This window comes from Pristiophorus japonicus, unplaced genomic scaffold (assembly GCF_044704955.1).
Source record: "Pristiophorus japonicus isolate sPriJap1 unplaced genomic scaffold, sPriJap1.hap1 HAP1_SCAFFOLD_271, whole genome shotgun sequence".
Taxonomy (NCBI): Eukaryota; Metazoa; Chordata; class Chondrichthyes; family Pristiophoridae; genus Pristiophorus; species Pristiophorus japonicus.
In genome coordinates, this window is record NW_027252461.1 from 56602 (window position 1) to 344959 (window position 288358).

Here is a 288358-nt window from a genome sequence, read left to right on the forward strand (position 1 = left end):
ATGGTAGTCCAATCTGTGAGCAGCACCATTCACAAAAATATGTCTAATAGTAGTCCAATCTGTGAGCAGCAGCACCATTCACAACAATGTTTCGAATCGTAGTCCAATCTATGAGCAGCACCATTCACAACAATATGTCCAATAGTAGTCCAATCTGTGAGCAGCAGCACCATTCACAGCAATATGTCCAGTAGTAATCCAATCTGTGAGCAGCAGCACCATTCACAACAATATGTCCAACAGCAGTTCAATCTGTGAGCAGCAGCACCATTCACAACAATATGTCCAATAGTAGTCCAATCTGTGAACAGCATCATTCACAACAATATGTCCAATTGTAGTCCAATCTGTGAGCAGCACCATTCACAAACAATATGTCCAATAGTAGTTCAATCTGTGAGCAGCAGCACCATTCAAAACAATATGTCCAATAGTAGTTCAATCTGTGAGCAGCAGCACCATTCACAAGAATATGTCCAATAGTAGTCCAATCAGTGAACAGCAGCACCATTGACAACAACATGTCCAATAGTAGTCCAATCTGTGAGCAACAGCACCATTCACAGCAATATGTCCAATAGTAGTCCAATCTGTGAGAAGCAGCACCATTCGCAACAATATGTCGAATAGTAGTCCAATCTGTGAACAGCAGCACCATTCACAACAATATGTCCAATAGTAGTCCAATCTGTGAGCAGCAAAACCAGTCACAACAATATGTCCAATAGTAGTCCAATCTGTGAACAGCAGCACCATTCACAACAATATGTCCAATAGTAGACCAATCTGTGAATAGCAGCACCATTCACAACAATATGTCCAAAAATAGTCCAATCTGTGAGCAGCAGCACCATTCACAACAATATGTCCAATAGCAGTCCAATCTGTGAAAAGCAGCACCATTCACAACAATATGTCAATAGTAGTCCAATCTGTGAGCAGCAGCAACATTCACAACAATATGTCCAATAGTAGTCCAATCTGTGAGCAGCAGCACCATTCACAACAATATGTCCAAAAATAGTCCAATCTGTGAGCAGCAGCACTATTCACAACAATATGTCCAATAGTAGTCCAATCTGTGAACAGCAGCACCATTCACAACAATATGATCAATAGTAGTCCAGTCTGTGAACAGCAGCACCATTCACAACAATATGTCCAATAGTAGTTCAATCTTTGAACAGCAGCACCATTCACAACAATATGTCCAATAGTAGTCCAATCTGTGAGCAGCAGCACCATTCACAACAATATGTCCAATAGTAATCCAATCTGTGAACAGCAGCACCATTCACAACAATATGTCCAATAGTAGTCCAATCTGTGAACAGCAGCACCATTCACAACAATATGTCCAATAGTAGTCCAATCTGTGAAAAGCAGCACCATTCACAACAATATGTCCAATAGTAGTCCAATCTGTGAACAGCACCATTCACAACAATATGTCTAATAGTAGTCCAATCTGTGAACAGCACCATTCACAACAATATGTCAAATAGTAGTCCAATCTGTGAACAGCAGCACCATTCACAACAATATGTCCAAAAATAGTCCAATCTGTGAGCAGCAGCACCATTCACAACAATATGTCCAATAGTAGTCCAATCTGTGAACAGCAGCACCATTCACAACAATATAATCAATAGTAGTCCAGTCTGTGAACAGCAGCACCAATCACAACAAAATGTCCAATTGTAAGCCAATCTGTGAAGAGCAGCACCATTCACAACAATATGTCCAATTGTAGTCCAATCTGTGAACAGCAGCACCATTCACAACAATATGTCCAATAGTAGTCCAAACTGTGAGCAGCACCATTCACAACAATATGTCTAATAGTAGTCCAATCTGTGAGCAGCAGCACCATTCACAACAATATTTCTAATCGTAGTCCAATCTATGAGCAGCACCATTCACAACAATATGTCCAATAGTAGTCCAATCTGTGAGCAGCAGCACCATTCACAGCAATATGTCAAGTAGTAGTCCAATCTGTGAGCAGCAGCACCATTCACAACAATATGTCCAACAGTAGTTCAATCTGTGAGCAGCAGCACCATTCACAACAATGTGTCCAATAGTAGTCCAATCTGTGAACAGCATCATTCACAACAATATGTCCAATTGTAGTCCAATCTGTGAGCAGCACCATGCAAAACAATATGTCCAATAGTAGTTCAATCTGTGAACAGCATCATTCACAACAATATGTCCAATAGTAGTCCAATCTGTGAACAGCACCATTCACAACAATATGTCCAATAGTAGTCCAATCTGTGAGCAGCACCATTCACAACAATATGTCCAATAGTAGCCCAATCTGTGAGCAACAGCACGATTCAAAACAATATGTCCAATCGTAGTCCAATCTTTGAGAAGCAGCACCATTCACAACAATATGTCCAAAAATAGTCCAATCTGTGAGCAGCAGCACCATTCACAACAATATGTCCAATCGTAGTCCAATCTGTGAACAGCAGCACCATTCACAACAATATGTCCAATAGTAGTCCAATCTGTGAACAGCAGCACCATTCACAACAATATGTCCAACAGTAGTCCAATCTGTGAACAGCAGCACCATTCACAACAATATGACTAATAGTAGTCCAATCTGTGAACAGCAGCACTATTCACAACAATATGTCCAAAAATAGTCCAATCTGTGAGCAGCAGCACCATTCACAACAATATGTCCAATAGTAGTCCAATCTGTGAACAGCAGCACCATTCACAACAATATGATCAATAGTAGTCCAGTCTGTGAACAGCAGCACCATTCACAACAATATGTCCAATAGTAGTCCAATCTGTGAACAGCAGCACCATTCACAACAATATGTCCAATAGTAGTCCAAGCTGTGAACAGCAGCACCGTTCACAACAATATGTCCAATACTAATCCAATCTGTGAACAGCAGCACCATTCACAATAATATGTCCAATAGTAGTCCAATCTGTGAACAGCAGCACCATTCACAACAATATGTCCAATAGTAGTTCAATCTTTGAACAGCAGCACCATTCACAACAATATGTCCAATAGTAGTCCAATCTGTGAGCAGCAGCAACATTCACAACAATATGTCCAATAGTAATCCAATCTGTGAACAGCAGCACCATTCACAACAATATGTCCAATAGTAGTCCAATCTGTGAACAGCAGCACCATTCACAACAATATGTCCAATAGTAGTCCAATCTGTGAACAGCAGCACCATTCACAACAATATGTCCAATAGTAGTCCAATCTGTGAACAGCACAATTCACAACAATATGTCTAATAGTAGTCCAATCTGTGAACAGCACCATTCACAACAATATGTCAAATAGTAGTCCAATCTGTGAACAGCACCATTCACAACAATATGTCCAATAGTAGTCCAATCTGTGAACAGCAGCACCATTCACAACAATATAATCAATAGTAGTCCAGTCTGTGAACAGCAGCACCAATCACAACAATATGTCCAATAGTAAGCCAATCTGTGAACAGCAGCACCATTCACAACAATATGTCCAATAGTAGTCCAATCTGTGAACAGCAGCACCATTCACAACAATATGTCCAATAGTAGTCCAAACTGTGAGCAGCACCATTCACAACAATATGTCTAATAGTAGTCCAATCTGTGAGCAGCAGCACCATTCACAACAATATTTCTAATCGTAGTCCAATCTATGAGCAGCAACATTCACGACAATATGTCCAAAAGTAGTCCAATCTGTGAGCAGCAGCACCATTCACAGCAATATGTCAAGTAGTAGTCCAATCTGTGAGCAGCAGCACCATTCACAACAATATGTCCAACAGAAGTTCAATCTGTGAGCAGCAGCACCATTCACAACAATGTGTCCAATAGTAGTCCAATCTGTGAACAGCATCATCCACAACAATATGTCCAATTGTAGTCCAATCTGTGAGCAGCACCATGCAAAACAATATGTCCAATAGTAGTTCAATCTGTGAGCAGCAGCACCATTCACAACAATATGTCCAATAGTAGTTCAATCTGTGAGCAGCAGCACCATTCACAACAATATGTCCAATAGTCGTTCAATCTGTGAACAGCATCATTCACAACAATATGTCCAATAGTAGTCCAATCTGTGAACAGCACCATTCACAACAATATGTCCAATAGTAGTCCAATCTGTGAGCAGCACCATTCACAACAATATGTCCAATAGTAGCCCAATCTGTGAGCAACAGCACGATTCAAAACAAAATGTCCAATCGTAGTCCAATCTTTGAGAAGCAGCACCATTCACAACAATATGTCCAAAAATAGTCCAATCTGTGAGAAGCAGCACCATTCACAACAATATGTCCAATCGTAGTCCAATCTGTGAACAGCAGCACCATTCACAACAATATGTCCAATAGTAGTCCAATCTGTGAACAGCAGCACCATTCACAACAATATGTCCAACAGTAGTCCAATCTGTGAACAGCAGCACCATTCACAACAATATGACTAATAGTAGTCCAATCTGTGAACAGCAGCACTATTCACAACAATATGTCCAAAAATAGTCCAATCTGTGAGCAGCAGCACCATTCACAACAATATGTCCAATAGTAGTCCAATCTGTGAACAGCAGCACCATTCACAACAATATGATCAATAGTAGTCCAGTCTGTGAACAGCAGCACCATTCACAACAATATGTCCAATAGTAGTCCAATCTGTGAACAGCAGCTCCGTTCACAACAATATGTCCAATAGTAGTTCAAGCTGTGAACAGCAGCAGCATTCACAACAATATGTCCAATAGTAATCCAATCTGTGAACAGCAGCACCATTCACAATAATATGTCCAATAGTAGTCCAATCTGTGAACAGCATCATTCACAAAAATATGTCCAAATGTAGTCCAATCTGTGAGCAGCACCATTCACAAATAATATGTCCAATAGTAGTTCAATCTGTGAGCAGCAGCACCATTCACAACAATATGTCCAATAGTAGTTCAATCTGTGAGCAGCAGCACCATTCACATGAATATGTCCAATAGTGGTCCAATCAGTGAACAGCAGCACCATTGACAACAACATGTCCAATAGTCGTCCAATCTGTGAGCAACAGCACCATTCACAGCAATATGTCCAATAGCAGTCCAATCTGTGAGCAGCAGCACCATTCACAACAATATGTCGAATAGTAGTCCAATCTGTGAACAGCAGCACCATTCACAACAATATGTCCAATAGTAGTCCAATCTGTGAGCAGCAAAACCAGTCACAACAATATGTCCAATAGTAGTCCAATCTGTGAACAGCAGCACCATTCACAACAATATGTCCAATAGTAGACCAATCTGTGAATAGCAGCACCATTCACAACAATATGTCCAAAAATAGTCCAATCTGTGAGCAGCAGCACCATTCACAACAATATGTCCAATAGCAGTCCAATCTGTGAAAAGCAGCACCATTCACAACAATATGTCAATAGTAGTCCAATCTGTGAGCAGCAGCAACATTCACAACAATATGTCCAAGAGTAGTCCAATCTGTGAGCAGCAGCACCATTCACAACAATATGTCCAAAAATAGTCCAATCTGTGAGCAGCAGCACCATTCACAACAATATGTCCAATAGTAGTCCAATCTGTGAACAGCAGCACCATTCACAACGATATGATCAATAGTAGTCCAGTCTGTGAACAGCAGCAACATTCACAACAATATGTCCAATAGTAGTTCAATCTTTGAACAGCAGCACCATTCACAACAATATGTCCAACAGTAGTCCAATCTGTGAACAGCACCATTCACAACAATATGTCTAATAGTAGTCCAATCTGTGAACAGCACCATTCACAACAATATGTCTAATAGTTGTCCAATCTGTGAGCAGCACCATTCATAACAATATGTCTAATAGTAGTCCAATCTGTGAACAGCACCATTCACAACAATATGTCTAATAGTTGTCCAATCTGTGAGCAGGACCATTCACAACAATATGTCTAATAGTAGTCCAATCTGTGAGCAGCAGCACCATTCACAACAATATTTCTAATCGTAGTCCAATCTATGAGCAGCACCATTCACAACAATATGTCCAATAGTAGTCCAATCTGTGAGCAGCAGCACCATTCACAGCAATATGTCCAGTAGTAGTCCAATCTGTGAGCAGCAGCACCATTCAAAACAATATGTCCAATAGTAGTTCAATCTGTGAGCAGCAGCACCATTCACAACAATATGTCCAATAGTAGTTCAATCTGTGAGCAGCAGCACCATTCACAACAATATGTCCAATAGTAGTTCAATCTGTGAGCAGCATCATTCACAACAATATGTCCTATTGTAGTCCAATCTGTGAGCAGCACCATTGACAACAATATGTCGAATTGTAGTCCAATCTGTGAACAGCAGCACCATTCACAACAATATGTCCAATAGTAGACCAATCTGTGAAGAGCAGCACCATTCACAACAATATGTCCAAAAATAGTCCAATCTGTGAGCAGCTGCACCATTCACAATATGTCCAATAGTAGTCCACTTAGTGAACAGCAGCACCATTCACAACAATATGACTAATAGTAGTCCAATCTGTGAACAGCAGCACCATTCACAACAATATGTCCAAAAATAGTCCAATCTGTGAGCAGCAGCACCATTCACAACAATATGTCCAATAGTAGTCCAATCTGTGAGCAGCAGCACCATTCACAACAATATGTCCAATAGTAGTCCAATCTGTGAACAGCAGCACCATTCACAGCAATAAATCCAATAGAAGTCCAATCTGTGAACAGCACCATTCACAACAATATGTCAAATAGTAGTCCAATCTGTGAACAGCAGCACCATTCACAACAATATGTCAAATAGTAGTCCAATCTGTGAACAGCAGCACCATTCACAACAATATTTCTAATCGTAGTCCAATCTGTGAACAGCACCATTCACAACAATATGTTCAATATTAGTCCAATCTGTGAGCAGCACCATTCACAACAATATGTCCAATAGTAGCCCAATCTGTGAGCAGTAGCACCATTCACAACAATATGTCCAATAGTTGTTCAATCTGTGAACGGCATCATTCACAACAATATGTCCAATAGTAGTCCAATCTGTGAACAGCACCATTCACAACAATATGTCCAATAGTAGTCCAATCTGTGAGCAGCAGCACCATTCACAACAATATGTCCAATAGTAGTCCAATCTGTGAACAGCAGCACCATTCACAACAATATGACTAATAGTAGTCCAATCTGTGAACAGCAGCACCATTCACTACAATATGTCCAAAAATAGACCAATCTGTGAGCAGCAGCACCATTCACAAAAATATGTCCAATAGTAGTCCAATCTGTGAACAGCAGCACCATTCACAACAATATGTCCAATAGTACTCCAATCTGTGAACAGCAGCACCATTCACAACAATATGTCCAATAGTAGTCCAATCTGTGAACAGCAGCACCATTCACAACAATATGTCCAATAGTAGTCCAATCTGTGAACAGCACCATTCACAACAATATGTTCAATAGTAGTCCAATCTGTGAACAGCAGCACCATTCACAACAATATGTCCAATAGTAGTCCAATCTGTGAACATCAGCACCATTCACAAAAATATGTCCAATAGTCGTCCAATCTGTGACAGGACCATTCACAACAATATGTCCAATAGTCGTCCAATCTGTGAGCAGCACCATTCACAACAATATGTCCAATAGTATTCCAATCTGTGAACAGCAGCACCATTCACAACAATATGTCCAATAGTCGTCCAATCTGTGAGCAGCACCATTCACAACAATATGTCCAATAGTATTCCAATCTGTGAACAGCAGCACCATTCACAAAAATATGTCCAATAATCGTCTAATCTGTGAGCAGCAACATTCACAACAATATGTCCAATAGTCGTCCAATCTGTGAACAGCATCATTCACAACAATATGTTTAATTGTAGTCCAATCTGTGAGCAGCACCATTCACAACAATATGTCCAATAGTAGTTCAACATGTGAGCAGCAGCACCATTCACAACAATATGTCCAATAGTAGTTCAATCTGTGAGCAGCAGCACCATTCACAACAATATGTCCAATAGTAGTTCAATCTGTGAGCAGCAGCACCATTCACAACAATATGTCCAATAGTAGTTCAATCTGTGAACAGCATCATTCACAACAATATGTCCAATAGTAGTCCAATCTGTGAGCAGCACCATTCACAACAATATGTCCAATAGTAGCCCAATCTGTGAGCAACAGCACGATTCAAAACAAAATGTCCAATCGTAGTCCAATCTTTGAGAAGCAGCACCATTCACAACAATATGTCCAAAAATAGTCCAATCTGTGAGCAGCAGCACCATTCACAACAATATGTCCAATCGTAGTCCAATCTGTGAACAGCAGCACCATTCACAACAATATGTCCAATAGTAGTCCAATCTGTGAACAGCAGCACCATTCACAACAATATGTCCAACAGTAGTCCAATCTGTGAACAGCAGCACCATTCACAACAATATGACTAATAGTGGTCCAATCTGTGAACAGCAGCACTATTCACAACAATATGTCCAAAAATAGTCCAATCTGTGAGCAGCAGCACCATTCACAATAATATGTCCAATAGTAGTCCAATCTGTGAACAGCAGCACCATTCACAACAATATGATCAATAGTAGTCCAGTCTGTGAACAGCAGCACCATTCACAACAATATGTCCAATAGTAGTCCAATCTGTGAACAGCAGCACCATTCACAACAATATGTCCAATAGTAGTCCAAGCTGTGAACAGCAGCAGCATTCACAACAATATGTCCAATAGTAATCCAATCTGTGAACAGCAGCACCATTCACAATAATATGTCCAATAGTAGTCCAATCTGTGAACAGCAGCACCATTCACAACAATGTTTCGAATCGTAGTCCAATCTATGAGCAGCACCATTCACAACAATATGTCCAATAGTAGTCCAATCTGTGAGCAGCAGCACCATTCACAGCAATATGTCCAGTAGTAGTCCAATCTGTGAGCAGCAGCACCATTCACAACAATATGTCCAACAGTAGTTCAATCTGTGAGCAGCAGCACCATTCACAACAATATGTCCAATAGTAGTCCAATCTGTGAACAGCATCATTCACAAAAATATGTCCAATAGTCGTCCAATCTGTGAGCAGCACCATTCACAACAATATGTCCAATAGTATTCCAATCTGTGAACAGCAGCACCATTCACAACAATATGTCCAATAGTCGTCCAATCTGTGAGCAGCACCATTCACAACAATATGTCCAATAGTATTCCAATCTGTGAACAGCAGCACCATTCACAAAAATATGTCCAATAATCGTCTAATCTGTGAGCAGCAACATTCACAACAATATGTCCAATAGTCGTCCAATCTGTGAACAGCATCATTCACAACAATATGTTTAATTGTAGTCCAATCTGTGAGCAGCACCATTCACAACAATATGTCCAATAGTAGTTCAACATGTGAGCAGCAGCACCATTCACAACAATATGTCCAATAGTAGTTCAATCTGTGAGCAGCAGCACCATTCACAACAATATGTCCAATAGTAGTCCAATCTGTGAACAGCAGCACCATTCATAACAGTATGTCCAATAGTAGTCCAATCTGTGAACAGCAGCACCATTCACAACAATATGTCCAATAGTAGTTCAATCTGTGAGCAGCAGCACCATTCACAACAATATGTCCAATAGTAGTTCAATCTGTGAACAGCATCATTCACAACAATATGTCCAATAGTAGTCCAATCTGTGAGCAGCACCATTCACAACAATATGTCCAATAGTAGCCCAATCTGTGAGCAACAGCACGATTCAAAACAAAATGTCCAATCGTAGTCCAATCTTTGAGAAGCAGCACCATTCACAACAATATGTCCAAAAATAGTCCAATCTGTGAGCAGCAGCACCATTCACAACAATATGTCCAATCGTAGTCCAATCTGTGAACAGCAGCACCATTCACAACAATATGTCCAATAGTAGTCCAATCTGTGAACAGCAGCACCATTCACAACAATATGTCCAACAGTAGTCCAATCTGTGAACAGCAGCACCATTCACAACAATATGACTAATAGTGGTCCAATCTGTGAACAGCAGCACTATTCACAACAATATGTCCAAAAATAGTCCAATCTGTGAGCAGCAGCACCATTCACAATAATATGTCCAATAGTAGTCCAATCTGTGAACAGCAGCACCATTCACAACAATATGATCAATAGTAGTCCAGTCTGTGAACAGCAGCACCATTCACAACAATATGTCCAATAGTAGTCCAATCTGTGAACAGCAGCACCATTCACAACAATATGTCCAATAGTAGTCCAAGCTGTGAACAGCAGCAGCATTCACAACAATATGTCCAATAGTAATCCAATCTGTGAACAGCAGCACCATTCACAATAATATGTCCAATAGTAGTCCAATCTGTGAACAGCAGCACCATTCACAACAATGTTTCGAATCGTAGTCCAATCTATGAGCAGCACCATTCACAACAATATGTCCAATAGTAGTCCAATCTGTGAGCAGCAGCACCATTCACAGCAATATGTCCAGTAGTAGTCCAATCTGTGAGCAGCAGCACCATTCACAACAATATGTCCAACAGTAGTTCAATCTGTGAGCAGCAGCACCATTCACAACAATATGTCCAATAGTAGTCCAATCTGTGAACAGCATCATTCACAAAAATATGTCCAATTGTAGTCCAATCTGGGAGCAGCACCATTCACAAATAATATGTCCAATAGTAGTTCAATCTGTGAGCAGCAGCACCATTCACAACAATATGTCCAATAGTAGTTCAATCTGTGAGCAGCAGCACCATTCACATGAATATGTCCAATAGTAGTCCAATCAGTGAACAGCAGCACCATTGACAACAACATGTCCAATAGTCGTCCAATCTGTGAGCAACAGCACCATTCACAGCAATATGTCCAATAGTAGTCCAATCTGTGAGCAGCAGCACCATTCACAACAATATGTCGAATAGTAGTCCAATCTGTGAACAGCAGCACCATTCACAACAATATGTCCAATAGTAGTCCAATCTGTGAGCAGCAAAACCAGTCACAACAATATGTCCAATAGTAGTCCAATCTGTGAACAGCAGCACCATTCACAACAATATGTCCAATAGTAGACCAATCTGTGAATAGCAGCACCATTCACAACAATATGTCCAAAAATAGTCCAATCTGTGAGCAGCAGCACCATTCACAACAATATGTCCAATAGCAGTCCAATCTGTGAAAAGCAGCACCATTCACAACAATATGTCAATAGTAGTCCAATCTGTGAGCAGCAGCAACATTCACAACAATATGTCCAAGAGTAGTCCAATCTGTGAGCAGCAGCACCATTCACAACAATATGTCCAAAAATAGTCCAATCTGTGAGCAGCAGCACCATTCACAACAATATGTCCAATAGTAGTCCAATCTGTGAACAGCAGCACCATTCACAACAATATGATCAATAGTAGTCCAGTCTGTGAACAGCAGCAACATTCACAACAATATGTCCAATAGTAGTTCAATCTTTGAACAGCAGCACCATTCACAACAATATATCCAATAGTAGTCCAATCTGTGAGCAGCAGCACCATTCACAACAATATGTCCAATAGTAATCCAATCTGTGAACAGCAGCACCATTCACAACAATATGTCCAATAGTAGTCCAATCTGTGAACAGCAGCACCATTCACAACAATATGTCCAATAGTAGTCCAATCTTTGAACAGCAGCACCATTCACAACAATATGTCCAACAGTAGTCCAATCTGTGAACAGCACCATTCACAACAATATGTCTAATAGTAGTCCAATCTGTGAACAGCACCATTCACAACAATATGTCTAATAGTTGTCCAATATGTGAGCAGCACCATTCACAACAATATGTCTAATAGTAGTCCAATCTGTGAACAGCACCATTCACAACAATATGTCTAATAGTTGTCCAATCTGTGAGCAGCACCATTCACAACAATATGTCTAATAGTAGTCCAATCTGTGAGCAGCAGCACCATTCACAACAATATTTCTAATCGTAGTCCAATCTATGAGCAGCACCATTCACAACAATATGTCCAATAGTAGTCCAATCTGTGAGCAGCAGCACCATTCACAGCAATATGTCCAGTAGTAGTCCAATCTGTGAGCAGCAGCACCATTCACAACAATATGTCCAATAGTAGTTCAATCTGTGAGCAGCATCATTCACAACAATATGTCCAATTGTAGTCCAATCTGTGAGCAGCACCATTGACAACAATATGTCCAATAGTAGTCCAATCTGTGAACAGCAGCACCATTCACAACAATATGTCCAATAGTAGTCCAATCTGTGAACAGCAGCACCATTCACAACAATATGTTCAATAGTAGTCCAATCTGTGAACAGCAGCACCATTCACAACAATATGTCCAATAGTAGTCCAATCTGTGAACAGCACCATTCACAACAATATGTTCAATAGTAGTCCAATCTGTGAACAGCAGCACCATTCACAACAATATGTCCAATAGTAGTCCAATCTGTGAACAGCAGCACCATTCACAAAAATATGTCCAATAGTCGTCCAATCTGTGACAGGACCATTCACAACAATATGTCCAATAGTCGTCCAATCTGTGAGCAGCACCTTTCACAACAATATGTCCAATAGTAGTCCAATCTGTGAACAGCAGCACCATTCACAACAATATATCCAATAGTCGTCCAATCTGTGAGCAGCACCATTCACAACAATATGTCCAATAGTAGTCCAATCTGTGAACAGCAGCACCATTCACAAAAATATGTGCAATAGTCGTCCAATCTTTGAGCAGCAACATTCACAACAATATGTCCAATAGTCGTCCAATCTGTGAACAGCATCATTCACAACAATATGTTTAATTGTAGTCCAATCTGTGAGCAGCACCATTCACAACAATATGTCCAATAGTAGTTCAACATGTGAGCAGCAGCACCATTCACAACAATATGTCCAATAGTAGTTCAATCTGTGAGCAGCAGCACCATTCACAACAATATGTCCAATAGTAGTTCAATCTGTGAACGGCATCATTCACAACAATATGTCCAATAGTAGTCCAATCTGTGAACAGCACCATTCACAACAATATGTCCAATAGTAGTCCAATCTGTGAGCAGCAGCACCATTCACAACAATATGTCCAATAGTAGTCCAATCTGTGAACAGCAGCACCATTCACAACAATATGACTAATAGTAGTCCAATCTGTGATCAGCAGCACCATTCACAACAATATGTCCAAAAATAGTCCAATCTGTGAGCAGCAGCACCATTCACAACAATATGTCCAATAGTAGTCCAATCTGTGAACAGCAGCACCATTCACAACAATATGTCCAATAGTAGTCCAATCTGTGAACAGCAGCACCATTCACAACAATATGTCCAATAGTAGTCCAATCTGTGAACAGCAGCACCATTCACAACAATATGTTCAATAGTAGTCCAATCTGTGAACAGCAGCACCATTCACAACAATATGTCCAATAGTAGTCCAATCTGTGAACAGCAGCACCATTCACAAAAATATGTCCAATAGTCGTCCAATCTGTGACAGGACCATTCACAACAATATGTCCAATAGTCGTCCAATCTGTGAGCAGCACCATTCACAACAATATGTCCAATAGTAGTCCAATCTGTGAACAGCAGCACCATTCACAAAAATATGTCCAATAGTCGTCCAATCTGTGAGCAGCAACATTCACAACAATATGTCCAATAGTCGTCCAATCTGTGAACAGCATCATTCACAACAATATGTTTAATTGTAGTCCAATCTGTGAGCAGCACCATTCACAACAATATGTCCAATAGTAGTTCAACATGTGAGCAGCAGCACCATTCACAACAATATGTCCAATAGTAGTTCAAATTGTGAGCAGCAGCACCATTCACAACAATATGTCCAATAGTAGTTCAATCTGTGAGCAGCAGCACCATTCACAACAATATGTCCAATAGTAGTTCAATCTGTGAACAGCATCATTCACAACAATATGTCCAATAGTAGTCCAATCTGTGAACAGCACCATTCACAACAATATGTCCAATAGTAGTCCAATCTGTGAGCAGCAGTTCCATTCACAACAATATGTCCAATAGTAGCCCAATCTGTGAGCAACAGCACGATTCAAAACAATATGTCCAATCGTAGTCCAATCTTTGAGAAGCAGCACCATTCACAAGAATATGTCCAATAGTAGTCCAATCAGTGAACAGCAGCACCATTCACAACAATATGTCCAATAGTAGTCCAATATGTGAGCAGCAGCACCATTCACAACAATATGTCCAATAGTAGTCCAATCTGTGAACAGCAGCACCATTCACAACATTATTTCTAATCGTAGTCCAATCTGTGAACAGCACCATTCACAACAATATGTCCAAAAATAGTCCAATCTGTGAGCAGCAGCACCATTCACAACAATATGTCCAATAGTAGTCCAATCTGTGAGCAGCAGCACCATTCACAACAATATGTCCAATAGTAGTCCAATCTGTGAATAGCAGCACCATTCACAGCAATAAATCCAATAGAAGTCCAATCTGTGAACAGCACCATTCACAACAATATGTCAAATAGTAGTCCAATCTGTGAACAGCAGCACCATTCACAACAATATGTCCAATAGTAGTCCAATCTGTGAGCAGCAGCACCATTCACAACAATATGTCCAATAGTAGTCCAATCTGTGAATAGCAGCACCATTCACAGCAATAAATCCAATAGAAGTCCAATCTGTGAACAGCACCATTCACAACAATATGTCCAATAGTAGTTCAACATGTGAGCAGCAGCACCATTCACAACAATATGTCCAATAGTAGTCCAATCTGTGAACAGCAGCACCATTCACAACAATATGTCCAATAGTAGTCCAATCTGTGAACAGCAGCACCATTCACAACAATATGTTCAATAGTAGTCCAATCTGTGAACAGCAGCACCATTCACAACAATATGTCCAATAGTAGTCCAATCTGTGAACAGCAGCACCATTCACAAAAATATGTCCAATAGTCGTCCAATCTGTGACAGGACCATTCACAACAATATGTCGAATAGTCGTCCAATCTGTGAGCAGCACCATTCACAACAATATGTCCAATAGTAGTCCAATCTGTGAACAGCAGCACCATTCACAACAATATGTCCAATAGTCGTCCAATCTGTGAGCAGCACCATTCACAACAATATGTCCAATAGTAGTCCAATCTGTGAACAGCAGCACCATTCACAAAAATATGTCCAATAGTCGTCCAATCTGTGAGCAGCACCATTCACAACAATATGTCCAATAGTAGTTCAACATGTGAGCAGCAGCATCATTCACAACAATATGTCCAATAGTAGTCCAATCTGTGAACAGCACCATTCACAACAATATGTCCAATAGTAGTCCAATCTGTGAGCAGCAGTTCCATTCACAACAATATGTCCAATAGTAGCCCAATCTGTGAGCAACAGCACGATTCAAAACAATATGTCCAATCGTAGTCCAATCTTTGAGAAGCAGCACCATTCACAAGAATATGTCCAATAGTAGTCCAATCAGTGAACAGCAGCACCATTCACAACAATATGTCCAATAGTAGTCCAATATGTGAGCAGCAGCACCATTCACAACAATATGTCCAATAGTAGTCCAATCTGTGAACAGCAGCACCATTCACAACATTATTTCTAATCGTAGTCCAATCTGTGAACAGCACCATTCACAACAATATGTCCAAAAATAGTCCAATCTGTGAGCAGCAGCACCATTCACAACAATATGTCCAATAGTAGTCCAATCTGTGAGCAGCAGCACCATTCACAACAATATGTCCAATAGTAGTCCAATCTGTGAACAGCAGCACCATTCACAGCAATAAATCCAATAGAAGTCCAATCTGTGAACAGCACCATTCACAACAATATGTCAAATAGTAGTCCAATCTGTGAACAGCAGCACCATTCACAACAATATGACAAATAGTAGTCCAATCTGTGAACAGCAGCACCATTCACAACAATATTTCTAATCGTAGTCCAATCTGTGAACAGCACCATTCACAACAATATGTCCAATAGTAGTCCAATCTGTGAGCAGCACCATTCACAACAATATGTCCAATAGTAGCCCAATTTGTGAGCAGCAGCACCATTCACAACAATATGTCCAATAGTAGTTCAATCTGTGAACAGCATCATTCAAAACAATATGTCCAATAGTAGTCCAATCTGTGAACAGCACCATTCACAACAACATGTCCAATAGTAGTCCAATCTGTGAACGGCATCATTCACAACAATATGTCCAATAGTAGTCCAATCTGTGATCAGCAGCACCATTCACAACAGTATGACTAATAGTAGTCCAATCTGTGAACAGCAGCACCATTCACAACAATATGTCCAAAAATAGTCCAATCTGTGAGCAGCAGCACCATTCACAACAATATGTCCAATAGTAGTCCAATCTGTGAACAGCAGCACCATTCACAACAATATGTCCAATAGTAGTCCAATCTGTGAACAGCAGCACCATTCACAACAATATGTCCAATAGTCGTCCAATCTGTGAGCAGCACCATTCACAACAATATGTCCAATAGTAGTCCAATCTGTGAACAGCAGCACCATTCACAAAAATATGTCCAATAATCGTCCAATCTGTGAGCAGCAACATTCACAACAATATGTCCAATAGTCGTCCAATCTGTGAACAGCATCATTCACAACAATATGTTTAATTGTAGTCCAATCTGTGAGCAGCACCATTCACAACAATATGTCCAATAGTAGTTCAACATGTGAGCAGCAGCACCATTCACAACAATATGTCCAATCGTAGTTCAATCTGTGAGCAGCAGCACCATTCACAACAATATGTCTAATAGTAGTTCAATCTGTGAGCAGCAGCACCATTCACAACAATATGTCCAATAGTAGTTCAATCTGTGAACAGCATCATTCACAACAATATGTCCAATAGTAGTCCAATCTGTGAACAGCACCATTCACAACAATATGTCCAATAGTAGTCCAATCTGTGAGCAGCAGTTCCATTCACAACAATATGTCCAATAGTAGTACAATCTGTGAACAGCAGCACCATTCACAACAATATTACTAATCGTAGTCCAATCTGTGAACAGCACCAATCACAACAATATGTTCAATAGTAGTCCAATCTGTGAGCAGCACCATTCACAACAATATGTCCAATAGTAGCCCAATCTGTGAGCAGCAGCACCATTCACAACAATATGTCCAATAGTAGCCCAATCTGTGAGCAACAGCACGATTCAAAACAATATGTCCAATCGTAGTCCAAACTTTGAGAAGCAGCACCATTCACAAGAATATGTCCAATAGTAGTCCAATCAGTGAACAGCAGCACCATTCACAACAATATGTCCAATAGTAGTTCAATCTGTGAACAGCATCATTCACAACAATATGTCCAATAGTCGTCCAATCTGTGAGCAGCACCATTCACAACAATATGTCCAATAGTAGTCCAATCTGTGAACAGCAGCACCATTCACAAAAATATGTCCAATAGTCGTCCAATCTGTGAGTAGCACCATTCACAACAATATGTCCAATAGTCGTCCAATCTGTGAGCAGCACCATTCACAACAATATATCTAATAGTAGTCCAATCTGTGAGCAGCAGCACCATTCACAACAATATTTCTAATCGTAGTCCAATCTGTGAACAGCAGCACCATTCACAAAAATATGTCCAATAGTAGTCCAATCTGTGAACAGCATCATTCACAACAATATGTTTAATTGTAGTCCAATCTGTGAGCAGCACCATTCACAACAATATGTCCAATAGTAGTTCAATCTGTGACTAGCAGCACCATTCACAACAATATGTCCAATAGTAGTTCAATCTGTGAGCAGCAGCACCATTCACGACAATATGTCCAATAGTAGTTCAATCTGTGAGCAGCAGCACCATTCACAACAATATGTCCAATAGTAGTTCAATCTGTGAACAGCATCTTTCACAACAATATGTCCAATAGTAGTCCAATCTGTGACCAGCACCATTCACAACAATATATCCAATAGTAGTCCAATCTGTGAGCAGCAGCACCATTCACAACAATATGTCCAATAGTAGCCCAATCTGTGAGCAACAGCACGATTCAAAACAATATGTCCAATCGTAGTCCAAACTTTGAGAAGCAGCACCATTCACAAGAATATGTCCAATAGTAGTCCAATCAGTGAACAGCAGCACCATTCACAACAATATGTCCAATAGTAGTCCAATCTGTGAGCAGCAGCACCATTCACAACAATATGTCCAATAGTAGTCCAATCTGTGAACAGCAGCACCATTCACAACAATATGTCCAATAGTAGTCCAATCTGTGAACAGCAGCACCATTCACAACAATATTTCTAACCGTAGTCCAATCTGTGAACAGCACCATTCACAACAATATGTTCAATAGTAGTCCAATCTGTGAGCAGCACCATTCACAACAATATGTCCAATAGTAGCCCAATCTGTGAGCAGCAGCACCATTCACAACAATATGTCCAATAGTAGTTCAATCTGTGAACAGCATAATTCACAACAATATGTCCAATAGTAGTCCAATCTGTGAACAGCACCATTCACAACAATATGTCCAATAGTAGTCCAATCTGTGAACAGCAGCACCATTCACAACAATATGTCCAATAGTAATCCAATCAGTGAACAGCAGCACCATTCACAACAATATGTCCAATAGTAGTCCAATCTGTGAACAGCAGCACCATTCACAAAAATATGTCCAATAGTCGTCCAATCTGTGAGCAGCACCATTCACAACAATATATCTAATAGTAGTCCAATCTGTGAGCAGCAGCACCATTCACAACAAGATTTCTAATCGTAGTCCAATCTGTGAACAGCAGCACCATTCACAAAAATATGTCCAATAGTAGTCCAATCTGTGAACAGCATCATTCACAACAATATGTTTAATTGTAGTCCAATCTGTGAGCAGCACCATTCACAACAATATGTCCAATATTAGTTCAATCTGTGAGCAGCAGCACCATTCACAACAATATGTCCAATAGTAGTTCAATCTGTGAGCAGCAGCACCATTCACAACAATATGTCCAATAGTAGTTCAATCTGTGAACAGCATCATTCACAACAATATGTCCAATAGTAGTCCAATCTGTGAACAGCACCATTCACAACAATATGTCCAATAGTAGTCCAATCTGTGAGCAGCAGCACCATTCACAACAATATGTCCAATAGTAGTCCAATCTGTGAGCAACAGCACGATTCAAAACAATATGTCCAATCGTAGTCCAATCTTTGAGAAGCAGCACCATTCACAAGAATATGTCCAATAGAAGTCCAATCTGTGAACAGCAGCACCATTCACAACAATATGTCCAAAAATAGTCCAATCTGTGAGCAGCAGCACCATTCACAACAATATGTCCAAGAGTAGTCCAATCTGTGAACAGCAGCACCATTCACAACAATATGTCCAATAGTAGTCCAATCTGTGAACAGCACCATTCACAACAATATGTTCAATAGTAGTCCAATCTGTGAACAGCAGCACCATTCACAACAATATGTCCAATAGTAGTCCAATCTGTGAACAGCAGCACCATTCACAAAAATATGTCCAATAGTCGTCCAATCTGTGAGCAGCACCATTCACAACAATATGTCCTATAGTAGTCCAATCTGTGAGCAGCACCATTCACAACAATATGTCCAATAGTAGTCCAATCTGTGAACAGCAGCACCATTCACAACAATATGTCCAATAGTCGTCCAATCTGTGAGCAGCACCATTCACAACAATATGTCCAATAGTAGTCCAATCTGTGAACAGCAGCACCATTCACAAAAATATGTCCAATAGTCGTCCAATCTGTGAGCAGCACCATTCACAACAATATGTCCAATAGTCGTCCAATCTGTGAGCAGCACCATTCACGACAATATATCTAATAGTAGTACAATCTGTGAGCAGCAGCACCATTCACAACAATATTTCTAATCGTAGTCCAATCTGTGAACAGCAGCACCATTCACAAAAATATGTCCAATAGTAGTCCAATCTGTGAGCAGCAGCACCATTCACAACAATATGTCCAATAGTAGTTCAATCTGTGAGCAGCAGCACCATTCACAACAATATGTCCAATAGTAGTTCAATCTGTGAGCAGCAGCACCATTCACAACAATATGTCCAATAGTAGTTCAATCTGTGAGCAGCAGCACCATTCACAACAATATGTCCAATAGTAGTTCAATCTGTGAGCAGCAGCACCATTCACAACAATATGTCCAATAGTAGTTCAATCTGTGAACAGCATCATTCACAACAATATGTCCAATAGTAGTCCAATCTGTGAACAGCACCATTCACAACAATATGTCCAATAGTAGTCCAATCTGTGAGCAGCAGCACCATTCACAACAATATGTCGAATAGTAGCCCAATCTGTGAGCAACAGCACGATTCAAAACAATATGTCCAATAGTAGTCCAATCTGTGAACAGCAGCACCATTCACAGCAATAAATCCAATAGAAGTCCAATCTGTGAACAGCACCATTCACAACAATATCTCAAATAGTAGTCCAATCTGTGAACAGCAGCACCAATCACAACAATATGTCAAATAGCAGTCCAATCTGTGAACAGCAGCACCATTCACAACAATATTTCTAATCGTAGTCCAATCTGTGAACAGCACCATTCACAACAATATGTTCAATAGTAGTCCAATCTGTGAGCAGCACCATTCACAACAATATGTCCAATAGTAGCCCAATCTGTGAGCAGTTGCACCATTCACAACAATATGTCCAATAGTAGTTCAATCTGTGATTAGCATCATTCACAACAATATGTCCAATAGTAGTCCAATCTGTGAACAGCACCATTCACAACAATATGTCCAATAGTAGTCCAATCTGTGAGCAGCAGCACCATTCACAACAATATGTCCAATAGTAGTCCAACCTGTGAACAGCAGCACCATTCACAACAGTCAGACTAATAGTAGTCCAATCTGTGAACAGCAGCACCATTCACAACAATATGTCCAATAGTAATCCAATCTGTGAACAGCAGCACCATTCACAACAATATGTCGAATAGTAGTCCAATCTGTGAACAGCAGCACCATTCACAAAAATAGGTCCAATGGTCGTCCAATCTGTGAGCAGCACCATTCACAACAATATATCTAATAGTAGTCCAATCTGTGAGCAGCAGCACCATTCACAACAAGATTTCTAATCGTAGTCCAATCTGTGAACAGCAGCACCATTCACAAAAATATGTCCAATAGTAGTCCAATCTGTGAACAGCATCATTCGCAACAATATGTTTAATTGTAGTCCAATCTGTGAGCAGCACCATTCACAACAATATGTCCGATAGTAGTTCAATCTGTGAGCAGCAGCACCATTCACAACAATATGTCCAATAGTAGTTCAATCTGTGAGCAGCAGCATCATTCACAACAATATGTCCAATAGTAGTTCAATCTGTGAGCAGCAGCACCATTCACAACAATATGTCCAATATTAGTTCAATCTGTGAACAGCATCATTCACAACAATATGTCCAATAGTAGTCCAATCTGTGAACAGCACCATTCACAACAATATGTCCAATAGTAGTCCAATCTGTGAGCAGCAGCACCATTCACAACAATATGTCCATTAGTAGCCCAATCTGTGAGCAACAGCACCATTCAAAACAATATGTCCAATCGTAGTCCAATCTTTGAGAAGCAGCACCATTCACAAGAATATGTCCAATAGTAGTCCAATCTGTGAACAGCAGCACCATTCACAAAAATATGTCCAATAGTCGTCCAATCTGTGAGCAGCACCATTCACAACAATATATCTAATAGTAGTCCAATCTGTGAGCAGCAGCACCATTCACAACAAGATTTCTAATCGTAGTCCAATCTTTGAACAGCAGCACCATTCACAACAATATGACTAATAGTAGTCCAATCTTTGAACAGCAGCACCATTCACAACAATATGTCCAACAGTAGTCCAATCTGTGAACAGCAGCACCATTCACAGCAATAAATCCAATAGAAGTCCAATCTGTGAACAGCACCATTCACAACAATATGTCAAATAGTAGTCCAATCTGTGAACAGCAGCACCATTCACAACAATATGTTCAATAGTAGTCCAATCTGTGAGCAGCAGCACCATTCACAACAATATGTCCAATAGCAGTCCAATCTGTGAACAGCAGCACCATTCACAGCAATAAATCCAATAGAAGTCCAATCTGTGAACAGCACCATTCACAACAATATGTCAAATAGTAGTCCAATCTGTGAACAGCAGCACCATTCACAACAATATGTTCAATAGTAGTCCAATCTGTGAGCAGCACCATTCACAACAATATGTCCAATAGTAGCCCAATCTGTGAGCAGTAGCACCATTCACAACAAAATGTCAAATAGTAGTCCAATCTGTGAACAGCAGCACCATTCACAACAATATTTCTAATCGTAGTCCAATCTGTGAACAGCACCATTCACAACAATATGTTCAATAGTAGTCCAATCTGTGAGCAGCACCATTCACAACAATATGTCCAATAGTAGCCCAATCTGTGAGCAGTAGCACCATTCACAACAATATGTCCAATAGTAGTTCAATCTGTGATAAGCATCATTCACAACAATATGTCCAATAGTAGTGCAATCTGTGAACAGCACCATTCACAACAATATGTCCAATAGTAGTCCAATCTGTGAGCAGCAGCACCATTCACAACAATATGTCCAATAGTAGTCCAACCTGTGAACAGCAGCACCATTCACAACAGTAAGACTGATAGTAGTCCAATCTTTGAATAGCAGCACCATTCACAACAATATGTCCAATGGTCGTCCAATCTGTGAGCAGCACCATTCACAACAATATATCTAATAGTAGTCCAATCTGTGAGCAGCAGCACCATTCACAACAAGATTTCTAATCGTAGTCCAATCTGTGAACAGCAGCACCATTCAAAAAATATGTCCAATAGTAGTCCAATCTGTGAACAGCATCATTCGCAACAATATGTTTAATTGTAGTCCAATCTGTGAGCAGCACCATTCACAACAATATGTCCGATAGTAGTTCAATCTGTGAGCAGCAGCACCATTCACAACAATATGTCCAATAGTAGTTCAATCTGTGAGCAGCAGCACCATTCACAACAATATGTCCAATAGTAGTTCAATCTGTGAGCAGCAGCACCATTCACAACAATATGTCCAATAGTAGTTCAATCTGTGAACAGCATCATTCACAACAATATGTCCAATAGTAGTCCAATCTGTGAACAGCACCATTCACAACAATATGTCCAATAGTAGTCCAATCTGTGAGCAGCAGCACCATTCACAACAATATGTCCAATAGTAGCCCAATCTGTGAGCAACAGCACCATTCAAAACAATATGTCCAATCGTAGTCCAATCTTTGAGAAGCAGCACCATTCACAAGAATATGTCCAATAGTAGTCCAATCTGTGAACAGCAGCACCATTCACAAAAATATGTCCAATAGTCGTCCAATCTGTGAGCAGCACCATTCACAACAATATGTCCAATAGCAGTCCAATCTGTGAACAGCAGCACCATTCACAGCAATAAATCCAATAGAAGTCCAATCTGTGAACAGCACCATTCACAACAATATGTCAAATAGTAGTCCAATCTGTGAACAGCAGCACCATTCACAACAATATGTTCAATAGTAGTCCAATCTGTGAGCAGCACCATTCACAACAATATGTCCAATAGTAGCCCAATCTGTGAGCAGTAGCACCATTCACAACAATATGTCCAATAGTAGTTCAATCTGTGATTAGCATCATTCACAACAATATGTCCAATAGTAGTCCAATCTGTGAACAGCACCATTCACAACAATATGTCCAATAGTAGTCCAATCTGTGAGCAGCAGCACCATTCACAACAATATGTCCAATAGTAGTCCAACCTGTGAACAGCAGCACCATTCACAACAGTAAGACTAATAGTAGTCCAATCTGTGAACAGCAGCACCATTCACAACAATATGTCCAATAGTAATCCAATCTGTGAACAGCAGCACCATTCACAACAATATGTCGAATAGTAGTCCAATCTGTGAACAGCAGCACCATTCACAAAAATATGTCCAATGGTCGTCCAATCTGTGAGCAGCACCATTCACAACAATATATCTATTAATAGTCCAATCTGTGAGCAGCAGCACCATTCACAACAAGATTTCTAATCGTAGTCCAATCTGTGAACAGCAGCACCATTCTTAAAATATGTCCAATAGTAGTCCAATCTGTGAACAGCATCATTCGCAACAATATGTTTAATTGTAGTCCAATCTGTGAGCAGCACCATTCACAACAATATGTCCGATAGTAGTTCAATCTGTGAGCAGCAGCACCATTCATAACAATATGTCCAATAGTAGTTCAATCTGTGAGCAGCAGCACCATTCACAACAATATGTCCAATAGTAGTTCAATCTGTGAGCAGCAGCACCATTCACAACAATATGTCCAATAGTAGTTCAATCTGTGAACAGCATCATTCACAACAATATGTCCAATAGCAGTCCAATCTGTGAACAGCACCATTAACAACAATATGTCCAATAGTAGTCCAATCTGTGAGCAGCAGCACCATTCACAACAATATGTCGAATAGTAGCCCAATCTGTGAGCAACAGCACCATTCAAAACAATATGTCCAATCGTAGTCCAATCTTTGACAAGCAGCACCATTCACAAGAATATGTCCAATAGTAGTCCAATCTGTGAACAGCAGCACCATTCACAAAAATATGTCCAATAGTCGTCCAATCTGTGAGCAGCACCATTCACAACAATATATCTAATAGTAGTCCAATCTGTGAGCAGCAGCACCATTCACAACAAGATTTCTAATCGTAGTCCAATCTGTGAACAGCAGCACCATTCACAACAATATGACTAATAGTAGTCCAATCTGTGAACAGCAGCACCATTCACAACAATATGTCCAATAGTAGTCCAATCTGTGAACAGCAGCACCATTCACAGCAATAAATCCAATAGAAGTCCAATCTGTGAACAGCACCATTCACAACAATATGTCAAATAGTAGTCCAATCTGTGAACAGCAGCACCATTCACAACAATATGTTCACTAGTAGTCCAATCTGTGAGCAGCAGCACCATTCACAACAATATGTCCAATAGCAGTCCAATCTGTGAACAGCAGCACCATTCACAGCAATAAATCCAATAGAAGTCCAATCTGTGAACAGCACCATTCACAACAATATGTCAAATAGTAGTCCAATCTGTGAACAGCAGCACCATTCACAACAATATGTTCAATAGTAGGCCAATCTGTGAGCAGCACCATTCACAACAATATGTCCAATAGTAGCCCAATCTGTGAGCAGCAGCACCATTCACAACAATATGTCCAATAGTAGTTCAATCTGTGAAAAGCATCATTCACAACAATATGTCCAATAGTAGTCCAATCTGTGAACAGCACCATTCACAACAATATGTCCAATAGTAGTCCAATCTGTGAGCAGCAGCACCATTCACAACAATATGTCCAATAGTAGTCCAATCTGTGAACAGCAGCACCATTCACAACAGTATGACTAATAGTAGTCCAAGCTGTGAACAGCAGCACCATTCACAACAATATGTCCAAAAATAGTCCAATCTGTGAGCAGCAGCACCATTCACGACAATATGTCCAATAGTAGTCCAATCTGTGAACAGCAGCACCATTCACAAAAATATGTCCAATGGTCGTCCAATCTGTGAGCAGCACCATTCACAACAATATATCTAATAATAGTCCAATCTGTGAGCAGCAGCACCATTCACAACAAGATTTCTAATCGTAGTCCAATCTGTGAACAGCAGCACCATTCTTAAAATATGTCCAATAGTAGTCCAATCTGTGAACAGCATCATTCGCAACAATATGTTTAATTGTAGTCCAATCTGTGAGCAGCACCATTCACAACAATATGTCCGATAGTAGTTCAATCTGTGAGCAGCAGCACCATTCATAACAATATGTCCAATAGTAGTTCAATCTGTGAGCAGCAGCACCATTCACAACAATATGTCCAATAGTAGTTCAATCTGTGAGCAGCAGCACCATTCACAACAATATGTCCAATAGTAGTTCAATCTGTGAACAGCATCATTCACAACAATATGTCCAATAGTAGTCCAATCTGTGGACAGCACCATTCACAACAATATGTCCAATAGTAGTCCAATCTGTGAGCAGCAGCACCATTCACAACAATATGTCGAATAGTAGCCCAATCTGTGAGCAACAGCACCATTCAAAACAATATGTCCAATCGTAGTCCAATCTTTGACAAGCAGCACCATTCACAAGAATATGTCCAATAGTAGTCCAATCTGTGAACAGCAGCACCATTCACAAAAATATGTCCAATAGTCGTCCAATCTGTGAGCAGCACCATTCACAACAATATATCTAATAGTAGTCCAATCTGTGAGCAGCAGCACCATTCACAACAAGATTTCTAATCGTAGTCCAATCTGTGAACAGCAGCACCATTCACAACAATATGACTAATAGTAGTCCAATCTGTGAACAGCAGCACCATTCACAACAATATGTCCAATAGTAGTCCAATCTGTGAACAGCAGCACCATTCACAGCAATAAATCCAATAGAAGTCCAATCTGTGAACAGCACCATTCACAACAATATGTCAAATAGTAGTCCAATCTGTGAACAGCAGCACCATTCACAACAATATGTTCAATAGTAGTCCAATCTGTGAGCAGCACCATTCACAACAATATGTCCAATAGTAGCCCAATCTGTGAGCAGCAGCACCATTCACAACAATATGTCCAATAGTAGTTCAATCTGTGAAAAGCATCATTCACAACAATATGTCCAATAGTAGTCCAATCTGTGAACAGCACCATTCACAACAATATGTCCAATAGTAGTCCAATCTGTGAGCAGCAGCACCATTCACAACAATATGTCCAATAGTAGTCCAATCTGTGAACAGCAGCACCATTCACAACAGTATGACTAATAGTAGTCCAAGCTGTGAACAGCAGCACCATTCACAACAATATGTCCAAAAATAGTCCAATCTGTGAGCAGCAGCACCATTCACGACAATATGTCCAATAGTAGTCCAATCTGTGAACAGCAGCACCATTCACAACAATATGTCCAATAGTAGTCCAATCTGTGAACAGCAGCACCATTCACAACAATATGTCCAATAGTAGTCCAATCTGTGAACAGCAGCACCATTCACAACAATATGTCCAATAGTAGTCCAATCTGTGAACAGCACCATTCACAACAATATTTTCAATAGTTGTCCATTCTGTGAACAGCAGCACCATTCACAACAATATGTCCAATAGTAGTTCAATCTGTGAACAGCAGCACCATTCACAAAAATATGTCCAATAGTCGTCCAATCTGTGAGCAGCACCATTCACAACAATATGTCCAATGGTAGTCCAATCTGTGAGCAGCAACATTCACAACAATATGTCCAATAGTAGTCCAATCTGTGAACAGCAGCAAGATTCACAACAATATGTCCAATAGTCGTCCAATCTGTGAGCAGCACCATTCACAACAATATGTCCAATAGTAGTCCAATCTGTGAACAGCAGCACCATTCACAAAAATATGTCCAATAGTCGTCCAATCTGTGAGCAGCACCATTCACAACAATATGTCCAATAGTCGACCAATCTGTGAGCAGCACCATTCACAACAATATATCTAATAGTAGTCCAATCTGTGAGCAGCAGCACCATTCACAACAATATTTCTAATCGTAGTCCAATCTGTGAACAGCAGCATCATTCACAAAAATATGTCCAATAGTAGTCCAATCTGTGAACAGCATCATTCACAACAATATGTTTAATTGTAGTCAAATCTGTGAGCAGCACCATTCACAACAATATGTCCAATAGTATTTCAATCTGTGAGCAGCAGCACCATTCACAACAATATGTCCAATAGTAGTTCAATCTGTGAGCAGCAGCACCATTCACAACAATATGTCCAATTGTAGTTCAATCTGTGAGCAGCAGCACCATTCACAACAATATGTCCAATAGTAGTTCAATCTGTGAACAGCATCATTCACAACAATATGTCCAATAGTAGTCCAATCTGTGAACAGCACTATTCACAACAATATGTCCAATAGTAGTCCAATCTGTGAGCAGCAGCACCATTCACAACAATATGTCCAATAGTAGCCCAATCTGTGAGCAACAGCACGATTCAAAACAATATGTCCAATCGTAGTCCAATCTTTGAGAAGCAGCACCATTCACAAGAATATGTCCAATAGCAGTCCAATCAGTGAACAGCAGCACCATTCACAACAATATGTCCAATAGTAGTCCAATCTGTGAGCAGCAGCACCATTCACAACAATATGTCCAATAGTAGTCCAATCTGTGAACAGCAGCACCATTCACAGCAATAAATCCAATAGAAGTCCAATCTGTGAACAGCACCATTCACAACAATATGTCAAATAGTAGTCCAATCTGTGAACAGCAGCACCATTCACAACAATATGTCAAATAGTAGTCCAATCTGTGAACAGCAGCACCATTCACAACAATATTTCTAATCGTAGTCCAATCTGTGAACAGCACCATTCACAACAATATGTTCAACAGTAGTCCAATCTGTGAGCAGCACCATTCACAACAATATGTCCAATCGTAGTTCAATCTGTGAGCAGCAGCACCATTCACAAAAATATGTCCAATAGTCGTCCAATCTGTGAGCAGCACCATTCACAACAATATATCTAATAGTAGTCCAATCTGTGAGCAGCAGCACCATTCACAACAAGATTTCTAATCGTAGTCCAATCTGTGAACAGCAGCACCATTCACAACAATATGACTAATAGTAGTCCAATCTGTGAACAGCAGCACCATTCACAACAATATGTCCAATAGTAGTCCAATCTGTGAACAGCAGCACCATTCACAGCAATAAATCCAATAGAAGTCCAATCTGTGAACAGCACCATTCACAACAATATGTCAAATAGTAGTCCAATCTGTGAACAGCAGCACCATTCACAACAATATGTTCAATAGTAGTCCAATCTGTGAGCAGCACCATTCACAACAATATGTCCAATAGTAGCCCAATCTGTGAGCAGCAGCACCATTCACAACAATATGTCCAATAGTAGTTCAATCTGTGAAAAGCATCATTCACAACAATATGTCCAATAGTAGTCCAATCTGTGAACAGCACCATTCACAACAATATGTCCAATAGTAGTCCAATCTGTGAGCAGCAGCACCATTCACAACAATATGTCCAATAGTAGTCCAATCTGTGAACAGCAGCACCATTCACAACAGTATGACTAATAGTAGTCCAAGCTGTGAACAGCAGCACCATTCACAACAATATGTCCAAAAATAGTCCAATCTGTGAGCAGCAGCACCATTCACGACAATATGTCCAATAGTAGTCCAATCTGTGAACAGCAGCACCATTCACAACAATATGTCCAATAGTAGTCCAATCTGTGAACAGCAGCACCATTCACAACAATATGTCCAATAGTAGTCCAATCTGTGAACAGCAGCACCATTCACAACAATATGTCCAATAGTAGTCCAATCTGTGAACAGCACCATTCACAACAATATTTTCAATAGTTGTCCATTCTGTGAACAGCAGCACCATTCACAACAATATGTCCAATAGTAGTTCAATCTGTGAACAGCAGCACCATTCACAAAAATATGTCCAATAGTCGTCCAATCTGTGAGCAGCACCATTCACAACAATATGTCCAATGGTAGTCCAATCTGTGAGCAGCAACATTCACAACAATATGTCCAATAGTAGTCCAATCTGTGAACAGCAGCAAGATTCACAACAATATGTCCAATAGTCGTCCAATCTGTGAGCAGCACCATTCACAACAATATGTCCAATAGTAGTCCAATCTGTGAACAGCAGCACCATTCACAAAAATATGTCCAATAGTCGTCCAATCTGTGAGCAGCACCATTCACAACAATATGTCCAATAGTCGACCAATCTGTGAGCAGCACCATTCACAACAATATATCTAATAGTAGTCCAATCTGTGAGCAGCAGCACCATTCACAACAATATTTCTAATCGTAGTCCAATCTGTGAACAGCAGCATCATTCACAAAAATATGTCCAATAGTAGTCCAATCTGTGAACAGCATCATTCACAACAATATGTTTAATTGTAGTCAAATCTGTGAGCAGCACCATTCACAACAATATGTCCAATAGTATTTCAATCTGTGAGCAGCAGCACCATTCACAACAATATGTCCAATAGTAGTTCAATCTGTGAGCAGCAGCACCATTCACAACAATATGTCCAATAGTAGTTCAATCTGTGAGCAGCAGCACCATTCACAACAATATGTCCAATAGTAGTTCAATCTGTGAACAGCATCATTCACAACAATATGTCCAATAGTAGTCCAATCTGTGAACAGCACTATTCACAACAATATGTCCAATAGTAGTGAAATCTGTGAGCAGCAGCACCATTCACATCAATATGTCCAATAGTAGCCCAATCTGTGAGCAACAGCACGATTCAAAACAATATGTCCAATCGTAGTCCAATCTTTGAGAAGCAGCACCATTCACAAGAATATGTCCAATAGCAGTCCAATCAGTGAACAGCAGCACCATTCACAACAATATGTCCAATAGTAGTCCAATCTGTGAGCAGCAGCACCATTCACAACAATATGTCCAATAGTAGTCCAATCTGTGAACAGCAGCACCATTCACAGCAATAAATCCAATAGAAGTCCAATCTGTGAACAGCACCATTCACAACAATATGTCAAATAGTAGTCCAATCTGTGAACAGCAGCACCATTCACAACAATATGTCAAATAGTAGTCCAATCTGTGAACAGCAGCACCATTCACAACAATATTTCTAATCGTAGTCCAATCTGTGAACAGCACCATTCACAACAATATGTTCAACAGTAGTCCAATCTGTGAGCAGCACCATTCACAACAATATGTCCAATCGTAGTTCAATCTGTGAACAGCATCATTCACAACAATATGTCCAATAGTAGTCCAATCTGTGAACAGCACCATTCACAACAATATGTCCAATAGTAGGCCAATCTGTGAGCAGCAGCACCATTCACAACAATATGACCAATAGTAGTCCAATCTGTGAACAGCAGCACCATTCACAACAGTATGACTAATAGTAGTCCAATCTGTGAACAGCAGCACCATTCAAAACAATATGTCCAAAAATAGTCCAATCTGTGAGCAGCAGCACCATTCACAACAATATGTCCAATAGTGGTCCAATCTGTGAACAGCAGCACCATTCACAACAATATGTCCAATAGTAGTCCAATCTGTGAACAGCAGCACCATTCACAACAATATTTCTAATCGTAGTCCAATCTGTGAACAGCACCATTCACAACAATATGTTCAATAGTAGTCCAATCTGTGAGCAGCACCATTCACAACAATATGTCCAATAGTAGCCCAATCTGTGAGCAGCAGCACCATTCACAACAATATGTCCAATAGTAGTTCAATCTGTGAACAGCATCATTCACAACAATATGTCAAATAGTAGTCCAATCTGTGAACAGCACCATTCACAACAATATGTCCAATAGTGGTCCAATCTGTGAACAGCAGCACCATTCACAACAATATGTCCAATAGTAATCCAATCTGTGAACAGCAGCACCATTCACAACAATATGTCCAATAGTAGTCCAATCTGTGAACAGCAGCACCATTCACAAAAATATGTCCAATAGTCGTCCAAACTGTGAGCAGCACCATTCACAACAATATATCTAATAGTAGTCCAATCTGTGAGCAGCAGCACCATTCACAACAAGATTTCTAATCGTAGTCCAATCTGTGAACAGCAGCACCATTCAAAAAATATGTCCAATAGTAGTCCAATCTGTGAACAGCATCATTCGCAACAATATGTTTAATTGTAGTCCAATCTGTGAGCAGCACCATTCACAACAATATGTCCGATAGTAGTTCAATCTGTGAGCAGCAGCACCATTCACAACAATATGTCCAATAGTAGTTCAATCTGTGAGCAGCAGCACCATTCACAACAATATGTCCAATAGTAGTTCAATCTGTGAGCAGCAGCACCATTCACAACAATATGTCCAATAGTAGTTCAATCTGTGAACAGCATCATTCACAACAATATGTCCAATAGTAGTCCAATCTGTGAACAGCACCATTCACAACAATATGTCCAATAGTAGTCCAATCTGTGAGCAGCAGCACCATTCACAACAATATGTCCAATAGTAGCCCAATCTGTGAGCAACAGCACCATTCAAAACAATATGTCCAATCGTAGTCCAATCTTTGAGAAGCAGCACCATTCACAAGAATATGTCCAATAGTAGTCCAATCTGTGAACAGCAGCACCATTCACAAAAATATGTCCAATAGTCGTCCAATCTGTGAGCAGCACCATTCACAACAATATGTCCAATAGCAGTCCAATCTGTGAACAGCAGCACCATTCACAGCAATAAATCCAATAGAAGTCCAATCTGTGAACAGCACCATTCACAACAATATGTCAAATAGTAGTCCAATCTGTGAACAGCAGCACCATTCACAACAATATGTTCAATAGTAGTCCAATCTGTGAGCAGCACCATTCACAACAATATGTCCAATAGTAGCCCAATCTGTGAGCAGTAGCACCATTCACAACAATATGTCCAATAGTAGTTCAATCTGTGATTAGCATCATTCACAACAATATGTCCAATAGTAGTCCAATCTGTGAACAGCACCATTCACAACAATATGTCCAATAGTAGTCCAATCTGTGAGCAGCAGCACCATTCACAACAATATGTCCAATAGTAGTCCAACCTGTGAACAGCAGCACCATTCACAACAGTAAGACTAATAGTAGTCCAATCTGTGAACAGCAGCACCATTCACAACAATATGTCCAATAGTAATCCAATCTGTGAACAGCAGCACCATTCACAACAATATGTCGAATAGTAGTCCAATCTGTGAACAGCAGCACCATTCACAAAAATATGTCCAATGGTCGTCCAATCTGTGAGCAGCACCATTCACAACAATATATCTATTAATAGTCCAATCTGTGAGCAGCAGCACCATTCACAACAAGATTTCTAATCGTAGTCCAATCTGTGAACAGCAGCACCATTCTTAAAATATGTCCAATAGTAGTCCAATCTGTGAACAGCATCATTCGCAACAATATGTTTAATTGTAGTCCAATCTGTGAGCAGCACCATTCACAACAATATGTCCGATAGTAGTTCAATCTGTGAGCAGCAGCACCATTCATAACAATATGTCCAATAGTAGTTCAATCTGTGAGCAGCAGCACCATTCACAACAATATGTCCAATAGTAGTTCAATCTGTGAGCAGCAGCACCATTCACAACAATATGTCCAATAGTAGTTCAATCTGTGAACAGCATCATTCACAACAATATGTCCAATAGCAGTCCAATCTGTGAACAGCACCATTAACAACAATATGTCCAATAGTAGTCCAATCTGTGAGCAGCAGCACCATTCACAACAATATGTCGAATAGTAGCCCAATCTGTGAGCAACAGCACCATTCAAAACAATATGTCCAATCGTAGTCCAATCTTTGACAAGCAGCACCATTCACAAGAATATGTCCAATAGTAGTCCAATCTGTGAACAGCAGCACCATTCACAAAAATATGTCCAATAGTCGTCCAATCTGTGAGCAGCACCATTCACAACAATATATCTAATAGTAGTCCAATCTGTGAGCAGCAGCACCATTCACAACAAGATTTCTAATCGTAGTCCAATCTGTGAACAGCAGCACCATTCACAACAATATGACTAATAGTAGTCCAATCTGTGAACAGCAGCACCATTCACAACAATATGTCCAATAGTAGTCCAATCTGTGAACAGCAGCACCATTCACAGCAATAAATCCAATAGAAGTCCAATCTGTGAACAGCACCATTCACAACAATATGTCAAATAGTAGTCCAATCTGTGAACAGCAGCACCATTCACAACAATATGTTCACTAGTAGTCCAATCTGTGAGCAGCAGCACCATTCACAACAATATGTCCAATAGCAGTCCAATCTGTGAACAGCAGCACCATTCACAGCAATAAATCCAATAGAAGTCCAATCTGTGAACAGCACCATTCACAACAATATGTCAAATAGTAGTCCAATCTGTGAACAGCAGCACCATTCACAACAATATGTTCAATAGTAGGCCAATCTGTGAGCAGCACCATTCACAACAATATGTCCAATAGTAGCCCAATCTGTGAGCAGCAGCACCATTCACAACAATATGTCCAATAGTAGTTCAATCTGTGAAAAGCATCATTCACAACAATATGTCCAATAGTAGTCCAATCTGTGAACAGCACCATTCACAACAATATGTCCAATAGTAGTCCAATCTGTGAGCAGCAGCACCATTCACAACAATATGTCCAATAGTAGTCCAATCTGTGAACAGCAGCACCATTCACAACAGTATGACTAATAGTAGTCCAAGCTGTGAACAGCAGCACCATTCACAACAATATGTCCAAAAATAGTCCAATCTGTGAGCAGCAGCACCATTCACGACAATATGTCCAATAGTAGTCCAATCTGTGAACAGCAGCACCATTCACAAAAATATGTCCAATGGTCGTCCAATCTGTGAGCAGCACCATTCACAACAATATATCTAATAATAGTCCAATCTGTGAGCAGCAGCACCATTCACAACAAGATTTCTAATCGTAGTCCAATCTGTGAACAGCAGCACCATTCTTAAAATATGTCCAATAGTAGTCCAATCTGTGAACAGCATCATTCGCAACAATATGTTTAATTGTAGTCCAATCTGTGAGCAGCACCATTCACAACAATATGTCCGATAGTAGTTCAATCTGTGAGCAGCAGCACCATTCATAACAATATGTCCAATAGTAGTTCAATCTGTGAGCAGCAGCACCATTCACAACAATATGTCCAATAGTAGTTCAATCTGTGAGCAGCAGCACCATTCACAACAATATGTCCAATAGTAGTTCAATCTGTGAACAGCATCATTCACAACAATATGTCCAATAGTAGTCCAATCTGTGGACAGCACCATTCACAACAATATGTCCAATAGTAGTCCAATCTGTGAGCAGCAGCACCATTCACAACAATATGTCGAATAGTAGCCCAATCTGTGAGCAACAGCACCATTCAAAACAATATGTCCAATCGTAGTCCAATCTTTGACAAGCAGCACCATTCACAAGAATATGTCCAATAGTAGTCCAATCTGTGAACAGCAGCACCATTCACAAAAATATGTCCAATAGTCGTCCAATCTGTGAGCAGCACCATTCACAACAATATATCTAATAGTAGTCCAATCTGTGAGCAGCAGCACCATTCACAACAAGATTTCTAATCGTAGTCCAATCTGTGAACAGCAGCACCATTCACAACAATATGTCCAATAGTAGTCCAATCTGTGAACAGCAGCACCATTCACAGCAATAAATCCAATAGAAGTCCAATCTGTGAACAGCACCATTCACAACAATATGTCAAATAGTAGTCCAATCTGTGAACAGCAGCACCATTCACAACAATATGTTCAATAGTAGTCCAATCTGTGAGCAGCACCATTCACAACAATATGTCCAATAGTAGCCCAATCTGTGAGCAGCAGCACCATTCACAACAATATGTCCAATAGTAGTTCAATCTGTGAAAAGCATCATTCACAACAATATGTCCAATAGTAGTCCAATCTGTGAACAGCACCATTCACAACAATATGTCCAATAGTAGTCCAATCTGTGAGCAGCAGCACCATTCACAACAATATGTCCAATAGTAGTCCAATCTGTGAACAGCAGCACCATTCACAACAGTATGACTAATAGTAGTCCAAGCTGTGAACAGCAGCACCATTCACAACAATATGTCCAAAAATAGTCCAATCTGTGAGCAGCAGCACCATTCACGACAATATGTCCAATAGTAGTCCAATCTGTGAACAGCAGCACCATTCACAACAATATGTCCAATAGTAGTCCAATCTGTGAACAGCAGCACCATTCACAACAATATGTCCAATAGTAGTCCAATCTGTGAACAGCAGCACCATTCACAACAATATGTCCAATAGTAGTCCAATCTGTGAACAGCACCATTCACAACAATATTTTCAATAGTTGTCCATTCTGTGAACAGCAGCACCATTCACAACAATATGTCCAATAGTAGTTCAATCTGTGAACAGCAGCACCATTCACAAAAATATGTCCAATAGTCGTCCAATCTGTGAGCAGCACCATTCACAACAATATGTCCAATGGTAGTCCAATCTGTGAGCAGCAACATTCACAACAATATGTCCAATAGTAGTCCAATCTGTGAACAGCAGCAAGATTCACAACAATATGTCCAATAGTCGTCCAATCTGTGAGCAGCACCATTCACAACAATATGTCCAATAGTAGTCCAATCTGTGAACAGCAGCACCATTCACAAAAATATGTCCAATAGTCGTCCAATCTGTGAGCAGCACCATTCACAACAATATGTCCAATAGTCGACCAATCTGTGAGCAGCACCATTCACAACAATATATCTAATAGTAGTCCAATCTGTGAGCAGCAGCACCATTCACAACAATATTTCTAATCGTAGTCCAATCTGTGAACAGCAGCATCATTCACAAAAATATGTCCAATAGTAGTCCAATCTGTGAACAGCATCATTCACAACAATATGTTTAATTGTAGTCAAATCTGTGAGCAGCACCATTCACAACAATATGTCCAATAGTATTTCAATCTGTGAGCAGCAGCACCATTCACAACAATATGTCCAATAGTAGTTCAATCTGTGAGCAGCAGCACCATTCACAACAATATGTCCAATTGTAGTTCAATCTGTGAGCAGCAGCACCATTCACAACAATATGTCCAATAGTAGTTCAATCTGTGAACAGCATCATTCACAACAATATGTCCAATAGTAGTCCAATCTGTGAACAGCACTATTCACAACAATATGTCCAATAGTAGTCCAATCTGTGAGCAGCAGCACCATTCACAACAATATGTCCAATAGTAGCCCAATCTGTGAGCAACAGCACGATTCAAAACAATATGTCCAATCGTAGTCCAATCTTTGAGAAGCAGCACCATTCACAAGAATATGTCCAATAGCAGTCCAATCAGTGAACAGCAGCACCATTCACAACAATATGTCCAATAGTAGTCCAATCTGTGAGCAGCAGCACCATTCACAACAATATGTCCAATAGTAGTCCAATCTGTGAACAGCAGCACCATTCACAGCAATAAATCCAATAGAAGTCCAATCTGTGAACAGCACCATTCACAACAATATGTCAAATAGTAGTCCAATCTGTGAACAGCAGCACCATTCACAACAATATGTCAAATAGTAGTCCAATCTGTGAACAGCAGCACCATTCACAACAATATTTCTAATCGTAGTCCAATCTGTGAACAGCACCATTCACAACAATATGTTCAACAGTAGTCCAATCTGTGAGCAGCACCATTCACAACAATATGTCCAATCGTAGTTCAATCTGTGAGCAGCAGCACCATTCACAAAAATATGTCCAATAGTCGTCCAATCTGTGAGCAGCACCATTCACAACAATATATCTAATAGTAGTCCAATCTGTGAGCAGCAGCACCATTCACAACAAGATTTCTAATCGTAGTCCAATCTGTGAACAGCAGCACCATTCACAACAATATGACTAATAGTAGTCCAATCTGTGAACAGCAGCACCATTCACAACAATATGTCCAATAGTAGTCCAATCTGTGAACAGCAGCACCATTCACAGCAATAAATCCAATAGAAGTCCAATCTGTGAACAGCACCATTCACAACAATATGTCAAATAGTAGTCCAATCTGTGAACAGCAGCACCATTCACAACAATATGTTCAATAGTAGTCCAATCTGTGAGCAGCACCATTCACAACAATATGTCCAATAGTAGCCCAATCTGTGAGCAGCAGCACCATTCACAACAATATGTCCAATAGTAGTTCAATCTGTGAAAAGCATCATTCACAACAATATGTCCAATAGTAGTCCAATCTGTGAACAGCACCATTCACAACAATATGTCCAATAGTAGTCCAATCTGTGAGCAGCAGCACCATTCACAACAATATGTCCAATAGTAGTCCAATCTGTGAACAGCAGCACCATTCACAACAGTATGACTAATAGTAGTCCAAGCTGTGAACAGCAGCACCATTCACAACAATATGTCCAAAAATAGTCCAATCTGTGAGCAGCAGCACCATTCACGACAATATGTCCAATAGTAGTCCAATCTGTGAACAGCAGCACCATTCACAACAATATGTCCAATAGTAGTCCAATCTGTGAACAGCAGCACCATTCACAACAATATGTCCAATAGTAGTCCAATCTGTGAACAGCAGCACCATTCACAACAATATGTCCAATAGTAGTCCAATCTGTGAACAGCACCATTCACAACAATATTTTCAATAGTTGTCCATTCTGTGAACAGCAGCACCATTCACAACAATATGTCCAATAGTAGTTCAATCTGTGAACAGCAGCACCATTCACAAAAATATGTCCAATAGTCGTCCAATCTGTGAGCAGCACCATTCACAACAATATGTCCAATGGTAGTCCAATCTGTGAGCAGCAACATTCACAACAATATGTCCAATAGTAGTCCAATCTGTGAACAGCAGCAAGATTCACAACAATATGTCCAATAGTCGTCCAATCTGTGAGCAGCACCATTCACAACAATATGTCCAATAGTAGTCCAATCTGTGAACAGCAGCACCATTCACAAAAATATGTCCAATAGTCGTCCAATCTGTGAGCAGCACCATTCACAACAATATGTCCAATAGTCGACCAATCTGTGAGCAGCACCATTCACAACAATATATCTAATAGTAGTCCAATCTGTGAGCAGCAGCACCATTCACAACAATATTTCTAATCGTAGTCCAATCTGTGAACAGCAGCATCATTCACAAAAATATGTCCAATAGTAGTCCAATCTGTGAACAGCATCATTCACAACAATATGTTTAATTGTAGTCAAATCTGTGAGCAGCACCATTCACAACAATATGTCCAATAGTATTTCAATCTGTGAGCAGCAGCACCATTCACAACAATATGTCCAATAGTAGTTCAATCTGTGAGCAGCAGCACCATTCACAACAATATGTCCAATAGTAGTTCAATCTGTGAGCAGCAGCACCATTCACAACAATATGTCCAATAGTAGTTCAATCTGTGAACAGCATCATTCACAACAATATGTCCAATAGTAGTCCAATCTGTGAACAGCACTATTCACAACAATATGTCCAATAGTAGTGAAATCTGTGAGCAGCAGCACCATTCACATCAATATGTCCAATAGTAGCCCAATCTGTGAGCAACAGCACGATTCAAAACAATATGTCCAATCGTAGTCCAATCTTTGAGAAGCAGCACCATTCACAAGAATATGTCCAATAGCAGTCCAATCAGTGAACAGCAGCACCATTCACAACAATATGTCCAATAGTAGTCCAATCTGTGAGCAGCAGCACCATTCACAACAATATGTCCAATAGTAGTCCAATCTGTGAACAGCAGCACCATTCACAGCAATAAATCCAATAGAAGTCCAATCTGTGAACAGCACCATTCACAACAATATGTCAAATAGTAGTCCAATCTGTGAACAGCAGCACCATTCACAACAATATGTCAAATAGTAGTCCAATCTGTGAACAGCAGCACCATTCACAACAATATTTCTAATCGTAGTCCAATCTGTGAACAGCACCATTCACAACAATATGTTCAACAGTAGTCCAATCTGTGAGCAGCACCATTCACAACAATATGTCCAATCGTAGTTCAATCTGTGAACAGCATCATTCACAACAATATGTCCAATAGTAGTCCAATCTGTGAACAGCACCATTCACAACAATATGTCCAATAGTAGGCCAATCTGTGAGCAGCAGCACCATTCACAACAATATGACCAATAGTAGTCCAATCTGTGAACAGCAGCACCATTCACAACAGTATGACTAATAGTAGTCCAATCTGTGAACAGCAGCACCATTCAAAACAATATGTCCAAAAATAGTCCAATCTGTGAGCAGCAGCACCATTCACAACAATATGTCCAATAGTGGTCCAATCTGTGAACAGCAGCACCATTCACAACAATATGTCCAATAGTAGTCCAATCTGTGAACAGCAGCACCATTCACAACAATATTTCTAATCGTAGTCCAATCTGTGAACAGCACCATTCACAACAATATGTTCAATAGTAGTCCAATCTGTGAGCAGCACCATTCACAACAATATGTCCAATAGTAGCCCAATCTGTGAGCAGCAGCACCATTCACAACAATATGTCCAATAGTAGTTCAATCTGTGAACAGCATCATTCACAACAATATGTCAAATAGTAGTCCAATCTGTGAACAGCACCATTCACAACAATATGTCCAATAGTGGTCCAATCTGTGAACAGCAGCACCATTCACAACAATATGTCCAATAGTAATCCAATCTGTGAACAGCAGCACCATTCACAACAATATGTCCAATAGTAGTCCAATCTGTGAACAGCAGCACCATTCACAAAAATATGTCCAATAGTCGTCCAAACTGTGAGCAGCACCATTCACAACAATATATCTAATAGTAGTCCAATCTGTGAGCAGCAGCACCATTCACAACAAGATTTCTAATCGTAGTCCAATCTGTGAACAGCAGCACCATTCACAAAAATATGTCCAATAGTCGTCCAATCTGTGAGCAGCACCATTCACAACAATATATCTAATAGTAGTCCAATCTGTGAGCAGCAGCACCATTCACAACAAGATTTCTAATAGTAGTCCAATCTGTGAGCAGCAGCACCATTCACAACAAGATTTCTAATCGTAGTCCAATCTGTGAACAGCAGCACCATTCACAAAAATATGTCCAATAGTAGTCCAATCTGTGAACAGCATCATTCACAACAATATGTTTAATTGTAGTCCAATCTCTGAGCAGCACCATTCACAACAATATGTCCAATAGTAGTTCAATCTGTGAGCAGCAGCACCATTCACAACAATATGTCCAATAGTAGTTCAATCTGTGAGCAGCAGCACCATTCACAACAATATGTCCAATAGTAGTTCAATCTGTGAGCAGCAGCACCATTCACAAAAATATGTCCAATAGTAGTTCAATCTGTGAACAGCATCATTCACAACAATATGTCCAATAGTAGTCCAATCTGTGAACAGCACCATTCACAACAATATGTCCAATAGTAGTCCAATCTGTGAGCAGCAGCACCATTCAAAACAATATGTCCAATAGTAGCCCAATCTGTGAGCAACAGCACGATTCAAAACAATATGTCCAATCGTAGTCCAATCTTTGAGAAGCAGCACCATTCACAAGAATATGTCCAATAGAAGTCCAATCTGTGAACAGCAGCACCATTCACAACAATATATCCAAAAATAGTCCAATCTTGAGCAGCAGCACCATTCACAACAATATGTCCAATAGTAGTCCAATCAGTGAACAGCAGCACCATTCACAACAATATGTCCAATAGTAGTCCAATCTGTGAACAGCAGCACCATTCACAACAATATGTCCAATAGTAGTCCAATCTGTGAACAGTAGCACCATTCACAACAATATGTCCAATAGTAGTCCAATCTGTGAACAGCACCATTCACAACAATATGTTCAATAGTAGTCCAATCTGTGAACAGCAGCACCATTCACAACAATATTTCCAATAGTAGTCCAATCTGTGAACAGCAGCACCATTCACAAAAATATGTCCAATAGTCGTCCAATCTGTGAGCAGCACCATTCACAACAATATGTCCAATAGTAGTCCAATCTGTGAGCAGCACCATTCACAACAATATGTCCAATAGTAGTCCAATCTGTGAACAGCAGCACCATTCACAACAATATGTCCAATAGTCGTCCAATCTGTGAGCAGCACCATTCACAACAATATGTCCAATAGTAGTCCAATCTGTGAACAGCAGCACCATTCACAAAAAACGTCCAATAGTCGTCCAATCTGTGAGCAGCACCATTCACAACAATATGTCCAATAGTAGTCCAATCTGTGAGCAGCAACATTCACAACAATATGTCCAATAGTAGTCCAATCTGTGAACAGCAGCAAGATTCACAACAATATGTCCAATAGTCGTCCAATCTGTGAGCAGCACCATTCACAACAATATGTCCAATAGTCGTCCAATCTGTGAGCAGCAGCACCATTCACATCAATATGTCCAATAGTAGCCCAATCTGTGAGCAACAGCACGATTCAAAACAATATGTCCAATCGTAGTCCAATCTTTGAGAAGCAGCACCATTCACAAGAATATGTCCAATAGCAGTCCAATCAGTGAACAGCAGCACCATTCACAACAATATGTCCAATAGTAGTCCAATCTGTGAGCAGCAGCACCATTCACAACAATATGTCCAATAGTAGTCCAATCTGTGAACAGCAGCACCATTCACAGCAATAAATCCAATAGAAGTCCAATCTGTGAACAGCACCATTCACAACAATATGTCAAATAGTAGTCCAATCTGTGAACAGCAGCACCATTCACAACAATATGTCAAATAGTAGTCCAATCTGTGAACAGCAGCACCATTCACAACAATATTTCTAATCGTAGTCCAATCTGTGAACAGCACCATTCACAACAATATGTTCAACAGTAGTCCAATCTGTGAGCAGCACCATTCACAACAATATGTCCAATCGTAGTTCAATCTGTGAACAGCATCATTCACAACAATATGTCCAATAGTAGTCCAATCTGTGAACAGCACCATTCACAACAATATGTCCAATAGTAGGCCAATCTGTGAGCAGCAGCACCATTCACAACAATATGACCAATAGTAGTCCAATCTGTGAACAGCAGCACCATTCACAACAGTATGACTAATAGTAGTCCAATCTGTGAACAGCAGCACCATTCAAAACAATATGTCCAAAAATAGTCCAATCTGTGAGCAGCAGCACCATTCACAACAATATGTCCAATAGTGGTCCAATCTGTGAACAGCAGCACCATTCACAACAATATGTCCAATAGTAGTCCAATCTGTGAACAGCAGCACCATTCACAACAATATTTCTAATCGTAGTCCAATCTGTGAACAGCACCATTCACAACAATATGTTCAATAGTAGTCCAATCTGTGAGCAGCACCATTCACAACAATATGTCCAATAGTAGCCCAATCTGTGAGCAGCAGCACCATTCACAACAATATGTCCAATAGTAGTTCAATCTGTGAACAGCATCATTCACAACAATATGTCAAATAGTAGTCCAATCTGTGAACAGCACCATTCACAACAATATGTCCAATAGTGGTCCAATCTGTGAACAGCAGCACCATTCACAACAATATGTCCAATAGTAATCCAATCTGTGAACAGCAGCACCATTCACAACAATATGTCCAATAGTAGTCCAATCTGTGAACAGCAGCACCATTCACAAAAATATGTCCAATAGTCGTCCAAACTGTGAGCAGCACCATTCACAACAATATATCTAATAGTAGTCCAATCTGTGAGCAGCAGCACCATTCACAACAAGATTTCTAATCGTAGTCCAATCTGTGAACAGCAGCACCATTCACAAAAATATGTCCAATAGTCGTCCAATCTGTGAGCAGCACCATTCACAACAATATATCTAATAGTAGTCCAATCTGTGAGCAGCAGCACCATTCACAACAAGATTTCTAATAGTAGTCCAATCTGTGAGCAGCAGCACCATTCACAACAAGATTTCTAATCGTAGTCCAATCTGTGAACAGCAGCACCATTCACAAAAATATGTCCAATAGTAGTCCAATCTGTGAACAGCATCATTCACAACAATATGTTTAATTGTAGTCCAATCTCTGAGCAGCACCATTCACAACAATATGTCCAATAGTAGTTCAATCTGTGAGCAGCAGCACCATTCACAACAATATGTCCAATAGTAGTTCAATCTGTGAGCAGCAGCACCATTCACAACAATATGTCCAATAGTAGTTCAATCTGTGAGCAGCAGCACCATTCACAAAAATATGTCCAATAGTAGTTCAATCTGTGAACAGCATCATTCACAACAATATGTCCAATAGTAGTCCAATCTGTGAACAGCACCATTCACAACAATATGTCCAATAGTAGTCCAATCTGTGAGCAGCAGCACCATTCAAAACAATATGTCCAATAGTAGCCCAATCTGTGAGCAACAGCACGATTCAAAACAATATGTCCAATCGTAGTCCAATCTTTGAGAAGCAGCACCATTCACAAGAATATGTCCAATAGAAGTCCAATCTGTGAACAGCAGCACCATTCACAACAATATATCCAAAAATAGTCCAATCTTGAGCAGCAGCACCATTCACAACAATATGTCCAATAGTAGTCCAATCAGTGAACAGCAGCACCATTCACAACAATATGTCCAATAGTAGTCCAATCTGTGAACAGCAGCACCATTCACAACAATATGTCCAATAGTAGTCCAATCTGTGAACAGTAGCACCATTCACAACAATATGTCCAATAGTAGTCCAATCTGTGAACAGCACCATTCACAACAATATGTTCAATAGTAGTCCAATCTGTGAACAGCAGCACCATTCACAACAATATTTCCAATAGTAGTCCAATCTGTGAACAGCAGCACCATTCACAAAAATATGTCCAATAGTCGTCCAATCTGTGAGCAGCACCATTCACAACAATATGTCCAATAGTAGTCCAATCTGTGAGCAGCACCATTCACAACAATATGTCCAATAGTAGTCCAATCTGTGAACAGCAGCACCATTCACAACAATATGTCCAATAGTCGTCCAATCTGTGAGCAGCACCATTCACAACAATATGTCCAATAGTAGTCCAATCTGTGAACAGCAGCACCATTCACAAAAAACGTCCAATAGTCGTCCAATCTGTGAGCAGCACCATTCACAACAATATGTCCAATAGTAGTCCAATCTGTGAGCAGCAACATTCACAACAATATGTCCAATAGTAGTCCAATCTGTGAACAGCAGCAAGATTCACAACAATATGTCCAATAGTCGTCCAATCTGTGAGCAGTACCATTCACAACAATATGTCCAATAGTAGTCCAATCTGTGAACAGGAGCAACATTCACAAAAATATGTCCAATAGTCGTCCAATCTGTGAGCAGCACCATTCACAACAATATGTCCAATAGTCGTCCAATCTGTGAGCAGCACCATTCACAACAATATATCTAATAGTCGTCCAATCTGTGAGCAGCACCATTCACAACAATATATCTAATAGTAGTCCAATCTGTGAGCAGCAGCACCATTCACAACAATATTTCTAATCGTAGTCCAATCTGTGAACAGCAGCATCATTCACAAAAATATGTCCAATAGTAGTCCAATCTGTGAACAGCATCATTCACAACAATATGTTTAATTGTAGTCCAATCTGTGAGCAGCACCATTCACAACAATATGTCCAATAGTAGTTCAATCTGTGAGCAGCAGCACCATTCACAACAATATGTCCAATAGTAGTTCAATCTGTGAGCAGCAGCACCATTCACAACAATATGTCCAATAGTAGTTCAATCTGTGAACAGCATCATTCACAACAATATGTCCAATAGTAGTCCAATCTGTGAGCAGCAGCACCATTCACATCAATATGTCCAATAGTCGCCCAATCTGTGAGCAACAGCACGATTCAAAAGAATATGTCCAATCGTAGTCCAATCTTTGAGAAGCAGCACCATTCACAAGAATATGTCCAATAGTAGTCCAATCAGTGAACAGCAGCACCATTCACAACAATATGTCCAATAGTAGTCCAATCTGTGAGCAGCAGCACCATTCACAACAATATGTCCAATAGTAGTCCAATCTGTGAACAGCAGCACCATTCACAAAAATATGTCCAATAGTCGTCCAATCTGTGAGCAGCACCATTCACAACAATATGTCCAATAGTCGTCCAATCTGTGAGCAGCACCATTCACAACAATATATCTAATAGTAGTCCAATCTGTGAGCAGCAGCACCATTCACAACAATATTTCTAATCGTAGTCCAATCTGTGAGCAGCAGCATCATTCACAAAAATATGTCCAATAGTAGTCCAATCTGTGAACAGCATCATTCACAACAATATGTTTAATTGTAGTCCAATCTGTGAGCAGCACCATTCACAACAATATGTCCAATAGTAGTTCAATCTGTGAGCAGCAGCACCATTCACAACAATATGTCCAATAGTAGTTCAATCTGTGAGCAGCAGCACCATTCACAACAATATGTCCAATAGTAGTTCAATCTGTGAGCAGCAGCACCATTCACAACAATATGTCCAATAGTAGTTCAATCTGTGAACAGCATCATTCACAACAATATGTCCAAAAGTAGTCCAATCTGTGAGCAGCAGCACCATTCACATCAATATGTCCAATAGTCGCCCAATCTGTGAGCAACAGCACGATTCAAAAGAATATGTCCAATCGTAGTCCAATCTTTGAGAAGCAGCACCATTCACAAGAATATGTCCAATAGTAGTCCAATCAGTGAACAGCAGCACCATTCACAACAATATGTCCAATAGTAGTCCAATCTGTGAGCAGCAGCACCATTCACAACAATATGTCCAATAGTAGTCCAATCTGTGAACAGCAGCACCATTCACAGCAATAAATCCAACAGAAGTCCAATCTGTGAACAGCACCATTCACAACAATATGTCAAATAGTAGTCCAATCTGTGAACAGCAGCACCATTCACAACAATATGTCAAATAGTAGTCCAATCTGTGAACAGCAGCACCATTCACAACAATATTTCTAATCGTAGTCTAATCTGTGAACAGCACCATTCACAACAATATGTTCAATAGTAGTCCAATCTGTGAGCAGCACCATTCACAACAATATGTCCAATAGTAGCCCAATCTGTGAGCAGCAGCACCATTCACAACAATATGTCCAATAGTAGTTCAATCTGTGAACAGCATCATTCACAACAATATGTCCAATAGTAGTCCAATCTGTGAACAGCACCATTCACAACAATATGTCCAATAGTAGGCCAATCTGTGAGCAGCAGCACCATTCACAACAATATGTCCAATAGTTGTCCAATCTGTCAACAGCAGCACCATTCACAACAGTATGACTAATAGTAGTCCAATCTGTGAACAGCAGCACCATTCAAAACAATATGTCAAAAAATAGTCCAATCTGTGAGCAGCAGCACCACTCACAACAATATGTCCAATAGTAGTTCAATCTGTGAACAGCAGCACCATTCACAACAATATGTCCAATAGTAGTACAATCTGTGAACAGCAGCACCATTCACAACAATATTACTAATCGTAGTCCAATCTGTGAACAGCACCATTCACAACAATATGTTCAATAGTAGTCCAATCTGTGAGCAGCACCATTCACAACAATATGTCCAATAGTAGCCCAATCTGTGAGCAGCAGCACCATTCACAACAATATGTCCAATAGTAGTTCAATCTGTGAACAGCATCATTCACAACAATATGTCCAATAGTAGTCCAATCTGTGAACAGCACCATTCACAACAATATGTCCAATAGTGGTCCAATCTGTGAACAGCAGCACCATTCACAACAATATGTCCAATAGTAATCCAATCTGTGAACAGCAGCACCATTCACAAAAATATGTCCAATAGTCGTCCAATCTGTGAGCAGCACCATTCACAACAATATATCTAATAGTAGTCCAATCTTTGAGCAGCAGCACCATTCACAACAAGATTTCTAATCGTAGTCCAATCTGTGAACAGCAGCACCATTCACAAAAATATGTCCAATAGTAGTCCAATCTGTGAACAGCATCATTCACAACAATATGTTTAATTGTAGTCCAATCTCTGAGCAGCACCATTCACAACAATATGTCCAATAGTAGTTCAATCTGTGAGCAGCAGCACCATCCACAACAATATGTCCAAAAATAGTCCAATCTGTGAGCAGCAGCACCATTCACAACAATATGTCCAATAGTAGTCCAATCTGTGAACAGCAGCACCATTCACAACAATATGTCCAATAGTAGTACAATCTGTGAACAGCAGCACCATTCACAACAATATTTCTAATCGTAGTCCAATCTGTGAACAGCACCATTCACAACAATATGTTCAATAGTAGTCCAATCTGTGAGCAGCAACATTCACAACAATATGTCCAATAGTAGCCCAATCTGTGAGCAGCAGCACCATTCACAACAATATGTCCAATAGTAGTTCAATCTGTGAACAGCATCATTCACAACAATATGTCCAATAGTCGTCCAATCTGTGAACAGCACCATTCACAACAATATGTCCAATAGTGGTCCAATCTGTGAACAGCAGCACCATTCACAACAATATGTCCAATAGTAATCCAATCTGTGAACAGCAGCACCATTCACAACAATATGTCCAATAGTAGTCCAATCTGTGAGCAGCAGCACCATTCACAAAAATATGTCCAATAGTCGTCCAATCTGTGAGCAGCACCATTCACAACAATATATCAAATAGTAGTCCAATCTGTGAGCAGCAGCACCATTCACAACAAGATTTCTTATCGTAGTCCAATCTGTGAACAGCAGCACCATTCACAAAAATATGTCCAATAGTAGTCCAATCTGTGAACAGCATCATTCACAACAATATGTTTAATTGTAGTCCAATCTCTGAGCAGCACATATTCAAAACAATATGTCCAATAGTAGTTGAATCTGTGAGCAGCAGCACCATTCACAACAATATGTCCAATAGTAGTTCAATCTGTGAGCAACAGCACGATTCAAAACAATATGTCCAATCGTAGTCCAATCTTTGAGAAGCAGCACCATTCACAAGAATATGTCCAATAGAAGTCCAATCTGTGAACAGCAGCACCATTCACAACAATATATCCAAAAATAGTCCAATCTGTGAGCAGCAGCACCATTCACAACAATATGTCCAATAGTAGTCCAATCAGTGAACAGCAGCACCATTCACAACAATATGTCCAATAGTAGTCCAATCTGTGAACAGCAGCACCATTCACAACAATATGTCCAATAGTAGTCCAATCTGTGAACAGCAGCACCATTCACAACAATATGTCCAATAGTAGTCCAATCTGTGAACAGCACCATTCACAACAATATGTTCAATAGTAGTCCAATCTGTGAACAGCAGCACCATTCACAACAATATGTCCAATAGTAGTCCAATCTGTGAACAGCAGCACCATTCACAAAAATATGTCCAATAGTCGTCCAATCTGTGAGCAGCACCATTCACAACAATATGTCCAATAGTAGTCCAATCTGTGAGCAGCACCATTCACTACAATATGTCCAATAGTAGTCCAATCTGTGAACAGCAGCACCATTCACAACAATATGTCCAATAGTCGTCCAATCTGTGAGCAGCACCATTCACAACAATATGTCCAATAGTAGTCCAATCTGTGAACAGCAGCACCATTCACAAAAATATGTCCAATAGTCGTCCAATCTGTGAGCAGCACCATTCACAACAATATGTCCAATAGTAGTCCAATCTGTGAGCAGCAACATTCACAACAATATGTCCAATAGTAGTCCAATCTGTGAACAGCAGCAAGATTCACAAAAATATGTCCAATAGTCGTCCAATCTGTGAGCAGCACCATTCACAACAATATGTCCAATAGTAGTCCAATCTGTGAACAGCAGCACCATTCACAAAAATATGTCCAATAGTCGTCCAATCTGTGAGCAGCACCATTCACAACAATATGTCCAATAGTCGTCCAATCTGTGAGCAGCACCATTCACAACAATATATCTAATAGTAGTCCAATCTGTGAGCAGCAGCACCATTCACAACAATATTTCTAATCGTAGTCCAATCTGTGAACAGCAGCACCATTCACAAAAATATGTCCAATAGTAGTCCAATCTGTGAACAGCATCATTCACAACAATATTTTTAATTGTAGTCCAATCTGTGAACAGCAGCACCATTCACAACAATATGTCAAATAGTAGTCCAATCTGTGAACAGCAGCACCATTCACAACAATATTTCTAATCGTAGTCCAATCTGTGAACAGCACCATTCACAACAATATGTTCAATAGTTGTCCAATCTGTGAGCAGCACCATTCACAACAATATGTCCAATAGTAGCCCAATCTGTGAGCAGCAGCACCATTCACAACAATATGTCCAATAGTAGTTCAATCTGTGAACAGCATCATTCACAACAATATGTCCAATAGTAGTCCAATCTGTGAACAGCACCATTCACAACAATATGTCCAATAGTAGGCCAATCAGTGAGCAGCGGCACCATTCACAACAATATGTCCAATAGTAGTCCAATCTGTGAACAGCAGCACCATTCACAACAGTATGACTAATAGTAGTCCAATCTGTGAACAGCAGCACCATTCAAAACAATATGTCCAAAAATAGTCCAATCTGTGAGCAGCAGCACCATTCACAACAATATGTCCAATAGTAGTCCAATCTGTGAACAGCAGCACCATTCACAACAATATGTCCAATAGTAGTACAATCTGTGAACAGCAGCACCATTCACAACAATATTACTAATCGTAGTCCAATCTGTGAACAGCACCATTCACAACAATATGTTCAATAGTAGTCCAATCTGTGAGCAGCACCATTCACAACAATATGTCCAATGGTAGCCCAATCTGTGAGCAGCAGCACCATTCACAACAATATGTCCAATAGTAGTTCAATCTGTGAACAGCATCATTCACAACAATATGTCCAATAGTAGTCCAATCTGTGAACAGCACCATTCACAACAATATGTCCAATAGTGGTCCAATCTGTGAACAGCAGCACCATTCACAACAATATGTCCTATAGTAATCCAATCTGTGAACAGCAGCACCATTCACAAAAATATGTCCAATAGTCGTCCAATCTGTGAGCAGCACCATTCACAACAATATATCTAATAGTAGTCCAATCTGTGAGCAGCAGCACCATTCACAACAAGATTTCTAATCGTAGTCCAATCTGTGAACAGCAGCACCATTCACAAAAATATGTCCAATAGTAGTCCAATCTGTGAACAGCATCATTCACAACAATATGTTTAATTGTAGTCCAATCTCTGAGCAGCACCATTGACAACAATATGTCCAATAGTAGTTCAATCTGTGAGCAGCAGCACCATTCACAACAATATGTCCAAAAATAGTCCAATCTGTGAGCAGCAGCACCATTCACAACAATATGTCCAATAGTAGTCCAATCTGTGAACAGCAGCACCATTCACAACAATATGTCCAATAGTAGTCCAATCTGTGAACAGCAGCACCATTCACAACAATATTTCTAATCGTAGTCCAATCTGTGAACAGCACCATTCACAACAATATGTTCAATAGTAGTCCAATCTGTGAGTAGCACCATTCACAACAATATGTCCAATAGTAGCCCAATCTGTGAGCAGCAGCACCATTCACAACAATATGTCCAATAGTAGTTCAATCTGTGAACAGCATCATTCACAACAATATGTCCAATAGTAGTCCAATCTGTGAACAGCACCATTCACAACAATATGTCCAATAGTGGTCCAATCTGTGAACAGCAGCACCATTCACAACAATATGTCCAATAGTAATCCAATCTGAGAACAGCAGCACCATTCACAACAATATGTCCAATAGTAGTCCAATCTGTGAACAGCAGCACCATTCACAAAAATATGTCCAATAGTCGTCCAATCTGTGAGCAGCACCATTCACAACAATATATCTAATAGTAGTCCAATCTGTGAGCAGCAACACCATTCACAACAAGGTTTCTAATCGTAGTCCAATCTGTGAACAGCAGCACCATTCACAAAAATATGTCCAATAGTAGTCCAATCTGTGAACAGCATCATTCACAACAATATGTTTAATTGTAGTCCAATCTCTGAGCAGCACCATTCACAACAATATGTCCAATAGTAGTTCAATCTGTGAGCAGCAGCACCATTCACAACAATATGTCCAATAGTAATCCAATCTGAGAACAGCAGCACCATTCACAACAATATGTCCAATAGTAGTCCAATCTGTGAGCAGCACCATTCACTACAATATGTCCAATAGTAGTCCAATCTGTGAACAGCAGCACCATTCACAACAATATGTCCAATAGTCGTCCAATCTGTGAGCAGCACCATTCACAACAATATGTCCAATAGTAGTCCAATCTGTGAACAGCACCATTCACAACAATATGTTCAATAGTAGTCCAATCTGTGAACAGCAGCACCATTCACAACAATATGTCCAATAGTAGTCCAATCTGTGAACAGCAGCACCATTCACAAAAATATGTCCAATAGTCGTCCAATCTGTGAGCAGCACCATTCACAACAATATGTCCAATAGTAGTCCAATCTGTGAGCAGCACCATTCACTACAATATGTCCAATAGTAGTCCAATCTGTGAACAGCAGCACCATTCACAACAATATGTCCAATAGTCGTCCAATCTGTGAGCAGCACCATTCACAACAATATGTCCAATAGTAGTCCAATCTGTGAACAGCAGCACCATTCACAAAAATATGTCCAATAGTCGTCCAATCTGTGAGCAGCACCATTCACAACAATATGTCCAATAGTAGTCCAATCTGTGAGCAGCAACATTCACAACAATATGTCCAATAGTAGTCCAATCTGTGAACAGCAGCAAGATTCACAAAAATATGTCCAATAGTCGTCCAATCTGTGAGCAGCACCATTCACAACAATATGTCCAATAGTAGTCCAATCTGTGAACAGCAGCACCATTCACAAAAATATGTCCAATAGTCGTCCAATCTGTGAGCAGCACCATTCACAACAATATGTCCAATAGTCGTCCAATCTGTGAGCAGCACCATTCACAACAATATATCTAATAGTAGTCCAATCTGTGAGCAGCAGCACCATTCACAACAATATTTCTAATCGTAGTCCAATCTGTGAACAGCAGCACCATTCACAAAAATATGTCCAATAGTAGTCCAATCTGTGAACAGCATCATTCACAACAATATTTTTAATTGTAGTCCAATCTGTGAACAGCAGCACCATTCACAACAATATGTCAAATAGTAGTCCAATCTGTGAACAGCAGCACCATTCACAACAATATTTCTAATCGTAGTCCAATCTGTGAACAGCACCATTCACAACAATATGTTCAATAGTTGTCCAATCTGTGAGCAGCACCATTCACAACAATATGTCCAATAGTAGCCCAATCTGTGAGCAGCAGCACCATTCACAACAATATGTCCAATAGTAGTTCAATCTGTGAACAGCATCATTCACAACAATATGTCCAATAGTAGTCCAATCTGTGAACAGCACCATTCACAACAATATGTCCAATAGTAGGCCAATCAGTGAGCAGCGGCACCATTCACAACAATATGTCCAATAGTAGTCCAATCTGTGAACAGCAGCACCATTCACAACAGTATGACTAATAGTAGTCCAATCTGTGAACAGCAGCACCATTCAAAACAATATGTCCAAAAATAGTCCAATCTGTGAGCAGCAGCACCATTCACAACAATATGTCCAATAGTAGTCCAATCTGTGAACAGCAGCACCATTCACAACAATATGTCCAATAGTAGTACAATCTGTGAACAGCAGCACCATTCACAACAATATTACTAATCGTAGTCCAATCTGTGAACAGCACCATTCACAACAATATGTTCAATAGTAGTCCAATCTGTGAGCAGCACCATTCACAACAATATGTCCAATGGTAGCCCAATCTGTGAGCAGCAGCACCATTCACAACAATATGTCCAATAGTAGTTCAATCTGTGAACAGCATCATTCACAACAATATGTCCAATAGTAGTCCAATCTGTGAACAGCACCATTCACAACAATATGTCCAATAGTGGTCCAATCTGTGAACAGCAGCACCATTCACAACAATATGTCCTATAGTAATCCAATCTGTGAACAGCAGCACCATTCACAAAAATATGTCCAATAGTCGTCCAATCTGTGAGCAGCACCATTCACAACAATATATCTAATAGTAGTCCAATCTGTGAGCAGCAGCACCATTCACAACAAGATTTCTAATCGTAGTCCAATCTGTGAACAGCAGCACCATTCACAAAAATATGTCCAATAGTAGTCCAATCTGTGAACAGCATCATTCACAACAATATGTTTAATTGTAGTCCAATCTCTGAGCAGCACCATTGACAACAATATGTCCAATAGTAGTTCAATCTGTGAGCAGCAGCACCATTCACAACAATATGTCCAAAAATAGTCCAATCTGTGAGCAGCAGCACCATTCACAACAATATGTCCAATAGTAGTCCAATCTGTGAACAGCAGCACCATTCACAACAATATGTCCAATAGTAGTCCAATCTGTGAACAGCAGCACCATTCACAACAATATTTCTAATCGTAGTCCAATCTGTGAACAGCACCATTCACAACAATATGTTCAATAGTAGTCCAATCTGTGAGTAGCACCATTCACAACAATATGTCCAATAGTAGCCCAATCTGTGAGCAGCAGCACCATTCACAACAATATGTCCAATAGTAGTTCAATCTGTGAACAGCATCATTCACAACAATATGTCCAATAGTAGTCCAATCTGTGAACAGCACCATTCACAACAATATGTCCAATAGTGGTCCAATCTGTGAACAGCAGCACCATTCACAACAATATGTCCAATAGTAATCCAATCTGAGAACAGCAGCACCATTCACAACAATATGTCCAATAGTAGTCCAATCTGTGAACAGCAGCACCATTCACAAAAATATGTCCAATAGTCGTCCAATCTGTGAGCAGCACCATTCACAACAATATATCTAATAGTAGTCCAATCTGTGAGCAGCAACACCATTCACAACAAGGTTTCTAATCGTAGTCCAATCTGTGAACAGCAGCACCATTCACAAAAATATGTCCAATAGTAGTCCAATCTGTGAACAGCATCATTCACAACAATATGTTTAATTGTAGTCCAATCTCTGAGCAGCACCATTCACAACAATATGTCCAATAGTAGTTCAATCTGTGAGCAGCAGCACCATTCACAACAATATGTCCAATAGTAATCCAATCTGAGAACAGCAGCACCATTCACAACAATATGTCCAATAGTAGTCCAATCTGTGAGCAGCACCATTCACTACAATATGTCCAATAGTAGTCCAATCTGTGAACAGCAGCACCATTCACAACAATATGTCCAATAGTCGTCCAATCTGTGAGCAGCACCATTCACAACAATATGTCCAATAGTAGTCCAATCTGTGAACAGCAGCACCATTCACAAAAATATGTCCAATAGTCGTCCAATCTGTGAGCAGCACCATTCACAACAATATGTCCAATAGTAGTCCAATCTGTGAGCAGCAACATTCACAACAATATGTCCAATAGTAGTCCAATCTGTGAACAGCAGCAAGATTCACAACAATATGTCCAATAGTCGTCCAATCTGTGAGCAGCACCATTCACAACAATATGTCCAATAGTAGTCCAATCTGTGAACAGCAGCACCATTCACAAAAATATGTCCAATAGTCGTCCAATCTGTGAGCAGCACCATTCACAACAATATGTCCAATAGTCGTCCAATCTGTGAGCAGCACCATTCACAACAATATATCTAATAGTAGTCCAATCTGTGAGCAGCAGCACCATTCACAACAATATTTCTAATCGTAGTCCAATATGTGAACAGCAGCATCATTCACAAAAATATGTCCAATAGTAGTCCAATCTGTGAACAGCATCATTCACAACAATGTGTTTAATTGTAGTCCAATCTGTGAGCAGCACCATTCACAACAATATGTCCAATAGTAGTTCAATCTGTGAGCAGCAGCACCATTCACAACAATATGTCCAATAGTAGTTCAATCTGTGAGCAGCAGCACCATTCACAACAATATGTCCAATAGTAGTTCAATCTGTGAGCAGCAGCACCATTCACAACAATATGTCCAATAGTAGTTCAATCTGTGAACAGCATCATTCACAACAATATGTCCAATAGTAGTCCAATCTGTGAGCAGCAGCACCATTCACATCAATATGTCCAATAGTCGCCCAATCTGTGAGCAACAGCACGATTCAAAACAATATGTCCAATCGTAGTCCAATCTTTGAGAAGCAGCACCATTCACAAGAATATGTCCAATAGTAGTCCAATCAGTGAACAGCAGCACCATTCACAACAATATGTCCAATAGTAGTCCAATCTGTGAGCAGCAGCCCCATTCACAACAATATGTCCAATAGTAGTCCAATCTGTGAACAGCAGCACCATTCACAGCAATAAATCCAATAGAAGTCCAATCTGTGAACAGCACCATTCACGACAATATGTCAAATAGTAGTCCAATCTGTGAACAGCAGCACCATTCACAACAATATGTCAAATAGTAGTCCAATCTGTGAACAGCAGCACCATTCACAACAATATTTCTAATCGTAGTTCAATCTGTGAACAGCACCATTCACAACAATATGTTCAATAGTTGTCCAATCTGTGAGCAGCACCATTCACAACAATATGTCCAATAGTAGCCCAATCTGTGAGCAGCAGCACCATTCACAACAATATGTCCAATAGTAGTTCAATCTGTGAACAGCATCATTCACAACAATATGTCCAATAGTAGTCCAATCTGTGAACAGCACCATTCACAACAATATGTCCAATAGTAGGCCAATCTGTGAGCAGCGGCACCTTTCACAACAATATGTCCAATAGTAGTCCAATCTGTGAACAGCAGCACCATTCACAACAGTATGACTAATAGTAGTCCAATCTGTGAACAGCAGCACCATTCAAAACAATATGTCCAAAAATAGTCCAATCTGTGAGCAGCAGCACCATTCACAACAATATGTCCAACAGTAGTCCAATCTGTGAACAGCAGCACCATTCACAACAATATGTCCAATAGTAGTACAATCTGTGAACAGCAGCACCATTCACAACAATATTACTAATCGTAGTCCAATCTGTGAACAGCACCATTCACAACAATATGTTCAATAGTAGTCCAATCTGTGAGCAGCACCATTCACAACAATATGTCCAATAGTAGCCCAATCTGTGAGCAGCAGCACCATTCACAACAATATGTCCAATAGTAGTTCAATCTGTGAACAGCATCATTCACAACAATATGTCCAATAGTAGTCCAATCTGTGAACAGCACCATTCACAACAATATGTCCAATAGTGGTCCAATCTGTGAACAGCAGCACCATTCACAACAATATGTCCTATAGTAATCCAATCTGTGAACAGCAGCACCATTCACAAAAATATGTCCAATAGTCGTCCAATCTGTGAGCAGCACCATTCACAACAATATATCTAATAGTAGTCCAATCTGTGAGCAGCAGCACCATTCACAACAAGATTTCTAATCGTAGTCCAATCTGTGAACAGCAGCACTATTCACAAAAATATGTCCAATAGTAGTCCAATCTGTGAACAGCATCATTCACAACAATATGTTTAATTGTAGTCCAATCTCTGAGCAGCACCATTGACAACAATATGTCCAATAGTAGTTCAATCTGTGAGCAGCAGCACCATTCACAACAATATGTCCAAAAATAGTCCAATCTGTGAGCAGCAGCACCATTCACAACAATATGTCCAATAGTAGTCCAATCTGTGAACAGCAGCACCATTCACAACAATATGTCCAATAGTAGTCCAATCTGTGAACAGCAGCACCATTCACAACAATATTTCTAATCGTAGTCCAATCTGTGAACAGCACCATTCACAACAATATGTTCAATAGTAGTCCAATCTGTGAGCAGCACCATTCACAACAATATGTCCAATAGTAGCCCAATCTGTGAGCAGCAGCACCATTCACAACAATATGTCCAATAGTAGTTCAATCTGTGAACAGCATCATTCACAACAATATGTCCAATAGTAGTCCAATCTGTGAACAGCACCATTCACAACAATATGTCCAATAGTGGTCCAATCTGTGAACAGCAGCACCATTCACAACAATATGTCCAATAGTAATCCAATCTGAGAACAGCAGCACCATTCACAACAATATGTCCAATAGTAGTCCAATCTGTGAACAGCAGCACCATTCACAAAAATATGTCCAATAGTCGTCCAATCTGTGAGCAGCACCATTCACAACAATATATCTAATAGTAGTCCAATCTGTGAGCAGCAGCACCATTCACAACAAGATTTCTAATCGTAGTCCAATCTGTGAACAGCAGCACCATTCACAAAAATATGTCCAATAGTAGTCCAATCTGTGAACAGCATCATTCACAACAATATGTTTAATTGTAGTCCAATCTCTGAGCAGCACCATTCACAACAATATGTCCAATAGTAGTTCAATCTGTGAGCAGCAGCACCATTCACAACAATATGTCCAATAGTAGTTCAATCTGTGAGCAGCAGCACCATTCACAACAATATGTCCAATGGTAGTTCAATCTGTGAGCAGCAGCACCATTCACAAAAATATGTCCAATAGTAGTTCAATCTGTGAACAGCATCATTCACCACAATATGTCCAATAGTAGTCCAATCTGTGAACAGCACCATTCACAACAATATGTCCAATAGTAGTCCAATCTCTGAGCAGCAGCACCATTCACAACAATATGTCCAATAGTAGCCCAATCTGTGAGCAACAGCACGATTCAAAACAATATGTCCAATCGTAGTCCAATCTTTGAGAAGCAGCACCATGCACAAGAATATGTCCAATAGAAGTCCAATCTGTGAACAGCAGCACCATTCACAACAATATACCCAAAAATAGTCCAATCTGTGAGCAGCAGCACCATTCACAACAATATGTCCAATAGTAGTCCAATCTGTGAACAGCAGCACCATTCACAACAATATGTCCAATAGTAGTCCAATCTGTGAACAGCAGCACCATTCACAACAATATGTCCAATAGTAGTCCAATCTGTGAACAGCAGCACCATTCACAAAAATATGTCCAATAGTAGTCCAATCTGTGAACAGCATCATTCACAACAATATGTTCAATAGTAGTCCAATCTGTGAACAGCAGCACCATTCACAAAAATATGTCCAATAGTAGTCCAATCTGTGAACAGCATCATTCACAACAATATGTTCAATAGTAGTCCAATCTGTGAACAGCAGCACCATTCACAACAATATGTCCAATAGTAGTCCAATCTGTGAACAGCAGCACCATTCACAAAAATATGTCCAATAGTCGTCCAATCTGTGAGCAGCACCATTCACAACAATATGTCCAATAGTCGTCCAATCTGTGAGCAGCACCATTCACAACAATATATCTAATAGTAGTCCAATCTGTGAGCAGCAGCACCATTCACAACAATATTTCTAATCGTAGTCCAATCTGTGAACAGCAGCACCATTCACAAAAATATGTCCAATAGTAGTCCAATCTGTGAACAGCATCATTCACAACAATATTTTTAATTGTAGTCCAATCTGTGAACAGCAGCACCATTCACAACAATATGTCAAATAGTAGTCCAATCTGTGAACAGCAGCACCATTCACAACAATATTTCTAATCGTAGTCCAATCTGTGAACAGCACCATTCACAACAATATGTTCAATAGTTGTCCAATCTGTGAGCAGCACCATTCACAACAATATGTCCAATAGTAGCCCAATCTGTGAGCAGCAGCACCATTCACAACAATATGTCCAATAGTAGTTCAATCTGTGAACAGCATCATTCACAACAATATGTCCAATAGTAGTCCAATCTGTGAACAGCACCATTCACAACAATATGTCCAATAGTAGGCCAATCAGTGAGCAGCGGCACCATTCACAACAATATGTCCAATAGTAGTCCAATCTGTGAACAGCAGCACCATTCACAACAGTATGACTAATAGTAGTCCAATCTGTGAACAGCAGCACCATTCAAAACAATATGTCCAAAAATAGTCCAATCTGTGAGCAGCAGCACCATTCACAACAATATGTCCAATAGTAGTCCAATCTGTGAACAGCAGCACCATTCACAACAATATGTCCAATAGTAGTACAATCTGTGAACAGCAGCACCATTCACAACAATATTACTAATCGTAGTCCAATCTGTGAACAGCACCATTCACAACAATATGTTCAATAGTAGTCCAATCTGTGAGCAGCACCATTCACAACAATATGTCCAATGGTAGCCCAATCTGTGAGCAGCAGCACCATTCACAACAATATGTCCAATAGTAGTTCAATCTGTGAACAGCATCATTCACAACAATATGTCCAATAGTAGTCCAATCTGTGAACAGCACCATTCACAACAATATGTCCAATAGTGGTCCAATCTGTGAACAGCAGCACCATTCACAACAATATGTCCTATAGTAATCCAATCTGTGAACAGCAGCACCATTCACAAAAATATGTCCAATAGTCGTCCAATCTGTGAGCAGCACCATTCACAACAATATATCTAATAGTAGTCCAATCTGTGAGCAGCAGCACCATTCACAACAAGATTTCTAATCGTAGTCCAATCTGTGAACAGCAGCACCATTCACAAAAATATGTCCAATAGTAGTCCAATCTGTGAACAGCATCATTCACAACAATATGTTTAATTGTAGTCCAATCTCTGAGCAGCACCATTGACAACAATATGTCCAATAGTAGTTCAATCTGTGAGCAGCAGCACCATTCACAACAATATGTCCAAAAATAGTCCAATCTGTGAGCAGCAGCACCATTCACAACAATATGTCCAATAGTAGTCCAATCTGTGAACAGCAGCACCATTCACAACAATATGTCCAATAGTAGTCCAATCTGTGAACAGCAGCACCATTCACAACAATATTTCTAATCGTAGTCCAATCTGTGAACAGCACCATTCACAACAATATGTTCAATAGTAGTCCAATCTGTGAGTAGCACCATTCACAACAATATGTCCAATAGTAGCCCAATCTGTGAGCAGCAGCACCATTCACAACAATATGTCCAATAGTAGTTCAATCTGTGAACAGCATCATTCACAACAATATGTCCAATAGTAGTCCAATCTGTGAACAGCACCATTCACAACAATATGTCCAATAGTGGTCCAATCTGTGAACAGCAGCACCATTCACAACAATATGTCCAATAGTAATCCAATCTGAGAACAGCAGCACCATTCACAACAATATGTCCAATAGTAGTCCAATCTGTGAACAGCAGCACCATTCACAAAAATATGTCCAATAGTCGTCCAATCTGTGAGCAGCACCATTCACAACAATATATCTAATAGTAGTCCAATCTGTGAGCAGCAACACCATTCACAACAAGGTTTCTAATCGTAGTCCAATCTGTGAACAGCAGCACCATTCACAAAAATATGTCCAATAGTAGTCCAATCTGTGAACAGCATCATTCACAACAATATGTTTAATTGTAGTCCAATCTCTGAGCAGCACCATTCACAACAATATGTCCAATAGTAGTTCAATCTGTGAGCAGCAGCACCATTCACAACAATATGTCCAATAGTAATCCAATCTGAGAACAGCAGCACCATTCACAACAATATGTCCAATAGTAGTCCAATCTGTGAGCAGCACCATTCACTACAATATGTCCAATAGTAGTCCAATCTGTGAACAGCAGCACCATTCACAACAATATGTCCAATAGTCGTCCAATCTGTGAGCAGCACCATTCACAACAATATGTCCAATAGTAGTCCAATCTGTGAACAGCAGCACCATTCACAAAAATATGTCCAATAGTCGTCCAATCTGTGAGCAGCACCATTCACAACAATATGTCCAATAGTAGTCCAATCTGTGAGCAGCAACATTCACAACAATATGTCCAATAGTAGTCCAATCTGTGAACAGCAGCAAGATTCACAACAATATGTCCAATAGTCGTCCAATCTGTGAGCAGCACCATTCACAACAATATGTCCAATAGTAGTCCAATCTGTGAACAGCAGCACCATTCACAAAAATATGTCCAATAGTCGTCCAATCTGTGAGCAGCACCATTCACAACAATATGTCCAATAGTCGTCCAATCTGTGAGCAGCACCATTCACAACAATATATCTAATAGTAGTCCAATCTGTGAGCAGCAGCACCATTCACAACAATATTTCTAATCGTAGTCCAATATGTGAACAGCAGCATCATTCACAAAAATATGTCCAATAGTAGTCCAATCTGTGAACAGCATCATTCACAACAATGTGTTTAATTGTAGTCCAATCTGTGAGCAGCACCATTCACAACAATATGTCCAATAGTAGTTCAATCTGTGAGCAGCAGCACCATTCACAACAATATGTCCAATAGTAGTTCAATCTGTGAGCAGCAGCACCATTCACAACAATATGTCCAATAGTAGTTCAATCTGTGAGCAGCAGCACCATTCACAACAATATGTCCAATAGTAGTTCAATCTGTGAACAGCATCATTCACAACAATATGTCCAATAGTAGTCCAATCTGTGAGCAGCAGCACCATTCACATCAATATGTCCAATAGTCGCCCAATCTGTGAGCAACAGCACGATTCAAAACAATATGTCCAATCGTAGTCCAATCTTTGAGAAGCAGCACCATTCACAAGAATATGTCCAATAGTAGTCCAATCAGTGAACAGCAGCACCATTCACAACAATATGTCCAATAGTAGTCCAATCTGTGAGCAGCAGCCCCATTCACAACAATATGTCCAATAGTAGTCCAATCTGTGAACAGCAGCACCATTCACAGCAATAAATCCAATAGAAGTCCAATCTGTGAACAGCACCATTCACGACAATATGTCAAATAGTAGTCCAATCTGTGAACAGCAGCACCATTCACAACAATATGTCAAATAGTAGTCCAATCTGTGAACAGCAGCACCATTCACAACAATATTTCTAATCGTAGTCCAATCTGTGAACAGCACCATTCACAACAATATGTTCAATAGTTGTCCAATCTGTGAGCAGCACCATTCACAACAATATGTCCAATAGTAGCCCAATCTGTGAGCAGCAGCACCATTCACAACAATATGTCCAATAGTAGTTCAATCTGTGAACAGCATCATTCACAACAATATGTCCAATAGTAGTCCAATCTGTGAACAGCACCATTCACAACAATATGTCCAATAGTAGGCCAATCTGTGAGCAGCGGCACCTTTCACAACAATATGTCCAATAGTAGTCCAATCTGTGAACAGCAGCACCATTCACAACAGTATGACTAATAGTAGTCCAATCTGTGAACAGCAGCACCATTCAAAACAATATGTCCAAAAATAGTCCAATCTGTGAGCAGCAGCACCATTCACAACAATATGTCCAACAGTAGTCCAATCTGTGAACAGCAGCACCATTCACAACAATATGTCCAATAGTAGTACAATCTGTGAACAGCAGCACCATTCACAACAATATTACTAATCGTAGTCCAATCTGTGAACAGCACCATTCACAACAATATGTTCAATAGTAGTCCAATCTGTGAGCAGCACCATTCACAACAATATGTCCAATAGTAGCCCAATCTGTGAGCAGCAGCACCATTCACAACAATATGTCCAATAGTAGTTCAATCTGTGAACAGCATCATTCACAACAATATGTCCAATAGTAGTCCAATCTGTGAACAGCACCATTCACAACAATATGTCCAATAGTGGTCCAATCTGTGAACAGCAGCACCATTCACAACAATATGTCCTATAGTAATCCAATCTGTGAACAGCAGCACCATTCACAAAAATATGTCCAATAGTCGTCCAATCTGTGAGCAGCACCATTCACAACAATATATCTAATAGTAGTCCAATCTGTGAGCAGCAGCACCATTCACAACAATATTACTAATCGTAGTCCAATCTGTGAACAGCACCATTCACAACAATATGTTCAATAGTAGTCCAATCTGTGAGCAGCACCATTCACAACAATATGTCCAATCGTAGTCCAATCTGTGAACAGCACCATTCACAACAATATGTTCAATAGTAGTCCAATCTGTGAGCAGCACCATTCACAACAATATGTCCAATAGTAGTCCAATCTGTGAACAGCATCATTCACAACAATATGTTTAATTGTAGTCCAATCTCTGAGCAGCACCATTGACAACAATATGTCCAATAGTAGTTCAATCTGTGAGCAGCAGCACCATTCACAACAATATGTCCAAAAATAGTCCAATCTGTGAGCAGCAGCACCATTCACAACAATATGTCCAATAGTAGTCCAATCTGTGAACAGCAGCACCATTCACAACAATATGTCCAATAGTAGTCCAATCTGTGAACAGCAGCACCATTCACAACAATATTTCTAATCGTAGTCCAATCTGTGAACAGCACCATTCACAACAATATGTTCAATAGTAGTCCAATCTGTGAGCAGCACCATTCACAACAATATGTCCAATAGTAGCCCAATCTGTGAGCAGCAGCACCATTCACAACAATATGTCCAATAGTAGTTCAATCTGTGAACAGCATCATTCACAACAATATGTCCAATAGTAGTCCAATCTGTGAACAGCACCATTCACAACAATATGTCCAATAGTGGTCCAATCTGTGAACAGCAGCACCATTCACAACAATATGTCCAATAGTAATCCAATCTGAGAACAGCAGCACCATTCACAACAATATATCTAATAGTAGTCCAATCTGTGAGCAGCAGCACCATTCACAACAAGATTTCTAATCGTAGTCCAATCTGTGAACAGCAGCACCATTCACAAAAATATGTCCAATAGTAGTCCAATCTGTGAACAGCATCATTCACAACAATATGTTTAATTGTAGTCCAATCTCTGAGCAGCACCATTCACAACAATATGTCCAATAGTAGTTCAATCTGTGAGCAGCAGCACCATTCACAACAATATGTCCAATAGTAGTTCAATCTGTGAGCAGCAGCACCATTCACAACAATATGTCCAATGGTAGTTCAATCTGTGAGCAGCAGCACCATTCACAAAAATATGTCCAATAGTAGTTCAATCTGTGAACAGCATCATTCACCACAATATGTCCAATAGTAGTCCAATCTGTGAACAGCACCATTCACAACAATATGTCCAATAGTAGTCCAATCTCTGAGCAGCAGCACCATTCACAACAATATGTCCAATAGTAGCCCAATCTGTGAGCAACAGCACGATTCAAAACAATATGTCCAATCGTAGTCCAATCTTTGAGAAGCAGCACCATGCACAAGAATATGTCCAATAGAAGTCCAATCTGTGAACAGCAGCACCATTCACAACAATATACCCAAAAATAGTCCAATCTGTGAGCAGCAGCACCATTCACAACAATATGTCCAATAGTAGTCCAATCTGTGAACAGCAGCACCATTCACAACAATATGTCCAATAGTAGTCCAATCTGTGAACAGCAGCACCATTCACAACAATATGTCCAATAGTAGTCCAATCTGTGAACAGCAGCACCATTCACAAAAATATGTCCAATAGTAGTCCAATCTGTGAACAGCATCATTCACAACAATATGTTCAATAGTAGTCCAATCTGTGAACAGCAGCACCATTCACAACAATATGTCCAATAGTAGTCCAATCTGTGAACAGCAGCACCATTCACAAAAATATGTCCAATAGTCGTCCAATCTGTGAGCAGCAGCACCATTCACAACAATATGTCCAATAGTAGTCCAATCTGTGAGCAGCACCATTCACAACAATATGTCCAATAGTAGTCCAATCTGTGAACAGCAGCACCATTCACAACAATATGTCCAATAGTCGTCCAATCTGTGAGCAGCACCATTCACAACAATATGTCCAATAGTAGTCCAATCTGTGAACAGAGGCACCATTCACAAAAATATGTCCAATAGTCGTCCAATCTGTGAGCAGCACCATTCACAACAATATGTCCAATAGTCGTCCAATCTGTGAGCAGCACCATTCACGACAAAATATCTAATAGTAGTCCAATCTGTGAGCAGCAGCACCATTCACAACAATATTTCTAATCGTAGTCCAATCTGTGAACAGCAGCACCATTCACAAAAATATGTCCAATTGTAGTCCAATCTGTGAACAGCATCATTCACAACAATATGTTTAATTGTAGTCCAATCTGTGAGCAGCACCATTCACAACAATATGTCCAATAGTAGTTCAATCTGTGAGCAGCAGCACCATTCACAACAATATGTCCAATAGTAGTTCAATCTGTGAGCAGCAGCACCATTCACAACAATATGTCCAATAGTAGTTCAATCTGTGAGCAGCAGCACCATTCACAACAATATGTCCAATAGTAGTTCAATCTGTGAACAGCATCATTCACAACAATATGTCCAATAGTAGTCCAATCTGTGAACAGCACCATTCACAACAATATGTCCAATAGTAGTCCAATCTGTGAGCAGCAGCACCATTCACAACAATATGTCGAATAGTAGTCCAATCTGTGAACAGCACCATTCACAACAATATGTCCAATAGTAGTCCAATCTGTGAGCAACAGCACGATTCAAAACAATATGTCCAATCGTAGTCCAATCTTTGAGAAGCAGCACCATTCACAAGAATATGTCCAATAGTATTCCAATCAGTGAACAGCAGCACCATTCACAACAATATGTCCAATAGTAGTCCAATCTGTGAGCAGCAGCACCATTCACAACAATATGTCCAATAGAAGTCCAATCTGTGAACAGCAGCACCATTCACAGCAATAAATCCAATAGAAGTCCAATCTGTGAACAGCACCATTCACAACAATTTGTCAAATAGTAGTCCAATCTGTGAACAGCAGCACCATTCACAACAATATGTCAAATAGTAGTCCAATCTGTGAACAGCAGCACCATTCACAACAATATTTCTAATCGTAGTCCAATCTGTGAACAGCATCATTCACAACAATATGTCCAATAGTAGTCCAATCTGTGAACAGCACCATTCACAACAATATGTCCAATAGTAGTCCAATCTGTGAGCAGCAGCACCATTCACAACAATATGTCCAATAGTAGTACAATCTGTGAACAACAGCACCATTCACAACAGTATGACTAATAGTAGTCCAATCTGTGAACAGCAGCACCATTCACAACAATATGTCCAATAATAGTCCAATCTGTAAGCAGCAGCACCATTCACAACAATATGTCCAATAGTAGTCCAATCTGTGAACAGCAGCACCATTCACAACAATATGTCCAATATTAGTCCAATCTGTGAACAGCAGCACCATTCACAACAATATGTCCAATAGTCGTCCAATCTGTGAACAGCAGCACCATTCACAACAATATGTCCAATAGTAGTCCAATCAGTGAACAGCAGCACCATTCACAACAATATGTCCAATAGTAGTCCAATCTGTGAGCAGCAGCACCATTCACAACAATATGTCCAATAGTAGTCCAATCTGTGAACAGCAGCACCATTCACAGCAATAAATCCAATAGAAGTCCAATCTGTGAACAGCACCATTCACAACAATTTGTCAAATAGTAGTCCAATCTGTGAACAGCAGCACCATTCACAACAATATGTCAAATAGTAGACCAATCTGTGAACAGCAGCACCATTCACAACAATATTTCTAATCGTAGTCCAATCTGTGAACAGCACCATTCACAACAATATGTTCAATCGTAGTCCAATCTGTGAACAGCACCATTCACAACAATATGTCCAATAGTAGTCCAATCTGTGAGCAGCAGCACCATTCACAACAATATGTCCAATAGTAGTCCAATCAGTGAACAGCAGCACCATTCACAACAATATGTCCAATAGTAGTCCAATCAGTGAACAGCAGCACCATTCACAACAATATGTCCAATCGTAGTCCAATCTGTGAACAGCAGCACCATTCACAACAATATGTCCAATAGTAGTCCAATCTGTGAACAGCAGCACCATTCACAACAATATGTCCAATAGTCATCCAATATGTGAACAGCAGCACCATTCACAACAATATGTTCAATAGTAGTCCAATCTGTGAACAGCAGCACCATTCACAACAATATGTCCAATAGTAGCCCAATCTGTGAGCTGTAGCACCATTCACAACAATATGTCCAATAGTAGTTCAATCTGTGAACAGCATCATTCACAACAATATGTCCAATAGTAGTCCAATCTGTGAACAGCACCTATCACAACAATATGTCCAATAGTAGTCCAATCTGTGAGCAGCAGCACCATTCACAACAACATGTCCAATAGTAGTCCAATCTGTGAACAACAGCACCATTCACAACAGTATGACTAATAGTAGTCCAATCTGTGAACAGCAGCACCATTCACAACAATATGTCCAATAGTAGTCCAATCTGTAAGCAGCAGCACCATTCACAACAATATGTCCAATAGTAGTCCAATCTGTGAACAGCAGCACCATTCACAACAATATGTCCAATATTAGTCCAATCTGTGAACAGCAGCACCATTCACAACAATATGTCCAATAGTAGTCCAATCTGTGAACAGCAGCACCATTCACAACAATATGTCCAATAGTAATCCAATCTGTGAACAGCAGCACCATTCACAACAATATGTCCAATAGTAGTCCAATCTGTGAACAGCAGCACCATTCACAACAATATGTCCAATAGTAGTCCAATCTGTGAGCAGCAGCACCATTCACAACAATATGTCCAATAGTAGTTCAATCTGTGAACAGCAGCACCATTCACAACAATATGTTTAATAGTAGTCCAATCTGTGAACAGCACCATTCACAACAATATGTCTAATAGTAGTCTAATCTGTGAGCAACAGAACCATTCACAACAATATGTCTAATAGTAGTCCAATCTGTGAACAGCACAATTCACAACAATATGTCCAATAGTAGTCCAATCTGTGAACAGCAGCACCATTCACAACAATATGTCCACTAGTAGTCCAATCTGTGAACAGCAGCACCATTCACAACAATATGTCTAATAGTAGTCCAATCTGTGAACAGCAGCACCATTCACAACAATATGTCCAATAGTAGTCCAATCTGTGAGTAGTAGCACCATTCACAACAATATGTCCAATAGTAGTCCAGTCTGTGAGCAACAGCATCATTCACAACAATATGTCCAATAGTAGTCCAATCTGTGAACAGCAGCACCATTCACAAAAATATGTCCAATAGTAGTCCAATCTGAGAACAGCATCATTCACAACAATATGTTTAATTGTAGTCCAATCTGTGAGCAGCACCATTCACAACAATATGTCCAATAGTAGTTCAATCTGTGAGCAGCAGCACCATTCACAACAATATGTCCAATAGTAGTTCAATCTGTGAGCAGCAGCACCATTCACAACAATATGTCCAATAGTAGTTCAATCTGTGAGCAGCAGCACCATTCACAACAATATGTCCAATAGTAGTTCAATCTGTGAACAGCATCATTCACAACAATATGTCCAATAGTAGTCCAATCTGTGAACAGCACCATTCACAACAATATGTCCAATAGTAGTCCAATCTGTGAGCAGCAGCACCATTCACAACAATATGTCCAATAGTAGCCCAATCTGTGAGCAACAGCACGATTCAAAACAATATGTCCAATCGTAGTCCAATCTTTGAGAAGCAGCACCATTCACAAGAATATGTCCAATAGAAGTCCAATCTGTGAACAGCAGCACCATTCACAACAATATGTCCAATAGTAGTCCAATCTGTGAGCAGCACCATTCACAACAATATGTCCAATAGTAACCCAATCTGTGAGCAGCAGCACCATTCACAACAATATGTCCAATAGTAGTTCAATCTGTGAACATCATCATTCACAACAATATGTCCAATAGTAGTCCAATCTGTGAACAGCACCATTCACAACAATATGTCCAATAGTAGTCCAATCTGTGAGCAGCAGCACCATTCACAACAATATGTCCAATAGTAGTCCAATCTGTGAACAGCAGCACCATTCACAACAGTATGACTAATAGTAGTCCAATCTGTGAACAGCAGCACCATTCACAACAATATGTCCAAAAATAGTCCAATCTGTGAGCAGCAGCACCATTCACAACAATATGTCCAATAGTAGTCCAATCTGTGAACAGCAGCACCATTCACAACAATATGTCCAATAGTAGTCCAATCTGTGAACAGCAGCACCATTCACAACAATATGTCCAATAGTAGTCCAATCTGTGAACAGCAGCACCATTCACAACAATATGTCCAATAGTAATCCAATCTGTGAACAGCAGCACCATTCACAACAATATGTCCAATAGTAGTCCAATCTGTGAACAGCAGCACCATTCACAAAAATATGTCCAACAGTCGTCCAATCTGTGAGCAGCACCATTCACAACAATATGTCCAATAGTAGTCCAATCTGTGAACAGCAGCACCATTCACAAAAATATGTCCAATAGTTGTCCAATCTGTGAGCAGCAGCACCATTCACAACAATATTTCTAATCGTAGTCCAATCTGTGAACAGCAGCACCATTCACAAAAATATGTCCAATAGTAGTCCAATCTGTGAACAGCATCATTCACGACAATATGTTTAATTGTAGTCCAATCTGTGAGCAGCACCATTCACAACAATATGTCCAATAGTAGTTCAATCTGTGAGCAGCAGCACCATTCACAACAATATGTCCAATAGTAGTTCAATCTGTGAACAGCATCTTCACAACAATATGTCCAATAGTAGTTCAATCTGTGAACAGCATCATTCACAACAATATGTCCAATAGTAGTCCAATCTGTGACAGCACCTTTCACAACAATATGTCAATAGTAGTCCAATCTGTGAGCAGCAGCACCTTTCACAACAATATGTCCAATAGTAGCCCAATCTGTGAGCAACAGCACGATTCAAAACAATTTGTCCAATCGTAGTCCAATCTTTGAGAAGCAGCACCATTCACAAGAATATGTCCATTAGTAGTCCAATCAGTGAACAGCAGCACCATTGACAACAATATGTCCAACAGTAGTCCAATCTGTGAGCAGCAGCACCATTCACAACAATATATCGAATAGAAGTCCAATCTGTGATCAGCAAAACCAGTCACAACAATATATCCAATAGTAGTCCAATCTGTGAACAGCAGCACCATTCACAACAATATGTCCAATAGTAGACCAATCTGTGAGCAGCAGCACCATTCACAACAATATGTCGAATAGAAGTCGAATCTGTGATCAGCAAAACCAGTCACAACAATATATCCAATAGTAGTCCAATCTGTGAACAGCAGCACCATTCACAACAATATGTCCAATAGTAGACCAAGCTGTGAAGAGCAGCACCATTCACAACAATATGTCCAATAGTAGTCCAATCTGTGAGCAGCACCATTCAAAACAATATGTCCAACAGTAGTTCAATCTGTGAGCAGCAGCACCATTCACAACAATATGTCCAATAGTAGTCCAATCTTTGAGCAGCACCATTCAAAACAATATGTCCAATAGTAGTTCAATCTGTGAGCAGCAGCACCATTCACAACAATATGTCCAATAGTAGTTCAATCTGTGAGCAGCAGCACCATTCACAACAGTATGTCCAATAGTAGTTCAATCTGTGAACAGCAGCACCATTCAAAACAATATGTCGAATAGTAGTCCAATCTGTGAGCAGCAGCACCATTCACAACAATATGTCCAATAGTAGTCCAATCTGTGAACAGCAGCACCATTCAAAACAATATGTCTAATAGTAGTCCAATCTGTGAACAGCAGCACCATTCACAACAATATGTCTTACAGCAGTCCAATCTGTGAACAGCAGCACCATTCACAACAATATGTCCAATAGTAGTCCAATCTGTGAACAGCAGCACCATTCACAACAGTATATCCAATTGTCGTCCAATCTGTGAACAGCACCATTCACAACAATATGTCCAATAGTAGTCCAATCTGTGAACAGCAGCACCATTCACAACAGTATATCCAATAGTCGTCCAATCTGTGAACAGTACCATTTACAACAATATGTCCAATAGTAGTTCAATCTGTGAGCAGCAGCACCATTCACAACAATATGTCCAATAGTAGCCCAATCTGTGATCAACAGCACGATTCAAAACAATATGTCCAATCGTAGTCCAATCTTTGAGAAGCAGCACCATTCACAAGAATATGTCCAATAGAAGTCCAATCTGTGAACAGCAGCACCATTCACAACAATATGTCCAAAAATAGTCCAATCTGTGAGCAGCAGCACCATTCACAACAATATGTCCAATAGTAGTCCTGTCTGTGAGCAACAGCACCATTCACAACAATATGTCCAATAGTCGTCCAATCTGTGAGCATCAGAACCATTCACAGCAATATGTCCAATAGTAGTCCAATCTGCGAGCAGCAGCATCATTCACAGCAATATGTCCAGTAGTAGTCCAATCTGTGAGCAACAGCACCATTCACAACAATATGTCCAATAGTAGTTCAATCTGTGTCTGTGAACAGCAGCACCATTCACAACAATATCTCCAACAGTAGTTCAATCTGTGAACAGCACCATTCACAACAATATGCCCAATAGTAGTCCAATCTGTGAACAGCAGCACCATTCACAACAATATCTCCAACATTAGTTCAATCTGTGATCAGCAGCACCATTCACAACAATATTTCCAATAGTCGTTCAATCTGTGAACAGTACCATTCACAACAATATGTCCAATAGTAGTCCAATCTGTGAACAGCAGCACCATTCACAACAATATGTCTAATAGTAGTCCAATCTGTGAGCAGCAGCATTCACAACAATATGTCCAATAGTAGTCCAATCTGTGAGCAGCAGCACCATTCACAACAATATGTCCAATAGTAGTCCAATCTGTGAACAGCACCATTCACAACAATATGTCCAATAGTAGTCCAATCTGTGAGCAGCAGCACCATTCACAACAATATGTCCAATAGTAGTCCAATCTGTGAGCAGCAGCACCATTCACAACAATATGTCTAATAGTAGTCCAATCTGTGAACAGCAGCACCATTCACAACAATATGTCCAATATTAGTCCAATCTGTGAACAGCAGCACCATTCACAACAATATGTCCAATAGTAGTCCAATCTGTGAACAGCAGCACCATTCACAACAATATGTGCAATAGTAATCCAATCTGTGAACAGCAGCACCATTCACAACAATATGTCCAATAGTAGTCCAATCTGTGAACAGCAGCACCATTCACAACAATATGTCCAATAGTAATCCAATCTGTGAACAGCAGCACCATTCACAACAAGATTTCTAATCGTAGTCCAATCTGTGAACAGCAGCACCATTCACAAAAATATGTCCAATAGTAGTCCAATCTGAGAACAGCATCATTCACAACAATATGTTTAATTGTAGTCCAATCTGTGAGCAGCACCATTCACAACAATGTGTCCAATAGTAGTTCAATCTGTGAGCAGCAGCACCATTCACAACAATATGTCCAATAGTAGTTCAATCTGTGAGCAGCAGCACCATTCACAACAATATGTCCAATAGTAGTTCAATCTGTGAGCAGCAGCACCATTCACAACAATATGTCCAATAGTAGTTCAATCTGTGAACAGCATCATTCACAACAATATGTCCAATAGTAGTCCAATCTGTGAACAGCACCATTCACAACAATATGTCCAATAGTAGTCCAATCTGTGAGCAGCAGCACCATTCACAACAATATGTCCAATAGTAGCCCAATCTGTGAGCAACAGCACGATTCAAAACAATATGTCCAATCGTAGTCCAATCTTTGAGAAGCAGCACCATTCACAAGAATATGTCCAATAGAAGTCCAATCTGTGAACAGCAGCACCATTCACAACAATATGTCCAATAGTAGTCCAATCTCTGAGCAGCACCATTCACAACAATATATCGAATAGAAGTCCAATCTGTGATCAGCAGCACCATTCACAACAAGATTTCTAATCGTAGTCCAATCTGTGAACAGCAGCACCATTCACAAAAATATGTCCAATAGTAGTCCAATCTGAGAACAGCATCATTCACAACAATATGTTTAATTGTAGTCCAATCTGTGAGCAGCAGCACCATTCACAACAATATGTCCAATAGTAGTTCAATCTGTGAACAGCATCATTCACAACAATATGTCCAATAGTAGTCCAATCTGTGAACAGCACCATTCACAACAATATGTCCAATAGTAGTCCAATCTGTGAGCAGCAGCACCATTCACAACAATATGTCCAATAGTAGCCCAATCTGTGAGCAGCAGCACCATTCACAACAATATGTCCAATCGTAGTCCAATCTTTGAGAAGCAGCACCATTCACAAGAATATGTCCAATAGTAGTCAAATCAGTGAACAGCAGCACCATTGACAACAATATGTCCAACAGTAGTCCAATCTGTGAGCAGCAGCACCATTCACAACAATATATCGAATAGAAGTCCAATCTGTGATCAGCAAAACCAGTCACAACAATATATCCAATAGTAGTCCAATCTGTGAACAGCAGCACCATTCACAACAATATGTCCAATAGTAGACCAATCTGTGAGCAGCAGCACCAATCACAACAATATGTCGAATAGAAGTCCAATCTGTGATCAGCAAAACCAGTCACAACAATATATCCAATAGTAGTCCATTCTGTGAACAGCACCATTCACAACAGTATATCCAATTGTCGTCCAATCTGTGAACAGCACCATTCACAACAATATGTCCAATAGTAGTCCAATCTGTGAACAGCAGCACCATTCACAACAGTATATCCAATAGTCGTCAATCTGTGAACAGTACCATTCACAACAATATGTCCAATAGTAGTTCAATCTGTGAGCAGCAGCACCATTCACAACAATATGTCCAATAGTAGTTCAATCTGTGAGCAGCAGCACCATTCACAACAATATGTCCAATAGTAGTTCAATCTGTGAGCAGCAGCACCATTCACAACAATATGTCCAATAGTAGTTCAATCTGTGAACAGCATCATTCACAACAATATGTCCAATAGTAGTCCAATCTGTGAACAGCACCATTCACAACAATATGTCCAATAGTAGTCCAATCTGTGAGCAGCAGCACCATTCACAACAATATATCCAATAGTAGTCCAATCTGTGAACAGCAGCACCATTCACAACAATATGTCCAATAGTAGACCAATCTTTGAGCAGCAGCACCATTCACAACAATATGTCGAATAGAAGTCCAATCTGTGATCAGCAAAACCAGTCACAACAATATATCCAATAGTAGTCCAATCTGTGAACAGCAGCACCATTCACAACAATATGTCCAATAGTAGACCAAGCTGTGAAGAGCAGCACCATTCACAACAATATGTCCAATAGTAGTCCAATCTGTGAGCAGCACCATTCAAAACAATATGTCCAACAGTAGTTCAATCTGTGAGCAGCAGCACCATTCACAACAATATGTCCAATAGTAGTCCAATCTGTGAGCAGCACCATTCAAAACAATATGTCCAATAGTAGTTCAATCTGTGAGCAGCAGCACCATTCACAACAATATGTCCAATAGTAGTTCAATCTGTGAGCAGCAGCACCATTCACAACAGTATGTCCAATAGTAGTTCAATCTGTGAACAGCAGCACCATTCAAAACAATATGTCTAATAGTAGTCCAATCTGTGAGCAGCAGCACCATTCACAACAATATGTCCAATAGTAGTCCAATCTGTGAACAGCAGCATCATTCAAAACAATATGTCTAATAGTAGTCCAATCTGTGAACAGCAGCACCATTCACAACAATATGTCTTACAGCAGTCCAATCTGTGAACAGCAGCACCATTCACAACAATATGTCCAATAGTAGTCCAATCTGTGAACAGCAGCACCATTCACAACAGTATATCCAATTGTCGTCCAATCTGTGAACAGCACCATTCACAACAATATGTCCAATAGTAGTCCAATCTGTGAACAGCAGCACCATTCACAACAGTATATCCAATAGTCGTCCAATCTGTGAACAGTACCATTCACAACAATATGTCCAATAGTAGTTCAATCTGTGAGCAGCAGCACCATTCACAACAATATGTCCAATAGTAGTTCAATCTGTGAGCAGCAGCACCATTCACAACAATATGTCCAATAGTAGTTCAATCTGTGAGCAGCAGCACCATTCACAACAATATGTCCAATAGTAGTTCAATCTGTGAACAGCATCATTCACAACAATATGTCCAATAGTAGTCCAATCTGTGAACAGCACCATTCACAACAATATGTCCAATAGTAGTCCAATCTGTGAGCAGCAGCACCATTCACAACAATATGTCCAATAGTAGCCCAATCTGTGAGCAACAGCACGATTCAAAACAATATGTCCAATCGTAGTCCAATCTTTGAGAAGCAGCACCATTCACAAGAATATGTCCAATAGAAGTCCAATCTGTGAACAGCAGCACCATTCACAACAATATGTCCAAAAATAGTCCAATCTGTGAGCAGCAGCACCATTCACAACAATATGTCCAATAGTAGTCCTGTCTGTGAGCAACAGCACCATTCACAACAATATGTCCAATAGTCGTCCAATCTGTGAGCATCAGAACCATTCACAGCAATATGTCCAATAGTAGTCCAATCTGCGAGCAGCAGCACCATTCACAGCAATATGTCCAGTAGTAGTCCAATCTGTGAGCAACAGCACCATTCACAACAATATGTCCAATAGTAGTTCAATCTGTGAACAGCAGCACCATTCACAACAATATGTCAAATAGTAGTCCAATCTGTGAACAGCAGCACCATTCACAACAATATCTCCAAAAGTAGTTCAATCTGTGAACAGCACCATTCACAACAATATGCCCAATAGCAGTCCAATCTGTGAACAGCAGCACCATTCACAACAATATCTCCAACATTAGTTCAATCTGTGATCAGCAGCACCATTCACAACAATATTTCCAATAGTCGTTCAATCTGTGAACAGCACCATTCACAACAATATGTCCAATAGTAGTCCAATCTGTGAACAGCAGCACCATTCACAACAATATGTCTAATAGTAATCCAATCTGTGAGCAGCAGCATTCACAACAATATGTCCAATAGTAGTCCAATCTGTGAGCAGCAGCACCATTCACAACAATATGTCCAATAGTAGTCCAATCTGTGAACAGCACCATTCACAACAATATGTCCAATAGTAGTCCAATCTGTGAGCAGCAGCACCATTCACAACAATATGTCCAATAGTAGTCCAATCTGTGAGCAGCAACACCATTCACAACAATATGTCCAATGGTAGTTCAATCTGAGAGCAGCAGCACCATTCACAACAATATGTCCAATAGTAATCCAGTCTGTGAACAGCAGCACCATTCACAACAATATATCTAATAGTAGTCCAATCTGTGAACAGCAGCACCATTCACATCAACATGTCCAATTGTAGTCCAATCTGTGAACAGCAGTACCATTCACAACAATATGTCTAATAGTAGTTCAATCTGAGAGCAGCAGCACCATTCACAACAATATGTCCAATAGTAGTCCAATCTGTGAACAGCAGCACCATTCACAACAATATGTCCAATAGTAGTCCAATCTGTGAACAGCAGCACCATTCATAACATACAGTGAAATACATTTCTAGCCAATCCACATACGCTTTAAAACCTTCCCGGTCATGTCTAGATTCCTCCAAATATCTGATTACACCTGCCATTTTTAATCTCGAGATGTTCACACCGTGTGCTTTTTTTTACGTCGGATTTTGTACCTTTTTTTTCAAAGACAGAAACATCCCAAGTCTTCTGTCGGCTGGCTGAATCCTTCACCAACAAAATTTAAGCTTTAAACATCAAGAAATCTCCCAATCTCTAACTCTCTCTCTTTCTCTCTATCGCTCTCTCTCTCTCTCCCTCTCTCTCTGTATTTTTCTCTCTCTCTCTCTCTCTCTGCCTCCCTCTCTGTGTCTCTCTCTCTTTCTCTCTCTTTCTCTCTATCTGTCTCTGTTTTTCTCTCTGACTCTCTCTATCCCTCGTTCCTTCTCTCTCTCTGTGTCTCTCTGTCTGTCTCTCTCGCTCTCTTTCTCTCTGTCTCTCTCTCAGTCTGTCTCTCGCTCTATCTTTCTCTCCCTCTCTGTCACTCTGTGTTTATCACTCGCTCTCTCTGTCTCTCTCTTTCTGTCTCTCCCTCTCTATCTGTCTATATCTGTCTCTCTCTCTGTCTCTCTTTATCTCTCTGTCTTTCTGTCTTCTGCTCTGTCTCGCTCTCTCTCTGTCTATGTGTTTCTCTCACTCTCTCTCGCTCTATCTTTCTCTCACTCTGTCTGTCTCTCTCTCTCTCACTCTCTCTCACTTTCTCTCTGTCGGTCTCTCAATCTCTGTCTCTCTCTCTCTCTCACTCTCTGTCTCTATTTCTCTCACTCTCTCTGTCTCACGCTCTCTGTCTCTGTCTCTTTATCTCCCTCTCTCTCTGTTTTGCTCTGGCTGTCTCTGACTCTCACATTCTGTCCCTCTCTATTTCTGTGTGTGTGTTTCTCTCTCTCTGTCTGTCTCTCTGTCACTCTCTCTCTCTCTCTGTATCTCCCACTCTCTCTCTCTGTCTCTCTCTCCCTTTTTCCCTCTCTCTGTCTGTCTCTCTCTCTCACTGTCTCTCACTCTCACTCCCTCACTACCTCTCGATCTGTATCTCTATCTCTCTGTCTCTCTCTAGCTGTCTCTCTCTCTCTCTGTATCTGTACCTCTCTCTCTCTCTGTCATTGCCTGTCTCTCTCTATCTCTCGATCTTGCTCTATCTCTGTCACACTCTATCTCTCTCTCGCTGTCTATCTGTTGCTCTATCTCGCTATTTATCTCTGTATCTGTGTCTCTCTCATACTCTATTTCTGTCCCTCTCGCTCTCGTGTCTCTTTATCTCTCTCTATCTCTGTCTTCTCTCTCTCTCTCTCTCTCTCTCTCTCTCTCTCTCTCTCTCTCTCTCTCTCTCTCTCTCTCTCTCTCTCTCTCGGTCTCTGTAACACACATCTCATGTAAAATGGCTGCTCAATCTCACACAAACTAATCCCACAGCCCCGCTCTCTCCCCATAGCCCTGTATCAATCCCCAAACTAATCCCACTGCCCCGCTGTCTCCCCATAGTCCTGTATCAATCCCCAAACTAATCCCACTGCCCCGCTCTCTCCCCAGAGCCCTGTATCAATCCCCAAACTAATCCCACTGCCCCGCTCTCTCCCCATAGCCCTGTCTCAATCTCCAAACTAATCCCACTGCCCCGCTCTCACCCATAGCCCTGTATCAATCCCCAAACTAATCCCACTGCCCCGCTCTCTCCCCAAATCCCTATGTCAATCCCAAACTAATCCCATTATCTCGCTCTCTCCCCAGAGCCCTGTCTCAATCCCCAAATTAATCCCACTGCCCCGCTCTCTCCCCAGAGCCCTGTATCAAAACCCAAACTAATCCCACTGTCCCGCTCTCTCCCCATAGCCCTATATGAATCCACAAACTAATCCCACAGCCCCGCTCTCTTCCCATAGTCCTGCATCAATCTCCAAACTAATCCCACTCCCCCCCTCTCTCCCCATAACCCTGTATCAATCCCCAAACTAATCCCACTGTCCCGCTCTCTCCCCATAGCCCTGTATGAATCCCCAAACTAATCCCACTCCCCCCCTCTCTCCCCCTAGTCCTGTATCAATCCCCAAACTAATCCCACTGCCCCGCTCTCTCCCCATCGCCCTGTATCAATCTCCAAACTAATCCCACTGCCCCGCTCTCTCCCCATAGTCCTGTACCAATCCCCAAACTAATCCCACGGCCCCGCTCTCTTCCCATAGCCCTGTATCAATCCCAAACTAATCCCACTGCCCCATCTCTCCCCATAGCACGATATCAATCCCAAACAATCACACAGCCCCGCCCTCTCCCCATAGCCCTGTATCAATCCCCAAACTAATCCCCCTGCCCCGCTCTCTCCCGATAGCCCTGTATCAATCCTAAAACTAATCCCACTGCCCCGCTCTCTCCCCATAGACCTGTCAATCCCAGAATCTACACAGAGTCTCTCTATCTGTCTCTCTCCCTCTCTCTCTCTGTCTCACTCTGCCTCTCTCTCTGTCTCTCTCTATGACTCCCTATGTCTCTGTCTCACTCTGTCTTTCCCTCTCTCTCCCTCTCTCTCTCCGTCTCTGTTTTTCTCTCTCTATCTTTCCCTCACCCTCTTTTTCTGTCTCTCTCTCCCTCTCGCTCTAGTTTTCTCTCTCTCTATCTGTATCTCTCCATTTTATCTCTGTCTTTCCCTCTCTCTCTGTCAATCCATCTCTCTGTCTTTCTCACTCTGTCTCTCTCAATCTGTCTGTCTGTCTCTCTGCCTCTTTCTCTTTCTGCCTCTCTCTCTGTATCTCTCTTCAACTCTGTGTCTCTCTATCTCTGTCTCTCACTCTCCCGCTCTCTGTCTCTCTCTCTCTCACTCTGTCTATTTGCCGATCGCTGTCTCTCTCTATCTATCTTTCTGTTTCTCTCTCGCTCTGTCTCTCTCCATCTGTGTAGCTCTCTCTGTCTCTCTCTGTCTGCCTGTCTCTGACTCTGTCTCTGTCTCTCTCTCTCTCTCGCTCTCTGACTCTCTCTATCTCTCTGTCTGCATATCTCTCTGTCTCTTTCTCTCTCTCTATCTATCTCTCACTCTGCATATCTCTCTCTCTCACTGGCTCTCTATCTGTCTCACTCTCTCTCTCGCTCTCTCTGACTCTTTGGCTCTCTCTCTATATCTATCTCACTCTCTCTTTCTCTTTCTCTCTCTCTATGCCTCTCTCTCTCTCTCTCTGTCTCGCTATATATCTCTGTTTCGCTTTATCTCTATCTGTCTCTATCTATCTCGCTCTCTCACTCTATGTCCGTCTCTCTCCCTCTCTCGCTCTACCTCACTCTTTGTATCTCTCGGTCTCTCTCGGTCTCTCTCTATGTCTGTTTCTTTCCCTCTCTCTCTCTCTCTCTCTATCTCTGTCTTTCTCTGTTTTCCCCTCTGTCTCAGTCTCTCTCTGTCTCTCTCTCACTCTCTGTCTCTCTCTCTCTCTCTCATTCTCCCTCTCTCTCCATCTTTAATTCTGTCTCCATCTTTCACTCTCTCTCTCTGTCTCTATAATTCTGTCTCTCACTCTCTGTCTCTCTCTCCCACTCTGCCTGTTTGCCTATCGCTGTCTCTCTCTATCTGTCTGTCGATCTCTCTGTCTCCTTCTCTCCGTCTCTCTCTGTCTCTCTCTCTGTATCTGTTTCACTATCTCACTGTCTCTCTGTCTTTCTCTGTATTTTCTCTGTCTGTCTCTCTCTGTCTCTCTCCCTCTGTGACTCTCTCTCTATACCTCTCTGTCTCTTTCTCTCTCACTCTGTGTCTCTCCCTTTCTCTATCTCTCGCTAACTCTCTCCCTGTCTCTCTCTCTCTCTCTCTCTCTCTCTCTCTCTCTCTCTCTCGCTCTCTCTGTGTCATTATCTCTCTCTGTCTCTGACTCTCCCTCTCTCTATCTCTCTGTCTCTCTATCTTTCTCAGTCTTCCCCTCTGTCTCCCTGTCTTGCTCTGTCTCTGTCTCTCTCTCTCTCTCTCTTTGTCTCCATCTCTGTCTCTCTCTCTTTCTCTCTGTCTGTCTGGCTCTGCTTCTCTCTCTCTGTCTTTCTGTCTCTCTCTCCCTCTTGCTCTGTCTCTCTCTCTCTCTGTATCTCGCCATATATTTATCTCCGCCTTTCCCTCTCTCTCGCTCTCTATCAATTTCTCTTTCTCTGTCTTTCTCCCACTCTGTCTCTCTCTGTCTCTCTCTCACTCTCTGTCTCTTTGTCTCTGTGTCTCACTTTGTCTGTCTTTCTCTTTGCCTCTGTCTTTCTCTCTCTTTTTTTCTCTCTTTCTCTCTCTCCCTCTCTCTCTCTCTCTTTCTCTCTCTTCTCTCTCTCTCTCTCTCTCTCTCTCTCTCTCTCTCTGCCTCTCTCTCTGCCTCGCTCTCATTCTGTCTCTCTCTCTCTCTGCTTCTCTCTCTCTCTCACTCTCCCTATTTCTGTCTCTTTCTCTGACTCTCTGTCGCTCTCGCTCTCTGTCTCTATCACTGTCTCTCTGTCTGTCTCTCTGTCTGTCTTCCTCTCTGTCTCCCTCTCTGTCTCCCTCTCTGTCTCTGTCTCCCTTTCTCTCTCGCTCTCTGTCTATCTGTCTCTCTGTCTTTCTCTCTCTGACTCTCAATGTCTCGATCTGTCTTTCTCTCTCTGTCTCTCACTATCTCTCTCTCTCTCTCTGTCTATCTCTCTCTCTCTCTCTCTCGCTCTCTCTCCCCATCTCTGTTTCACTCTGGCTTTCTCTCTAGCTTTCCCTCTCTCTCTGTCTCTCTCTCCTTCTCGCTCTCTCTTTCTCTCTCTGAATGTCTCTCTCTGTTCTTATCTCTGTCTTTCCCTCACTCTCTCTATCTCTGTCTCTATCTACCTCTCTGTCTCTTGCTGTCTCTCTGTCTCTCTCTGTATGTCTCTCTTTATCTGTCTGTCTCTCCCCCTCACTCTGTTTGTCTCTCCCATTCTCTTTGTCTCTCGCTCTCTGTCTCTCTGACTCTCTCTGTGACTCTCTCTGTCTCGCTCTGTTTCTCTCTCTCTGTCTGGCTGTCTCTCTCTCCCTCTCCCTCTCTGTCTCCCTTTCTGTCTGTTTGTCTCTCTCTTTCTCTGACGCTCTCTCTCTCTGTGTTTCTGTCTCTCTCTGTCTCTCTCTCTCTCTCTCTCTCTGCCTCTCTCTCGGTCCAGCTTTCTGTCAGTCTGTCTCTCTCTCTGTATACTTCCTCCATGTCTATCTCTCTCTCTCCCTCTCAATCTCTGTCTCTCTCTCGCTCTCTGTCTCTCTGTCTATCACTCCTTCTAGCTCGTTCTCTCTCTCTCTCTGTATCTCTCTCTCTCTGTCTCTCTCTCTCTCTTTCAGACTCTCTGTATTTCTCTCTCTCTCTCTCTCACTTTCTCTCTGAAGCTCTCCCAGAACCACGGTGACAATGCACAGACAGATCTATAGCCATGCATTTTACATTTGTTCATGGACCCCATTTTATGAAAACACAGCACCAAGAGATTGATCACAGAGGCCGACAACTCTCTAATTTAATATTAACTGCTTAAAGTTGTACCTGCCCTCGGAGTGTGTGATGGAACAGTGTAGAGGGAGCTTTACTCTGTATCTAACACTCTGTACCTGCCCTGGGAGTGTTTGATGGGACAGTGTAGAGGGAGTTTTACTCTGTATCTAACACTCTGTACCTGCCCTGGGAGTGTTTGATGGGACAGTGTAGAGGGAGCTTTACTCTGTATCTAAACCCGTGCTGTACTTGCCCTGGGAGTGTTTGATGGGACAGTGTAGAGGCAGCTTTACTCTATATCTAAACCCCTGTACCTGTCCTGGGAGTGTTTGATGGGACAGTGTAGAGGGAGCTTTACTGTCTATCTAACCCCATATACCTGCCCTGGGAGTGTGTGATGGGACAGTGTAGAGGGAGCTTTACTCTGTATCTAACCCCCTGTACCTGTCCTGGGAGTGTTTGATGGGACAGTGTAGAGGGAGCTTTACTCTCTATCTAACCCCGTGCTGTACCTGCCCTGGGAGTGTTTGATGGGACAGTGTAGAGGGAACGTTACTCTTTATAGAACCCCGTGCTGTACCTGCCCTGGGAGTGTTTGATAGGCAAGTGAAGAGGGAGCTTTACTCTGTATCTAACCCCGTGTTTGATGGGACAGTGTAGAGGGAGCTTTACTCTGTAACTAACCCCGTGCTGTACCTGCCCGCGGAGTGTTTGATGGGACAGTGTAGAGGGAGCTTTACTCTGTATCTAACACCGTGCTGTACTTGCCCCGGGAGTGTTTGATGGGACAGTGTAGAGGGAGCTTTATTCTATATCTAAACCCCTGTACCTGCCCTGGGAGCGTTTGATGGGACAGTGTAGAGGGAGCTTTACTCTGTATCTAACCCCATATACCTGCCCTGGGAGTGTGTGATGGGACAGTGTAGAGGGAGCTTTACTCTGTATCTAACCCCCTGTACCTGCTCTGGGAGTGTTTGATGGGACAGTGCAGAGAGAGCTTTACTCTGTATCTAACCCCCTGTACCTGTCCTGGGAGTGTTTGATGGGACAGTGTCAAGGGAACTTTACTCTTTATAGAACCCCGTGCTGTACCTGCCCTGGGAGAGTTTGATGGGACAGTGAAGAGGGAGCTTTACTCTGTATCTAACCCCGTGTACCTGCCCTGGGAGTGTTTGATGAGACAGTGTAGAGGGAGCTTTACTCTGTATCTAACCCCCTGTACCTGCTCTGGGAGTGTTTGATGGGACAGTGCAGAGAGAGCTTTACTCTGTATCTAACCCCCTGTACCTGTCCTGGGAGTGTTTGATGGGACAGTGTCAAGGGAACTTTACTCTTTATAGAACCCCGTGCTGTACCTGCCCTGGGAGAGTTTGATGGGACAGTGAAGAGGGAGCTTTACTCTGTATCTAACCCCGTGTGTACCTGCGCTGGGAGTGTTTGATGGGACAGTGTAGAGGGAGCTTTACTCTGTATCTAACCCCGTGCTGTACCTGTCCAGGGAGTGTTTGATGGGACAGTGTAGAGGGAGCTTCACTCTGTATCTAACCCCGTGCTTAACCTGCCCGCGGAGTGTATGATGGGACAGTATGGAGGGAGATTAAATGCCCAACTCTCTCTGTCCCTCTCACTTTCTCTCTGTAAGTCTCTCTCTCTCTCTCTTGCTCTCTCTTTCAGTCTCCCTGTCTCTCCCTGTCTCTCCCTCTCTGTATCTCTGTCTCTCTCTCTCGCTCTCTGTCAGTCTCTCTGTCTCCCTCTCTCCATCTCGCTCCCTCACTCTCTCTTTCGCTCCCAATTTCTATCCATCTATCTCTCTTTCACATTTTCCTCTGTCTCTGCTGCCGTCCATTTCCGATCTCTCTTCCTTTCTCTTTTCTGCCAACACGCTCTCTCTATCCCTAATTCTCTCACTGCTTCTCCCTGTCCAACTCTCTTTTTCTCTCTCCCTGTCTCTCATTCCCATTCTAAGGTTTCCTTGATTGAAAAGTCCCTGACATATTGCAGTCTGACAGTCTCGTCCACACCAGAGCCGACTGCGGGCAGAGTGCCGTGTCTCTGAAACCCTGGCTGTGCATGAAGGTTCTGACGGGTAGGGACCTTCTCACTGCCAACCAAGCTACGGCTTGGTACTTGTGTGAAAGCTCTGGCGATGAGGCCTTCTGCCAAACCAGTTTGACAGTCTGCTTGGGGAACCGCCTGACAGATTCCACCCTCTCCTTCTTTTATAGGGCGTCCAGGACCTTGCGCGCCGACCACTGATTTACGGCCTTCTGCTCAAAGGTGTTTGTCTTGAAAAACCTTTTCACGAAGGACAGGTGGTGTGGCATGGTCCAACTGGTTGGTGCATTCGGTGGTAGCCTGGCCAGACCCTTCCTTCATAACAGCGGGGAGAGATAGAACCTCAGCACGTACTGACACTTGTTGTCAGCGTACCGAGTGTCTCTGCAGCCGCACACAAAGGTGGCCTCACTTGTCCAGAGATTTCTATATCGTATCTCTGCGGACGCGATGTTGGATCTCCAGGCACCAGTGTCAGCTCTGGGAGTGAGTCTCGGGGTGGCTGGGTGATGTCACCCTGGAGGCTGGGCCCACACTACACACAGCTCCACATCACTGTCACCCTGAATTGCTGACAATCTGTATTCTGCTCCTTTTACATCAAATCAATCTGTACTTAAACACCCTGATAAAGCAGCATGGCCCCCTCCCTCCCTCTCTCTCTCTATTTCTCTCTGTCTCTCTCTCTCTCTCTCTGTTTCTCTCTCTCCATCTTTCCCCCTCTCTCACTCTCTCTCTGTCTGCCACTCTCCTTCCATCTATCTGTCTCTTTCTATCTGTCTCTCTTGCTCGCTGTTTCCCTATGTCTCTTTCTGTCACTCTCTTTGTTTCTCTCTCTCTCTATCTGTTTCTCTCTCTCGCTCTCTGTCTTTCCCTCTCTCTCTCTCTCTCTCTCTCTCTGTCTCTCTCTACCTGTTATTCCCTCTCTCTGTCTCTCTCTCTCTCTGTGACTGTCGTGCCCTCTCTCTCTGTGTCTCTCCCGCTCAGTCTCTCTCGCTGTCTTTCCCTCTCACTCTCTCTGTCTCTCTCTCACACTCGGACTCTGCAAAAAGGCTTAAAATGCTTGAACCAGGTTTGTTCACAGATCAACTAGACACTTGTCCTGGTGCAAAATGGTCACCACGCATCTGATGTAAAACGGGTGCTCAATTTCACCGAAACTAATCCCACTGCCCCGCTCTCTCCCCATACCCGTGTATCAATCCCCAAACTATTCCCAATGCCCCGCTCTCTCCCCATAGCCCTGTATCAATCCCCAAACTAATCCCACTGCCCTGCTCTCTCCCCATAGCCCTGTATCAATCCCAAACTAATCCCACTGCCCCGCTCTCTCCCCATAGCCCTGTATCAATCCCCAAACTAATCCCACTGCCCCGCTCTCTCCCCTTCGCCCTGTATCAATCCCCAAACTAATCCCACTGCCCCGCTCTCTCCCCATAGTCCTGTATCAATTCCCAAACTAATCCCACTGCCCCGCTCTCCCCATAGCACTGTTTCAATCCCAAACTAATCCCACTGCCCCGCTCTCGCCCCATACCCGTGTATCAATCCCCAAACTATTCCCAATGCCCCGCTCTCTCCCCATAGCCCTGTATCAATCCCCAAACTAATCCCACTGCCCTGCTCTCTCCCCATAGACCTGTATCAATCCCAAACTAATCCCACTGCCCCGCTCTCTCCCCATAGTCCTGTATCAATCCCCAAACTAATCCCACTGCCCCGCTCTCTCCTCATAGACCTGTATCAATCCCCAAACTAATCCCACTGCCCCGCTCTCTCCTCATAGACCTGTATCAATCCCCAAACTATTTCCAATGCCCCGCTCTCTCCCCGTAGCCCTGTATCAATCCCCAAACTAATCCCACTGCCCTGCTCTCTCCCCATAGACCTGTATCAATCCCAAACTAATCCCACTGCCCCGCTCTCTCCCCATAGCCCTGTATCAATCCCCAAACTAATCCCACTGCCCTGCTCTCTCCTCATAGACCTGTATCAATCCCCAAACTAATCCCACTGCCATGCTCTCTCCCCATAGACCTGTATCAATCCCAAACTAATCCCACTGCCCCGCTCTCTCCCCATAGCCCTGTATCAATCCCCAAACTAATCCCACTGCCCCACTCTCTCCCCATAGACCTGTATCAATCCCCAAACTATTCCCAATGCCCCGCTCTCCCCCCATAGTCCTGTATCAATCTCCAAACTAATCCCACTGCCCCGCTCTCTCCCCATATCCCTGTATCAATCTCCAAACTAATCACACTGCCCCGCACTCTTCCCATAGCCCTGTTCCAGTCCCCAAACTAATCCCACTGCCCTTCTCTCTCCCCATAGCCCTGTATCAATCCCCAAACTAATCCCACCGCCCCGCTCTCTCTCTGTCTGTCTCTGTGTGTGTGTCTCTCTCTCCCTGTGTCTCTCTGTCAACCCGCTCTCCCTCTCTCTCTCTCTCTCTTTGTTTCTCTCTCTTTGTCTCTCTATCTCTTTGTCTCTCTCTCTATTTCTCTCTCACTCGTTTTTTTTCTCTCTCTCTCCCTCTCTCTCTTTGTCTCTCTCTCTTTCTGTCTCTATCTCTCTCTGTTTGTCTCTCTCTCTCTCTGTCCCCCTCTCGCTCTCTCCGTCTCTCTCCCTCCTTCTCTCTGTGCCTTTCCCTCTTTTCCTCTCTCACTCTCTGTCTCCTTCTCTCTCTCTGTCCCTTTCCCTCTCTCTGTCTATCTCTCTATCCCTCTATCTCTCTCTCTCTCTCACTGTCTGTCTCATTCTCACTCTCTTTCCCTCTCTCTCAATGTCTTTCCCACTTTCTGTCTCTCTCTCTGTCTCACCCCCCCTCTCTCTCTCTCTCTCTCTCTCTGTCTCTCTCTCTCTGTCTCTCTCTCTCTCTCTCACTCTCTGTGTGTCTCGGTTTCTGTCTCTCTGCCTGTCTCTCTCTTTGTCTTTTCCTCTCGCTGTTTCTCTGTGTCTATCTTTCTCTCTGTCTCTCTCTCTCCCTCTGTCTCTCGCTCTCTGTCTCTCTCTCTCTCTCTCTCTGTCTGTCTTTCCCCCTCTCTCTCTCCCTCTCTGTCTTTCCCTCTCTCTCACTCTGTCTTTCCCCGTCTCTCTCTCTCTCTGTCTCTCACTCTCTGTGTCGGTCTCTGTCTTTCCTTCTCTCTCGCTCTCTGTCTTTCCCTCTCTCCCTCTCTCTCTCTCTCTGCGCCTTTCCCTCTCTCTCTCGCTCTCTCTGTCATTCACTCTCTCTGACTGTCGCTCTCTCTCCCTCTCTCTCTCTCTGTCTTTCTCTCTCTGTCTCTCTCTCTCTATGTCTGTCTGTCTCTCTCCCTCTCCCTCTCTGTCTCTCTTTATGCCCGCATCATCCGTGACCTGACAACGACTTGACCCCGCGCGGATAGGATCAGGAGCAGAGGTCAGAGGTCGGGAGTTAGAACATGTAATACCAAATGACACATTGTAAATCCCAGTGAGACTGTAAATAAACCGATACAAATATAAAATGTGAGAAGACTTTAATAAAATGTAAACGCCGACAGCAGCTCCATCCCCGCCCTTTCTCATCACTGCAACAAGTTGTGCTCTGAAAGTGAGCACATTGCTCAGGTATCAGCACCACGCATCATTGGTGATGGGTAATACACAAACTATCTCTCTTCACAGAGACCCGGAGTTTGTAAACCTTCGCTTTAAAGGGCTGAATGTTCACATTTCCTCCGTGCGGGCTGTAAAACTGGAGCCGATCCCCTAACACCCGAGTTGTGGGAGGTAAAAGTGAGAATTCACCCCAGAGTGTTTAACCTTCCCTTGTAGCCCATTGCAGACCACTGACAGCCAGGGGATGGGGAGGGTGAGCTGGGCAAAGGTCTGTAAAGTTTTACAGTACAATATCACCAGCTGCTGGTGTACATCAGTACTGCAGTAATACCAACATTGGAGAAACATTCGCCTCATTTCACAATTCAGACAAGGTCTTTCTTCAGAACTGGGAGATAATTGGATCAGGGAGAAGGTAAAATAAACCGGGGTCTGGAAAGCTGCCATTAAATTCCCTCACCTTTCTGAGTACATAACTCACTCAGAGAATTGTGAACCTGCGGAATTCTCTGCCTGACTCCAATGACTGAGTGAATCACTTCCCACACTCAGAGAGGTGAACAGTCTCTCCCCAGTGTGACCTCGCTGGTGTATCAGCAGGTGGGATAACTGAGTGAATCCCTTCCCACACTCAGAGAGGTGAACGGTCTCTCCCCAGTGTGAACTCACTGGTGTATCAGCAGGTGGGATAACTGAGTGAATCCCTTCCCAGACTCAGAGAGGTGAACGGCCCCTCCCCAGTGTGAACTCACTGGTGTATCAGCAGGTGGGATAACTGAGTGAATCCCTTCCCACACTCAGAGAGGTGAATGGTCTCTCCCCAGTGTGAACTCGCTGGTGTGTCAATAGGTGGGATAACTGAGTGAATCCCTTCACACACTCAGAGAATTGAACAATTTCTCCCCAGTGTGAACTCGCCGATGTGTTTCCAGCTGGGATGGATAGTTGAAACGTTTCCCACAATCCCTACATTCGCACAGTTTTTCTCCAGTGTGACTGCACTTGTGAGACGTGGCTCCAGGATGATCAGGGCTGCGAACTCAACATCCAGGGGTATTCAAAATTCAGGAAAGATAGAATAAAAGGAAAAGGAGGTGGGGTAGCATTGCTGGTTAAGGAGGAGATTAAGGCAATAGTTAGGAAGGACATTAGCTTGGATGATGTGGAATCTATATGGGTAGAGCTGCAATACACCAAAGGGCAAAAAACGTTAGTGGGAGTTGTGTACAGACCTCCAAACAGTAGTAGTGATGTTGGGGAGGGCATCAAACAGGAAATTAGGGGTGCATGCAATAAAGGTGCAGCAGTTATAATTGGTGACTTTAATATGCATATAGATTGGGTTAACCAAACTGGAAGCAATACGGTGGAGGTGGATTTCCTGGAGTGCATAAGGGATGTTTTTTTAGACCAATATGTTGAGGAACCAACTAGGGGGGAGGCCATCTTAGACTGGGTGTTGTGTAATGAGAGAGGATTAATTAGCAATCTCGTTGTGCGAGGCCCCTTGGGAAGAGTGACCATAATATGGTGGAATTCTGCATTAGGATGGAGAATGAAACAGTTAATTCAGAGACCATGGTCCAGAACTTAAAGAAGGGTAACTTTGAAGGTATGAGGCGTGAATTGGCTAGGATAGATTGGCGAATGATACTTAAGGGGTTGACTGTGGATGGGCAATGGCAGACATTTCGAGACCGCATGGATGAACTACAACAATTGTACATTCCAGTCTGCCGTAAAAATAAAAAAGGGAAGGTGGCTCAACCGTGGCTATCAAGAGAAATCAGGGATAGTATGAAAGCCAAGGAAGTGGCACACAAATTGGCCAGAAATAGCAGCGAACCCGGGGACTGGGAGAAATTTAGAACTCAGCAGAGGAAGACAAAGGGTTTGATTAGGGCAGGGAAAATGGAGTACGAGAAGAAGCTTGCAGGGAACAATAAGACGGATTGCAAAAGTTTCTACAGATATGTAAAGGGAAAAAGGTTAGTAAAGACAAACGTAGGTCCCCTGCAGTCAGAATCAGGGGAAGTCATAACGGGGAACAAAGAAATGGCGGACCAATTGAACAAGTACTTTGGTTCGGTATTCACTAAGGAGGACACGAACAACCTTCCGGATATAAAAGGGGTCAGAGGGTCTAGTAAGGAGGAGGAACTGAGGGAAATCCTTATTAGTCAGGAAATTGTGTTGGGGAAATTGATGGGATTGAAGGCCGATAAGTCCCCAGGGCCTGATGGACTGCATCCCAGAGTAGTTAAGGAGGTGGCCTTGGAAATAGTGGATGCATTGACAGTCATTTTCCAACATTCCATTGACTCTGGATCAGTTCCTATGGAGTGGAGGGTAGCCAATGTAACTCCACTTTTTAAAAAAGGAGGGAGAGAGAAAACATGGATTATAGACCGGTCAGCCTGACATCGGTAGTGGGTAAAATGATGGAATCAATTATTAAGGATGTCATAGCAGTGCATTTGGAAAGAGGTGACATGATAGGTCCAAGTCAGCATGGATTTGTGAAAGGGAAATCATGCTTGACAAATCTTTTGGAATTTTTTGAGGATGTTTCCAGTAGAGTGGACAAGGGAGAACCAGTTGATGTGGTATATTTGGACTTTCAGAAGGCTTTCGACAAGGTCCCACACAAGAGATTGATGTGCAAAGTTGAAGCACATGGGATTGGGGGTAGTGTGCTGACATGGATTGAGAACTGGTTGTCAGACAGGAAGCAAAGAGTAGGAGTAAATGGGTACTTTTCAGAATGGCAGGCAGTGACTAGTGGGGTACCGCAAGGTTCTGTGCTGGGGCCCCAGCTGTTTACACTGTACATTAATGATTTAGACGAGGGGATTAAATGTAGTATCTCCAAATTTGCGGATGACACTAAGTTGGGTGGCAGTGTGAGCTGCGAGGAGGATGCTATGAGGCTGCAGAACGACTTGGATAGGTTAGGTGAGTGGGCAAATGCATGGCAGATGAAGTATAATGTGGATAAATGTGAGGTTATCCACTTTGGTGGTAAAAACAGAGAGACAGACTATTATCTGAATGGTGATAGATTAGGAAAAGGGGAGGTGCAAAGAGACCTGGGTGTCATGGTACATCAGTCATTGAAGGTTGGCATGCAGGTACAGTAGGCCGTTAAGAAAGCAAATGGCATGTTGGCCTTCATAGCGAGTGGATTTGAGTATAGGGGCAGGGACGTGTTGCTACAGTTGTACAGGGCCTTGGTGAGGCCACACCTGGAGTATTGTGTACAGTTTTGGTCTCCTAACCTGAGGAATGACATTCTTGCTATTGAGGGAGTGCAGCGTAGGTTCACCAGACTGATTCCCGGGATGGCGGGACTGACCTATCAAGAAAGACTGGATCAACTGGGCTTGTATTCACTGGAGTTCAGAAGAATGAGAGGGGACCTCATAGAAACGTTTAAGATTCTGACGGGGTTAGACAGGTTGGATGCAGGAAGAATGTTCGCAATGTTGGGGAAGTCCAGAGCAGGGGACACAGTCTAAGGATAAGGGGTAAGCCATTTAGGACCGAGATGCGGAGGAACTTCTTCACCCAGAGAGTGGTGAACCTGTGGAATTCTCTGCCACAGAAAGTTGTTGAGGCCAATTCACTAAATATATTCAAAAAGGAGTTAGATGTAGTCCTTACTAGTAGGGGGATCAAGGGATATGGCGAGAAAGCAGGAATGTGGTACTGAAGTTGCATGTTCAGCCATGAACTCATTGAATGGCGGTGCAGGCTAGAAGGGCCGAATGGCCTACTCCTGCACCTATTTTCTATGTTTCTATGTTTCTATGTCTCTCCAGGTTGGATGATCGGCTGAATCCTTGCCCACACACACAGCACGTGTAAAGTTTATCCCCGCTGTGAACAGTGTTTTTTGCTTCCATGGCCAAAGGCCGAGGATATTCAGGTCCCGATGAAACGAGTGACTCCATCAGATTTGAATGTAATGTTTGGTTTGAACCTCTGGTCGACAAATCCTCCCCGTTTAATACCCTGTAAAGTGAACTTCTGTAAAGTAATGTGAAAGAATAGCATTAGAACATAAGAAATAGGAGCAGGAGAAGGCCATACGGCCCCTCGAGCCTGCTCCACTATTCAATAAGATCATGGCTGATCTGATCATGGACTCAGCTCCACTTCGCTGCCCGCTCCCCATAAATCTTTACTCCCATAATCGCTCAAAAACCTGTCTATCTCCGCCTTAAATATATTCAACGTCCAATCTTCCACAGCTGTCTGGGGCAGAGAATTCCACAGATTTACAACCCTCAAAGAAAAAATTCCTCCTCATCTCAGTTTTAAATGGGCGACCCCTTACTTTGAATCTGCGCCCCCTGGTTTTAGTTTCCCCTATGAGTGGGAACATCCTCTCTGCATCCACTATGTCACGCCCCCTCAGTAACCTTTTTGTTTCAATAAAATCACCTCTCATTCTTCTTAACTCCAATGTGTAAAGGCCCAAACTACTCAAACCTTATACATAAGTCAACCCCCTCACCTCAGGAATCAACCTCGTGAACCTTCTCTGAACTGTCTCCAATGCAAGTATATCCTTCCTTAAAGACAGAGACCAAAACTGCACGCAGTACTCCAGGTGTGGCCTCATCAATACCCTGTACAGTTGTAGCAGGACTTTTCTGCTTTTATACTCTATTCCCCTTGCAATCCCAGCTTCTCCAGTCTGTCCAGATAACTGAAGTCCCTCATCCCTGGAATTATTCTCGTTAATCTTTCCTGCAACCTCTCGCAGGCCTTCATATTCTCCCTAAACTGCGTTGCCCACAATTGGGCATAATCCTCCAGTTGAGGCCGAACCAATGCTTTGTGCAGGTTCATCATAATATCCACACTTTTGTACTCTATACTTCTATTTATGAACAGAGATACTGTCTGGAACAGTGGCTCTCAACCTTTTTGTGTTCGCGGCACACTTTCGAATACTAGAATTTTTGGCGGCACACGTGAAGGGATTAAAAGGTGAACACAGGTTAAATAAAAGCAAGTTTCAGAAAATTTAAAAAACATTTTATTAATCACACTATATGAAGATATTCAACATTGTACACATGTATATTATTAATTATTTTTCATTCTGAAAGTAACAATAACATAATAAACTATAATAATAATTCCTCACGTTAATTATAGATTAATTAGTATTTTAACGTGATACTTGAACCTGACGTTTTTTAGTTATGTCACTAGTATTTGGGCGTATAACCGATAAGGCGACTCTCATTTCGTGTTCAATTCCGCCAGCTTTTTCCCATTTTTTTACATTTGATGTTCGTAAGAGTTGAGAACCCTAATTCACAGAGATATGATGTTGAAAACTGCATCAATATTATCAAGGCTTTTTTTGATATTACAGGATATTTTTCTTCAATAGAAATCCAGAACGCATCAAGAGACATATCTGAATGTTTCATTTTAAGAGCACGATCTGTAGAAATAGAAGTCAATTCTTCTTCTTGCAATGTAAGATCAAAATCTGACATACTAATTGGAGAAAATGGATTTTTTTACCCAATCACACTTCTCTACATCCAAAGATGGAAAATATTTTTTGATGTTCTCTTCCAGTGATGCCAAATGCTCTATCACTATAGGAGCAACCTTTTTAATACTGTGATTTGGTATCAAAGGGAACATTTCAAGATTGTTTTCTGTTGCTCTCTTTTTCCAGATAGAAATGTTTCCTGGACAGCTAATAGCTTGTCTGTAGAGGTGAGAATGTTTACATTTGGCCCTTGCATACTGGTATTAGCGCTGCTAAAACAATTAAATATACCTGCCAAATATGCTAACTTAGCACACCACATTTAACTCTTAAGGTATTTGCAAAAGGTATCGTTTCCTTCTCTTTCAAAAATACTGAGAATTCTTCTTTTAAGATCAAATACATGACATAAGACTTTTCCTTTGAAAGTCATCTTACCTCTGAATACAAAAGTAAACATTCGTGTTGTGCATCCATAGCTTTGCAGAGCTGTTTAAACAAGCGAGTTTTTGAAGCACTTGATTTTATATAATGTACAATATTACCAACTTGATCTAACAAGATTTTAATTCTAGTGGTAATGTCTTTGCAACAAGTGCTTCTCTATGCAAAAATGGGTGAATAAGATATTTGGATTATTTTTTTTGCGAGGGTAATGCATCATTTGACACATCCCACCATAGATGGAGCACCGTCCGTGCAGATTCCAACACATGAGTCCCATGAAATTTTGAAGTCTTCTAAATATGAATTCACAGAATCAAACATGTCTTGACCTCTAGTATTTTCTGGAAGTTCTGTACAGCACAGAAATTGGTGCAATGTCTCGTTTTCATTAATGAAGTGAACAAATTATAATAATTGTGCTTTACTAATAATGTCGACAGACTCGTCCATTTGCAAAACAAAATTCGAGTTTGTAAGTTTCTGGGCTACATTTTCTTCAATGTTAGATGACATATCATTTATCCTTCTCCGAATTGTATGGACAGACAGCGGAATTTTTGCAATTTCTTGTTCCGCTTCATCACCAAGCATTATTTTGACAATTTTACGATATGCAGGCAAAATAAGTGAGTGAGCTGTAGTAGGAGACTGCATTTTCTGCACTATTAATTCAGCAACTTTTTACACTATAATTTAGATTCATTTTTCTGCAAGGTGCTAGTGCAATGCCCGATCTCTTCCGTGCTAAAGACATATATTTCTGATTCAATTGCCAACCAGAACTCCCACAGTGAAACGGATGAGTGACGAACGCCCGGAGTGGTGTAAACATTGAAACATGTTTCAGAATTCGGGGAATTCAGTTGGTGCATCGACAGGATTTAACCGTCTCACATACCAGGAGGAAAACTGGAGCTGCTTCTGTTAAATGTGGTGAAGCATTGCCGGCAGAGCCCGGCTTTCTGTACATTGTTAGTTAGAAATGTGAGCAAAATATCACTCCAATCTTTGGGTGGTTTCACGTCAAACACTTGTATTATTAGTTTGGATATAATTAGTGCAGCACAAACATTACTGTGAAGGCTGTTGACGCGCTGCCAAATGACTGGAAGTAATATCAATGCTCCTGATCTTTCATGGTCCCACGGGAAATCTCCCGCAATTATAATTACGTTTTTCTCATCAGCTCTCATCTCACAGTCAGTTGGAGCCCTGTGTTCAGTGCCAAGAGTCATCATCTCTTCTCGGACAGAATGAGAGTTCCGGCCGTCGCCTATCCATTTTCCGTATTACCACCAGTTATACAGGCGGTAATGATTTACTATCCGATTATAGCAGCCGTGGGAATCCCCGGTAAGTGATTAAATTCCGTTACTAACGTCGTGAATAAAGTTGGGATTAACTTTATTCCTGCTCTTATGTCAGTAATTATATTTTTAAACTATTCTTCTCAATTCAATTAAAAGGCTGAATTTCAGTGACTGTATTTCCCGCTCGACTTTTTAAGTGACTGATCATTTGGTGCCTTTCTAATTTTCTTTAACACCCCATAATATCTTCAGATTATTTCCCCATGTAATGTCTTTCAAACTGGTTCGGTTTTATCTGCGAATCGTGCAATGAGTGATTCAATGGATTATTTTAATCCCATTTTTCCGTGCCTGCTCTCCTTTCCCGTAACACTCGGTAATATCTGACAGATTATATTTTACTGAACATTCAGCGTGTTGTAAAATGTTCCATTGACTCCCGCTGTGGAGACAGACACTGACAGCCGATCATGGACATATACCTGGGAATTCGGACAGTCAGGACCGGGATTTGTTCTGTCCCGTTAATCAGAATCTACCCGCTGTTCTCGGTCTGGTTCCAGCAAAGTACCGGATATTATTCCTGGTGATCATAATCCATGCCGAGAGTGGGATTGTGCTCCATGCAGGAACACAGACTCTCTCCCTCATCTTCTCCACTGACCGGTGACCAGCCTGTTCTCAGACTCGCCTTCACCCTCCCGGCGGAGATTGTTCTGCCTTCAGCCGGTGGGAGGCAGCTGGTTTCTGTCACATCCATTCCTGCAGCGGTATAGGTCAGACCGGGAATCCGTGCTGTGAGAGAGCGATTGAAACAAGGCAGCGGCGCTCTATGCAGCTGTCCTGGGATTGTCCACATTTAAAAACCTGTTTTAGATTCAATACCTGCATTTTAACCAAAGCACCGTCTCCATGCCGGGTCATGGTCCCTTTATACTAATCGCACACATTTATTGTTCAGACCAAACGCTTGCAGGGTGATAGAACATCGACTGTACCCTCAGTAAGTCTGTCCGCTCGGTGATCCACACACATTCACTTTAATTTCGCTTCAGATACTGAGAGATAGAGGAATTTCTAGTCACATTTACCCACCCGGTCTCCATATCCCTTTCTCGCCTCTCCCTCCAGCCACGGACCCAATCTACTTTGAATTCTGACAGTTTCTGCCTCAACCTCTATCCATGTGACTGAACTCCACCTCCTCCCCAATCCCTGTATAAAAAAGCTTCTCCTGCTCTCTCTTCTCTCTGTTCCATTGTCTTCTATTTCATCTTCTTTCTACAGCGCCTCGTTCTGCAACACACATCTACTGGAATCAGTCTGCTTCTATCTATCTTCTTCCATCCTGTCAATAATTTTAAACACATCTGTCATATCGCCCTGTAATCTGTGTCTGTGTAACATTCCTCTAACTCACATTTACAGGTTATGTGGCAGAGCCCAGGGTATCGAATCAGTGTGTTTTATCACCCATTGTACCACTGACTAACTTTCCCACTTCAGTTGGGAAACTGAAATCTCACATCCTGTCTCCTGAGTTCCCACCACCCTGTACTAATAAATTGCCTTGCATGTTTGTGTTTGACGAAAAATGATCAGCATTAAAGTCCAATATTACGGCTGTTGTTTTTAACGCTCTGCAGAGACTGTTTGAAGAGGTTACTGAATGAGAACACATTGAAGTGAGTTGTCTCACTGTCCCGCTGACTCTCACAAATCTCAGGATCAACGCAGCCTAATGCTCCTACTGCAAGTTTCGCCCCTGTATTACTAAGAGTATCTCTCACTATATCAGCTCACATGGTCCGTTGTAACATGTGCCGCACCAAGAGTCCCCATCATTTCTCAAAGATCAATACAGTTTGATTTATTGTATTACCATTTGCCGTGTTCCAGTTCTCGGCGTGGTAATTGGTGTTCCCGGCAACGTGCTTAGTTTGTGAAGCAAAAGCGCCAAATTATTATTTCCATTCAATCTTGTGTCAGCTGCGGTAATTTTAACAATAAATATGATCAGTACTCGGTGCATTGGAATGTCTGTTCCCATCGTCTCAAATTGTATTACATTGTCAGTTAAGTCCCTGATTTGATAATGTTTTTCAGTTATTATTCGTAAAAATGGGAACCCACGTAATTAGCTGTAATCTTACGACTTGGATCGATAGTTGGTTGCACGGAAGGAACCACAGAATAGGGATGAATGTTGAGCGAATTTTGGCTTTTATCACAAGGGGGAAGATATTTACAACTGAGGACGTGCTGTTCTCGCTGTACAGAGATTTGGTCAGATCTCATTTGGAATATATACGTTCAGTTTTGGACAACATATCGCAGGATAGATGGATTGGCCTTCGAGGGGTTTCAGCGCAAGTTAACCAGACTGATACCACGGTTTAAAGTATTCAAATATGAGGAAAGGTTGCATAACCTTGCCTTGTATTCCATTGTGTTTAGAAGGGTGAAACGTGATATAACCGAGCTATTTAAATAGATAAAGTGTTCGATAGTGTAGGCACAGAAACTGTTTCCGATGGCGGTGTAATCTAAACCAGAAGGCATTATCCTATAATTGGAGCTCGGCCATTTAGGAGTGAAATCAGTAAACACTTTCTCACACAAAGTTTAGTCGAAATTTACACTCGTTCTCCCAAAATCCTGTCAATTAATGGTCAATTGTAAATTTACAGACTCTGATCGATAGATTTGTTAAGGTCATGGTGTCAAGGGATATGGAACCAAGACGGTAATTGGAGTGAGGGTGCCGATAATCTATGGTCTACTGGAATGGTGGAAAAGGCTTGTGGGGCAGAATGATCAAATCCTGCGTTCCTATACGTCAGGCACCAGAGTCATCATTTCTGCAATGAGCTTTCCGGTAATCGCAGGTCCAATTTCAGTGTATCTGAATGTTCTACACGAAAAAATGTCCGATGATATTATTGCAGCCCATAGAGGTTCCAGCACTCATTTTAACAGGTTACCGATTGCATAAATCCGTGTCTCGCTGTAATACCTGGAGGGCCTGGTCATTGTTCTGTCGGTCCTGAGGTGATTATTTGTCAGGTTTGGGTCACTATCGGAAATTCCGAGAATATCTGTCCTCCATTCCCTCCAAACTTTGCGAGATGTTTATTGACGTTACAATGTTTTTGAATCTCCAACTCAAAATCTAACATTGTTTTACATGGAATGTCTCGGAGCAATGCGGTTCTCAGTGAGAATGAGCCCAGTATTCACACAGTGGTATGTCGTTAGAGTGTGAAATTGTTTCAGTTAATCGTTAGCAGCGTCAGGAACCCCTCGCTAATGTTCTCCTCTTTGCATGCTCTGGCTAACTTATCTACCTGGCCTTTAAATGTAACAGCCGGGGCTCCCATCTGAATCAGAAGTTTTTGGGTTTGATACCCACCCTGTCGAAAATCTAGTCTGACATTCGCATGGCATTCCCATGGCAGTTTTTCCGAATAACGCAAACCTTAGCCAACTTTACCAACCAGATGTTGTATTTGTGGATCTTGCTGTAGCATATATATACATTTAGTTACATTGCAAGGTATGTTACGAAGTTGTAGAAACCATCTTCTGACAAACATTGAAAGGCCATATTAACTTTGTTGGAGTGTAAAATACACGTGTTTTATTTCACGCCATTTCTGACAAATACGGTTGTGTTTTAAGGAAATCCTGAAACCATAGTGGTGATGTATTTATTCAGAGCTGAATTCGTGCACCAAGCACAGTTATGGTCCGTAGCCACAAATTTCATTTTTAAACATTTGCAGTCAGTTATACACACATGTAATGATTATATTTGGGACATTGCACAGGCAGTGGAACCGGAGACTGAAGGGATGGAGAGCTTGGAATGTAGAAATATTAAGACACAGTAGTAATGATATTTTAATTGTAACTGGCAACAGTGGTGATTGGATTCAGTGAGAGAAGGATATTGTTTCCCTTTGTGTCCTGTCATTATATAGCAGCTGCAATTAGAAACAAGAATAATTGTCAAATCATTTTGTTACTAGAATATTTGTTAATCAGCTATCACCACTATTTAAACTGTGACTCTGTTTAAACCGAGGAGATAATGAATTAATTGACAATGACATTTCTGCAGTCACCAATCTCCCCAAATATCCCCTCAGCATCACCTTTGATGCCCTATTTCCTATTAAAACAAATAATCTCTCTCACTCTGGCCTTTCTCTGGTACGGCCCTCATTCTCGCTCACTCAAGTACAAGGGCCGCAGACTTGTACGGATGTGTCGGACAACTGATTTAACCATTCTATGCCAGATTTGGCTAGACCACATAAAGTATTATCGGGCCCTACTCGTGTCTGCTAAAACTGCTCACTATTCCAACATCATTCTAGAATGGAAATATAACCCCCGGCTACTATTCTTGACTGTTAACCTTCTTGTTAAACTCCTCTTCCCAGTCTACACCACACTCACCTCCAACAACAAGTGTGAGTAGCTCATGGAATTAATTGTCTCAAAGATTGAGACCACCCAATCAGCTGCCTCTGCCACTTCTCTTCCTTCCTCTAGCCCAACCGGTCTAACATCCCCTAAGTTTCCACCCTGCGCTAGCCATGAAGTCGCATATCTCTCTAGTCTCTCCCTGATCTGCCCCTCTTGAACTCTCCATGCTCATCTTGTCCATGAGACCCACTTCCAGCTCACTTGACCCTATTCCCACCAAGCTGCTGACCACCCAACTTCCTTTTCTGGCTCCCGTGTTAGCTGACATTGTTAATGGTCCTCTCAGCTCAGGTCCTCTCCTCTCCTTCAAATCTACCGTCATCACCCCTCTCCTTAAAAAATAACCCTTCACCACACTGGGCTTGCAAGCTATCGCCCCGTCTCCAACCTTAATTTCCATTCCAAAGTCCTTGAACATGTTGTCGCCTCCCGGAACTCCATGTTTAAATCCCTTCAGTCTGGTATCCACCATGCCACACTACCGAAACTGCTCTTATCAAACTCACAAATGGCATCCTTTGTGACATTGACAAAGATAAACTTTCCCTCCTCATCATTCTCGACCAGTCCGCAGCCTTTGATATGGTTGAGTACTCCATTTTGCACCAATGCCTCTCCAACTGGGTGGGAGTGTACATGCCTGGTTCCATCCGTATCTCCCTAATCGTAGCCAGAACATCACTTGCATTCGCTTATATTCTCACGATAAATCGTTGCATATCGTGTTCCCCAGGAATTTAACATTGGCCCCCTCCTGTTCTGCACGTTATGATGCCTCTTGCCGACATCATCCGAAAACACAGCTTCAGTTTCCACATGTAGGCTGCTGATACCTAGCTCTCCCTCACCCCCACTTCTCTCGAGGCCTCGAATGTCTCTAAATTGGCAGCCTGCTTGTCCGACATTCAGTACTTGTTGAGCAGAAATGTTGTCCAATTAAATATTGGGAATACCGATGACATTTTCTGTGGGTCCCGCCACAAAATGTATTCACTAACCAACGACACGATCCCTCTCCCGTGCTTCTGTCTGTGACTGAACCAGACAGTTCGCAATCGAGCTATCCTATTAGAACAGGAAATAATTTTCTGGCCATATATCTGCAGCATAACTAAATCCACCTGTTTACACCTCCATAACATTGCCCGTCTCCGCCCCTGCCTAAGTTCCTCTGCTGATGAAACCTCCACCCATGCCTTAATTACCTCGAGTTTGTACAGCTCCAACACACTCCTGGCTCACCTCCTACATTCTACCCTATGTAAACTTGAGCTCATTCAAAACTCGCCAGTGCATGTCCAATCTCGCACGAAATCCCACCTGTGCTCGCTGAGCTACATTGATCCCGGTTCAACAATACCTCGATTCCAAAATTCTCCTTCTGTGTTCAAATCCCTCCATGGCCTCATCCCTCGCTATCTCTGTAACCTGCTTTAGCATCGCAACCCCCCAATATGTCTGCGCTCCTCAAATTCTACCCTCTTGTGCATCCCTGATTATAACTGCTCAACCATTGGTGGCCGTGCCTTCAGCTGTCCGAGCCCTGAGCTCTGGAACAGCCTCCTTAAATCCTCACCGCCTCTATACCTCCCTTTCTTCCTTGAAGACAGTGCTTATAACCTCCCTCTAACCAAGCTTTTGGTCATCTGTCGTAATTTATTCTTATGTGGTTCGGTGCCAAATTTATTTGTTATGTCTTATAACACTCCTGTGAAGCGCATCGGGAAGTTTTATAAAGGCGCTATATAAGTAGAAATTATTGTTGTTGTAATAATGTTCCAATTGTTGAATTAATTAAGTGATTTGACAAATACTGAACAGGGAACATGATTTTAGCAACTTTTATGACTCTCTAAACGTGAGATACATAAAGTACTGACAGATTTGGCCATTTGAAAAGCCCAGTCTGAAATATTTTCTCCTCATATCTTCGCCATTATTTCATGCAGCTCACCAGCTAACAACTCTGTGGAGCACCGTCACCACACGGACTGCAGCGCTTCAAGAAGGCCCATCTCCGTCTTGTAAACAGCACAGGACGGCCCATTTCTTGTGTTTGATTCAGAGTTACTTTGTCCATTTTTCTCTGTAGATTTCCATTATACTTCTGCATCCATGGTAACCACCCACCCACCCCACATACCACACACTCATACTTAACTATATTAATCTTATATACCCATGTGATTTAATTCCCAGCTAAGACTATTGTCTAAACACAGTTGAACGGGAATGCAGTTAATTATTTCTACACCGGCCGCCTTATCTTGTTCAGGATATCTTTTCAGTGCCGATGTTTCTTATGTATATGTAGTCTCTCTCTCGCTCTCTGTCTGTCTCTATTTCTTTACAAATGAACACTTGGAGCTCTTTACGTATATCAAGTTGGAACAACTGCTATATGTCACACTATCCTGCACACCAAAGGAATCCGAATCAAACACTTCTGAGCATATCTTACATTGTTGATAGATTGTGCTGGAAGCTCAGGTACATATAATGTCCCACATCCCCTGGGATGTACTTTCCACCAGTCTTTCTCACCAGAGACAGATTCTCCATATTGCTATGTGCCGGATTAATATTAAAGATGGATTCTGCCAATTCAGAGCTAAGACCTTACCACGGAGCCTTTCTGAAGCTGAATCTCGGCAGGTATCTCCTGGGCTGGACTGCAGCCTCTATTGTCACTTGTACTGTATCTTTGCTTCGGTCTAGAGATCGCCACCAACAACTCCCTCTGAAGTTTTCTGCATTATTAGAGGCGTCAAAAGCGAGGAGAAGATTATGCCCCTTGTGCCATTGTGTACTTTGGAATGTATATTTTTCCTTGGATCACAGAAGAAGGTGCAAGATAAGATTGTTTGTTCTTGATCACATCTGAACTTCTCCCCCTTGTGGTTATTGTTAGATTTTGTCCAGATGGGCGGTTGCACTGTACAAGGCACCAATGTAAAGACCTTGAGACTTCCAGTCAAGAAGTCAGTTGATCAGATTAAATGTTTATCTGGTGGATTATAAACGTAACTGTTGCAACTTGGTTGAGTTGAAACATACCAACTCCCCTATTATCGTGGTGTTTGACAGTAGTTTGTCCAAATGTCTTTACTCATAGCCTCCAGTCTGCGAATACAACATGAGAACTCTGAGCCATTCCGTACCCACACCTTGTATCTGCTCCCCTTTCCTGTCCACGGACCCAAATCCCGCACTTTGTCTCACCCTCGGTTGTTCCCCTTTAGTATTCACTGCATTTCGGTCAGGCTTCATTCTCACCGCTCCCCAAACATCTCCCAATTTAGAATTAACCATTATGACTTATTTTCAATTAGTTTTCTGTTCATTTCTTCCTCTGTCACTGAACTGCTACTTTTCACAATTATCCATAACTCCTTCTCACACTGTCCATTTATTCCTACATTTAAATGGCCAGTAGTTTACTCGGATCTCCGGTGGATTTCTACACCACTTTCTACGAAGTTGCAGTGGCAGAAGGGTAACAGTTCAGAGGAAATTTCCAGAGTCTATTTGTATATTCTGTACTCTTTGTGAATCGTTTATTTTCTTGTATTTACCCCACACTCACAGATATTTAACATTGCAATTGTATGTTAAAATCCTGATCTGCTAGACAATTCGAGCAGCGGTAAAGAGTTCAGTTCCAGTCCCCAGATCCTGCAGTAAAGTACATTTCACACCAAATCCTGTGTAACTGGCTCCCTTGCTGTTACCTGACGGCTGATTCCCTGTTTCTGTGTGTTTCCCTTTTACAGCTAATGTGGTGACGATTGTGATCCTGTCCCGGGGAAAGTGCAGTCTCTCCAGATGTGTCAGTCGCTACCTGGTGACCATGTCAGCGGCGGATCTACTGGTCATTATCACTGATGTGATACTGGTTCGGATTAATGGATATTATTTCCCGACTACCTTCCTGCTCATCACACCTGTGTGTTCTTTCCAACTAGCGCTGAATCGTGCAGTCACCGATATTTCTGTCTGGTTAACCATCGCTTTCACTTTCGATCGTTTTGTTACCATTTGTTGGCAGAAGCTGAGGACTAAATATTGCACCGAGAAAACTGCATCCCTGGTTATAGGAACCGTGTGCCTGCTGTTCTGTATAAAAAACATCCCCTGGTTCTTTATATATGTACCCTACTATACAATCGACCATGTACCCTGGTTGTGTAATATAAAACCCGAGTATTACACTGTAACTGCTTGGGTAGCATTTGACTGGATTAACCGCTGTTTAACCCCACTGCTCCCAATATTCCTGATACTGCTGCTCAATGCTCTGACTGTAGGATACATTTTGGCGGCCAGCAGAGTCCGCAGGAGGCTGAGGGGCAGCAAGAAAGATGTGAATCACAATGATCCGGAGATGGAGAACCGAAGGAAATCCATCATCTTACTCTTCGCTATATCTGGTAACTTCATACTCCTCTGGATGGCGTATGTGATATATTTCTTATTATACCGAATTACAAACCACTATTATTCTACAGATTTCAATGACCCGATGTTTATTGCAGACTTTACCAGCTACATGCTGCTGCTTTTAAGCTGCTGTACAAACACGTGTATTTATGCAGTAACCCAGACTAAATTCAGAGATGAGCTGAAAAATGGGTTGAAGTATCCTCTGAGAATAATATTTAATTTAGTTCAGGAAAGAAAAGTTCAGAGCAATTCCCAACATTAGATTTGCATTACATCACATATCGTATCCTGAGTTATATTTTACCTGAACCTCAGCAGGCTACAACTCAGGCCCAGACTTCTTCAGACATAACACTGGTCAATATCTGACAAGGCCTGCGGTTTGCTATGAAAGTGTCTGTGAACAAGGTAGAAGAGGGTTATGTAGACAGTGGGTTATAACAGCGGTAGCAGTTTAATTGGATTAAATCATGCTCCTGGACACAAAGAGATACAAGTCCCAGCATTGAGGTTTAGGATGTTGTGACCATGGAATGTTTATTGCCGGATGAACATCAGAACACGTGGGTTATCCCAGGGAAGTGTAAAAGGAGAATACACCTTTCGATTTAATAGCTGAAGAATATCAGGAAGTGAATGATAACTGTGTTGGGTTTTGAGTGTGGAAATGCCTGGAGAATAATAAACAGATCATTATATCAATCAGCATGTATTGTCTTTGAAAGTTTACATTCTCCAGTTCACGAACAGCTTCTCCATCACCTGCGGCTCTGTGGAATTTATTGGAACTGAAGTGATGTTGATTGTGGACCTGAGTACATTGTCCTGGTGTCTGTGAACGATGGTGTTTCCAGCAGCGAGTCCCCTTTCCCGCTGTCTCTGTACAATGATGTTTGCAGAGTAACAACACAACTGGCAATGAGAACCAGTAGCACAGTGTGTGAACAGCTGCAGACACTTCTCAGGAAGAAATGACCCAGGTGGCCATTGCCTGCTGTCAGATATCTCTGACCACAGGTCAGATTGGGCACCGTGACAGCAATGTGATTCTAACCTTGTGAACAGTAAAATAGTGTCACATTCATCGAGCTCTCCTTCACCGAAAATATACTGAGGCTCACTTTCTGCAGGAAAAACCCGCCATTGTCCTGACTCATTCGCTGCATATCCGGTATCAGGGTCCAGTGATCCAGACCCAGCTGAAGTATGTGTGAATGTGAGGCTCAGTGTGTGAGGGACCAGTCTCAGGGTTTGGTGATCCAGACCCAGCTGAAGTGTGAGTGAATGTGGGGCTCAGTGTATGAGGGACCAGCCTCAGTGTCCAGTGATCCAGACCCAGCGGAAGTGTGTGTGAATGTGAGGCTCAGTGTGTGAGGGACCAGCCTCAGGGTCTACTGATCCAGACCCAGCTGAAGTGTGTGTGAATGTGAGGCTCAGTGCGTGAGGGACCAGTCTGAGGGTCCAGTGATCCAGACCCAGCTGAAGTGTGTGTGAATGTGAGGCTCAGTGTGTGAGGGACCAGTCTCAGGGTTTAGTGATCCAGACCCAGCTGAAGTGTGAGTGAATGTGAGGCTCAGTGTGTGAGGGAACAGCCTCAGGGTCCAGTGATCCAGACCCAGCGGAAGTGTGTGTGAGATGAGGCTCAGTGTGTGAGGAACCAGCCTCAGGGTCCAGTGATCCAGACCCAGCTGAAGTGTGTGTGAATGTGAGGCTCAGTGTGTGAGGGACCAGTCTCAGGTTCCAGTGATCCAGACCCAGCTGAAGTGTGTGTGAGATGAGGCTCAGTGTGTGAGGAACCAGCCTCAGGGTCCAGTGATCCAGACCCAGCTGAAGTGTGTGTGAATGTGAGGCTCAGTGTGTGAGGGACCAGTCTCAGGTTCCAGTGATCCAGACCCAGCTGAAGTGTGTGTGAATGTGAGGCTCAGTGTATGAGGGACCAGCCTCAGGGTCCAGTGATCCAGACCCAGCAGAAGTGTGTTTGAATGTGAGGCTCAGTGTGTGAGGGACCAGCCTCAGGGTCCAGTGATCCAGACCCAGCTGAAGTGTGTGTGAATGTGAGGCTCAGTGTGTGAGGGACCAGCCTCAGGGTCTAGTGATCCACACCCAGCTGAAGTGTGTGTGAATGTGAGGATCAGTGTGTGAGGGACCAGCCTCAGGGTCCAGTGATCCAGACACAGCTGAAGTGTGTGTGAATGTGAGGCTCAGTGTGTGAGGGACCAGCCTCAGGGCCCAGTGATCCAGACCCAGCTGAAGTGTGTGTGAATGTGAGGCTCAGTGTGTGAGGGACCAGCCTCAGGGTCCAGTGATCCAGACCCAGCTGAAGTGTGTGTGAATGTGAGGCTCAGTGTGTGAGGGACCAGCCTCAGGGTCCAGTGATCCAGACCCAGCTGAAGTGTGTGTGAATGTGAGGCTCAGAGTGTGACGGACCAGTCTCAGGGTCAAGTGATCCAGACCCAGCTTAAGTGTGTGTGAATGTGAGGCTCAGTGTGTGAGGGACCAGTCTCAGGGTCCAGTGATCCAGACCCAGCCGAAGTGTGTGTGAATGTGAGGCTCAGTGTGTGAGGGACCAGTCTCAGGGTCCAGTGATCCAGACCCAGCTGAAGTGTGTGTGAATGTGAGGCTCAGTGTTTGAGGGACCAGCCTCAGGGTCCAGTGATCCAGGCCCAGCTGAAGTGTGTGTGAATGTGAGGCTCAGTGTGTGAAGTGCCAGTCTCAGGGTCCAGTGATCCAGACCCAGCTGAAGTGTGTGCGAATGTGAGGCTCAGTGTGTGAGAGACCAGTCTCAGGGTCCAGTGATCCAGGCCCAGCTGAAGTGTGTGTGAATGTGAGGCTCAGTGTGTGAGGGACCAGTCTCAGGGTCCAGTGATCCAGACCCAGCTGAAGGGTGTGTGAATATGAGGCTCAGTGTGTGAGGGACCAGTCTCAGGGTCCAGTGCTCCAGACTCAGCTGAAGTGTATGTGAATGTGAGGCTCAGTTTGTGAGGAACCAATCTCAGGGTCCAGTGATCCAGACCCAGCTGAAGTGTATGTGAATGTGAGGCTCAGTGTGCGAGAGACCAGTTCAGGCTCCAGTGATCCTGGCCCAGCTGAAGTGTGTGTGAATGTGAGGCTCAGTGTGTGAGGGACCAGCCTCAGGATCCAATGATCCAGACCCAGCTGAAGTGTGTGTGAATGTGAGGCTCAGTGTGTGAGGGACCAGCCTCAGGGTCTAGTGGTCCAGACCCAGCTGTAGTTTGTGTGAATTTGAGGCTCAGTGTGTGAGGCACCAGACTCAGGGTCCAGGGATCCAGACCCAGCTGAAGTGTGTGTGAATGTGAGGCTCAGTGTGTGATGGACCAGTCTCAGGGTCCAGTGATCCAGACCCAGCTGAAGTGTGTGTGAATGTGAGGCTCAGTGTGTGAGGGACCAGTCTCAGGGTCCAGTGATCCAGACCCAGCTGAAGTGTGTGTGAATGTGAGGCTCAGTGTGTGAGGGACCAGTTTCAGGGTCCAGTGATCCAGACCCAGCTGAAGTGTGTGTGAATGTGCGGCTCAGTGTGTGAGGGACCAGTATCAGGGTCCAGTGATCCAGACCCAGCTGAAGTGTGTGTGAATGTGAGGCTCAGTGTGTGAGCGACCAGCCTCAGGATCCAATGATCCAGACCCAGCTGAAGTGTGTGTGAATGTGAGGCTCAGTGTGTGAGGGACCAGCCTCAGGGTCTAGTGGTCCAGACCCAGCTGTAGTGTGTGTGAATTTGAGGCTCAGTGTGTGAGGGACCAGTCTCAGGGTCCAATGATCCAGACCCAGCTGAAGGGTGTGTGAATATGAGGCTCAGTGTGTGAGGGACCGGTCTCAGGGTCCAGTGATCCAGACTCAGCTGAAGTGTATGTGAATGTGAGGCTCAGTGTGTGAGGGATCAGTCTCAGGATCCAGTGATCCAGACCCAGCTGAAGTGTGTGTGAATGTGAGGCTCAGTGTGCGAGAGACCAGTCTCAGGGTCCAGTGATCCTGACCCAGCTGAAGTGTGTGTGAATGTGAGGCTCAGTGTGTGAGGGACCAGCCTCAGGATCCAGTGATCCAGACCCAGTTGAAGTGTGTGTGAATGTGAGGCTCAGTGTGTGAGGGACCAGTCTCAGGGTTTGGTGATCCAGACCCAGCTGAAGTGTGAGTGAATGTGGGGCTCAGTGTATGAGGGACCAGCCTCAGTGTCCAGTGATCCAGACCCAGCGGAAGTGTGTGTGAATGTGAGGCTCAGTGTGTGAGGGACCAGCCTCAGGGTCTACTGATCCAGACCCAGCTGAAGTGTGTGTGAATGTGAGGCTCAGTGCGTGAGGGACCAGTCTCAGGGTCCAGTGATCCAGACCCAGCTGAAGTGTGTGTGAATGTGAGGCTCAGTGTGTGAGGGACCAGTCTCAGGGTTTAGTGATCCAGACCCAGCTGAAGTGTGAGTGAATGTGAGGCTCAGTGTGTGAGGGAACAGCCTCAGGGTCCAGTGATCCAGACCCAGCGGAAGTGTGTGTGAGATGAGGCTCAGTGTGTGAGGAACCAGCCTCAGGGTCCAGTGATCCAGACCCAGCTGAAGTGTGTGTGAATGTGAGGCTCAGTGTGTGAGGGACCAGTCTCAGGTTCCAGTGATCCAGACCCAGCTGAAGTGTGTGTGAATGTGAGGCTCAGTGTGTGAGGGACCAGCCTCAGGGTCCAGTGATCCAGACCCAGCAGAAGTGTGTTTGAATGTGAGGCTCAGTGTGTGAGGGACCAGCCTCAGGGTCCAGTGATCCAGACCCAGCTGAAGTGTGTGTGAATGTGAGGCTCAGTGTGTGAGGGACCAGCCTCAGGGTCTAGTGATCCAGACCCAGCTGAAGTGTGTGCGAATGTGAGGCTCAGTGTGTGAGGGACCAGCCTCAGGGTCCAGTGATCCAGACACAGCTGAAGCGTGTGTGAATGTGAGGCTCAGTGTGTGAGGGACCAGCCTCAGGGCCCAGTGATTCAGTCCCAGCTGAAGTGTGTGTGAATGTGAGGCTCAGTGTGTGAGGGACCAGCCTCAGGGTCCAGTGATCCAGACCCAGCTGAAGTGTGTGTGAATGTGAGGCTCAGTGTGTGAGGGACCAGCCTCAGGGTCCAGTGATCCAGACCCAGCTGAAGTGTGTGTGAATATGAGGCTCAGAGTGTGACGGACCAGTCTCAGGGTCAAGTGATCCAGACCCAGCTTAAGTGTGTGTGAATGTGAGGCTCAGTGTGTGAGGGACCAGTCTCAGGGTCCAGTGATCCAGACCCAGCTGAAGTGTGTGTGAATGTGAGGCTCAGTGTGTGAGGGACCAGTCTCAGGGTCCAGTGATCCAGACCCAGCTGAAGTGGGTGTGAATGTGAGGCTCAGTGTTTGAGGGACCAGCCTCAGGGTCCAGTGATCCAGGCCCAGCTGAAGTGTGTGTGAATGTGAGGCTCAGTGTGTGAAGTACCAGTCTCAGGGTCCAGTGATCCAGACCCAGCTGAAGTGTGTGTGAATGTGAGGCTCAGTGTGTGAAGTACCAGTCTCAGGGTCCAGTGATCCAGACCCAGCTGAAGTATGTATGAATGTGATGCTCAGTGTGTGAGGGACCAGTCTCAGGATCCAGTGATCCAGATCCAGCTGAAGTGTGTGTGAATGTGAGGCTCAGTGTGTGAACGACCAGTCTCAGGGTCCAGTGATCCAGACCCAGCTGAAGTGTGTGTGAATGTGAGGCTCCGTGTGTGAGGGACCAGTCACAGGGTCCAGGGATCCAGACACAGCTGAAGTGTGTGTGAATGTGAGCTCAGTGTATGAAGGACCAGTCTCAGGGTCCAGTGATCCAGACCCAGCTGAAGTGTGTGCGAATGTGAGGCTCAGTGTGTGAGAGACCAGTCTCAGGGTCCAGTGATCCAGGCCCAGCTGAAGTGTGTGTGAATGTGAGGCTCAGTGTGTGAGGGACCAGTCTCAGGGTCCAGTGATCCAGACCCAGCTGAAGGGTGTGTGAATATGAGGCTCAGTGTGTGAGGGACCAGTCTCAGGGTCCAGTGCTCCAGACTCAGCTGAAGTGTATGTGAATGTGAGGCTCAGTTTGTGAGGAACCAATCTCAGGGTCCAGTGATCCAGACCCAGCTGAAGGTTATGTGAATGTGAGGCTCAGTGTGCGAGAGACCAGTTCAGGCTCCAGTGATCCTGGCCCGTCTGAAGTGTGTGTGAATGTGAGGCTCAGTGTGTGAGGGACCAGCCTCAGGATCCAATGATCCAGACCCAGCTGAAGTGTGTGTGAATGTGAGGCTCAGTGTGTGAGGGACCAGCCTCAGGGTCTAGTGGTCCAGACCCAGCTGTAGTTTGTGTGAATTTGAGGCTCAGTGTGTGAGGCACCAGACTCAGGGTCCAGGGATCCAGACCCAGCTGAAGTGTTTGTGAATATGAGGCTCAGTGTGTGATGGACCAGTCTCAGGGTCCAGTGATCCAGACCCAGCTGAAGTGTGTGTGAATGTGAGGCTCAGTGTGTGAGGGACCAGTCTCAGGGTCCAGTGATCCAGACCCAGCTGAAGTGTGTGTGAATGTGAGGCTCAGTGTGTGAGGGACCAGTATCAGGGTCCAGTGATCCAGACCCAGCTGAAGTGTGTGTGAATGTGAGGCTCAGTGTGTGAGCGACCAGCCTCAGGATCCAATGATCCAGACCCAGCTGAAGTGTGTGTGAATGTGAGGCTCAGTGTGTGAGGGACCAGCCTCAGGGTCTCGTGGTCCAGACCGAGCTGTAGTGTGTGTGAATTTGAGGCTCAGTGTGTGAGGCACCAGCCTCAGGGTCCAGGGATCCAGACCCAGCTGAAGTGTGTGTGAATGTGAGGCTCAGTGTGTGATGGACGAGTCTCAGGTTCCAGTGATCCAGACCCAGCAGAAGTGTGTGTGAATGTGAGGCTCAGTGTGTGAGGGACCAGTCTCAGGGTCCAGTGATCCAGACCCAGCTGAAGTGTGTGTGAATGTGAGACTCAGTGTGTGAGGGACCAGTCTCAGGGTCCTCTGATCCAGACCCAGCTGAAGTGTGTGTTAATGTGAGGCTCAGTGTGTGAGGGACCAGTCTCAGGGTCCAGTGATCCAGACCCAGCTGAAGGGTGTGTGAATATGAGGCTCAGTGTGTGAGGGACCGGTCTCAGGGTCCAGTGATCCAGACTCAGCTGAAGTGTATGTGAATGTGAGGCTCAGTGTGCGAGGGATCAGTCTCAGGATCCAGTGATCCAGACCCAGCTGAAGTGTGTGTGAATGTGAGGCTCAGTGTGCGAGAGACCAGTCTCAGGGTCCAGTGATCCTGACCCAGCTGAAGTGTGTGTGAATGTGAGGCTCAGTGCGTGAGGGACCAGCCTCAGGATCCAGTGATCCAGACCCAGTTGAAGTGTGTGTGAATGTGAGGCTCAGTGTGTGAGGGACCAGCCTCAGGGTCTAGTGGTCCAGACCCAGCTGTAGTGTGTGTGAATTTGAGGCTCAGTGTGTGAGGCACCAGTCTCAGGGTCCAGGGATCCAGACCCAGCTGAAGTATGTGTGAATGTGAGGCTCAGTGTGTGATGGACCAGTCTCAGGGTCCAGTGATCCAGACCCAGCTGAAGTGTGAGTGAATGTGAGGCTCAGTGTGTGAGGGACCAGTCTCAGGGTCCAGTGATCCAGACCCAGCTGAAGTGTGTGTGAATGTGAGGCTCAGTGTGTGAGGGACCAGTCTCAGGGTCCAATGATCCAGAACCAGCTGAAGTGTGTGTGAATGTGAGGCTCAGTGTGTGAGGGACCAGTCTCAAGGTCCAGTGTTCCAGACCCAGCTGAAGTGTGTGTGAATGTGAGGCTCAGTGTTTGAGGGACCAGTCTCAGGGTCCAGTGATCCAGACCCTGCTGAAGTGTGTGTTAATGTGAGGCTCAGTGTTTGAGGGACCAGTCTCAGGGTCCAGTGAACCAGACGCAGCTGAAGTGTGTGTGAATGTGATGCTCAGTGAGTGAGGGACCAGTCTCAGGGTCCAGTGATCCAGACCCAGCTGAAATGTGTGTTAATGTGAGGCTCAGTGTGTGAGGGACCAGCCTCAGGGTCCAGTGATCCAGACCCAGCTGAAATGTGTGTTAATGTGAGGCTCAGTCTGTGAGGGAACAGTCTCAGGGTCCAGTGATCCATACCCAGCTGAAGTGTGTGTGAATGTGAGGATCAGTGTGTGAAAGACCAGCCTCAGGGTCCAGTGATCCAGACCCAGCTGAAGTCTGTGTGAATGTGAGGCTCAGTGTGTGAGGGACCATCTCAGGGTCCAGTGATCCAGACCCAGCTGAAGTGCGTGTGTGAATGGGGGGCTCAGTGTGTGAGGGACCAGTCTCAGGGTCCATTGATCCAGACCCAGCTGAAGTGTGTGTGAATGTGAGGCTCAGTGTGTGATGGACCAATCTCAGGGTCCAGTGATCCAGACCCAGCTGAAGTGTCTGTGAATGTGAGGCTCAGTGTGTGAGGGACCAGTCTCAGGGTCCAGTGATCCAGACCCAGCTGAAGTGTGTGTGAATGTGAGGCTCAGTGTGTGAGGGACCAGTCTCAGGGTCCAGTGATCCAGACCCAGCTGAAGTGTGTGTGAATGTGAGGCTCAGTGTGTGAGGAACCAGTCTCAGGGTCTAGTGATCCAGACCCAACTGAAGTGTGTGTGAATGTGAGGCTCAGTGTGTGAGGGACCAGCCTCAGGTTCCAGTGATCCAGACCCAGCTGAAGAGTGTGTGAATGTGAGGCTCAGTGTGTGAGGAACCAGTCTCAGGGTCCAGTGATCCAGACCCAGCTGAAGTGTGAGTGAATGTGAGGCTCAGTGTGTGAGGGACCAGTCTCAGGGTCCAGTGATCCAGACCCAGCTGAAGTGTGTGTGAATGTGAGGCTCAGTGTGTGAGGGACCAGTCTCAGGGTCCAATGATCCAGAACCAGCTGAAGTGTGTGTGAATGTGAGGCTCAGTGTGTGAGGGACCAGTCTCAAGGTCCAGTGTTCCAGACCCAGCTGAAGTGTGTGTGAATGTGAGGCTCAGTGTTTGAGGGACCAGTCTCAGGGTCCAGTGATCCAGACCCTGCTGAAGTGTGTGTTAATGTGAGGCTCAGTGTTTGAGGGACCAGTCTCAGGGTCCAGTGAACCAGACGCAGCTGAAGTGTGTGTGAATGTGATGCTCAGTGAGTGAGGGACCAGTCTCAGGGTCCAGTGATCCAGACCCAGCTGAAATGTGTGTTAATGTGAGGCTCAGTGTGTGAGGGACCAGCCTCAGGGTCCAGTGATCCAGACCCAGCTGAAATGTGTGTTAATGTGAGGCTCAGTCTGTGAGGGAACAGTCTCAGGGTCCAGTGATCCATACCCAGCTGAAGTGTGTGTGAATGTGAGGATCAGTGTGTGAAAGACCAGCCTCAGGGTCCAGTGATCCAGACCCAGCTGAAGTCTGTGTGAATGTGAGGCTCAGTGTGTGAGGGACCATCTCAGGGTCCAGTGATCCAGACCCAGCTGAAGTGCGTGTGTGAATGGGGGGCTCAGTGTGTGAGGGACCAGTCTCAGGGTCCATTGATCCAGACCCAGCTGAAGTGTGTGTGAATGTGAGGCTCAGTGTGTGATGGACCAATCTCAGGGTCCAGTGATCCAGACCCAGCTGAAGTGTCTGTGAATGTGAGGCTCAGTGTGTGAGGGACCAGTCTCAGGGTCCAGTGATCCAGACCCAGCTGAAGTGTGTGTGAATGTGAGGCTCAGTGTGTGAGGGACCAGTCTCAGGGTCCAGTGATCCAGACCCAGCTGAAGTGTGTGTGAATGTGAGGCTCAGTGTGTGAGGAACCAGTCTCAGGGTCTAGTGATCCAGACCCAACTGAAGTGTGTGTGAATGTGAGGCTCAGTGTGTGAGGTACCAGCCACAGGGTCCAGTGATCCAGACCCAGCTGAAGTGTGTGTGAAAGTGAGGCTCAGTGTGTGAGGGACCAGCCTCAGGGTCTAGTGATCCAGACCCAGCTGAAGTGTGTGTGAATGTGAGGATAATTGTGTGAGGGACGAGTCTCAGGGTCCAGTGATCCAGACCCAGCTGAAGTGTGTGTGAATGTGACGCTCAGTGTGTGAGGGACCAGTCTCAGGGTCCAGTGATCCAGACACAGCTGAAGTATGTGTGAATGTGAGGCTCAGTGTGTGAGGGACCAGTCTCAGGGTCCAGTGATCCAGACCCAGCTGTAGTGTGTGTGAATGTGAGGTTAAGTGTGTGAGGGGCCAGCCTCAGGGTCCAGTGATCCAGACCCAGATGAAGTGTGTGTGAATGTGAGGCTCAGTGTGTGAGGGACCAGTCTCAGTGTCCAGTGATCCAGACCCAGCTGTAGTGTCTGTGAATGTGAGGCTCAGTGTGTGAGGGACCAGCCTCAGGGTCCAGTGATCAGACCCAGCTGAAGTGTGTGTGAATGTGAGGCTCAGTGTGTGAGGATCCAGTCTCAGGTTCCAGTGATCCAGACCCAGCTTAAGTGTCTGTGAATGTGAGGCTCAGTGTGTGAGGGACCAGCCTCAGGGTCCAGTGATTCAGACCCAGCTGAAGTGTGTGTGAATGTGAGGCTCAGTGTGTGAGGGACCAGTCTCAGCGTCTAATGATCCAGACCCAGCTGAAGTTTGTGTGAATGTGAGGCTCAGTGTCTGAGGGACCAGCCTCAGGGTCCAGTGATCCAGACCCAGCTGAAGTTTGTGTGAATATGCGGCTCAGTGTGTGAGGGACCAGTCTCAGGGTCCAGTGATCCAGACCCAGCTGAAGTGTGTGTGAATGTGAGGCTCAGTGTGTGAGGGACCAGTCTCAGGGTCCAGTGATCCAGACCCAGCTAAAGTGTGTGTGAATATGAGGCTCAGTGTGTGAGGGACCAGTCTCAGGGTCCAGTGATCCAGGCCCAGCTGAAGAGTGTGTGAATGTGTGGCCCAGTGTGTGAGGGACCAGCCTCAGTGTCCAGTGATCCAGACCCAGTTGAAGTGTGTGTGAATGTGAGGCTCAGTGTGTGAGGAACCAGTCTCAGTGTCCACTGATCCAGACCCAGCTGAAGTGTGTGTGAATGTGAGGCTCAGTGTGTGAGGGACCAGTCTCAGGGTCCAGGGATCCAGACCCAGCTGAAGTGTGTGTGAATGTGAGGCTCAGCGTGTGAGGGACCAGCCTCAGGGTCCATTGCTCCAGACCCAGCTGAAGTGTGTGTGAATGTGAGGCTCAGTGTGTGAGGGACCAGCCTCAGGGTCCAGTGATCCAGACCCAGCTGAAGTGTGTGTGAATGTGAGGCTCAGTGTATGAGGGACCAGTCTCAGGGTCCAGTGATCCAGACCCAGCTGAAGTGTGTGTGAATGTGAGATTCAGTGTTTGAAGGACCCGTCTCAGGGTCCAGTGATCCAGACCCAGCTGAAGTGTGTGTGAATGTGAGGCTCAGTGTGTGAGAGACCAGTCTCAGGGTCCAGTGATCCAGACCCAGCTGAAGTGTGTGTGAATGTGAGGCTCAGTATGTGAAGGACCAGGCTCAGGGTCCAGTGATCCAGACCCAGCTGAAGTGTGTGTGAATGTGAGGCTCAGTGTGTGAGGGACCAGCCTCAGGTTCCAGTGATCCAGACCCAGCTGAAGTGTGTGTGAATGTGAGACTCAGTGTGTGATGGACCAGTCTCAGGGTCCAGTGATCCAGTCCCAGCTGAAGTGTGTGTGAATGTGAGGCTCAGTTTGTGAGGGACCAGTCTCAGGGTCCAGTGATCCAGACCCAGCTGAAGTGTGTGTGAATGTGAGGCTCAGTGTTTGAGTGACCCGCCTCAGGGTCCAGTGATCCAGACCCATCTGAAGTGTGAGTGAATGTGAGGCTCAGTGTGTGAGGGACCAGTCTCAGGGTCCACTGTTCCAGACCCAGCTGAAGTGTGTGTGAATGTAAGGCTCCGTGTGTGACGGACCAGTCTCAGGGTCCAGTGATCCAGACCCAGCTGAAGAGTGTGTGTGAATGTGAGGCTCAGTGTGTGAGGGACCAGTCTCAGGGTCCAGTGATCCAGACCCAGCTGAAGTGTGTGTGAATGTGAGGCTCAATGTGTGAAAGACCAGTCTCAGTGTCCAGTGATCCAGACCCAGCTGAAGTGTGTGTGAATGTGAGGCTCAGTGTGTGAGGGACCAGTCTCAGCGTCCTGTGATCCAAACCCAGCTGAAGTATGTGTGAATGTGAGGCTCAGTGTGTGAGGGACCAGCCTCAGGGTCCATTGATCCAGACCCAGCTGAAGTGTGTGTGAATGTGTGGCTCAGTGTGTGAGGGACCAGTCTCATGGTCCAGTGTTCCAGACCCAGCTGAAGTGTGTGTGAATGTAAGGCTCCGTGTGTGAGGGACCAGTCTCAGGGTCCAGTGATCCAGACCCAGCTGAAGTGTGTGTGAATGTGACGCTCAGTGTGTGAGGGACCAGTCTCAGGGTCCAGTGATCCAGACACAGCTGAAGTATGTGTGAATGTGAGGCTCAGTGTGTGAGGGACCAGTCTCAGGGTCCAGTGATCCAGACCCAGCTGTAGTGTGTGTGAATGTGAGGTTAAGTGTGTGAGGGGCCAGCCTCAGGGTCCAGTGATCCAGACCCAGATGAAGTGTGTGTGAATGTGAGGCTCAGTGTGTGAGGGACCAGTCTCAGTGTCCAGTGATCCAGACCCAGCTGTAGTGTCTGTGAATGTGAGGCTCAGTGTGTGAGGGACCAGCCTCAGGGTCCAGTGATCAGACCCAGCTGAAGTGTGTGTGAATGTGAGGCTCAGTGTGTGAGGATCCAGTCTCAGGTTCCAGTGATCCAGACCCAGCTTAAGTGTCTGTGAATGTGAGGCTCAGTGTGTGAGGGACCAGCCTCAGGGTCCAGTGATTCAGACCCAGCTGAAGTGTGTGTGAATGTGAGGCTCAGTGTGTGAGGGACCAGTCTCAGCGTCTAATGATCCAGACCCAGCTGAAGTTTGTGTGAATGTGAGGCTCAGTGTCTGAGGGACCAGCCTCAGGGTCCAGTGATCCAGACCCAGCTGAAGTTTGTGTGAATATGCGGCTCAGTGTGTGAGGGACCAGTCTCAGGGTCCAGTGATCCAGACCCAGCTGAAGTGTGTGTGAATGTGAGGCTCAGTGTGTGAGGGACCAGTCTCAGGGTCCAGTGATCCAGACCCAGCTAAAGTGTGTGTGAATATGAGGCTCAGTGTGTGAGGGACCAGTCTCAGGGTCCAGTGATCCAGGCCCAGCTGAAGAGTGTGTGAATGTGTGGCCCAGTGTGTGAGGGACCAGCCTCAGTGTCCAGTGATCCAGACCCAGTTGAAGTGTGTGTGAATGTGAGGCTCAGTGTGTGAGGAACCAGTCTCAGTGTCCACTGATCCAGACCCAGCTGAAGTGTGTGTGAATGTGAGGCTCAGTGTGTGAGGGACCAGTCTCAGGGTCCAGGGATCCAGACCCAGCTGAAGTGTGTGTGAATGTGAGGCTCAGCGTGTGAGGGACCAGCCTCAGGGTCCATTGCTCCAGACCCAGCTGAAGTGTGTGTGAATGTGAGGCTCAGTGTGTGAGGGACCAGCCTCAGGGTCCAGTGATCCAGACCCAGCTGAAGTGTGTGTGAATGTGAGGCTCAGTGTATGAGGGACCAGTCTCAGGGTCCAGTGATCCAGACCCAGCTGAAGTGTGTGTGAATGTGAGATTCAGTGTTTGAAGGACCCGTCTCAGGGTCCAGTGATCCAGACCCAGCTGAAGTGTGTGTGAATGTGAGGCTCAGTGTGTGAGAGACCAGTCTCAGGGTCCAGTGATCCAGACCCAGCTGAAGTGTGTGTGAATGTGAGGCTCAGTATGTGAAGGACCAGGCTCAGGGTCCAGTGATCCAGACCCAGCTGAAGTGTGTGTGAATGTGAGGCTCAGTGTGTGAGGGACCAGCCTCAGGTTCCAGTGATCCAGACCCAGCTGAAGTGTGTGTGAATGTGAGACTCAGTGTGTGATGGACCAGTCTCAGGGTCCAGTGATCCAGTCCCAGCTGAAGTGTGTGTGAATGTGAGGCTCAGTTTGTGAGGGACCAGTCTCAGGGTCCAGTGATCCAGACCCAGCTGAAGTGTGTGTGAATGTGAGGCTCAGTGTTTGAGTGACCCGCCTCAGGGTCCAGTGATCCAGACCCATCTGAAGTGTGAGTGAATGTGAGGCTCAGTGTGTGAGGGACCAGTCTCAGGGTCCACTGTTCCAGACCCAGCTGAAGTGTGTGTGAATGTAAGGCTCCGTGTGTGACGGACCAGTCTCAGGGTCCAGTGATCCAGACCCAGCTGAAGAGTGTGTGTGAATGTGAGGCTCAGTGTGTGAGGGACCAGTCTCAGGGTCCAGTGATCCAGACCCAGCTGAAGTGTGTGTGAATGTGAGGCTCAATGTGTGAAAGACCAGTCTCAGTGTCCAGTGATCCAGACCCAGCTGAAGTGTGTGTGAATGTGAGGCTCAGTGTGTGAGGGACCAGTCTCAGCGTCCTGTGATCCAAACCCAGCTGAAGTATGTGTGAATGTGAGGCTCAGTGTGTGAGGGACCAGCCTCAGGGTCCATTGATCCAGACCCAGCTGAAGTGTGTGTGAATGTGTGGCTCAGTGTGTGAGGGACCAGTCTCATGGTCCAGTGTTCCAGACCCAGCTGAAGTGTGTGTGAATGTAAGGCTCCGTGTGTGAGGGACCAGTCTCAGGGTCCAGTGATCCAGACCCAGCTGAAGTGTGTGTGAATGTGAGGCTCAGTGTGTGAGGGACCAGTCTCAGGGTTTAGTGATCCAGACCCAGCTGAAGTGTGAGTGAATGTGAGGCTCAGTGTGTGAGGGAACAGCCTCAGGGTCCAGTGATCCAGACCCAGCGGAAGTGTGTGTGAGATGAGGCTCAGTGTGTGAGGAACCAGCCTCAGGGTCCAGTGATCCAGACCCAGCTGAAGTGTGTGTGAATGTGAGGCTCAGTGTGTGAGGGACCAGTCTCAGGTTCCAGTGATCCAGACCCAGCTGAAGTGTGTGTGAATGTGTGGCTCAGTGTGTGAGGGACCAGTCTCATGGTCCAGTGTTCCAGACCCAGCTGAAGTGTGTGTGAATGTAAGGCTCAGTGTGTGAGGAACCAGCCTCAGGGTCCAGTGATCCAGACCCAGCTGAAGTGTGTGTGAATGTGAGGCTCAGTGTGTGAGGGACCAGTCTCAGGTTCCAGTGATCCAGACCCAGCTGAAGTGTGTGTGAATGTGAGGCTCAGTGTATGAGGGACCAGCCTCAGGGTCCAGTGATCCAGACCCAGCAGAAGTGTGTTTGAATGTGAGGCTCAGTGTGTGAGGGACCAGCCTCAGGGTCCAGTGATCCAGACCCAGCTGAAGTGTGTGTGAATGTGAGGCTCAGTGTGTGAGGGACCAGCCTCAGGGTCTAGTGATCCAGACCCAGCTGAAGTGTGTGTGAATGTGAGGATCAGTGTGTGAGGGACCAGCCTCAGGGTCCAGTGATCCAGACACAGCTGAAGTGTGTGTGAATGTGAGGCTCAGTGTGTGAGGGACCAGCCTCAGGGCCCAGTGATCCAGACCCAGCTGAAGTGTGTGTGAATGTGAGGCTCAGTGTGTGAGGGACCAGCCTCAGGGTCCAGTGATCCAGACCCAGCTGAAGTGTGTGTGAATGTGAGGCTCAGTGTGTGAGGGACCAGCCTCAGGGTCCAGTGATCCAGACCCAGCTGAAGTGTGTGTGAATGTGAGGCTCAGAGTGTGACGGACCAGTCTCAGGGTCAAGTGATCCAGACCCAGCTTAAGTGTGTGTGAATGTGAGGCTCAGTGTGTGAGGGACCAGTCTCAGGGTCCAGTGATCCAGACCCAGCCGAAGTGTGTGTGAATGTGAGGCTCAGTGTGTGAGGGACCAGTCTCAGGGTCCAGTGATCCAGACCCAGCTGAAGTGTGTGTGAATGTGAGGCTCAGTGTTTGAGGGACCAGCCTCAGGGTCCAGTGATCCAGGCCCAGCTGAAGTGTGTGTGAATGTGAGGCTCAGTGTGTGAAGTACCAGTCTCAGGGTCCAGTGATCCAGACCCAGCTGAAGTGTGTGCGAATGTGAGGCTCAGTGTGTGAGAGACCAGTCTCAGGGTCCAGTGATCCAGGCCCAGCTGAAGTGTGTGTGAATGTGAGGCTCAGTGTGTGAGGGACCAGTCTCAGGGTCCAGTGATCCAGACCCAGCTGAAGGGTGTGTGAATATGAGGCTCAGTGTGTGAGGGACCAGTCTCAGGGTCCAGTGCTCCAGACTCAGCTGAAGTGTATGTGAATGTGAGGCTCAGTTTGTGAGGAACCAATCTCAGGGTCCAGTGATCCAGACCCAGCTGAAGTGTATGTGAATGTGAGGCTCAGTGTGCGAGAGACCAGTTCAGGCTCCAGTGATCCTGGCCCAGCTGAAGTGTGTGTGAATGTGAGGCTCAGTGTGTGAGGGACCAGCCTCAGGATCCAATGATCCAGACCCAGCTGAAGTGTGTGTGAATGTGAGGCTCAGTGTGTGAGGGACCAGCCTCAGGGTCTAGTGGTCCAGACCCAGCTGTAGTTTGTGTGAATTTGAGGCTCAGTGTGTGAGGCACCAGACTCAGGGTCCAGGGATCCAGACCCAGCTGAAGTGTGTGTGAATGTGAGGCTCAGTGTGTGATGGACCAGTCTCAGGGTCCAGTGATCCAGACCCAGCTGAAGTGTGTGTGAATGTGAGGCTCAGTGTGTGAGGGACCAGTCTCAGGGTCCAGTGATCCAGACCCAGCTGAAGTGTGTGTGAATGTGAGGCTCAGTGTGTGAGGGACCAGTTTCAGGGTCCAGTGATCCAGACCCAGCTGAAGTGTGTGTGAATGTGCGGCTCAGTGTGTGAGGGACCAGTATCAGGGTCCAGTGATCCAGACCCAGCTGAAGTGTGTGTGAATGTGAGGCTCAGTGTGTGAGCGACCAGCCTCAGGATCCAATGATCCAGACCCAGCTGAAGTGTGTGTGAATGTGAGGCTCAGTGTGTGAGGGACCAGCCTCAGGGTCTAGTGGTCCAGACCCAGCTGTAGTGTGTGTGAATTTGAGGCTCAGTGTGTGAGGGACCAGTCTCAGGGTCCAATGATCCAGACCCAGCTGAAGGGTGTGTGAATATGAGGCTCAGTGTGTGAGGGACCGGTCTCAGGGTCCAGTGATCCAGACTCAGCTGAAGTGTATGTGAATGTGAGGCTCAGTGTGTGAGGGATCAGTCTCAGGATCCAGTGATCCAGACCCAGCTGAAGTGTGTGTGAATGTGAGGCTCAGTGTGCGAGAGACCAGTCTCAGGGTCCAGTGATCCTGACCCAGCTGAAGTGTGTGTGAATGTGAGGCTCAGTGTGTGAGGGACCAGCCTCAGGATCCAGTGATCCAGACCCAGTTGAAGTGTGTGTGAATGTGAGGCTCAGTGTGTGAGGGACCAGTCTCAGGGTTTGGTGATCCAGACCCAGCTGAAGTGTGAGTGAATGTGGGGCTCAGTGTATGAGGGACCAGCCTCAGTGTCCAGTGATCCAGACCCAGCGGAAGTGTGTGTGAATGTGAGGCTCAGTGTGTGAGGGACCAGCCTCAGGGTCTACTGATCCAGACCCAGCGGAATGTGTGTGAATGTGAGGCTCAGTGCGTGAGGGACCAGTCTCAGGGTCCAGTGATCCAGACCCAGCTGAAGTGTGTGTGAATGTGAGGCTCAGTGTGTGAGGGACCAGTCTCAGGGTTTAGTGATCCAGACCCAGCTGAAGTGTGAGTGAATGTGAGGCTCAGTGTGTGAGGGAACAGCCTCAGGGTCCAGTGATCCAGACCCAGCGGAAGTGTGTGTGAGATGAGGCTCAGTGTGTGAGGAACCAGCCTCAGGGTCCAGTGATCCAGACCCAGCTGAAGTGTGTGTGAATGTGAGGCTCAGTGTGTGAGGGACCAGTCTCAGGTTCCAGTGATCCAGACCCAGCTGAAGTGTGTGTGAATGTGAGGCTCAGTGTGTGAGGGACCAGCCTCAGGGTCCAGTGATCCAGACCCAGCAGAAGTGTGTTTGAATGTGAGGCTCAGTGTGTGAGGGACCAGCCTCAGGGTCCAGTGATCCAGACCCAGCTGAAGTGTGTGTGAATGTGAGGCTCAGTGTGTGAGGGACCAGCCTCAGGGTCTAGTGATCCAGACCCAGCTGAAGTGTGTGCGAATGTGAGGCTCAGTGTGTGAGGGACCAGCCTCAGGGTCCAGTGATCCAGACACAGCTGAAGCGTGTGTGAATGTGAGGCTCAGTGTGTGAGGGACCAGCCTCAGGGCCCAGTGATTCAGTCCCAGCTGAAGTGTGTGTGAATGTGAGGCTCAGTGTGTGAGGGACCAGCCTCAGGGTCCAGTGATCCAGACCCAGCTGAAGTGTGTGTGAATGTGAGGCTCAGTGTGTGAGGGACCAGCCTCAGGGTCCAGTGATCCAGACCCAGCTGAAGTGTGTGTGAATATGAGGCTCAGAGTGTGACGGACCAGTCTCAGGGTCAAGTGATCCAGACCCAGCTTAAGTGTGTGTGAATGTGAGGCTCAGTGTGTGAGGGACCAGTCTCAGGGTCCAGTGATCCAGACCCAGCTGAAGTGTGTGTGAATGTGAGGCTCAGTGTGTGAGGGACCAGTCTCAGGGTCCAGTGATCCAGACCCAGCTGAAGTGGGTGTGAATGTGAGGCTCAGTGTTTGAGGGACCAGCCTCAGGGTCCAGTGATCCAGGCCCAGCTGAAGTGTGTGTGAATGTGAGGCTCAGTGTGTGAAGTACCAGTCTCAGGGTCCAGTGATCCAGACCCAGCTGAAGTATGTATGAATGTGATGCTCAGTGTGTGAGGGACCAGTCTCAGGATCCAGTGATCCAGATCCAGCTGAAGTGTGTGTGAATGTGAGGCTCAGTGTGTGAACGACCAGTCTCAGGGTCCAGTGATCCAGACCCAGCTGAAGTGTGTGTGAATGTGAGGCTCCGTGTGTGAGGGACCAGTCACAGGGTCCAGGGATCCAGACACAGCTGAAGTGTGTGTGAATGTGAGCTCAGTGTATGAAGGACCAGTCTCAGGGTCCAGTGATCCAGACCCAGCTGAAGTGTGTGCGAATGTGAGGCTCAGTGTGTGAGAGACCAGTCTCAGGGTCCAGTGATCCAGGCCCAGCTGAAGTGTGTGTGAATGTGAGGCTCAGTGTGTGAGGGACCAGTCTCAGGGTCCAGTGATCCAGACCCAGCTGAAGGGTGTGTGAATATGAGGCTCAGTGTGTGAGGGACCAGTCTCAGGGTCCAGTGCTCCAGACTCAGCTGAAGTGTATGTGAATGTGAGGCTCAGTTTGTGAGGAACCAATCTCAGGGTCCAGTGATCCAGACCCAGCTGAAGGTTATGTGAATGTGAGGCTCAGTGTGCGAGAGACCAGTTCAGGCTCCAGTGATCCTGGCCCGTCTGAAGTGTGTGTGAATGTGAGGCTCAGTGTGTGAGGGACCAGCCTCAGGATCCAATGATCCAGACCCAGCTGAAGTGTGTGTGAATGTGAGGCTCAGTGTGTGAGGGACCAGCCTCAGGGTCTAGTGGTCCAGACCCAGCTGTAGTTTGTGTGAATTTGAGGCTCAGTGTGTGAGGCACCAGACTCAGGGTCCAGGGATCCAGACCCAGCTGAAGTGTTTGTGAATATGAGGCTCAGTGTGTGATGGACCAGTCTCAGGGTCCAGTGATCCAGACCCAGCTGAAGTGTGTGTGAATGTGAGGCTCAGTGTGTGAGGGACCAGTCTCAGGGTCCAGTGATCCAGACCCAGCTGAAGTGTGTGTGAATGTGAGGCTCAGTGTGTGAGGGACCAGTATCAGGGTCCAGTGATCCAGACCCAGCTGAAGTGTGTGTGAATGTGAGGCTCAGTGTGTGAGCGACCAGCCTCAGGATCCAATGATCCAGACCCAGCTGAAGTGTGTGTGAATGTGAGGCTCAGTGTGTGAGGGACCAGCCTCAGGGTCTCGTGGTCCAGACCGAGCTGTAGTGTGTGTGAATTTGAGGCTCAGTGTGTGAGGCACCAGCCTCAGGGTCCAGGGATCCAGACCCAGCTGAAGTGTGTGTGAATGTGAGGCTCAGTGTGTGATGGACGAGTCTCAGGTTCCAGTGATCCAGACCCAGCAGAAGTGTGTGTGAATGTGAGGCTCAGTGTGTGAGGGACCAGTCTCAGGGTCCAGTGATCCAGACCCAGCTGAAGTGTGTGTGAATGTGAGACTCAGTGTGTGAGGGACCAGTCTCAGGGTCCTCTGATCCAGACCCAGCTGAAGTGTGTGTTAATGTGAGGCTCAGTGTGTGAGGGACCAGTCTCAGGGTCCAGTGATCCAGACCCAGCTGAAGGGTGTGTGAATATGAGGCTCAGTGTGTGAGGGACCGGTCTCAGGGTCCAGTGATCCAGACTCAGCTGAAGTGTATGTGAATGTGAGGCTCAGTGTGCGAGGGATCAGTCTCAGGATCCAGTGATCCAGACCCAGCTGAAGTGTGTGTGAATGTGAGGCTCAGTGTGCGAGAGACCAGTCTCAGGGTCCAGTGATCCTGACCCAGCTGAAGTGTGTGTGAATGTGAGGCTCAGTGCGTGAGGGACCAGCCTCAGGATCCAGTGATCCAGACCCAGTTGAAGTGTGTGTGAATGTGAGGCTCAGTGTGTGAGGGACCAGCCTCAGGGTCTAGTGGTCCAGACCCAGCTGTAGTGTGTGTGAATTTGAGGCTCAGTGTGTGAGGCACCAGTCTCAGGGTCCAGGGATCCAGACCCAGCTGAAGTATGTGTGAATGTGAGGCTCAGTGTGTGATGGACCAGTCTCAGGGTCCAGTGATCCAGACCCAGCTGAAGTGTGAGTGAATGTGAGGCTCAGTGTGTGAGGGACCAGTCTCAGGGTCCAGTGATCCAGACCCAGCTGAAGTGTGTGTGAATGTGAGGCTCAGTGTGTGAGGGACCAGTCTCAGGGTCCAATGATCCAGAACCAGCTGAAGTGTGTGTGAATGTGAGGCTCAGTGTGTGAGGGACCAGTCTCAAGGTCCAGTGTTCCAGACCCAGCTGAAGTGTGTGTGAATGTGAGGCTCAGTGTTTGAGGGACCAGTCTCAGGGTCCAGTGATCCAGACCCTGCTGAAGTGTGTGTTAATGTGAGGCTCAGTGTTTGAGGGACCAGTCTCAGGGTCCAGTGAACCAGACGCAGCTGAAGTGTGTGTGAATGTGATGCTCAGTGAGTGAGGGACCAGTCTCAGGGTCCAGTGATCCAGACCCAGCTGAAATGTGTGTTAATGTGAGGCTCAGTGTGTGAGGGACCAGCCTCAGGGTCCAGTGATCCAGACCCAGCTGAAATGTGTGTTAATGTGAGGCTCAGTCTGTGAGGGAACAGTCTCAGGGTCCAGTGATCCATACCCAGCTGAAGTGTGTGTGAATGTGAGGATCAGTGTGTGAAAGACCAGCCTCAGGGTCCAGTGATCCAGACCCAGCTGAAGTCTGTGTGAATGTGAGGCTCAGTGTGTGAGGGACCATCTCAGGGTCCAGTGATCCAGACCCAGCTGAAGTGCGTGTGTGAATGGGGGGCTCAGTGTGTGAGGGACCAGTCTCAGGGTCCATTGATCCAGACCCAGCTGAAGTGTGTGTGAATGTGAGGCTCAGTGTGTGATGGACCAATCTCAGGGTCCAGTGATCCAGACCCAGCTGAAGTGTCTGTGAATGTGAGGCTCAGTGTGTGAGGGACCAGTCTCAGGGTCCAGTGATCCAGACCCAGCTGAAGTGTGTGTGAATGTGAGGCTCAGTGTGTGAGGGACCAGTCTCAGGGTCCAGTGATCCAGACCCAGCTGAAGTGTGTGTGAATGTGAGGCTCAGTGTGTGAGGAACCAGTCTCAGGGTCTAGTGATCCAGACCCAACTGAAGTGTGTGTGAATGTGAGGCTCAGTGTGTGAGGTACCAGCCACAGGGTCCAGTGATCCAGACCCAGCTGAAGTGTGTGTGAAAGTGAGGCTCAGTGTGTGAGGGACCAGCCTCAGGGTCTAGTGATCCAGACCCAGCTGAAGTGTGTGTGAATGTGAGGATAATTGTGTGAGGGACGAGTCTCAGGGTCCAGTGATCCAGACCCAGCTGAAGTGTGTGTGAATGTGAGGCTCAGTGTGTGAGGGACCAGTCTCAGGGTCCAGTGATCCAGACCCAGCTGTAGTGTGTGTGAATGTGAGGTTAAGTGTGTGAGGGGCCAGCCTCAGGGTCCAGTGATCCAGACCCAGATGAAGTGTGTGTGAATGTGAGGCTCAGTGTGTGAGGGACCAGTCTCAGTGTCCAGTGATCCAGACCCAGCTGTAGTGTCTGTGAATGTGAGGCTCAGTGTGTGAGGGACCAGCCTCAGGGTCCAGTGATCAGACCCAGCTGAAGTGTGTGTGAATGTGAGGCTCAGTGTGTGAGGATCCAGTCTCAGGTTCCAGTGATCCAGACCCAGCATAAGTGTCTGTGAATGTGAGGCTCAGTGTGTGAGGGACCAGCCTCAGGGTCCAGTGATTCAGACCCAGCTGAAGTGTGTGTGAATGTGAGGCTCAGTGTGTGAGGGACCAGTCTCAGCGTCTAATGATCCAGACCCAGCTGAAGTTTGTGTGAATGTGAGGCTCAGTGTCTGAGGGACCAGCCTCAGGGTCCAGTGATCCAGACCCAGCTGAAGTTTGTGTGAATATGCGGCTCAGTGTGTGAGGGACCAGTCTCAGGGTCCAGTGATCCAGACCCAGCTGAAGTGTGTGTGAATGTGAGGCTCAGTGTGTGAGGGACCAGTCTCAGGGTCCAGTGATCCAGACCCAGCTAAAGTGTGTGTGAATATGAGGCTCAGTGTGTGAGGGACCAGTCTCAGGGTCCAGTGATCCAGGCCCAGCTGAAGAGTGTGTGAATGTGTGGCCCAGTGTGTGAGGGACCAGCCTCAGTGTCCAGTGATCCAGACCCAGTTGAAGTGTGTGTGAATGTGAGGCTCAGTGTGTGAGGAACCAGTCTCAGTGTCCACTGATCCAGACCCAGCTGAAGTGTGTGTGAATGTGAGGCTCAGTGTGTGAGGGACCAGTCTCAGGGTCCAGGGATCCAGACCCAGCTGAAGTGTGTGTGAATGTGAGGCTCAGCGTGTGAGGGACCAGCCTCAGGGTCCATTGCTCCAGACCCAGCTGAAGTGTGTGTGAATGTGAGGCTCAGTGTGTGAGGGACCAGCCTCAGGGTCCAGTGATCCAGACCCAGCTGAAGTGTGTGTGAATGTGAGGCTCAGTGTATGAGGGACCAGTCTCAGGGTCCAGTGATCCAGACCCAGCTGAAGTGTGTGTGAATGTGAGATTCAGTGTTTGAAGGACCCGTCTCAGGGTCCAGTGATCCAGACCCAGCTGAAGTGTGTGTGAATGTGAGGCTCAGTGTGTGAGAGACCAGTCTCAGGGTCCAGTGATCCAGACCCAGCTGAAGTGTGTGTGAATGTGAGGCTCAGTATGTGAAGGACCAGGCTCAGGGTCCAGTGATCCAGACCCAGCTGAAGTGTGTGTGAATGTGAGGCTCAGTGTGTGAGGGACCAGCCTCAGGTTCCAGTGATCCAGACCCAGCTGAAGTGTGTGTGAATGTGAGACTCAGTGTGTGATGGACCAGTCTCAGGGTCCAGTGATCCAGTCCCAGCTGAAGTGTGTGTGAATGTGAGGCTCAGTTTGTGAGGGACCAGTCTCAGGGTCCAGTGATCCAGACCCAGCTGAAGTGTGTGTGAATGTGAGGCTCAGTGTTTGAGTGACCCGCCTCAGGGTCCAGTGATCCAGACCCATCTGAAGTGTGAGTGAATGTGAGGCTCAGTGTGTGAGGGACCAGTCTCAGGGTCCACTGTTCCAGACCCAGCTGAAGTGTGTGTGAATGTAAGGCTCCGTGTGTGACGGACCAGTCTCAGGGTCCAGTGATCCAGACCCAGCTGAAGAGTGTGTGTGAATGTGAGGCTCAGTGTGTGAGGGACCAGTCTCAGGGTCCAGTGATCCAGACCCAGCTGAAGTGTGTGTGAATGTGAGGCTCAATGTGTGAAAGACCAGTCTCAGTGTCCAGTGATCCAGACCCAGCTGAAGTGTGTGTGAATGTGAGGCTCAGTGTGTGAGGGACCAGTCTCAGCGTCCTGTGATCCAAACCCAGCTGAAGTATGTGTGAATGTGAGGCTCAGTGTGTGAGGGACCAGCCTCAGGGTCCATTGATCCAGACCCAGCTGAAGTGTGTGTGAATGTGTGGCTCAGTGTGTGAGGGACCAGTCTCATGGTCCAGTGTTCCAGACCCAGCTGAAGTGTGTGTGAATGTAAGGCTCCGTGTGTGACGGACCAGTCTCAGGGTCCAGTGATCCAGACCCAGCTGAATAGTGTGTGTGATTGTGAGGCTCAGTGTCTGAGGGACAATCTCAGGGTCCAGTGATCCAGACCCAGCTGAAGTGTGTGTGAATGTGAGGCTCAGTGTGTGACGGACCAGTCTCAGGGTCCAGTGATCCAGACCCAGCTGAAGTGTGTGTGAATGTGAGGCTCTGTATGTGAGGGACCAGTCTCAGGGTCCAGTGATCCAGACCCAGCTGAAGTGTGTGTGAATGTGAGGCTCAGTGTGTGAGGGATCAGTCTCAGGGTCCAGTGATCCAGACCCAGCTGAAGTGTGTGTGAATGTGAGGCTCAGTGTGTGAGTGACCAGTCTCAAGATCCAGTGATCCAGACCCAGCTGAAGTGTGTGTGAATGTGAGGCTCAGTGTGTGAGGGACCAGTCTCAGGGTCCAGTGATCCAGACCCAGCTGAAGTGTGTGTGAATGTGAGGCTCAGTGTGTGAGGGACCAGTCTCAGGGTCCAGTGATCCAGACCCAGCTGAAGTGTGTGTGAATGTGAGGCTCAGTGTGTGAGGGACCAGTCTCAGGGTCCAGTGATCCAGACCCAGCTGAAGTGTCTGTGAATGTGAGGCTCAGTGTGTGAGTGACCAGTCTCAAGATCCAGTGATCCAGACCCAGCTGAAGTGTGTGTGAATGTGAGGCTCAGTGTGTGAGGGACCAGTCTCAGGGTCCAGTGATCCAGACCCAGCTGAAGTGTGTGTGAATGTGAGGCTCAGTGTGTGAGGGACCAGTCTCAGGGTCCAGTGATCCAGACCCAGCTGAAGTGTGTGTGAATGTGAGGCTCAGTGTGTGAGGGACCAGTCTCAGGGTCCAGTGATCCAGACCCAGCTGAAGTGTGTGTGAATGTGAGGCTTAGTGTGTGAGGGACCAGTCTCAGGGTCCAGTGATCCAGACCCAGCTGAAGTGTGTGTGAATGTGAGGCTTAGTGTGTGTGAGGGACCAGTCTCAGGGTCCAGTGATCCAGACCCAGCTGAAGTGTGTTTGAATGTGAGGCTCAGTGTATGAGGGACCATTCTCAGGGTCCAGTGATCCAGACCCGGCTGGAGTGTGTGTGAATGTGAGGGTCAGTGTGTGAGGGACCAGACTCAGGGTCCAGTGATCCAGACTAAGCTGAAGTTTGTGTGAATGTGAGGCTCAGTGTGTGAGGGACCAGCCTCAGGGTCCAGTGATCCAGACCTAGCTGAAGTTTGTGTGAATGTGAGGCTCAGTGTGTGAGGGACCAGTCTCAGGGTCCAGTTATCCAGACCCAGCTGAAGTGTGTGTGAATGTGAGGCTCAGTGTGTGAGGGACCAGTCTCAGAGTCCAGTAATCCAGACCCAGCTGAAGTGTGTGTAAATGTGAGGCTCAGTGTGTGAGGGACCAGTCTCAGTGTCCAGTGATCCAGACCCAGCAGAAGTGAGTGTGGATGTGAGGCTCAGTGTGTGAGGGACCAGTCTCAGCGTCTTGTGATCCAAACCCAGCTGAAGTATGTGTGAATGTGAGGCTCAGTGTGTGAGGGACCAGCCTCAGGGTCCATTGATCCAGACGCAGCTGAAGTGTGTGTGAATGTGAGGCTCAGTGTGTGAGGGACCAGTCTTAGGGTCCAGTGATCCAGACCCAGCTGAAGTGTGTGTGAATGTGTGGCTCAGTGTGTGAGGGACCAGTCTCATGGTCCAGTGTTCCAGACCCAGCTGAAGTCTGTGTGAATGTAAGGCTCCGTGTGTGACGGACCAGTCTCAGGGTCCAGTGATCCAGACCCAGCTGAAGAGTGTGTGTGATTGTGAGTCTCAGTGTCTGAGGGACAATCTCAGGGTCCAGTGATCCAGACCCAGCTGAAGTGTGTGTGAATGTGAGGCTCAGTGTGTGACGGACCAGTCTCAGGGTCCAGTGATCCAGACCCAGCTGAAGTGTGTGTGAATGTGAGGCTCTGTATGTGAGGGACCAGTCTCAGGTTCCAGTGATCCAGACCCAGCTGAAGTGTGTGTGAATGTGAGGCTCAGTGTGTGAGGGATCAGTCTCAGGGTCCAGTGATCCAGACCCAGCTGAAGTGTTTGTGAATGTGAGGCTCAGTGTGTAAGGGACCAGTCTCAGGGTCCAGTGATCCAGACGCAGATGAAGTGTGTGTGAATGTGAGGCTCAGTGTGTGAGGGACCAGTCTCAGGGTCCAGTGATCCAGACCCAGCTGAAGTGTGTGTGAATGTGAGGCTCAGTGTGTGAGGGACCAGTCTCAGGGTCCAGTGATCCAGACCCAGCTGAAGTGTGTGTGAATGTGAGGCTCAGTGTGTGAGGGACCAGCCTCAGGGTCCAGTGATCCAGACCCAGCTGAAGTGTGTGTGAATGTGAGGCTCAGTGTGTGAGGGACCAGCCTCAGGGTCCAGTGATCCAGACCCAGCCGAAATGTGTGTGAATGTGAGGCTCAGTGTGTGAGGGACCAGTCTCAGGGTCCAGTGATCCAGACGCAGCTGAAGTGTGTGTGAATGTGAGGCACAGTGTGTGAGGGACCAGTCTCAGTGTCCAGTTAACCAGTCCCAGCTGAAGTGTGTGTGAATGTGAGGCTCAGTGTGTGAGGGACCAGTCTCAGGGTCCAGTGATCCAGACCCAGCTGAAGTGTGTGTGAATGTGAGGCTCAGTGTGTGAGGGACCAGTCTCAGGGTCCAGTGATCCAGACCCAGCTGAAGTGTGTGTGAATGCGAGGGTCAGTGTGTGAGGGACCAACCTCAGGATCCAGTGATGCTGACCCAGCTGAAGTGTGTGTGAATGTGAGGCTCTGTGTGTGAGGAACCAGTCTCAGGGTCCAGTGATCCAGACCCAGCTGAAGATTGTGTGAATGTGAGGCTCAGTGTGTGAGGGACCAGTTTCAGGGTCTAGTGATCCAGACGCAGCTGAAGTGTGTGTGAATGTGAGGCTCAGTGTGTGAGGGACCAGTCTCAGGGTCCAGTGATCCAGACCCAGCTGAAGTGTGTGTGAATGTGAGGCTCAGTTTGTGAGGGACCAGCCTGAGGGTCCAGTGCTCCAGACCCAGCTGAAGTGTGTGTGAATGTGAGGCTCAGTGTGTGAGGGACCAGTCTCAGGTTCCAGTGATACAGACCCAGCTGAAGTGTGTGTGAATGTGAGGCTCAGTGTGCGAGGGACCAGTCTCAGGGTCCAGTGATCCAGACCCAGCTGAAGTGTGTGTGAATGTGAGGCTCAGTGTGCGAGGGACCAGTCTCAGGGTCCAGTGATCCAGACCCAGCTGAAGTGTGTGTGAATGTAAGGCTCAGTATGTGAAAGACGAGTCTCAGGGTCCAGTGATCCAGACCCAGCTGAAGTGTGTTTGAATGTGAGGCTCAGTGTGTGAGGGACCAGTCTCAGGATCCAGTGATCCAGACCCAGCTGAAGTGTGTATGAATGTGAGGCTCAGTGTGTGAGGGACCAGTCTCAGGGTCCAGTGATCCAGACCCAGCTGAAGTGTGTGTGAATGTGAGGCTCAGTGTGTGAGGGACCAACCTCAGGGTCCAGTGATCCAGACCCATTTGAAGTGTGTGTGAATGTGAGGCTCAGTGTGTGAGGGACCAGTCTCAGGGTCCAGTGATCCTGACCCAACTGAAGTGTGTGTGAATGTGAGGCTCAGTGTGTGAGGGACCAGCATCAGAATCTAGTGATCCAGACGCAGCTGAAGTGTGTGTGAATGTGAGGCTCAGTGTGTGAGGGACCAGTCTCAGGGTCCAGTGATCCAGACCCAGCTGAAGTGTGTGTGAATGTGAGGCTCAGTGTGTGAGGGTCCAGTCTCAGGGTTTAGTGATCCAGACCCAGCTGAAGTGTGTGTGAATGTGAGGCTCAGTGTGTGAGGGACCAGCCTCAAAATCCATTGATCCAGACCGAGCTGAAGAGTGTGTGTGAATGTGAGGCTCAGTGTGTGAGGGACCAGTCTCAGGGTCCAGTGATCCAGACCCCGCTGAAGTGTGTGTGAATGTGAGCCTCAGTGTGTGAGGGACCAGTCTCAGGGTTTAGTGATCCAGACCCAGCTGAAGTGTGAGTGAATGTGAGGCTCAGTGTGTGAGGGACCAGCCTCAGGGTCCAGTGATCCAGACCCAGCTGAAGTGTGTGTGATTGTGAGGCTCAGTGTGAGAGGGACCAGCCTCAGGGTCTAGTGATCCAGACCCAGCTGAAGTGTGTGTGAATGTGAGGCTCAGTGTGTGAGGGACCAGCCTCAGGGTTCCGGTAATCCAGACCCAGCTGAAGTGTGTGTGAATGTGAGGCTCAGTGTGTGTGGGACCAGTCTCAGGATCCAGTGATCCAGACCGAGCTGAAGTATGTGTGAATGTGAGGCTCAGTGTGTGAGGGACCAGGCTCAGGGTCCAGTGATCCAGACCCAGCTGAAGTGTGTGTGAATGTGAGGCTCAGTGTGTGAAGGACCAGTCTCAGGGTCCAGTGATCCAGACCCAGCTGAAGTATGTGTGAATGTGAGGCTCAGTGTGTGAGGGACCAGTCTCAGGGTCCAGTGAACCAGACCCAGCTGAAGTGTGTGTGAATGTGAGGCTCAGTGTGTGAGGGACCAGTCGCAGGGTCCAGGGATCCAGACACAGCTGAAGCGTGTGTGAATGTGAGCTCAGTGTATGAAGGACCAGTCTCAGGGTCCAGTGATCCAGACCCAGCTGAAGTGTGTGTGAATGTGAGGCTCAGTGTGTGAGGGACCAGTCTCAGGGTCCAGTGATCCAGACCCAGCTGAAGTGTGTGTGAATGTGAGGCTCAGTATGTGAGGGACCAGTCTCAGGGTCCAGTGATCCAGACCCAGCTGAAGTGTGTGTGAATGTGAGGCTCAGTGTATGAGGGACCAGTCTCAGGGTCCAGTGATCCAGACCCAGCTGAAGTGTGTGTGAATGTGAGATTCAGTGTTTGAAGGACCCGTCTCAGGGTCCAGTGATCCAGACCCAGCTGAAGTGTGTGTGAATGTGAGGCTCAGTGTGTGAGAGACCAGTCTCAGGGTCCAGTGATCCAGACCCAGCTGAAGTGTGTGTGAATGTGAGGCTCAGTATGTGAAGGACCAGGCTCAGGGTCCAGTGATCCAGACCCAGCTGAAGTGTGTGTGAATGTGAGGCTCAGTGTGTGAGGGACCAGCCTCAGGTTCCAGTGATCCAGACCCAGCTGAAGTGTGTGTGAATGTGAGACTCAGTGTGTGATGGACCAGTCTCAGGGTCCAGTGATCCAGTCCCAGCTGAAGTGTGTGTGAATGTGAGGCTCAGTTTGTGAGGGACCAGTCTCAGGGTCCAGTGATCCAGACCCAGCTGAAGTGTGTGTGAATGTGAGGCTCAGTGTTTGAGTGATCCGCCTCAGGGTCCAGTGATCCAGACCCATCTGAAGTGTGAGTGAATGTGAGGCTCAGTGTGTGAGGGACCAGTCTCAGGGTCCACTGTTCCAGACCCAGCTGAAGTGTGTGTGAATGTAAGGCTCCGTGTGTGACGGACCAGTCTCAGGGTCCAGTGATCCAGACCCAGCTGAAGAGTATGTGTGAATGTGAGGCTCAGTGTGTGAGGGACCAGTCTCAGGGTCCAGTGATCCAGACCCAGCTGAAGTGTGTGTGAATGTGAGGCTCAATGTGTGAAAGACCAGTCTCAGTGTCCAGTGATCCAGACCCAGCTGAAGTGTGTGTGAATGTGAGGCTCAGTGTGTGAGGGACCAGTCTCAGCGTCCTGTGATCCAAACCCAGCTGAAGTATGTGTGAATGTGAGGCTCAGTGTGTGAGGGACCAGCCTCAGGGTCCATTGATCCAGACCCAGCTGAAGTGTGTGTGAATGTGTGGCTCAGTGTGTGAGGGACCAGTCTCAGGGTCCAGTGATCCAGACCCAGCTGAAGTGTGTGTGAATGTGAGGCTCAGTATGTGAAGGACCAGGCTCAGGGTCCAGTGATCCAGACCCAGCTGAAGTGTGTGTGAATGTGAGGCTCAGTGTGTGAGGGACCAGACTCAGGTTCCAGTGATCCAGACCCAGCTGAAGTGTGTGTGAATGTGAGACTCAGTGTGTGATGGACCAGTCTCAGGGTCCAGTGATCCAGTCCCAGCTGAAGTGTGTGTGAATGTGAGGCTCAGTTTGTGAGGGACCAGTCTCAGGGTCCAGTGATCCAGACCCAGCTGAAGTGTGTGTGAATGTGAGGCTCAGTGTTTGAGTGATCCGCCTCAGGGTCCAGTGATCCAGACCCATCTGAAGTGTGAGTGAATGTGAGGCTCAGTGTGTGAGGGACCAGTCTCAGGGTCCACTGTTCCAGACCCAGCTGAAGTGTGTGTGAATGTAAGGCTCCGTGTGTGACGGACCAGTCTCAGGGTCCAGTGATCCAGACCCAGCTGAAGAGTATGTGTGAATGTGAGGCTCAGTGTGTGAGGGACCAGTCTCAGGGTCCAGTGATCCAGACCCAGCTGAAGTGTGTGTGAATGTGAGGCTCAATGTGTGAAAGACCAGTCTCAGTGTCCAGTGATCCAGACCCAGCTGAAGTGTGTGTGAATGTGAGGCTCAGTGTGTGAGGGACCAGTCTCAGCGTCCTGTGATCCAAACCCAGCTGAAGTATGTGTGAATGTGAGGCTCAGTGTGTGAGGGACCAGCCTCAGGGTCCATTGATCCAGACCCAGCTGAAGTGTGTGTGAATGTGTGGCTCAGTGTGTGAGGGACCAGTCTCATGGTCCAGTGTTCCAGACCCAGCTGAAGTGTGTGTGAATGTGTGGCTCAGTGTGTGAGGGACCAGTCTCATGGTCCAGTGTTCCAGACCCAGCTGAAGTCTGTGTGAATGTAAGGCTCCGTGTGTGACGGACCAGTCTCAGGGTCCAGTGATCCAGACCCAGCTGAAGAGTGTGTGTGATTGTGAGTCTCAGTGTCTGAGGGACAATCTCAGGGTCCAGTGATCCAGACCCAGCTGAAGTGTGTGTGAATGTGAGGCTCAGTGTGTGACGGACCAGTCTCAGGGTCCAGTGATCCAGACCCAGCTGAAGTGTGTGTGAATGTGAGGCTCTGTATGTGAGGGACCAGTCTCAGGTTCCAGTGATCCAGACCCAGCTGAAGTGTGTGTGAATGTGAGGCTCAGTGTGTGAGGGATCAGTCTCAGGGTCCAGTGATCCAGACCCAGCTGAAGTGTTTGTGAATGTGAGGCTCAGTGTGTAAGGGACCAGTCTCAGGGTCCAGTGATCCAGACGCAGATGAAGTGTGTGTGAATGTGAGGCTCAGTGTGTGAGGGACCAGTCTCAGGGTCCAGTGATCCAGACCCAGCTGAAGTGTGTGTGAATGTGAGGCTCAGTGTGTGAGGGACCAGTCTCAGGGTCCAGTGATCCAGACCCAGCTGAAGTGTGTGTGAATGTGAGGCTCAGTGTGTGAGGGACCAGCCTCAGGGTCCAGTGATCCAGACCCAGCTGAAGTGTGTGTGAATGTGAGGCTCAGTGTGTGAGGGACCAGCCTCAGGGTCCAGTGATCCAGACCCAGCCGAAATGTGTGTGAATGCGAGGCTCAGTGTGTGAGGGACCAGTCTCAGGGTCCAGTGATCCAGACGCAGCTGAAGTGTGTGTGAATGTGAGGCACAGTGTGTGAGGGACCAGTCTCAGTGTCCAGTTAACCAGTCCCAGCTGAAGTGTGTGTGAATGTGAGGCTCAGTGTGTGAGGGACCAGTCTCAGGGTCCAGTGATCCAGACCCAGCTGAAGTGTGTGTGAATGTGATGCTCAGTGTGTGAGGGACCAGTCTCAGGGTCCAGTGATCCAGACCCAGCTGAAGTGTGTGTGAATGCGAGGGTCAGTGTGTGAGGGACCAACCTCAGGATCCAGTGATGCTGACCCAGCTGAAGTGTGTGTGAATGTGAGGCTCTGTGTGTGAGGAACCAGTCTCAGGGTCCAGTGATCCAGACCCAGCTGAAGATTGTGTGAATGTGAGGCTCAGTGTGTGAGGGACCAGTTTCAGGGTCTAGTGATCCAGACGCAGCTGAAGTGTTTGTGAATGTGAGGCTCAGTGTGTGAGGGACCAGTCTCAGGGTCCAGTGATCCAGACCCAGCTGAAGTGTGTGTGAATGTGAGGCTCAGTTTGTGAGGGACCAGCCTGAGGGTCCAGTGCTCCAGACCCAGCTGAAGTGTGTGTGAATGTGAGGCTCAGTGTGTGAGGGACCAGTCTCAGGTTCCAGTGATACAGACCCAGCTGAAGTGTGTGTGAATGTGAGGCTCAGTGTGCGAGGGACCAGTCTCAGGGTCCAGTGATCCAGACCCAGCTGAAGTGTGTGTGAATGTGAGGCTCAGTGTGCGAGGGACCAGTCTCAGGGTCCAGTGATCCAGACCCAGCTGAAGTGTGTGTGAATGTAAGGCTCAGTATGTGAAAGACGAGTCTCAGGGTCCAGTGATCCAGACCCAGCTGAAGTGTGTTTGAATGTGAGGCTCAGTGTGTGAGGGACCAGTCTCAGGATCCAGTGATCCAGACCCAGCTGAAGTGTGTATGAATGTGAGGCTCAGTGTGTGAGGGACCAGTCTCAGGGTCCAGTGATCCAGACCCAGCTGAAGTGTGTGTGAATGTGAGGCTCAGTGTGTGAGGGACCAACCTCAGGGTCCAGTGATCCAGACCCATTTGAAGTGTGTGTGAATGTGAGGCTCAGTGTGTGAGGGACCAGTCTCAGGGTCCAGTGATCCTGACCCAACTGAAGTGTGTGTGAATGTGAGGCTCAGTGTGTGAGGGACCAGCATCAGAATCTAGTGATCCAGACGCAGCTGAAGTGTGTGTGAATGTGAGGCTCAGTGTGTGAGGGACCAGTCTCAGGGTCCAGTGATCCAGACCCAGCTGAAGTGTGTGTGAATGTGAGGCTCAGTGTGTGAGGGTCCAGTCTCAGGGTTTAGTGATCCAGACCCAGCTGAAGTGTGTGTGAATGTGAGGCTCAGTGTGTGAGGGACCAGCCTCAAAATCCATTGATCCAGACCGAGCTGAAGAGTGTGTGTGAATGTGAGGCTCAGTGTGTGAGGGACCAGTCTCAGGGTCCAGTGATCCAGACCCCGCTGAAGTGTGTGTGAATGTGAGCCTCAGTGTGTGAGGGACCAGTCTCAGGGTTTAGTGATCCAGACCCAGCTGAAGTGTGAGTGAATGTGAGGCTCAGTGTGTGAGGGACCAGCCTCAGGGTCCAGTGATCCAGACCCAGCTGAAGTGTGTGTGATTGTGAGGCTCAGTGTGAGAGGGACCAGCCTCAGGGTCTAGTGATCCAGACCCAGCTGAAGTGTGTGTGAATGTGAGGCTCAGTGTGTGAGGGACCAGCCTCAGGGTTCCGGTAATCCAGACCCAGCTGAAGTGTGTGTGAATGTGAGGCTCAGTGTGTGTGGGACCAGTCTCAGGATCCAGTGATCCAGACCGAGCTGAAGTATGTGTGAATGTGAGGCTCAGTGTGTGAGGGACCAGGCTCAGGGTCCAGTGATCCAGACCCAGCTGAAGTGTGTGTGAATGTGAGGCTCAGTGTGTGAAGGACCAGTCTCAGGGTCCAGTGATCCAGACCCAGCTGAAGTATGTGTGAATGTGAGGCTCAGTGTGTGAGGGACCAGTCTCAGGGTCCAGTGATCCAGACCCAGCTGAAGTGTGTGTGAATGTGAGGCTCAGTGTGTGAGGGACCAGTCGCAGGGTCCAGGGATCCAGACACAGCTGAAGCGTGTGTGAATGTGAGCTCAGTGTATGAAGGACCAGTCTCAGGGTCCAGTGATCCAGACCCAGCTGAAGTGTGTGTGAATGTGAGGCTCAGTGTGTGAGGGACCAGTCTCAGGGTCCAGTGATCCAGACCCAGCTGAAGTGTGTGTGAATGTGAGGCTCAGTATGTGAGGGACCAGTCTCAGGGTCCAGTGATCCAGACCCAGCTGAAGTGTGTGTGAATGTGAGGCTCAGTGTATGAGGGACCAGTCTCAGGGTCCAGTGATCCAGACCCAGCTGAAGTGTGTGTGAATGTGAGATTCAGTGTTTGAAGGACCCGTCTCAGGGTCCAGTGATCCAGACCCAGCTGAAGTGTGTGTGAATGTGAGGCTCAGTGTGTGAGAGACCAGTCTCAGGGTCCAGTGATCCAGACCCAGCTGAAGTGTGTGTGAATGTGAGGCTCAGTATGTGAAGGACCAGGCTCAGGGTCCAGTGATCCAGACCCAGCTGAAGTGTGTGTGAATATGAGGCTCAGTGTGTGAGGGACCAGCCTCAGGTTCCAGTGATCCAGACCCAGCTGAAGTGTGTGTGAATGTGAGACTCAGTGTGTGATGGACCAGTCTCAGGGTCCAGTGATCCAGTCCCAGCTGAAGTGTGTGTGAATGTGAGGCTCAGTTTGTGAGGGACCAGTCTCAGGGTCCAGTGATCCAGACCCAGCTGAAGTGTGTGTGAATGTGAGGCTCAGTGTTTGAGTGATCCGCCTCAGGGTCCAGTGATCCAGACCCATCTGAAGTGTGAGTGAATGTGAGGCTCAGTGTGTGAGGGACCAGTCTCAGGGTCCACTGTTCCAGACCCAGCTGAAGTGTGTGTGAATGTAAGGCTCCGTGTGTGACGGACCAGTCTCAGGGTCCAGTGATCCAGACCCAGCTGAAGAGTATGTGTGAATGTGAGGCTCAGTGTGTGAGGGACCAGTCTCAGGGTCCAGTGATCCAGACCCAGCTGAAGTGTGTGAATGTGAGGCTCAATGTGTGAAAGACCAGTCTCAGTGTCCAGTGATCCAGACCCAGCTGAAGTGTGTGTGAATGTGAGGCTCAGCGTGTGAGGGACCAGTCTCAGCGTCCTGTGATCCAAACCCAGCTGAAGTATGTGTGAATGTGAGGCTCAGTGTGTGAGGGACCAGCCTCAGGGTCCATTGATCCAGACCCAGCTGAAGTGTGTGTGAATGTGTGGCTCAGTGTGTGAGGGACCAGTCTCATGGTCCAGTGTTCCAGACCCAGCTGAAGTGTGTGTGAATGTAAGGCTCCGTGTGTGACGGACCAGTCTCAGGGTCCAGTGATCCAGACCCAGCTGAATAGTGTGTGTGATTGTGAGGCTCAGTGTCTGAGGGACAATCTCAGGGTCCAGTGATCCAGACCCAGCTGAAGTGTGTGTGAATGTGAGGCTCAGTGTGTGACGGACCAGTCTCAGGGTCCAGTGATCCAGACCCAGCTGAAGTGTGTGTGAATGTGAGGCTCTGTATGTGAGGGACCAGTCTCAGGGTCCAGTGATCCAGACCCAGCTGAAGTGTGTGTGAATGTGAGGCTCAGTGTGTGAGGGATCAGTCTCAGGGTCCAGTGATCCAGACCCAGCTGAAGTGTGTGTGAATGTGAGGCTCAGTGTGTGAGTGACCAGTCTCAAGATCCAGTGATCCAGACCCAGCTGAAGTGTGTGTGAATGTGAGGCTCAGTGTGTGAGGGACCAGTCTCAGGGTCCAGTGATCCAGACCCAGCTGAAGTGTGTGTGAATGTGAGGCTCAGTGTGTGAGGGACCAGTCTCAGGGTCCAGTGATCCAGACCCAGCTGAAGTGTGTGTGAATGTGAGGCTCAGTGTGTGAGGGACCAGTCTCAGGGTCCAGTGATCCAGACCCAGCTGAAGTGTCTGTGAATGTGAGGCTCAGTGTGTGAGTGACCAGTCTCAAGATCCAGTGATCCAGACCCAGCTGAAGTGTGTGTGAATGTGAGGCTCAGTGTGTGAGGGACCAGTCTCAGGGTCCAGTGATCCAGACCCAGCTGAAGTGTGTGTGAATGTGAGGCTCAGTGTGTGAGGGACCAGTCTCAGGGTCCAGTGATCCAGACCCAGCTGAAGTGTGTGTGAATGTGAGGCTCAGTGTGTGAGGGACCAGTCTCAGGGTCCAGTGATCCAGACCCAGCTGAAGTGTGTGTGAATGTGAGGCTTAGTGTGTGAGGGACCAGTCTCAGGGTCCAGTGATCCAGACCCAGCTGAAGTGTGTGTGAATGTGAGGCTTAGTGTGTGTGAGGGACCAGTCTCAGGGTCCAGTGATCCAGACCCAGCTGAAGTGTGTTTGAATGTGAGGCTCAGTGTATGAGGGACCATTCTCAGGGTCCAGTGATCCAGACCCAGCTGGAGTGTGTGTGAATGTGAGGGTCAGTGTGTGAGGGACCAGACTCAGGGTCCAGTGATCCAGACTAAGCTGAAGTTTGTGTGAATGTGAGGCTCAGTGTGTGAGGGACCAGCCTCAGGGTCCAGTGATCCAGACCTAGCTGAAGTTTGTGTGAATGTGAGGCTCAGTGTGTGAGGGACCAGTCTCAGGGTCCAGTTATCCAGACCCAGCTGAAGTGTGTGTGAATGTGAGGCTCAGTGTGTGAGGGACCAGTCTCAGAGTCCAGTAATCCAGACCCAGCTGAAGTGTGTGTAAATGTGAGGCTCAGTGTGTGAGGGACCAGTCTCAGGGTCCAGTGATCCAGACCCAGCAGAAGTGAGTGTGGATGTGAGGCTCAGTGTGTGACGGACCAGTCTCAGCGTCTTGTGATCCAAACCCAGCTGAAGTATGTGTGAATGTGAGGCTCAGTGTGTGAGGGACCAGCCTCAGGGTCCATTGATCCAGACGCAGCTGAAGTGTGTGTGAATGTGAGGCTCAGTGTGTGAGGGACCAGTCTTAGGGTCCAGTGATCCAGACCCAGCTGAAGTGTGTGTGAATGTGTGGCTCAGTGTGTGAGGGACCAGTCTCATGGTCCAGTGTTCCAGACCCAGCTGAAGTCTGTGTGAATGTAAGGCTCCGTGTGTGACGGACCAGTCTCAGGGTCCAGTGATCCAGACCCAGCTGAAGAGTGTGTGTGATTGTGAGTCTCAGTGTCTGAGGGACAATCTCAGGGTCCAGTGATCCAGACCCAGCTGAAGTGTGTGTGAATGTGAGGCTCAGTGTGTGACGGACCAGTCTCAGGGTCCAGTGATCCAGACCCAGCTGAAGTGTGTGTGAATGTGAGGCTCTGTATGTGAGGGACCAGTCTCAGGTTCCAGTGATCCAGACCCAGCTGAAGTGTGTGTGAATGTGAGGCTCAGTGTGTGAGGGATCAGTCTCAGGGTCCAGTGATCCAGACCCAGCTGCAGTGTTTGTGAATGTGAGGCTCAGTGTGTAAGGGACCAGTCTCAGGGTCCAGTGATCCAGACGCAGATGAAGTGTGTGTGAATGTGAGGCTCAGTGTGTGAGGGACCAGTCTCAGGGTCCAGTGATCCAGACCCAGCTGAAGTGTGTGTGAATGTGAGGCTCAGTGTGTGAGGGACCAGTCTCAGGGTCCAGTGATCCAGACCCAGCTGAAGTGTGTGTGAATGTGAGTCTCAGTGTGTGAGGGACCAGCCTCAGGGTCCAGTGATCCAGACCCAGCTGAAGTGTGTGTGAATGTGAGGCTCAGTGTGTGAGGGACCAGCCTCAGGGTCCAGTGATCCAGACCCAGCCGAAATGTGTGTGAATGTGAGGCTCAGTGTGTGAGGGACCAGTCTCAGGGTCCAGTGATCCAGACGCAGCTGAAGTGTGTGTGAATGTGAGGCACAGTGTGTGAGGGACCAGTCTCAGTGTCCAGTTAACCAGTCCCAGCTGAAGTGTGTGTGAATGTGAGGCTCAGTGTGTGAGGGACCAGTCTCAGGGTCCAGTGATCCAGACCCAGCTGAAGTGTGCGTGAATGTGAGGCTCAGTGTGTGAGGGACCAGTCTCAGGGTCCAGTGATCCAGACCCAGCTGAAGTGTGTGTGAATGCGAGGGTCAGTGTGTGAGGGACCAACCTCAGGATCCAGTGATGCTGACCCAGCTGAAGTGTGTGTGAATGTGAGGCTCAGTGTGTGAGGAACCAGTCTCAGGGTCCAGTGATCCAGACCCAGCTGAAGATTGTGTGAATGTGAGGCTCAGTGTGTGAGGGACCAGTTTCAGGGTCTAGTGATCCAGACGCAGCTGAAGTGTGTGTGAATGTGAGGCTCAGTGTGTGAGGGACCAGTCTCAGGGTCCAGTGATCCAGACCCAGCTGAAGTGTGTGTGAATGTGAGGCTCAGTTTGTGAGGGACCAGCCTGAGGGTCCAGTGCTCCAGACCCAGCTGAAGTGTGTGTGAATGTGAGGCTCAGTGTGTGAGGGACCAGTCTCAGGTTCCAGTGATACAGACCCAGCTGAAGTGTGTGTGAATGTGAGGCTCAGTGTGCGAGGGACCAGTCTCAGGGTCCAGTGATCCAGACCCAGCTGAAGTGTGTGTGAATGTGAGGCTCAGTGTGCGAGGGACCAGTCTCAGGGTCCAGTGATCCAGACCCAGCTGAAGTGTGTGTGAATGTAAGGCTCAGTATGTGAAAGACGAGTCTCAGGGTCCAGTGATCCAGACCCAGCTGAAGTGTGTGTGAATGTGAGGCTCAGTGTGTGAGGGACCAGTCTCAGGATCCAGTGATCCAGACCCAGCTGAAGTGTGTATGAATGTGAGGCTCAGTGTGTGAGGGACCAGTCTCAGGGTCCAGTGATCCAGACCCAGCTGAAGTGTGTGTGAATGTGAGGCTCAGTGTGTGAGGGACCAACCTCAGGGTCCAGTGATCCAGACCCATTTGAAGTGTGTGTGAATGTGAGGCTCAGTGTGTGAGGGACCAGTCTCAGGGTCCAGTGATCCTGACCCAACTGAAGTGTGTGTGAATGTGAGGCTCAGTGTGTGAGGGACCAGCATCAGAATCTAGTGATCCAGACGCAGCTGAAGTGTGTGTGAATGTGAGGCTCAGTGTGTGAGGGACCAGTCTCAGGGTCCAGTGATCCAGACCCAGCTGAAGTGTGTGTGAATGTGAGGCTCAGTGTGTGAGGGTCCAGTCTCAGGGTTTAGTGATCCAGACCCAGCTGAAGTGTGTGTGAATGTGAGGCTCAGTGTGTGAGGGACCAGCCTCAAAATCCATTGATCCAGATCGAGCTGAAGAGTGTGTGTGAATGTGAGGCTCAGTGTGTGAGGGACCAGTCTCAGGGTCCAGTGATCCAGACCCCGCTGAAGTGTGTGTGAATGTGAGCCTCAGTGTGTGAGGGACCAGTCTCAGGGTTTAGTGATCCAGACCCAGCTGAAGTGTGAGTGAATGTGAGGCTCAGTGTGTGAGGGACCAGCCTCAGGGTCCAGTGATCCAGACCCAGCTGAAGTGTGTGTGATTGTGAGGCTCAGTGTGAGAGGGACCAGCCTCCGGGTCTAGTGATCCAGACCCAGCTGAAGTGTGTGTGAATGTGAGGGTCAGTGTGTGAGGGACCAGACTCAGGGTCCAGTGATCCAGACTAAGCTGAAGTTTGTGTGAATGTGAGGCTCAGTGTGTGAGGGACCAGCCTCAGGGTCCAGTGATCCAGACCTAGCTGAAGTTTGTGTGAATGTGAGGCTCAGTGTGTGAGGGACCAGTCTCAGGGTCCAGTTATCCAGACCCAGCTGAAGTGTGTGTGAATGTGAGGCTCAGTGTGTGAGGGACCAGTCTCAGAGTCCAGTAATCCAGACCCAGCTGAAGTGTGTGTAAATGTGAGGCTCAGTGTGTGAGGGACCAGTCTCAGTGTCCAGTGATCCAGACCCAGCAGAAGTGAGTGTGGATGTGAGGCTCAGTGTGTGAGGGACCAGTCTCAGCGTCTTGTGATCCAAACCCAGCTGAAGTATGTGTGAATGTGAGGCTCAGTGTGTGAGGGACCAGCCTCAGGGTCCATTGATCCAGACGCAGCTGAAGTGTGTGTGAATGTGAGGCTCAGTGTGTGAGGGACCAGTCTTAGGGTCCAGTGATCCAGACCCAGCTGAAGTGTGTGTGAATGTGTGGCTCAGTGTGTGAGGGACCAGTCTCATGGTCCAGTGTTCCAGACCCAGCTGAAGTCTGTGTGAATGTAAGGCTCCGTGTGTGACGGACCAGTCTCAGGGTCCAGTGATCCAGACCCAGCTGAAGAGTGTGTGTGATTGTGAGTCTCAGTGTCTGAGGGACAATCTCAGGGTCCAGTGATCCAGACCCAGCTGAAGTGTGTGTGAATGTGAGGCTCAGTGTGTGACGGACCAGTCTCAGGGTCCAGTGATCCAGACGCAGATGAAGTGTGTGTGAATGTGAGGCTCAGTGTGTGAGGGACCAGCCTCAGGGTCCAGTGATCAGACCCAGCTGAAGTGTGTGTGAATGTGAGGCTCAGTGTGTGAGGGACCAGCCTCAGGGTCCAGTGATCCAGACCCAGCCGAAATGTGTGTGAATGTGAGGCTCAGTGTGTGAGGGACCAGTCTCAGGGTCCAGTGATCCAGACGCAGCTGAAGTGTGTGTGAATGTGAGGCACAGTGTGTGAGGGACCAGTCTCAGTGTCCAGTTAACCAGTCCCAGCTGAAGTGTGTGTGAATGTGAGGCTCACTGTGTGAGGGACCAGTCTCAGGGTCCAGTGATCCAGACCCAGCTGAAGTGTGTGTGAATGTGAGGCTCAGTGTGTGAGGGACCAGTCTCAGGGTCCAGTGATCCAGACCCAGCTGAAGTGTGTGTGAATGCGAGGGTCAGTGTGTGAGGGACCAACCTCAGGATCCAGTGATGCTGACCCAGCTGAAGTGTGTGTGAATGTGAGGCTCAGTGTGTGAGGAACCAGTCTCAGGGTCCAGTGATCCAGACCCAGCTGAAGATTGTGTGAATGTGAGGCTCAGTGTGTGAGGGACCAGTTTCAGGGTCTAGTGATCCAGACGCAGCTGAAGTGTGTGTGAATGTGAGGCTCAGTGTGTGAGGGACCAGTCTCAGGGTCCAGTGATCCAGACCCAGCTGAAGTGTGTGTGAATGTGAGGCTCAGTTTGTGAGGGACCAGCCTGAGGGTCCAGTGCTCCAGACCCAGCTGAAGTGTGTGTGAATGTGAGGCTCAGTGTGTGAGGGACCAGTCTCAGGTTCCAGTGATACAGACCCAGCTGAAGTGTGTGTGAATGTGAGGCTCAGTGTGCGAGGGACCAGTCTCAGGGTCCAGTGATCCAGACCCAGCTGAAGTGTGTGTGAATGTGAGGCTCAGTGTGCGAGGGACCAGTCTCAGGGTCCAGTGATCCAGACCCAGCTGAAGTGTGTGTGAATGTAAGGCTCAGTATGTGATAGACGAGTCTCAGGGTCCAGTGATCCAGACCCAGCTGAAGTGTGTGTGAATGTGAGGCTCAGTGTGTGAGGGACCAGTCTCAGGATCCAGTGATCCAGACCCAGCTGAAGTGTGTATGAATGTGAGGCTCAGTGTGTGAGGGACCAGTCTCAGGGTCCAGTGATCCAGACCCAGCTGAAGTGTGTGTGAATGTGAGGCTCAGTGTGTGAGGGACCAACCTCAGGGTCCAGTGATCCAGACCCATTTGAAGTGTGTGTGAATGTGAGGCTCAGTGTGTGAGGGACCAGTCTCAGGGTCCAGTGATCCTGACCCAACTGAAGTGTGTGTGAATGTGAGGCTCAGTGTGTGAGGGACCAGCATCAGAATCTAGTGATCCAGACGCAGCTGAAGTGTGTGTGAATGTGAGGCTCAGTGTGTGAGGGACCAGTCTCAGGGTCCAGTGATCCAGACCCAGCTGAAGTGTGTGTGAATGTGAGGCTCAGTGTGTGAGGGTCCAGTCTCAGGGTTTAGTGATCCAGACCCAGCTGAAGTGTGTGTGAATGTGAGGCTCAGTGTGTGAGGGACCAGCCTCAAAATCCATTGATCCAGACCGAGCTGAAGAGTGTGTGTGAATGTGAGGCTCAGTGTGTGAGGGACCAGTCTCAGGGTCCAGTGATCCAGACCCCGCTGAAGTGTGTGTGAATGTGAGCCTCAGTGTGTGAGGGACCAGTCTCAGGGTTTAGTGATCCAGACCCAGCTGAAGTGTGAGTGAATGTGAGGCTCAGTGTGTGAGGGACCAGCCTCAGGGTCCAGTGATCCAGACCCAGCTGAAGTGTGTGTGATTGTGAGGCTCAGTGTGAGAGGGACCAGCCTCAGGGTCTAGTGATCCAGACCCAGCTGAAGTGTGTGTGAATGTGAGGCTCAGTGTGTGAGGGACCAGCCTCAGGGTCCAGTAATCCAGACCCAGCTGAAGTGTGTGTGAATGTGAGGCTCAGTGTGTGTGGGACCAGTCTCAGGATCCAGTGATCCAGACCGAGCTGAAGTATGTGTGAATGTGAGGCTCAGTGTGTGAGGGACCAGGCTCAGGGTCCAGTGATCCAGACCCAGCTGAAGTGTGTGTGAATGTGAGGCTCAGTGTGTGAAGGACCAGTCTCAGGGTCCAGTGATCCAGACCCAGCTGAATTATGTGTGAATGTGAGGCTCAGTGTGTGAGGGACCAGTCTCAGGGTCCAGTGATCCAGACCCAGCTGAAGTGTGTGTGAATGTGAGGCTCAGTGTGTGAGGGACCAGTCGCAGGGTCCAGGGATCCAGACACAGCTGAAGCGTGTGTGAATGTGAGCTCAGTGTATGAAGGACCAGTCTCAGGGTCCAGTGATCCAGACCCAGCTGAAGTGTGTGTGAATGTGAGGCTCAGTGTGTGAGGGACCAGTCTCAGGGTCCAGTGATCCAGACCCAGCTGAAGTGTGTGTGAATGTGAGGCTCAGTATGTGAGGGACCAGTCTCAGGGTCCAGTGATCCAGACCCAGCTGAAGGGTGTGTGAATATGAGGCTCAGTGTGTGAGGGACCAGTCTCAGGGTCCAGTGATCCAGACTCAGCTGAAGTGTATGTGAATGTGAGGCTCAGTTTGTGAGGAACCAATCTCAGGGTCCAGTGATCCAGACCCAGCTGAAGTGTGTGCGAATGTGAGGCTCAGTGTGTGAGGGACCAGTCTCAGGATCCAGTGATCCATACCCAGCTGAAGTGTGTGTGAATGTGAGGCTCAGTGTGCGGGAGACCAGTCTCAGGGTCCAGTGATCCTGACCCAGCTGAAGTGTGTGTGAATGTGAGGCTCAGTGTGTGAGGGACCAGTCTCAGGATCCAGTGATCCAGACCCAGCTGGTGTGTGTGAATGTGAGGCTCAGTGTGTGAGGGACCAGCCTCAGGGTCTAGTGCTCCAGACCCAGCTGTAGTGTGTGTGAATTTGAGGCTCAGTGTGTGAGGCACCAGTCTCAGGGTCCAGTGATCCAGACCCAGCTGAAGTGTGTGTGAATGTGAGGCTCAGTGTGTGAGGGACCAGTCTCAGGGTCCAGTGATCCAGACCCAGCTGAAGTGCGTGTGAATGTGAGGCTCAGTGTGTGAGGGACCAGCCTCAGGATCCAGTGATCCAGACCCAGCTGAAGTGTGTGCGAATGTGAGGCTCAGTGTGTGAGGGACCAGCCTCAGGGTCTAGTGGTCCAGACCCAGCTGTAGTGTGTGTGAATTTGAGGCTCAGTGTGTGAGGCACCAGATCAGGGTCCAGGGATCCAGACCCAGCTGAAGTGTGTGTGAATGTGAGGCTCAGTGTGTGATGGACCAGTCTCAGGGTCCAGTGATCCAGACCCAGCTGAAGTGTGTGTGAATGTGAGGCTCAGTGTGTGAGGGACCAGTCTCAGGGTCCAGTGATCCAGACCTAGCTGAAGTGTGTGTGAATGTGAGGCTCAGTGTGTGAGGGACCAGTCTCAGTGTCCAGTGATCCAGAACCAGCTGAAGAGTGTGTGATTGTGAGGCTCAGTGTGTGAGGGACCAGTCTCAGGGTCCAGTGATCCAGACCCAGCTGAAGTGTGTGTGAATGTGAGGCTCAGTGTGTGAGGGACCAGTCTCAGGGTCCAGTGATCCAGACCCAGCTGAAGTGTGTGTGAATGTGATGCTCAGTGTGTGAGGGACCAGTCTCAGGGTCCAGTGATCCAGACCCAGCTGAAGTGTGTGTGAATGTGAGGATCAGTGTGTGAGAGACCAGCCTCAGGGTCCAGTGATCCAGACCCAGCTGAAGTCTATGTGAATGTGAGGCTCAGTGTGTGAGGGACCAGTCTCAGGGTCCATTGATCCAGACCCAGCTGAAGTGTGTGTGAATGTGAGGCTCAGTGTGTGAGGGACCAGTCTCAGGGTCCAGTGATTCAGACCCAGATGAAGTGTGTGTCAATGTGAGACTCAGTGTGTGATGGACCAATCACAGGATCCAGTGATACAGACCCAGCTGAAATGTGTGTGAATGTGAGGCTCAGTGTGTGAGGGACCAGCCTCAGTGTCCAGTGATCCAGACCCAGCTGAAGTGTGTGTGAATGTGAGGCTCAGTGTGTGAGGGACCAGTCTCAGGTTCCAGTGATCCAGAGTCAGCTGAAGTGTGTGTGAATGTGAGGCTCAGTGTGTGAGGGTCCAGTCTCAGGGTCCAGTGATCCAGAACCAACTGAAGTGTGTGTGAATGTGAGGCTCAGTGTGTGAGGGTCCAGTCTCAGGGTCTACTGATCCAGAACCAACTGAAGTGTGTGTGAATGTGAAGCTCAGTGTGTGAGGGACCAGCCTCAGGATCCATTGATCCAGACCCAGCTGAAGAATGTGTGAATGTGAGGCTCAGTGTGTGAGGGACCAACCTCAGGGTCCAGTGATCCAGACCCAGCTGAAGTGTGTGTGAATGTGAGGCTCAGTGTGTGAGGGACCAGCCTCAGGGTCTAGTGATCCAGACCCAGCTGAAGTGTGTGTGAATGTGAGGATAATTGTGTGAGGGACGAGTCTCAGGGTCCAGTGATCCAGACCCAGCTGAAGTGTGTGTGAATGTGACGCTCAGTGTGTGAGGGACCAGTCTCAGGGTCCAGTGATCCAGACCCAGCTGAAGTATGTGTGAATGTGAGGCTCAGTGTGTGAGGGACCAGTCTCAGGGTCCAGTGATCCAGACCCAGCTGAAGTGTGTGTGAATGTGAGGATCAGTGTGTGAGAGACAAGCCTCAGGGTCCAGTGATCCAGACCCAGCTGAAGTCTATGTGAATGTGAGGCTCAGTGTGTGAGGGATCAGTCTCAGGGTCCATTGATCCAGACCCAGCTGAAGTGTGTGTGAATGTGAGGCTCAGTGTGTGAGGGACCAGTCTCAGGGTCCAGTGATCCAGACCCAGCTGAAGTGTGTGTGAATGTAAGGCTCAGTGTGTGAGGGACCAGTCTCAGGGTCCAGTGATCCAGACCTAGCTGAAGTGTGTGTGAATGTGAGGCTCAGTGTGTGAGGGTCCAGTCTCAGGGTCCAGTGATCCAGACTCAGTTTAAGTGTCTGTGAATGTGAGGCAAAGTGTGTGAGGGACCAGCCTCAGGGTCCAGTGATTCAGACCCAGCTGAAGTGTGTGTGAATGTGAGGCTCAGTGTGTGAGGGACCAGTCTCAGCGTCTAGTGATCCAGACCCAGCTGAAGTTTGTGTGAATGTGAGGCTCAGTGTGTGAGGTACCAGCCTCAGGGTCCAGTGATCCAGACCCAGCTGAAGTTTGTGTGAATATGCGGCTCAGTGTGTGAGGGACCAGTCTCAGGGTCCAGTGATCCAGACCCAGCTGAAGTGTGTGTGAATGTGAGGCTCAGTGTGTGAGGGACCAGTCTCAGGGTCCAGTGATCCAGACCCAGCTGAAGTGTGTGTGAATATGAGGCTCAGTGTGTGAGGGACCAGTCTCAGGGTCCAGTGATCCAGGCCCAGCTGAAGAGTGTGTGAATGTGAGTTCCAGTGTGTGAGGGACCAGCCTCAGTGTCCAGTGATCCAGACCCAGTTGAAGTGTGTGTGAATGTGAGGCTCAGTGTGTGAGGAACCAGTCTCAGGGTCCACTGATCCAGACCCAGCTGAAGTGTGTGTGAATGTGAGGCTCAGTGTGTGAGGGACCAGTCTCAGGGTCCAGGGATCCAGACCCAGCTGAAGTGTGTGTGAATGTGAGGCTCAGTGTGTGAGGGACCAGCCTCAGGGTCCACTGATCCAGACCCAGCTGAAGTGTGTGTGAATGTGAGGCTCAGTGTGTGAGGGACCAGTCTCAGGATCCAGTGATCCAGACCCAGCTGAAGTGTGTGTGAATGTGAGGCTCAGTGTGTGAGGGACCAGTCTCAGGGTCCAGTGATCCAGACCCAGCTGAAGTGTGTGTGAATGTGAGGATCAGTGTGTGAGAGACCAGCCTCAGGGTCCAGTGATCCAGACCCAGCTGAAGTCTATGTGAATGTGAGGCTCAGTGTGTGAGGGACCAGTCTCAGGGTCCATTGATCCAGACCCAGCTGAAGTGTGTGTGAATGTGAGGCTCAGTGTGTGAGGGACCAGTCTCAGGGTCCAGTGATTCAGACCCAGATGAAGTGTGTGTCAATGTGAGACTCAGTGTGTGATGGACCAATCACAGGATCCAGTGATACAGACCCAGCTGAAATGTGTGTGAATGTGAGGCTCAGTGTGTGAGGGACCAGCCTCAGTGTCCAGTGATCCAGACCCAGCTGAAGTGTGTGTGAATGTGAGGCTCAGTGTGTGAGGGACCAGTCTCAGGTTCCAGTGATCCAGAGTCAGCTGAAGTGTGTGTGAATGTGAGGCTCAGTGTGTGAGGGTCCAGTCTCAGGGTCCAGTGATCCAGAACCAACTGAAGTGTGTGTGAATGTGAGGCTCAGTGTGTGAGGGTCCAGTCTCAGGGTCTACTGATCCAGAACCAACTGAAGTGTGTGTGAATGTGAAGCTCAGTGTGTGAGGGACCAGCCTCAGGATCCATTGATCCAGACCCAGCTGAAGAATGTGTGAATGTGAGGCTCAGTGTGTGAGGGACCAACCTCAGGGTCCAGTGATCCAGACCCAGCTGAAGTGTGTGTGAATGTGAGGCTCAGTGTGTGAGGGACCAGCCTCAGGGTCTAGTGATCCAGACCCAGCTGAAGTGTGTGTGAATGTGAGGATAATTGTGTGAGGGACGAGTCTCAGGGTCCAGTGATCCAGACCCAGCTGAAGTGTGTGTGAATGTGACGCTCAGTGTGTGAGGGACCAGTCTCAGGGTCCAGTGATCCAGACCCAGCTGAAGTATGTGTGAATGTGAGGCTCAGTGTGTGAGGGACCAGTCTCAGGGTCCAGTGATCCAGACCCAGCTGAAGTGTGTGTGAATGTGAGGATCAGTGTGTGAGAGACAAGCCTCAGGGTCCAGTGATCCAGACCCAGCTGAAGTCTATGTGAATGTGAGGCTCAGTGTGTGAGGGATCAGTCTCAGGGTCCATTGATCCAGACCCAGCTGAAGTGTGTGTGAATGTGAGGCTCAGTGTGTGAGGGACCAGTCTCAGGGTCCAGTGATCCAGACCCAGCTGAAGTGTGTGTGAATGTAAGGCTCAGTGTGTGAGGGACCAGTCTCAGGGTCCAGTGATCCAGACCTAGCTGAAGTGTGTGTGAATGTGAGGCTCAGCGTGTGAGGGTCCAGTCTCAGGGTCCAGTGATCCAGACTCAGTTTAAGTGTCTGTGAATGTGAGGCAAAGTGTGTGAGGGACCAGCCTCAGGGTCCAGTGATTCAGACCCAGCTGAAGTGTGTGTGAATGTGAGGCTCAGTGTGTGAGGGACCAGTCTCAGCGTCTAGTGATCCAGACCCAGCTGAAGTTTGTGTGAATGTGAGGCTCAGTGTGTGAGGTACCAGCCTCAGGGTCCAGTGATCCAGACCCAGCTGAAGTTTGTGTGAATATGCGGCTCAGTGTGTGAGGGACCAGTCTCAGGGTCCAGTGATCCAGACCCAGCTGAAGTGTGTGTGAATGTGAGGCTCAGTGTGTGAGGGACCAGTCTCAGGGTCCAGTGATCCAGACCCAGCTGAAGTGTGTGTGAATATGAGGCTCAGTGTGTGAGGGACCAGTCTCAGGGTCCAGTGATCCAGGCCCAGCTGAAGAGTGTGTGAATGTGAGTTCCAGTGTGTGAGGGACCAGCCTCAGTGTCCAGTGATCCAGACCCAGTTGAAGTGTGTGTGAATGTGAGGCTCAGTGTGTGAGGAACCAGTCTCAGGGTCCACTGATCCAGACCCAGCTGAAGTGTGTGTGAATGTGAGGCTCAGTGTGTGAGGGACCAGTCTCAGGGTCCAGGGATCCAGACCCAGCTGAAGTGTGTGTGAATGTGAGGCTCAGTGTGTGAGGGACCAGCCTCAGGGTCCACTGATCCAGACCCAGCTGAAGTGTGTGTGAATGTGAGGCTCAGTGTGTGAGGGACCAGCCTCAGGGTCCAGTAATCCAGACACAGCTGAAGTGTGTGTGAATGTGAGGCTCAGTGTATGAGGGACCATTCTCAGGGTCCAGTGATCCAGACCCAGCTGAAATGTGTGTGAATGTGAGGCTCAGTGTGTGAGGGACCAGCCTCAGGGTCCAGTGATCCAGACCCAGCTGAAGAGTGTGTGAATGTGAGACTCAGTGTTTGAAGGACCCGTCTCAGGGTCCAGTGATCCAGACCCAGCTGAAGTGTGTGTGAATGTGAGGCTCAGTGTGTGAGAGACCAGTCTCAGTGTCCAGTGATCCAGACCCAGCTGAAGTGTCTGTGAATGTGAGGCTCAGTGTGTGAAGGACCAGGCTCAGGGTCCAGTGATCCAGACCCAGCTGAAGTTTGTGTGAATGTGAGCCTCAGTGTGTGAGGGACCAGCCTCAGGTTCCAGTGATCCAGACACAGCTGAAGTGTATGTGAATGTGAGGCTCAGTGTGTGAGGGACCAGTCTCAGGGTCCAGTGATCCAGACCCAGCTGAAGTGTGTGTGAATGTGAGACTCAGTGTGTGAGGAACCAGTCTCAGGGTCCAGTGATCCAGACCCAGCTGAAGTGTGTGTAAATGTGAGGCTCAGTGTGTGAGTGACCAGCCTCAGAGTCCAGTGATCCAGATCCATCTGAAGTGTGAGTGAATGTGAGGCTCAGTATGTGAGGGACCAGTCTCAGGGTCCACTGTTCCAGACCCAGCTGAAGTGTGTGTGAATGTAAGGCTCCGTATGTGACGGACCAGTCTCAGGGTCCAGTGATCCAGACCCAGCTGAAGTGTGTGTGAATGTGAGGCTCAGTGTGTGAGGGACCAGTCTCAGGGTCCAGTGATCCAGCCCCAGCTGAAGTGTGTGTGAATGTGAGGCTCAGTGTGTGAGTGACCAGTCTCAAGATCCTGTGATCCAGACCCAGCTGAAGTGTGTGTGAATGTGAGGCTCAGTGTGTGAGGGACCAGTCTCAGGGTTCAGTGATCCAGACCCAGCTGAAGTGTGTGTGAATGTGAGGCTCAGTGTGTGAGGGACCAGTCTCAGGGTCCAGTGATCCAGACCCAGCTGAAGTGTGTGTGAATGTGACGCTCAGTGTGTGAGGGACCAGTCTCAGTGTCCAGTGATCCAGACCCAGCTGAAGTGTGTGTGAATTTGAGGCTCAGTGTGTGAGAGACCAGTCTCAGGGTCCAGTGATCCAGACCCAGCTGAATTGTGTGTGTGTGAAGCTCAGTGTATGAGGGACCAGCCTCAGGGTCCAGTGATTCAGACCCAGCTGAAGTGTGTGTGAATGTGAGGCTCAGTGTGTGAGGGACCAGTCTCAGCGTCTAGTGATCCAGACCCAGCTGAAGTTTGTGTGAATGTGAGGCTCAGTGTGTGAGGGACCAGCCTCAGGGTCCAGTGATCCAGACCCAGCTGAAGTTTGTGTGAATATGCGGCTCAGTGTGTGAGGGACCAGTCTCAGGGTCCAGTGATCCAGACCCAGCTGAAGTGTGTGTGAATGTGAGGCTCAGTGTGTGAGGGACCAGTCTCAGGGTCCAGTGATCCAGACCCAGCTGAAGTGTGTGTGAATATGAGGCTTAGTGTGTGAGGGACCAGTCTCAGGGTCCAGTGATCCAGGCCCAGCTGAAGAGTGTGTGAATGTGAGGTCCAGTGTGTGAGGGACCAGCCTCAGTGTCCAGTGATCCAGACCCAGTTGAAGTGTGTGTGAATGTGAGGCTCAGTGTGTGAGGAACCAGTCTCAGGGTCCACTGATCCAGACCCAGCTGAAGTGTGTGTGAATGTGAGGCTCAGTGTGTGAGGGACCAGTCTCAGGGTCCAGTGATCCAGACCCAGCTGAAGTGTGTGTGAATGTGAGGCTCAGTGTGTGAGGGACCAGCCTCAGGGTCCAGTGATCCAGACCCAGCTGAAGAGTGTGTGAATGTGAGACTCAGTGTTTGAAGGACCCGTCTCAGGGTCCAGTGATCCAGACCCAGCTGAAGTGTGTGTGAATGTGAGGCTCAGTGTGTGAGAGACCAGTCTCAGTGTCCAGTGAGCCAGACCCAGCTGAAGTGTCTGTGAATGTGAGGCTCAGTGTGTGAAGGACCAGGCTCAGGGTCCAGTGATCCAGACCCAGCTGAAGTTTGTGTGAATGTGAGGCTCAGTGTGTGAGGGACCAGCCTCAGGTTCCAGTGATCCAGACCCAGCTGAAGTGTGTGTGAATGTGAGGCTCAGTGTGTGAGGGACCAGTCTCAGAGTCCAGTGATCCAGACCCAGCTGAAGTGTGTGTGAATGTGAGACTCAGTGTGTGAGGGACCAGTCTCAGGGTCCAGTGATCCAGACCCAGCTGAAGTGTGTGTAAATGTGAGGCTCAGTGTGTGAGTGACCAGCCTCAGAGTCCAGTGATCCAGACCCATCTGAAGTGTGAGTGAATGTGAGGCTCAGTATGTGAGGGACCAGTCTCAGGGTCCACTGTTCCAGACCCAGCTGAAGTGTGTGTGAATGTAAGGCTCCGTGTGTGACGGACCAGTCTCAGGGCCCAGTGATCCAGACCCAGCTGAAGTGTGTGTGAATGTGAGGCTCAGTGTGTGAGGGACCAGTCTCAGGGTCCTTTGATCCAGCCCCAGCTGAAGTGTGTGTGAATGTGAGGCTCAGTGTGTGAGTGACCAGTCTCAAGATCCTGTGATCCAGACCCAGCTGAAGTGTGTGTGAATGTGAGGCTCAGTGTGTGAGGGACCAGTCTCAGGGTCCAGTGATCCAGACCCAGCTGAAGTGTGTGTGAATGTGAGGCTCAGTGTGTGAGGGACCAGTCTCAGGGTCCAGTGATCCAGACCCAGCTGAAGTGTGTGTGAATGTGAGGCTCAGTGTGTGAGGGACCAGTCTCAGTGTCCAGTGATCCAGACCCAGCTGAAGTGTGTGTGAATTTGAGGCTCAGTGTGTGAGAGACCAGTCTCAGGCTCCAGTGATCCAGACCCAGCTGAAGTGTGTGTATGTGAAGCTCAGTGTATGAGGGACCAGCCTCAGGGTCTAGTGATCCAGACCCAGCTGAAGTGTGTGTGAATGTGAGGCTCAGTGTGTGAAGGACCAGTCTCAGGGTCCAGTGATCCAGACCCAGCTGGAGTGTGTGTGAATGTGAGGCTCAGTGTGTGAGGGACCAGCCTCAGGGTCCAGTGATCCAGACCCAGCTGAAGTGTGTGTGATTGTGAGGATCAGTGTGTGAGGGACCAGTGTCAGGGTCCAGTGATCCAGACCCAGCTGTTGTGTCTGTGAATGTGAGGCTCAGTTTGTGAGGGACCAGCCTCAGGGTCCAGTGATCAGACCCAGCTGAAGTGTGTGTGAATGTGAGGCTCAGTGTGTGAGGGACCAGTCTCAGGGTCCAGTGATCCAGACCCAGCTGAAGTGTGTGTGAATGTGACGCTCAGTGTGTGAGGGACCAGTCTCAGGGTCCAGTGATCCAGACCCAGCTGAAGTATGTGTGAATGTGAGGCTCAGTGTGTGAGGGACCAGTCTCAGGGTCCAGTGATCCAGACCCAGCTGGAGTGTGTGTGAATGTGAGGCTAAGTGTGTTAGGGACCAGCCTCAGCGTCCAGTGATCCAGACCCAGATGAAGTGTGTGTGAATGTGAGGCTCAGTGTGTGAGGGACCAGTCTCAGTGTCCAGTGATCCAGACCCAACTGAAGTGTGTGTGAATTTGAGGCTCAGTGTGTGAGGGTCCAGTCTCAGGGTCCAGTGATCCAGACCCAGCTTAAGTGTCTGTGAATGTGAGGCTCAGTGTGTGAGGGACCAGCCTCAGGGTCCAGTGATTCAGACCCAGCTGAAGTGTGTGTGAATGTGAGGCTCAGTGTGTGAGGGACCAGTCTCAGCGTCTAGTGATCCAGACCCAGCTGAAGTTTGTGTGAATGTGAAGCTCAGTGTGTGAGGGACCAGCCTCAGGGTCCAGTGATCCAGACCTAGCTGAAGTGTGTGTGAATGTGAGGCTCAGTGTGTGAGGGTCCAGTCTCAGGGTCCAGTGATCCAGACCCAGCTTAAGTGTCTGTGAATGTGAGGCTCAGTGTGTGAGGGACCAGCCTCAGGGTCCAGTGATTCAGACCCAGCTGAAGTGTGTGTGAATGTGAGGCTCAGTGTGTGAGGGACCAGTCTCAGCGTCTAGTGATCCAGACCCAGCTGAAGTTTGTGTGAATGTGAGACTCAGTGTGTGAGGGACCAGTCTCAGGGTCCAGTGATCCAGACCCAGCTGAAGTGTGTGTAAATGTGAGGCTCAGTGTGTGAGTGACCAGCCTCAGAGTCCAGTGATCCAGACCCATCTGAAGTGTGAGTGAATGTGAGGCTCAGTATGTGAGGGACCAGTCTCAGGGTCCACTGTTCCAGACCCAGCTGAAGTGTGTGTGAATGTAAGGCTCCGTGTGTGACGTACCAGTCTCAGGGTCCAGTGATCCAGACCGAGCTGAAGTGTGTGTGAATGTGAGGCTCAGTGTGTGAGGGACCAGTCTCAGGGTCCAGTGATCCAGCCCCAGCTGAAGTGTGTGTGAATGTGAGGCTCAGTGTGTGAGTGACCAGTCTCAAGATCCTGTGATCCAGACCCAGCTGAAGTGTGTGTGAATGTGAGGCTCAGTGTGTGAGGGACCAGTCTCAGGGTCCAGTGATCCAGACCCAGCTGAAGTGTGTGTGAATGTGAGGCTCAGTGTGTGAGGGACCAGTCTCAGGGTCCAGTGATCCAGACCCAGCTGAAGTGTGTGTGAATGTGAGGCTCAGTGTGTGAGGGACCAGTCTCAGTGTCCAGTGATCCAGACCCAGCTGAAGTGTGTGTGAATTTGAGGCTCAGTGTGTGAGAGACCAGTCTCAGGCTCCAGTGATCCAGACCCAGCTGAAGTGTGTGTATGTGAAGCTCAGTGTATGAGGGACCAGCCTCAGGGTCTAGTAATCCAGACCCAGCTGAAGTGTGTGTGAATGTGAGGCTCAGTGTGTGAAGGACCAGTCTCAGGGTCCAGTGATCCAGACCCAGCTGGAGTGTGTGTGAATGTGAGGCTCAGTGTGTGAGGGACCAGCCTCAGGGTCCAGTGATCCAGACCCAGCTGAAGTGTGTGTGATTGTGAGGATCAGTGTGTGAGGGACCAGTGTCATGGTCCAGTGATCCAGACCCAGCTGTTGTGTCTGTGAATGTGAGGCTCAGTTTGTGAGGGACCAGCCTCAGGGTCCAGTGATCAGACCCAGCTGAAGTGTGTGTGAATGTGAGGCTCAGTGTGTGAGGGACCAGTCTCAGGGTCCAGTGATCCAGACCCAGCTGAAGTGTGTGTGAATGTGACGCTCAGTGTGTGAGGGACCAGTCTCAGGGTCCAGTGATCCAGACCCAGCTGAAGTATGTGTGAATGTGAGGCTCAGTGTGTGAGGGACCAGTCTCAGGGTCCAGTGATCCAGACCCAGCTGGAGTGTGTGTGAATGTGAGGCTAAGTGTGTTAGGGACCAGCCTCAGGGTCCAGTGATCCAGACCCAGATGAAGTGTGTGTGAATGTGAGGCTCAGTGTGTGAGGGACCAGTCTCAGTGTCCAGTGATCCAGACCCAACTGAAGTGTGTGTGAATTTGAGGCTCAGTGTGTGAGGGTCCAGTCTCAGGGTCCAGTGATCCAGACCCAGCTTAAGTGTCTGTGAATGTGAGGCTCAGTGTGTGAGGGACCAGCCTCAGGGTCCAGTGATTCAGACCCAGCTGAAGTTTGTGTGAATGTGAGGCTCAGTGTGTGTGGGACCAGCCTCAGGCTCCAGTGATCCAGACCCAGCTGAAGTTTGTGTGAATATGCGGCTCAGTGTGTGAGGGACGAGTCTCAGGGTCCAGTGATCCAGACCCAGCTGAAGTGTGTGTGAATGTGACGCTCAGTGTGTGAGGGACCAGTCTCAGGGACCAGTGATCCAGACCCAGCTGAAGTATGTGTGAATGTGAGGCTCAGTGTGTGAGGGACCAGTCTCAGGGTCCAGTGATCCAGACCCAGCTGGAGTGTGTGTGAATGTGAGGCTAAGTGTGTTAGGGACCAGTCTCAGGGTCCAGTAATCCAGGCCCAGCTGAAGAGTGTGTGAATGTGAGGCCCAGTGTGTGAGGGACCAGCCTCAGTGTCCAGTGATCCAGACCCAGTTGAAGTGTGTGTAAATGTGAGGCTCAGTGTGTGAGGAACCAGTCTCAGGGTCCAGTGATCCAGACCCAGCTGAAGTGTGTGTGAATGTGAGGCTCAGTGTGTGAGGGACCAGTCTCAGGGTCCAGGGATCCAGACCCAGCTGAAGTGTGTGTGAATGTGAGGCTCAGTGTGTGAGGGACCAGCCTCAGAGTCCACTGATCCAGACCCAGCTGAAGTGTGTGTGAATGTGAGGCTCAGTGTGTGAGGGACCAGCCTCAGGGTCCAGTGATCCAGACCCAGCTGAAGTGTGTGTGAATGTGAGGCTCAGTGTATGAGGGACCAGTCTCAGGGTCCAGTGATCCAGACCCAGCTGAAGTGTGTGTGAATGTGAGGCTCAGTGTGTGAGGGACCAGCCTCAGGGTCCAGTGATCCAGACCCAGCTGAAGAATGTGTGAATGTGAGACTCAGTGTTTGAAGGACCCGTCTCAGGGTCCAGTGATCCAGACCCAGCTGAAGTGTGTGTGAATGTGAGGCTCAGTGTGTGAGAGACCAGTCTCAGGGTCCAGTGATCCAGACCCAGCTGAAGTGTCTGTGAATGTGAGGCTCAGTGTGTGAAGGACCAGGCTCAGGGTCCAGTGATCCAGACCCAGCTGAAGTGTGTGTGAATGTGAGGCTCAGTGTGTGAGGGACCAGCCTCAGGTTCCAGTGATCCAAACCCAGCTGAAGTGTGTGTGAATGTGAGGCTCAGTGTGTGAGGGACCAGTCTCAGGGTCCAGTGATCCAGACTCAGCTGAAGTGTGTGTGAATGTGAGACTCAGTGTGTGAGGGACCAGTCTCAGGGTCCAGTGATCCAGACCCAGCTGAAGTGTGTTTGAATGTGAGGCTCAGTGTATGAGGGACCAGTCTCAGGGTCCAGTGATCCAGACCCAGCTGGAGTGTGTGTGAATGTGAGGCTCAGTGTGTGAGGGACCAGCCTCAGGGTCCATTGATCCAGACCCAGCTGAAGTTTGTGTGAATGTGAGGCTCAGTGTGTGAGGGACCAGCCTCAGGATCCAGTGATCCAGACCTAGCTGAAGTGTGTGTGAATGTGAGGCTCAGTGTGTGAGGGTCCAGTCTCAGGGTCCAGTGATCCAGACCCAGCTTAAGTGTCTGTGAATGTGAGGCTCAGTGTGTGAGGGACCAGCCTCAGGGTCCAGTGATTCAGACCCAGCTGAAGTGTGTGTGAATGTGAGGCTCAGTGTGTGAGGGACCAGTCTCAGCGTCTAGTGATCCAGACCCAGCTGAAGTTTGTGTGAATGTGAGTCTCAGTGTGTGAGGGACCAGCCTCAGGGTCCAGTGATCCAGACCCAGCTGAAGTTTGTGTGAATATGCGGCTCAGTGTGTGAGGGACCATTCTCAGGGTCCAGTGATCCAGACCCAGCTGAAGTGTGTGTGAATGTGAGGCTCAGTGTGTGAGGGACCAGTCTCAGGGTCCAGTGATCCAGACCCAGCTGAAGTGTGTGTGAATATGAGGCTCAGTGTGTGAGGGACCAGTCTCAGGGTCCAGTGATCCAGGCCCAGCTGAAGAGTGTGTGAATGTGAGGCCCAGTGTGTGAGGGACCAGCCTCAGTGTCCAGTGATCCAGACCCAGTTGAAGTGTGTGTGAATGTGAGGCTCAGTGTGTGAGGAACCAGTCTCAGGGTCCAGTGATCCAGACCCAGCTGAAGTGTGTGTGAATGTGAGGCTCAGTGTGTGAGGGACCAGTCTCAGTGTCCAGGGATCCAGACCCAGCTGAAGTGTGTGTGAATGTGAGGCTCAGTGTGTGAGGGACCAGCCTCAGAGTCCACTGATCCAGACCCAGCTGAAGTGTGTGTGAATGTGAGGCTCAGTGTGTGAGGGACCAGCCTCAGGGTCCAGTGATCCAGACCCAGCTGAAGTGTGTGTGAATGTGAGGCTCAGTGTATGAGGGACCAGTCTCAGGGTCCAGTGATCCAGACCCAGCTGAAGTGTGTGTGAATGTGAGGCTCAGTGTGTGAGGGACCAGCCTCAGGGTCCAGTGATCCAGACCCAGCTGAAGAGTGTGTGAATGTGAGACTCAGTGTTTGAAGGACCCGTCTCAGGGTCCAGTGATCCAGACCCAGCTGAAGTGTGTGTGAATGTGAGGCTCAGTGTGTGAGAGACCAGTCTCAGGGTCCAGTGATCCAGACCCAGCTGAAGTGTCTGTGAATGTGAGGCTCAGTGTGTGAAGGACCAGGCTCAGGGTCCAGTGATCCAGACCCAGCTGAAGTGTGTGTGAATGTGAGGCTCAGTGTGTGAGGGACCAGCCTCAGTTTCCAGTGATCCAGACCCAGCTGAAGTGTGTGTGAATGTGAGGCTCAGTGTGTGAGGGACCAGTCTCAGGGTCCAGTGATCCAGACTCAGCTGAAGTGTGTGTGAATGTGAGACTCAGTGTGTGAGGGACCAGTCTCAGGGTCCAGTGATCCAGACCAGCTGAAGTGTGTTTGAATGTGAGGCTCAGTGTATGAGGGACCAGTCTCAGGGTCCAGTGATCCAGACCCAGCTGGAGTGTGTGTGAATGTGAGGCTCAGTGTGTGAGGGACCAGCCTCAGGGTCCATTGATCCAGACCCAGCTGAAGTTTGTGTGAATGTGAGGCTCAGTGTGTGAGGGACCAGCCTCAGGATCCAGTGATCCAGACCTAGCTGAAGTTTGTGTGAATGTGAGGCTCAGTGTGTGAGGGACCAGTCTCAGGTCCAGTTATCCAGACCCAGCTGAAGTGTGTGTGAATGTGAGGCTCAGTGTGTGAGGGACCTGTCTCAGAGTCCAGTAATCCAGACCCAGCTGAAGTGTGTGTAAATGTGAGGTTCAGTGTGTGAGGGACCAGTCTCAGTGTCCAGTGATCCAGACCCAGCAGAAGTGAGTGTGGATGTGAGGCTCAGTGTGTGAGGGACCAGTCTCAGCGTCCTGTGATCCAAACCCTGCTGAAGTATGTGTGAATGTGAGGCTCAGTGTGTGAGGGACCAGCCTCAGGGTCCATTGATCCAGACCCAGCTGAAGTGTGTGTGAATGTGAGGCTCAGTGTGTGAGGGACCAGTCTCAGGGTCCAGTGATCCAGACCCAGCTGAAGTGTGTGTGAATGTGAGGCTCAGTGTGTGAGGGACCAGACTCAGGGTCCAGTGATCCAGAACCAGCTGAAGTGTGTGTGAATGTGATGCTCAGTCTGTGAGGGACCAGTCTCAGGGTCCAGTGATCCAGTCCCAGCTGAAGTGTGTGTGAATGTGAGGCTCAGTGTATGAGGGACCAGTCTCAGGTTCCAGTGATTCAGACCCAACTGAAGTGTGTGTGAATGTGAGGCTCAGTGTGTGAGGGACCAGTCTCAGGTTCCAGTGATCCAGACCCAGCTGAAGTGTGTTTGAATGTGAGGCTCAGTGTGTGAGGGACCAGTCTCAGGGTCCAGTGATCCAGACCCAGCTGAAGTGTGTGTGATGTGAGGCTCAGTGTGTGAGGGACCAGTCTCAGGGTCCAGTGATCCAGACCCAGCTGAAGTGTGTGTGAATGTGAGGCTCAGTGTGTGAGGGACCAGTCTCAGTGTCCAGTGATCCACATCCAGCTGAAGTGTGTGTGAATGTGAGGCTCAGTGTGTGAGGGACCAGTCTCAGGGTCCATTGATCCAGACCCAGCTGAAGTGTGTGTGAATGTGAGGCTCAGTGTGTGAGGGACCAGTCTCAGGATCCAGTGATCCAGACCCAGCTGAAGTGTGTGTGAATGTGAGGCTCAGTGTGTGAGGGACCAGTCTCAGGGTCCAGTGATCCAGACCCAGCTGAAGTGTGTGTGAATGTGAGGCTCAGTGTGTGAAGGACCAGTCTCAGGGTCCAGTGATCCAGACCCAGCTGAAGTGTGTGTGAATGTGAGGCTCAGTGTGTGAGTGACCAGTCTCAGGGTCCAGTGACCCAGACCCAGCTGAAGTGTGTGTGAATGTGAGGCTCAGTGTGTGAGGAACCAGTATCAGGGTCCAGTGATCCAGACCCAGCTGAAGTGTGTGTGAATGTGAGGCTCAGTGTGTGAGGGACCAGCCTCAGTGTCCAATGATCCAGCCCCAGCTGAAGTGTGTGTGAATGTGAGGCTCAGTGTGTGAGGGACCAGTCTCTGGGTCCAGTGATCCAGACCCAGCTGAAGTGTGTGTGAATGTGAGGCTCAGTGTGTGAGGGACCAGCCTCACGGTCCAGTGATCCAGACCCAGCTGAAGTGTGTGTGAATGTGAGGCTCAATGTGTGAGGGACCAGTCTCAGGGTCCAGTGATCCAGACCCAGCTGAAGTGTGTGTGAATGTGAGGCTCAGTGTGTGAGGGACCAGACTCACGGTCCAGTGATCCAGACCCAGCTGAAGTGTGTGTGAATGTGAGGCTCAGTGTGTGAGGGACCAGTCTCAGGGTCCAGTGATCCAGACCCAACTGAGATGTGTGTGAATGTGAGGCACAGTGTGTGAGGGACCAGTCTCAGGGTCCAGTGATCCAGACACAGCTGAAGTGTGTGTGACTGTGAGGCTCAGTGTGTGAGGGACCAGTCTCAGGGTCCAGTGATCCAGAACCAGCTGAAGTGTGTGTGAATGTGAGGCTCAGTGTGTGAGGGACCAGTCTCAGGGTCCAGTGATCCAGACCCAGCTGAAGTGTGTGTGAATGTGAGGTTCAGTGTGTGAGGGACCAGTCTCAGGGTCCAGTGATCCAGACCCAGCTGAAGTGTGTGTGAATGTGAAGCTCAGTGTCTGAAGGACCAGCCTCAGGATCCAGTGATCCAGACTCAGCTGAAGTGTGTGTGAATGTGATGCTCAGTGTGTGAGGGACCAGTCTCAGGGTCCAGTGATCCAGACCCAGCTGAAGAGTGTGTGTGAATGTGAGGCTCAGTGTGTGAGGGACCAGTCTCAGGGTCCAGTGATCCAGACCCAGCTGAAGTGTGTGTGAATGTGTGGCTCAGTGCGTGATGGACCAGTCTCAGGGTCCAGTGATCCAGACCCAGCTGAAGTGTGTGTGAATGTCAGGCTCAGTGTGTGAGGGACCAATCTCAGGGTCCAGTGATCCAGACCCAGCTGAAGTGTGTGTGAATGTGAAGCTCAGTTTGTGAGGGACCAGTCTCAGGGTCCAGTGATCCAGACCCAGCTGAAGTGTGTGTGAATGTGAGGCTCAGTGTGTGAGGGACCAGTCTCAGGATCCAGTGATCCAGACCCAGCTGAAGTGTGTGTGAATGTGAGGCTCAGTGTGTGAGGGACCAGTCTCAGGGTCCAGTGATCCAGAACCAGCTGAAGTGTGTGTGAATGTTAGGCTCAGTGTGTGAGGGACCAGTCTCCGTGTCCAGTGATCCAGACCCAGCTGAAGTGTGTGTGAATGTGAAGCTCAGTGTGTGAGGGACCAGTCTCAGGGTCTAGTAATCCAGACCCAGCTGAAGTGTGTGTGAATGTGAGGCGCAGGGTGTGAAGGACCAGTCTCAGGGTCCAGTGATCCAGACCAAGCTGAAGTGTGTGTGAATGTGAGGTTCAGTGTGTGAGGGACCAGTCTCAGGGTCCAGTGATCCAGACCCAGCTGAAGTGTGTGTGAATGTGAAGCTCAGTGTCTGAGGGACCAGCCTCAGGGTCCAGTGATCCAGACTCAGCTGAAGTGTGTGATGAATGTGATGCTCAGTGTGTGAGGGACCAGTCTCAGGGTTCAGTGATCCAGACCAAGCTGAAGAGTGTGTGTGAATGTGAGGCTCAGTGTGTGAGGGACCAGTCTCAGGGTCCAGTGACCCAGACCCAGCTGAAGTGTGTGTGAATGTGTGGCTCAGTGTGTGATGGACCAGTCTCAGGGTCCAGTGATCCAGATCCAGCTGAAGTGTGTGTGAATGTGAGGCTCAGTGTTTGAGGGACCAATCTCAGGGTCCAGTGATCCAGACCCAGCTGAAGTGTGTGTGAATGTGAAGCTCAGTGTGTGAGGGACCAGTCTCAGGGTCCAGTGATCCAGACCCAGCTGAAGTGTGTGTGAATGTGAGGCTCAGTGTGTGAGGGACCAGTCTCAGGATCCAGTGATCCAGACCCAGCTGAAGTGTGTGTGAATGTGAGGCTCAGTGTGTGAGGGACCAGTCTCAGGTTCCAGTGATCCAGACCCAGCTGAAGTGTGTTTGAATGTGAGGCTCAGTGTGTGAGGGACCAGTCTCAGGGTCCAGTGATCCAGACCCAGCTGAAGTGTGTGTGATGTGAGGCTCAGTGTGTGAGGGACCAGTCTCAGGGTCCAGTGATCCAGACCCAGCTGAAGTGTGTGTGAATGTGAGGCTCAGTGTGTGAGGGACCAGTCTCAGTGTCCAGTGATCCACATCCAGCTGAAGTGTGTGTGAATGTGAGGCTCAGTGTGTGAGGGACCAGTCTCAGGGTCCATTGATCCAGACCCAGCTGAAGTGTGTGTGAATGTGAGGCTCAGTGTGTGAGGGACCAGTCTCAGGATCCAGTGATCCAGACCCAGCTGAAGTGTGTGTGAATGTGAGGCTCAGTGTGTGAGGGACCAGTCTCAGGGTCCAGTGATCCAGACCCAGCTGAAGTGTGTGTGAATGTGAGGCTCAGTGTGTGAAGGACCAGTCTCAGGGTCCAGTGATCCAGACCCAGCTGAAGTGTGTGTGAATGTGAGGCTCAGTGTGTGAGTGACCAGTCTCAGGGTCCAGTGACCCAGACCCAGCTGAAGTGTGTGTGAATGTGAGGCTCAGTGTGTGAGGAACCAGTATCAGGGTCCAGTGATCCAGACCCAGCTGAAGTGTGTGTGAATGTGAGGCTCAGTGTGTGAGGGACCAGCCTCAGTGTCCAATGATCCAGCCCCAGCTGAAGTGTGTGTGAATGTGAGGCTCAGTGTGTGAGGGACCAGTCTCTGGGTCCAGTGATCCAGACCCAGCTGAAGTGTGTGTGAATGTGAGGCTCAGTGTGTGAGGGACCAGCCTCACGGTCCAGTGATCCAGACCCAGCTGAAGTGTGTGTGAATGTGAGGCTCAATGTGTGAGGGACCAGTCTCAGGGTCCAGTGATCCAGACCCAGCTGAAGTGTGTGTGAATGTGAGGCTCAGTGTGTGAGGGACCAGACTCACGGTCCAGTGATCCAGACCCAGCTGAAGTGTGTGTGAATGTGAGGCTCAGTGTGTGAGGGACCAGTCTCAGGGTCCAGTGATCCAGACCCAACTGAGATGTGTGTGAATGTGAGGCACAGTGTGTGAGGGACCAGTCTCAGGGTCCAGTGATCCAGACACAGCTGAAGTGTGTGTGACTGTGAGGCTCAGTGTGTGAGGGACCAGTCTCAGGGTCCAGTGATCCAGAACCAGCTGAAGTGTGTGTGAATGTGAGGCTCAGTGTGTGAGGGACCAGTCTCAGGGTCCAGTGATCCAGACCCAGCTGAAGTGTGTGTGAATGTGAGGTTCAGTGTGTGAGGGACCAGTCTCAGGGTCCAGTGATCCAGACCCAGCTGAAGTGTGTGTGAATGTGAAGCTCAGTGTCTGAAGGACCAGCCTCAGGATCCAGTGATCCAGACTCAGCTGAAGTGTGTGTGAATGTGATGCTCAGTGTGTGAGGGACCAGTCTCAGGGTCCAGTGATCCAGACCCAGCTGAAGAGTGTGTGTGAATGTGAGGCTCAGTGTGTGAGGGACCAGTCTCAGGGTCCAGTGATCCAGACCCAGCTGAAGTGTGTGTGAATGTGTGGCTCAGTGCGTGATGGACCAGTCTCAGGGTCCAGTGATCCAGACCCAGCTGAAGTGTGTGTGAATGTCAGGCTCAGTGTGTGAGGGACCAATCTCAGGGTCCAGTGATCCAGACCCAGCTGAAGTGTGTGTGAATGTGAAGCTCAGTTTGTGAGGGACCAGTCTCAGGGTCCAGTGATCCAGACCCAGCTGAAGTGTGTGTGAATGTGAGGCTCAGTGTGTGAGGGACCAGTCTCAGGATCCAGTGATCCAGACCCAGCTGAAGTGTGTGTGAATGTGAGGCTCAGTGTGTGAGGGACCAGTCTCAGGGTCCAGTGATCCAGAACCAGCTGAAGTGTGTGTGAATGTTAGGCTCAGTGTGTGAGGGACCAGTCTCCGTGTCCAGTGATCCAGACCCAGCTGAAGTGTGTGTGAATGTGAAGCTCAGTGTGTGAGGGACCAGTCTCAGGGTCTAGTAATCCAGACCCAGCTGAAGTGTGTGTGAATGTGAGGCGCAGGGTGTGAAGGACCAGTCTCAGGGTCCAGTGATCCAGACCAAGCTGAAGTGTGTGTGAATGTGAGGTTCAGTGTGTGAGGGACCAGTCTCAGGGTCCAGTGATCCAGACCCAGCTGAAGTGTGTGTGAATGTGAAGCTCAGTGTCTGAGGGACCAGCCTCAGGGTCCAGTGATCCAGACTCAGCTGAAGTGTGTGATGAATGTGATGCTCAGTGTGTGAGGGACCAGTCTCAGGGTTCAGTGATCCAGACCAAGCTGAAGAGTGTGTGTGAATGTGAGGCTCAGTGTGTGAGGGACCAGTCTCAGGGTCCAGTGACCCAGACCCAGCTGAAGTGTGTGTGAATGTGTGGCTCAGTGTGTGATGGACCAGTCTCAGGGTCCAGTGATCCAGATCCAGCTGAAGTGTGTGTGAATGTGAGGCTCAGTGTTTGAGGGACCAATCTCAGGGTCCAGTGATCCAGACCCAGCTGAAGTGTGTGTGAATGTGAAGCTCAGTGTGTGAGGGACCAGTCTCAGGGTCCAGTGATCCAGACCCAGCTGAAGTGTGTGTGAATGTGAGGCTCAGTGTGTGAGGGACCAGTCTCAGGATCCAGTGATCCAGACCCAGCTGAAGTGTGTGTGAATGTGAGGCTCAGTGTGTGAGGGACCAGTCTCAGGATCCAGTGATCCAGACCCAGCTGAAGTGTGTGTGAATGTAAGGCTCAGTGTGTGAGGGACCAGTCTCAGGCTCGAGTGATCCAGACCCAGCTGAAGTATGTGTGAATGTGAGGCGCAGGGTGTGAAGGACCAGTCTCAGGGTTCGGTGATCCAGACCCAGCTGAAGTGTGTGTGAATGTGAGGCTCAGTGTGTGAGGAACCAGTCTCAGGGTCCAGTGATCCAGACCCAGCTGAAGTGTGTGTGAATATGAGGCTCAGTGTGTGAGGGACCAGTCTCAGGATCCAGTGATCCAGACCCAGCTGAAGTGTGTGTGAATGTGAGGCTCAGTGTGTGAGGGACCAGTCTCAGGGTCCAGTGATCCAGACCCAGCTGAAGTGTGTGTGAATGTGAGGCTCAGTGTGTGAGGGACCAGTCTCAGGATCCAGTGATCCAGACCCTGCTGAAGTGTGTGTGAATGTGAGGCTCAGTGTGTGAGGGACCACTCTCAGGGTCCAGTGATCCAGACCCAGCTGAAGTGTGTGTGAATGTGAGGCTCAGTGTGTGAGGGACCAGTCTCAGGGTCCAGTGATCCAGACCGAGCTGAAGTGTGTGTGAATGTGAGGCTCAGTGTGTGAGGGACCAGTCTCAGGGTCCAGTGATCCAGACCGAGCTGAAGTGTGTGTGAATGTGAGGCTCAGTGTGTGAGGGACCAGTCTCAGGGTCTAGTGATTCAGACCCAGCTGAAGTGTGTGTGAATGTCAGGCTCCGTGTGTGAGGGACCAGCCTCAGGGTCCAGTGATCCAGACCCAGCTGAAGTGTGTGTGAATGTGAGGCTCAGTGTTTGAGGGACCAGTCCCAGGGTCCAGTGATCCAGACCCAGCTGAAGTGTGTGTGAATGTGAGGTTCAGTGTGTGAGGGAGCAGTCTCAGGGTCCAGTGATCCAGACCCAGCTGAAGTGTGTGTGAATGTGAGGCTCAGTGTGTGAGAAACCAGTCTCAGGGTCCAGTGATCCAGACCCAGCTGAAGTGTGTGTGAATCTGAGGCTCAGTGTGTGAGGGACCAGCCTCAGGGTCCAGTGATCCAGACGCAGCTGAAGTGTGTGTGAATGTGAGGCTCAGTGTGTGAGGGACCAGTCTCAGGCTGCAGTGATCCAGACACAGCTGAAGTGTCTGTGAATGTGAGGCTCAGTGTGTGAGGGACCAGTCTCAGGGTCGAGTGATCGAGACCCAGCTGAAGTGTGTGTGAATGTGAGAATCAGTGTGTGAGGGACCAGTCTCAGGTTCCAGTGATCCAGACCCAGCTGAAGTGTGTGTGAATGTGAGGCTCAGTGTGTGAGGGACCAGCCTCAGAATCCAGTGATCCAGACCCAGCTGAAGTTTGTGTGAATGTGAGGCTCAGTGTGTGAGGGACCAGTCTCAGGGTCTAGTGATCGAGACCCAGCTGAAGTGTGTGTGAATGTGAGGCTCAGTGTGTGAGGGACCAGTCTCAGGGTCCAGTGATCCAGAACCAGCTGAAGTGTGTGTGAATGTGAGGTTCAGTGTGTGAGGGACCAGTCTCAGGGTCCAGTGATCCAGACCCAGCTGAAGTGTGTGTGAATGTGAAGCTCAGTGTCTGAGGGACCAGCCTCAGGGTCCAGTGATCCAGACTCAGCTGAAGTGTGTGATGAATGTGATGCTCAGTGTGTGAGGGACCAGTCTCAGGGTTCAGTGATCCAGACCCAGCTGAAGAGTGTGTGTGAATGTGAGGCTCAGTGTGTGAGGGACCAGTCTCAGGGTCCAGTGACCCAGACCCAGCTGAAGTGTGTGTGAATGTGTGGCTCAGTGTTTGATGGACCAGTCTCAGGGTCCAGTGATCCAGATCCAGCTGAAATGTGTGTGAATGTGAGGCTCAGTGTTTGAGGGACCAATCTCAGGGTCCAGTGATCCAGACCCAGCTGAAGTGTGTGTGAATGTGAAGCTCAGTGTGTGAGGGACCAGTCTCAGGGTCCAGTGATCCAGACCCAGCTGAAGTGTGTGTGAATGTGAGGCTCAGTGTGTGAGGGACCAGTCTCAGGATCCAGTGATCCAGACCCAGCTGAAGTGTGTGTGAATGTGAGGCTCAGTGTGTGAGGGACCAGTCTCAGGATCCAGTGATCCAGACCCAGCTGAAGTGTGTGTGAATGTAAGGCTCAGTGTGTGAGGGACCAGTCTCAGGCTCGAGTGATCCAGACCCAGCTGAAGTGTGTGTGAATGTGAGGCGCAGGGTGTGAAGGACCAGTCTCAGGGTCCAGTGATCCAGACCCAGCTGAAGTGTGTGTGAATGTGAGGCTCAGTGTGTGAGGAACCAGTCTCAGGGTCCAGTGATCCAGACCCAGCTGAAGTGTGTGTGAATGTGAGGCTCAGTGTGTGAGGGACCAGTCTCAGGATCCAGTGATCCAGACCCAGCTGAAGTGTGTGTGAATGTGAGGCTCAGTGTGTGAGGGACCAGTCTCAGGGTCCAGTGATCCAGACCCAGCTGAAGTGTGTGTGAATGTGAGGCTCAGTGTGTGAGGGACCAGTCTCAGGATCCAGTGATCCAGACCCTGCTGAAGTGTGTGTGAATGTGAGGCTCAGTGTGTGAGGGACCACTCTCAGGGTCCAGTGATCCAGACCCAGCTGAAGTGTGTGTGAATGTGAGGCTCAGTGTGTGAGGGACCAGTCTCAGGGTCCAGTGATCCAGACCGAGCTGAAGTGTGTGTGAATGTGAGGCTCAGTGTGTGAGGGACCAGTCTCAGGGTCCAGTGATCCAGACCGAGCTGAAGTGTGTGTGAATGTGAGGCTCAGTGTGTGAGGGACCAGTCTCAGGGTCTAGTGATTCAGACCCAGCTGAAGTGTGTGTGAATGTCAGGCTCCGTGTGTGAGGGACCAGCCTCAGGGTCCAGTGATCCAGACCCAGCTGAAGTGTGTGTGAATGTGAGGCTCAGTGTTTGAGGGACCAGTCCCAGGGTCCAGTGATCCAGACCCAGCTGAAGTGTGTGTGAATGTGAGGTTCAGTGTGTGAGGGACCAGTCTCAGGGTCCAGTGATCCAGACCCAGCTGAAGTGTGTGTGAATGTGAGGCTCAGTGTGTGAGAAACCAGTCTCAGGGTCCAGTGATCTAGACCCAGCTGAAGTGTGTGTGAATCTGAGGCTCAGTGTGTGAGGGACCAGCCTCAGGGTTCAGTGATCCAGACGCAGCTGAAGTGTGTGTGAATGTGAGGCTCAGTGTGTGAGGGACCAGTCTCAGGCTGCAGTGATCCAGACACAGCTGAAGTGTCTGTGAATGTGAGGCTCAGTGTGTGAGGGACCAGTCTCAGGGTCGAGTGATCGAGACCCAGCTGAAGTGTGTGTGAATGTGAGAATCAGTGTGTGAGGGACCAGTCTCAGGTTCCAGTGATCCAGACCCAGCTGAAGTGTGTGTGAATGTGAGGCTCAGTGTGTGAGGGACCAGTCTCAGAATCCAGTGATCCAGACCCAGCTGAAGTTTGTGTGAATGTGAGGCTCAGTGTGTGAGGGACCAGTCTCAGGGTCTATGATCGAGACCCAGCTGAAGTGTGTGTGAATGTGAGGCTCAGTGTGTGAGGGACCAGCCTCAGAATCCAGTGATCCAGACCCAGCTGAAGTGTGTGTGAATGTGAGGCTCAGTGTGTGAGGGACCAGTCTCAGGGTCCAGTGATCCAGAACCAGCTGAAGTGTGTGTGAATGTGAGGCTCAGTGTGTGAGGGACCAGTCTCAGGTTCCTGTGATCCAGACCCAGCTGAAGTGTGTGTGAATGTGAGGCTCAGTGTGTGAGGGACCAGCCTCAGACGCCAGTGATCCAGACCCAGCTGAAGTGTGTGTGACTGTGAGGCTCAGTGTGTGAGGGACCAGTCTCAAGGTCCAGTGATCCAGACCCAGCTGAAGTGTGTGTGAATGTGAGGCTCAGTGTGTGAGAGACCGTCCTCAGAATCCAGTGATCCAGACCCAGCTGAAGTGTATGTGAATGTGAGGCTCAGTGTGTGCGGGACCAGTCTCAGGGTCCAGTGATCCAGACCCAGCTGAAGTGTGTGTCAATGTGAGGCTCAGTGTGTGAGGGACCAGTCTCAGGGTCCAGTGATCCAGACCCAGCTGAAGTGTGTGTGAATGTGAGGCTCAGTGTGTGAGGGACCAGTCTCAGGGTCCAGTGACCCAGACCCAGCTGAAATGTGTGTGAATGTGAGGTTCAGTGTGTGAGAGACCAGTATCAGGGTCCAGTGATCCAGACCCAGCTGAAGTGTGTGTGAATGTGAGGCTCAGTGTGTGAGGGACCAGTCCCAGGGTCCAGTGATCCAGACCCAGCTGAAATGTGTGTGAATGTGAGGCTCAGTGTGTGAGGGACCAGTCTAAGGATCCAGTGATCCAGAGCCAGCTGAAGTGTGTGTGACTGTGAGGCTCAGTGTGTGAGGGACCAGTCTCAGTGTCCAGTGATCCTACCCAGCTGAAGTGTGTGAGAATGTGAGGCTCAGTGTGTGAGGGACCAGTCTCAGTGTACAGTGATCCAGACCCAGCTGAAGTGTGTGTGAATGTGAGGCTCAATGTGTGAGGGACCAATCTCAGGGTCCAGTGATCCAGACCCAGCTGAAGTGTCTGTGAATGTGAGGCTCAATGTGTGAGGAACCAGTCTCAGGGTCCAGTGATCCAGACCCAGCTGAAGTGTGTGTGAATGTGAGGTTCAGTGTGTGAGGGACCAGCCTCAGGGTCCAGTGATCCAGCCCCAGCAAAAGTGTGTGTGAATGTGAGGCTCAGTGTGTGAGGGACCAGTCTCAGGGTCCAGTGATCCAGACCCAGCTGAAGTGTGTGTGAATGTGAGGCTCAGTGTGTGAGGGACCAGCCTCACGGTCCAGTGATCCAGACCCAGCTGAAGTGTGTGTGAATGTGAGGCTCAGTGTGTGAGGGACCAGTCTCCGGGTCCAGTGATCCAGACCCAGCTGAAGTGTGTGTGAATGTGAGGCTCAGTGTGTGAGGGACCTGCCTCACTGTCCAGTGATCCAGACCCAGCTGAAGTGTGTGTGAATGTGAGGCTCAGTGTGTGAGGGACCAGTCTCAGGGTCCAGTGATCCAGACCCAGCTGAAGTGTGTGTGACTATGAGGCTCAGTGTGTGAGGGACCAGTCTCAGGGTCCAGTGATCCAGAACCAGCTGAAGTCTGTGTAAATGTGAGGCTCAGTGTGTGAGGGACCAGTCTCAGGGTCCAGTGATCCAGACCCAGCTGAAGAGTGTGTGTGAAAGTGAGGCTCAGTGTGTGAGGAACCAGTCTCAGGGGCCAGTGATCCAGACCCAGCTGAAGTGTGTGTGAATGTGAGGCTCAGTGTGTGAGGGACCAGTCCCAGGGTCCAGTGATCCAGATCCAGCTGAAGTGTGTGTGAATGTGAGGCTCAGTGTGTGAGGGACCAGTCTCAGGATCCAGTGATCCAGACACAGCTGAAGTGTGTGTGACTGTGAGGCTCAGTGTGTGAGGGACCAGTCTCAGTGTCCAGTGATGCTACCCAGCTGAAGTGTGTGTGAATGTGAGGCTCAGTGTGTGAGGGACCAGTCTCAGGGTACAGTGATCCGGACCCAGCTGAAGTGTGTGTGAATGTGAGGCTCATTGTGTGAGGGACCAGTTTCAGGGTCCAGTGATCCAGACCCAGCTGAAGTGGTTGTGAATGTGAGGCTCAGTGTGTGAGGAACCAGTCTCAGGATCCAGTGACCCAGACCCAGCTGAAGTGTGTGTGAATGTGAGGCTCAGTGTGTGAGGGACCAGCCTCAGGGTCCAGTGATCCAGCCGCAGCTGAAGTGTGTGTGAATGTGAGGCTCAGTGTGTGAGGGACCAGTCTCAGGGTCCAGTGATCCAGACACAGCTGAAGTGTGTGTGAATGTGAGGCTCAATGTGTGAGGGACCAGTCTCAGGGTCTAGTGATCGAGACCCAGCTGAAGTGTGTGTGAATGTGAGGCTCAGTGTGTGAGGGACCAGTCTCAGGTTCCAGTGATCCAGACCCAGCTGAAGTGTGTGTGAATGTGAGGCTCAGTGTGTGAGGAACCAGTATCAGGGTCCAGTGATCCAGACCCAGCTGAAGTGTGTGTGAATGTGAGGCTCAGTGTGTGAGGGACCAGCCTCAGTGTCCAATGATCCAGCCCCAGCTGAAGTGTGTGTGAATGTGAGGCTCAGTGTGTGAGGGACCAGTCTCTGGGTCCAGTGATCCAGACCCAGCTGAAGTGTGTGTGAATGTGAGGCTCAGTGTGTGAGGGACCAGCCTCACGGTCCAGTGATCCAGACCCAGCTGAAGTGTGTGTGAATGTGAGGCTCAATGTGTGAGGGACCAGTCTCAGGGTCCAGTGAACCAGACCCAGCTGAAGTGTGTGTGAATGTGAGGCTCAGTGTGTGAGGGACCAGACTCACGGTCCAGTGATCCAGACCCAGCTGAAGTGTGTGTGAATGTGAGGCTCAGTGTGTGAGGGACCAGTCTCAGTGTCCAGTGATCCAGACCCAGCTGAAGTGTGTGTGAATGTGAAGCTCAGTGTGTGAGGGACCAGTCTCAGGGTCCAGTGATCCAGACCCAACTGAGATGTGTGTGAATGTGAGGCACAGTGTGTGAGGGACCAGTCTCAGGGTCCAGTGATCCAGACACAGCTGAAGTGTGTGTGACTGTGAGGCTCAGTGTGTGAGGGACCAGTCTCAGGGTCCAGTGATCCAGAACCAGCTGAAGTGTGTGTGAATGTGAGGCTCAGTGTGTGAGGGACCAGTCTCAGGGTCCAGTGATCCAGACCCAGCTGAAGTGTGTGTGAATGTGAGGTTCAGTGTGTGAGGGACCAGTCTCAGGGTCCAGTGATCCAGACCCAGCTGAAGTGTGTGTGAATGTGAAGCTCAGTGTCTGAAGGACCAGCCTCAGGATCCAGTGATCCAGACTCAGCTGAAGTGTGTGTGAATGTGATGCTCAGTGTGTGAGGGACCAGTCTCAGGGTCCAGTGATCCAGACCCAGCTGAAGAGTGTGTGTGAATGTGAGGCTCAGTGTGTGAGGGACCAGTCTCAGGGTCCAGTGATCCAGACCCAGCTGAAGTGTGTGTGAATGTGTGGCTCAGTGCGTGATGGACCAGTCTCAGGGTCCAGTGATCCAGACCCAGCTGAAGTGTGTGTGAATGTGAGGCTCAGTGTGTGAGGGACCAATCTCAGGGTCCAGTGATCCAGACCCAGCTGAAGTGTGTGTGAATGTGAAGCTCAGTTTGTGAGGGACCAGTCTCCGGGTCCAGTGATCCAGACCCAGCTGAAGTGTGTGTGAATGTGAGGCTCAGTGTGTGAGGGACCAGTCTCAGGATCCAGTGATCCAGACCCAGCTGAAGTGTGTGTGAATGTGAGGCTCAGTGTGTGAGGGACCAGTCTCAGGGTCCAGTGATCCAGAACCAGCTGAAGTGTGTGTGAATGTTAGGCTCAGTGTGTGAGGGACCAGTCTCAGGGTCCAGTGATCCAGACCCAGCTGAAGTGTGTGTGAATGTGAAGCTCAGTGTGTGAGGGACCAGTCTCAGGGTCTAGTAATCCAGACCCAGCTGAAGTGTGTGTGAATGTGAGGCGCAGGGTGTGAAGGACCAGTCTCAGGGTCCAGTGATCCAGACCAAGCTGAAGTGTGTGTGAATGTGAGGTTCAGTGTGTGAGGGACCAGTCTCAGGGTCCAGTGATCCAGACCCAGCTGAAGTGTGTGTGAATGTGAAGCTCAGTGTCTGAGGGACCAGCCTCAGGGTCCAGTGATCCAGACTCAGCTGAAGTGTGTGTGAATGTGATGCTCAGTGTGTGAGGGACCAGTCTCAGGGTTCAGTGATCCAGACCCAGCTGAAGAGTGTGTGTGAATGTGAGGCTCAGTGTGTGAGGGACCAGTCTCAGGGTCCAGTGATCCAGACCCAGCTGAAGTGTGTTTGAATGTGTGGCTCAGTGTGTGATGGACCAGTCTCAGGGTCCAGTGATCCAGATCCAGCTGAAGTGTGTGTGAATGTGAGGCTCAGTGTTTGAGGGACCAATCTCAGGGTCCAGTGATCCAGACCCAGCTGAAGTGTGTGTGAATGTGAAGCTCAGTGTGTGAGGGACCAGTCTCAGGGTCCAGTAATCCAGACCCAGCTGAAGTGTGTGTGAATGTGAGGCTCAGTGTGTGAGGGACCAGTCTCAGGATCCAGTGATCCAGACCCAGCTGAAGTGTGTGTGAATGTGAGGCTCAGTGTGTGAGGGACCAGTCTCAGGATCCAGTGATCCAGACCCAGCTGAAGTGTGTGTGAATGTAAGGCTCAGTGTGTGAGGGACCAGTCTCAGGCTCGAGTGATCCAGACCCAGTTGAAGTGTGTGTGAATGTGAGGCGCAGGGTGTGAAGGACCAGTCTCAGGGTCCAGTGAACCAGACCCAGCTGAAGTGTGTGTGAATGTGAGGCTCTGTGTGTGAGGAACCAGTCTCAGGGTCCAGTGATCCAGACCCAGCTGAAGTGTGTGTGAATATGAGGCTCAGTGTGTGAGGGACCAGTCTCAGGATCCAGTGATCCAGACCCAGCTGAAGTGTGTGTGAATGTGAGGCTCAGTGTGTGAGGGACCAGTCTCAGGGTCCAGTGATCCAGACCCAGCTGAAGTGTGTGTGAATGTGAGGCTCAGTGTGTGAGGGACCAGTCTCAGGATCCAGTGATCCAGACCCAGCTGAAGTGTGTGTGAATGTGAGGCTCAGTGTGTGAGGGACCACGCTCAGGGTCCAGTGATCCAGACCCAGCTGAAGTGTGTGTGAATGTGAGGCTCAGTGTGTGAGGGACCAGTCTCAGGGTCCAGTGATCCAGACCGAGCTGAAGTGTGTGTGAATGTGAGGCTCAGTGTGTGAGGGACCAGTCTCAGGGTCCAGTGACCCAGACCGAGCTGAAGTGTGTGTGAATGTGAGGCTCAGTGTGTGAGGGACCAGTCTCAGGGTCTAGTGATTCAGACCCAGCTGAAGTGTGTGTGAATGTGAGGCTCCGTGTGTGAGGGACCAGCCTCAGGGTCCAGTGATCCAGACCCAGCTGAAGCGTGTGTGAATGTGAGGCTCAGTGTTTGAGGGACCAGTCCCAGGGTCCAGTGATCCAGACCCAGCTGAAGTGTGTGTGAATGTGAGGCTCAGTGTGTGAGGGACCAGTCTCAGGGTCCAGTGATCCAGACCCAGCTGAAGTGTGTGTGAATGTGAGGCTCAGTGTGTGAGAAACCAGTCTCAGGGTCCAGTGATCCAGACCCAGCTGAAGTGTGTGTGAATCTGAGGCTCAGTGTGTGAGGGACCAGCCTCAGGGTCCAGTGATCCAGACGCAGCTGAAGTGTGTGTGAATGTGAGGCTCAGTGTGTGAGGGACCAGTCTCAGGCTGCAGTGATCCAGACACAGCTGAAGTGTGTGTGAATGTGAGGCTCAGTGTGTGAGGGACCAGTCTCAGGGTCGAGTGATCGAGACCCAGCTGAAGTGTGTGTGAATGTGAGAATCAGTGTGTGAGGGACCAGTCTCAGGTTCCAGTGATCCAGACCCAGCTGAAGTGTGTGTGAATGTGAGGCTCAGTGTGTGAGGGACCAGCCTCAGAATCCAGTGATCCAGACCCAGCTGAAGTTTGTGTGAATGTGAGGCTCAGTGTGTGAGGGACCAGTCTCAGGGTCTAGTGATCGAGACCCAGCTGAAGTGTATGTGAATGTGAGGCTCAGTGTGTGAGGGACCAGCCTCAGAATCCAGTGATCCAGACCCAGCTGAAGTGTGTGTGAATGTGAGGCTCAGTGTGTGAGGGACCAGTCTCAGGGTCCAGTGATGCAGAACCAGCTGAAGTGTGTGTGAATGTGAGGCTCAGTGTGTGAGGGACCAGTCTCAGGTTCCTGTGATCCAGACCCAGCTGAAGTGTGTGTGAATGTGAGGCTCAGTGTGTGAGGGACCAGCCTCAGACTCCAGTGATCCAGACCCAGCTGAAGTGTGTGTGACTGTGAGGCTCAGTGTGTGAGGGACCAGTCTCAAGGTCCAGTGATCCAGACCCAGCTGAAGTGTGTGTGAATGTGAGGCTCAGTGTGTGAGAGACCGTCCTCAGAATCCAGTGATCCAGACCCAGCTGAAGTGTATGTGAATGTGAGGCTCAGTGTGTGCGGGACCAGTCTCAGGGTCCAGTGATCCAGACCCAGCTGAAGTGTGTGTCAATGTGAGGCTCAGTGTGTGAGGGACCAGTCTCAGGGTCCAGTGATCCAGACCCAGCTGAAGTGTGTGTGAATGTGAGGTTCAGTGTGTGAGGGACCAGTCTCAGGGTCCAGTGATCCAGACCCAGCTGAAGTGTGTGTGAATGTGAAGCTCAGTGTCTGAAGGACCAGCCTCAGGATCCAGTGATCCAGACCCAGCTGAAGTGTGTGTGAATGTGAGGCTCAGTGTGTGAGGGACCAGTCTCAGGGTCCAGTGACCCAGACCCAGCTGAAGTGTGTGTGAATGTGAGGTTCAGTATGTGAGAAACCAGTATCAGGGTCCAGTGATCCAGACCCAGCTGAAGTGTGTGTGAATGTGAGGCTCAGTGTGTGAGGGACCAGTCTCAGGATCCAGTGATCCAGAGCCAGCTGAAGTGTGTGTGACTGTGAGGCTCAGTGTGTGAGGGACCAGTCTCAGTGTCCAGTGATCCTACCCAGCTGAAGTGTGTGAGAATGTGAGGCACAGTGTGTGAGGGACCAGTCTCAGTGTACAATGATCCAGACCCAGCTGAAGTGTGTGTGAATGTGAGGCTCAATGTGTGAGGGACTAATCTCAGGGTCCAGTGATCAAGACCCAGCTGAAGTGTCTGTGAATGTGAGGCTCAATGTGTGAGGGACCAGTCTCAGGGTCCAGTGATCCAGACCCAGCTGAAGTGTGTGTGAATGTGAGGCTCAGTGTGTGAGGGACCAGCCTCACGGTCCAGTGATCCAGACCCAGCTGAAGTGTGTGTGAATGTGAGGCTCAGTGTGTGAGGGACCAGTCTCCGGGTCCAGTGATCCAGACCCAGCTGAAGTGTGTGTGAATGTGAGGCTCAGTGTGTGAGGGACCTGCCTCACTGTCCAGTGATCCAGACCCAGCTGAAGTGTGTGTGAATGTGAGGCTCAGTGTGTGAGGGACCAGTCTCAGGGTCCAGTGATCCAGACCCAGCTGAAGTGTGTGTGACTATGAGGCTGTGTGAGGGACCAGTCTCAGGGTCCAGTGATCCAGCACCAGCTGAAGTCTGTGCGAATGTGAGGCTCAGTGTGTGAGGGACCAGTCTCAGGGTCCAGTGATCCAGACCCAGCTGAAGAGTGTGTGTGAAAGTGAGGCTCAGTGTGTGAGGAACCAGTCTCAGGGGCCAGTGATCCAGACCCAGCTGAAGTGTGTGTGAATGTGAGGCTCAGTGTGTGAGGGACCAGTCCCAGGGTCCAGTGATCCAGACCCAGCTGAAGTGTGTGTGAATGTGAGGCTCAGTGTGTGAGGGACCAGTCTCAGGATCCAGTGATCCAGACCCAGCTGAAGTGTGTGTGACTGTGAGGCTCAGTGTGTGAGGGACCAGTCTCAGTGTCCAATGATCCTACCCAGCTGAAGTGTGTGTGAATGTGAGGCTCAGTGTGTGAGGGACCAGTCTCAGGGTACAGTGATCCGGACCCAGCTGAAGTGTGTGTGAATGTGAGGCTCATTGTGTGAGGGACCAGTTTCAGGGTCCAGTGATCCAGACCCAGCTGAAGTGGTTGTGAATGTGAGGCTCAGTGTGTGAGGAACCAGTCTCAGGGTCCAGTGACCCAGACCCAGCTGAAGTGTGTGTGAATGTGAGGCTCAGTGTGTGAGGGACCAGCCTCAGGGTCCAGTGATCCAGCCCCAGCTGAAGTGTGTGTGAATGTGAGGCTCAGTGTGTGAGGGACCAGTCTCAGGGTCCAGTGATCCAGACACAGCTGAAGTGTGTGTGAATGTGAGGCTCAATGTGTGAGGGACCAGTCTCAGGGTCTAGTGATCGAGACCCAGCTGAAGTGTGTGTGAATGTGAGGCTCAGTGTGTGAGGGACCAGTCTCAGGTTCCAGTGATCCAGACCCAGCTGAAGTGTGTGTGAATGTGAGGCTCAGTGTGTGAGGGACCAGCCTCAGAATCCAGTGATCCAGACCCAGCTGAAGTGTGTGTGAATGTGAGGCTCAGTGTGTGAGGGACCAGTCTCAGGGTCTAGTGATCGAGACCCAGCTGAAGTGTGTGTGAATGTGAGGCTCAGTGTGTGAGGGACCAGCCTCAGAATCCAGTGATCCAGACCCAGCTGAAGTGTGTGTTGTTAGCGTTAGTGTTTTCTTAGAAGAATCACTCAACACTCAGGGTCGGTTCCAATGCTGATGCAGCTTTTATTACGCTCAGCGGGAAGGAAAAACTCAGGACCGTATCCAGGTTTCTCTTCACAGAACAAAGGTTTACATGTACCTTTATATGTTTCACAACAGTTACAAAACAGTTTACGACAGTTACACAGCCCATCACGGCTGGACACAAGCCAATCACAACGATTATAGATTACATATAGGTTCTTTTAACCCAATAGAATTCTCCTAGTATCCAGGGAACCATATGTTCGGTTATTGTCAGCTTGGGCTGATCGATGACCTTATAGGTTCTCTCCCTAGTTCTTTCATCTGGGAGAAATAATTGGTTTATAGCCTTGTTTACAGCAAATGGCTTCCCTCTTATCTTTCTTCCTGGGGAATTAATTGGTTTATGACGTTGCTCACAGGAGATGGTTTCCTTCTTATCTCTGTCTTCCCAGGCATTCCTACAGTGAGCCTCACAGTGTTATTGCCCAGTCAGTGAACGTTCAACAGTTCACAGCTTGACTACCTGGTTTCCCATCATGCCTGGGCAACCATTTTATGTGTGTGTCCATTTAAGATTATGTGAGTTTTAAATATCCAGCAGGTGCCTAATGCCTAAGTCTATATATATATTTCTACTCTCTACAACAATTCCCCCTTTTGGTAAAGGGACTAGTCCTAGTCCCCTTTTAACCGAAATACAGCCTTTATCTGATATTTGTGCACGGCCCGGTATTCCTTGCCTCAACGTGCTGGCCAGTCACGCGGTTTCAGGAGTTCCGGTTGCTTAAATCAAATTAACAAAGGCTAGCTCCTCCCGTCCCCTTATCAAACAGGCTTGTTTAATATCCAGGGAACGGTGATTAGTCCGTTTCCGCCATTTGTGGCGCCTGCATACCTGGCAGGCCATCACGCCCCATGTTATTGCTAAGATTAATTGTATACCGACCAGTGTGTGTGAAATAATTCGGATCCATGGGTGGATGTTCACATTTATTCCCCAGTCCCAGACCTTTCTCCACCAACTCTGACTTTGTAAGTCTACCTCGGTATCTTCTTCCAGTTCTTTGATTTTAGTTTGTAGCTGGTGATAGATTTTTACGGATTGCCCCACTCTGAGCCTTACCTCCCGTAATACCTCGGTTAGATGTGGGATAGGGACCTGCTCTGGCTCGTCATAATCCTGTAAATGATCATGGAGCTGATCGGTTACCTCGATAACTTCGGACTTCCGGCGCCTAACCTGGGTGATATGCGCTTGCCCGATCACGACAGGTCGTAGTGGTGTAAAGCAAAAGTTTGGCTGCGGTATAGGGCACTGCAGGTCATTATACCGGTATGAACGCTCTGTGGTAGTGACGCAGTATCTTCCCCTCCCTCCGTAGCCTGCCCTCGCGAAGTGCATGTGTGCGGGCACTATTTCTAGTACACACCCATTGGTTCGGTTAAACCCGCACTCGTCTAGTTCACCTCGGCCCACCGGGTGAGGGCATACTGTGATTTCCCCCTTTGCTTGCAATCTGCTAGGGAAATCCCAGTAAGTATGTTGTTTCGACGAACGGCAGAGGTGTTGGTTAGGTAGTAGCGTATGGAGACATTTTCCCGTATTACTCCGATATTCTCTCGTTGGTATAGGGGGAACGGCCTTGAGTCCGGCGTGACTATAGGGATCATCAGGACTGTCCCTATCCCGGTAGTCCTACCCATCTGGCAATCTGGAATTGCTGGGTATACTCTGGTCAGTCCCTTCAGAGTACAATTATCCAGTGTCCCCCTTTGGTTTGCCAACTGAGCTAAATCTTCCTGTTCTCTATCAATGAGGTGATTGATGGTTCTGGCGTGAGCTTCCAGGACTGAGATGCCATCCAGCTGGATTTTGGCACCCTCCTTTCCTAGATAGACTTGGTCTTCCTGGTTTTGCTCCACCCTCTCCAATAACCCCTTCATCACCCCTCTAAGCTGTTCCACCCTCTCATTTAATTCTTGTATGTCTATCGAGTTCACTACGGAGGTCTCTGTATTGAAAACGGTATCAACATCATTAACTATTTCCCCCTTCATCCTAGGGGCTGACCCCTGTCCCCGCAACCTACTGGCACCCATTGCATCGGCAGCCTGCTGCATTACAACTTTACTTAATACATTGTACATCTTCCTTGACTGTTCTGTACAGTATTCCGGCATCTGGATGCCTGAAATATTGATCAGAACAGGCACAATTTCATGTCTAACATTATCATACAACAGTTCCCCCTCGCTGTACATTACAATACCATTCTCTGGTCCCTTCGTAGTTATGGGGCAAGGCAGTTCCTCGGGCAATGTAGTGATTCTTATGGGGCGCGGTGTCGGAGGGGGTCAGAAACATACATACAATGATATTGCAGCCGCCCCCGCCTCCTCCTAATACCCACACAGCCCCATTCCCTTCTTGCGGACGACTGATTGCTGGGATTGTCCCGGAGGCACACAAATTATGCCGAAAGTACATTCATCAGGCCCTTTGACATCCCTCCGTTTAATGCATCTGCTCCTTATACCCGTGGAGCACTGTACACATACTCTTATTCTTATTAGGATTCTTATTAGGATTCACTTGTAACCATGCATTAAAATAAGTCCTGTCCTTGCTCCTGTCCTTGGCTGCTGGAATGCACATTCCGTCCGTTAAATTAAACAAGACTCCATAGTTCATATAGTTGTTTATTTCCAGCCTGCTCTGCTGTCCGTCGGCGTTGCCCAGGGTACGTGCATGTCGCAGGGCTATCCATATTACGAGTAGCGCCGTTCGTATTCCCATTCTGGTAAGTATTATCTGTAATTTTAAACAGACAGCCTGGTCGTTACCAGGGGTTAAGTTTTTTTGCACGACGAGTGTCCCTGTCACCCTGCAAAATCAGAAGAACAAGGTTATAATCGAACCATTTCGAGCTGAATCTGTAGGGCGTGCGCCCGTGTCTTTACCCACTTAAATATTACCCAAACTCCTATGACCAAGCCCAAAGCTATTCCTCCAAACATCGCTGTCTGCTTTACCGTTAGGTTGGGTTTGTGGACTACACCTACCCACCGTGGGGTACATTGGCTCTATTGCCAGAGGTGATGGTGCTATGGCTGCGCACTGCACTATCCGTCTAGTCCCGTTATCTCTTCCAGCCTGTTTATTTTAGCTTTTAACTCTTCAATTTGTTTTATTGAATATCTATTTCTTTATTGTATCAGGCAAGTATTATTACATAAGCTAGTTCTGTTTTTATTTTTGTTTCCTCTGTTAGGTGAGTCTTTTTTTTTTCCTATTAAGAAATCCAAATTAATAATGTTCAGTATAAAACGGCTGTCAATGGAAAGGGTTAACTCCTTTCCAGGTTTGAAAGAACACCTGATGTCATTACGTGACTTCACGTAATCATCTGAAAAAAAAGTCTTTGTGCCTTCAAAACTGGCTTCGAAATTAGGAATCCGTTAAAAACAGCATAAATCATTCGAGTAAACTCCAATGTTTTCTTAACTTCTAATTTAAGTACTTGCCAAAGACATTTTTTTTTTAAATGTTTTAAAACAAGACCACACATACAATAGCAATTTTGTTTACTGAAATTCAATTCTGTTTTTTTTTTATTTCTCTCCTTCTCCTCGTTATCTTCAAAGCCCTCCTGCTTGTTTAGACTGTTCGGGACATTTTTGATAAACACTGTCCATTTTGGAAATCTTTTCAAACTGCATTGAAACTTTTGAAAATTCGAATCCATGTAGAGTGTTTTTTACTTATTCCAATTATTTTTTCTCTTCTAATTAAACCAATATCTTTTTCACAGCAAACATCAACTAGTATTTAGTAAGTTATGTCTTTTTCCATTTAGTCCGTTACATCTTTTTTTCCTTTCTTCAAATTAGGTTTTGTATTTTACACGGAGGGTTCGTAACTCCATAAAGTTGTTAATTTAAAATCATTTGTTTACTTTCAAAGTGGCGTCTTTATCTTTTTCTTTTTCTCCATAACTGGAATGGAGTCCAGCTTTGAGAGTTTGAGTGCTGCCTTTCGTTATCTCAAAATGCTCCAGTTTCAAAGTCGTTACTAAAGCTTGCTGTTTTTTAACATTTTCCAAAAGTTCCTTTTACACCTTCGCAGATAGCTCGCCACTTGCCCAGGAGTTTGACCTGATCAGATTTAATTTAATCTTTTTTTTTTTAAATCCACCTCAGTATTTCCTGTGCCTTCTCTGAATATCTCAAAATCCCAATTCAAACTTTGTAATTTCAATCTTTATTTAAAACTTTTTTTTTTAGAAGCTCTTTTTTTTTTTAAAGCATTCTTTATCTCATTCCGAGACTAAATTTATGTATTTCAACCCGATCAATCATTGCATGTTTTCTTTCGACAAGTAAGTGAGCATGTCAAATAAATATTTTGCTCAACAAACCTATTCTTTATTTGTTTATTTTCCTAGCTCCGTAACGTTTCATCCGAATAAATCCACACCTTCGTTTCTAACTTAAATGTCTTAAAACTTCCCACATACAGGACAACATTACAAAGGGTTTAAAAAAAGACTTTCACTCTGTTTCTAAAATAAACAGACACTTGCATTCCTCTTCCAACCAGGCTTTTGGAACATGAAAACATAAAAAAATTCATTCTGCTGTCAAAAATCACACAGACACTTCTCACTCAACGATCAGACATTTCTAACAGTCTCTCTTCTTGTTTTGGCCGGCTCTATTTTTGGATCCATGACCTTTCAGGGAATTCGTAGTTTTATCTAAATAATTCCTCACATAACTAATTCCTGAGGATTCCACCCTGCTTTAATCATTTTTTCAATTAGCTTCTTTTGTTTTTCCGCCAGGTGGCGGGTAAGCGACCCTTCTGGTCCCCACTCGAGTTTACTTGTTTTCATGGCCATTCCTGGGTAGGACTAGTACCGTTAGGAATCTACTCTCAGAGGTCCGCTTTCTTTCTAGCGCGACTTGAAGTAAACTGTCTCTTGGCTGCTGTCAGGTCACAAGTTCTGCTGTTACACAAACTTATTCAATTCTTAAAAACGCGTTTAAGCAATTCCCGCAGTGCTCTACGTATCCTTAACGACTACCTACCACCGCTCAGCCCGTTGGTCCGACCCTGTTCACAGGTTTGGATTCCGTTAGCCGCTGTACACCGCTTGGTTCTATCCCGGGGTATTTCAAATTACACTACTGGGTCCGGAAGATGTCTCTCGGTATCACGATCCCACGGTCTAAGTGTGTTCCCTACGCCTACTTGGTTCCTGGCCGTCACGTGGGACAAAAGTCCTCTTAATTCAGGCTCAGGCTAGGCGTTTGAGATATTGGACCGTCTCCTCATGTCGATCAACCAGCTTCCACCTTCCGCACCCTTTATACTTAAAAATTGTTTTTTATACTCCCCCGGGTTTTTTCCAAGGGCGTCCAGCGACTCCGGGAAATCCCGTCGACTACGCCATTGTTAGCGTTAGTGTTTTCTTAGAAGAATCACTCAACACTCAGGGTCGGTTCCAATGCTGATGCAGCTTTTATTACGCTCAGCGGGAAGGAAAAACTCAGGACCGTATCCAGGTTTCTCTTCACAGAACAAAGGTTTACATGTACCTTTATATGTTTCACAACAGTTACAAAACAGTTTCCTACAGTTACACAGCCCATCACGGCTGGACACAAGCCAATCACAACGATTATAGATTACATATAGGTTCTTTTAACCCAATAGAATTCCCCTAGTGTCCCGGGAACCATGTGTTCGGTTATTGTCAGCTTGAGCTGATCGATGACTTTATAGGTTCTCTCCCTAGTTCTTTCATCTGGGAGAAATAATTGGTTTATAGCCTTGTTTACAGGAAATGGCTTCCCTCTTATCTTTCTTCCTGGGGAATTAATTGGTTTATGACCTTGCTCACAGGAGATGGTTTCCTTCTTATCTCTGTCTTCCCAGGCATTCCTACAGTGGGCCTCACAGGGTTATTGCTCGTCAGTGAACGTTCAACAGTTCACAGCTTGACTACCTGGTTTCGCATCATGCCTGGGCAGCCATTTTATGTGTGTGTCCATTTAAGCTTATGTGAGTTTTAAATATCAAGCATGTGCCTAAAGCCTACGTCTATATATATCTTTCTACTCTCTACAACAATGTCCAATAGTAGTCCAATCTGTGAGCAACAGCACCATTCACAACAATAGGTCCAATAGCAGTCCAATCTGTGAGCAGCACCATTCACAACAATATGTCCAATCTTACTCCAATCTGTGAGCAACAGCACCATTCACAACAATATGTCCAATATTAGTCCAATCTGTGAACAGCAGCACCATTCACAACAATATGTCTAATAGTAGTCCAATCTGTGAACAGCACCATTCACAACAATATGTCCAATAGTAGTCCAATCTGTGAACAGCACCATTCACGACAATATGTCCAACAGTAGTCCAATCTGTGAACAGCACCATTCACAACAATATGTCCAATAGTAGTCCAATCTGTGAACAGCACCATTCACAACAATATGTCCAATAGTAGTCCAATCTGTGAACAGCACCATTCACAACAATATGTCCAATAGTAGTCCAATCTGTGAACAGCAGCACCATTCACAAAAATATGTCCAATAGTAGTCCAATCTATGAACAGCAGCACCATTCAGAACAATATGTCAATAGTAGTCCAATCTGTGAGCAGCAGCACCATTTGCAACAATATGTCGAATAGTAGTCCAATCTGTGAGCAGCAGCACCATTCACAACAATATGTCTAATAGTAGACCAATCTGTGAGCACCCGCACCATTCACAAAAATATGTCCATAGTAGTCCAATCTGTGAGCAGCACCATTCACAGCAATATGTCAAATAGTAGTCCAATCTGTGAACAGCAACATTCACAGCAATATGTCCAATAGTAGTCCAATCTGTGAACAGCAGCACCATTCACAAGAATATGTCCAATAGTAGTCCAATCTGTGAACAGCACCATTCACAACAATATGTCCAATAGTAATCCAATCTGTGAACAGCAGCACCATTCACAACAATATGTCCAATAGTAGTCCAATCTGTGAACAGCAACATTCACAGCAATATGTCCAATAGTAGTCCAATCTGTGAACAGCAGCACCATTCACAACAATATGTCCAATAGTAGTCAAATCTGTGAACAGCACCATTCACAAAAATATGTCCAATAGTAATCCAAACTGTGAACAGAACCATTCACAAGAATATGTCCAATAGTAGTCCAATCTGTGAGCAGCAGCACCATTCACAAGAATATTTCGAAGAGTAGTCCAATCTGTGAACAGCACCATTCACAACAATATGTCCAATAGTAGTCCAATCTGTGAACAGCAGCATCATTCACAACAATATGTCCAATAGTAGTCCAATCTGTGAACAGCTCCATTCACAACAATATGTCCAATAGTAGTCCAATCTGTGAACAGCTCCATTCACAACAATATGTCCAATAGTAGTCCAATCTGTGAGCAGCACCATTCACAACAATATGTCCAATATTAGTCCAATCTCTGAACAGCAGCACGATTCACAACAATATGTCCAATAGTAGTCCAATCTGTGAACAGCTCCATTCACAACAATATGTCCAATAGTAGTCCAATCTGTGAGCAGCACCATTCACAACAATATGTCCAATAGTCGTCCAATCTGTGAACAGCTCCATTCACAACAATATGTCCAATAGTAGTCCAATCTGTGAGCAGTTCCATTCACAACAATATGTCCAATAGTAGTCCAATCTGTGAACAGCTCCATTCAAAACAATAAGTCCAATAGTAGTCCAATCTGTGAACAGCTCCATTCACAATAATATGTCCAATAGTAGTCCAATCTGTGAACAGCTCCATTCACAACAATATGTCCAATAGTAGTCCAATCTGTGAGCAGCACCATTCACAACAATATGTCCAATATTAGTCCAATCTGTGAACAGCAGCATTCACAACAATATGTCCACTATTAGTCCAATCTTTGAACAGCATCACGATTCACAACAATATGCCCAATATTATTCCAATCTTTGAACAGCATCACGATTCACAACAATATGTCCAATATTAGTCCAATCTTTGAACAGCATCACGATTCACAACAATATGTTCAATAGTAGTCCAGTCTGTGAGCAGCAGCACCATTCACAACAATATGTCCAATAGTAATCCAATCTGTGAGCAGTAGCACGATTCACAACAAGATGTCCAATCGTAGTCCAATCTGTGAGCAGCAGCACCATTCAGAACAATATGTCCAATAGTAGTCCGATCTGTGAGCAGTAGCACCATTCACAACAATATGTCCAATAGTAGTCCAATCTTTGAGCAGCAGCACGATTCACAACAAGATGTCCAATCGTAGTTCAATCTGTGAGCAGCAGCACCATTCACAGCAATATGTCCAATAGTAGTCCAATCAGTGAACAGCACCATTCACAACAATATGTCCAATAGTAGTCCAATCTGTGAACAGCACCATTCACAACAATATGTCCAATAGTAGTCCAATCTGTGAACAGCAGCACCATTCACAACAATATGTCCAATAGTAGTCCAATCTGTGAACAGCAGCATCATTCACAACAATATGTCTAACAGTAGTCCAATCTATAGCAGCACGATTCACAACAATATGTCCAATAGTAGACCAATCTGTGAACAGCAGCACCATTCACATCAATATGTCTAATAGTAGTCCAATCTGTGAACAGCAGCACCATTCACAACAATATGTCCAATAGTAGTCCAATCTGTGAGCAGCAACATTGACAGCAAAATGTCCAATAGTAGTCCAATCTGTGAACAGCAGCACCATTCACAACAATATGTCTAATAGTAGTCCAATATGTGAACAGCAGCACCATTCACAACAATATGTCTAATAGTAGTCCAATCTGTGAACAGCAGCACCATTCACAACAATATGTCCAATAGTAGTCCAATCTGTGAACAGCAGCACCATTCACAACAATATGTCCAACAGTAGTTCAATCTGTGACCAGCAGCACCATTCACAACAATATGTCTAATAGTAGTCCAATCTGTGAACAGCAGCACCATTCACAAAAATATGTCTAATCGGAGTCCAATCTGTGAACAGCACCATTCAAAACAATATGTCCAATAGTAGTTCAATCTGTGAACAGCAGCACCATTCACAACAATATGTCCAATAGTAGTCCAAATCTGTGAACAGCAGCACCATTCACAACAATATGTCCAATAGTAGTCCAATCTGTGAGCAGCAGCACCATTCACAACAATATGTCGAATAGTTGTCCAATCTGTGAGCAACAGCACCATTCACAACAATATGTCCAATAGTAATCCAATCTGTGAACAGCAGCACCATTCACAACAATATGTCCAATAGTAGTCCAAATCTGTGAACAGCAGCACCATTCACAACAATATGTCCAATAGTAGTCCAATCTGTGAGCAGCAGCACCATTCACAACAATATGTCGAATAGTAGTCCAATCTGTGAGCAGCAGCGCCATTCACAACAATATGTCCAATAGTAGTCCAATCTGTGAGCAGCAGCATCATTCACAACAATATGTCCAATAGGAGTCCAATCTGTGAACAGCTCCATTCACAACAATATGTCCAATAGTAGTCCAATCTGTTAACAGCTCCATTCACAACAATATGTCCAATATTAGTCCAAACTGTGAACAGCAGCACCATTCACAACAATATGTTATATAGTAGTCCAATCTGTGAACAGCACCATTCACAACAATATGTCCAATAGTAGTCCAATCTGTGAACAGCAGCACCATTCACAACAATATGTTATATAGTAGTCCAATCTGTGAACAGCAGCACCATTCACAACAATATGTCTAATAGTAGTCCAATCTGTGAACAGCAGCACCATTCACAACAATATGTCTAATAGTATTCCAATCTGTGAGCAGCAACATTCACAGCAATATGTCCAATAGTAGTCCAATCTGTGAACAGCAGCACCATTCACAACAATATGTCTAATAGTAGTCCAATCTGTGAACAGCAGCACCATTCACAACAATATGTCCATTAGCAGTCCAATCTGTGAGCAGCAGCACCATTCACAACAATATCTCTAATAGTAGTCCAATCTGTGAGCAGCAGCACCATTCACAACAATATGTCCAATAGCAGTCCAATCTGTGAACAGCAGCACCATTCACAACAATATGTCAATAGTAGTCCAATCTGTGAGCAGCAGCACCATTCAGAACAATATGTCCAATAGTAGTCCAATCTGTGAGCAGCAGCACCATTCACAAGAATATGTCCAATAGTAGTCCAACCTGTGAGCAACAGCACCATTCACAACAATAGGTTCAATAGTAGTCCAATCTGTGAGCAACAGCACCATTCACAACAATATGTCCAATAGTTGTCCAATCTGTGAACAGCACCATTCACAACAATATGTGCAATGGTAGTCCAATCTGTGAACAGCAGCACCATTCACAACAATATGTCTAATAGTAGACCAATCTGTGAGCAGCCGCACCATTCACAACAATATGTCCAATAGTTGTCCAATCTGTGAGCAGCACCATTCACAGCAATATGTCAAATAGTCGTCCAATCTGTGAGCAACAGCTCCATTCACAACAATATGTCCAATAGTAGTTCAATCTGTGAGCAGCAGCACCATTCACAAAAATATGTTCAATAGTAGTCCAACCTGTGAGCAGCAGCACAATGCACAGCAATATGTCCAATAGTAGTCCAATCTGTGAGCAACAGCACCATTCACAAGAATATGTCCAATAGCAGTCCAATCTGTGATCAGCAGCACCATTCACAACAATAAGTCAATAGTAGTCCAATCTGTGAGCAGCAGCACCATTCAGAACTATATGTCCAATAGTAGTCCAATCTGTGAGCAGCAGCACCATTCACAAGAATATGTCCAATAGTAGTCCAATCTGTGAGCAACAGCACCATTCACAACAATAGGTTCAATAGTCGTCCAATCTGTGAGCAGCAGCACCATTCACAAGAATATGTCCAATAGTAGTCCAATCTGTGAGCAACAGCACCATTCACAAGAATATGTCCAATAGTATTCCAATCTGTGAGCAACAGCACCATTCACAACAATATGTCCAATAGTAGTCCAATCTGTGAGCAGCAGCACCATTCACAAGAATATTTCTAATAGTAGTCGAAACTGTGAACAGCACCATTCACAACAATATGTCCAATAGTCGTCCAATCTGTGAACAGCAGCATCATTCACAACAATATGTCCAATAGTAGTCCAATCTGTGAACAGCTCCAGTCACAACAATATGTCCAATAGTAGTCCAATCTGTGAACAGCAGAACAATTCACAACAATATGTCCAATATTAGTCCAATCTGTGAACAGCAGCACCATTCACAACAATATGTCCAATAGTAGTCCAATCTGTGAGCAGCAGCACCATTCACATCAATATGTCCAATAGTAGTCCAATCTGTGAACAGCACCATTCACAACAATATGTCCAATAGCAGTCCAATCTGTGAGCAGCAGCACCATTTGCAACAATATGTCGAATAGTAGTCCAATCTGTGAACAGCAGCACCATTCACAACAATATGTCCAATAGTAGTCAAATCTGTGAACAGCACCATTCACAAAAATATGTCCAATAGTAATCCAAACTGTGAACAGAACCATTCACAAGAATATGTCCAATAGTAGTCCAATCTGTGAGCAGCAGCACCATTCACAAGAATATTTCGAAGAGTAGTCCAATCTGTGAACAGCACCATTCACAACAATATGTCCAATAGTAGTCCAATCTGTGAACAGCAGCATCATTCACAACAATATGTCCAATAGTAGTCCAATCTGTGAACAGCTCCATTCACAACAATATGTCCAATAGTAGTCCAATCTGTGAACAGCTCCATTCACAACAATATGTCCAATAGTAGTCCAATCTGTGAGCAGCACCATTCACAACAATATGTCCAATATTAGTCCAATCTCTGAACAGCAGCACGATTCACAACAATATGTCCAATAGTAGTCCAATCTGTGAACAGCTCCATTCACAACAATATGTCCAATAGTAGTCCAATCTGTGAGCAGCACCATTCACAACAATATGTCCAATAGTCGTCCAATCTGTGAACAGCTCCATTCACAACAATATGTCCAATAGTAGTCCAATCTGTGAGCAGTTCCATTCACAACAATATGTCCAATAGTAGTCCAATCTGTGAACAGCTCCATTCAAAACAATAAGTCCAATAGTAGTCCAATCTGTGAACAGCTCCATTCACAATAATATGTCCAATAGTAGTCCAATCTGTGAACAGCTCCATTCACAACAATATGTCCAATAGTAGTCCAATCTGTGAGCAGCACCATTCACAACAATATGTCCAATATTAGTCCAATCTGTGAACAGCAGCATTCACAACAATATGTCCACTATTAGTCCAATCTTTGAACAGCATCACGATTCACAACAATATGCCCAATATTAGTCCAATCTTTGAACAGCATCACGATTCACAACAATATGTTCAATAGTAGTCCAGTCTGTGAGCAGCAGCACCATTCACAACAATATGTCCAATAGTAATCCAATCTGTGAGCAGTAGCACGATTCACAACAAGATGTCCAATCGTAGTCCAATCTGTGAGCAGCAGCACCATTCAGAACAATATGTCCAATAGTAGTCCGATCTGTGAGCAGCAGCACCATTCACAACAATATGTCCAATAATAGTCCAATCTTTGAGCAGCAGCACGATTCACAACAAGATGTCCAATCGTAGTTCAATCTGTGAGCAGCAGCACCATTCACAGCAATATGTCCAATAGTAGTCCAATCAGTGAACAGCACCATTCACAACAATATGTCCAATAGTAGTCCAATCTGTGAACAGCACCATTCACAACAATATGTCCAATAGTAGTCCAATCTGTGAACAGCAGCACCATTCACAACAATATGTCCAATAGTAGTCCAATCTGTGAACAGCAGCATCATTCACAACAATATGTCTAACAGTAGTCCAATCTATAGCAGCACGATTCACAACAATATGTCCAATAGTAGACCAATCTGTGAACAGCAGCACCATTCACATCAATATGTCTAATAGTAGTCCAATCTGTGAACAGCAGCACCATTCACAACAATATGTCCAATAGTAGTCCAATCTGTGAGCAGCAACATTGACAGCAAAATGTCCAATAGTAGTCCAATCTGTGAACAGCAGCACCATTCACAACAATATGTCTAATAGTAGTCCAATATGTGAACAGCAGCACCATTCACAACAATATGTCTAATAGTAGTCCAATCTGTGAACAGCAGCACCATTCACAACAATATGTCCAATAGTAGTCCAATCTGTGAACAGCAGCACCATTCACAACAATATGTCCAACAGTAGTTCAATCTGTGACCAGCAGCACCATTCACAACAATATGTCTAATAGTAGTCCAATCTGTGAACAGCAGCACCATTCACAAAAATATGTCTAATCGGAGTCCAATCTGTGAACAGCACCATTCAAAACAATATGTCCAATAGTAGTTCAATCTGTGAACAGCAGCACCATTCACAACAATATGTCCAATAGTAGTCCAAATCTGTGAACAGCAGCACCATTCACAACAATATGTCCAATAGTAGTCCAATCTGTGAGCAGCAGCACCATTCACAACAATATGTCGAATAGTTGTCCAATCTGTGAGCAACAGCACCATTCACAACAATATGTCCAATAGTAATCCAATCTGTGAACAGCAGCACCATTCACAACAATATGTCCAATAGTAGTCCAAATCTGTGAACAGCAGCACCATTCACAACAATATGTCCAATAGTAGTCCAATCTGTGAGCAGCAGCACCATTCACAACAATATGTCGAATAGTAGTCCAATCTGTGAGCAGCAGCACCATTCACAACAATATGTCCAATAGTAGTCCAATCTGTGAGCAGCAGCATCATTCACAACAATATGTCCAATAGGAGTCCAATCTGTGAACAGCTCCATTCACAACAATATGTCCAATAGTAGTCCAATCCGTTAACAGCTCCATTCACAACAATATGTCCAATATTAGTCCAAACTGTGAACAGCAGCACCATTCACAACAATATGTTATATAGTAGTCCAATCTGTGAACAGCACCATTCACAACAATATGTCCAATAGTAGTCCAATCTGTGAACAGCAGCACCATTCACAACAATATGTTATATAGTAGTCCAATCTGTGAACAGCAGCACCATTCACAACAATATGTCTAATAGTAGTCCAATCTGTGAACAGCAGCACCATTCACAACAATATGTCTAATAGTATTCCAATCTGTGAGCAGCAACATTCACAGCAATATGTCCAATAGTAGTCCAATCTGTGAACAGCAGCACCATTCACAACAATATGTCTAATAGTAGTCCAATCTGTGAACAGCAGCACCATTCACAACAATATGTCCATTAGCAGTCCAATCTGTGAGCAGCAGCACCATTCACAACAATATCTCTAATAGTAGTCCAATCTGTGAGCAGCAGCACCATTCACAACAATATGTCCAATAGCAGTCCAATCTGTGAACAGCAGCACCATTCACAACAATATGTCAATAGTAGTCCAATCTGTGAGCAGCAGCACCATTCAGAACAATATGTCCAATAGTAGTCCAATCTGTGAGCAGCAGCACCATTCACAAGAATATGTCCAATAGTAGTCCAACCTGTGAGCAACAGCACCATTCACAACAATAGGTTCAATAGTAGTCCAATCTGTGAGCAACAGCACCATTCACAACAATATGTCCAATAGTTGTCCAATCTGTGAACAGCACCATTCACAACAATATGTGCAATGGTAGTCCAATCTGTGAACAGCAGCACCATTCACAACAATATGTCTAATAGTAGACCAATCTGTGAGCAGCCGCACCATTCACAACAATATGTCCAATAGTTGTCCAATCTGTGAGCAGCACCATTCACAGCAATATGTCAAATAGTCGTCCAATCTGTGAGCAACAGCTCCATTCACAACAATATGTCCAATAGTAGTTCAATCTGTGAGCAGCAGCACCATTCACAAAAATATGTTCAATAGTAGTCCAACCTGTGAGCAGCAGCACAATGCACAGCAATATGTCCAATAGTAGTCCAATCTGTGAGCAACAGCACCATTCACAAGAATATGTCCAATAGCAGTCCAATCTGTGATCAGCAGCACCATTCACAACAATAAGTCAATAGTAGTCCAATCTGTGAGCAGCAGCACCATTCAGAACAATATGTCCAATAGTAGTCCAATCTGTGAGCAGCAGCACCATTCACAAGAATATGTCCAATAGTAGTCCAATCTGTGAGCAACAGCACCATTCACAACAATAGGTTCAATAGTCGTCCAATCTGTGAGCAGCAGCACCATTCACAAGAATATGTCCAATAGTAGTCCAATCTGTGAGCAACAGCACCATTCACAAGAATATGTCCAATAGTATTCCAATCTGTGAGCAACAGCACCATTCACAACAATATGTCCAATAGTAGTCCAATCTGTGAGCAGCAGCACCATTCACAAGAATATTTCTAATAGTAGTCGAAACTGTGAACAGCACCATTCACAACAATATGTCCAATAGTCGTCCAATCTGTGAACAGCAGCATCATTCACAACAATATGTCCAATAGTAGTCCAATCTGTGAACAGCTCCAGTCACAACAATATGTCCAATAGTAGTCCAATCTGTGAACAGCAGAACAATTCACAACAATATGTCCAATATTAGTCCAATCTGTGAACAGCAGCACCATTCACAACAATATGTCCAATAGTAGTCCAATCTGTGAGCAGCAGCACCATTCACATCAATATGTCCAATAGTAGTCCAATCTGTGAACAGCACCATTCACAACAATATGTCCAATAGCAGTCCAATCTGTGAGCAGCAGCACCATTTGCAACAATATGTCGAATAGTAGTCCAATCTGTGAACAGCAGCACCATTCACAACAATATGTCCAATAGTAGTCCAATCTGTGAACAGCAGCACCATTCACAACAATATGTCCAATAGTAGTCCAATCTGTGAACAGCACCATTCACAACAATATGTCCAATAGTAGTCCAATCTGTGAACAGCACCATTCACAACAATATGTCCAATAGTAATCCAATCTGTGAACAGCAGCACCATTCACAACAATATGTCCAATAGTAATCCAATCTGTGAGCAACAGCACCATTCACAACAATAGGTCCAATAGTAGTCCAATCTGTGAGCAGCACCATTCACAACAATATGTCCAATAGTAGTCCAATCTGTGAGCAGCACCATTCACAAGAATATGTCCAATAGTAGTCCAATCTGTGAGCAGCAGCACCATTCACAAGAATATTTCTAATAGTAGTCCAATCTGTGAACAGCACCATTCACAACAATATGTCCAATAGTAGTCCAATCTGTGAACAGCAGCATCATTCACAACAATATGTCCAATAGTAGTCCAATCTGTGAACAGCTCCATTCACAACAATATGTCCAATAGTAGTCCAATCTGTGAACAGCTCCATTCACAACAATATGTCCAATAGTAGTCCAATCTGTGAGCAGCACCATTCACAACAATATGTCCAATATTAGTCCAATCTGTGAACAGCAGCACGATTCACAACAATATGTCCAATAGTAGTCCAATCTGTGAACAGCTCCATTCACAATAATATGTCCAATAGTAGTCCAATCTGTGAGCAGAACCATTCACAACAATATGTCCAATAGTAGTCCACTCTGTGAACAGCTCCATTCACAACAATATGTCCAATAGTAGTCCAATCTGTGAGCAGCTCCATTCACAACAATATGTCCAATAGTAGTCCAATCTGTGAACAGCTCCATTCACAATAATATGTCCAATAGTAGTCCAATCTGTGAACAGCTCCATTCACAACAATATGTCCAATAGTAGTCCAATCTGTGAGCAGCACCATTCACAACAATATGTCCAATATTAGTCCAATCTGTGAACAGCAGCACGATTCACAACAATATGTCCAATATTAGTCCAATCTTTGAACAGCATCACGATTCACAACAATATGTTCAATAGTAGTCCAATCTGTGAGCAGCAGCACGATTCACAACAAGATGTCCAATAGTAGTCCAATCTGTGAGCAGCAGCACCATTCAGAACAATATGTCCAATAGTAGTCCGATCTGTGAGCAGCAGCACCATTCACACCAATATGTCCAATAGTAGTCCAATCTCTGAGCAGCAGCACCATTCACAACAAGATGTCCAATCGTAGTTCAATCTGTGAGCAGCAGCACCATTCACAGCAATATGTCAATCGTAGTTCAATCTGTGAACAGCAGCACCATTCACAACAATATGTCCAACAGTAGTCCAATCTGTGAACAGCAGCACCATTCACAGCAATATGTCCAATAATAGTCCAATCAGTGAACAGCACCATTCACAACAATATGTCCAATAGTAGTCCAATCTGTGAACAGCACCATTCACGACAATATGTCCAATAGTAGTCCAATCTGTGAACAGCAGCACCATTCACAACAATATGTCCAATAGTAGTCCAATCTGTGAACAGCAGCATCATTCACAACAATATGTCTAATAGTAGTCCAATCTATAGCAGCACGATTCACAACAATATGTCCAATAGTAGTCCAATCTGTGAACAGCAGCACCATTCACATCAATATGTCTAATAGTAGTCCAATCAGTGAACAGCAGCTCCATTCACAACAATATGTCCAATAGTAGTCCAATCTGTGAGCAGCAACATTGACAGCAAAATGTCCAATAGTAGTCCAATCTGTGAACAGCAGCACCATTCACAACAATATGTCTAATAGTAGTCTAATATGTGAACAGCAGCACCATTCACAACAATATGTCTAATAGTAGTTCAATCTGTGAACTGCAGCACCATTCACAACAATATGTCTAATAGTAGTCCAATCTGTGAACAGCAGCACCATTCACAAAAATAAGTCTAATAGTAGTCCAATCTGTGAACAGCACCATTCACAACAATATGTCCAATAGTAGTCCAATCTGTGAGCAGCAGCACCATTCACAACAATATGTCCAATAGTAGTCCAATCTGCGAGCAGCAGCACCATTCACAACAATATGTCGAATAGTAGTCGAATCTGTGAGCAACAGCATCATTCACAACAATAGGTCCAATAGTCGTCCAATCTGTGAGCAGCACCATTCACAACAATATGTCCAATCTTAGTCCCATCTGTGAGCAACAGCACCATTCACAACAATATGTCCAATAGTAATCCAATCTGTGAGCAGCAGCATCATTCACAACAATATTTCCAATAGTAGTCCAATCTGTGAATAGCTCCATTCACAACAATATGTCCAATAGTAGTCCAATCTGTGAACAGCTCCATTCACAACAATATGTCCAATAGTAGTCCAATCTGTGAACAGCAGCACCATTCACAACAATATGTCCAATATTAGTCCAATCTGTGAACAGCAGCACGATTGACAACAATATGTCCAACAGTAGTCAAATCTGTGAGCAGCAGCAACATTCACAACAATATGTCCAATAGTAGTCCAATCTGTGATCAGCAGCACCCTTCACAAAAATATGCCCAAGAGTAGTCCAATCTGTGAACAGCACCATTCATAACAATATGTCCAATAGTAGTCCAATCTGTGAACAGCACCATTCACAACAATATGTCCAATAGTAGTCCAATCTGTGAACAGCAGCACCATTCACAACAATATGTTATATAGTAGTCCAATCTGTGAACAGCAGCACCATTCACAACAATATGTCTAATAGTAGTCCAATCTGTGAACAGCAGCACCATTCACAACAATATGTCTAATAGTAGTCCAATCTGTGAGCAGCAACATTCACAGCAATATGTCCAATAGTAGTCCAATCTGTGAACAGCATCATTCACAACAATATGTCCAATAGTAGCCAATCTGTGAACAGCAGCACCATTCACAACAATATGTCTAATAGTAGTCCAATCTGTGAACAGCAGCAACATTCACAACAATATGTTTAAAATAGTCCAATCTGTGAGCTGCAGCATCATTCACAACAATATGTCCAATAGTAGTCCAATCTGTGAGCAGCAGCACCATTCACAACAATATGTCCAATAGTAGTCCAATCTGTGAACAGCAGCACCATTCACAACAATATGTTATATAGTAGTCCAATCTGTGAACAGCAGCACCATTCACAACAACATGTCTAATAGTAGTCCAATCTGTGAACAGCAGCACCATTCACAACAATATGTCTATTAGTAATCCAATCTGTGAACAGCAGCACCATTCACAACAATATGTCCAATAGTAGTCCAATCTGTGAGCAGCAGCACCATTCACAACAATATGTTATATAGTAGTCCAATCTGTGAACAGCAGCACCATTCACAACAATATGTTATATAGTAGTCCAATCTGTGAACAGCACCATTCACAACAATATGTCTAATCGTAGTCCAATCTGTCAACAGCAGCACCATTCACAACAATATGTCCAATAGTAGTCCAATCTGTGAACAGCAGCACCATTCACAACAATATGTCCAATAGTAGTCCAATCTCTGAACAGCACCATTCTCAACAATATGTCTAATAGTAGTCCAATCTGTGAACAGCAGCACCATTCACAACAATATGTCCATCAGTCGTTCAATCTGTGAACAGCAGCACCATTCACAACAATATGTCCAATAGTAATCCAATCTGTGAACAGCATCATTCACAGCAATATGTCCAATAGTAGGCCAATCTGTGAACAGCAGCACCATTCACAACAATATGTCTAATATTAGTCCAATCTGTGAACAGCAGCACCATTCACAACAATATGTCCAATAGTAGTCCAATCTGTGAACAGCATCATTCACAGCAATATGTCCAATAGTAGGCCAATCTGTGAACAGCAGCACCATTCACGACAATATGTCCAATAGTAGTCCAATCTGTGAACAGCAGCACCATTCACAACAATATGTCCAATAGTAGTCCAATCTGTGAACAGCATCATTCACAGCAATATGTCCAATAGTAGTCCAATCTGTGAACAGCAGCACCATTCACAACAATATGTCCAATAGTAGTCCAATCTGTGAACAGCATCATTCACAGCAATATGTCCAATAGTAGGCCAATCTGTGAACAGCAGCACCATTCACAACAATATGTCCAATAGGAGTCCGATCTGTGAGCAGCAGCACCATTCACAACAATATGTCCAATAGTAGTCCAATCTGTGAAAAGCAGCACCATTCGCAGCAATATGGCCAATAATAGTACAATCTGTGAAAAGCAGCACCATTCACAGCAATATGTCCAATCGTAGTCCAATCTGTGAGCAGCACCATTCACAGCAATATGTCAAATAGTAGTCCAATCTGTGAACAGCTCCATTCACAACAATATGTCCAATAGTAGTCCAATCTGTGAGCAGCTCCATTCACAACAATATGTCCAATAGTAGTCCAATCTGTGAGCAACAGCACCATTCACAACAATAGGTCGAATAGTAATCCAATCTGTGAGCAGCACCATTCACAACAATATGTCCAATAGTAGTCCAATCTGTGTGAACAGCAGCACCATTCACAACAATATGTCTAATAGTAGTCCAATCTGTGAAAAGCAGCACCATTCACAACAATATGTTCAATAGTAGTCCAATCTGTGAACAGCAGCACCATTCACAACAATATGTCTAATAGTAGTCCAATCTGTGAACAGCACCATTCACAACAATATGTCCAATAGTTGTCCAATCTGTGAGCAGCAGCACCATTCACAACAATATTTCCAATAGTAGTCCAACCTGTGAGCAGCAGCACAATTCACAGCAATATGTCCAATAGTAGTCCAATCTGTGAGCAGCACCATTCACAACAATATGTCCAATAGTAGTCCAATCTGTGAGCAACAGCACCATTCACAACAATATGTCCAATAGTAGTCCAATCTGTGAGCAGCAGCACCATTCACAACAATATGTCCAATAGTAGTCCAATCTGTGAGCAGCACCATTCACAACAATATGTCCAATAGAAGTCCAATCTGTGAGCAGCACCATTCACAACAATATGTCCAATATTAGTCCAATCTGTGAGCAACAGCACCATTCACAACAATATGTCCAATAGTAGTCCAATCTGTGAGCAGCAGCACCATTCACAACAATATGTCCAATAGTAGTCCAATCTGTGAACAGCACCATTCACAACAATATGTCCAATAGTAGTCCAATCTGTGAGCAGCACCATTCACAACAATATGTCCAATAGTAGACCAATCTGTGAACAGCAGCACCATTCACAACAATATGTCCAATAGTAGTCCAATCTGTGAGCAACAGCTCTATTCACAACAATATGTCCAATAGTAGTCCAATCTGTGAGCAGCAGCACCATTCACAACAATATGTCCAATAGTAGTCCAATCTGTGAACAGCACCATTCACAACAATATGTCCAATAGTTGTCCAATCTGTGAACAGCAGCACCATTCACAACAATATGTCTAATAGTAGTCCAATCTGTGAACAGCAGCACCATTCACAACAATATGTCCAATAGTAGTCGAATCTGTGAACAGCAGCAACATTCACAACAATATGTCCAATAGCAGTCCAATCTGTGAGCAACAGCACCATTCACAACAATATGTCCAATAGTAGTCCAATCTGTGAGCAACAGCACCATTCACAACAATATGTCCAATAGTAGTCCAATCTGTGAACAGCAGCACCATTCACAACAATATGTCCAATAGTAGTCCAATCTGTGAACAGCACCATTCTCAACAATATGTCTAATAGTAGTCCAATCTGTGGACAGCAGCACCATTCACAACAATATGTCCAATAGACGTTCAATCTGTGAACAGCAGCACCATTCACAACAATATTTCCAATAGTAATCCAATCTGTGAACAGCATCATTCACAGCAATATGTCCAATAGGAGGCCAATCTGTGAACAGCAGCACCATTCACAACAATATGTCTAATAGTAGTCCAATCTGTGAACAGCAGCACCATTCACAACAATATGTCCAATAGTAGTCCAATCTGTGAACAGCATCATTCACAGCAATATGTCCAATAGTAGGCCAATCTGTGAACAGCAGCACCATTCACGACAATATGTCCAATAGTAGTCCAATCTGTGAACAGCAGCACAATTCACAACAATATGTCCAATAGTAGTCCAATCTTTGAAAAGCATTTTTCACAGCAATATGTCCAATAGTAGTCCAATCTGTGAACACCAGCACCATTCACAACAATATGTCCAATAGTAGTCCAATCTGTGAACAGCAGCACCATTCACAACAATATGTCCAATAGTAGTCCAATCTGTGAAAAGCAGCACCATTTACAGCAATATAGCCAATAATAGTCCAATCTGTGAAAAGCAGCACCATACACAGCAATATGTCCAATAGTAGTCCAATCTGTGAGCAGCACCATTCACAGCAATATGTCAAATAGTATTCCAATCTGTGAACAGCTCCATTCACAACAATATGTCCAATAGTAGTCCAATCTGTGAGCAGCTCCATTCACAACAATATGTCCAATAGTAGTCCAATCTGTGAGCAGCAGCACCATTCACAACAATATGTCCAATAATAGTACAATCTGTGAAAAGCAGCACCATTCACAACAATATGTCCAATACTAGTCCAATCTGTGAACAGCACCATTCACAACAATATGTCCAATAGTAATCCAATTTGTCAACAGCAGCACCATTCACAACAAAATGTCCAATAGTAGTCCAATCTGTGAGCAACAGCACCATTCACAACAATAGGTCCAATAGTAATCCAATCTGTGAGCAGCACCATTCACAACAATATGTCCAATTTTACTCCAATCTGTGAGCAACAGCACCATTCACAACAATATGTCCAATAGTAGTCCAATCTGTGAGCAACAGCTCGATTCACAACAATATGTCCAATAGTAGTTCAATCTGCGAGCAGCACCGTTCACAAGAATATTTCCAATAGTAGTCCAATCTTTGAACAGCAGCACGATTCACAACAATATGTTCAATAGTAGTCCAATCTGTGAACAGCAGCACCATTCACAACAATATGTCCAATAGTAGTCCAATCTGTGAGCAGCAGCACCATTCACAACAATATGTCCAATAGTAGTCCAATCTGTGAGCAGCAGCACCATTCACAACAATATGTCCAATAGTAGTCCAATCTGTGAACAACAGCACCATTCACAACAATATGTCCAATAGCAGTCCAATCTGTGAACAGCAGCACCATTCACAACAATATGTCCAATAGTAGTCCAATCTGTGAACAGCATCATTCACAGCAATATGTCCAATAGTAGGCCAATCTGTGAACAGCATCACCATTCACAACAATATGTCCAATAGGTGTCCGATCTGTGAGCAGCAGCACCATTCACAACAATATGTCCATTAGTAGTCCAATCTGTGAAAAGCAGCACCATTCGCAGCAATATGGCCAATAATAGTACAATCTGTGAAAAGCAGCACCATTCACAGCAATATGTCCAATAGTAGTCCAATCTGTGAGCAGCACCATTCACAGCAATATGTCAAATAGTAGTCCAATCTGTGAACAGCTCCATTCACAACAATATGTCCAATAGTAGTCCAATCTGTGAGCAGCTCCATTCACAACAATATGTCCAATAGTAGTCCAATCTGTGAGCAACAGCACCATTCACAACAATAGGTCGAATAGTAATCCAATCTGTGAGCAGCACCATTCACAACAATATGTCCAATAGTAGTCCAATCTGTGTGAACAGCAGCACCATTCACAACAATATGTCTAATAGTAGTCCAATCTGTGAAAAGCAGCACCATTCACAACAATATGTTCAATAGTAGTCCAATCTGTGAACAGCAGCACCATTCACAACAATATGTCTAATAGTAGTCCAATCTGTGAACAGCACCATTCACAACAATATGTCCAATAGTTGTCCAATCTGTGAGCAGCAGCACCATTCACAACAATATTTCCAATAGTAGTCCAACCTGTGAGCAGCAGCACAATTCACAGCAATATGTCCAATAGTAGTCCAATCTGTGAGCAGCACCATTCACAACAATATGTCCAATAGTAGTCCAATCTGTGAGCAACAGCACCATTCACAACAATATGTCCAATAGTAGTCCAATCTGTGAGCAGCAGCACCATTCACAACAATATGTCCAATAGTAGTCCAATCTGTGAGTAGCACCATTCACAACAATATGTCCAATAGTAGTCCAATCTGTGAGCAGCACCATTCACAACAATATGTCCAATATTAGTCCAATCTGTGAGCAACAGCACCATTCACAACAATATGTCCAATAGTAGTCCAATCTGTGAGCAGCAGCACCATTCACAACAATATGTCCAATAGTAGTCCAATCTGTGAACAGCACCATTCACAACAATATGTCCAATAGTAGTCCAATCTGTGAGCAGCACCATTCACAACAATATGTCCAATAGTAGACCAATCTGTGAACAGCAGCACCATTCACAACAATATGTCCAATAGTAGTCCAATCTGTGAGCAACAGCTCTATTCACAACAATATGTCCAATAGTAGTCCAATCTGTGAGCAGCAGCACCATTCACAACAATATGTCCAATAGTAGTCCAATCTGTGAACAGCACCATTCACAACAATATGTCCAATAGTTGTCCAATCTGTGAACAGCAGCACCATTCACAACAATATGTCTAATAGTAGTCCAATCTGTGAACAGCAGCACCATTCACAACAATATGTCCAATAGTAGTCGAATCTGTGAACAGCAGCAACATTCACAACAATATGTCCAATAGCAGTCCAATCTGTGAGCAACAGCACCATTCACAACAATATGTCCAATAGTAGTCCAATCTGTGAGCAACAGCACCATTCACAACAATATGTCCAATAGTAGTCCAATCTGTGAACAGCAGCACCATTCACAACAATATGTCCAATAGTAGTCCAATCTGTGAACAGCACCATTCTCAACAATATGTCTAATGGTAGTCCAATCTGTGAACAGCAGCACCATTCACAACAATATGTCCAATAGTCGTTCAATCTGTGAACAGCAGCACCATTCACAACAATATTTCCAATAGTAATCCAATCTGTGAACAGCATCATTCACAGCAATATGTCCAATAGGAGGCCAATCTGTGAACAGCAGCACCATTCACAACAATATGTCCAATAGTAGTCCAATCTGTGAGCAGCACCATTCACAACAATATGTCCAATAGTAGACCAATCTGTGAACAGCAGCACCATTCACAACAATATGTCCAATAGTAGTCCAATCTGTGAGCAACAGCTCTATTCACAACAATATGTCCAATAGTAGTCCAATCTGTGAGCAGCAGCACCATTCACAACAATATGTCCAATAGTAGTCCAATCTGTGAACAGCACCATTCACAACAATATGTCCAATAGTTGTCCAATCTGTGAACAGCAGCACCATTCACAACAATATGTCTAATAGTAGTCCAATCTGTGAACAGCAGCACCATTCACAACAATATGTCCAATAGTAGTCGAATCTGTGAACAGCAGCAACATTCACAACAATATGTCCAATAGCAGTCCAATCTGTGAGCAACAGCACCATTCACAACAATATGTCCAATAGTAGTCCAATCTGTGAGCAACAGCACCATTCACAACAATATGTCCAATAGTAGTCCAATCTGTGAACAGCAGCACCATTCACAACAATATGTCCAATAGTAGTCCAATCTGTGAACAGCACCATTCTCAACAATATGTCTAATGGTAGTCCAATCTGTGAACAGCAGCACCATTCACAACAATATGTCCAATAGTCGTTCAATCTGTGAACAGCAGCACCATTCACAACAATATTTCCAATAGTAATCCAACCTGTGAACAGCATCATTCACAGCAATATGTCCAATAGGAGGCCAATCTGTGAACAGCAGCACCATTCACAACAATATGTCTAATAGTAGTCCAATCTGTGAACAGCAGCACCATTCACAACAATATGTCCAATAGTAGTCCAATCTGTGAACAGCATCATTCACAGCAATATGTCCAATAGTAGGCCAATCTGTGAACAGCAGCACCATTCACGACAATATGTCCAATAGTAGTCCAATCTGTGAACAGCAGCACAATTCACAACAATATGTCCAATAGTAGTCCAATCTTTGAAAAGCATCATTCACAGCAATATGTCCAATAGTAGTCCAATCTGTGAACAGCAGCACCATTCACAACAATATGTCCAATAGTAGTCCAATCTGTGAACAGCATCATTCACAGCAATATGTCTAATAGTAGGCCAATCTGTGAACAGCAGCACCATTCACAACAATATGTCCAATAGGAGTCCGATCTGTGAGCAGCAGCACCATTCACAACAATATGTCCAATAGTAGTCCAATCTGTGAGCAGCAGCACCATTCACAACAATATGTCCAATAGTAGTCCAATCTGTGAACAACAGCACCATTCACAACAATATCTACAATAGCAGTCCAATCTGTGAACAGCAGCACCATTCACAACAATATGTCTTATAGTAGTCCAATCGGTGAACAGCAGCACCATTCACATCAATATGTCCAATAGTAGTCCAATCTTTGAGCAACAGCACCATTCACAACAATATGTCCAATAGTAGTCCAATCTGTGAGCAACAGCACCATTCACAACAATATGTCCAATAGTAGTCCAATCTGTGAACGGCAGCACCATTCACAACAATATGTCGAATAGTAGTCCAATCTGTGAACAGCAGCACCATTCACAACAATAGGTCTCATAGTAGTCCAATCTGTGAACAGCAGCACCATTCACAACAATATGTCCAACAGCAGTCCAATCTGTGAGCAACAGCACCATTCACAACAATATGTCCCATAGAAGTCCAATCTGTGAGCAGCAGCACCATTCACAACAATATGTCCAATAGTAGTCCAATCTGTGAACAGCACCATTCACAACAATATGTCCAATAGTAGTCGAATCTGTGAACAGCAGCAACATTCACAACAATATGTCCAATAGCAGTCCAATCTGTGAGCAACAGCACCATTCACAACACGATGACCTATAGTAGTCCAATCTGTGAGCAACAGCACCATTCACAACAATATGTCCAATAGTAGTCCAATGTGTGAACAGCAGCACCATTCATAACAATATGTCCAATAGTAGTCCAATCTGTGAACAGCACCATTCTCAACAATATGTCTAATAGTAGTCCAATCTGTGAACAGCAGCACCATTCACAACAATATGTCCAATAGTCGTTCAATCTGTGAACAGCAGCACCATTCACAACAATATGTCCAATAATAATCCAATCTGTGAACAGCATCATTCACAGCAATATGTCCAATAGTAGGCCAATCTGTGAACAGCAGCACCATTCACAACAATATGTCTAATAGTAGTCCAATCTGTGAACAGCAGCACCATTCACAACAATATGTTCAATAGTAGTCCAATCTGTGAACAGCATCATTCACGGCAATATGTCCAATAGTAGGCCAATCTGTGAACAGCAGCACCATTCACGACAATATGTCCAATAGTAGTCCAATCTGTGAACAGCAGCACCATTCACAACAATATGTCCAATCGTAGTCCAATCTGTGAACAGCATCATTCACAGCAATATGTCCAATAGTAGGCCAATCTGTGAACAGCAGCACCATTCACAACAATATGTCCAATAGGAGTCCGATCTGTGAGCAGCAGCACCATTCACAACAATATGTCCAATAGTAGTCCAATCTGTGAACAGCAGCACCATTCACAACAATATGTCCAATAGTAGTCCAATCTGTGAACAGCAGCACCATTCACAACAATATGTCTAATAGTAGTCCAATCTGTGAACAGCACCATTCACAACAAGATGTCCAATAGTAGTCCAATCTGTGAACAGCAGCACCATTCACAACAATATGCCCAATAGTAGTCCAATCTGTGAACAGCACCATTCACAACAATATGTCCAATAGTAGTCCAATCTGTGAACAGCAGCACCATTCACAACAATATGCCAATTATAGTCCAATCTGTGAACAGCACCATTCACAACAATATGTCCAATAGTAGTCCAATCTGTGAACAGCACCATTCACAACAAGATGTCCAATAGTAGTCCAATCTGTGAACAGCAGCACCATTCACAACAAAATGTCCAATAGCAGTCCAATCTGTGAACAGCAGCACCATTCACAACAATATGTCCAATAGTAGTCCAATCTGTGAACAGCAGCACCATTCACAACAATATGTCTAATAGTAGTCCAATCTGTGAACAGCAGCACCATTCACAACAATATGTCTAATAGTCGTCCAATCTGTGAGCAGCAACATTCACAGCAATATGTCCAATAGTAGTCCAATCTGTGAACGGCAGCACCATTCACAACAATATGTCTAATAATAGTCCAATCTGTGAACAGCAGCACCATTCACAATAAAATGTCTAATAGTCGTACATTCTGTGAGCAGCAACATTCACAGCAATATGTCCAATAGTAGTCCAATCTGTGAAAAGCAGCACCATTCACTACAATATGTCCAATAGTAGTCCAATCTGTGAGCAGCAGCACCATTCACAACAATATGTCAAATAGTAGTCCAATCTCTGAAAAGCAGCACCATTCACAACAATATGTCTAATAGTAGTCCAATCTGTGAGCAGCAGCATCATTCACAACAATATGTCTAATAGTAGTCCAATCTGTGAACAGCAGCACCATTCACAACAATATGTCCAATAGTAGTCCAATCTGTGAGCAGCAGCACCATTCACAACAATATGTCCAATAGTAGTCCAATCTGTGAACAGCAGCACCATTCACAACAATATGTCCAATAGTAGTCCAATCTGTGAACAGCAGCACCATTCACAACAATATATCCAATATTAGTCCAATCTGTGAACAGCAGCACCATTCACAACAATATGTCTAATAGTAGTCCAATCTGTGAACAGCAGCACCATTCACATCAATATGTCCAATAGTAGTCCAATCTGTGAACAGCAGTACCATTCACAACAATATTTCCAATAGTAGTCCAATCTGTGAACAGCAGCACCATTCACAACAATATGTCCAATAGTAGTCCAATCTGTGAGCAACAGCACCATTCACAACAATATGTACAATAGTAGTCCAATCTGTGAACAGCAGCACCATTCACAACAATATGTCTAATAGTAGTCCAATCTGTGAGCAGCAGCACAATTCACAACAATATGCCCAATAGTAATCCAATCTGTGAGCAGCAGCACCATTCACAACAATATGTCCAATAGTAGTCCAATCTGTGAACAGCAGCACCATTCACAACAATATGTCCAATAGTAGTCCAATCTGTGAACAGCAGCACCATTCACAATAAAATGTCTAATAGTCGTCCATTCTGTGAGCAGCAACATTCACAGCAATATGTCCAATAGTAGTCCAATCTGTGAAAAGCAGCACCATTCACTACAATATGTCCAATAGTAGTCCAATCTGTGAACAGCAGCACCATTCACATCAATATGTCCAATAGTAGTCCAATCTGTGAACAGCAGTACCATTCACAACAATATGTCCAATAGTAGTCCAATCTGTGAACAGCAGCACCATTCACAACAATATGTCCAATAGTAGTCCAATCTGTGAGCAACAGCACCATTCACAACAATATGTACAATAGTAGTCCAATCTGTGAACAGCAGCACCATTCACAACAATATGTCTAATAGTAGTCCAATCTGTGAGCAGCAGCACAATTCACAACAATATGCCCAATAGTAATCCAATCTGTGAGCAGCAGCACCATTCACAACAATATGTCCAATAGTAGTCCAATCTGTGAACAGCAGCACCATTCACAACAATATGTCCAATAGTAGTCCAATCTGTGAGCAGCATCATCATTCACAACAATATGTCCAATAGTAGTCCAATCTGTGAACAGCAGCACCATTCACAACAATATGTCCAATGGTAGTCCAATCTGGGAGCAGCAACACCACTCACAACAATTTGTCTTATAGTAGTCCAATCTGTGAACAGCTCCATTCACAACAATATGTCCAATAGTAGTCCAATCTGTGAGCAGCAGCACCATTCACAACAATATGTCCAATAGTAGTCCAATCTGTGAGCAGCAACATTCACAGCAATATGTCCAATAATAGTCCAATCTGTGAACAGCAGCATCATTCACAATAATATGTCTAATAGTAGCCAATCTGTGAACAGCAGCACCATTCACAACAATATGTCCAATAGTAGTCCAATCTGTGAACAGCAGCATCATTCACAACACTATGTCTAATCGTCGTCCAATCTGTGAGCAGCAACATTCACAGCAATATGTCCAATAGTAGTCCAATCTGTGAACAGCAGCACCATTCACTACAATATGTCCAATAGTAGTCCAATCTGTGAGCAGCACCATCATTCACAACAATATGTCTAATAGTAGTCCAATCTGTGAACAGCAGCACCATTCACAACAATATGTCCAACAGTAGTCCAATCTTTGAGCAGCAACACCATTCACAACAACATGTCCAATAGTAGTCCAATCTGTGAACAGCAGCACCATTCACAACAATATGTCCAATAGTAGTCCAATCTGTGAGCAGCACCATTCACAACAATATGTCCAATATTAGTCCAATCTGTGAGCAACAGCACCATTCACAACAATATGTCCAATAGTAGTCCAATCTGTGAGCAGCAGCACCATTCACAACAATATGTCCAATAGTAGTCCAATCTGTGAACAGCACCATTCACAACAATATGTCCAATAGTAGTCCAATCTGTGAGCAGCACCATTCACAACAATATGTCCAATAGTAGACCAATCTGTGAACAGCAGCACCATTCACAACAATATGTCCAATAGTAGTCCAATCTGTGAGCAACAGCTCTATTCACAACAATATGTCCAATAGTAGTCCAATCTGTGAGCAGCAGCACCATTCACAACAATATGTCCAATAGTAGTCCAATCTGTGAACAGCACCATTCACAACAATATGTCCAATAGTTGTCCAATCTGTGAACATCAGCACCATTCACAACAATATGTCTAATAGTAGTCCAATCTGTGAACAGCAGCACCATTCACAACAATATGTCCAATAGTAGTCGAATCTGTGAACAGCAGCAACATTCACAACAATATGTCCAATAGCAGTCCAATCTGTGAGCAACAGCACCATTCACAACAATATGTCCAATAGTAGTCCAATCTGTGAGCAACAGCACCATTCACAACAATATGTCCAATAGTAGTCCAATCTGTGAACAGCAGCACCATTCACAACAATATGTCCAATAGTAGTCCAATCTGTGAACAGCACCATTCTCAACAATATGTCTAATGGTAGTCCAATCTGTGAACAGCAGCACCATTCACAACAATATGTCCAATAGTCGTTCAATCTGTGAACAGCAGCACCATTCACAACAATATTTCCAATAGTAATCCAATCTGTGAACAGCATCATTCACAGCAATATGTCCAATAGGAGGCCAATCTGTGAACAGCAGCACCATTCACAACAATATGTCTAATAGTAGTCCAATCTGTGAACAGCAGCACCATTCACAACAATATGTCCAATAGTAGTCCAATCTGTGAACAGCATCATTCACAGCAATATGTCCAATAGTAGGCCAATCTGTGAACAGCAGCACCATTCACGACAATATGTCCAATAGTAGTCCAATCTGTGAATAGCAGCACAATTCACAACAATATGTCCAATAGTAGTCCAATCTTTGAAAAGCATCATTCACAGCAATATGTCCAATAGTAGTCCAATCTGTGAACAGCAGCACCATTCACAACAATATGTCCAATAGTAGTCCAATCTGTGAACAGCATCATTCACAGCAATATGTCTAATAGTAGGCCAATCTGTGAACAGCAGCACCATTCACAACAATATGTCCAATCGGAGTCCGATCTGTGAGCAGCAGCACCATTCACAACAATATGTCCAATAGTAGTCCAATCTGTGAACAGCAGCACCATTCACAACAATATGTCCAATAGTAGTCCAATCTGTGAAAAGCAGCACCATTTACAGCAATATGGCCAATAATAGTCCAATCTGTGAAAAGCAGCACCATACACAGCAATATGTCCAATAGTAGTCCAATCTGTGAGCAGCACCATTCACAGCAATATGTCAAATAGTATTCCAATCTGTGAACAGCTCCATTCACAACAATATGTCCAATAGTAGTCCAATCTGTGAGCAGCTCCATTCACAACAATATGTCCAATAGTAGTCCAATCTGTGAGCAGCAGCACCATTCACAACAATATGTCAAATAGTAGTCCAATCTGTGAATAGCAACATTCACAGCAATATGTCCAATAGTAATCCAATTTGTTAACAGCAGCACCTTCACAACAAAATGTCCAATAGTAGTCCAATCTGTGAGCAACAGCACCATTCACAACAATAGGTCCAATAGTAATCCAATCTGTGAGCAGCACCATTCACAACAATATGTCCAATTTTACTCCAATCTGTGAGCAACAGCACCATTCACAACAATATGTCCAATAGTAGTCCAATCTGTGAGCAACAGCTCGATTCACAATATGTCCAATAGTAGTTCAATCTGCGAGCAGCACCATTCACAAGAATATTTCCAATAGTAGTCCAATCTGTGAACAGCAGCACGATTCACAACAATATGTTCAATAGTAGTCCAATCTGTGAACAGCAGCACCATTCACAACAATATGTCCAATAGTAGTCCAATCTGTGAGCAGCAGCACCATTCACAACAATATGTCCAATAGTAGTCCAATCTGTGAGCAGCAGCACCATTCACAACAATATGTCCAATAGTAGTCCAATCTGTGAACAACAGCACCATTCACAACAATATCTACAATAGCAGTCCAATCTGTGAACAGCAGCACCATTCACAACAATATGTCTTATAGTAGTCCAATTGGTGAACAGCAGCACCATTCACATCAATATGTCCAATAGTAGTCCAATCTTTGAGCAACAGCACCATTCACAACAATATGTCCAATAGTAGTCCAATCTGTGAGCAACAGCACCATTCACAACAATATGTCCAATAGTAGTCCAATCTGTGAACGGCAGCACCATTCACAACAATATGTCGAATAGTAGTCCAATCTGTGAACAGCAGCACCATTCACAACAATAGGTCTCATAGTAGTCCAATCTGTGAACAGCAGCACCATTCACAACAATATGTCCAACAGCAGTCCAATCTGTGAGCAACAGCACCATTCACAACAATATGTCCCATAGAAGTCCAATCTGTGAGCAGCAGCACCATTCACAACAATATGTCCAATAGTAGTCCAATCTGTGAACAGCACCATTCACAACAATATGTCCAATAGTAGTCGAATCTGTGAACAGCAGCAACATTCACAACAATATGTCCAATAGCAGTCCAATCTGTGAGCAACAGCACCATTCACAACACTATGTCCTATAGTAGTCCAATCTGTGAGCAACAGCACCATTCACAACAATATGTCCAATAGTAGTCCAATGTGTGAACAGCAGCACCATTCATAACAATATGTCCAATAGTAGTCCAATCTGTGAACAGCACCATTCTCAACAATATGTCTAATAGTAGTCCAATCTGTGAACAGCAGCACCATTCACAACAATATGTCCAATAGTCGTTCAATCTGTGAACAGCAGCACCATTCACAACAATATGTCCAATAATAATCCAATCTGTGAACAGCATCATTCACAGCAATATGTCCAATAGTAGGCCAATCTGTGAACAGCAGCACCATTCACAACAATATGTCTAATAGTAGTCCAATCTGTGAACAGCAGCACCATTCACAACAATATGTTCAATAGTAGTCCAATCTGTGAACAGCATCATTCACGGCAATATGTCCAATAGTAGGCCAATCTGTGAACAGCAGCACCATTCACGACAATATGTCCAATAGTAGTCCAATCTGTGAACAGCAGCACCATTCACAACAATATCTCCAATCGTAGTCCAATCTGTGAACAGCATCATTCACAGCAATATGTCCAATAGTAGTCCAATCTGTTAACAGCAGCACCATTCACAACAATATGTCCAATAGTAGTCCAATCTGTGAACAGCATCATTCACAGCAATATGTCCAATAGTAGGCCAATCTGTGAACAGCAGCACCATTCACAACAATATGTCCAATAGGAGTCCGATCTGTGAGCAGCAGCACCATTCACAACAATATGTCCAATAGTAGTCCAATCTGTGAACAGCAGCACCATCACAACAATATGTCCAATAGTAGTCCAATCTGTGAACAGCAGCACCATTCACAACAATATGTCTAATAGTAGTCCAATCTGTGAACAGCACCATTCACAACAAGATGTCCAATAGTAGTCCAATCTGTGAACAGCAGCACCATTCACAACAATATGCCCAATAGTAGTCCAATCTGTGAACAGCACCATTCACAACAATATGTCCAATAGTAGTCCAATCTGTGAACAGCAGCACCATTCACAACAATATGCCAATAGTAGTCCAATCTGTGAACAGCACCATTCACAACAATATGTCCAATAGTAGTCCAATCTGTGAACAGCACCATTCACAACAAGATGTCCAATAGTAGTCCAATCTGTGAACAGCAGCACCATTCACAACAAAATGTCCAATAGCAGTCCAATCTGTGAACAGCAGCACCATTCACAACAATATGTCCAATAGTAGTCCAATCTGTGAACAGCAGCACCATTCACAACAATATGTCTAATAGTAGTCCAATCTGTGAACAGCAGCACCATTCACAACAATATGTCTAATACTCGTCCAATCTGTGAGCAGCAACATTCACAGCAATATGTCCAATAGTAGTCCAATCTGTGAACGGCAGCACCATTCACAACAATATGTCTAATAATAGTCCAATCTGTGAACAGCAGCACCATTCACAATAAAATGTCTAATAGTCGTACATTCTGTGAGCAGCAACATTCACAGCAATATGTCCAATAGTAGTCCAATCTGTGAAAAGCAGCACCATTCACTACAATATGTCCAATAGTAGTCCAATCTGTGAGCAGCAGCACCATTCACAACAATATGTCAAATAGTAGTCCAATCTCTGAAAAGCAGCACCATTCACAACAATATGTCTAATAGTAGTCCAATCTGTGAGCAGCAGCATCATTCACAACAATATGTCTAATAGTAGTCCAATCTGTGAACAGCAGCACCATTCACAACAATATGTCCAATAGTAGTCCAATCTGTGAGCAGCAGCACCATTCACAACAATATGTCCAATAGTAGTCCAATCTGTGAACAGCAGCACCATTCACAACAATATGTCCAATAGTAGTCCAATCTGTGAACAGCAGCACCATTCACAACAATATATCCAATATTAGTCCAATCTGTGAACAGCAGCACCATTCACAACAATATGTCTAATAGTAGTCCAATCTGTGAACAGCAGCACCATTCACATCAATATGTCCAATAGTAGTCCAATCTGTGAACAGCAGTACCATCCACAACAATATTTCCAATAGTAGTCCAATCTGTGAACAGCAGCACCATTCACAACAATATGTCCAATAGTAGTCCAATCTGTGAGCAACAGCACCATTCACAACAATATGTACAATAGTAGTCCAATCTGTGAACAGCAGCACCATTCACAACAATATGTCTAATAGTAGTCCAATCTGTGAGCAGCAGCACAATTCACAACAATATGCCCAATAGTAATCCAATCTGTGAGCAGCAGCACCATTCACAACAATATGTCCAATAGTAGTCCAATCTGTGAACAGCAGCACCATTCACAACAATATGTCCAATAGTAGTCCAATCTGTGAACAGCAGCACCATTCACAATAAAATGTCTAATAGTCGTCCATTCTGTGAGCAGCAACATTCACAGCAATATGTCCAATAGTAGTCCAATCTGTGAAAAGCAGCACCATTCACTACAATATGTCCAATAGTAGTCCAATCTGTGAACAGCAGCACCATTCACATCAATATGTCCAATAGTAGTCCAATCTGTGAACAGCAGTACCATTCACAACAATATGTCCAATAGTAGTCCAATCTGTGAACAGCAGCACCATTCACAACAATATGTCCAATAGTAGTCCAATCTGTGAGCAACAGCACCATTCACAACAATATGTACAATAGTAGTCCAATCTGTGAACAGCAGCACCATTCACAACAATATGTCTAATAGTAGTCCAATCTGTGAGCAGCAGCACAATTCACAACAATATGCCCAATAGTAATCCAATCTGTGAGCAGCAGCACCATTCACAACAATATGTCCAATAGTAGTCCAATCTGTGAACAGCAGCACCATTCACAACAATATGTCCAATAGTAGTCCAATCTGTGAGCAGCATCATCATTCACAACAATATGTCCAATAGTAGTCCAATCTGTGAACAGCAGCACCATTCACAACAATATGTCCAATGGTAGTCCAATCTGGGAGCAGCAACACCACTCACAACAATTTGTCTTATAGTAGTCCAATCTGTGAACAGCTCCATTCACAACAATATGTCCAATAGTAGTCCAATCTGTGAGCAGCAGCACCATTCACAACAATATGTCCAATAGTAGTCCAATCTGTGAGCAGCAACATTCACAGCAATATGTCCAATAGTAGTCCAATCTGTGAACAGCAGCATCATTCACAATAATATGTCTAATAGTAGCCAATCTGTGAACAGCAGCACCATTCACAACAATATGTCCAATAGTAGTCCAATCTGTGAACAGCAGCATCATTCACAACACTATGTCTAATCGTCGTCCAATCTGTGAGCAGCAACATTCACAGCAATATGTCCAATAGTAGTCCAATCTGTGAACAGCAGCACCATTCACTACAATATGTCCAATAGTAGTCCAATCTGTGAGCAGCACCATCATTCACAACAATATGTCTAATAGTAGTCCAATCTGTGAACAGCAGCACCATTCACAACAATATGTCCAACAGTAGTCCAATCTTTGAGCAGCAACACCATTCACAACAACATGTCCAATAGTAGTCCAATCTGTGAACAGCAGCACCATTCACAACAATATGTCCAATAGTAGTCCAATCTGTGAACAGCAGCACCATTCACAACAATATGTCTAATAGTAGTCCAATCTGTGAACAGCAGCACCATTCACAACAATATGTCCAATTGTAGTCCAATCTGTGAACAGCAGTACCATTCACAACAATATGTCCAATAGTAGTCCAATCTGTGAACAGCAGCACCATTCACAACAATATGTCCAATAGTAGTCCAATCTGTGAGCAACAGCACCATTCACAACAATATGTACAATAGTAGTCCAATCTGTGAACAGCAGCACCATTCACAACAATATGTCTAATAGTAGTACAATCTGTGAGCAGCAGCACCATTCACAACAATATGCCCAATAGTAATCCAATCTGTGAGCAGCAGCACCATTCACAACAATATGTCCAATAGTAGTCCAATCTGTGAACAGCAGCACCATTCACAACAATATGTCCAATAGTAGTCCAATCTGTGAGCAGCAGCATCATTCACAACAATATGTCCAATAGTAGTCCAATCTGTGAACAGCAGCACCATTCACAACAATATGTCCAATGGTAGTCCAATCTGTGAGCAGCAACACCACTCACAACAATATGTCTTATAGTAGTCCAATCTGTGAACAGCTCCATTCACAACAATATTTCCAATCGTAGTCCAATCTGTGAGCAGCAGCACCATTCACAACAATATGTCCAATAGTAGTCCAATCTGTGAGCAGCAACATTCACAGCAATATGTCCAATAGTAGTCCAATCTGTGAACAGCAGCATCATTCACAACAATATGTCTAATAGTAGTCCAATCTGTGAACAGCACCATTCACAACAATATGTCCAATTGTAGTCCAATCAGTGAACAGCAGCACCATTCACAACAATATTTCCAATAGTAGTCCAACCTGTGAGCAGCAGCACAATTCACAGCAATATGTCCAATAGTAGTCCAATTTTTGAGCAACAGCACCATTCACAACAATAGGTAAAATAGTAGCCAATCTGTGAGCAGCACCATTCACAACAATATGTCGAATAATAGTCCAATCTGTGAGCAGCACCATTCACAACAATATGTCCAATAGTAGTCCAATTTGTGAGCAATAGCAACATTCACAACAATATGTCCAATAGTAGTCCAATCTGTGAGCAGCACCATTCAGAAGAATATGTCCAATAGTAGCCCAATCTGTGAACAGCAGCAACATTCACAACAATATGACTAATTGTCGTCCAATCTGTGAGCAGCAGCACCATTCACAACAATATGTCCAATAATAGTCCAATCTGTGAACAGCAGCACCATTCACAACAATATGTCCAATTGTAGTCCAATCTGTGAACAGCAGCACCATTCACAACAATATGTCCAATAGTAGTCCAATCTGTGAACAGCAGCACCATTCACAACAATATGTCAAATAGTAGTCCAATCTGTGAACAGCAGCACCATTCACAACAATATGTTCAATAGTAGTCCAATCTGTGAACAGCAGCACCATTCACAACAATATGTCTAATAGTAGTCCAATCTGTGAACAGCACCATTCACAACAATATGTCCAATAGTAGTCCAATCTGTGAGCAGCAGCACCATTCACAACAATATTTCGAATAGTAGTCCAACCTGTGAGCAGCAGCACAATTCACAGCAATATGTCCAATACTAGTCCAATCTGTGAGCAACAGCACCATTCACAACAATAGGTAAAATAGTAGCCAATCTGTGAGCAGCACCATTCACAACAATATGTCCAATCTTACTCCAATCTGTGAGCAACAGCACCATTCACAACAATATGTCCAATAGTAGTCCAATCTGTGAACAGCAGCATCATTCACAACATTATGTCCAATAGTAGTCCAATCTGTGAACAGCTCCATTCACAACAATATGTCCAATAGTAGTCCAATCTGTGAACAGCTCCATTCACAACAATATGTCCAATAGTAGTCCAATCTGTGAGCAGCACCATTCACAACAATATGTCCAATATTAGTCCAATCTGTGAACAGCAGCACGATTCACAACAATATATCCAATAGTAGTCCAATCTGTGAGCAGCAGTACCATTCACAAGAATATGTCCAATAGTAGTCCAATCTATGAGCAGCAGCAACATTCACAACAATATGTCTAATAGTAGTCCAATCTGTGAACAGCAGCACCATTCACAACAATATGTCCAATCGTAGTCCAATCTGTGAACAGCACCATTCACAACAATATGTCCAATAATAGTCCAATCTGTGAGCAGCATCACCATTCACAACAATATGTCCAATAGTAGTCCAATCTGTGAACAATACCATTCACAACAATATGTCCAAGAGAAGTCCAATCTGTGAACAGCAGCACCATTCACAACAATATGTCCAATAGTAGTCCAATCTGTGAACAGCAGCACAATTCACAACAATATGTCGAATAGCAGTCCAATCTGTGAACAGCACCATATACAACCAAATGTCCAATAGTAGGCCAATCTGTGAACAATACCATTCACAACAATATGTCCAATAGTAGTCTACTCTGTGAACAACACCACCATTCATAACAATATGTCCAATAGTAGTCCAATCTGTGAACAGCAGCACCATTCACAACAATATGTCCAATAGTAGTCCAATCTGTGAACAGCAGCACCATTCACAACAATATGTCTAATAGTAGTCCAATCTGTGAAAAGCAGCACCATTCACAACAATATGTTGAATAGTAGTCCAATCTGTGAACAGCAGCACCATTCACAACAATATGTCTAATAGTAGTCCAATCTGTGAACAGCACCATTCACAACAATATGTCCAATAGTAGTCCAATCTGTGAGCAGCGGCACCATTCACAACAATATTTCCAATAGTAGTCCAACCTGTGAACAGCAGCACAATTCACAGCAATATGTCCAATAGTAGTCCAATCTGTGAGCAACAGCACCATTCACAACAATAGGTAAAATAGTAGCCAATCTGTGAGCAGCACCATTCACAGCAATTTGTCGAATAATAGTCCAATCTGTGAGCAGCACCATTCACAACAATATGTCCAACATTAGGCCAATTTGTGAGCAATAGCACCATTCACAACAATATGTCCAATAGTAGTCCAATCTGTGAGCAGCACCATTCAGAAGAATATGTCCAATAGTAGTCCAATCTGTGAACAGCAGCACCATTCACAACAATATGACTAATAGTCGTCAAATCTGTGAGCAGCAGCACCATTCACAACAATATGTCCAATAGTAGTCCAATCTGTGAACAGCAGCACCATTCACAACAATATGTCCAATAGTAGTCCAATCTGTGAGCAGCAGCACCATTCACAACAATATGTCCAATAGTAGTCCAATCTGTGAAAAGCAGCACCATTCACAACAATATGTCCAATACTAGTCCAATCTGTGAGCAGCAGCACAATTCACAGCAATATGTCCAATAGTAGTCCAATCTGTGAACAGCAGCACCATTCACAACAATATGTCCAATTGTAGTCCAATCTGTGAACAGCAGCACCATTCACAACAATATGTCCAATAGTAGTCCAATCTGTGAACAGCAGCACCATTCACAACAATATGTCTAATAGTAGTCCAATCTGTGAAAAGCAGCACCATTCACAACAATATGTTCAATAGTAGTCCAATCTGTGAACAGCAGCACCATTCACAACAATATGTCTAACAGTAGTCCAATCTGTGAACAGCACCATTCACAACAATATGTCCATTAGTAGTCCAATCTGTGAGCAGCAGCACCATTCACAACAATATTTCCAATAGTAGTCCAACCTGTGAGCAGCAGCACAATTCACAGCAATATGTCCAATAGTAGTCCAATCTGTGAGCAACAGCACCATTCACAACAATAGGTAAAATAGTAGCCAATCTGTGAACAGCACCATTCACAACAATATGTCCAATCTTACTCCAATCTGTGAGCAACAGCACCATTCACAACAATATGTCCAATAGTAGTCCAATCTGTGAGCAATAGCACCATTCACAACAATATGTCCAATATTAGTCCAATCTGTGAGCAGCACCATTCATAAGAAAATGTCCAATAGTAGTCCAATCTGTGAACAGCAGCACCATTCACAACAATATGTCCAATAGTAGTCCAATCTGTGAACAGCAGCATCATTCACAACAATATGTCCAATAGTAGTCCAATCTGTGAACAGCTCCATTCACAACAATATGTCCAATAGTAGTCCAATCTGTGAACAGCTCCATTCACAACAATATGTCCAATAGTAGTCCAATCTGTGAGCAGCACCATTCACAACAATATGTCCAATATTAGTCCAATCTGTGAACAGCAGCACGATTCACAACAATATGTCCAATAGTAGTCCAATCTGTGAGCAGCAGTACCATTCACAATAATATGTCCAATAGTAGTCCAATCTAAGAGCAGCAGCAACATTCACAACAATATGTCTTGTAGTAGTCCAATCTGTGAACAGCAGCACCATTCATAACAATATGTCCAATAGCAGTCCAATCTGTGAACAGCACCATTCACAACAATATGTCCAATAGTAGTACAATCTGGGAACAACAGCACCATTCACAACAATATCTACAATAGTAGTCCAATCTGTGAACAGCAGCACCATTCACAACAATATGTCTAATAGTAGTCCAATCTGTGAACAGCAGCACCATTCACAACAATATGACTAATAGTCGTCCAATCTGTGAGCAGCAGCACCATTCACAACAATATGTCCAATAGTAGTCCAATCTGTGAACAGCAGCACCATTCACAACAATATGTCCAATAGTAGTCCAATCTGTGAGCAGCAGCACCATTCACAACAATATGTCCAACAGTAATCCAATCTGTGAACAGCAGCACCATTCACAACAATATGTCCAATACTAGTCCAATCTGTGAGCAGCAGCACAATTCACAGCAATATGTCCAATAGTAGTCCAATCTGTGAACAGCAGCACCATTCGCAACAATATGTCCAATTGTAGTCCAATCTGTGAACAGCAGCACCATTCACAACAACATGTCCAATCGTAGTCCAATCTGTGAACAGCAGCACCATTCACAACAATATGTCTAATAGTAGTCCAATCTGTGAAAAGCAGCACCATTCACAACAATATGTTCAATAGTAGTCCAATCTGTGAACAGCAGCACCATTCACAACAATATGTCTAATAGTAGTCCAATCTGTGAACAGCACCATTCACAACAATATGTCCAATAGTAGTCCAATCTGTGAACAGCAGCACCATTCACAACAATATGTCTAATAGTAGTCCAATCTGTGAACAGCACCATTCACAACAATATGTCCAATAGTAGTCCAATCTGTGAGCAGCAGCACCATTCACAACAATATTTCCAATAGTAGTCCAACCTGTGAGCAGCAGCACAATTCACAGCAATATGTCCAATAGTAGTCCAATCTGTGAGCAACAGCACCATTCACAACAATAGGTAAAATAGTAGCCAATCTGTGAGCAGCACCATTCACAACAATATGTCGAATAATAGTCCAATCTGTGAGCAGCACCATTCACAACAATATGTCCAACAGTAGGCCAATTTGTGAGCAATAGCGCCATTCACAACAATATGTCCAATAGTAGTCCAATCTGTGAGCAGCACCATTCAGAAGAATATGTCCAATAGTAGTCCAATCTGTGAACAGCAGCACCATTCACAACAATATGACTAATAGTCGTCCAATCTGTGAGCAGCAGCACCATTCACAACAATATGTCCAATAGTAGTCCAATCTGTGAAAAGCAGCACCATTCACAACAATATGTCCAATAGTAGTCCAATCTGTGAGCAGCAGCACCATTCACAACAATATGTCCAATAGTAGTCCAATCTGTGAAAAGCAGCACCATTCACAACAATATGTCCAATACTAGTCCAATCTGTGAGCAGCAGCACAATTCACAGCAATATGTCCAATAGTAGTCCAATCTGTTAATAGCAGCACCATTCACAACAATATGTTCAATAGTAGTCCAATCTGTGAACAGCACCATTCACAACAATATGTCCAATAGTAGTCCAATCTGTGAGCAGCAGCACCATTCACAACAATATTTCCAATAGTAGTCCAACCTGTGAGCAGCAGCACAATTCACAGCAATATGTCCAATAGTAGTCCAATCTGTGAACAGCTCCATTCACAACAATATGTCCAATCTTACTCCAATCTGTGAGCAACAGCACCATTCACAACAATATGTCCAATAGTAGTCCAATCTGTGAGCAATAGCACCATTCACAACAATATGTCCAATAGTAGTCCAATCTGTGAGCAGCACCATTCATAAGAAAATGTCCAATAGTAGTCCAATCTGTGAACAGCAGCACCATTCACAACAATATGTCCAATAGTAGTCCAATCTGTGAACAGCAGCATCATTCACAACAATATGTCCAATAGTAGTCCAATCTGTGAACAGCTCCATTCACAACAATATGTCCAATAGTAGTCCAATCTGTGAACAGCTACATTCACAACAATATGTCCAATAGTAGTCCAATCTGTGAGCAGCACGATTCACAACAATATGTCCAATAGTAGTCCAATCTATGAGCAGCAGTACCATTCACAATAATATGTCCAATAGTAGTCCAATCTAAGAGCAGCAGCAACATTCACAACAATATGTCTTATAGTAGTCCAATCTGTGAACAGCAGCACCATTCATAACAATATGTCCAATAGCAGTCCGATCTGTGAACAGCACCATTCACAACAATATGTCCAATAGTAGTACAATCTGTGAACAACAGCACCATTCACAACAATATCTACAATAGTAGTCCAATCTGTGAACAGCAGCACCATTCACAACAATATGTCCAATAGTAGTTCAATCTGTGAGCAGCACCATTCACAACAATATGTCTAATAGTAGTCCAATCTGTGAACAGCAGCACCATTCACAACAATATGTCCAATAGTAGTCCAATCTGTGAACAGCACCATTCACAAAAATATGTCCAATAATAGTCCAATCTGTGAGCAGCATCACCATTCACAACAATATGTCCAATAGTAGTCCAATCTGTGAACAATACCATTCACAACAATATGTCCAAGAGTAGTCCAATCTGTGAACAGCAGCACCATTCACAACAATATGTCCAATAGTAGTCCAATCAGTGAACAGCAGCACCATTCACAACAATATGTCCAATAGCAGTCCAATCTGTGAACAGCACCATACACAACAATATGTCCAATAGTAGGCCAATCTGTGAACAATACCATTCACAACAATATGTCCAATAGTAGTCTACTCTGTGAACAGCAGCACCATTCATAACAATATGTCCAATAGTAGTCCAATCTGTGAACAGCAGCACCATTCACAACAATATGTCCAATAGTAGTCCAATCTGTGAACAGCAGCATCATTCACAACAATATGTCCAATCGTAGTCCAATCTGTGAACAGCTCCATTCACAACAATATGTCCAATCGTAGTCCAATCTGTGAACAGCAGCATCATTCACAACAATATGTCCAATCGTAGTCCAATCTGTGAGCAGCTCCATTCACAACAATATGTCCAATCGTAGTCCAATCTGTGAACAGCTCCATTCACAACAATATGTCCAATAGTATTCCAATCTGTGAGCAGCACCATTCACAACAATATGTCCAATATTAGTCCAATCTGTGAACAGCAGCACGATTCACAACAATATGTCCAATAGTAGTCAAATCTGTGAGCACCAGCAACATTCACAACAATATGTCCAATAGTAGTCCAATCTGTGAACAGCACCATTCACAACAATATGTCTAATAGTAGTCCAATCTGTGAACAGCACCATTCACAACAAAATGTCCAATAGTAGTTCAATCTGTGAACAGCAGCACCATTCACAACAATATGCCCAATAGTAATCCAATCTGTGAACAGCACCATTCACAACAATATGTCCAATAGTAGTCCAATCTGTGAACAGCAGCACCATTCACAACAATATGCCCAATAGCAGTCCAATCTGTGAACAGCACCATTCACAACAATATGTCCAATAGTAGTCCATTCGGTGAACAGCACCATTCACAACAAGATGTCCAATAGTAGTCCAATCTGTGAACAGCAGCACCATTCACAACAATATGTCCAATAGTAGTCCAATCTGTGAACAGCAGCAACATTCACAACAATATGTCCAATAGTAGTCCAATCTGTGAACAGCAGTACCATTCACAACAATATGTCCAAGAGTAGTCCAACCTGTGAGCAGCAGCACCATTCACAACAATATGTCTAATACTAGTCCAATCTGTGAACAGCAGCACCATTCACAACAATATGTCCAATAGTAGTCCAATCTGTGAGCAGCAACATTCACAGCAATATGTCCAATAGTAGTCCAATCTGTGAACAGCAGCACCATTCACAACAATATGTCCAATAGTAGTCCAATCTGTGAACAGCAGCACCATTCACAACAATATGTCTAATAGTAGTCCAATCTGTTAGCAGCAGCACCATTCGCAACAATATGTCTAATAGTAGTCCAATCTGTGAACAGCAGCAACATTCACATCAATATGTCCAATAGTAGTCCAATCTGTGAACAGCAGCACCATTCACAACAATATGCCAATAGTAGTCCAATCTGTGAACAGCACCATTCACAACAATATGTCCAATAGTAGTCCAATCTGTGAACAGCACCATTCACAACAAGATGTCCAATAGTAGTCCAATCTGTGAACAGCAGCACCATTCACAACAAAATGTCCAATAGCAGTCCAATCTGTGAACAGCAGCACCATTCACAACAATATGTCCAATAGTAGTCCAATCTGTGAACAGCAGCACCATTCACAACAATATGTCTAATAGTAGTCCAATCTGTGAACAGCAGCACCATTCACAACAATATGTCTAATAGTCGTCCAATCTGTGAGCAGCAACATTCACAGCAATATGTCCAATAGTAGTCCAATCTGTGAACGGCAGCACCATTCACAACAATATGTCTAATAATAGTCCAATCTGTGAACAGCAACACCATTCACAATAAAATGTCTAATAGTCGTCCATTCTGTGAGCAGCAACATTCACAGCAATATGTCCAATAGTAGTCCAATCTGTGAAAAGCAGCACCATTCACTACAATATGTCCAATAGTAGTCCAATCTGTGAGCAGCAGCACCATTCACAACAATATGTCTAATAGTAGTCCAATCTCTGAAAAGCAGCACCATTCACAACAATATGTCTAATAGTAGTCCAATCTGTGAACAGCAGCACCATTTAAAACAATATATCCAATATTAGTCCAATCTGTGAACAGCAGCACCATTCACAACAATATGTCTAATAGTAGTCCAATCTGTGAACAGCAGCACCATTCACATCAATATGTCCAATAGTAGTCCAATCTGTGAACAGCAGTACCATTCACAACAATATGTCCAATAGTAGTCCAATCTTTGAACAGCAGCACCATTCACAACAATATGTCCAATAGTAGTCCAATCTGTGAGCAACAGCACCATTCACAACAATATGTACAATAGTAGTCCAATCTGTGAACAGCAGCACCATTCACAACAATATGTCCAATAGTAGTCCAATCTGTGAGCAGCAGCACCATTCACAACAATATGCCCAATAGTAATCCAATCTGTGAGCAGCAGCACCATTCACAACAATATGTCCAATAGTAGTCCAATCTGTGAACAGCAGCACCATTCACAACAATATCTCCAATAGTAGTCCAATCTGTGAGCAGCAGCATCATTCACAACAATATGTCCAATAGTAGTCCAATCTGTGAACAGCAGCACCATTCACAACAATATGTCCAATGGTAGTCCAATCAGTGAGCAGCAACACCACTCACAACAATATGTCTTATAGTAGTCCAATCTGTGAGCAGCACCATTCACAACAATATGTCCAATAGTAGTCCAATCTGTGAACAGCAGCATCATTCACAACACTATGTCAAATCGTCGTCCAATCTGTGAGCAGCAACATCCACAGCAATATGTCCAATAGTAGTCCAATCTGTGAACAGCAGCACCATTCACTACAATATGTCCAATAGTAGTCCAATCTGTGAGCAGCAGCATCATTCACAACAATATGTCTAATAGTAGTCCAATCTGTGAACAGCAGCACCATTCACAACAATATGTCCAACAGTAGTCCAATCTTTGAGCAGCAACACCATTCACAACAATATGTCCAATAGTAGTCCAATCTGTGAACAGCAGCACCATTCACAACAATATGTCCAATAGTAGTCCAATCTGTGAACAGCAGCACCATTCACAACAATATGTCCAATATTAATCCAATCTGTGAACAGCAGCACCATTCACAACAATATGTCTAATAGTAGTCCAATCTGTGAACAGCAGCACATTCACAACAATATGTCCAATAGTAGTCCAATCTGTGAGCAACAGCACCATTCACAACAATATGTACAATAGTAGTCCAATCTGTGAACAGCAGCACCATTCACAACAATATGTCTAATAGTAGTCCAATCTGTGAGCAGCAGCACCATTCACAACAATATGCCCAATAGTAATCCAATCTGTGAGCAGCAGCACCATTCACAACAATATGTCCAATAGTAGTCCAATCTGTGAACAGCAGCACCATTCACAACAATATGTCCAATAGTAGTCCAATCTGTGAGCAGCAGCATCATTCACAACAATATGTCTAATAGTAGTCCAATCTGTGAACAGCAGCACCATTCACAACAATATGTCCAATAGTAGTCCAATCTGTGAGCAGCAGCACCATTCACAACAATATGTCCAATAGTAGTCCAATCTGTGAACAGCAGCACCATTCACAACAATATGTCCAATAGTAGTCCAATCTGTGAACAGCAGCACCATTCACAACAATATATCCAATATTAGTCCAATCTGTGAACAGCAGCACCATTCACAACAATATGTCTAATAGTAGTCCAATCTGTGAACAGCAGCACCATTCACATCAATATGTCCAATAGTAGTCCAATCTGTGAACAGCAGTACCATTCACAACAATATGTCCAATAGTAGTCCAATCTGTGAACAGCAGCACCATTCACAACAATATGTCCAATAGTAGTCCAATCTGTGACCAACAGCACCATTCACAACAATATGTACAATAGTAGTCCAATCTGTGAACAGCAGCACCATTCACAACAATATGTCTAATAGTAGTCCAATCTGTGAGCAGCAGCACCATTCACAACAATATGCCCAATAGTAATCCAATCTGTGAGCAGCAGCACCATTCAAAACAATATGTCCAATAGTAGTCCAATCTGTGAACAGCAGCACCATTCACAACAATATCTCCAATAGTAGTCCAATCTGTGAGCAGCAGCATCATTCACAACAATATGTCCAATAGTAGTCCAATCTGTGAACAGCAGCACCATTCACAACAATATGTCCAATGGTAGTCCAATCTGTGAGCAGCAACACCACTCACAACAATATGTCTTATAGTAGTCCAATCTGTGAACAGCTCCATTCACAACAATATGTCCAATAGTAGTCCAATCTGTGAGCAGCAGCACCATTCACAACAATATGTCCAATAGTAGTCCAATCTGTGAGCAGCAACATTCACAGCAATATGTCCAATAGTAGTCCAATCTGTGAGCAGCAACATTCACAGCAATATGTCCAATAGTAGTCCAATCTGTGAACAGCAGCACCATTCACTACAATATGTCCAATAGTAGTCCAATCTGTGAACAGCAGCATCATTCACAACACTATGTCTAATCGTCGTCCAATCTGTGAGCAGCAACATTCACAGCAATATGTCCAATAGTAGTCCAATCTGTGAACAGCAGCACCATTCACTACAATATGTCCAATAGTAGTCCAATCTGTGAGCAGCAGCATCATTCACAACAATATGTCTAATAGTAGTCCAATCTGTGAACAGCAGCACCATTCACAACAATATGTCCAACAGTAGTCCAATCTTTGAGCAGCAACACCATTCACAACAATATGTCCAATAGTAGTCCAATCTGTGAACAGCAGCACCATTCACAACAATATGTCCATAGTAGTCCAATCTGTGAACAGCAGCACCATTCACAACAATATGTCCAATATTAGTCCAATCTGTGAACAGCAGCACCATTCACAACAATATGTCTAATAGTAGTCCAATCTGTGAACAGCAGCACCATTCACAACAATATGTCCAATAGTAGTCCAATCTGTGAACAGCAGTACCATTCACAACAATATGTCCAATAGTAGTCCAATCTGTGAACAGCAGCACCATTCACAACAATATGTCCAATAGTAGTCCAATCTGTGAGCAACAGCACCATTCACAACAATATGTACAATAGTAGTCCAATCTGTGAACAGCAGCACCATTCACAACAATATGTCTAATAGTAGTCCAATCTGTGAGCAGCAGCACCATTCACAACAATATGCCCAATAGTAATCCAATCTGTGAGCAGCAGCACCATTCACAACAATATGTCCAATAGTAGTCCAATCTGTGAACAGCAGCACCATTCACAACAATATGTCCAATAGTAGTCCAATCTGTGAGCAGCAGCATCATTCACAACAATATGTCCAATAGTAGTCCAATCTGTGAACAGCAGCACCATTCACAACAATATGTCCAATGGTAGTCCAATCTGTGAGCAGCAACACCACTCACAACAATATGTCTTATAGTAGTCCAATCTATGAACAGCTCCATTCACAACAATATTTCCAATCGTAGTCCAATCTGTGAGCAGCAGCACCATTCACAACAATATGTCCAATAGTAGTCCAATCTGTGAGCAGCAACATTCACATCAATATGTCCAATAGTAGTCCAATCTGTGAACAGCAGCATCATTCACAATAATATGTCTAATAGTAGTCCAATCTGTGAACAGCAGCACCATTCACAACAATATGTCCAATAGTAGTCCAATCTGTGAACAGCAGCATCATTGACAACAATATGTCTAATAGTAGTCCAATCTGTGAGCAGCAGCACCATTCACAACAATATGTCCAATAGTAGTCCAATCTGTGAACAGCAGCACCATTCACAACAATATGTCCAATAGTAGTCCAATCTGTGAACAGCAGCATCATTCACAACAATATGTCCAATAGTAGTCCAATCTGTGAGCAACAGCACCATTCACAACAATATGTCCAATAGTAGTCCAATCTGTGAACAGCAGCACCATTCACAACAATATGTCCAATAGTAGTCCAATCTGTGACCAGCAGCACCATTCACAACAATATGTCCAATAGTAGTCCAATCTGTGAACAGCAGCACCATTCACAACAATATGACTAATAGTCGTCCAATCTGTGAGCAGCTGCACCATTCACAACAATATGTCCAATAGTAGTCCAATCTGTGAACAACAGCACCATTCACAACAATATGTCCAATAGTTGTATAATCTGTGAGCAGCAGCACCATTCACAACAATATGTCCAATAGTAATCCAATCTGTGAACAGCAGCACCATTCACAACAATATGTCCAATACTAGTCCAATCTGTGAGCAGAAGCATCATTCACAATAATATGTCTAATAGTAGCCAATCTGTGAACAGCAGCACCATTCACAACAATATGTCCAATAGTAGTCCAATCTGTGAACAGCAGCATCATTCACAACACTATGTCTAATCGTCGTCCAATCTGTGAGCAGCAACATTCACAGCAATATGTCCAATAGTAGTCCAATCTGTGAACAGCAGCACCATTCACTACAATATGTCCAATAGTAGTCCAATCTGTGAGCAGCAGCATCATTCACAACAATATGTCTAATAGTAGTCCAATCTGTGAACAGCAGCACCATTCACAACAATATGTCCAACAGTAGTCCAATCTTTGAGCAGCAACACCATTCACAACAATATGTCCAATAGTAGTCCAATCTGTGAACAGCAGCACCATTCACAACAATATGTCCATAGTAGTCCAATCTGTGAACAGCAGCACCATTCACAACAATATGTCCAATATTAGTCCAATCTGTGAACAGCAGCACCATTCACAACAATATGTCTAATAGTAGTCCAATCTGTGAACAGCAGCACCATTCACAACAATATGTCCAATAGTAGTCCAATCTGTGAACAGCAGTACCATTCACAACAATATGTCCAATAGTAGTCCAATCTGTGAACAGCAGCACCATTCACAACAATATGTCCAATAGTAGTCCAATCTGTGAGCAACAGCACCATTCACAACAATATGTACAATAGTAGTCCAATCTGTGAACAGCAGCACCATTCACAACAATATGTCTAATAGTAGTCCAATCTGTGAGCAGCAGCACCATTCACAACAATATGCCCAATAGTAATCCAATCTGTGAGCAGCAGCACCATTCACAACAATATGTCCAATAGTAGTCCAATCTGTGAACAGCAGCACCATTCACAACAATATGTCCAATAGTAGTCCAATCTGTGAGCAGCAGCATCATTCACAACAATATGTCCAATAGTAGTCCAATCTGTGAACAGCAGCACCATTCACAACAATATGTCCAATGGTAGTCCAATCTGTGAGCAGCAACACCACTCACAACAATATGTCTTATAGTAGTCCAATCTATGAACAGCTCCATTCACAACAATATTTCCAATCGTAGTCCAATCTGTGAGCAGCAGCACCATTCACAACAATATGTCCAATAGTAGTCCAATCTGTGAGCAGCAACATTCACATCAATATGTCCAATAGTAGTCCAATCTGTGAACAGCAGCATCATTCACAATAATATGTCTAATAGTAGTCCAATCTGTGAACAGCAGCACCATTCACAACAATATGTCCAATAGTAGTCCAATCTGTGAACAGCAGCATCATTGACAACAATATGTCTAATAGTAGTCCAATCTGTGAGCAGCAGCAGCATTCACAACAATATGTCCAATAGTAGTCCAATCTGTGAACAGCAGCACCATTCACAACAATATGTCCAATAGTAGTCCAATCTGTGAACAGCAGCATCATTCACAACAATATGTCCAATAGTAGTCCAATCTGTGAGCAACAGCACCATTCACAACAATATGTCCAATAGTAGTCCAATCTGTGAACAGCAGCACCATTCACAACAATATGTCCAATAGTAGTCCAATCTGTGAACAGCAGCACCATTCACAACAATATGTCCAATAGTAGTCCAATCTGTGAACAGCAGCACCATTCACAACAATATGACTAATAGTCGTCCAATCTGTGAGCAGCTGCACCATTCACAACAATATGTCCAATAGTAGTCCAATCTGTGAACAACAGCACCATTCACAACAATATGTCCAATAGTAGTCCAATCTGTGAGCAGCAGCACCATTCACAACAATATGTCCAATAGTAATCCAATCTGTGAACAGCAGCACCATTCACAACAATATGTCCAATACTAGTCCAATCTGTGAGCAGCAGCACAATTCACAGCAATATGTCCAATAGTAGTCCAATCTGTGAACAGCAGCACCATTCACAACAATATGTCCAATTGTAGTCCAATCTGTGAACAGCAGCACCATTCACAACAATATGTCCAATAGTAGTCCAATCTTTGAACAGCAGCACCATTCACAACAATATGTCTAATAGTAGTCCAATCTGTGAAAAGCAGCACCATTCACAACAATATGTTCAATAGTAGTCCAATCTGTGAACAGCAGCACCATTCACAACAATATGTCTAATAGTAGTCCAATCTGTGAACAGCACCATTCACAACAATATGTCCAATTGTAGTCCAATCTGTGAGCAGCAGCACCATTCACAACAATATTTCCAATAGTAGTCCAACCTGTGAGCAGCAGCACAATTCACAGCAATATGTCCAATAGTAGTCCAATTTTTGAGCAACAGCACCATTCACAACAATAGGTAAAATAGTAGCCAATCTGTGAGCAGCACCATTCACAACAATATGTCGAATAATAGTCCAATCTGTGAGCAGCACCATTCACAACAATATGTCCAATAGTAGTCCAATTTGTGAGCAATAGCACCATTCACAACAATATGTCCAATAGTAGTCCAATCTGTGAGCAGCACCATTCAGAAGAATATGTCCTATAGTAGTCCAATCTGTGAACAGCAGCAACATTCACAACAATATGAGTAATAGTCGTCCAATCTGTGAGCAGCAGCACCATTCACAACAATATGTCCAATAATAGTCCAATCTGTGAACAGCAGCACCATTCACAACAATATGTCCAATAGTAGTCCAATCTGTGAGCAGCAGCACCATTCACAACAATATGTCCAATAGTAGTCCAATCTGTGAAAAGCAGCACCATTCACAACAATATGTCCAATACTAGTCCAATCTGTGAGCAGCAGCACAATTCACAGCAATATGTCCGATAGTAGTCCAATCTGTGAACAGCAGCACCATTCACAACAATATGTCCAATTGTAGTCCAATCTGTGAACAGCAGCACCATTCACAACAATATGTCCAATAGTAGTCCAATCTGTGAACAGCAGCACCATTCACAACAATATGTCTAATAGTAGTCCAATCTGTGAACAGCAGCACCATTCACAACAATATGTTCAATCGTAGTCCAATCTGTGAACAGCAGCACCATTCACAACAATATGTCTAATAGTAGTCCAATCTGTGAACAGCACCATTCACAACAATATGTCCAATAGTAGTCCAATCTGTGAGCAGCAGCACCATTCACAACAATATTTCCAATAGTAGTCCAACCTGTGAGCAGCTGCACAATTCACAGCAATATGTCCCATAGTAGTCCAATCTGTGAGCAACAGCACCATTCACAACAATAGGTAAAATAGTCGCCAATCTGTGAGCAGCACCATTCACAACAATATTTCCAATCTTACTCCAATCTGTGAGCAACAGCACCATTCACAACAATATGTCCAATAGTAGTCCAATCTGTGAACAGCAGCATCATTCACAACAATATGTCCAATAGTAGTCCAATCTGTGAACAGCTCCATTCACAACAATATGTCCAATAGTAGTCCAATCTGTGAACAGCTCCATTCACAACAATATGTCCAATAGTAGTCCAATCTGTGAGCAGCACCATTCACAACAATATGTCCAATATTAGTCCAATCTGTGAACAGCAGCACGATTCACAACAATATGTCCAATAGTAGTCCAATCTGTGAGCAGCAGTACCATTCACAATAACATGTCCAATAGTAGTCCAATCTATGAGCAGCAGCAACATTCACAACAATATGTCTAATAGTAGTCCAATCTGTGAACAGCAGCACCATTCACAACAATATGTCCAATCGTAGTCCAATCTGTGAACAGCACCATTCACAACAATATGTACAATAATAGTCCAATCTGTGAGCAGCATCACCATTCACAACAATATGTCCAATAGTAGTCCAAGCTGTGAACAATACCATTCACAACAATATGTCCAAGAGAAGTCCAATCTGTGAACAGCAGCAACATTCACAACAATATGTCCAATAGTAGTCCAATCTGTGAACAGCAGCACCATTCACAACAATATGTCCAATAGCAGTCCAATCTGTGAACAGCACCATATACAACCAAATGTCCAATATTAGGCCAATCTGTGAACAATACCATTCACAACAATATGTCCAATAGTAGTCTACTCTGTGAACAGCACCACCATTCGTAACAATATGTCCAATAGTAGTCCAATCTGTGAACAGCAGCACCATTCACAACAATATGTCCAATAGTAGTCCAATCTGTGAACAGCAGCACCATTCACAACAATATGTCTAATAGTAGTCCAATCTGTGAAAAGCAGCACCATTCACAACAATATGTTGAATAGTAGTCCAATCTGTGAACAGCAGCACCATTCACAACAATATGTCTAATAGTAGTCCAATCTGTGAGCAGCACCATTCACAACAATATGTCGAATAATAGTCCAATCTGTGAGCAGCACCATTCACAACAATATGTCCAACAGTAGGCCAATTTGTGAGCAATAGCACCATTCACAACAATATGTCCAATAGTAGTCCAATCTGTGAGCAGCACAATTCAGAAGAATATGTCCAATAGTAGTCCAATCTGTGAACAGCAGCACCATTCACAACAATATGACTAATAGTCGTCCAATCTGTGAGCAGCAGCACCATTCACAACAATATGTCCAATAGTAGTCCAATCTGTGAACAGCAGCACCATTCACAACAATATGTCCAATAGTAGTCCAATCTGTGAGCAGCAGCACCATTCACAACAATATGTCCAATAGTAGTCCAATCTGTGAAAAGCAGCACCATTCACAACAATATGTCCAATACTAGTCCAATCTGTGAGCAGCAGCACAATTCACAGCAATATGTCCAATAGTAGTCCAATCTGTGAACAGCAGCACCATTCACAACAATATGTCCAATTGTAGTCCAATCTGTGAACAGCAGCACCATTCACAACAATATGTCCAATAGTAGTCCAATCTGTGAACAGCAGCACCATTCACAACAATATGTCTAATAGTAGTCCAATCTGTGAAAAGCAGCACCATTCACAACAATATGTTCAATAGTAGTCCAATCTGTGAACAGCAGCACCATTCACAACAATATGTCTAATAGTAGTCCAATCTGTGAACAGCACCATTCACAACAATATGTCCAATAGTAGTCCAATCTGTGAGCAGCAGCACCATTCACAACAATATTTCCAATAGTAGTCCAACCTGTGAGCCGCAGCACAATTCACAGCAATATGTCCAATTGTAGTCCAATCTGTGAGCAACAGCACCATTCACAACAATAGGTAAAATAGTAGCCAATCTGTGAGCAGCACCATTCACAACAATATGTCCAATCTTACTCCAATCTGTGAGCAACAGCACCATTCACAACAATATGTCCAATAGTAGTCCAATCTGTGAGCAATAGCACCATTCACAACAATATGTCCAATAGTAGTCCAATCTGTGAGCAGCACCATTCATAAGAAAATGTCCAATAGTAGTCCAATCTGTGAACAGCAGCACCATTCACAACAATATGTCCAATAGTAGTCCAATCTGTGAACAGCAGCATCATTCACAACAATATGTCCAATAGTAGTCCAATCTGTGAACAGCTCCATTCACAACAATATGTCGAATAGTAGTCCAATCTGTGAACAGCTCCATTCACAACAATATGTCCAATAGTAGTCCAATCTGTGAGCAGCACCATTGACAACAATATGTCCAATATTAGTCCAATCTGTGAACAGCAGCACGATTCACAACAATATGTCCAATAGTAGTCCAATCTGTGAGCAGCAGTACCATTCACAATAATATGTCCAATAGTAGTCCAATCTAAGAGCAGCAGCAACATTCACAACAATATGTCTTATAGTAGTCCAATCTGTGAACAGCAGCACCATTCATAACAATATGTCCAATAGCAGTCCAATCTGTGAACAGCCCCATTCACAACAATATGTCCAATAGTAGTACAATCTGTGAACAACAGCACCATTCACAACAGTATCTACAATAGTAGTCCAATCTGTGAACAGCAGCACCATTCACAACAATATGTCCAATAGTAGTTCAATCTGTGAGCAGCACCATTCACAACAATATGTCTAATAGTAGTCCAATCTGTGAACAGCAGCACCATTCACAACAATATGTCCAATAGTGGTCCAATCTGTGAACAGCACCATTCACAAAAATATGTCCAATAATAGTCCAATCTGTGAGCAGCATCACCATTCACGACAATATGTCCAATAGTAGTCCAATCTGTGAACAATACCATTCACAACAATATGTCCAAGAGTAGTCGAATCTGTGAACAGCAGCACCATTCACAACAATATGTCCAATAGTAGTCCAATCAGTGAACAGCAACACCATTCACAACAATATGTCCAATAGCAGTCGAATCTGTGAACAGCACCATACACAACAATATGTCCAATAGTAGGCCAATCTGTGAACAATACCATTCACAACAATATGTCCAATAGTAGTCTACTCTGTGAACAGCAGCACCATTCATAACAATATGTCCAATCGTAGCCCAATCTGTGAACAGCAGCACCATTCACAACAATATGTCCAATAGTAGTCCAATCTGTGAACAGCAGCATCATTCACAACAATATGTCCAATCGAAGTCCAATCTGTGAACAGCTCCATTCACAACAATATGTCCAATAGTAGTCCAATCTGTGAACAGCTCCATTCACAACAATATGTCCAATAGTATTCCAATCTGTGAGCAGCACCATTCACAACAATATGTCCAATATTAGTCCAATCTGTGAACAGCAGCACGATTCACAACAATATGTCCAATAGTAGTCAAATCTGTGAGCACCAGCAACATTCACAACAATATGTGCAATAGTAGTCCAATCTGTGAAAAGCAGCACCATTCACAACAATATGTCCAATACTGGTCCAATCTGTGAGCAGCAGCACAATTCACAGCAATATGTCCAATAGTAGTCCAATCTGTGAACAGCAGCACCATTCACAACAATATGTCCAATAGTAGTCCAATCTGTGAACAGCAGCACCATTCACAACAATATGTCTAATAGTAGTCCAATCTGTGAACAGCAGCACCATTCACAACAATATGTTCAATAGTAGTCCAATCTGTGAACAGCAGCACCATTCACAACAATATGTCTAATAGTAGTCCAATCTGTGAACAGCACCATTCACAACAATATGTCCAATAGTAGTCCAATCTGTGAGCAGCAGCACCATTCACAACAATATTTCCAATCGTAGTCCAACCTGTGAGCAGCAGCACAATTCACAGCAATATGTCCAATAGTAGTCCAATCTGTGAGCAACAGCACCATTCACAACAATAGGTAAAATAGTAGCCAATCTGTGAGCAGCAACATTCACAACAATAAGTCCAATCTTACTCCAATCTGTGAGCAACAGCACCATTCACAACAATATGTCCAATAGTAGTCCAATCTGTGAACAGCAGCATCATTCACAACAATATGTCCAATAGTAGTCCAATCTGTGAACAGCTCCATTCACAACAATATGTCCAATAGTAGTCCAATCTGTGAAGAGCTCCATTCACAACAATATGTCCAATAGTAGTCCAATCTGTGAGCAGCACCATTCACAACAATATGTCCAATATTAGTCCAATCTGTGAACAGCAGCACGATTCACAACAATATGTCCAATAGTAGTCCAATCTGTGAGCAGCAGTTCCATTCACAATAACATGTCCAATAGTAGTCCAATCTATGAGCAGCAGCAACATTCACAACAATATGTCTAATAGTAGTCCAATCTGTGAACAGCAGCACCATTCACAACAATATGTCCAATCGTAGTCCAATCTGTGAACAGCACCATTCACAACAATATGTCCAATAATAGTCCAATCTGTGAGCAGCATCACCATTCACAACAATATGTCCAATAGTAGTCCAATCTGTGAACAATACCATTCACAACAATATGTCCAAGAGAAGTCCAATCTGTGAACAGCAGCACCATTCACAACAATATGTCCAATAGTAGTCCAATCTGTGAACAGCAGCACCATTCACAACAATATGTCCAATAGCAGTCCAATCTGTGAACAGCACCATATACAACCAAATGTCCAATAGTAGGCCAATCTGTGAACAATACCATTCACAACAATATGTCCAATAGTAGTCTACTCTGTGAACAGCACCACCATTCATAACAATATGTCCAATAGTAGTCCAATCTGTGAACAGCAGCACCATTCACAACAATATGTCCAATAGTAGTCCAATCTGTGAACAGCAGTACCATTCACAACAATATGTCTAATAGTAGTCCAATCTGTGAAAAGCAGCACCATTCACAACAATATGTTGAATAGTAGTCCAATCTGTGAACAGCAGCACCATTCACAACAATATGTCTAATAGTAGTCCAATCTGTGAACAGCACCATTCACAACAATATGTCCAATAGTAGTCCAATCTGTGAACAGCAGCACCATTCACAACAATATTTCCAATAGTAGTCCAACCTGTGAGCAGCAGCACAATTCACAGCAATATGTCCAATAGTAGTCCAATCTGTGAGCAACAGCACCATTCACAACAATAGGTAAAATAGTAGCCAATCTGTGAGCAGCACCATTCACAACAATATGTCGAATAATAGTCCAATCTGTGAGCAGCACCATTCACAACAATATGTCCAACAGTAGGCCAATTTGTGAGCAATAGCACCATTCACAACAATATGTCCAATAGTAGTCCAATCTGTGAGCAGCAGCACAATTCACAGCAATATGTCCAATAGTAGTCCAATCTGTGAAAAGCAGCACCATTCACAACAATATGTCCAATACTAGTCCTATCTGTGAGCAGCAGCACAATTCACAGCAATATGTCCAATAGTAGTCCAATCTGTGAACAGCAGCACCATTCACAACAATATGTCCAATTGTAGTCCAATCTGTGAACAGCAGCACCATTCACAACAATATGTCCAATAGTAGTCCAATCTGTGAACAGCAGCACCATTCACAACAATATGTCTAATAGTAGTCCAATCTGTGAAAAGCAGCACCATTCACAACAATATGTTCAATAGTAGTCCAATCTGTGAACAGCAGCACCATTCACAACAATATGTCTAATAGTAGTCCAATCTGTGAACAGCACCATTCACAACAATATGTCCAATAGTAGTCCAATCTGTGAGCAGCAGCACCATTCACAACAATATTTCCAATAGTAGTCCAACCTGTGAGCCGCAGCACAATTCACAGCAATATGTCCAATAGTAGTCCAATCTGTGAGCAACAGCACCATTCACAACAATAGGTAAAATAGTAGCCAATCTGTGAGCAGCACCATTCACAACAATATGTCCAATCTTACTCCAATCTGTGAGCAACAGCACCATTCACAACAATATGTCCAATAGTAGACCAATCTGTGAGCAATAGCACCATTCACAACAATATGTCCAATAGTAGTCCAATCTGTGAGCAGCACCATTCATAAGAAAATGTCCAATAGTAGTCCAATCTGTGAACAGCAGCACCATTCACAACAATATGTCCAATAGTAGTCCAATCTGTGAACAGCAGCATCATTCACAACAATATGTCCAATAGTAGTCCAATCTGTGAACAGCTCCATTCACAACAATATGTCCAATAGTAGTCCAATCTGTGAACAGCTCAATTCACAACAATATGTCCAATAGTAGTCCAATCTGTGAACAGCACCATTCACAACAATATGTCCAATAGTAGTACAATCTGTGAACAACAGCACCATTCACAACAATATCTACAATAGTAGTCCAATCTGTGAACAGCAGCACCATTCACAACAATATGTCCAATAGTAGTTCAATCTGTGAACAGCAGCACCATTCACAACAATATGTCCAATAGTAGTCCAATCTGTGAGCAGCAGCACCATTCACAACAATATGTCCAATAGTAGTCCAATCTGTGAAAAGCAGCACCATTCACAACAATATGTCCAATACTAGTCCAATCTGTGAACAGCAGCACCATTCACAACAATATGTCCAATAGTAGTCCAATCTGTGAACAGCAGCACCATTCACAACAATATGTCTAATAGTAGTCCAATCTGTGAACAGCAGCACCATTCACAACAATATGTTCAATAGTAGTCCAATCTGTGAACAGCAGCACCATTCACAACAATATGTCTAATAGTAGTCCAATCTGTGAACATCACCATTCACAACAATATGTCCAATAGTAGTCCAATCTGTGAGCAGCAGCACCATTCACAACAATATTTCCAATAGTCGTCCAACCTGTGAGCAGCAGCACAATTCACAGCAATATGTCCAATAGTAGTCCAATCTGTGAGCAACAGCATCATTGACAAAAATATGTAAAATAGTAGCCAATCTGTGAGCAGCACCATTCACAACAATATGTCCAATCTTACTCCAATCTGTGAGCAACAGCACCATTCACAACAATATGTCCAATAGTAGTCCAATCTGTGAACAGCAGCATCATTCACAACAATATGTCCAATAGTAGTCCAATCTGTGAACAGCTCCATTCACAACAATATGTCCAATAGTAGTCCAATCTGTGAACAGCTCCATTCACAACAATATGTCCAATAGTAGTCCAATCTGTGAGCAGCACCATTCACAACAATATGTCCAATATTAGTCCAATCTGTGAACAGCAGCACGATTCACAACAATATGTCCAATAGTAGTCCAATCTGTGAGCAGCAGTACCATTCACAATAACATGTCCAATAGTAGTCCAATCTATGAGCAGCAGCAACATTCACAACAATATGTCTAATAGTAGTCCAATCTGTGAACAGCAGCACCATTCACAACAATATGTCTAATCGTAGTCCAATCTGTGAACAGCACCATTCACAACAATATGTCCAATAATAGTCCAATCTGTGAGCAGCATCACCATTCACAACAATATGTCCAATAGTAGTCCAATCTGTGAACAATACCATTCACAACAATATGTCCAAGAGAAGTCCAATCTGTGAACAGCAGCACCATTCACAACAATATGTCCAATAGTAGTCCAATCTGTGAACAGCAGCACCATTCACAACAATATGTCCAATAGCAGTCCAATCTGTGAACAGCACCATACACAACAATATGTCCAATAGTAGGCCAATCTGTGAACAATACCATTCACAACAATATGTCCAATAGTAGTCTACTCTGTGAACAGCAGCACCATTCATAACAATATGTCCAATAGTAGTCCAATCTGTGAACAGCAGCACCATTCACAACAGTATGTCCAATAGTAGTCCAATCTGTGAACAGCAGCATCATTCACAACAATATGTCCAATCGTAGTCCAATCTGTGAACAGCTCCATTCACAACAATATGTCCAATCGTAGTCCAATCTGTGAACAGCTCCATTCACAACAATATGTCCAATAGTATTCCAATCTGTGAGCAGCACCATTCACAACAATATGTCCAATATTAGTCCAATCTGTGAACAGCAGCACGATTCACAACAATATGTCCAATAGTAGTCAAATCTGTGAGCACCAGCAACATTCACAACAATATGTCCAATAGTAGTCCAATCTGTGAACAGCACCATTCACAACAATATGTCTAATAGTAGTCCAATCTGTGAACAGCACCATTCACAACAAAATGTCCAATAGTAGTTCAATCTGTGAACAGCAGCACCATTCACAACAATATGCCCAATAGTAATCCAATCTGTGAACAATACCATTCACAACAATATGTCCAATAGTAGTCCAATCTGTGAACAGCAGCACCATTCACAACAATATGCCCAATAGCAGTCCAATCTGTGAACAGCACCATTCACAACAATATGTCCAATAGTAGTCCAATCGGTGAACAGCACCATTCACAACAAGATGTCCAATAGTAGTCCAATCTGTGAACAGCAGCACCATTCACAACAATATGTCCAATAGTAGCCCAATCTGTGAACAGCAGCAACATTCACAACAATATGTCCAATAGTAGTCCAATCTGTGAACAGCAGCACCATTCACAACAATATGTCCAAGAGTAGTCCAACCTGTGAGCAGCAGCACCATTCACAACAATATGTCTAATACTAGTCCAATCTGTGAACAGCAGCACCATTCACAACAATATGTCCAATAGTAGTCCAATCTGTGAGCAGCAACATTCACAGCAATATGTCCAATAGTAGTCCAATCTGTGAACAGCAGCACCATTCACAACAATATGTCCAATAGTAGTCCAATCTGTGAACAGCAGCACCATTCACAACAATATGTCTAATAGTAGTCCAATCTGTGAGCAGCAGCACCATTCGCAACAATATGTCTAATAGTAGTCCAATCTGTGAACAGCAGCACCATTCACAACAATATGACTAATAGTCGTCCAATCTGTGAGCAGCAGCACCATTCACAACAATATGTCCAATAGTAGTCCAACCTGTGAACAGCAGCACCATTCACAACAATATGTCCAATAGTAGTCCAATCTGTGAGCAGCAGCACCATTCACAACAATATGTCCAATAGTAGTCCAATCTGTGAACAGCAGCACCATTCACAACAATATGTCCAATAGTAATCCAATCTGTGAGCAGCAGCACAATTCACAGCAATATGTCCAAAAGAAGTCCAATCTGTGAACAGCAGCACCATTCACAACAATATGTCCAATATTAGTCCAATCTGTGAACAGCAACACCATTCACAACAATATGTTCAATAGCAGTCCAATCTGTGAACAGCAGCACCATTCACAACAATATGTCTAATAGTAGTCCAATCTGTGAACAGCACCATTCACAACAATATGTCCAATAGTAGTCCAATCTGTGAGCAGCAGCACCATTCACAACAATATTTCCAATAGTAGTCCAACCTGTGGGCAGCAGCACAATTCACAGCAATATGTCCAATAGCAGTCCAATCTGTGAGCAACAGCACCATTCACAACAATAGGTAAAATAGTAGCCAATCTGTGAGCAGCACCATTCACAACAATATGTCCAATCTTACTCCAATCTGTGAGCAACAGCTGCATTCACAACAATATGTCCAATAGTAGTCCAATCTGTGAGCAGCACCATTCACAAGAATATGTCCAATAGTAGTCCAATCTGTGAGCAGCAGCACCATTCACAAGAATATTTCTAATAGTAGTCCAATCTGCGAACAGCACCATTCACAACAATATGTCCAATAGTAGTCCAATCTGTGAACAGCAGCATCATTCACAACAATATGTCCAATAGTAGTCCAATCTGTGAACAGCTCCATTCACAACAATATGTCCAATAGTAGTGCAATCAGTGAACAGCTCCATTCACAACAATATCTCCAATAGTAGTCCAATCTGTGAGCAGCACCATTCACAACAATATGTCCAATATTAGTCCAATCTGTGAACAGCAGCACGATTTACAACAATATGTCCAATAGTAGTCCAATCTGTGAGCAGCAGTACCATTCACAATAATATGACCAATACTAGTCCAATCTATGAGCAGCAGCAACATTCACAACAATATGTCTTATAGTAGTCCAATCTGTGAACAGCATCACCATTCATAACAATATGTCCAATAGCAGTCCAATCTGTGAACAGCACCATTCACAACAATATGTCCAATAGTAGTCCAATCTGTGAGCAACAGCACCATTCACAACAATATCTACAATAGTAGTCCAATCTGTGAACAGCAGCACCATTCACAACAATATGTCCAATAGTAGTTCAATTTGTGAGCAGCACCATTCACAACAATATGTCTAATAGTAGTCCAATCTGTGAACAGCAGCACCATTCACAACAATGTGTCCAATAGTAGTCCAATCTGTGAACAGCACCATTCACAACAATATGTCCAATAATAGTCCAATCTGTGAGCAGCAGCACCATTCACAACAATATGTCCAATAGTAGTCCAATCTGTGAACAATACCATTCCCAACAATATGTCCAATTGTAGTCCAATCTGTGAACAGCAGCACCATTCACAACAATATGTCCAATAGTAGTCCAATCTGTGAACAGCAGCACCATTGACAACAATATGTCCAATAGCAGTCCAATCTGTGAACAGCACCATACACAACAATATGTCCAATAGTAGGCCAATCTGTGAACAGCACCATTCACAACAATATGTCCAATAATTGTCCAATCTGTGAGCAGCAGCACCATTCACAACAATATGTCCAATAGTAGTCCAATCTGTGAACAATACCATTCACAACAATATGTCCAAATGTAGTCCAATCTGTGAACAGCTCCATTCACAACAATATGTCCAATAGTAGTCCAATCTGTGAACAGCTCCATTCACAACAATATGTCCAATAGTAGTCCAATCTGAGAGCAGCACCATTCACAACAATATGTCCAATATTAGTCCAATCTGTGAACAGCAGCACGATTCACAACAATATGTCCAATAGTAGTTAAATCTGTGAGCAGCAGCAACATTCACAACAATATGTCCAATAGTAGTCCAATCTGTGAACAGCACCATTCACAACAATATGTCCAATAGTAGTCAAATCTGTGAACAGCACCATTCACAACAAGATGTCCAATAGTTGTCCAATCTGTGAACAGCAGCACCATTCACAACAATATGCCCAATATTAATCCAATCTGTGAACAGCACCATTCACAACAATATGTCCAATAGTAGTCCAATCTGTGAACAGCAGCACCATTCACAACAATATGTCCAATAGTAGTCCAATCTGTGAGCAGCAGCATCATTCGCAACAATATGTCCAATAGTAGTCCAATCTGTGAACAGCAGCACCATTCACAACAATATGTCCAATAGTAGTCCAATCTGTGACCAGCAGCACCATTCACAACAATATGCCCAATGGCAGTCCAATCTGTGAACAGCACCATTCACAACAATATGTCCAATAGTAGTCCAATCTGTGAACAGCACCATTCACAACAAGATGTCCAATAGTAGTCCAATCTGTGAACAGCAGCACCATTCACAACAATATGTCCAATAGTAGTCCAATCTGTGAACAGCAGCAACATTCACAACATGTCCAATAGAAGTCCAATCTGTGAACAGCAGCACCATTCACAACAATATGTCTAATAGTAGTCCAATCTGTGAACTGCAGCACCATTCACAACAATATGTCTAATAGTAGTCCAATCTGTGAGCAGCAACATTCACAGCAATATGTCCAATAGTAGTCCAATCTGTGAACAGCAGCACCATTCACAACAATATGTCTAATAGTAGTCCAATATGTGAACAGCAGCACCATTCACAACAATATGTCCAATAGTAGTCCAATCTGTGAGCAGCAACATTCACAACAATATGTCTAATAATAGTCCAATCTGTGAGCAGCAGCATCATTCACAACAATATGTCCAATAGTAGTCCAATCTGTGAACAGCAGCACCATTCACAACAATATGTCCAATAGTAGTCCAATCCGTGAGCAGCAGCACCATTCACAACAATATGTCCAATAGTCGTCCTATCTGTGAACAGCAGCACCATTCACAATATGTCCAATAGTAGTCCAAGCTGTGAACAGCACCATTCACAACAAGATGTTCAATAGTAGTCCAATCTGTGAGCAGCACCATTCACAGCAATATGTCCAATAGTAGTCCAATCTGTGAACAGCACCATTCACAACAAGATGTTCAATAGTAGTCCAATCTGTGAACAGCACCATTCACAACAATTTGTCCAATAGTAGTCCAATCTGTGAGCAGCAGCACCATTCACAACAATATGTTCAATAGTAGTCCAATCTGTGAGCAGCAGCATCATTCGCAACAATATGTCCAATAGTAGTCCAATCTGTGAACAGCAGCACCATTCACAACAATATGTCCAATAGTAGTACAATCTGTGAACAGCACCATTCACAACAATATGTTCAATAGTAGTCCAATCTGTGAGCAGCAACACCACTCACAACAATATGTCTAATAGTAGTCCAATCTGTGAACAGCAGCACCATTCACAACAATATGTCCAATGGTAGTCCAATCTGTGAGCAGCAGCACCATTCACAACAATATGTCCAATAGTAGTCCAATCTGTGAACAGCAGCACCATTCACAACAATATGTCTAATAGTAGTCCAATCTGTGAACAGCAGCACCATTCACAACAATATGCCCAATAGTAGTCCAATCTGTGAACAGCAGCACCATTCACAACAATATGTCTAACAGTAGTCCAATCTGTGAACAGCAGCACCATTCACAACAATATGTCCAATAGTAGTCCAATCTGTGAGCAGCAGCACCATTCAAAACAATATGTCCAATTGTAGTCCAATCTGTGAACAGCAGCACCATTCACAACAATATGTCCAATAGTAGTCCAATCTGTGAACAGCAGCACCATTCACAAAAATATGTCCAATATTAGTCCAATCTGTGAACAGCAGCACCATTCACAACAATATGTTCAATAGTAGTCCAATCTGTGAGCAGCAGCACCATTCACAACAATATTTCCAATAGTAGTCCAACCTGTGAGCAGCAGCACAATTCACAGCAATATGTCCAATAGTAGTCCAATCTGTGAGCAACAGCACCATTCACAACAATAGGTAAAATAGTAGCCAATCTGTTAGCAGCACCATTCACAACAATATGTCCAATCTTACTCCAATCTGTGAGCAACAGCACCATTCACAACAATATGTCCAATAGTAGTCCAATCTGTGAGCAACAGCACCATTCACAAAAATATGTCCAATAGTAGTCCAATCTGTGAGCAGCACCATTCACAACAATATGTCCAATAGTAGTCCAATCTGTGAGCAGCAGCACCATTCACAAGAATATTTCTAATAGTATTCCAATCTGTGAACAGCAGCACGATTCACAACAATATGTCCAATTGTAGTCCAATCTGTGAACAGCAGCACCATTCATAACAATATGTCCGATAGCAGTCCAATCTGTGAACAGCACCATTCACAACAATATTACCAATAGTAGTCCAATCTGTGAACAACAGCACCATTCACAACAATATCTACAATAGTAGTCCAATCTGTGAACAGCAGCACCATTCACAACAATATGTCCAATACTAGTTCAATCTGTGAGCAGCACCATTCACATCAATATGTCCAATATTAGTCCAATCTGTGAACAGCAGCACGATTCACAACAATATGTCCAATAGTAGTCCAATCTGTGAACAGCACCATTCACAACAATATGTCCAATAATAGTCCAATATGTGAGCAGCAGCACCATTCACAACAATATGTTCAATAGTAGTCCAATCTGTGAACAATACCATTCACAACAATATGTCCAAGAGTAGTCCAATCTGTGAACAGCAGCACCATTCACAACAATATGTCCAATAGTAGTCCAATCTGTGAACAGCAGCACCATTCACAACAATATGTCCAATAGCAGTCCAATCTGTGAACAGCACCATACACAACAATATGTCCAATAGTAGGCCAATCTGTGAACAGCAGCATCATTCACAACAATATGTCCAATCGTAGTCCAATCTGTGAACAGCTCCATTCACAACAATATGTCCAATAGTAGTCCAATCTGTGAACAGCTCCATTCACAACAATATGTCCAATAGTAGTCCAATCTGTGAGCAGCACTATTCACAACAATATGTCCAATATTAGTCAAATCTGCGAACAGCAGCACGATTCACAACAATATGTCCAATAGTAGTCAAATCTGTGAGCAGCAGCAACATTCACAACAATATGTCCAATAGTAGTGCAATCTGTGAGCAGCAACATTCACAACAATATGTCCAATAGTAGTCCAATCTGTGAACAACAGCACCATTCACAACAATATGGCCAACAGTAGTCCAATCTGTGAACAGCACCATTCACAACAATATGTCAAATCATAGTCCAATCTGTGAGCAGCAGCACCATTCACAACATTGTGTCCAATAGTAGTCCAATCTGTGAACAGCAGCACCATTCACAACAATATGTCCAATAGCAGTCCAATCCGTCAGCAGCAGCACCATTCACAACAATATGTCCAATAGTCGTCCAATCTGTGAACAGCAGCACCATTCACAACAATATGTCCAATAGTAGTCCAATCTGTGAGCAGCCGCACCATTCACAACAATATGTCCAATAGTAGTCCAATCTGTGAACAGCAGCACCATTCACAACAATATGTCCAATAGTAGTCCAATCTGTGAGCAGCAGCACCATTCACAACAATATGTCCAATAGTAGTCCAATCTGTGAGTAGCAGCACCATTCACAACAATATGTCCAATAGTCGTCCAATCTGTGAACAGCAGCACAATTCACAACAATATGTCCAATAGTAGTCCAATCTGTGAGCAGTCGCGACATTCACAACAATATGTCCAATAGTAGTCCAATCTGTGAACAGCACCATTCACAACAATATGTCCAATAGTAGTCCAATCTGTGAGCAGCGGCACCATTCACAACAATATGTCCAATAGTAGTCCAATCTGTGAGCAGCAGCACCATTCACAACAATATGTCCAATAGTAGTCCATTCTGTGAGCAACACCATTCACAGAAATATGTCAAATAGTAGTCCAATCTGTGAACAGCAGCACCATTCACAACAATATGTCCAATAGTAGTCCAATCTGTGAACAGCACCATTCACAACAATATATCCAATAGTAGTCCAATCTGTGAGCAGCCGCACCATTCACAACAATATGTCCAATAGTAGTCCAATCTGTGAGCAGCAGCACCATTCACAACAATATGTCCAATAGTAGTCCAATCTGTGAACAGCAGCACCATTCACAACAATATGTCCAATAGTAGTCCGATCTGTGAACAGCACCATTCACAACAATATGTCCAATAGTAGTCCAATCTGTGAACAGCACCATTCACAACAATATGTTCAATAGTAGTCCAATCTGTGAACAGCACCATTCACAACAATATGTCAATAGTAGTCCAATCTGTGAGCAGCAACACCACTCACAACAATATGTCCAATAGTAGTCCAATCTGTGAGCAGCAACATTCACAGCAATATGTCCAATAGTAGTCCAATCTATGAGCAGCACTATTCACAACAATATGTCCAATAGTAGTCCAATTTGTGAGCAGCAGCACCATTCACAACAATATGTCTAATCGTAGTCCAATCTGTCAACAGCAGCACCATTCACAACAATATGTCCAATCGTAGTCCAATCTGTGAGCAGCAACATTCACAGCAATATGTCCAATAGTAGTCCAATCTATGAGCAGCACTATTCACAACAATATGTCCAATAGTTATCGAATCTGTGAACAGCAGCACCATTCACAACAATATGTCCAATAGTAGTCCAATCTGTGAACAGCAGCACCATTCACAACAATATGTCCAATTGTAGTCCAATCTGTGAACAGCAGCACCATTCACAACAATATGTCCAATATTAGTCCAATCTGTGAACAGCAGCACCATTCACAACAATATGTCCAATAGTAGTCCAATCTGTGAGCAGCAGCACCATTCACAACAATATGTCCAATTGTCGTCCAATCTGTGAACAGAAGCACCATTCACAACAATATGTCCAATAGTAGTCCAATCTGTGAACAGCAGCACCATTCACAACAATATGTCCAATAGTCGTCCAATCTGTGAACAGCAGCACCATTCACAACAATATGTCCAATAGTAGTCCAATCTGTGAACAGCACCATTCACAACAAGATGTTCAATAGAAGTCCAATCTGTGAGCAGCCGCACCATTCACAACAATATGTCCAATTGTAGTCCAATCCGTGAGCAGCTGCACCATTCACAACAATATGTCCAATAGTAGGCCAATCTGTGAGCAGCAACATTCACAGCAATATGTCCAATAGTAGTCCAATCTATGAACAGCAGCACCATTCACAACAATATGTCCAATAGTAGTCCAATCTGTGAGCAGCAGCACCATTCACAACAATATATCCAATAGTAGTCCAATCTGTGAGTAGCAGCACCATTCACAACAATATGTCCAATTGTAGTCCAATCCGTGAGCAGCAGCACCATTCACAACAATATGTCCAATAGTCGTCCAATCTGTGAACAGCAGCACCATTCACAACAATATGTCCAATAGTAGTCCAATCTGTGAACAGCACCATTCACAACAAGATGTTCAATAGTAGTCCAATCTGTGAGCACCCGCACCATTCACAACAATATGTCCAATAGTAGTCCAATCTGTGAGTAGCAGCACCATTCACAACAATATGTCCAATTGTAGTCCAATCCGTGAGCAGCAGCACCATTCACAACAATATGTCCAATAGTCGTCCAATCTGTGAACAGCAGCACCATTCACAACAATATGTCCAATAGTAGTCCAATCTGTGAACAGCACCATTCACAACAAGATGTTCAATAGTAGTCCAATCTGTGAGCACCCGCACCATTCACAACAATATGTCCAATAGTAGTCCAATCTGTGAGCAGCAGCACCATTCACAACAATATGTCCAATAGTAGTTCAATCTGTGAGCAGTACCATTCACAGCAATATGTCAAATAGTAGTCCAATCAGTGAACAGCACCATTCACAACAATATGTCCAATAGTAGTCCAATCTGTGAACAGCAGCACCATTCACAACAATATGTCCAATAGTAGTCCAATCTGTGAACAGCAGCACCATTCACAACAATATGTCCAATAGTAGTCCAATCTGTGAACAGCACCATTCACAACAATATGTTCAATAGTAGTCCAATCTGTGAGCAGCAACACCACTCATAACAATATGTCTAATAGTAGTCCAATCTGTGAACAGCAGCACCATTCACAACAATATGTCCAATAGTTGTCCAATCTGTGAGCAGCAGCACCATTCACAACAATATGTCTAATCGTAGTCCAATCGGTCAACAGCAGCACCATTCATAACAATATGTCCAATAGTAGTCTAATCTGTGAACAGCAGCACCATTCACAACAATATGTCCAACAATAGTCCAATCTGTGAACAGCAGCACCATTCACAACAATATGTCCAATAGTAGTCCAATCTGTGAGCAGCAGCACCATTCACAACAATATTTACAATAGTAGTCCAACCTGTGAGCAGCAGCACAATTCACAGCAATATGTCCAATAGTAGTCCAATCTGTGAGCAACAGCACCATTCACAACAATAGGTAAAATAGTAGCCAATCTGTGAGCAACACCATTCACAACAATATGTCCAATCTTACTCCGATCTGTGAGCAACAGCACCATTCACAACAGTATGTCCAATAGTAGTCCAATCTGTGAGCAACAGCACCATTCACAACAATATGTCCAATAGTAGTCCAATCTGTGAGCAGCACCATTCACAAGAATATGTCCAATAGTAGTCCAATCTGTGAGCAGCAGCACCATTCACAAGAATATTTCTAATAGTAGTCCAATCTGTGACCAGCACCATTCACAACAATATGTCCAATAGTCGTCCAATCTGTGAACAGCAGCATCATTCACAACAATATGTCCAATAGTAGTCCAATCTGTGAACAGCTCCATTCACAACAATAAGTCCAATAGTAGTCCAATCTGTGAACAGCTCCATTCACAACAATATGTCCAATAGTAGTCCAATCTGTGAGCAGCACCATTCACAACAATATGTCCAATATTAGTCCAATCTGTGAACAGCAGCACGATTCACAACAATATGTCCAATAGTAGTCCAATCTGTGAGCAGCAGTACCATTCACAATAATATGTCCAATAGTAGTACAATCTATGAGCAGCAGCAACATTCACAACAATATGTCTTATAGTAGTCCAATCTGTGAACAGCAGCACCATTCATAACAATATGTCCAATAGCAGTCCAATCTGTGAACAGCACCATTCACAACAATATGTCCAATAGTAGTCCAATCTGTGAACAACAGCACCATTCACAACAATATCTACAATAGTAGTCCAATCTGTGAACAGCAGCACCATTCACAACAATATGTCCAATAGTAGTTCAATCTGTGAGCAGCACCATTCACAACAATATGTCTAATAGTAGTCCAATCTGTGAACAGCAGCACCATTCACAACAATATGTCCAATAGTAGTCCAATCTGTGAACAGCACCATTCACAACAATATGTCCAATAATAGTCCAATCTGTGAGCAGCAGCACCATTCACAACAATATGTCCAAGAGTAGTCCAATCTGTGAACAGCAGCACCATTCACAACAATATGTCCAATAGTAGTCCAATCTGTGAACAGCAGCACCATCCACAACAATATGTTCAATAGCAGTCCAATCTGTGAACAGCACCATACACAACAATATGTCCAATAGGAGGCCAATCTGTGAACAATACCATTCACAACAATATGTCCAATAGTAGTCCAATCTGTGAACAATACCATTCACAACAATATGTCCAAGAGTAGTCCAATCTGTGAACAGCAGCATCATTCACAACAATATGTCCAATAATAGTCCAATCTGTGAGCAGCAGCACCATTCACAACAATATGTCCAATAGTAGTCCAATCTGTGAACAATACCATTCACAACAATATGTCCAATTGTAGTCCAATCTGTGAACAGCACCATTCACAACAATATGTTCAATAGTAGTCCAATCTGTGAGCAGCAACACCACTCACAACAATATGTCTAATAGTAGTCCAATCTGTGAACAGCAGCACCATTCACAACAATATGTCCAAAAGTAGTCCAATCTGTGAGCAGCAGCAAAATTCACAACAATATGTCTAATCGTAGTCCAATCTGTCAGCAGCAGCAACATTCACAACAATATGTCCAATAGTAGTCCAATCTGTGAACAGCAGCACCATTCACAACAATATGTCCAATAGTAGTCCAATCTGTGAGCAGCAGCACCATTCACAACAATATGTCCAATATTAGTCCAATCTGTGAACAGCAGCACCATTCACAACAATATGTCCAATAGTTATCCAATCTGTGAACAGCAGCACCATTCACAACAATATGTCCAATTGTAGTCCAATCCGTGAACAGCAGCACCATTCACAACAATATGTCCAATAGTAGTCCAATCTGTGAGCAGCACCATTCACAAGAATATGTCCAATAGTAGTCCAATCTGTGAGCAGCAGCACCATTCACAGGAATATTTCTAATAGTAGTCCAATCTGTGAACAGCACCATTCACAACAATATGTCCAATTGTCGTCCAATCTGTGAACAGCAGCACCATTCACAACAATATGTCCAATAGTAGTCCAATCTGTGAACAGCTCCATTCACAACAATATGTCCAATAGTAGTCCAATCTGTGAACAGCTCCATTCACAACAATATGTCCAATAGTAGTCCAATCTGTGAGCAGCACCATACACAACAATATGTCCAATATTAGTCCAATCTGTGAACAGTAGCACGATTCACAACAATATGTCCAATAGTAGTCCAATCTGTGAGCAGCAGTACCATTCACAATAATATGTCCAATAGTAGTCCAATCTGTGAGCAGCAGCACCATTCACAACAATATGTCCAATAGTAGTCCAATCTGTGAGCAGTACCATTCACAGCAATATGTCAAATAATAGTCCAATCTGTGAACAGCAGCACCATTCACAACAATATGTCCAATAGTAGTCCAATCTGTGAACAGTAGCACCATTCACAACAATATGTCCAATAGTAGTCCAATCTGTGAGCAGCAGCATCATTCGCAACAATATGTCCAATAGTAGTCCAATCTGTGAACAGCACCATTCACAACAATATGTCCAATAGTAGTCCAATCTGTGAACAGCAGCACCATTCACAACAATATGTCCAATAGTAGTCCAATCTGTGAACAGCAGCACCATTCACAACAATATGTCCAATAGAAGTCCAATCTGTGAACAGCACCATTCACAACAATATGTTCAATAGTAGTCCAATCTGTGAGCAGCAACACCACTCACAACAATATGCCTAATAGTAGTCCAATCTGTGAACAGCAGCACCATTCACAACAATATGTCCAATAGTAGTCCAATCTGTGAGCAGCAGCACCATTCACAACAATATGTCTAATCGTAGTCCAATCTGTCAACAGCAGCACCATTCACAACAATATGTCCAATAGTAGTCCAATCTGTGAACAGCAGCACCATTCATAACAATATGTCCAATAGCAGTCCAATCTGTGAACAGCACCATTCACAACAATATGTCCAATAGTAGTCGAATCTGTGAACAACAGCACCATTCACAACAATATCTACAAAAGTAGTCCAATCTGTGAACAGCAGCACCATTCACAACAATATGTCCAATAGTAGTCCAATCTGTGAACAATACCATTCACAACATAATGTCCAAGAGTAGTCCAATCTGTGAACAGCAGCACCATTCACAACAATATGTCCAATAGTAGTCCAATCTGTGAACAGCAGCACCATCCACAACAATATGTCCAATAGCAGTCCAATCTGTGAACAGCACCATACACAACAATATGTCCAATAGTAGGCCAATCTGTGAACAATACCATTCACAACAATATGTCCAATAGTAGTCCAATCTGTGAACAATAACATTCACAACAATATGTCCAAGAGTAGTCCAATCTGTGAACAGCAGCATCATTCACAACAATATGTCCAATCGTAGTCCAATCTGTTAACAGCTCCATTCACAACAATATGTCCAATAGTAGTCCAATCTGTGAACAGCTCCATTCACGACAATATGTCCAATAGTAGTCCAATCTGTGAGCAGCACCATTCACAACAATATGTCCAATGTTAGTCCAATCTGTGAACAGCAGCACGATTCGCAACAATATGTCCAATAGTAGTCAAATCTGTGAGCAGCAGCACCATTCACAACAATATGTCCAATAGTAGGCCAATCTGTGAGCAGCAACTTTCACAGCAATATGTCCAATAGTAGTCCAATCTGTGAACAGCAGCACCATTCACAACAATATGTCTAATACTAGTCCAATCTGTGAGCAGCAACATTCACAACAATATGTCTAATAGTAGTCCAATCTGTGAACAGCAGCACCATTCACAACAATATGTCCAATAGTAGTCCAATCTATGAACAGCAGCACCATTCACAACAATATGTCCAATAGTAGTCCAATCTGTGAGCAGCAGCACCATTCACAACAAGATGTTCAATAGTAGTCCAACCTGTGAGCACCCCACCATTCACAACAATATGTCCAATAGTAGTCCAATCTGTGAGCAGCAGCACCATTCACAACAATATGTCCAATTGTCGTCCAATCTGTGAACAGAAGCACCATTCACAACAATATGTCCAATAGTAGTCCAATCTGTGAACAGCAGCACCATTCACAACAATATGTCCAATAGTCGTCCAATCTGTGAACAGCAGCACCATTCACAACAATATGTCCAATAGTAGTCCAATCTGTGAACAGCACCATTCACAACAAGATGTTCAATAGAAGTCCAATCTGTGAGCAGCCGCACCATTCACAACAATATGTCCAATTGTAGTCCAATCCGTGAGCAGCTGCACCATTCACAACAATATGTCCAATAGTAGGCCAATCTGTGAGCAGCAACATTCACAGCAATATGTCCAATAGTAGTCCAATCTATGAACAGCAGCACCATTCACAACAATATGTCCAATAGTAGTCCAATCTGTGAGCAGCAGCACCATTCACAACAATATATCCAATAGTAGTCCAATCTGTGAGTAGCAGCACCATTCACAACAATATGTCCAATTGTAGTCCAATCCGTGAGCAGCAGCACCATTCACAACAATATGTCCAATAGTCGTCCAATCTGTGAACAGCAGCACCATTCACAACAATATGTCCAATAGTAGTCCAATCTGTGAACAGCACCATTCACAACAAGATGTTCAATAGTAGTCCAATCTGTGAGCACCCGCACCATTCACAACAATATGTCCAATAGTAGTCCAATCTGTGAGTAGCAGCACCATTCACAACAATATGTCCAATTGTAGTCCAATCCGTGAGCAGCAGCACCATTCACAACAATATGTCCAATAGTCGTCCAATCTGTGAACAGCAGCACCATTCACAACAATATGTCCAATAGTAGTCCAATCTGTGAACAGCACCATTCACAACAAGATGTTCAATAGTAGTCCAATCTGTGAGCACCCGCACCATTCACAACAATATGTCCAATAGTAGTCCAATCTGTGAGCAGCAGCACCATTCACAACAATATGTCCAATAGTAGTTCAATCTGTGAGCAGTACCATTCACAGCAATATGTCAAATAGTAGTCCAATCAGTGAACAGCACCATTCACAACAATATGTCCAATAGTAGTCCAATCTGTGAACAGCAGCACCATTCACAACAATATGTCCAATAGTAGTCCAATCTGTGAACAGCAGCACCATTCACAACAATATGTCCAATAGTAGTCCAATCTGTGAACAGCACCATTCACAACAATATGTTCAATAGTAGTCCAATCTGTGAGCAGCAACACCACTCATAACAATATGTCTAATAGTAGTCCAATCTGTGAACAGCAGCACCATTCACAACAATATGTCCAATAGTTGTCCAATCTGTGAGCAGCAGCACCATTCACAACAATATGTCTAATCGTAGTCCAATCGGTCAACAGCAGCACCATTCATAACAATATGTCCAATAGTAGTCTAATCTGTGAACAGCAGCACCATTCACAACAATATGTCCAACAATAGTCCAATCTGTGAACAGCAGCACCATTCACAACAATATGTCCAATAGTAGTCCAATCTGTGAGCAGCAGCACCATTCACAACAATATTTACAATAGTAGTCCAACCTGTGAGCAGCAGCACAATTCACAGCAATATGTCCAATAGTAGTCCAATCTGTGAGCAACAGCACCATTCACAACAATAGGTAAAATAGTAGCCAATCTGTGAGCAACACCATTCACAACAATATGTCCAATCTTACTCCGATCTGTGAGCAACAGCACCATTCACAACAGTATGTCCAATAGTAGTCCAATCTGTGAGCAACAGCACCATTCACAACAATATGTCCAATAGTAGTCCAATCTGTGAGCAGCACCATTCACAAGAATATGTCCAATAGTAGTCCAATCTGTGAGCAGCAGCACCATTCACAAGAATATTTCTAATAGTAGTCCAATCTGTGACCAGCACCATTCACAACAATATGTCCAATAGTCGTCCAATCTGTGAACAGCAGCATCATTCACAACAATATGTCCAATAGTAGTCCAATCTGTGAACAGCTCCATTCACAACAATAAGTCCAATAGTAGTCCAATCTGTGAACAGCTCCATTCACAACAATATGTCCAATAGTAGTCCAATCTGTGAGCAGCACCATTCACAACAATATGTCCAATATTAGTCCAATCTGTGAACAGCAGCACGATTCACAACAATATGTCCAATAGTAGTCCAATCTGTGAGCAGCAGTACCATTCACAATAATATGTCCAATAGTAGTACAATCTATGAGCAGCAGCAACATTCACAACAATATGTCTTATAGTAGTCCAATCTGTGAACAGCAGCACCATTCATAACAATATGTCCAATAGCAGTCCAATCTGTGAACAGCACCATTCACAACAATATGTCCAATAGTAGTCCAATCTGTGAACAACAGCACCATTCACAACAATATCTACAATAGTAGTCCAATCTGTGAACAGCAGCACCATTCACAACAATATGTCCAATAGTAGTTCAATCTGTGAGCAGCACCATTCACAACAATATGTCTAATAGTAGTCCAATCTGTGAACAGCAGCACCATTCACAACAATATGTCCAATAGTAGTCCAATCTGTGAACAGCACCATTCACAACAATATGTCCAATAATAGTCCAATCTGTGAGCAGCAGCACCATTCACAACAATATGTCCAAGAGTAGTCCAATCTGTGAACAGCAGCACCATTCACAACAATATGTCCAATAGTAGTCCAATCTGTGAACAGCAGCACCATCCACAACAATATGTTCAATAGCAGTCCAATCTGTGAACAGCACCATACACAACAATATGTCCAATAGGAGGCCAATCTGTGAACAATACCATTCACAACAATATGTCCAATAGTAGTCCAATCTGTGAACAATACCATTCACAACAATATGTCCAAGAGTAGTCCAATCTGTGAACAGCAGCATCATTCACAACAATATGTCCAATAATAGTCCAATCTGTGAGCAGCAGCACCATTCACAACAATATGTCCAATAGTAGTCCAATCTGTGAACAATACCATTCACAACAATATGTCCAATTGTAGTCCAATCTGTGAACAGCACCATTCACAACAATATGTTCAATAGTAGTCCAATCTGTGAGCAGCAACACCACTCACAACAATATGTCTAATAGTAGTCCAATCTGTGAACAGCAGCACCATTCACAACAATATGTCCAAAAGTAGTCCAATCTGTGAGCAGCAGCAAAATTCACAACAATATGTCTAATCGTAGTCCAATCTGTCAGCAGCAGCAACATTCACAACAATATGTCCAATAGTAGTCCAATCTGTGAACAGCAGCACCATTCACAACAATATGTCCAATAGTAGTCCAATCTGTGAGCAGCAGCACCATTCACAACAATATGTCCAATATTAGTCCAATCTGTGAACAGCAGCACCATTCACAACAATATGTCCAATAGTTATCCAATCTGTGAACAGCAGCACCATTCACAACAATATGTCCAATTGTAGTCCAATCCGTGAACAGCAGCACCATTCACAACAATATGTCCAATAGTAGTCCAATCTGTGAGCAGCACCATTCACAAGAATATGTCCAATAGTAGTCCAATCTGTGAGCAGCAGCACCATTCACAGGAATATTTCTAATAGTAGTCCAATCTGTGAACAGCACCATTCACAACAATATGTCCAATTGTCGTCCAATCTGTGAACAGCAGCACCATTCACAACAATATGTCCAATAGTAGTCCAATCTGTGAACAGCTCCATTCACAACAATATGTCCAATAGTAGTCCAATCTGTGAACAGCTCCATTCACAACAATATGTCCAATAGTAGTCCAATCTGTGAGCAGCACCATACACAACAATATGTCCAATATTAGTCCAATCTGTGAACAGTAGCACGATTCACAACAATATGTCCAATAGTAGTCCAATCTGTGAGCAGCAGTACCATTCACAATAATATGTCCAATAATAGTCCAATCTATGATCAGCAGCAACATTCACAACAATATGTCTTATAGTAGTCCAATCTGTAAACAGCAGCACCATTCATAACAATATGTCCAATAGCAGTCCAATCTGTGAACAGCACCATTCACAACAATATGTCCAATAGTAGTCGAATCTGTGAACAACAGCACCATTCACAACAATATCTACAAAAGTAGTCCAATCTGTGAACAGCAGCACCATTCACAACAATATGTCCAATAGTAGTCCAATCTGTGAACAATACCATTCACAACATAATGTCCAAGAGTAGTCCAATCTGTGAACAGCAGCACCATTCACAACAATATGTCCAATAGTAGTCCAATCTGTGAACAGCAGCACCATCCACAACAATATGTCCAATAGCAGTCCAATCTGTGAACAGCACCATACACAACAATATGTCCAATAGTAGGCCAATCTGTGAACAATACCATTCACAACAATATGTCCAATAGTAGTCCAATCTGTGAACAATAACATTCACAACAATATGTCCAAGAGTAGTCCAATCTGTGAACAGCAGCATCATTCACAACAATATGTCCAATCGTAGTCCAATCTGTTAACAGCTCCATTCACAACAATATGTCCAATAGTAGTCCAATCTGTGAACAGCTCCATTCACGACAATATGTCCAATAGTAGTCCAATCTGTGAGCAGCACCATTCACAACAATATGTCCAATGTTAGTCCAATCTGTGAACAGCAGCACGATTCGCAACAATATGTCCAATAGTAGTCAAATCTGTGAGCAGCAGCACCATTCACAACAATATGTCCAATAGTAGGCCAATCTGTGAGCAGCAACTTTCACAGCAATATGTCCAATAGTAGTCCAATCTGTGAACAGCAGCACCATTCACAACAATATGTCTAATACTAGTCCAATCTGTGAGCAGCAACATTCACAACAATATGTCTAATAGTAGTCCAATCTGTGAACAGCAGCACCATTCACAACAATATGTCCAATAGTAGTCCAATCTATGAACAGCAGCACCATTCACAACAATATGTCCAATAGTAGTCCAATCTGTGAGCAGCAGCACCATTCACAACAAGATGTTCAATAGTAGTCCAACCTGTGAGCACCCGCACCATTCACAACAATATGTCCAATAGTAGTCCAATCTGTGAGCAGCAGCACCATTCACAACAATATGTCCAATAGTAGTCCAATCTGTGAGCAGTACCATTCACAGCAATATGTCAAATAATAGTCCAATCTGTGAACAGCAGCACCATTCACAACAATATGTCCAATAGTAGTCCAATCTGTGAACAGTAGCACCATTCACAACAATATGTCCAATAGTAGTCCAATCTGTGAGCAGCAGCATCATTCGCAACAATATGTCCAATAGTAGTCCAATCTGTGAACAGCACCATTCACAACAATATGTCCAATAGTAGTCCAATCTGTGAACAGCAGCACCATTCACAACAATATGTCCAATAGTAGTCCAATCTGTGAACAGCAGCACCATTCACAACAATATGTCCAATAGAAGTCCAATCTGTGAACAGCACCATTCACAACAATATGTTCAATAGTAGTCCAATCTGTGAGCAGCAACACCACTCACAACAATATGCCTAATAGTAGTCCAATCTGTGAACAGCAGCACCATTCACAACAATATGTCCAATAGTAGTCCAATCTGTGAGCAGCAGCACCATTCACAACAATATGTCTAATCGTAGTCCAATCTGTCAACAGCAGCACCATTCACAACAATATGTCCAATAGTAGTCCAATCTGTGAACAGCAGCACCATTCATAACAATATGTCCAATAGCAGTCCAATCTGTGAACAGCACCATTCACAACAATATGTCCAATAGTAGTCGAATCTGTGAACAACAGCACCATTCACAACAATATCTACAAAAGTAGTCCAATCTGTGAACAGCAGCACCATTCACAACAATATGTCCAATAGTAGTCCAATCTGTGAACAATACCATTCACAACATAATGTCCAAGAGTAGTCCAATCTGTGAACAGCAGCACCATTCACAACAATATGTCCAATAGTAGTCCAATCTGTGAACAGCAGCACCATCCACAACAATATGTCCAATAGCAGTCCAATCTGTGAACAGCACCATACACAACAATATGTCCAATAGTAGGCCAATCTGTGAACAATACCATTCACAACAATATGTCCAATAGTAGTCCAATCTGTGAACAATAACATTCACAACAATATGTCCAAGAGTAGTCCAATCTGTGAACAGCAGCATCATTCACAACAATATGTCCAATCGTAGTCCAATCTGTTAACAGCTCCATTCACAACAATATGTCCAATAGTAGTCCAATCTGTGAACAGCTCCATTCACGACAATATGTCCAATAGTAGTCCAATCTGTGAGCAGCACCATTCACAACAATATGTCCAATGTTAGTCCAATCTGTGAACAGCAGCACGATTCGCAACAATATGTCCAATAGTAGTCAAATCTGTGAGCAGCAGCACCATTCACAACAATATGTCCAATAGTAGGCCAATCTGTGAGCAGCAACTTTCACAGCAATATGTCCAATAGTAGTCCAATCTGTGAACAGCAGCACCATTCACAACAATATGTCTAATACTAGTCCAATCTGTGAGCAGCAACATTCACAACAATATGTCTAATAGTAGTCCAATCTGTGAACAGCAGCACCATTCACAACAATATGTCCAATAGTAGTCCAATCTATGAACAGCAGCACCATTCACAACAATATGTCCAATAGTAGTCCAATCTGTGAGCAGCAGCACCATTCACAACAAGATGTTCAATAGTAGTCCAACCTGTGAGCACCCCACCATTCACAACAATATGTCCAATAGTAGTCCAATCTGTGAGCAGCAGCACCATTCACAACAATATGTCCAATAGTAGTCCAATCTGTGAGCAGTACCATTCACAGCAATATGTCAAATAATAGTCCAATCTGTGAACAGCAGCACCATTCACAACAATATGTCCAATAGTAGTCCAATCTGTGAACAGTAGCACCATTCACAACAATATGTCCAATAGTAGTCCAATCTGTGAGCAGCAGCATCATTCGCAACAATATGTCCAATAGTAGTCCAATCTGTGAACAGCACCATTCACAACAATATGTCCAATAGTAGTCCAATCTGTGAACAGCAGCACCATTCACAACAATATGTCCAATAGTAGTCCAATCTGTGAACAGCAGCACCATTCACAACAATATGTCCAATAGAAGTCCAATCTGTGAACAGCACCATTCACAACAATATGTTCAATAGTAGTCCAATCTGTGAGCAGCAACACCACTCACAACAATATGCCTAATAGTAGTCCAATCTGTGAACAGCAGCACCATTCACAACAATATGTCCAATAGTAGTCCAATCTGTGAGCAGCAGCACCATTCACAACAATATGTCTAATCGTAGTCCAATCTGTCAACAGCAGCACCATTCACAACAATATGTCCAATAGTAGTCCAATCTGTGAACAGCAGCACCATTCACAACAATATGTCCAATAGTAGTCCAATCTGTGAACAGCAGCACCATTCACAACAATATGTCCAATAGTAGTCCAATCTGTGAGCAGCAGCAACATTCACAACAATATGTCCAATATTGTTCCAATCTGTGAACAGCAGCACCATTCACAACAATATGTCCAATAGTTATCCAATCTGTGAACAGCAGCACCATTCACAACAATATGTCCAATAGTAGTCCAATCTGTGAACAGCAGCACCATTCACAACAATATGTCCAATAGTAGTCCAATCTGTGAGCAGCAGCACCATTCACAACAATATTTACAATAGTAGTCCAATCTGTGAGCAGCAGCACAATTCACAGCAATATGTCCAATAGTAGTCCAATCTGTGAGCAACAGCACCATTCACAACAATAGGTAAAATAGTAGCCAATCTGTGAGCAGCACCATTCACAACAATATGTCCAATCTTACTCCAATCTGTGAGCAACAGAACCATTCACAACAGTATGTCCAATAGTAGTCCAATCTGTGAGCAACAGCACCATTCACAACAATATGTCCAATAGTAGTCCAATCTCTGAGCAGCACCATTCACAAGAATATGTCCAATAGTAGTCCAATCTGTGAGCAGCAGCACCATTCACAAGAATATTTCTAATAGTAGTCCAATCTGTGAACAGCACCATTCACAACAATATGTCCAATAGTAGTCCAATCTGTGAACAGCAGCATCATTCACAACAATATGTCCAATAGTAGTCCAATCTGTGAACAGCTCCATTCACAACAATATGTCTAATAGTAGTCCAATCTGTGAACAGCTCCATTCACAACAATATGTCCAATAGTAGTCCAATCTGTGAGCAGCACCATTCACAACAATATGTCCAATATTAGTCCAATCTGTGAACAGCAGCACGATTCACAACAATATGTCCAATAGTAGTCCAATCTGTGAGCAGCAGTACCATTCACAATAATATGTCCAATAGTAGTCCAATCTATGAGCAGCAGCAACATTCACAACAATATGTCTTATAGTAGTCCAATCTGTGAACAGCAGCACCATTCATAACAATATGTCCAATAGCAGTCCAATCTGTGAACAATACCATTCACAACAATATGTCCAAGAGTAGTCCAATCTGTGAACAGCAGCACCATTCACAACAATATGTCCAATAGTAGTCCAATCTGTGAACAGCAGCACCATCCACAACAATATGTCCAATAGCAGTCCAATCTGTGAACAGCACCATACACAACAATATGTCCAATAGTAGGCCAATCTGTGAACAATACCATTCACAACAATATGTCCAATAGTAATCCAATCTGTGAACAATACCATTCACAACAATATGTCCAAGAGTAGTCCAATCTGTGAACAGCAGCATCATTCACAACAATATGTCCAATTGTAGTCCAATCTGTGAGCAGCACCATTCACAACAATATGTCCAATAGTAGTTCAATCTGTGAGCAGCACCATTCACAACAATATGTCTAATAGTAGTCCAATCTGTGAACAGCAGCACCATTCACAGCAATATGTCCAATAGTAGTCCAATCTGTGAACAGCACCATTCACAACAATTTCTCCAATAATAGTCCAATCTGTGAGCAGCAGCACCATTCACAACAATATGTCCAATAGTAGTCCAATCTGTGAACAATACCATTCACAACAATATGTCCAAGAGTAGTCCAATCTGTGAACAGCAGCACCATTCACAACAATATGTCCAATAGTAGTCCAATCTGTGAACAGCAGCACCATCCACAACAATATGTCCAATAGCAGTCCAATCTGTGAACAGCACCATACACAACAATATGTCCAATAGTAGTCCAATCTGTGAACAATAACATTCACAACAATATGTCCAATAGTAATCCAATCTGTGAACAATACCATTCACGACAATATGTCCAAGAGTAGTCCAATCTGTGAACAGCAGCATCATTCACAACAATATGTCCAATCGTAGTCCAATCTGTTAACAGCTCCATTCACAACAATATGTCCCATAGTAGTCCAATCTGTGAGCAGCACCATTCACAACAATATGTCCAATATTAGTCCAATCTGCGAACAGCAGCACGATTCACAACAATATGTCCAATAGTAGTCAAATCTGTGAGCAGCAGCAACATTCACAACAATATGTCCAATAGTAGTCCAATCTGTGAACAGCACCATTCACAACAATATGTCCAATAGTAGTCCAATCTGTGAACAGCACCATTCACAACAATATGTCCAATAATCGTCCAATCTGTGAGCAGCAGCACCATTCACAACAATATGTCCAATAGTAGTCCAATCTGTGAACAATACCATTCACAACAATATGTCCAATGGTAGTCCAATCTGTGAACAGCAGCACCATTCACAACAATATGTCCAATAGTAGTCCAATCTGTGAACAGCAGCACCATTCACTACAATATGTCCAATAGTAGTCCAATCTGTGAACAGCACCATTCACAACAATATGTCCAATAGCAGTCCAATCTGTGAACAATACCATTCACAACAATATGTCCAAGAGTAGTCCAATCTGTGAACAGCAGCACCATTCACAACAATATGTCCAATAGTAGTCCAATCTGTGAACAGCAGCACCATCCACAACAATATGTCCAATAGCAGTCCAATCTGTGAACAGCACCATACACAACAATATGTCCAATAGTAGGCCAATCTGTGAACAATACCATTCACAACAATATGTCCAATAGTAATCCAATCTGTGAACAATACCATTCACAACAATATGTCCAAGAGTAGTCCAATCTGTGAACAGCAGCATCATTCACAACAATATGTCCAATTGTAGTCCAATCTGTGAGCAGCACCATTCACAACAATATGTCCAATAGTAGTTCAATCTGTGAGCAGCACCATTCACAACAATATGTCTAATAGTAGTCCAATCTGTGAACAGCAGCACCATTCACAGCAATATGTCCAATAGTAGTCCAATCTGTGAACAGCACCATTCACAACAATTTCTCCAATAATAGTCCAATCTGTGAGCAGCAGCACCATTCACAACAATATGTCCAATAGTAGTCCAATCTGTGAACAATACCATTCACAACAATATGTCCAAGAGTAGTCCAATCTGTGAACAGCAGCACCATTCACAACAATATGTCCAATAGTAGTCCAATCTGTGAACAGCAGCACCATCCACAACAATATGTCCAATAGCAGTCCAATCTGTGAACAGCACCATACACAACAATATGTCCAATAGTAGTCCAATCTGTGAACAATAACATTCACAACAATATGTCCAATAGTAATCCAATCTGTGAACAATACCATTCACAACAATATGTCCAAGAGTAGTCCAATCTGTGAACAGCAGCATCATTCACAACAATATGTCCAATCGTAGTCCAATCTGTTAACAGCTCCATTCACAACAATATGTCCCATAGTAGTCCAATCTGTGAGCAGCACCATTCACAACAATATGTCCAATATTAGTCCAATCTGCGAACAGCAGCACGATTCACAACAATATGTCCAATAGTAGTCAAATCTGTGAGCAGCAGCAACATTCACAACAATATGTCCAATAGTAGTCCAATCTGTGAACAGCACCATTCACAACAATATGTCCAATAGTAGTCCAATCTGTGAACAGCACCATTCACAACAATATGTCCAATAATCGTCCAATCTGTGAGCAGCAGCACCATTCACAACAATATGTCCAATAGTAGTCCAATCTGTGAACAATACCATTCACAACAATATGTCCAATGGTAGTCCAATCTGTGAACAGCAGCACCATTCACAACAATATGTCCAATAGTAGTCCAATCTGTGAACAGCAGCACCATTCACTACAATATGTCCAATAGTAGTCCAATCTGTGAACAGCACCATTCACAACAATATGTTCAATAGTAGTCCAATCTGTGAGCAGCAACACCACTCACAACAATATGTCTAATAGTAGTCCAATCTGTGAACAGCAGCACCATTCACAACAATATGTCCAATAGTAGTCCAATCAGTGAGCAGCAGCACCATTCACAACAATATGTCTAATCGTAGTCCAATCTGTCAACAGCAGCACCATTCACAACAATATGTCCAATAGTAGTCCAATCTGTGAACAGCAGCACCATTCACAACAATATGTCCAATAGTAGTCCAATCTGTGAGCAGCAGCACCATTCACAACAATATGTCCAATAGTAGTCCAATCTGTGAGCATCAGCACCATTCAAAACAAAATGTCCAATATTAGTCCAATCTGTGAACAGCAGCACCATTCACAACAATATGTCCAATAGTTATCCAATCTGTGAACAGCAGCACCATTCACAACAATATGTCCAATAGTAGTCCAATCTGTGAACAGCAGCACCATTCACAACAATATGTCCAATAGTAGTCCAATCTGTGAGCAGCAGCACCATTCACAACAATATTTACAATAGTAGTCCAACCTGTGAGCAGCAGCACAATTCACAGCAATATGTCCAATACTAGTCCAATCTGTGAGCAACAGCACCATTCACAACAATAGGTAAAATAGTAGCCAATCTGTGAGCAGCACCACTCACAACAATATGTCCAATCTTATTCCAATCTGTGAGCAACAGCACCATTCACAACAATATGTCCAATAGTAGTCCAATCTGTGAGCAACAGCACCATTCACAACAATATGTCCAATAGTAGTCCAATCTGTGAGCAGCACCATTCACAAGAATATGTCCAATAGTAGTCCAATCTGTGAGCAGCAGCACCATTCACAAGAATATTTCTAATAGTAGTCCAATCTGTGAACAGCACCATTCACAACAATATGTGCAATAGTAGTCCAATCTGTGAACAGCAGCATCATTCACAACAATATGTCCAATAGTAGTCCAATCTGTGAACAGCTCCATTCACAACAATATGTCCAATAGTAGGCCAATCTGTGAGCAGCAACAGTCACAGCAATATGTCCAATAGTAGTCCAATCTGTGAACAGCAGCACCATTCACAACAATATGTCTAATAGTAGTCCAATAAGTGAGCAGCAACATTCACAACAATATGTCTAATAGTAGTCCAATCTGTGAGCAGCAGCACCATTCACAACAAGATGTTCAATAGTAGTCCAATCTGTGAGCACCCGCACCATTCACAACAATATGTCCAATAGTAGTCCAATCTGTGAGCAGCAGCACCATTCACAACACTATGTCCAATAGTAGTCAAATCTGTGAGCAGTACCATTCACAGCAATATGTCAAATAATAGTCCAATCTGTGAACAGCAGCACCATTCACAACAATATGTCCAATAGTAGTCCAATCTGTGAACAGGAGCACCATTCACAACAATATGTCCAATAGTAGTCCAATCTGTGAGCAGCAGCATCATTCGCAACAATATGTCCAATAGTAGTCCAATCTGTGAACAGCACCATTCACAACAATATGTCCAATAGTAGTCCAATCTGTGAACAGCAGCACCATTCACAACAATATGTCCAATAGTAGTCCAATCTGTGAACAGCAGCACCATTCACAACAATATGTCCAATAGAAGTCCAATCTGTGAACAGCACCATTCACAACAATATGTTCAATAGTAGTCCAATCTGTGAGCAGCAACACCACTCACAACAATATGCCTAATAGTAGTCCAATCTGTGAACAGCAGCACCATTCACAACAATATGTCCAATAGTAGTCCAATCTGTGAGCAGCAGCACCATTCACAACAATATGTCTAATCGTAGTCCAATCTGTCAACAGCAGCACCATTCACAACAATATGTCCAATAGTAGTCCAATCTGTGAACAGCAGCACCATTCACAACAATATGTCCAATAGTAGTCCAATCTGTGAACAGCAGCACCATTCACAACAATATGTCCAATAGTAGTCCAATCTGTGAGCAGCAGCACCATTCACAACAATATGTCCAATATTGTTCCAATCTGTGAACAGCAGCACCATTCACAACAATATGTCCAATAGTTATCCAATCTGTGAACAGCAGCACCATTCACAACAATATGTCCAATAGTAGTCCAATCTGTGAACAGCAGCACCATTCACAACAATATGTCCAATAGTAGTCCAATCTGTGAGCAGCAGCACCATTCACAACAATATTTACAATAGTAGTCCAAGCTGTGAGCAGCAGCACAATTCACAGCAATATGTCCAATAGTAGTCCAATCTGTGAGCAACAGCACCATTCACAACAATAGGTAAAATAGTAGCCAATCTGTGAGCAGCACCATTCACAACAATATGTCCAATCTTACTCCAATCTGTGAGCAACAGAACCATTCACAACAGTATGCCCAATAGTAGTCCAATCTGTGAGCAACAGCACCATTCACAACAATATGTCCAATAGTAGTCCAATCTGTGAGCAGCACCATTCACAAGAATATGTCCAATAGTAGTCCAATCTGTGAGCAGCAGCACCATTCACAAGAATATTTCTAATAGTAGTCCAATCTGTGAACAGCACCATTCACAACAATATGTCCAATAGTAGTCCAATCTGTGAACAGCAGCATCATTCACAACAATATGTCCAATAGTAGTCCAATCTGTGAACAGCTCCATTCACAACAATATGTCTAATAGTAGTCCAATCTGTGAACAGCTCCATTCACAACAATATGTCCAATAGTAGTCCAATCTGTGAGCAGCACCATTCACAACAATATGTCCAATATTAGTCCAATCTGTGAACAGCAGCACGATTCACAACAATATGTCCAATAGAAGTCCAATCTGTGAGCAGCAGTACCATTCACAATAATATGTCCAATAGTAGTCCAATCTATGAGCAGCAGCAACATTCACAACAATATGTCTTATAGTAGTCCAATCTGTGAACAGCAGCACCATTCATAACAATATGTCCAATAGCAGTCCAATCTGTGAACAATACCATTCACAACAATATGTCCAAGAGTAGTCCAATCTGTGAACAGCAGCACCATCCACAACAATATGTCCAATAGCAGTCCAATCTGTGAACAGCACCATACACAACAATATGTCCAATAGTAGGCCAATCTGTGAACAATACCATTCACAACAATATGTCCAATAGTAATCCAATCTGTGAACAATACCATTCACAACAATATGTCCAATAGTAGTCCAATCTGTGAGCAGCACCATTCACAAGAATATGTCCAATAGTAGTCCAATCTGTGAGCAGCAGCACCATTCACAAGAATATTTCTAATAGTAGTCCAATCTGTGAACAGCACCATTCACAACAATATGTCCAATAGTAGTCCAATCTGTGAACAGCAGCATCATTCACAACAATATGTCCAATAGTAGTCCAATCTGTGAACAGCTCCATTCACAACAATATGTCTAATAGTAGTCCAATCTGTGAACAGCTCCATTCACAACAATATGTCCAATAGTAGTCCAATCTGTGAGCAGCACCATTCACAACAATATGTCCAATATTAGTCCAATCTGTGAACAGCAGCACGATTCACAACAATATGTCCAATAGTAGTCCAATCTGTGAGCAGCAGTACCATTCACAATAATATGTCCAATAGTAGTCCAATCTATGAGCAGCAGCAACATTCACAACAATATGTCTTATAGTAGTCCAATCTGTGAACAGCAGCACCATTCATAACAATATGTCCAATAGCAGTCCAATCTGTGAACAATACCATTCACAACAATATGTCCAAGAGTAGTCCAATCTGTGAACAGCAGCACCATTCAAAACAATATGTCCAATAGTAGTCCAATCTGTGAACAGCAGCACCATCCACAACAATATGTCCAATAGCAGTCCAATCTGTGAACAGCACCATACACAACAATATGTCCAATAGTAGGCCAATCTGTGAACAATACCATTCACAACAATATGTCCAATAGTAATCCAATCTGTGAACAATACCATTCACAACAATATGTCCAAGAGTAGTCCAATCTGTGAACAGCAGCATCATTCACAACAATATGTCCAATCGTAGTCCAATCTGTGAGCAGCACCATTCACAACAATATGTCCAATAGTAGTTCAATCTGTGAGCAGCACCATTCACAACAATATGTCTAATAGTAGTCCAATCTGTGAACAGCAGCACCATTCACAACAATATGTCCAATAGTAGTCCAATCTGTGAACAGCAGCACCATTCACAACAATATGTCCAATAGTAGTCCAATCTGTGAACAGCAGCACCATCCACAACAATATGTCCAATAGCAGTCCAATCTGTGAACAGCACCATACACAACAATATGTCCAATAGTAGTCCAATCTGTGAACAATACCATTCACAACAATATGTCCAATAGTAATCCAATCTGTGAACAATACCATTCACAACAATATGTCCAATATTAGTCCAATCTGCGAACAGCAGCACGATTCACAACAATATGTCCAATAGTAGTCAAATCTGTGAGCAGCAGCAACATTCACAACAATATGTCCAATAGTAGTCCAATCTGTGAACAGCACCATTCACAACAATATGTCCAATAGTAGTCCAATCTTTGAACAGCACCATTCACAACAATATGTCCAATAATCGTCCAATCTGTGAGCAGCAGCACCATTCACAACAATATGTCTAATAGTAGTCCAATCTGTGAACAGCAGCACCATTCACAACAATATGTCCAATAGTAGTCCAATCTGTGAGCAGCAGCACCATTCACAACAATATGTCTAATCGTAGTCCAATCTGTCAACAGCAGCACCATTCACAACAATATGTCCAATAGTAGTCCAATCTGTGAACAGCAGCACCATTCACAACAATATGTCCAATAGTAGTCCAACCTGTGAGCAGCAGCACCATTCACAAAAATATGTCCAATAGTAGTCCAATCTGTGAGCAGCAGCACCATTCACAACAAAATGTCCAATATTAGTCCAATCTGTGAACAGCAGCACCATTCACAACAATATGTCCAATAGTTATCCAATCTGTGAACAGCAGCACCATTCACAACAATATGTCCAATAGTAGTCCAATCTGTGAACAGCAGCACCATTCACAACAATATGTCCAATAGTAGTCCAATCTGTGAGCAGCAGCACCATTCACAACAATTTTTACAATAGTAGTCCAACCTGTGAGCAGCAGCACAATTCACAGCAATATGTCCAATACTAGTCCAATCTGTGAGCAACAGCACCATTCACAACAATAGGTAAAATAGTAGCCAATCTGTGAGCAGCACCACTCACAACAATATGTCCAATCTTACTCCAATCTGTGAGCAACAGCACCATTCACAACAATATGTCCAATAGTAGTCCAATCTGTGAGCAACAGCACCATTCACAACAATATGTCCAATAGTAGGCCAATCTGTGAGCAGCACCATTCACAAGAATATGTCCAATAGTAGTCCAATCTGTGAGCAGCAGCACCATTCACAAGAATATTTCTAATAGTAGTCCAATCTGTGAACAGCACCATTCACAACAATATGTGCAATAGTAGTCCAATCTGTGAACAGCAGCATCATTCACAACAATATGTCCAATAGTAGTCCAATCTGTGAACAGCTCCATTCACAACAATATGTCCAATAGTAGTCCAATCTGTGAACAGCTCCATTCACGACAATATGTCTAATAGTAGTTCAATCTGTGAACAGCAGCACCATTCACAACAATATGTCCAATAGTAGTCCAATCTATGAGCAGCAGCAACATTCACAACAATATGTCTTATAGTAGTCCAATCTGTGAACAGCAGCACCATTCATAACAATATGTCCAATAGCAGTCCAATCTGTGAACAGCACCATTCACAACAAAATGTCCAATAGTAGTCCAATCTGTGAACAACAGCACCATTCACAACAATATCTACAATAGTAGTCCAATCTGTGAACAGCAGCACCATTCACAACAATATGTCCAATAGTAGTTCAATTTGTGAGCAGCACCATTCACAACAATATGTCTAATAGTCCAATCTGTGAACAGCAGCAGCATTCACAACAATATGTCCAATAGTAGTTCAATCTGTGAGCAACAGCACCATTCACAACAATATGTTCAATAGTAGTCCAATCTGTGAACAGCATTATTCACAACAATATGTCCAATAGTTGTCCAATCTGTGAGCAGCAGCACCATTCACAACAATATGTCCAATAGTAGTCCAATCTGTGAACAGCAGCACCATTCACAACAATATGTCCAATAGTAGTTCAATTTGTGAGCAGCACCATTCACAACAATATGTCTAATAGTAGTCCAATCTGTGAACAGCAGCAGCATTCACAACAATATGTCCAATAGTAGTCCAATCTGTGAACAGCACCATTCACAACAATATGTCCAATAATTGTCCAATCTGTGAGCAGTAGCACCATTCACAACAATATGTCCAATAGTAGTCCAATCTGTGAACAATACCATTCACAACAATATGTCCAAGAGTAGTCCAATCTGTGAACAGCAGCATCATTCACAACAATATGTCCAATCGTAGTCCAATCTGTTAACAGCTCCATTCACAACAATATGTCCAATAGTAGTCCAATCTGTGAACAGCTCCATTCACAACAATATGTCCAATAGTAGTCCAATCTGTGAGCAGCACCATTCACAACAATATGTCCAATATTAGTCCAATCTGTGAACGGCAGCACGATTCACAACAATATGTCCAATAGTAGTCAAATCTGTGAGCAGCAGCAACATTCACACCAATATGTCCAATAGTAGTCCAATCTGTGAACAGCACCATTCACAACAATATGTCCAATAGTAGTCCAATCTGTGAACAGCACCATTCACAACAATATGTCCAATTGCTGTAGAGAGTCGAAAGATATATATAGACTTAGGCATTAGGCACCTGCTGGATATTTAGAACTCACATAAGCTTAAATGCACACACACATAAAATGCCTGCCCAGGCATGATGGGAAACCAGGTAGTCAAGCTGTCAACTGTTGAACGTTCACTGACCGAGCAATAACCCTGTGAGGCCCACTGTAGCAATGCCTGGGAAGACAGAGATAAGAAGGAAGCCATCTCCTGTGAGCAAGGTCATAAACCAATTAATTCCCCAGGAAGAAAGATAAGAGGGAAACCATTTGCTGTAAACAAGGCTGCAAACCAATTATTTCTCCCAGATGAAAGAACTAGGGAGAGAACCTATAAAGTCATCGATCAGCCCAAGCTGACAATAACCGAACATATGGATCCCTGTTTACTAGGAGAATTCTATTGGGTTAAAAGAACCTATATGTAATCTATAATCGTTGTGATTGGCTTGTGTCCAGCCGTGATGGACTGTGTAACTGTAGTAAACTGTTTTGTAACTGTTGTGAAACATATAAAGGTACATGTAACTCTTTGTTCTGTGAAGAGAAACCTGGATACGGTCCTGAGTTTTTCCTTCCCGCTGAGCGTAATAAAAGCTGCTTCAGCATTGGAACCGACCCTGATTGTTGAGTGATTCTTCTAAGAAAACACTAACGCTAACAATGGCGTAGTCGACGGGATTTCCCGGAGTCGCTGGACGCCCTTGGAAAAAACCCAGGTGAGTATAAAAAAACTATTTTTAAGTATAAAGGGTGCGGAAGGTGGAAGCTGGTTGATCGACATGAGGAGACGGTCTAATATCTCAAACGCCTAGCCTGAGCCTGAATTAAGAGGACTTTTGTCCCACGTGACGGCCAGGAACCAAGTAGGCGTCGGGAACACACTTAGACCGTGGGATCGTGATACCGAGAGACATCTTCCAGACCCAGTAGTGAAATTTGAAATACCCCGGGGTAGAACCAAGTGGTGTACAGCGGCTAACGGAATCCAAACCTGTGAACAGGGTCGGACCAACGGGCTGAGCGGTGGTAGGTAGTCGTTAAGGATACGTAGAGCACTGCGGGAATTGCTTAAACGCGTTTTTAAGAATTGTATAAGTTTGTGTAACAGCAGAACTTGTGACCTGACAGTAGCCAAGAGACAGTTTAATACAAGTCGCGCTAGAAAGAAAGCGGACCTCTGAGAGTAGATTCCTAACGATACCAGTCCTACCCAGGAATGGCCATGAAAACAAGTAAACTCGAGTGGGGACCAGAAGGTCGCTTACCCGCCACCTGGCGGAAAAACAAAAGAAGCTAATTGAAAAAATGATAAAAGCAGGGTGGAATCCTCAGGAATTAGTTATGTGAGGAATTATTTACATAAAACTACGAATTCCCTGAAAGGTCATGGATCCAAAAATAGAGCCGGCCAAAACAAGAAGAGAGACTGTTGTAAATGTCTGATCGTTGAGTGCGAAGTGTCTGTGTGATTTTTGACTGCAGAATGAAATTTTTTATGTTTTCATGTTCCGAAAGCCTAGTTGGAAGAGGAATGCAAGTGTCTGTTTATTTTAGAAACAGAGTGAAAGTCTTTTTTTAAACCCTTTGTAATGTTGTCCTGTATGTGGGAAGTTTTAAGACATTTAAGTTAGAAACGCAGGTGTGGATTTATTCGGATGATAAGTTACGGAGCTAGGAGAATAAACAAATAAAGAATATTTATTTGACATGCTCACTTACTTGCCGAAAGAAAACATGCAATGATTGATTGGGTTGAAAGACATAAATTTAGTCTCGGAATGAGATAAAGAATGCTTTAAAAAAAAAGAGCTTCTAAAAAAAAATATTTTAAATAAAGATTGAAATTACAAAGTTTGAATTGGGATTTTGAGATATTCAGAGAAGGCACAGGAAATACTGAGGTGGATTTAAAAAAAAAAAGATTAAATTAAATCTGATCAGGTCAAACTCCTGGGCAAGTGGCGAGCTATCTGCGAAGGTGTAAAAGGAACTTTTGGAAAATGTTAAAAAACAGCAAGCTTTAGTAACGACTTTGAAACTGGAGCATTTTGAGATCACGAAAGGCAGCACTCAAACTCTCAAAGCTGGTCTCCATTCCAGTTATGGAGAAAAAGAAAAAGATAAAGACGCCACTTTGAAAGTAAACAAATTAACAACTTTATGGAGTTACGAACCCTCCGTGTAAAATACAAAACCTAATTTGAAGAAAGGAAAAAAAAAAAAGATGTAACGGACTAAATGGAAAAAGACATAACTTACTAAATACTAGTTGATGTTTGCTGTGAAAAAGATATTGGTTTAATTAGAAGAGAAAAAAAAATAATTGGAATAAGTAAAAAACACTCTACATGGATTCGAATTTTCAAAAGTTTCAATGCAGTTTGAAAAGATTTCTAAAATGGACAGTGTTTATCAAAAATTTCCCGAACAGTCTAAACAAGCAGGAGGGCTTTGAAGATAACGAGGAGAAGGAGAGAAATAAAAAAAAAACAGAATTGAATTTCAGTAAACAAAATCGCTATTGTATGTGTGGTCTTCTTTTAAAACAATTTAAAAAAAAAATTATTTGGCAAGTACTTGAATTAGAAGTTAAGAAAACATTGGAGTTTAGTCTAATGATTTATGCTTTTTTTAACGGATTCCTAATTTCGAAGCCAGTTTTGAAGGCACAAAGACTTTTTTTTCAGATGATTACGTGAAGTCACGTAATGACATCAGGTCTTCTTACAAACCTGGAAAGGAGTTAACCCTTTCCATTGACAGCCGTTTTATACTGAACATTATTAATTTGGATTTCTTAATAGGAAAAAAAAAACTCACCTAACAGGAAACAAAAATAAAAACAGAACTAGCTTATGTAATAATACTTGCCTGATACAATAAAGAAATAGATATTCAATAAAACAAATTGAAGAGTTAAAAGCTAAGATAAACAGGCTGGAAGAGATAACGGGACGAGACGGATGGTGCAGTGCGCAGCCATAGCACCATCACCACTGGCAATAGAGCCAATGTACCCCACGGTGGGTAGGTGTAGTCCACAAACCCAACCTAACGGTAAAGCAGACAGCGATGTTTGGAGGAATAGCTTTGGCCTTGGTCATAGGAGTTTGGGTAATATTTAAGTGGGTAAAGACACGGGCGCACGCCCTACAGATTCAGCTCGAAATGGTTCGATTATAACCTTGTGCTTCTGATTTTGCAGGGTGACAGGGACACTCGTAGATCTAAAAAACTTAACCCCTGGTGACGACCAGGCCGTCTGTTTAAAATTACAGATAATACTTACCGGAATGGGAATACGAACGGCGCTACTCGTAATATGGATAGCCCTGCGACATGCACGTACCCTGGGCAACACCGACGGACAGCAGAGCACGCTGGAAATAAACAACTATATGAACTATGGAGTCTTGTTTAATTTAACGGACGGAATGTGCATTCCAGCAGCCAAGGACTGGAGCAAGGACAGGACTTATTTTAATGCATGGTTACAAGTGAATCCTAATAAGAATCCTAATAAGAATAAGAGTATGTGTACAGTGCTCCACGGGTATAAGGAGCAGATGCATTAAACGGAGGGATGTCAAAGGGCCTGATGAATGTACTTTCGGCATAATTTGTGCGCCTCCGGGACAATCCCAGCAATCAGTCATCCGCAAGAAGGGAATGGGGCTGTGTGGGTATTACGAGGAGGCGGGGGCGGCTGCAATATCATTGTATGTATGTTTCTCACCCCCTCCGACACCGCGCCCCATAAGAATCACTACATTGCCCGAGGAACTGCCTTGCACCATAACTACGAAGGGACCAGAGAATGGGATTGTATTGTACAGCGAGGGGGAACTGTTGTATGATAATGTTAGACATGAAATTGTGCCTGTTCTGATCAATATTTCAGGCATCCAGATGCCGGAATACTGTACAGAACAGTCAAGGAAGATGTACAATGTATTAAGTAAAGTTGTAATGCAGCAGGCTGCCGATGCAATGGGTGCCAGTAGGTTCCGGGGACAGGGGTTAGCCCCCAGGATGAAGAGGTAAATAGTTAATGATGTTGCTACCGTTTTCAATACAGAGACCTCCGTAGTGAACTCGATAGACATACAAGAATTAAATGAGAGGGTGGAACAGCTTAGAGGGGTGATGAAGGGGTTATTGGAGAGGGTGGAGCAAAACCAGGAAGACCAAGCGAACCTCGGAAAGGAGGGTGCCAAAATCCAGCTGGATGGCATCTCAGTCCTGGAAGCTCACGCCAGAACCATCAATCACCTCATTGATAGAGAACAGGAAGATTTAGCTCAGTTGGCTAACCAAAGGGGGACACTGGATAATTGTACTCTGAAGGGACTGACCAGAGTATACCCAGCAATTCCAGATTGCCAGATGGGTAGGACTACCGGGATAGGGACAGTCCTGATGATCCCTATAGTCACGCCGGACTCAGGGCCGTTCCCCCTATACCAACGAGAGAATATTGGAGTAATACGGGAAGATGTCTCCATACGCTACTACCTAACCACCACCTCTGCCGTTCGTCGAAACAACATACTTACTGGGATTTCCCTAGCAGATTGCAAGCAAAGGGGGGGAAATCACAGTATGCCCTCACCCGGTGGGCCGAGGTGAACTAGACGAGTGCGGGTTTAACCGAACCAACGGGTGTGTACTAGAAATAGTGCCCGCACACATGCACTTCGCGAGGGCAGGCTACGGAGGGAGGGGAAGATACTGCGTCTCTACCACAGAGCGTTCATATCAGTATAATGACCTGCAGTGCCCTATACCGCAGCCAAACTTTTTCTTTACACCACTACGACCTGCCGCGATCGGGCAAGCGCATATCACCCAGGTTAGGCGCCGGAAGTCCGAAGTTATCGAGGTAACCGATCAGCTCCATGATCATTTACAGGATTATGACGAGCCAGAGCAGGTCCCTATCCTACATCTAACCGAGGTATTACGGGAGGTAAGGCTCAGAGTGGGGCAATCCGTAAAAATCTATCACCAGCTACAAACTAAAATCAAAGAACTGGAAGAAGATACCGAGGTAGACTTACAAAGTCAGAGTTGGTGGAGAAAGGTCTGGGACTGGGGAATAAATGTGAACATCCACCCATGGATCCGAATTATTTCACACACACTGGTCGGTATACAATTAATCTTAGCAATAACATGGGGCGTGATGGCCTGCGAGGTATGCAGGCGCCACAAATGGCGGAAACGGACTAATCACCGTTCCCTGGATATTAAACAAGCCTGTTTGATAAGGGGACGGGAGGAGCTAGCCTTTGTTAATTTGATTTAAGCAACCGGAACTCCTGAAACCGCGTGACTGGCCAGCACGTTGAGGCAAGGAATACCGGGCCGTGCACAAATATGAGATAAAGGCAGTATTTCGGTTAAAAGGGGGAATTGTTGTAGAGAGTCGAAAGATATATATAGACTTAGGCATTAGGCACCTGCTGGATATTTAGAACTCACATAAGCTTAAATGCACACACACATAAAATGGCTGCCCAGGCATGATGGGAAACCAGGTAGTCAAGCTGTGAACTGTTGAACGTTCACTGACCGAGCAATAACCCTGTGAGGCCCACTGTAGGAATGCCTGGGAAGACAGAGATAAGAAGGAAGCCATCTCCTGTGAGCAAGGTCATAAACCAATAAATTCCCCACGAAGAAAGATAAGACGGAAACCATTTGCTGTAAACAAGGCTACAAACCAATTATTTCTTCCAGATGAAAGAACTAGGGAGAGAACCTATAAAGTCATCGATCAGCCCAAGCTGACAATAACCGAACATATGGTTCCCTGGATACTAGGAGAATTCTATTGGGTTAAAAGAACCTATATGTAATCTATAATCGTTGTGATTGGCTTGTGTCCAGCCGTGATGGGCTGTGTAACTGTCGTAAACTGTTTTGTAACTGTTGTGAAACATATAAAGGGACATGTAACTCTTTGTTCTGTGAAGAGAAACCTGGATACGGTCCTGAGTTTTTCCTTCCCGCTGAGCGTAATAAAAGCTGCTTCAGCATTGGAACCGACACTGAGTGTTGAGTGATTCTTCTAAGAAAACACTAACGCTAACACCAATCATAGTCCAATCTGTGAGCAGCAGCACCATTCACAACATTATGTCCAATAGTAGTCCAATCTGTGACCAGCAGCACCATTCACAACAATATGTCTAATAGTAGTCCAATCTGTAAACAGCACCTTTCACAACAAGATGTCCAATAGTAGTCCAATCTGTGAACAGCAGCACCATTCACAACAATATGTCTAATAGTAGTCCAATCTGTGAACAGCAGCACCATTCACAACAATATGTCCAATAGTCGTCCAATCTGTGAGCAGCAACATTCACAACAATATGTCTAATAGTAGTCCAATCTGTGAGCAGCAGCATCATTCACAACAATATGTCCAATAGTAGTCCAATCTGTGAACAGCAGCACCATTCACAACAATATGTCCAATAGTAGTCCAATCCGTGAGCAGCAGCACCATTCACAACAATATGTCCAATAGTCGTCCAATCTGTGAACAGCAGCACCATTCACAACAATATGTCCAATAGTAGTCCAATCTGTGAACAGCACCATTCACAACAAGATGTTCAATAGTAGTCCAATCTGTGAGCAGCCGCACCATTCACAACAATATGTCCAATAGTAGTCCAATCTGTGAGCAGCACCATTCACAGCAATATCTCAAATAGTAGTCCAATCTGTGAACAGCAGCACCATTGACAACAATATGTCCAATAGTAGTCCAATCTGTGAACAGCAGCACCATTCACAACAATATGTCCAAAAGTAGTCCAATCTGTGAGCAGCAGAACCATTCACAACAATATGTCCAATAGTAGTCCAATCTGTGAACAGCACCATTCACAACAATATGTTCAGTAGTAGTCCAATCTGTGAGCAGCAACACAACTCACAACAATATGTCTAATAGTAGTCCAATCTGTGAACAGCAGCACCATTCACAACAATATGTCCAATAGTAGTCCAATCTGTGAACAGCAGCACCATTCACAACAATATGTCCAATAGTAGTCCAATCTGTGAGCAGCAACATTCACAGCAATATGTCCAATAGTAGTCCAATCTATGAGCAGCACTATTCACGACATATGTCGAATAGTAGTCCAATCTGTGAGCAGCAGCATCATTCACAACAATATGTCTAATCGTAGTCCAATCTGTCAACAGCAGCACCATTCACAACAATATGTCCAATAGTAGTCCAATCTGTGAACAGCAGCACCATTCACAACAATATGTCCAATAGTAGTTCAATCTGTGAACAGCAGCACCATTCACAACAATATGTCCAATAGTAGTCCAATCTGTGAGCAGCAGCACCATTCACAACAATATGTCCAATAGTTATCCAATCTGTGAACAGCAGCACCATTCACAACAATATGTCCAATAGTAGTCCAATCTGTGAACAGCAGCACCATTCACAACAATATGTCCAATAGTAGTCCAATCTGTGAACAGCAGCACCATTCACAACAATATGTCCAATAGTAGTCCAATCTGTGAACAGCACAATTCACAACAAGATGTTCAATAGTAGTGCAATCTGTGAGCAGCAGCACCATTCACAACAATATGTCCAAAAGTAGTCCAATCTGTCAACAGCAGCACCATTCACAACAATATGTCCAATATTTAATCCAATCTGTGAACAGCAGCACCATTCACAACAATATGTCCAATAGTAGTCCAATCTGTGAGCAGCAGCACCATTCACAACAATATGTCCAATAGTAGTCCAATCTGTGAACAGCACCATTCACAACAATATGTCCAAAAGTAGTCCAATCTGTGAGCAGCAGCTCCATTCACAACAATATGTCTAATAGTAGTCCAATCTGTGAGCAGCAGCACCATTCACAACAATATGTCCAATTGTACTCCAATCTGTGAACAGCAGCACGATTCACAACAATATGTCCAATAGTAGTCCAATCTGTGAGCAACAGCACCATTCACAACAATATGTTCAATGGTAGTCCAATCTGTGAGCACCAGCACCATTCACAACAATATGTCCAATAGTAGTCCAATCTGTGAACAGCAGCACCATTCACAACAATATGTCCAATAGTCGTCCAATCTGTGACCAGCAGCACCATTCACAACAATATGTCCAATAGTAGTCCAATCTGTGAACAACACCATTCACAACAAGATGTTCAATCGTAGTCCAATCTGTGAGCAGCAGCACCATTCACAACAATATGTCCAATAGTAGTCCAATCTGTGAACAGCAGCACCATTCACAACAATATGTCCAATAGTCGTCCAATCTGTGAACAGCAGCACCATTCACAACAATATGTCCAATAGTAGTCCAATCTGTGAACAGCACCATTCACAACAAGATGTTCAATAGTAGTCCAATCTGTGAGCAGCAGCACCATTTAAAATATGTCTAATAGTAGTCCAATCTGTGAGCAACAGCACCATTCACAACAATATGTCCAATAGTAGTCCAATCTGTGAGCAGCCGCACCATTCACAACAATAGGTAAAACAGTAGCCAATCTGTGAGCAGCACCATTCACAACAATAAGTCCAATCTTACTCCAATCTGTGAGCAACCGCACCATTCAAAACAATATGTCAAATAGTAGTCCAATCTGTGAGCAACAGCACCATTCACAACAATATGTCCAATAGTAGTCCAATCTGTGAGCAGCACCATTCACAAGAATAAGTCCCATAGTAGTCCAATCTGTGAGCAGCAGCACCATTCACAAGAATAAGTCCAATAGTAGTCCAATCTGTGAGCAGCAGCACCATTCACAACAATATGTCTAATCGTAGATAATCTGTCAACAGCAGCACCATTCACAACAATATGTCCAATAGTCGTCCAATCTGTGAACAGCAGCACCATTCACAACAATATGTCCAATAGTAGTCCAATCTGTGAACAGCAGCATCATTCACAACAATATGTCCAATAGTAGTCCAATCTGTGAGCAGCAGCACCATTCACAACAATATGTCCAATATTAGTCCAATCTGTGAACAGCAGCCCATTCACAACAATATGTCCAATAGTTAACCAATCTGTGAACAGCAGCACCATTCACAACAATATGTCCAATAGTAGTCCAATCTGTGAACAGCAGCACCATTCACAACAATATGTCCAATAGTACTCCAATCTGTGAACAGCAGCACCATTCACAACAATATGTTCAATATTTGTCCAATCTGTGAACAGCAGCACCATTCACAACAATATGTCCAATAGTAGTCCAATCTGTGAGCAGCAGCACCATTCACAACAATATGTCCAATAGTAGTCCAATCTGTGAGCAGCAGCACCATTCACAACAATATTTCTAATAGTAGTCCAATCTGTGAGCAGCAGCACCATTCACAACAATATGTCCAATTGTAGTCCAATCTGTGAACAGCAGCACCATTCACAACAATATGTCCAATAGTAGTCCAATCTGTGAACAGCAGCACCATTCACAACAATATGTCCAATAGTCGTCCAATCTGTGAACAGCAGCACCATTCACAACAATATGTCTAATAGTAGTCCAAATCTATGAGCAGAAGCATCATTCACAACAATATGTCCAATATTAGTCCAATCTGTGAACAGCAGCACCATTCACAACAATATGTCCAATAGTAGTCCAATCTGTGAGCAGCAACATTCACAACAATATGTCTAATAGTAGTCCAATCTGTGAGCAGCAGCATCATTCACAACAATATGTCCAATAGTAGTCCAATCTGTGAAAAGCAGCACCATTCACAACAATATGTCCAATAGTCGTCCAATCTGTGAACAGCAGCACCATTCACAACAATATGTCCAATAGTAGTCCAATCTGTGAACAGCACCATTCACAACAAGATGTTCAATAGTAGTCCAATCTTTGAGCAGCAGCACCATTCACAACAATATGTCTAATAGTAGTCCAATCTGTGAGCAGCAGCACCATTCACAACAATATGTCCAATAGAAGTCCAATCTGTGAGCAGCCGCACCATTCACAACAATATGTCCAATAGTAGTCCAATCTGTGAGCAGCAGCACCATTCACAACAATATGTCCAATAGTAGTCCAATCTGTGAGCAGCATCATTCACAGCAATATGTCAAATAGTAGTCCAATCTGTGAACAGCAGCACCATTCACAACAATATGTCCAATAGTAGTCCAATCTGTGAACAGCAGCACCATTCACAACAATATGTCCAATAGTAGTCCAATCTGTGAACAGCACCATTCACAACAATATGTTCAATAGTAGTCCAATCTGTGAGCAGCAACACCACTCACAACAATATGTCCAATAGTAGTCCAATCTGTGAACAGCAGCACCATTCACGACAATATGTCCAATAGTAGTCCAATCTGTGAACAACAGTACCATTCACAACAATATGTCCAATAGTAGTCCAATCTGTGAGCAGCAACATTCACAGCAATATGTCCAATAGTAGTCCAATCTGTGAGCAGCAGCACCATTCACAACAATATGTCTAATCGTAGTCCAATCTGTCAACAGCAGCACCATTCACAACAATATGTCCAATAGTAGTCCAATCTGTGAACAGCAGCACCATTCACAACAATATGTCTAATAGTTGTCCAATCTGTGAGCAGCAGCACCATTAACAACAATATGTCCAATATTAGTCCAATCTGTGAACAGCAGCACCATTCACAACAATATGTCCAATAGTTATCCAATCTGTGAACAGCAGCACCATTCACAACAATATGTCCAACAGTAGTCCAATCTGTGAACAGCAGCACCATTCACAACAATATGTCCACTAGTAGTCCAATCTGTGAACAGCAGCACCATTCACAACAATATGTCCAATAGTAGTCCAATCTGTGAACAGCAGCACCAGTCACAACAATATGTCCAATAGTAGTCCAATCTGTGAGCAGCAGCACCATTCACAACAATATGTCCAATTGTAGTCCAATCTGCGAACAGCAGCACCATTCACAACAATATGTCCAATATTAGTCCAATCTGTGAACAGCAGCACCATTCACAACAATATGTTCAATAGTAGTCCAATCTGTGAGCAGCAGCACCATTCACAACAATATTTCCAATAGTAGTCCAACCTGTGAGCAGCAGCACAATTCACAGCAATATGTCCAATAGTAGTCCAATCTGTGAGCAACAGCACCATTCACAACAATAGGTAAAACAGTAGCCAATCTGTGAGCAGCACCATTCACAACAATATGTCCAATCTTACTCCAATCTGTGAGCAACCGCACCATTCAAAACAATATGTCAAATAGTAGTCCAATCTGTGAGCAACAGCACCATTCACAACAATATGTCCAATAGTAGTCCAATCTGTGAGCAGCACCATTCACAAGAATAAGTCCAATAGTAGTCCAATCTGTGAGCAGCAGCACCATTCACAAGAATAAGTCCAATAGTAGTCCAATCTGTGAGCAGCAGCACCATTCACAACAATATGTCTAATCGTAGATAATCTGTCAACAGCAGCACCATTCACAACAATATGTCCAATAGTCGTCCAATCTGTGAACAGCAGCACCATTCACAACAATATGTCCAATAGTAGTCCAATCTGTGAACAGCAGCATCATTCACAACAATATGTCCAATAGTAGTCCAATCTGTGAGCAGCAGCACCATTCACAACAATATGTCCAATATTTGTCCAATCTGTGAACAGCAGCCCATTCACAACAATATGTCCAATAGTTAACCAATCTGTGAACAGCAGCACCATTCACAACAATATGTCCAATAGTAGTCCAATCTGTGAACAGCAGCACCATTCACAACAATATGTCCAATAGTACTCCAATCTGTGAACAGCAGCACCATTCACAACAATATGTTCAATATTTGTCCAATCTGTGAACAGCAGCACCATTCACAACAATATGTCCAATAGTAGTCCAATCTGTGAGCAGCAGCACCATTCACAACAATATGTCCAATAGTAGTCCAATCTGTGAGCAGCAGCACCATTCACAACAATATTTCTAATAGTAGTCCAATCTGTGAGCAGCAGCACCATTCACAACAATATGTCCAATTGTAGTCCAATCTGTGAACAGCAGCACCATTCACAACAATATGTCCAATAGTAGTCCAATCTGTGAACAGCAGCACCATTCACAACAATATGTCCAATAGTCGTCCAATCTGTGAACAGCAGCACCATTCACAACAATATGTCTAATAGTAGTCCAAATCTGTGAGCAGAAGCATCATTCACAACAATATGTCCAATATTAGTCCAATCTGTGAACAGCAGCACCATTCACAACAATATGTCCAATAGTAGTCCAATCTGTGAGCAGCAACATTCACAACAATATGTCTAATAGTAGTCCAATCTGTGAGCAGCAGCATCATTCACAACAATATGTCCAATAGTAGTCCAATCTGTGAAAAGCAGCACCATTCACAACAATATGTCCAATAGTCGTCCAATCTGTGAACAGCAGCACCATTCACAACAATATGTCCAATAGTAGTCCAATCTGTGAACAGCACCATTCACAACAAGATGTTCAATAGTAGTCCAATCTTTGAGCAGCAGCACCATTCACAACAATATGTCTAATAGTAGTCCAATCTGTGAGCAGCAGCACCATTCACAACAATATGTCCAATAGAAGTCCAATCTGTGAGCAGCCGCACCATTCACAACAATATGTCCAATAGTAGTCCAATCTGTGAGCAGCAGCACCATTCACAACAATATGTCCAATAGTAGTCCAATCTGTGAGCAGCATCATTCACAGCAATATGTCAAATAGTAGTCCAATCTGTGAACAGCAGCACCATTCACAACAATATGTCCAATAGTAGTCCAATCTGTGAACAGCAGCACCATTCACAACAATATGTCCAATAGTAGTCCAATCTGTGAACAGCACCATTCACAACAATATGTTCAATAGTAGTCCAATCTGTGAGCAGCAACACCACTCACAACAATATGTCCAATAGTAGTCCAATCTGTGAACAGCAGCACCATTCACGACAATATGTCCAATAGTAGTCCAATCTGTGAACAACAGTACCATTCACAACAATATGTCCAATAGTAGTCCAATCTGTGAGCAGCAACATTCACAGCAATATGTCCAATAGTAGTCCAATCTGTGAGCAGCAGCACCATTCACAACAATATGTCTAATCGTAGTCCAATCTGTCAACAGCAGCACCATTCACAACAATATGTCCAATAGTAGTCCAATCTGTGAACAGCAGCACCATTCACAACAATATGTCTAATAGTTGTCCAATCTGTGAGCAGCAGCACCATTAACAACAATATGTCCAATATTAGTCCAATCTGTGAACAGCAGCACCATTCACAACAATATGTCCAATAGTTATCCAATCTGTGAACAGCAGCACCATTCACAACAATATGTCCAACAGTAGTCCAA